This window comes from Pelecanus crispus, chromosome 11, assembly GCF_030463565.1.
Source record: "Pelecanus crispus isolate bPelCri1 chromosome 11, bPelCri1.pri, whole genome shotgun sequence".
In the NCBI taxonomy this organism is placed as follows: domain Eukaryota; kingdom Metazoa; phylum Chordata; class Aves; order Pelecaniformes; family Pelecanidae; genus Pelecanus; species Pelecanus crispus.
In genome coordinates, this window is record NC_134653.1 from 35,285,985 (window position 1) to 35,529,777 (window position 243,793).

The 243,793-nt window shown below is 39.4% G+C and overlaps 5 protein-coding genes across 14 annotated transcripts; 2 read left to right on the forward strand and 3 right to left on the reverse strand.

Annotated features, from left to right (window-relative positions):
• The first annotated feature begins 17,723 nt into the window (after positions 1-17,723).
• Positions 17,724-38,318, forward strand: PIWIL1 (piwi like RNA-mediated gene silencing 1). Of its 2 annotated transcripts, none has more exons than XM_075718801.1 (20): positions 17,724-17,804; positions 21,621-21,771; positions 22,510-22,635; positions 24,123-24,337; positions 25,422-25,543; positions 26,204-26,284; positions 27,213-27,410; positions 27,821-27,932; positions 30,146-30,266; positions 30,887-31,004; positions 31,164-31,278; positions 32,237-32,424; positions 32,854-32,926; positions 33,269-33,469; positions 33,788-33,891; positions 34,408-34,478; positions 34,998-35,151; positions 36,102-36,227; positions 37,419-37,566; positions 38,202-38,318. In XM_075718801.1, exons 1-20 carry the CDS (start codon positions 17,724-17,726, stop codon positions 38,316-38,318), a joined length of 2,622 nt encoding a protein of 873 aa, XP_075574916.1. The 2 variants fall into 2 exon arrangements, with proteins under 2 accessions (XP_075574916.1, XP_075574917.1); XM_075718802.1 differs by having other exon boundaries at positions 21,621-21,742; positions 22,499-22,635.
• A 3,467-nt stretch (positions 38,319-41,785) lies between these two features.
• RIMBP2 (RIMS binding protein 2) lies at positions 41,786-99,514 on the reverse strand. Of its 7 annotated transcripts, XM_075718374.1 has the most exons (20): positions 99,410-99,514; positions 95,480-95,530; positions 89,275-89,479; positions 83,388-83,539; positions 80,176-80,252; positions 79,189-79,298; positions 77,957-78,766; positions 73,544-73,695; positions 72,703-73,170; positions 70,424-70,573; positions 66,213-66,371; positions 62,452-63,183; positions 60,612-60,729; positions 57,344-57,496; positions 54,210-54,394; positions 51,802-51,970; positions 48,080-48,183; positions 46,170-46,241; positions 44,447-44,581; positions 41,786-41,974 (listed from the first exon to the last, which is right to left on the reverse strand). In XM_075718374.1, exons 1-20 carry the CDS (start codon positions 99,509-99,511, stop codon positions 41,786-41,788), a joined length of 4,293 nt encoding a protein of 1,430 aa, XP_075574489.1. In that variant the 5' UTR covers positions 99,512-99,514. The 7 variants fall into 7 exon arrangements, with proteins under 7 accessions (XP_075574489.1, XP_075574490.1, XP_075574492.1 ...); XM_075718375.1 differs by lacking the exon at positions 57,344-57,496 and having other exon boundaries at positions 99,410-99,511; XM_075718376.1 differs by lacking the exons at positions 41,786-41,974; positions 57,344-57,496 and adding an exon at positions 43,819-43,845 and having other exon boundaries at positions 99,410-99,511.
• Positions 99,515-105,723: 6,209 nt separating this feature from the next.
• On the reverse strand, positions 105,724-207,059 carry LOC142594579 (uncharacterized). The gene is made up of 9 exons (XM_075718982.1): positions 206,964-207,059; positions 205,049-205,165; positions 200,553-200,654; positions 195,594-195,818; positions 194,696-194,830; positions 192,020-192,133; positions 111,610-111,699; positions 106,076-106,198; positions 105,724-105,816 (listed from the first exon to the last, which is right to left on the reverse strand). The coding sequence occupies exons 1-9, from the start codon at positions 207,057-207,059 to the stop codon at positions 105,724-105,726; spliced, it is 1,095 nt and encodes a 364-aa protein (XP_075575097.1).
• A 5,921-nt stretch (positions 207,060-212,980) lies between these two features.
• STX2 (syntaxin 2) lies at positions 212,981-231,519 on the reverse strand. 3 transcript variants are annotated; one of them, XM_075718139.1, is made up of 11 exons: positions 231,458-231,519; positions 225,022-225,093; positions 224,419-224,518; positions 222,882-222,956; positions 221,885-221,958; positions 221,577-221,685; positions 219,737-219,810; positions 219,492-219,629; positions 217,966-218,076; positions 216,535-216,595; positions 212,981-215,104 (listed from the first exon to the last, which is right to left on the reverse strand). In XM_075718139.1, the coding sequence occupies exons 1-11, from the start codon at positions 231,485-231,487 to the stop codon at positions 214,971-214,973; spliced, it is 978 nt and encodes a 325-aa protein (XP_075574254.1). In that variant the 5' UTR covers positions 231,488-231,519; the 3' UTR covers positions 212,981-214,970. The 3 variants fall into 3 exon arrangements, with proteins under 3 accessions (XP_075574254.1, XP_075574256.1, XP_075574255.1); XM_075718140.1 differs by having other exon boundaries at positions 215,068-215,104; positions 216,468-216,595; XM_075718141.1 differs by lacking the exon at positions 216,535-216,595 and having other exon boundaries at positions 214,979-215,104.
• A 4,677-nt stretch (positions 231,520-236,196) lies between these two features.
• RAN (RAN, member RAS oncogene family) lies at positions 236,197-241,415 on the forward strand. Its single transcript, XM_075718663.1, has 7 exons — positions 236,197-236,234; positions 237,196-237,238; positions 238,159-238,243; positions 238,335-238,460; positions 239,487-239,674; positions 240,260-240,430; positions 240,540-241,415. The coding sequence occupies exons 2-7, from the start codon at positions 237,203-237,205 to the stop codon at positions 240,582-240,584; spliced, it is 651 nt and encodes a 216-aa protein (XP_075574778.1). The 5' UTR covers positions 236,197-236,234; positions 237,196-237,202; the 3' UTR covers positions 240,585-241,415.
• Positions 241,416-243,793: the final 2,378 nt, after the last annotated feature.

A 243,793-nucleotide genomic window follows, 5' to 3' on the forward strand; every position in this document is an offset into this window, starting at 1 on the left:
TGGGCTACAAGTGCAAAGCTGTAGTAAATTCCTGTCTATATCAGAGAAATTTGTGTAACTAAAATGAGCACATTATAATCCTTAATATAGAGGCACACCAGTAACACCAACTCTTTTAAGTTCCTGTGTTTAGTTGTAAATCATGCTTGACTGACATATTGTATATATATGATGTACCATTGTAAGAGCACTGATACAGCAGCAAAATTTCGTCAGCTAGGCAAGGTATTAAGTGAAATATTTTATAAAGGTCAAAGAACCACTTGGAAGACTCCTGAATCACAATCAAAACCAAGAAACAGTGAGTTTGCATTTATCATCAGCATTTCAAAGCATTTTAAAATTTTATTATTAAAGAATGATAGAACTTAGTTTACTACAGACCAGGGTAGAGAGGTGACAAGAGTCCATTTTGTGGGCACTCTAGTTTTTGTCCCCCTCTTTGCCTGGCTTACCCAAAGGGTGATCCTGATCAACCACTTGCTATTTATGTTCAGGACTCTTTTATTTTGGTCCATTCTTAGGCTACTGGTCATGAATGAGGTCTAATGTGGGACATAAAGAAGACTGACTTCATGACCCACCAACAATTTATGGGAAGCAGCTGTTTTTGTGTAAACATGTGAAGTGTTAGTACAGAGATTAGAAATCATCATTCAGCCGCGAATGAGGGCTCTTGAATACAGGGGCAGAAGGAACATCATATTCCTGTTATGCTAGAACTGTGCCACTGTTAAATTTAAGAATTCCAAACTGAAATATTCATGTTTATAGAAAAGTGAACATAGTTCTTGAGGCTACTGCCATACCTCAAGCCTATGATTTCTGTATGCTGAGGACAGAAACATTTGCATTTGTCATCTCATTTTTCTTCAGCAAAATTCTTTCCCCTGACTTTTTCATTAAAAGAGCTGTGGTGTGTACCGAGAACGTTATTTTGCTTATACAAAAGGAAAACTAGATAATAGGTGCTTTTTATGTCAAAAGGTTGTATGGCTTTTCTCCCACTGCTGGGTGGCCATAATATTTAAGTCATAAATGGGCAAATGTCAAAGCAGGTCTCCTGCTGTGCCTGACTCCCTCTAATAATTAGGTGCTGGTTTATTGTTCTGTGGCTTAGTTGTGAGTACAGCTGTCAGCTGACATAACTGGGAATGGAAGGACCACATTCCTTATAGCTAGACAACTCCCTTCAAAATTCATGGCATATTTACAGCCATCAGATTTGCAGTATCAGGTTCCAGACTATAGCTGCACACAGCTAAACATCTGAGCCTATGCGACTGCGCTCTTAAATGCACGTGTTTAGCATCAAGAATTTATATTCATCCAAAATAAGGAGGATCGGCCCTTCCATCCAGCTATGAGTGTGCCTTGCGTTGTTTCAGAAGAACCAACCAGCTTCACAGCCCAGCTGGAAGCATCCCTTCCCTGGAACTGCCCCAGGGTCTAACACTGCTGCGCGGGCCCCAGCTCCCTTCCCTCTCACACAAGTCCTGGCGAGCACGGGACAGGGAGAAAGAAGCCATGTGGAAAGAGTACCCCTGTGGTACCCTTTGGAGTTTGGATGCACTTGGAGCAGTATACCAGTAGCATAATTTAGCAACTTGCTAAAAAGCAAGTAAAAACAAAAAAAAAAAGGCAACTAAAAAGGTTGTTGGGAGTGTATCCATGTGGAGACAGAGGGCTCCGATTCATTTTTGCCCACGGAAAAATACAACAGCCATTTACGCCTCGCCTGTCTTGCTGCTGTTTGAAAGGTGTTTCACCATCCTACCATCCTTTTTCAGACTCTCTGTAGACTCCTGTGATACTTCGAAGGGCAAAAAACTTCTGTTGGGTCTGACAACTAAGGGAGGACCTTCCTGTCCTGGCGTACCTCTTCTTTGAAGGCTTCGGGTAGCAACACCGGTTCAGTGCCCACCAGGAAAGCTTGCCGTGCCAAAGTTATTTCCCGGGTGAAGGGACCTCATGGGAATGAGGGCGTATGGACGGAGAGGTGCCGTTGCGTGGGCTGCACCGCGAGCTGCCCGGCTCAAGGTGACTCTTCGTAAGGTGTACTGCAAGGACACGGGTCTGTGTCGCCGCCACGCAAGCAGGCATGGGGTGGCACACAGCGGCGATCATTCTAGACATCTCTCACGTAGCTTGAGCCAATCTGGATAGCAACAAGAAGAAAGCACGGATGCAGGACCTGCTGTTCCCTCTGACGCCGGCGGGAGATTTGCTACAGGCTGGGAAAGCCCTGGCTGAGATGTGGTAAGGGCGGGTTCTCAGAAATAGCCCTTTTCAAGAGGCATTCTTGAAAAGGAAGAAGTTACAACAACTTGCTGCTCCAGCCCAAAGGTACACAGGTTTAACGCTGCAGGATTCTTAGCTCTTTGTGTACTTAACAAAACATGTCAGTAATGTTCCTACAAAAACTTTCCTGTGGCAGCTGTCAGACTTGTTATAAGCTGTAGTTGAGCAACCAGTCAGGACATGTGGCTTTCTTGGGGAGAGGGTTTTTACAAGGATTGTTGTGTTATTTTATTCCAGAAAATCAAATTAGCTCCTTGCTATTCCATATTCTAGCAATAACTTCCTACTGAAAACGCATCCTCCTTCAGCATGGACTTCAGCATGGAAACAAGGCAAAAATAGCTCATCCAAAGCTAGTAGCGTTCAGGAAGAACATTTAGAAAACACTGAATCCTTAACATCTCAGTCCCCAGCCTTTATTCAAGGAAACCTTCTCTGATATTAGTGGCACCTTTTTTTCTGGGCAGAATCTGTAAGGGCAGTCCCATATTGCCAGAAGAAAGGTAAGAGACCAGAGTTTTGGACAGAGAATTTCTTCGCCACGGCATGCGACTGGACACAGAAATGATAAGAAAAAGTTTACTGAGAAGGAAGACAACCAATAAAATATCAGTAAATCTTAGGGTTTTACTAGCAGTCACATACTGACCCTGATGAAGGTGTTAATTCACTTTAGCGGTTCTTTGAATAGGAAAAAGCCAGAGTGAAAAAAAGGAAAAACAGAGCAAACAACGTAAGATATTTTTCTGCTTCCTAAACACTGGCTAATCATTCACCCCACTTTTTGCTAGATAAGAAAGTTCTAGTGGTGGCTATTTGTGAGACACTTAATGCAGTGAGACTTTTTTTTTTTAATTATTTTTGCCCAGGAGACAAATGTGTAACCATATGATTTTTCCCCCTGCTATGTTAAAAATGCATTTATATTTTTTCAAGCGCACCCCGATTAAAGAGGGCACATCTGTTTTAAGTCCTTCTTTATGAAAATTACTGAGCTTCCTCTGAAAGCTTATCTTTTAATTTCAAAAATTCTTTGCAGCAATAACTTAGATAATAACCAACCATATTTCTGTCTTCTTTAGGAAAAAAAGGGAGAGAGCGAGAGAGAGAGAAAGAAAGAAAGGACCGTTTTGAGCTTTGAACTCCCCCTCCCTCCCCTCTTTGGGTCTCCTTTGAAAAGGCCTCCCTCATTTGCGTTTAAAATGGATGTTTCATACTGGTTGATTAGTGTTAGTATGGGATACCAGCCGCTCTCAGCCCAAGGCTCAGCTTGAGATCTGCGGATTATTCATCAACTTCCCCGGCAGGGGGGGACCGTTTCTCACTTTCACTGCACAGCAGCAAAGTGTTCAGCTTTGCTTTTTAAGATTTTTTTCTCCCTTTTCACAAAGTTGTTTTTTTTTTCCTCCCCCCCCACCCCCTTCCCCATGAAGGGGTTACTTGAGTGTACATAACACCAGATCACTTTTAATACCAAACCTCCCCCTCCCCGACCAGCTTTCTCACTCTGAATAGCACATAATGGATCGGGACGTATTTACCGTATGTCTGCCTGGTTACAACCGTTGTTTAAGGCAAAGATCATTTAAATACATAAATTGAGACTTGGAGAGGCACTTGATTTTATCACTATATTATGGCCATATTATAGCATCTCTTCTTTTTTTCTTTTTCCTTAGGTCCGATGGATGTTTTGTTTACCACGTATTAAGTTAGACAAGCTGTAGAGGACATACGTTAAGATGTGTCTGCATTAACGATATTTCAATAACATTTACCATCGTTGCTGTTAGCAATTTGAGTACCAAGTCTAATCCAGCTCTGAACAGGCTTTTACAAAATTGTTCATTGACATTAGCTACCTGTGTATGTTTGTAATATTGGATTGTTATTATTAATCATACCTACTGAGGCAATGCTTCAGAAGCAATGAAAAGGAGTTCTCCTTCTGCAGAACAAAATAAATAGCAGACAATTTTGTGTGCCTGAAATCTAGCCCGCTTTTGTGTCATCTGATCTCGCAAAAGATGAGTTCCCTACAAACCTGGGGTCTCTCAGTCCCGTAAGCCATTATGGATCCAGGAGTACAACTGCAACATGAAGAGTTTTTCCAGACATTAGTGAGCATATGTATTTTCCTTTGCTCCTTTCTCTCCAGCCACCTAAAGGCGCTCATCCTTCCTTGAACATAGTGACTACCCACAAAATTACTGTGTCTGCAAGGCAGAATTACTTTCGTTTAGCTTTAACCACCTAAACCAGGCATGAACCCTGATGATTAGTTTAGAAGAATCTATTGCTGATGGAAAGAAGCCAGCACCTGCAGAATGTGGCCATCCTATCAATACTACGATGGGAAAGAATATCCTCTAGATATGGCATATACCATCCCCACTGACAAAGTCCAGCCAACTCGTTCAGATCAAACTCCTACCTTTTAGAGAGCAGAGACGGGGTAAGACAATTCACGCTTACTAAGACACAGGATGATCTGGTGCAATGCTCACAATCATTAATTCTTCTTAAAATTAACAGCTCCCATGAGCTGAATTTTCTCTTTTGTTTCTCACTCTTATCGCTGAAAACTCTGAAAAAAGATTCCTCTTCCTTGGTACTTCTAGTGAACTATATTTCTCCTTCAGGATACCTTCAATCTGCGTACGAGGAGGTTAGTAGGAGTGAGAGACACGGCACAGCGCTGTGCAGACTTTGAAAACAAGAACTTCTTTACACCCATGTGGGGACCCACAGTTCCCCCTTCCTAGTGAATATAAACTAATGATACATTTTCTCTCTTTGTTACCTGATTTGTTAGTTTTGAACCTATACCTCCCAGCTGAGCCCTTTCACCATGAAACCACTGCATGTAAAAGTCAGAAGCTGAGGATTTAGGTGCCTAAATTTCTCTAAAACTTGGTTGGGGCACATGAATGTTTCTTTTGACAGCGCTTAATCCTTCCTTACTCTCCTCAGTTTTGTGTCTGCTGCAGCCAGGACCACAGCAGTATTTGAGTGTTGTTCATGTGCCTCGTGAATTCTGTCTCTTTCTTCTTTTTTCCAGGAGGAATCCATGTTGTAACTACAAAAATTTAAATACATACATATATATATATATATGCATATTTATATGGACCAGTGAAACCAGTAACCACAACGTTTGACTCCTGCAGGCAGGAGATGGGTGTTTTCATCACAGACATCAAAAGAAATATATGGAGGAGGTGGGGATGACAATGAAGCTGATAAGCCAAAGGACATTGCAAAAGATGTTGCAAGAGATGGAAAGACGTATTTTACATACTGTGCTGCATTACAAATCATACAATCATGATTCTATGAATCATGATTCTATCATAGATTATCATATCTATGATTCTATGATCAAATGATCAAATCAAATGATGCAGTCCACATAAAATACTCTAGAGAGAACTCAGAGAAGATACTATGTGGCTAGATTTCTTAAGGCCACTTCAGCAGGATAGTGCAAATTGGCACAGCTCCACTGACTTGAACTGATTTGGGCAAATAAATTGCAACAAAAGAGCCACCAAAAGAAAACCCGATGAGCCCTCAGTCATTTTATTCAGCTGTGTCTAGAGGCATGATGATACTGCAGAAGTATTGCTTACAAAGCATTAGTGATAGCGGTAAGGCCATTTGTACTAGACTCTTTTAACACGGATCTGCACAACTCAGTTCAAGTCAGTGAAGCCATGTACGTAAGTGCATCGTCTGCTTGATAGGATAAATATACCATAATATCAAATATATTTGATAGTACATTTATATTCGATAAAAGCGAGAGCAATGCAATGGGTAGCACCATGGATCAGAATTCAGTCCAGAACAGATTTTAAATACAATGGAGTTAGGACATTTTCAAATTACCGTTACTGAGCTCAAGATCTTTACTACTGTATTGATCACCGTGCTTTCTCATCAAAGTCCATGTGGAAATCCATTCAGCGGGATCATTTGTAACACGGTCCATCAGGCTATGATTTGACATTTTAAAAGTTAACCAAAACAGAATTTTATAAAGTCGTTGTCTGCAAATATTCCAGGGGAAGCAAGTGAAATGGTGACAGATGTTTTGCATGTAGGTAGATACAAATTTCATTTAACATAACATAAAATGTGTGAGAACGATTTAAATTCAATTGCAAAATTAATTATTGGGGTTTTTAAATTGTAAAGCACCATTTGGGCTTTAGCGAATCTTCAAAATAAAGAAAATAACCCAGGTATTTATTGTTTTGCTTCAATTTACATTGGTGCTATAAATAGCTGACAAGAAATGATGACAAATAAGCTATTGTAACCCTTTGGGAGTTTATTAGGTCATTTGTGAGAGCGTTGAATAGAGTCATTTGTTGCCCTCAGGTGTTTGAGAGTCTCTTTACCCTTGGGAAAGGAATTTAACAAAGGAGTGTATTTCAAAGAAGGCACTCTGTGTTTTCCACCCTTTTTCTGAAGTGTTTTCAAACACACTCCAAGCTAAAAATTCTCAGAAGTGAGAAAAGGAGGTATATATCAGACGACCCCTGAAGCAGCTGACAATCCCAGGGAGCAGAAGATAGGGTCAGATTCTAGATGCTTGAATCCCAAATACATTTTCACCATAGGAGGCCCTGATTTATTTTTGCCCCACCCACTGGGTGCAAACTTTGAAATGCACGATATAAAGGCGTTGGACTAATGCCCTGCTTGCATTTTTTTTTATTTGGCTGAAATGTGACATGTCTTATTTTTTGTCTGCTTCCAAAACAACTGGGCAGGTCCTTTGTTACAAAAAGACATTGCATCTGCCTTAATCTATATATCTTCTTAATTAAATAAAGGATTAGCATTTGTTTAGGCGATAACAAAACAGATTGTCAGGCAGTATCAATACAGCCATCATAACGAATCTGCTAAACAGATATAAGGAAAACCAAATATCTACAGTTTTAATTACCTAGGTAGCATCTAGGTAGTTAGCTGGCCCAAAAGCAACAGTCCAGACAATTCCTCCAGTGGAAAGCAGGGTAAAAAGGAAGCCAAGGGGAAAGGAAAAATGGGAGTGAATCTGTCTATATATTCTTTTTCTTTTTCACTTCCCTGTGAAGTGAAATGAAATTTAGCTCCTGATTCCTACCTAAAATGCACGGAGTAAGCAGTTTTAGCATCACCCATCTTGTATTTAGTTCAGGAGGTGTTATCCAGTGAGTTCACTAGCTCATTATTTCTGCTTAATTAAGATACTAAGAGATGAAAATCTGTGGAAATGAAAAGGTTAGTAGTGACAACGATGAAATAACAACAGAGTCGAACTGAGTAGAGCAAATTTGCAGTACGGAGGTCCTGAGCGCAACACCAGCAGTGGATGGGGATTGGTAATAAACAAGATTGTTGGTTTATTTTTCCCTGAAGGCTACTGCTGATGGGTCCAAGGCAAGATTGATCACCTTTGTTTCAGGAAAAGCATCCTTCCTGTAGAAATTTTGCTTAAAATAACTTTTATTTGTAGCATCCATCAGAGAAGTGAGTCAGAAATAAGGAAACCACAGGCTAAAAAATGAGTGCAAACATTGATTTTGATCAGGGAGCTGTCACAAGGACAGTAGTTAAGCGTAGTGTCACAGGCATCTTTGGCTGAAACAGGGGCAAATGCACTCCTGAGATTCATGGACTGGGCCAGGGATATGTAAAACAATATAAAGTAGAATTCAGCATGAATTTTTCTTCATTAATCATAAAGGATAAATCTTAAGAATTAGTTTTCAAATTCACGCTGATCAATCTTCTAGCATCATTGCTCTCTCCTTCACTCTGTTTGCCACTAGCAGTACAGAAAAACTACAAATGGCTCAGCGATTTTTATGTTTTGGTATTAGGACTGGTATTTCTTGCTCTGTACAGCCAGATGTTCTATTTGTCACTAGAAAACCATAAACCTGCATTTGGTGGGGGCCATTAAAAACTCTTGAAGTTCAGAAAAATTTTGTGTCCTTCTAAAAAATCACTTCTTTAAAAATGTACTTAACGTCTTTGAAGGGCTGGAAGCTGGTGCTTTTTATCTTACTGGGAGGCTGGAAGATTTTGCTGTGTTTTTATAGCGTCGGCCAGTCTCCTTCCTATAGCACTGCGTCAGGCAGGAGTTAACTGTATGTTTGAGAATGAGAAAAACAGAACAAAGCAATGCGAAAGAGAAGCTGTTTTCAAAACATCTTTCTGTGTTCTGGATGGGGATTTGTTTCCCTTCACACGAGTCCGAATGCAGCGGGCATTTCTGGCCTACATTTTTGGGAGCTGACTATTGCCTGTCTGTGTGTACATAACACATAGCAAAACACTGTCTGTGTTCCCACTGCGCGCTGGCGGGCAGGGATTTGTGCATTCCCGACACCCTTCAGCGCTGCTTACACAGCTTCCCAGACCATCCTGGAGATGGCCCTGCAGATTTGGTCGCTGTATAATTCTTCCGTCACTGAAAAGACCCACTTCAAGCATTTTATAGCTGCAAGAGAAACTACGGAAGTATTACAAACTTCGCACCTGAGTTTAGCACCTCGGGTCTCGATGTAATAAAGATGCCTGGCTACCGGCCAGAGTTGCCCTGCACAGTAAATAAGACTCAGGAGGAGTCCCAAATAGCCAGCACGTTGAGCCAGCCTAACACCTGCGTGCTGGACTTGCCTCCCTCTGTCCCCTTCCTCACGTTTATAGACGGACGCAGGCTTGATGCAGTAAGGAGAGCTCGGCAGACTACCAGTAATCCCCCTGCCACGCTGCCTGAAGTGCGTGCACTCGCACATGCCACGGAGGAGGCTACGGTCCTGTCTTCCACCACTCTCAAAAACTATTTCCTGGCTTTATTCAAGGCTGCAAGTGTGTACTGTCACCCACTTAGACTCCACTTGAACCCTCTCTCAAGTGAATGCCCTCCAGCTCTTGTCTTCAAATAGTGGTGTCCATCCTTTTTGATCATACAAGTCATGTAGATTTTTCAAAGGCAGAGCTGATGCTTATGGCCCCTCTTCTCTCTTGCTTTCTCATTTCTTGACTGGACTCGCTGGGCAGTCAGTTCCCAGGTAATTCATGTAAATAAGCCACTGCATGCTCGAAAGATGCCCAGGATGAAGAATGGCTGAGATGAGGCTGCCCCTGTGGGAATAATTCATGTGGCCCACAAATCTTTCGCTTAGGCTGAATTTGAGAGCACACAGAAATTAGCTTGCCAATAGAAATAGAAATAATAGAATAATAGAAATTAGCTCATTCTGACCATGACTGCTGCTTATGCCTGGCTGTCGCTCATTCCTGGTTACCATCTCTTTTACGGCCCTTTCAGTGTCTTGCCCATTTGTTCATGGATGTAGTCCACAGGCTGCACGCATCTGAGCTGCAGAGACTTGTTTTCTCCTGAGCTGCCTCTTTGGTGCAAAGAACCCGATCAGTTTTGTCAAGACAGTTTTGTGCTGGGAAAGTACAAAAGACTAACTTGGTGTGCCTGAGGAAATCTATAATCAAAAAGTTCAGTGCATATGAAATTAGGCACCTTCAAGAATAGGCAGCACCTAAGCAGGAGATTCCAGTATCATTTTGGTATTCAAGTTCTATATTGTACGTTATAAGCGCACAGAGTCTGCTCCTCCATGCACCTCAACTGAAAGTTTGTCACGTAAGCCATTTAGGTAATTAAAATCCGTGTGTTTATTTCTGGAGTGCTTAGAATAAATTAGGAGCTCTGCAGAAAACCTGCCAGTCTCCCACTGGACGAAGCCCTGCCTGCTGTTGGTTACTAAAATGGCCCAACTGTTAAGGTGAGGAAATTTAAAATCAGTTGCTCATCTACAGCTAAATTAGTTCAGCGGTGAGAGTCGATTCCCATCAGAATCCAGATAATAACTCCCGCTTGTTCCCCTGCTATTGACATCTGTGTCAGCAATTCAAGCACACAGATGAAAGACTGAACTAATATGAAAACCAAACTAGTGATAGAGCGAGCAGTAAGAACGGAAGGTCCCGAACCGAAATGCATCTTTGCTCTCTGAGGTTACATCCATACTTTGGAAGCACCTACAAAAAAAGCCATTCCCGTTCTTTCTCATTCTCCTGACCACCAGTACCGCCCCAACACAACCACCACCGAGGAATCCAGGCGCCACTCCTGCGGAGGCATCGGCGCACCAGTGTTAACGTGGTTTTATACCCTGTGCTCCCAGGTCCTCGGCAGCTCTGCTTTGGCAGGTTGCCTCACTCATGTGTCCTGAGAGGAAGGTCTAGGCTGAAACTTTTCCTAATGAAACAATGCACTGATTTTTCTTCCTCGTGTGTCCTTTGCATCACTTTATTATGTGGTGCTCGTTTTTAATTCATTTTGCATGTAGGAGAAATATCTTTCCATAGTGACAAATGTGCTTCCTTTAAATATGTAGCAGGAGAGATTGAGCCCTATTAATTTTAACTTACTGTATTATATATCAGATCATCGTGATGGATTAATTCTAAATGAGAGATGCTAAAATAAGATTTAAGGAACAGGTTTAAAATCGAGATTAAGCTTTCATTATTTTGCTGTTCAATAATTTAAAATGACAGCCTTAAATATGGGGCAATGCATTTAATTTCCAAGGTACTCACTAGATTGCATCTGGAGTGAAGTTAAGTGCTAAGACACCACTGAAATATTCATGTTGTCATAGAGAGGGTGCGATACAAGATGACGAAGGTGACTTCAGGTCTTGACAATCAAATATAGGAGGAAAAGATATGAAACATTACCATCTTTGACATAATCTAGCAACGTTTCTGAAAACTATGAATCCTTGAAGAAAGTCTACAACTGCTGGCCAGGATCTTAAAGCATCCACCTATATGGAATCCCACAGAATGGACGGTGGGTCAAGAGAGGCTCAAATGTCCATCCACATTTCGGTACCATCGCAACACTGAATTCACAAGCACCCTAACTAAAACCTGTCGCCTTCATAGGCAGCTTGTGATAGCTTCACTGCAACTGTGAAAACAGACAGGTGCCTTTGCTTATGTAGACTGCAAATAGTAACACTTTTGCCGATGCTTCCTACTTGCACAAGTGCTCTATGAAGTACACCTTCTGTACCTGCTATATGAAGTCCCCAAGAAAGCCAAGTTTTCAAGAGCGCAGCAGTCCGTCTTAAGAATTATATTTTATCTGGATGACTTAATGAACGAAGCAGTAGACTATGAGTAAACACTGCCACTTGTGGCAAGAAGTACGTGTTTAAATGCAGCATCCTTTGAAACAGGTCAGGGAGCCCCAAGTGTTCGTATTTGATTTTCCTCGTAAATACAATAAAGACAGTCTCCTTCACGCAACAAAATATTCAGATTAAATAAACTGCTACGGAAACAGAATGCAGGAGGTGTGGTTTGGTTGATGCAGCTACCCAGGTGTAGAAGACATGTAGAAACGTGTTTGATACTTCGTTGTGCTCTTCCCCTCCTTTCAGCCCTGCAGACCAGACTCTGTATTTGCAGGGAGCCGGGAGAAAAGTGCTTTTTCTAATACCTTACTACTATACTGAGGAATTTACTCTGCGGTTTTGTAACTAAGGGTATCACTTGTGGATTTGTGGTGTTGGTTCTCATGAGAGTATACCTGCCAGATAACCAAGAACTTGACCCCTCTTTCAGAAGTTCTTGGAATAGCGCGTTGAAATTGTTCGATCTCTTGCTTAGTTGATCCTCTAGATTGTGACTGTGGATCTGATGCCGTGCTCGAAGGAGTAGCCACGCAAGCCTCCGCCTCTGTATCAGCGGCACCCATACACAAATTGAGCGCTGTGGTCACGCGTCCACGCTGTGCTGCGCGTCCGCTCATTCTCATGCGCAGCGCTGACAGAGGCTGCAATGAAAACATTTCAAAAATGATTTTGCAACTTAAGAAAACATACTTCAGCAATTACCATTTCCTTTACCATGAAACCAAATTCACTGTACATTACAGCTTTAAAGCTGAGATCTAAGGTTCAGATCAACTCTTTAATCCTGACTGTGGCTTCGGGTACTTCCTGATATTTATGAGAAATGCTCCAGGCCTGCAGCTGGGCTTTGAACAAAAAAATAATGAACTTCGTTGACTGTGAAGAAAGTTCCACACTATTTTAAAGAAAGTTAAGCTGTGACATTTTTTAATCCAACACCAAATCGCATAACCCAAATTCTCTGCGTAATTCAGGAACGTTCGGAGCAATAAAAAGACAATTAGATCAAACTGGGTTGCTAAATGAGCTGAAATCAATCTAGCTAAACTTGAGAACTCTTGCTAGTCTCTCTCCTGAAATACATTCCATTGCTTTTTGGAATCATACAACATTTTACTATTTAATACCCGAATCAAAAGACCGTTTCAGTCCCATTCTAACATACTCTGTACACTAATTCGCCATCTCCTCTTATTACTTAAAGAATATAGATAATAAAGGATAGGACCACATCTTACAGAATTTGGTACTTATTTATACACTACGCTTTACAAATCTAATTATAGTATTAACTTCTGGAGGCCTTGCTCCTGTCTATTTAATGTGACCTCTCCATTTAATGTGGCTATTTATCGAGAACTTACGTCAAATCACTTCTTGCTCACTCCGCTCAGGATTTGGATACAAATTAAATGTCAGCTCGGGCTGATGTGAATGTGTAACGGGCAGAAATTAACAGAAAATAGAGTTAAGCTGATAGAGCACAGGAAATTTTGGCAGGGATATGATGGTTTGTAAATAAGAGGCCATTTTCTCTTCAGGAAAAGAGGGCTCAGGGCACAGTCTGATAAAACAGGGCTTGGAATGAGCAGTGATGATAACTGCGGTGATTAGATACCCTGGTAAGCAGGGAGCACACGGAACAGAAACACAGTTTGCTTCTGTTGAAGCAAAACACATTGTTGTCAAGGGGAACGGAAGAGTTCTACACAGGTTCCAAGAATAGAGTGAGTGATGTTTTAAGAGAAGAGTTACAAAGAATAAGGGCTCAGACGAAAGAAGTAAGGACCTGAAGGAAAAATAGAAATTAGGGATGAAGAAAATAGACTAGAGAACAGCAGAGGGAATACAAAGTTGAAAAACAATGTTTTCCCTCTTCCTGAGAGAAAATGCTTGCATTGTATTTGTTATGCAGTGAGTTGGGTATTATCTCCTTAGTAGCAATTATTTTCCATAACATGCCTTTTGCTTTCTGTTTTGGTATGGAAATACCAGTCTCCCTGCTCCCGTACTCCACCCAAGGTAGTGAGCAAACCAGGCTCCACTGCACAGGCAGATCCGTTCCTCTATCCCAAGCACACTTCCAGGAAATTAAATGCGACATTAAAAACTTGCATTGGGAAGAAGCAAGACTGGTAACTCATGAGATATTATTGCAGATAGCGAGTCAGTCTGTAAAACCTTGCCTCTCCCGCTTTAGAAAAAAACTAATTAGGAATGTAAAAACTCTGTGGTCCAGATTCGTGAATACTTAATACCTACCACAGGAACTGGAATTTTAAAGTTTATTTTTGAGCAATTCCCATTTGAAATTTTTTAACAAATATTTAATAAGACTCAGGAGCAACACGTTGGGCTTTTTAAAATCAAGCCTCACGTATGAATTGCTGAGTTCCGTGGTGAAGTGTTCCCTATTTTTTCTTGCTCCACCACAGCAGGCAATACTTTTTATTCTGGTATCTTGTGGTATTGCCTTTTCTGGGGCTAGAACCAAAAGAACCAAACTGCTGATACCTGGACTTGGTGTTACAAGAAAGACATGAAGGTGAGCATTCCACTTACATTGCTAGGAGTTTGCAATACACTTAAACATTGCACTAAATGTACCAAAGTGAGCATTTTCCTCACTGTGCGTTGGAATCGCGTATTTATTTACCATTCAGAACCCCAAAGTGCTGCTAACTGCACAAGTTAACAGCTGTCTGCTAGTACAGTTCCTGGCTCCTACCTCCTCAGGCATCTTTTTCCTGTTTATACTTGTACATCAAATGGGCCTTTGGAAAAATCCCTGATTTTCTTTTGTTCTGTTTTCTTTGTTCTGTTTCCATGCGGTCTTTCCCCCTTTGGAGATGACATGTATGGGAAATGGCTTATTGTAGCAACAGGAGACAGAAGGCAAAAACAATTGCATCATGGGTAAAACAAACATCAAAGCAAAGCGCAAGCCAAGTAGCTGTGAAAAAATTATTTCATATGTGATATTTCGACCTGTTGAAGCCCAGCATTGGTAGGGGTTTTGGCAACACAGGAAAAATAAAATGCAAACAGTTACCATGTTCAAAATCTTCTTTTTCTCAGTGTTTCTGAGGAACCAGCCAGCACTAAGGACACGATGCACCTGCTGCAATTGGTGCCTTGCCATTTCCACGTTCCCTCTGACTCTGAAAATTCATGAAGCCTACCTGTAGAGTCACAGTTTTAACTGGGCTTGAATTGCTACCAAAATAAAAAAAAAAAAAAAATGGCAAGTCTGAAAGACTGTGAAAACCAAATTGGAACCTATCTTTCACTAAGTACTAATTAACTGTCTGACAACCCACGTATAAAATGAGGGTGCTTATTGTTGATGTTTATTTTCACTTTATAAGGAATTGCTGTAGGTAGCCAGCCTTATTAAGTACTTTTAACAACTCCCATCGAAAGATAATTAAGTTCTGCAGTGAAATGTAAGGAATTTGGCATAAAAAAATAAACATGAAGTAGGGCTGATATTTTAAATGAATAAACAAACATAACTATTTCCAACACACGCATTCTGCTTTCTCATGGTTTACATAACGTAAATGACGTTGACAACATCTTTATGTTCTGTTTATCTTCAAATAGTGCTGAGCCAAGAAAATCTGCATACTGTCTTGCTGCAGCTTTAACCCTCTGACCCACTGGAGAGTTCCACAGGCTACAGGGCAATAAAAGTTCCCACTGTGGGTGAAGAGCCCACGGCAAGCGGTAGTCAGCGCTCTGAAAAGCGCCCAACGCGTCCCATCTAAGCGTATGTATTGAGTTTGTTAAGTACTTATCCAGCTTTCTATGTGAATAATAAAAATCACATGCTAAAAGTACTTCAGCTATCTTTAAGCAGCAATATCCATACTTTCATAGTTCGAAAGCTCTTTTTGTTACCTTGTAAAAGAGAATCTGGCTTCCTAAGTGGGTTGCTACGCAGACATCAATGAGAAGCACAACGAAACTGGCTTTAGGGACAAACGGACAATCTAAATCAAACAAAAAGAGATATTTGTATTCTTTATGTTAAGTATTAGCGTTGACACTGGCACCCATTTCTACCTGGAATAGCAGAGAACACGGAAAAGGAACCTTGTTCTCTATTCACTGCAAGTACCCGAAAAATTGTAAACAAACTCATGAGATCAGACTGGTGTTTTAGAAAGGTAAGGTTTCCATTAGATAATGTTCTCTCTTGTCCCTTGAAGTCAGTATCTCCAGATGCATCACAGCCGTCTAATCTTTAAGCAAAGGCACACTTAAAACCAAGAGAAACGTGCAGCGGTGCTCACTGGTGCTGCCTAGACATCCCGTCTTTCCACAGAAGCGCAGAAAAGCTTGCACACAAGAGTTAATTTCCACTTAAGGCTGCTTATGCCAAGTCATAAGATTTGCTAGTTCTGAAGTATCTGAATTACAAACGTGAAATAACAATCACAGCATTGAATCATCAGCCTTGGTCCATAAAACAAGTGTATTTTTTCTTCTATTTGATTGCTAGTCTGCTGAGGACCGCATCTCAATGGCAGGGTGGTCGCTCATGGGTTTGAACCGTTGACGCTTTACTGGACCGTGTCAAGTCATTCCCGCCGTCAGCTTCCACGCAACGCACATTGCGTCCCTTGCCAGCAACGTCTGTCTGCATTCGGTACATCTCCGGAAAAAATCACGTTTAAGCGGCATCGTTGCTGCTGACAAATGCAGTCCTTCACTGGAACAACTTGAAGAGTTTTATTTCTTGCTTTATTGCTCCACCTTCTGGTTAACGTCGATTTATTTTTCGAGCAAGAGGTGCGATAAGGAGGAAACAATTTTTAGCGGGAAAATTCCCCTCACAAAGGCCCCGTTCGAAAGCGCGGTCCTGCCCGCGGGCCCGACGCCAGGGCACGAAGAGCTGCGCCTTCGCGAGGACCGGGAAGCTGGCGGGGGTGGCCGGGGGGGACCCCCCGAGCCTCACCGGGTGGCCAACAGCCCGTCAGTGCCATTAAATGAAACGCCCAGCGCCAGCTTTACTCGCCGCCCGAAGAAGCCAGCGCTGAGCACCGAGCACCCACCGCCGCCGCCCGAGCGGGCGGGCGGGAAAAGGCGCCGCGCTTCGGCCGCGCTTCGGCCTCCTTCGGACGGCTTCGGCCGCGCTTCGGCCGCGCTTCGGCCGCCTTCGGCCCCGCCCGCCGCCGCCGGCTGCGCCCTTCGGGCCTCTCCGGCAGCGCTCGGGCCTCTCCGGCAGCGCTCGGGCCTCTCCGGCAGCGCTCGGGCCGCAGGAGCCAATGGGAGGAGAGCGAGCCTTCCCGCCTTGCGCCGCTAGCGCGTGCGGCCCAGGAGGCGTGCGCCTGCGCGCGGCGCGGTCGCCCTGAGGGGCGGGCAGCGGCGGGGGCGGCGGGGCGGGCGGAGCGGCGGCTCCTGTGGCCGGGGGACCGGTCTGCCGGCACCTTCGGCTGCCGGAGGGGCCGGGCACCCCAGCGGGAACAAAGTCCTGAGGCGTCGTGAGGAGGACGGGCTGTTGTGTGTCGCTGGGCTGGGAGGAGAGTCCCGTCGCGGCCCGGCGGGCAGGCTGAGGTAGCGCCGAGGGCCTGGCAGGGCTGGCGGTGGAGGGTGGGTGCCTCTGGCGCGGGTTTTGGCCCTGCAGACTGCTCGGGGCTGGCGGAGAGGTTCGAGCAGAGCCCACGTGGAAGGCAAGGGTCGCTGTGGGGGGGAGAGGATGGAGAGGTCTCCGGGCCCAGTTTGTATCACCGGGGAGCTGACCTGGCGGTAAGGCTTGCCGTGCGCTTTGGCCGAAGTGTGCACTGCTCCTACAATAATAAAACTAATTGGTATGAATTGAGTCTTAAGTGTGACTTGAAAGTAACATCGGTAGGCCCCGAGTTATACTTGGCTGGGGTTGCAGATCCTGCTGTGCTCTCCAATCTAGTTGACTTACTTCACAGCTTCAGAATTTGTGGTCGGCTGCACCAGTCAACCCAAACTTGACTGTAAGAATCTGTAACTTCCCCACGCTACCTGTCGTGGCTGTGTTAGTGTGGCGATCCAAGAGCAGGGAAGTTTGCAGAGGACGGTTTATTTTACTGAACCAGTTGAAATTAACCAAGGGCAAATGCAATAGTGTTGCTCGTATTTATTGGAATAAGGATGGGGAAGGAGGAGACTGAACACTAATGCAGAAGGTCGTTTGTCTTAGAAGAGAAGATGACGGGAAGAGCTAGAGCCAGAGCAAGAGGAAGACCTCCAGGACAGGAGGCTGCTGTTCCTTCTGTAGGAGCCGCATCTGTAAGTTGGTTCTCTCTTTTAATTAGCACAGCTAGGCTTTGAAATGTCATAGCTCAACTACTATCTCTTCTAATATCAGGTATCTATGTTAGGTGATACGTATGTGTATGTGCATATTATGTCAGCTGTATAGTTACGTTAACTCCTTTTTATTAAGGAAATTTTTGTATGCTTAAAAACAAGTACTCTCTTGCAATGCAGTTGTCCTAATAGAACTGGTGGAAATAGGTAGACGTTTCATAGTCTGCTTTTTCCACTGTGGTACCCTGCAGAGAAACGGAATATAATTAGGCTGCTGCCGCTGTTGATGCGTATTCGGGCAGAACCTGGGCCTGGCAGGTGTTCTGACCTGTTCCTGTTGGTTTTAATATTAATATCAAGGACTTTCTGTCTCTGCATTTGAGCTAGTGTTTAGGGCTTGTTTTGTGCGTATATGCCCTGTTCAAACTGTAGCTTGAAAATGGCTGATACTTCTTTATTTGCAGCCATTGCCACATACCTGGAGATTTTTTAAAGCAGTTCCCCAAATTTGTCAGTAGTTAATAACCATCTTTCATTTGGGAATGTGATCAGATTGGAGGAGTGTTCCTCATCCATTTCTTGTCAATGTGGGATGAGTTCAGACCCTGACAGAAAGTAGTTTACAGTTCTGTTTCTCGAATAGTGAAATGCGTCTTGCAGTAGCATTGATGCACCTCTTGAACCTGGAACAGAATTTATAAACCTAAGAGGGCTGATTACTTCAAATGTGGTTTCTTTGACTTGAATAGAATTGTTAGCAGAAGTCAGGAGGTGATATCAGTGTGCTGCTGTGGGTGAAGAGGAGAGTAAAGGAAACAGTGAGGCTTAGGGACTTTACATGGACTATGAATATTTATGCAGTCTGAGTGGAGGAGTCTGGTTTGGCTTTTTTTTTAATATAAGCTGCTGCTGTTAGACTGTGTGCATCCCCCTCCAAGAGACTTAGTTCCAGAAGTGTTTCCAAAGACACGTTGAAAAGCGGTTGCGGAATGAGTAAGAGGGTTTACATTAGAAGTTTGGAAAATGAGGGCTGAGGCATGCACACTGTCTCAGTTTAAGTGAGAACATAATCTGTGCTCATTGCAGGGAAAGGTGGGAACAACTAGCCATGTGTTGTAGAAGTGAACCATACCATTTGACTTTTACACTGGACTGATACAGAGGTGTCATGATACACCAAGTTCTTATTACTGAGCTTTTTATCAAAAAGCGTTAGTGAGATTTAAGGAGGTCAGGGACCCGCCTTTCCTTCTAATGTCCCAACAACCTGGTGATCTTTCTTGCTGCAGAGGTAGGAAAGAGGATAGGTTGGTCACTCGCTGGGAAATCCTTCCCAACGTGGAGACTGCAGCCTCCAAGGAGGATACCAAGAAGATGGAGCTTGGCTCTTTGTAATGGTGCATGGTGGGAGGGCGAGGCACAATGGACACAAACTGAAGCAAGAGTTGTTTTGACTGGACGTAAAGAAAAATGTTTTCGTGATGAGGACAGTCAGGGACTGGAACAGGTTGCCCACTGAGGTTGTGCAGTCTGCATCCTTGGAGATGGGATAAATCTCTGAGCCACCGGATCAGACCCCATGACTGAACTTGCTTTGAGCAGGAGGTTGGACTAGAGATCTCCGGAGGTTTTTATTACTCCTGAGTAATTCCAGCCTGAATTATCGTGTGGTTCTATGAAGGATAGGGTTGTTGAAACCCCCCTTCCCTGCACCCATACAGTGAACCCTATCCCAGCATAATCTCTTGCTTCAGTTCATAAAGTCATAGAATTATTTAGGTGTGAAAAGACATTTAAGATCATAGAGTCCAACCGTTAACCTAGCACTGCCAAGTCCACCACTACACATCTTTTAAATCCCTCCAGGGATGGGGACTCAACCACTTCCCTGGGCAGCCTGTTCTGGTGCTCGATAAACCTTTTGGTGAAGAAATTTTTCCTGGTATCCAATCTAAACCTCCCCTGGCGCAACTTGAGGTCATTTCGTCTTGTCCTATTGCTTGTTACTTGGGAGGAGAGACCAACACCCACCTCTCTACCCCCTCCTGTCAGGAGCTGCAGAGCGATAAGGTCTCCCCTCAGCCTCCTCTTCTCCAGGCTGAACACCCCCAGCTCCCTCAGCCGCTCCCCACCAGCCCTGTGCTCCAGACCCTTCCCCAGCTCCGTTGCCCTTCTCTGGACACGCTCCAGCACCTCAATGTCCTTCTTGTACTGAGGGGCCCAAAACTGGACACAGTACATGAGGTGCGGCCTCCCCAGCGCCGAGTACAGGGCGACAATCACTGCCCTGTTCCTGCTGGCCCCACTGTTCCTGACACAAGCCAGGATGCTGTTGGCCTTCTTGGCCACCTGGGCACACCGCTGGCTCATGTTCAGCCGGCTGTCAACCAGCACCCCCCAGTCTTCTGCCAGGCAGCCTGTGGCATTGCTTGGGGTTGTCGTGACCCAAGCGGGGGTCCGGCACTCAGCCTTGTTGAACCTCCTACAGTTGGCCTTGGCCTATCGATCCAGCCTGTCCAGATCCCTCTGCAGAGCCTTCCTACCCTCAAGCAGATCAACACTCCCGCCCAACTTGGTGTCTTCTGCAAACTTACTGAGGGCGCATTCAATCCCCTCGTCCAGATCATTGATAATGACTTGACATGGAGCTCTGCTCTGATCCTTTAAGGGATGGGAAGGGAATATAGTCAGCTCAGGATAGCGGGGCTCGGTGCCTAGCTGTTGGACTAGAGAATTCATGTAGGTGACATTGCCGCTTCCTTCAGGGGCAAGGATGGAACATAGATGAGACAGGCAAAGCAGAACAGATCTTTCCTGAACTACTTCTATGCATACTACAGAGAGCACAAAAGTTGTGATAATATGCTGTTACTGTGATAGTACTGGACTGTGATAATTTTCACGTTACGGGTTGTGTACATTCGATCCTTGCAGTAGTGCTTATGGGCATTTACAGACTTCTTAACTTCTTAGAGGGCATACTTTTGATAGATCTTACAACGTGTAGAAATAAGGTGGAGAACAGAGAGGCCTGCTTTGTTACGGATCTTGTGTTCGGTGTCAGAACATGCATATGGGAATCACAAGACACGTGCCAAGAGCTGAGAGCAAAGGAGTAGAGGAGCTCCAGGAATGGTTTGCTGGCAGGTTGTGTGGCACTGGTTCGGGGGTGCCTGCTGCGATGTTGTTGGACAAGACAGAGCCGGGCTGCCTCTCTAGCTCAGGTTTCATGATCATCCTTGCTATTGGCCTCTTGCTTGCTTGCACGTAAAGTAGAGAACTTGATTACTCCTGGAGGGACTAACCTGTGGGGCAGACTGCAATCCAGTAACGTGAAACTCTTGAGTTGTGGGATTGCTCATGGCTGAAGGTTGTGTATTGCAGTTCTTCCAGGCATGACAGTTTTTAGTATCATTTATTCACTAGACACTAAAAATACAAAAGCTGTTTTTAGAAAATAAGTAGTCAGCTACTTGAAGTATCAGCAGGGTTGTTAAAAATGAGAAGTCCAGAAATTTTAGTTAGAGCTTGGAAAGAGAAGGTTTGCATTTACTACTAGTTAAATGAATATTAACTTACAAAAAAAAAAAAATTCCTGAACCCCTTTATTTTGAAGTTCGAAGTACAGAGTAATAACTCTGCTACTTAATATAGGAAAAAAGATTTCACCTTAGTAACTGTTACACTTGGGCATTTGAGTATTCTGCACTTGGTTAGTGACTTTGCTTTGCTGTACTCCTGGAAGTATGCTGTTTCTTCAGTTGCAGTAGGAAAAGTTGCTCCCAACTGTTGCAGGTTCAACAGACCTTGCCAAGTCAGCCACCCGGCCGTCGGCAACTTCAGCAGCCCCGTGTTCCTCCGTCGGTGTTAGAAGAACCTGGTGGCCGTGGCCGACACAGGGGCCCTCAGAGTGTTCCCCAGCGCCAGAACGGGAGAAGGCCGGAAGGTCAGAAAGGGTGAAAAAGTTCATTGCCCACAAGAGCAAGTGTTTTGAAGAGAATGCAATTAAGACATTCTTTAGACTGTATTTCTAATTTTTCTTTTCAAAGTGTGATTTATTACTAAGATTTGGAAAAGTTGACTGTACATGCCTTGGGATGACAGTATTGTCATTCTAAGGTGCAGTATAACTGAACCAGGAATTTTGAAAACTACCTTCAGTGTGCTCTACTCCATCTGTACCATCTCCTATATCAAAATAGTAAAAAAAAAAAAAAAAATTAGAAAGCAGTTGGCACAGTTAACTGCATGAATACGAATAGTAAATTTCATTTTGATATTTCATTGTTTTTCTTGAATCTTCATAAGGAAATTAAACTTTCTTACCTATTTCGCATCACAGTGTATCGAAACATTTTGCTGCTAGCTGGAGCTGAAATGAAAGATCTGTCCTCCCTGTGTTTGCAGAAGAGATTGTTGATTTGGAGGGTTTACATCTTTTTTCATCTGGCTAGTGAGCTGTTCATTTTGCTTACTAGTTAACTGTCTGTAAGGCTTAGGAAGCTAATATGTGTTACCTGAATGCTACTCTAAGATGAATTTACTACATAGAAAAAGCTGAAACTTAACATTTCATGATTTCTCTTAATTTTGTATATATCTGACTTTCAAAATTGAATTGTATTCAATTCTTATCTCTATATAAAACTTGATTGTAATTCTTCCTCAAATTTCCAAACAACAGGATTACAGATTTCGGCAGGATTTCAGGAATTGTCGTTAGCGGATAGGGGTGGACGTCGTAGAGATTTCCATGACCTCGGTGTAAATACTCGGCAAGCCATAGAACATGTTCAAGAGTCAAAAACTGGTATGTTCAGGTTAGACTATGGACATATAAGCAAGTTGAAATGAAAAAATACTTTGCTTTGTTTCTGCTTCTAGTATCCCCTGGAGAGCCACATAAAAACATCTTCATTGTGTACTAGAAAAAGTTACAAGTTGCTCCTGGTATCTGCACAGGAACAGTAAGATAACATGTCTGATGGCAAAGTGCTTCAGACAGAAATTGTGTAGCATTTTAAATTGCAACTGTTTAGACATAAGTGATGATACTTGTATGTTCCTGATGCCCACTTCTACAAGCAGGACTCTTCAGGGCTCTGTAGGTTTGCTTCCAGAATTTCTGGTTTGTAATGCATTGACCTAACCAAACTCGTAAAGATCTCCTAATGAATGTAGAATTTGAGGCCGCTTCTGAAGGAACTTTCTAGTTTAAATAAAAGGTGATATGCTTCTTTCCTTGAGATGAATCGTGCATATGAGAAGCAGTAAAAGGAGGCTGTCGTGATGGTCCTGCCTTCTTGCTAGAATGCAATTGTTTTTAATGTTCAACAGTGCGGGTTCTGTGCTGATAATAGTTTTGTATTGCAAGTGACTCTGTGAGACATCATAACAGTATAACAGCAACCATAGTCCACTTTTCCTTAATTGCATGGTAACTGGAGCATACCACAGGAATGTAAAGGCTTAGTTCTGCTCCAGTCCCTTTGGGTCAGAAGCAGTATAGTTGTTTTCTTTTTCCCCTAGATTTTCTGTCTAGAAAAACAGAATGGTGCTAGATCATGGATCGCTGTACTTAGTAGGCAGCTGTATTGCTGGCCTTTTGTTTTTTCTTTATAGCTTTGTACAGATAGGAAAAAACGGGTAATAAAAACCAAAATAAAGGAATGCCCCATAATTGTCTGCAATGTTTTTTGTATTAGACTTGTGTCTCTAAGTCTAAAAGAAATTGAAATGAGACATGAAAAAAATAGGAAGAAATACTTGAAATAAGTGATCTGGAGCTAGTTATTATTCTTGTGGGTTTTTTGTTTGCTTGTTTGTTCATGAAAAATCTTGAAATACCAAAATAAATGTCATCTTGTCACATATGAAAGGGAATGTGGATATTTCTAGTGATAGTTATTTTTTGTTCTATGTTTATGATTCATGTAAAGAAAGATTAATTTGTCCACAAAGGAAGTTTATGTTTTGGTGGAAATTCGTCTCTCTAGTGCCTGGTACTAATCCTTTGGGAGGCAGGTTACTGATCTAAATGCTTACCTCGTTTGATCTGAGAGTTTTCCTGACCACTGAAGGAATTACAAAAAGCTCTAATGAGCGGGTGAGTGTCTATGATAACACTGTGCCTGTGTGAGCATTTCCTGTAGCTTACTGAGCTAGAACAGTTGCGGAACACAGCGACCTCTAATCTTTGTCTGAATGCCTTATTTTTTAAAAAATTTCTCAAAGCTGTTGGATTACTATAAACTGGTAAAACATTGTAACTACCAAGATGTTTGCCTCTCATTTTAGGTTCTTCAGGTGTTATGATAAAATTAACTACAAATTACTTTCGTTTGACGTCTCGACCCCAGTGGGTTTTGTATCAGTACCATGTTGGCTACAGTCCTGAGATGGAAGCACGCCGCCTTCGATCGGCTTTGCTCTTTCAGCATGAAGAGCTAATTGGAAAGACGCATGCATTTGATGGATCAATACTATTCTTGCCAAAAAAGCTAGGGAACAAGGTGTGATATGAGAATGCTATTTTATTTTTTTTATTTTGACTTGCATTTTGTGATGCTTCTTGTTTCTTACTGGTGTGGATGAAGTTAGAGACTTGATGTCCCATGAGCAACATTTAGTTGGATTGAATATGTTAGTATAAGGTAATTTGCTTGTGTAGAGAAATTTGGTAATAAACTTGTGGTTCTAATGTTTAGGTTTTGCAGGCTAGAGTAACCCTCTGCACAGAAGTGGATAGTACAGACAGTGTTTTTCCTTTAGTTTTCTTTCTGCTTAGATCTTTTCATAACTTCTGTACTTTAACATCCAAGACAATTGAAAGGGTGGCTGTATTGGGTGTATGTGGCAAGGTTTTGGTAGCTGGGGGGTCTGGGGTGGTCCCTGTGGGAAGAGATTTCGGGCTGCTCTGTGCTGTACACAGCCGTTTCCAGCTGGCTGCACAACAGACCCACCTCAGACCAAAGCCGAGCCCATCAGTAAGGTTGATGGCACCTCTGTGTATTTAAAAAGGGGGCAAAAATGCCAGAGCAGAAGAAAAACCTGAGAAGAAAGGAGCAGCAGAAGGAAAATGCCATGTACTGATGGTAACCCCTGCCTCCCCCCATTGCCTTGGTGAAGGGACTGAGTGTAACCGGCGGCGTTAACAGAGGGGGGCAGAGGAGTCCGGAGTGAAGTTGAGCCTGGAAAAGTGAGAGGGGGAAGATGTTTTCACTTTGTGTTTTAATGTTTGTCTTTTTGCCTCCCAGTACCTGAATTAGTTACATATTAATTGGCAATATATTAAGTTTATTCCCTCAAGTTGAGTCTTTTTCCCATGATGGTAACAGGTAAGCGATCTCCCTGTCTTCATCTTGAATTCAGCTGCTTTGGGGATAGCCTCCGTTCTACTCTGTTAGTCGTCTTCACCCAAACGAATGCAGCATTTTCGGTTGTAGTTTACAGTCATAGTAGGAAATCAAACTCCTGTTACAGCTAAGTCTTGAATTATTGCTTAGAATCTTAATGTACAAGTCCAATTCGATATTAATGGAGCAAAGTCCAGCCCTGTTTGCCTCTAGTTTTATTAACCTAACTGCACTTTCTCAGGTTACTGAAGTGTTTAGTAGGACTCGAAATGGAGAGGATGTGAAGATAACAATCACGTTGACTAATGAGTTGCCACCTACTTCACCTACATGTCTGCAGTTTTACAACATCATTTTTAGAAGGTTTGCTGTCCAAGTTATGTCTTTATAAGAAGTCATTCTAAAAACACCTGACTTAAGTTTTTCCTTTCGGAAGAATGGACTACAAATCAATATTACAAATGCAAATTTTTAAGCCTTTGTAGCTACCGTTACTATGTGGTCAGCCACATCTGGCAACATTTTAATGTGCAGTTATATGCACGTTTCTGGCATGTGTTACGTGAAATGAGTTTATACCTTTTCCCTGAGCCAGCAGATTCACACTGGAGTGATAACTGTCGTGGGCAGCTAGTCCTATCTCTGCCCTCGTTTCGTGTCTGTGGATTTGCCTCTTCAAGCAAATGGTAATGCAGGACCTTGAACTGGCAAATGACTTTTTTTTGCTGTAGTGTTTCCACTTAACCTTGGTCCCTGGACTACCTGGTTCATCTGAAAGGTAGCTACTACTGAAGCTGCTACCTTCAACTGGTTGGTGAAGGGTTGGGTTGTATGCTAACTTAACTGATTGTTATTAATAAGTATACATGGCCTTTCTAAACTGAGTTTAATGAAAAGTTCACATTCATGCTTGTTTTGTATGGTCAGATGAACAAAAAATGAGGTTGTACAGAGGGGTGGGACTATGCATAGTTTGATAAACTGAATAATAATGGTAAATGACATCCGTATTTCAATTTCTAGGCTTTTGAAGATGTTGAATTTGCAGCAGATTGGACGTAATTATTACAACCCCAGTGACCCAGTCAGCATCCCTAATCACAGGTTTGGCAAAAAGGATGCTGGGATTTAGCAGGGGTGCAGGGAGAAAGGATGATATTTTGATACTGCTCTGGTGATTTATCTTGTAATAAACCCATGGACTTGAAAACTGGACGCCCAGGAGGCGTGAGACCTCATTCTCCTAACTTAGTTTCTTCTGTGTGTAGGATCTCATTACTCTTCACCAGGGTATGTGCTGCTATTACATTTTACTCCGATGTCAGAAACCTCGCTTAAATGTCTGTAAGGCTGAGGTCTCTGAATACTTTAATTCTAAAGGTCAGGAGTGTCCAGCCTTCATTCTGAGGGCTGTTTAATCTGCCATGTAAATTCAGATCTGGCCATACCCTGCTGGGTAGTTCTGGAGCTCCCCTGTTGCTAGCTGTTGTGTCTTGTAGGGGACCCGGGCAGGGAATGGGGGCAATGTGACTGGTGCTTCTGGCTAGCCCGAGGCCTGTCGTACAAGTTGGGAAGCATGAGTTCGACTGGGGCCCCATCATATGGCTGTGGTTTACTCCTTGCCATTAACCTAGCCTACATAACCTGCTTGAAGGAAGAAACTGGACAGTGTTCTACTAGATACACTGTTGGTCTTTTTAAAATGTCTTGAATACCCATGGCACTTTGTATTTAAGATATTTAAGACTAATAGCATGAAATGGATCTCAGGTTTTGAGGCATCCTTTCTTTCACTTTGCTTATATTGCTACATCATTAAATTAATCTTTTTTTATCTTAAGTGACTAAAGATACCTGCATATAAAATATTTTTGGTTTTGTTAACTTTCAGGAGCTTGTTTATATTTGGATAATGGTTTCTTTGTGCCTTGACTGCTTTCTGGTGTCTGGGAAAGTGGACAGAAATAACTCAAGGGGTGAGAATAGAGGTGCTTTAAAGCATGTTAAGATTCTGTATGTTCTCTTTTGACAGGTTGATGGTTTGGCCAGGCTTCACAAGCTCTATCCTCCAGTATGAGGAAAGCATTATGTTATGTACAGATGTGAGCCATAAGGTTCTTCGCAGTGAAACTGTGTTGGATTTTATGTACAGTCTGTATTACCAGGTTGAAGAGCAAAGATTTAGAGATGCCTGTGCTAAAGAGCTGATAGGCTTGATTGTCCTTACAAAGTAAGTCTCTTTGGACTCTTGTAGTCTTCTGTTTATTTTTATGTTATTTATTTATTTATATTTTATTTTTTCTATTTATTTTTTTGGACATTCCATGTCCTGAAGTATACAATGAAACATCAGAAAGCATGAAAATGATACCATTGTCAAGCTAGCAAACTAATGGGGGTGACAGTGTTTACAAAAGCACAAAGCACATACTGCATTAGTTCTGTTTTCATTTGGTTTTATTACAGTTTAGCTTTTAGTAGAATTGATACCTGTTACAATTGAAAAGAAGTTACTCCTGCTGATAGGAGCAAAACTTTCAACTTACACGAGTATTGCTATTAACTTTTTTTTGTCCCGCGGTTCTATTTCTTTTCTGTTTGACTTAAGACTTAAAAAAAACCTGATGAAATTGTCTCTAGGTACAATAACAGAACATACAGAGTTGATGACATCGACTGGGATGCCAATCCACAGTGTACCTTTAGAAAATCAGATGGTTCTGAGATCAGCTACGTGGACTACTACAAAAGGGTATGGAAGCTGAACTGTCAGTGTGTGCATTATGCTTTAACTGGACACGTTAGAGCATTGTTAGAGGTTTACTCATGATGCATGGATTTGTAATTCATAATTTTCTTTAATAGAATTTTATTTTTAATGGTTGTTATGTAAGCTGTGAGCAGTAAGTAACCTATGCAGCATGATTCGGCATGAGTAGTCCATCCAATGAGTAGTCGGTCAGGCAGAAATTCCAGGAGGCCTGCATGGATGAACAAGGAGCTCCCGGGAAAACTCAGAAAGGAAGCATACAGAAGGTGGAAGCAGGGACAGGTAATCTGGGAGGAATATGGAGACATTGTCCCAGCATGCAGGAATGAGGTTAGGAAAGCCAAAACCCAGCTGGAATTGAATCTGGCCGAGAATGGTCAAGGTGACAGGAAGGGCTTCTATAAGTACATGAGTGATAAAAGGAGAACTAGGGAAAATTTGGCCCTACTTCTGTGAATGAGGCAAGGGCCGCTGGTGACACAGGGTGTGGAAAAGGATGAGGTACCGAATGCTGCCTTCACCTCGGTCTTTACTAGCAAGGCCACCATTCAGGATTCCCAGGCCCCAGAGACCAGGGAAAAGCCTGGAGCAGGGAAGATACACCGTTGGTGGAAGAGAATCAGGTTGGGGAATACTTCAGCAAATTAGGCATACCTGAGTCCGTGGGCCCTGAGGGGTTGCACCTACGAGTAGCTGAGGCAGCTGGCTCATGTCATTGTGAGGCCACTGTCAATAATCTTTAAATGATGGTGGTGATAGGGAAAAGTGCCCGAGGACTGGAGGAAATCAGATGTCACTCTGATCTTGAAGAAGTTCAAGGAGGATGACACGGGGAACTACAGGCCAGTCAGCCTGACAGTGATCCCTGGGAAAGCGACGGAGCAGCTGATCCTGGAAACCATTTCCAGGCGCGTGAACGACAAGTAAGTCATCAGGAGTAGTCAGCGTGGCTTCACCAAGGGAAAGTCATGCCTAACCAACTTGATAAACTTCCATGATGAAATGACTGGCTTGGTAGATGAGGGGAGAGCAGTGGATATTGTCTGCCCGGACTTCAGTAAGGCTTTTGACACTGTCTCCCGCAAGATCCTCGTGGAGAAGCTGATGGCGTGTGGGCTGAATGAGCAGGCGATGAAGTGCACCGACAGCTGGCCGAAGGGCCAGGCCCGGGGGTGGTGGCTGGGGGCGCAGTGTGTAGCCGCAGTCCAGGAGCGAGCGGCGTACCCCGGGGTCAATACTGGGGCCGATCCTCTTGAACGTCTTTATTAACGCTTTGGGTGATGGGGCAGTATACCCTCAGCAAGTTTTGCTGATAATTTACTGGAGGTAGAATATATGGACAGTCATCTTAAGAGAAATTACTGTTCGATGCTTTTGGTTCTTTGAAACAAGGTTTATGTAGGTCTTTCGTAGCTTAACCTTCTCTGCCATTGAGGCTTACCACTGTAACCGTGAAATCTCTCCACACATCAGTTTCAACTGTAGAACAGGATGGGACTTAATAAAAAATTTTGCTTCTAGTTTATTACCCATTCTGGTTCAGGATGGAGTTTATAAATGATAAATGTTCTCTGCCTTCCTACTTTTGTTGTGATCTCACTTTTTTGTATGTAAATGCTATCCTTTGGATGGTTTCTGAGGTGTGGTTCTTTTTAAGAAGTTAAAATATGAAGCATGTTTGTTGACTGTCAGCTTGTGTTACCTTTTTGTGGGTGTTTTTTTCTTATTCCTAATCTAAATTAGTGACTGCTAGACAGACCAGCTATTGCCAGATGCAAGGAAAGGTTGCGGGAGGGCTGAATTTCAGAAACTTCGTTGGAATTTTGTTTGATTCTTGTGATGTCTTGAATTAAATTCCTCTATAGAGCAGGAACTTTGTCCATTACTGAACTGGAACGAGCAGCCTGATCTTGAGTGATACCACCTCAGGCAAGGCAGAAGCATTGTTTCTGTTGTCTCTTATGAGTCAATAATTTGGTGGCACCAATAGAGAGCACCACCTCTTGGCTTTTTCTGACAAAACCAGTTTCTCTCAAGTTAGATGTGCTAATTGGAAAAAGTTCCTGGTGGCTTTTGTTTTGGTTTTGTTAGTTTTAGGAAAAATAAAATGAGCATTTCTAAAGTGAGCATTATTATTAAGAAAACTGAGTGCTTGTTATGAATAAACTAACATACGATATCTGTTTCTAATACAGCAATATAATCAAGAAATTACTGACTTGAACCAGCCTGTCTTGATCAGTCAGTCTAGGAGGAGGAGAGGAAGCATGATGCCAGGGCCCGTGGTTCTAATTCCAGAGCTGTGCTTCCTAACAGGTACTGTAGCATTTTTTTCATATCAAAGCATCTGTCAAACCATAATGCCTACTGCAGCTGGTATTTTGACAGCAGCCTCTTGCCAAGTAGAAATGTTTTGTTTGTATAAATGTGAGTTTAGAAACAAGTTTTGTAGCAAAAAAATTAGATACTTAAATGAGGCTGAAAAGTTTGAAGGGTTTTGATGTTGTATAGTCTTTACGTACAGTGTTCAACATTGGCCCGCTGATAACTTGTAGAGTTTTTTGGCAGTAGAACTTCTGTTGAAAAAGAGAAATTTACTATAAGTGGATGATTCTGTGAGATACATTAATACGTATTTTCCTCTGAGATACTCGCTTTGCGCTAGCCATACCTGTCCATCTCAGCACTGTCTTGTTTTGCTTTGGAAATGTAAATGAAGAGCTGCGTGTTTTGTGTGGTTTCCTCCTAAGTGCAAAAATCCAGAAATTTTTTCTTCTGTGCAGATGGGAATGTATGTACAGAGAGCAACTGAAAACCTTGGTTACTACTGACACCACTTTACATGTCTGCAGTACATGCATAGTTAATCTGTATGACTTGCAAGTTTACTTCTCTTAGTCTAACTTTTACTCAGAAAAAGATTTTGCTGTTAACAGGATTAACCGAGAAGATGCGTAATGATTTTAATATGATGAAGGACTTGGCTGCTCATACACGGCTGCCACCTGAGCAAAGGCAACATGAAATTAGAAGACTTATTGACTACATCCGAAAGTATGCTACCTTAGTACCTTCTGTATTTTTGTCATGAAAAATCTGTATGATAAACTTCTTTTTTGCAACAAACTTTTTGGAAATCTTACTGGTTTTAAAAAAGAAAAGTCCCAGCAAGGAAAATTTCTTTGTTTTAATTTAAATCTTGTTTTTAAACAGAGATGACAGTGTTCAGAAGGAACTCCGAGACTGGGGTTTAAGCTTTGATTCTAATTTATTATCCTTTACGGGAAGAGTTGTCCAAGGAGAAAAGATCCTTCAATCAGGAAATGTGGTAAATAAAACTTCTGGGTCTCTCACTGATGAAGCAAGTTCTTAAGGAAGAAAATACTACTTGTGGTTTATAAATGAAGGATTGATTATAAGTGCAAACGTTACACACAAGTCTTTGTCCAAACAGGAGACTTGCAAACTTAAATTGTTTACAAGTTCTGTTTAGAAACACCTGAAGATTTTTCTGCCTTGCATTACAATAGCATCTGCCTTGCAAAACAGTCCCTCTGTCTAAACAGAGTCATTTCAGATACACGAACTAGGAGACTAGAGGGGTTTGTAACTAGTTCCCATTTATTAAAATACCGAGGCTTTGAAATGGAAAGCCACTAATTATTTCAGTTCAGTAGACAGAACACGTACAGCATCTGTGCACTCAACGGTGGGGTGACTCTTCAGTGCGAATAACTTAGATTTCAAATAAGTCATAGATTGCCCTAAAACATGATGTGTTTGCTCTGTAGTAGAGGTCGTTTCTTTTGAATGGATGCTGGATGGAAAAGGGCATTCTACAGTGTCTTGATCTGTATATCTGTGTATTTGGTAAAGCTTTTTTTAGTCTTGTTGAAAAGATCTGATATCTTCTTTGTAATAATACTTTTCTTTTTCTCAAGCAGTTATTAAAAAGAAAAATGGGAGAAAAATAAGTCAATACATTAACAGTTATGTCTTTGTAGCACAAAAACTGCAGCAAATAGTAATAACTTATCTGGGAAAAAAATTATAAGTATCTGCATAATTATGAGTGACACATTTGAAGAGTGTAGGATTTCTTGGAAGGGCTAGATAAAGCTTATTCTAAATGCACAACAATAGCAGTAAAAGAACAGATAAAAATCAAGTAATTTGTTCTAGGCAGAAGCGTTACAGTCTGTTCTTGAAGCATATCAGGAAGTAGTTGTGGTATAGCTTGTCTGGTAGGGTGTTGATTTTCTTTCTCTCCCATCTCTTATTTACAGTTTGATTACAATCCTCAGTTTGCTGATTGGTCAAAGGAAACTAGGGGAGCTCCCTTAATCTGTGCAAAGCCTCTGGACAACTGGTTATTAATATACACACGCCGCAACTATGATATTGCTAATACGTTACTTCAAAATCTGTTTAAAGTCACACCATCCATGGGCATCAGAATGAACAAGGCAACCATGTAAGTGTCTTTAGAAAGCCGATGGACAAATGCGTTTATAGTTGTTAAGGTCTATCTGTTAGCATGCGTAGGCTGTTAAATGGGGAGATAGCATAGTATGTCACACTACCGACTTCTGTGAGATTTTTAAGAAAACAAAGTTGCTTTCAGTGTGCAAATTGTTCAGTTTTCTCTAGTGACTGATTTTCTTACTTGTACTTTGAGTACCTGTGCTTGCTTTTAACTTTGGATTTCATTGCTCTTGGAAATCTGAGTTGGGGGTGATTCCTCTTTAATCTTCAAAGTCTGTGAATATTGTACGTTTATTAACAGCTATAAATGTGACACTTCATACGGTACTGATGCATAATGAGCATTTATGTTTTTGCTGAAGTTTCAATAGCTGTTAGTTGGGTTTTTTCTGTAAGCACTTTTTCTCTTCCTTTTCAGGATTGAAGTAGATGATAGAACAGAAGCTTATTTAAGGGTTTTGCAGCAAAGTGTTACCCCTGACACAAACATAGTATGTATTTGACTCCATAATTTCAAATCATGTTAGTCTCTGTAATTGGTGCTTTAAGACTAGTGGGATTCATTCTCGGAAATAAAACTCTTGGCTCCTGAGTATCTACTACATGCCTACTCATAGTCCTGTTCAAACCCCAGGCTAACTATGAGTATCCTTCTGGAGGAGAGCCTTTGTGCTTGGCTCTGAAGTATAGACACTGAAACTTTCCGCGTATTTCTTTCGCTGTGAACACTTGAATATTTCTCCTGAGCGTAAGAAACTTTTCCTAAAGAACTACAGCTGTTATGCAAATCTGAGAATGCAGCTGCTTGAAAACTTTTTTTTTTCCCTTTAAAGGCAGTTTGTGTTTTGTCTAGTTCCCGAAAGGATAAGTATGATGCTATCAAGAAATACTTATGTACAGATTGTCCCATTCCAAGTCAATGTGTGATTGCTCGCACTTTAAGCAAGCCTCAGACTGCTATGGCCATAACAACAAAAATTGCCTTACAAATGAACTGCAAAATGGGTGGAGAACTTTGGAGTGTTGAGATCCCAGTAAGTAATTTTTTTTTTTTTTTTTTGGAATGGTAACCGCTGTCTTTATTGAGCCTTATTTAGCAAGCAAGCCTTTTTCCCCAAAAAAGAAAACTGGGTATTATTTGTGTTGTCTGTTTTGTGTCTGTGGGAAGAGGCATGAAGTTAACTATGACGTAAGGAGACATTTAATTAAAGAATTCCGTGCCCATGGTTTACTTAAGTGTCCTGAAACCATACAGCTTATGTCACATTCTTGTTCCACTGTAGGGTGGAGATGATGGGTGCTTTGGCATGTCTTCACATACTAATCCATGTTCTGCATTGACTCCTTTTAAGCTGAAACAGGTAATGATTGTGGGAATTGATTGTTACCATGACACCTTATCTGGAAAGCAGTCAATTGCAGGATTTGTCGCTAGCCTGAATCAAACAATGACACGGTAAGATTTGAATGCCAGAGAAAAAAAAAAAAAAAACAAAACAGAATCTTTATCTTTCCCTTAACTGAAAAGTAGTTTGAATGTGGTGGGCCATCATGAAAGGTCCAAATTGATTTACTATACATTGTTAACAAGAACTATATATTATGAATTATTTTTTTTTTTCCACTGCATCCCTTAAAAAATAGCCTTGTCATTCCACAGCGCTTGGGAGAGGGGACGAATGGTGGGGCAAGGGCTGGGATGAATAGAGGGTGTCAGGGTGACAGGCTCTTCTCCCTTTTGCATTGACTTGAGTGGAAGTTTTTTGATGGAGAGGAATTGCACATGGTGGTAAGGTGTTTGTCTGCCACAGGGGCTTTGTGAGGGAAGTCTCATAGTACGCTAACTCTTCCTTGACTGCCTTGGCCCACAGTAGCCATAAAGGCTAAGTGGTCATAGCCATTTAAAAAGTAACTTCATTAAAGTAAGCCTGGGAAATGCTTTGAAGATGGTCTTTTATTTTGTTCTTGCCAGGTGGTTCTCCCGCTGTGCTGTTCAAGGTCGTGGGCAAGAACTCGTGGACGGGCTGAAAGCCTGCTTGCAAAGTAAGGGAAGGCTTTCTGCTCTTGTTGAGTCAGACCTGCGGAATGACGGTTTAGCTTCCTCAAAACACACTCCTCAGCCGCCTTGAGCAGAGGCGTTACTAACTCGCACTCAGATAAAAACAGATTAAAAATAGTTATAAATATTGCTGAAAATTAATAGCGGTTTGTGTACGTTCTTTCATTGATTCCCATATTTCTTAACAGTAATTAAATGCTACTTAGCAGTATGCTTTAAAGGAGACAGATTTAAAGGATGACAGCTCCTTGCTGTGAGAGAGGCCAGTGGAGTAGATAATCTCCTTAGGTTCGTTCTTTTTGTGTCGGTAAGCAGGTAAACCGGAATTCTTTTTGCAGGTAACATTTGTGCATTGTGATGCATACCTGTTTTGGGTTACCGAAATATTGAGGACCTGAGGTTTCAAAACTTACTGCTGTTTCTCCAGTAATAAAAATCCATTTTTTTATTTTGGAATGAACTGTCATTATAGCTAACAGCTTTTACTCTGTTTCTTTTTTAAGCTGCTCTAAGAGACTGGTTCAAGTGGAATAAGTATTTGCCCTCTCGTATTATTGTGTATCGTGATGGTGTAGGAGATGGACAGCTAAATACTTTGGTTAATTATGAAGTGCCTCAATTTCTGGATTGCTTGAAGAGTGTTGGTAAAGACTACAAGTAAGTCTCTTTCCACCAACCCCCTTTTTTATACTGTAAGAGAAATATGCGCTGGGATACAAGAAGTGGTTACAGATGAAGATCGTGTCATCTTTTCAGCCTTATTTATTTTTACTTGAGCTCAGATAGCCGCATTTCTGATGATTGCTTATGTGATTTGAGATACCTAACTTGTAATGTAATAGGAAAAATCTGTAGTACACGCACCACATGAGTGTTCAATACCCATGAGTACGCACATGCGCATATACTCTTTAGGCATTCTTGATGCATATGGTAATTAATGCTTTTTTTCAACTGGTTGATCATAGCCTGATTACTATCACATGTGTCCGGTAGGTCCATTTTTTTTTCTTTCCACTTTGAAAGGACCGGCTAGTGTCCAGTCACTTATGTTGTGCGCAGTTTTCAACATTCCGTTTTAAAACTTACCAACTGCAGTGACTTGGTTTCTTAATCTGTTCTGAAAAATGAAAATATTTCCTGACACTGCCCGCAAGCGGAGCACAAAACAAGTTCTAGATAGTAAGAACTGAAGTGCTTACTTCTTTTGTTTAGCTTTTGTTAATGCCTTGCTCTTCACCAAAACCACTGTTAAAACTCAGTGTTTTCTATATGAGAAGATGAGGTAGAGAGAGAGTGGAAATTGGATCTGTATTTAGAAGATCCCTTTTTGGTCTGTTTTGTGTCTCCCTCTGAAGTTAAATATAAGCTGGATTGGTGAGTAGTAGTATCAAAGTTGCACCTGAAACTAAGAATCTAAAGTTATGAACGATGTCCTATTTAATCTAAATCAATGAATCAGTGAAGACTTACATATGAAATTAATGCCCTGGAGAACTCTAAAAGTGCTTTTCATTTGAAGCTGTAGGGAATCTGCTCCTGAAATACACAGTGCAGTTTTTCAGGGTAGTTTTGTGGTGTTTTTCTTTTATTTTCCTTTATTTTAGTCCAAGACTTACTGTGATAGTCGTGAAGAAACGAGTGAATACCAGATTCTTTGCGCGGTGTGGTGGAGAACTTAAAAACCCACCCCCTGGTACTGTTGTTGATGTGGAGGTTACCAGACCAGAATGGTAAGTTGGTATAGAAGTAACATTTCTTCTGGTTGCTGGCAACCTGATAATAACGGAAATATATCCGATATTAAATTGGCTATGGGATCAAGTAGAAGAACACTTTCCACACTTCTGTCCTTTTGAAAAGAAATCACAGTGAATGTGTAGATGGAGAAAATGGAGAAGTTTAAATTTTATGAATTAATTTTGCAATTATTTCATGGTTTCCAATATGTGGTATTTGTATGCATCAGAGTATTTTGTAACTGTGTTTAAGTAAGTATCTGTGTGTTTCACTTCCTGGTGTTCCTTTTTTTGATTTTTTTTTTTTTTAAAGGTTTAGTACTGAATGACTGCCTGTTGATAGGATTGCCCAACTTGTCCTTAACTGAAATGAAATTCTATCTAGCTGTACTTTTGACATTGCACATAGCTTTTATTACTTTGTAAGGGTGCATTTTATGAGCAAGCGTTGGAAGTATTCTTTGGTGGTTGGGAAGTCACTAGAAGAAGACTCGGAATTGTACAGTCATGTGCGTAGGTAAAACACGTACACAGATCTCGTTGACTTCACTCGCTTGCTGTTAGTATTGAATTGAATAAGTATTGAATTAGTTGATTAATTGAATTAGTATTGAATGTTTTTGCCAGTCACGCTCCACAAAACTCAGGTCAGGTATGTGGGAAATGCAAAGCTCATTCGGTATGTGGTGAAAGGCCCGACTTGGGTCAAGGAACGCCGGAGCGTGTAGGAAACGGTGCAGTCTTCTGTGGCAGCCACCGTTCCCATAGGTAGTTTTGCCTTTCTTTTTGGATTTTACCAGCTCGCTGCAGGCGTTCCAAGTGTTGTGATGGGTGACAAACATCCACACGTGGCTCAGGGGGGCTAGAGTAAATGAGGAGCATGAGCTAAGTACGTGTGCGGGGTGGTCATCAGGAGGAAAACTGCACATGAAGAACAGTTAAGATCTTCATGGTCTTAAGACCTGTCCCATGTAATAAGATGATTTACATTCTTCCAGATCTCCTGGCCTTTCAGAAATAGAGGAAACTGTTTTGTGACCAAAGTGTAGACATACTTTTGGGGTTTACTCAGTATGCATAAAGTGACTTGAAGGAAATAAGAAAGACAAAATTGATTTGCATTTTTCTAAGAAAATCAGCCCTTTCTGTACCAGACTTCTGGGGTTTTGTTTTTTTCTATTACAGGTATGATTTCTTTATTGTGAGTCAGGCAGTGAGAAATGGTTGTGTTGCACCCACTCATTATAACGTAATTTATGACACTAGCAAACTGAAACCAGATCACGTACAACGTTTAACCTACAAACTTTGCCACATGTACTATAACTGGTCGGTAAGTATTTCCTCTGGGAGATGATAATATTTTTCTTCTCGGATTGTGCATCTCGATGCAGTAACAACCCACAGGAAGGTAGAAAAAGGTATCCTTAAAACACCTGTATTCTCATTAGAAAATTCTTGGTTTGAGTATTGTTCCCAAATTCTGTGTCGAAAGCCAAACTGAAATGGTTATTTCTTACCTGCAGAAATACTTATTTCTTTGTGTGGAGATGGAACTGTGCTCCTCCATTTCCCTTGAGGCTGCTTCTGTGGCGTACCAAGGTCAGCACACGGTCAGCTCACGCCTGAGGTGTGCTTTGGATTTGTCAGTTTAGCAATCATAAATACGTCACGTGGCTTAACCCACCAGCATCAAATGCAAACCTGCGTGAGAGGCTTTTTTGCAGTGAGGAGGGGAATGGAGTTGGCAAGTTTTTTGCATCTGTTCTTCTGTAAAGCATGGGGTTTTAACGCGTTCAGTGTATGTAATGTTGTTTTCACAAATCTGCATAAACTACAGGGAATGTAAATTTTACATGTATGTATCCAAACTTTAGAATTCCAGGACTCTCATTGTTACAGTGAACGCGTGCTTACTTAAATGACTTGAAAATAATACTTTTTTTTCCTCTTTTTTCCCTTCTGCAGGGTGTTATCAGAGTACCTGCTCCTTGCCAGTATGCTCATAAACTGGCTTTCCTTGTCGGTCAGAGTATTCACAGAGAACCAAACCTGTTGCTTTCAGACAGACTTTACTATCTCTGAAGTTGAGTTACCAGCAAAAACAAAAAAAGTATAGTTCCTTTCTAGGGAATGTAGAATTGTCTGGTTTTTTGCTTTGGGTGTTTGGGTTTTTTTTTCCTTTTCCCCCTTTAAGGGACATGTGCATGGGATAATGAGTATGTGCCGCTATGGAACTTTATTGTCATTGTAGCAGGAAAAAGCTTGAGGTAGCAGATCTGCAGTCTGAAAAGGTCTCTGCTTGCTAGAAAAACTATATAATATTTTATTATTTTTTAATACTTATTTACTGAAGTGTTTCTGGGATTCTTCACAGAAGATTATCAGTTGTTCTTATTTTTATTTATGTTTTGGGGAAGCCTTACACAGAATTACTGTTAGCATACAGGATATAGAATTAGGCAGACCGAACCCCAAACTTCTCCAGTGAGTGCATTACACCTTTAATTTCCAAAATGCAGTTGTTGCATCCTTGTTTTTCTTGGCTGTTAAAAATGAAGGCAAAATTTTGTCTTCTAAACTATTTCATATCTTATAAAGAGGCTGTCGGCCTCTGTTGGTTCTCAAGGCTTTGTTTTAAGATGGCGTAGTGCTGCAAAACCTGTGGAAGGGGTTTTAGTACTTGCCCTCGGAAGGGATTTGCAGGCCAGCCAGGAACGGTCTTGCGCTCACTTGCGTCTCCCTAGGAGCAGGGGGCCATGAAGTGGGACTTACTCACGCTGCCGTAGCTGAGGAGGAAGTTCCGTGTGCACCAGTTTCAGGAGTGAGTGTCAGAGGCAGAATTATTCCTGTATCTTACCACAGCTACAGGAACACCTTCATTATCTAAGGCTGCAGTATTCTCCCCACAAAAAGCGATGGCTTTGCCTAAGCTTGAATGCTGTTACGGGGCTGTGACCTACAAAGTCCTACTGGCACGCTTTTTCTTAGTCTTGTAACTTCACATTTACTATGTAGCGCGAGTAAATCAGCATTTTAGACAACTGCAAACATGTAACTGGAATGAACTAAATTTCTCGGTTGACATTGTTTAACTGCATGCTTGTTAAATGAGAAAAATAATTTCCACCAAAGAGTATCAGTGCACTGATGTGCAAAAAGGGTAGATAGTTTTACTATTCGTGGGTGGTTTTTTGGTTTGTTTTTTTTTTGTTTGTGCAGTTCCAAGTAATGGGAATCGCTTAGGCCTTGGTTTGTGTCGTACTTCTGAGACGGTAACTGGTGACTCTTCAGCGGGAGTAGCCTAATTTGTAAAGCAAGGAGCAATTGTGTTGGTGGAAGTTGATTTCAGAGTTTTGCATTACGCGGCACAGAGTCGAACTAGTGCATATGGCAGTATTTGCATCGGCGCTGTTTTTCTTTTTAAACTGACTCGTTGTGAACCTTGTTCCTTTCGAGATTTAAATAAAGTTGTTGCTGTAAGCCTTGCTTGTTGGATCGTGTTAGATGTATTTGCGTACGTACTTCAAGACTGGGCTCTGGGCATGCTGCGTGACACATGCTAGAGTAACTTTCTGACCGGTCTGGAAAGCTCCGGCGGTCTTGCATTTAGATGAGCTTTATTGCGCAGCGTATCTCAGCAGCTGCCAGCAGTTCTGCAAAATGAGGGAGCTCTGTACCTTGTGTTAGTTCAGGTTTCTTTCTTTCCTAGGCTGAGAGAATGGTACCAGCTTCCTGCATGTGAAATTTGTAACGAGAGGCGTAGGGGCTTTTGGCAAATATTTTGGTCTTTCCGCTGTCGTGCAGCGGTAGCTTCCCCTATTCACTACTTAGCACTTTGCGTTTCTTCCTGGTTACGTACCGCTGACCATACCTGTGACGGGCGTTCGATCCGGTTCCTGTCGCTTGAGGTCAGCAGAAGAGCGGTGAGTGCAGCCCCTTCCTCCGTCAGCGGCGGAAGGCGGGGAAGCGGTGGCTGCGGCGTTTGAGCGTGGCGCTCGTGCCGTTACCGCACCCTTGATGATGGCTCCCTGGGCGTGGCTCTCGCCATCCTGCCTAATCCTTTAGAAAGGGAGGGAAGGCTGACGCTGTGGTCAAGCAGCTGATACAGCAGATTCATGAAACATACTGCACTCTACAAAATATCAAATGATTTATTTATAGAAAATATAATACACAACAGTTGTACACATGCACACACCCACACGGTACTTTACCACAAATTTAGGCCGGCTATTTTCTTTAATTAAATGTTATAATCTAGCACACGGTATCTTACAGTAATTTACATCATTATCTGAAGACACAATGGGGAAGCATTGATCATTCATTTATAAACCTTCCATAAATTACAAAAAGAAAGGCAGTCTGAAAAGTATGTATAAACAGTAAAAACAATTTACAAATGGACAGGAATTACAAAATAGTAACAGCCAATGACTGCCATCACTGTGTAAGATTGTTTTTCTTGAGATGCCAATATTGCAATTAAGGTTTGGTTCTCACCTGCTGCGGCCTTTTTACTGGCTGCGGCTTGCGTACGTAACACAGGTTTTCACTTTTTACTTTAGACATGCGCTTTATCTTGAATCTGACATCAGCAATATGAAATGCCCGGTAACTTAGGACTGGAGCTCCGCAGGAAAAGAGTTGGGGAGTAAAGGCTTTTTTGTTGTGGACTTTCTGTTTTGATTTTTCCCCCCCCCCCCCCGCCTCTAGTAATTTAGAACAGTGACCCAGGAACTCCAAAACTGGAGGCTGTACGGTTGAAGCTGGGTGAGTCTCTGAATACCTTCCACTGTATCTGATTTGAGTTTAGTGACGATGTTGACAAAAGAAAGCGATACAAGGGGGTTGGGTTTAAAAAAAAAAAAAAAAAAAGAAAGAAAAAAAGCAGCAAAAACCCCAAAAGAAAGCATTTTGCACAGCACTTCCAAACTCCCAGGAGTTACATCAGACATTGAATGGAGTCAGTAACATAGTACTTGATCTTAAATTACCATGTTTTAGGGCAGATGAAGACAGTTGAATGCACAGTACATACAAAGTATACGCTGTATATTTATTAGACAGTACAAATCATTGTGCATTAATAAGGCAAAACATCAAGGCTGATTAAACTAGGAGTTTCAAGACCATTTTTGGTTATGATAAAGACCAGACACAGTGGGGTGATCTCTGAACCAGGAATCAATGAACGGGGTTTTCTTCCCCCCGCTCGTGGTTAAGGGAGACCAAAGGCTGAGATTTATCCAATGGAGTTGCAGGTGTTGAGTTGACTTCAAATCAAACCATGTTCTTCTGGTCTTAATCCCACAACATTTTTTAAATTTTTTTTTTTTTAAAGAAAAAAATATTTGCAACAACTAATCCACTTCCTTTTTTCTTGCTGTTTTGATTAAGCAATTCACATGATTCTGTTGGTGTCAGAGTTAAAAACGCAAAGGTTTGGTAAAGTACTGCATAGTCATGAAAGCCCTAGTTTTGACGATTTAAAAAAAAAAAAAAATACACAGACTGGAAGCTTTACAAGTTGTCCAGGAGTACATGAATCATTTCACTGCACCAAGCTTTTTCAGCAGTTTCTTGCCTTTGGAAAGCAGCCCCTTTTTCTTTTTCGAGGACATTTCCCTGCCTCTCCCGGGACTACCAGAACCCATAGGTGACGTAGGTGACCCAGAATGGAGATGAACTGTGGGGGATGGTGCTCTCCGTGAGGTACCTGTATTCTCAGGAGGAACCTATTAGGTACATTGTTATAATTTATTGAATGTTTGAAGGCTTAAAAGCTGTTATCATCAAGAAAGTTGGTAACATCACTTGTCCCATTACCCACTTAAACAAAAGGGCTGGTTCCTTTCTGCTTTGTGGCTTAAAATACTGTATGGGCTTATGGAAAAGATGTAAATTTTGAGGAAAAAGAAGTATAGACAACAGAAAACGCTCCAGCAGAGCCCTGTTTCGGTTGTACTTTTTTAAAGAAAGCATTCGATACGGTTGTTTTGCCATAGTTCTGGCCGCATAAGCCACAAAACTGGTTTTGGTTTTGCATTTCAGTACTCAGTACAAAAATTAAGAGAGATACTTTTAGCTAGAGATTTAAGAAAAATAAATGTGTTAATTACTACAGATTAGCAAGCTAGAGAAGCCAAACCTTTTTCAGAAGAAATTACTTAAAACGCTACATGATAATTTGTGGGTTTACTGTCCTTTTAAATGCCTTTTCTTTAAAATTGGCTAGCAAACTTTATGTACATATTTGAGAAGATGGCACACGGGCTTAAAAAAAAAAAACAAAAACAACCAAACCAAAACAAAGGAAAAAGAAAAAGCTAAAATGAACCTTAATCGCAATCAAAGAAAGCTTAAAGACCCTGACTGCTTGATGTGTGTGCTGCAGCTATGAGGTTGCTGAATGATGGTGGATACTCATACCATAGTTAGATGACAGCATTCCTAAATATTTTAAACAGCTATTTTTTTTTTTTTTTCCTCAATCATCAAAAGCGCTTGAATGAAAATGCTAAAACTACTTATACTCAGCCTATCCTAATTACAGCGCCCGGCTGGCAAAATGTGCTGCTATCAATTAAGATGATATTTTCATAGTAGAATCCAGGCCGTAGGGACCCCTGTTCTCTCGTAGTTCGAGTTAAAACATCAGCACTGTACTGGCTTGTGCAACAGTGAGTTAAGCAAAGGGGCTTCAAGCCTACTTTGATTTTAAATCAAGGTCTAATTCTAATGTAAAAAAAAAAACCCAACTCGGTAAAGCACCCCAACGTACACCTGAAGATACCATGTCTTTAGTCTAATGCATCCATTCCGGGAGCTGCATGTGTCACGCTGAGACATCTATTGCATTGGTAAACCAAACAGCTGCGAGTATTTCAAACGCGCACTCGCTAGGAGAAGCCGAGCGAATCGTAGCGTACCAAGGGATTTTTTTTTTTTTTCAGAATTGTTGAATGGTTGGTCTTAGGCAAACTGGGGTATAATCGATCACAGAAACCGCATTTTAAGGCAGACAATTTGCGTAGCTGTATTTGAGCGTAACGAGCTTCAAAACCAACTATACCCTCGTAAACTACGGTACGTAGCAGCTTGCGCTTCGTTTGTACGTTCGTTAAGGGTCGGGGGTGTTGTGCTTTTCTCTTGACACGGGAGCTTGGAATTTTTACTTCCCAGGTTGGCTAACAATGCAATATGCAGCTTTAGTTTGTAGGGCGGTTAGACATCGAACTCCTTTCTATGTAAACGTAGACATTTAGCTCATGAAGAAATATGTTCCAAACGTTGACCTTCATAAAGCGAGGTCTGATTGACGTATTTCTGAGGATTCCTTTGTAAAGGATTTGTCTCCTAAAAACACTAAATTGACTTGATTGGGTGCAGTAAAAGCATACAGCCTATTCTTCTGTGGCCAAGGAGTTTGGAGACATATTTCTTTTCTTTTTTTCTTTTCTTTTGCTTTTTTTCCCCCACAATTAAGTTTCAAGACTTGCATTAGATAGCCAGGTAGCTTTAATTGAAATCTCTACTGGTATCTTCAGTTGCTCACTTACGTGAAGGCTACATTGCCTTATTAAGGTGTGAAATGAACACTCTTCTTCTGTTTCCAAGCAGATGAGCAAAGAAATAAAAATATATATAAAATATATAATATAGAAAAGTATTGCAGTGATGAAACAAAACCAAAAATGAGATACTCTAAACACGATTAGTCTTTCACAAAAGAGAAGTGTCTGGGCAATGACCTAGCGCCGGTTGGAACAGGAAGGCTTAAGGGCGAGCAGATGGGCGCTGTCAGTCAGCTGCTTTGGCAAGCTGCATTTAAGGGCAGGCGGTACCAGTCCTTCCTCCGCGAGACCTTTCTCTTTCATCTACCTACTGCGTGTAGTAAGGGGCGTTTGGCGGCATTAGGGAGTAACTACTTCCAGCAGGGAAAAGCTGTTTACACTCAAAGTATAACTGAAGGTACTGCAATGACTGCGATCACATGGTAAATTTAGTTTCTTTCATTTACAAACATAACGAGCTAGTGGAAAGCTAAGCCAAGTCGTTTTTTTTCCCTTATGTTTCATTTTCTATATTTGAAAGTTAATTTTAAATGGGCAGGTGGATTTAAAATGGTAAAAGTAATGTCTGAATTATAGACGAGACAGAATGGAATGGAAAATAAAAATTTAAGTTTTTCTTATTCGGTTGCTTACCCTTTTTGCTTTTGTACGCATCGGTGTATCGTGAACATATCGCGAGGGTGCGTCGGATAGGTAGACTTCAACATCATCAGGCACTTCTTCGAGGAAGTTGGAAGGAACCAGCCCCTTTTGTCCGTTAAGTTCACCCTGCAACACGATGAAAAGGTCGGCGAATGTTTTAATTAAAGCAAACAGGTTCCCAAGAAGGTGAGGAGATGCTTTTGACTATTTCAAAGCTGGTGAGGAAGAGGAAGTACCCATCCAAGGTCATGTGGGACTTGAGGAGCTTACGCGCTTTTGAGGATCACAAGAGTCGGGTGTGTAACCGAGAGCAGCCGCGGCCCGCGGCTCGCCACGCACGGGGGAAGCGGGACCTGCATTCCCAGGCGCTTTCTAGACTGGGGTCCTTGGGGCTGCAGCACCACAGCTGTGCGTGCTGCCGGGCTGCACGCCCTAAGGGCGCTTCCGAGCGAGCACGTTACTCCTTTGGGTCTCAACGGGGGCCGCTGCTAAAACGCATCTGAAAGAGGCAGCCGGGGCCGTTCTCTACGGCCAAGACACCGGGGAAATGGAAAACGCGAGGTCGGGGTGCAGGTTGGCAGCTACCATCAGCTTGAGCACAGTTGGGCTGGGCAAGCAACGCGGGGACGTTGGCTCCCGTGATTAAACTCTCAGCGGCATGACGAGGTAGGATGGCCAGTTAAAGGACTACTGGACCATTTCGTTGGTTTAACCAAACAACCCTTTACTGTAGGGACAGGCTCGCTCTAGGTTTTTCTCCCACATGAAACACCTTACCCGTTAGAAGTCAGTCACACATTCGCACAGATACACACAGGATCAAAACACACATTTTGCAGCAAGCCAAATGAGGCAAAGATTACTTCTAAAACGCCAGAGGCAGCTGGGAGCGGCATGAACGCCACTTCCTAAAACCAGGGGCCGCGGGGGCAAGAGCCACCCGGCTTCGGTGCCCTACGGGCTCCTCCTGCTGCGGGAGCGGCTCAGGTCCCGCTCCCGGCTCGCGCTTCCCGGGGCCGGCTGCGGCCTCAGGCTGCCAGGAGCAGCGCGGGAGCGGTGGTGCCAGCCCCACGGCGGCCGTGCTTCCAGGCATGCCCTTGGGGTCGGCGCTTTTGCTGCGGTAGGATCGCGGCTATTCCCGCAACAGCCAAGGAGCTTCTCCCAAGTAGCTAGCGAAAGCACAAGAGGGAATGGGCTCAAGCTGCGCCAGGGGAGGTTTAGATTGGATATTAGGAGAAATTTCTTCATGGAAAGGGTGGTCAAGCATTGGAACAGGCTGCCCGGAGAGGTGGGGGAGTCCCCATCCCTGGAGGGGTTCAGAAAACGGGCAGATGTGGCACTTGGGGACATGGTTTAGTGGGCATGGGGGTGTTGGGTTGATGGTTGGGCTGATGATCTTAGAGGGCCTTTCCAACCTTAATGATTCCTAGTTTTTACTTTCATTAAAAATAATCCAGCCACCAAGCCAGGAAACATGAAATTGCTACTCTCCCCTTAATTGGTTTAGTGGTGGACTTGGTAATGTAGGTTAATGGTTGGACTGGATGAGCTTAAAGATCTTTTTCCAACCTAAATGATTCCATGATTCTAACACACCGAGCTGGAACTGTGACCTGAAATCCCGCCCCCAGGCTGTCATTTATTAACTCATGCTGGCGAAGATCACTCCAGCAGTTTGTAGCAGTTTGAAGTGAGCGACCAGAAGCTGACTTACATAGTAAAATCCATCTTCATCGATTTCACCAAAGACGGTGATAATGTCCCCCGTGCAGAACGTCAGCTCAGCCTGCAGGAGAAGTAACACATGGCAGCGCACGTTTGTTAGGCAAAGGTTAACATTTTCTTTCTTATTAGCAAATCCATTATAAAATTTTCCCTTTATTTTACGACACAGTTGGTGAAACTGAATTGAACTTCAAGAGTAAAACTTTTTTTTTTTTAATTTTTTTCTTTTTTTACCTTGCTAAATCGGGCGCCTCTCCCGCTAGGTCCTAGACACCTGCAGGACTACCTGCGACAAACGAGCTGAGTGCAACCAGACCTTGGAGATCCTCAGAACTCCTCTGCGCAAAGCCGTGAACCTGAACAACCTTCGAAGCTTTGAACTACGTGACTTCAAAGGTTCCTTAAAGTCAGTCTTCATGTGAGGGGGGAACGACACGGAGGGGAGGCACCCGGCTCAGGGCCACGCTGTGCACGGAGCTGAGTGCCGGGACGCGCGGGTACAGGAACAGCCGCAACCGCTCTTCCTGAAACACCGAGTTCCTGAACTGGAATTGCGGCGCTACGCTGGATTCCGGCCAATAAAGGCTCCCTAGCAGGCATCTTCAGTCTGATCTGCAGTGTACTGGGCTCTTTTTAATCACCTGTGGTTTAAGTGTAATTTAATCAGGTTTGGGATCTTTTTTAACTTATTTTTTTTAATATCCTTTGGCCATGGGAAAGAGAACAAATAAAGCATCTGCACTATATCGGTACAATTTATTTGATTTGTTGCCCAAACTGCTTTGTAACACCATAATTTAGAACCAGATTTGGTTCAGTGAGAAATATAAGACCACTCTGGCTGAGTTTTAAAGCACCGAGTCCCACAAATACCAGAATTCACTGTCTTCTTGAAAAAAATTCCAAATTGTTCTACAATTCACCAATCCAAAAAAAAAAAAAAAAAAAAAAAAAAAAAGGCTAATTGAGGAAGCTCCTGGTATCTTTTTTTAGAGCCTTGAGTGTACCCTGACCTTCTTACCACAGCACATATATAAATGAAACTTGCATCAACTCTTGATTGAGGGACTGGCCATGTAACACCAAAGACAACGCAAAAAGTGATTCCATTGTTGCTGACGGCAAACACAGAGAGATGGGAGACTGCGTGTGGGCAGATGGAAGATGAACCCCTAATGACAATCCAGCTAAGGGTTTTTGAAATGAGGATCGAGCTAATGCTCAGCTGTTGTTTAAGTTATCCTCACATTGTTATAAAAAAAAGATTACAGGCAACGCACACTCATGAAAGCTCAGATGCCTCAGTCAAGAGCCTGAAATACAATATGTCATGAATGCTGTCCTACTGTGCTCTGCCGTTCGGGTTGCAAAGGAGGGTTGGTTTTTGGAGGAATTGCAAGGTAGGTTACCGAGGGGTGACAGCAGCCTTCCCTGTCGGCATGAGCTAGGACGCGTCTCAAAAATAATCATGCTCTTATGTGGAAACGTACAAAGGAAATTTGAGAACAGTAGGCGGAAAATTATAATTCCCTACTATTTATAACTCCATGCCTTTTTCCTTATAGACTTTTGTTATATAGATACATATACACATATATTGCACAACCATATATCCATAACTGACTCTATAATGTACTGAGCCATATTAAATAAATCCTACAAAGGATATTCCTGGATTTTCTTTGAAGAACAACCATAAATCTACTTGTACAGAAGTCATAAGCTTGCCATATACACCTGCCCAAAAACACTTGACCAGGGTTTGTAATGCTGAACTTTTTTTTTTTTTTTTTTTTTTTTTTGCACACCCACTCTAAATGTATAATGGTGCTTGTTAATACCTTTTAACTAAATTACGGCTCCATCAACGGTAAACACCGTAAGCAGTTATGTCCCTACCTCTACATCAACGTTAGGAGAACTCTCTCTTGGGTCGTAATCGTACAGTGCCACCATCCTCCTTGTAGCCACGGAATGTTGCCTGCCGCTCCGTCGGTTTCTTTCTGTTCCGATCACAAGGAGAGCAAGGGAAGGAAAGCTATCAAAGTTATTTTGAAAAGAAAAACAAGGTGCAATTTTTCCCCACGTCATTTCCACAACAGCGCAGTGACCATGCTGATAGTTCTCTAGCACAGCGGTAAAAGGTCACAGATTACCAATTCTATTACCCTGGATAAAGGTTTCAAAACAGCACATACGTGTCATAAATAATTTTTTATTAGTTGGCTTGCCCTCTTTATTCTAAGCCACTGAATCCTCTGAACAGTATTTATCCGCCAAACTAATGTGCCAAAATTTTCAGCCATTCTTGGTTGTAAAAATCGGAGGTTACCAGGGTATACATTCCAAAGCCAAACATTCAAAATTCTTCTTTGCGTCATTTTATTCCAAATTCCACATTTACTGCCTATTCCCTTCCCCCTCTCCTAGTCACAAGGAACTTTGTGCCTGGGATTATCCTTCAGCTTTCTCCTGGGAGACTGGGAGGAGAAACGGCCGCTCCCGGCTGTCCCACAGCAAGAGAGGCTGCCCCTTATGGAAGCGCTTTGCAATAGTTTCAAGACTCTGACTACAAAAACACATTCTCAAGTACTGTTTAATTTTACAAGTTTCCTTTGTGGGGAACAGAAGGAAAAGAGTAAAATTTGTACTTTCCAGGAACCGCATGAAATGTTTCTTGACTGATAGTAAACGTGTACGGAGAAGTCCAAAATGGGCTTCGTTTGAAATTCGAATGGTATTAGCATGATTCTTGCGGATGGTTGCTGTAGCAAGAGAAACATGCTTGTGAGTGCTACCTCCAGCCAGGCACCGAGGGCGGGTCTGCCGAGCGGTATGCGGCGTGGCAAAGGAAGCCTGGGCGTGGGAGGCCCCCTACGGCCGGTTGGGCAGGAGGGTGGGCGTTAGAGGTTGGGCTAACAGAGCAAATACCGTGCAGCGTACCCTCGCAGCTGTCACATCACCCAACGGCTGCTGCCGAAGCTTTCAGTCAGAGGAGATCACTTACTTTTGCAGTGGGTGGTTTGGAGTTTATTTCCCCAGCTACCAACGCAAGGGATTTACACAGGACACAAGGAGAGATCCACAGTGAGGGCACGGACCGTAACAGACGCGGGACCCGAACCCCCTGATTCCCCAAAGCCTGGATCAACCCGCACCGAAATGACTGTCTCAGAGTCCATTTTGAAGTACTTCTCCGGGGCAAAGACACTGCCCACTGCTCAAGGTCAAGGGCCCCTCTACGACCAAGGAAAGAATCCCAAGGGACCCTACGTGTAATGGCTACGCGACAGCATTTTCCAACTTCTGGCTTCCAAAAGTTCAAAGGCATTAAAAAAAAATAATAAATCTAGACAGCTCAAATCATTTCAGCTAATTTACAGCTTGAATCAAATTATTGGTTCTTAGCACAGACCTCTTTTAGACTTTCTGGATCTGCGGTGTACAGAGCGTGTGCTCTCTTTGAAACGGTCACAGTTGACTTCAGGAAAGGAATGCATACAAATAAAAGAAGAAAAGATATGAAGCTGTTCAAAGTTCTGTTTTTAAGGATTTCATGTGGGCAAAGGATTAAGAAAAAGATGGTCATACGAACACAGCATGTAAAGTGTCTGATATGACATTAAAAAGATGAGTAACGATACGAGACAGACTGGAATCAGACTGGAGCCTGCTTCTGCTAAAAATCCACGTGGGCAGCCTCCGTGGCAGTGAGGGTCTGAGCACGTGGATCTCTGCTATTCAGAATATGTATTTAGTTTAAGATTAAGCCAAACTAACTATTCTTTCCAAATGCATAAGCAGGAGCTTTTGTTGGTTTTTGTTTTTTTAAACGGCTAACAATTTAAATCCGTATTAAAGAGAAAGTACATGACGCTTTTGAAGTGCTAAAATATTTAAAGGTGAACTGCTGGGGGTAGGTTGCTAACAGCTTGCTCGGAAACATCCCGGAATAAAAAGAATTGCTTACAAATGCAAGGCAGGGCAACATTTCTGTCACAAAGTGCCTCTCCCTCTTTCCAAGATAAAGACTTTCTGATTTCTCAGCTATTTTGGGAGACACTGCCAGATGAGCACAACAACAAAAAAAAATCCAATTATATTTGCAAAATATGACCCCTAGACAGCCAAAATATTCACATTCTGGGGAGCTGTGTAGGTTAGTGGCTTCATTTTCACAAGCGGTCCTTATCAACAACTTGCTGACTTTGATAAGGACTGAGAGCACTGAGCAGGACTACTTAGAGCAGTTTCCATCGCAGCTGTTTAGGCAGATACTTTCCATCCCCACGTGTGACCTCCTTGCTGGAAGCAGAGATGTATTTCGACCCTTCTTAATCCCCTCAGGCCCCCAGTTGTGTTACAGGTGCCCCTAAGGCAGGGCAGGTGCCTTGCTCTGACAGACCTCAAGCGATGCCGACCCGTGCCGAAAGCACTGCTTGTGCGGAGTAATGCTGTCGGCAGCCCGGCTATTGGGGCGCGTCTGCGGGCCCCGCTGCGTGCCCGGCCCAGCTCTGTCCCACCAAAGTGGGTGTAGGGGCGTAGGGGTGCGTGCCGTAGCTAGAGGAGCAGGTGGCTTTACCAGTGCACGTGGGTGGGAGCATTTGTGGCATTTATGTGGCATAGGTAAATAAATACACAGATTTGAATTAAGAACTCAATTAAGAATTTAAGAACTGAAATCATCCTTCCCTTTCATGGACAATGCAGAATTCTGAAATATCTCAACACCTTAGAAAAAAAAAACAACAACAAAAAAATTTGTCTCACATTTACTAATACAATTTTGGAAGCGATAAGGTTTTATTCAATCTAAGAAAACAATTGTGCAAGATTTCTTTGGGTTTTTTAGCAACCACTTTTACAGTTCACTTTTAAACAGGACTGAACCAATCCCAGCCCTTTATACCCTCTGAATTATGTGGAAAATTTTAAAACATATTGAGAAAGTTGTATGAAATTTATTTTTAGAAAGAAATCTAAGTTAAGATACTTGCATTGCATATCTGTGTACAACATTGAACCGATGATGAAACACAAGTGGTTCACAACACAGAATTGTTTGGCCAAACTCTGCTTTTTAAAGGGTTTGTTACTGCAATATTCATAAAATCTCGTAATATATAGTGCTCTCCCCAGTGAGGTTACACATAACCCTTTGCCACCATCCCTTTAAATTATTGGTAAAGTAGGAAAATGTAGAAGAGTAAAAATAACAACAAATAAGTGATTCTTTTTATGCTTTGCAGCAGTGAGCGTATCACAAAGCACCTCAGCACAGCACACTCCAAAGCACAGGGATCATGTTCTGTGTCTAGAAATCTTTCAGGTGACAAAACCCTTTGGGTTTTTTTTTTTTTTTCTTTTTAAATAAGAAAAGGAAGTAATGTGTGGAGTGGTGAAGATACAAGTCCCCATTTGCAGCAAAAGATGTGACCAAGATTAAATACTAGTTGAATAAAGTCATCCAGATACTGACACAGAATGTATCCCATGGTGTAGTAAATTGCTGTAAAATTTAGATGCATCTGCATATAGTAAAAACAAAAGGCAAAGCAGATCCAGCCAAGTTAATAGCACCCAAAAGTGAGGAGAAGTGAAGCGTATATATTTTTCCTTACCAATTTTCTCAACTGGTGTGTTCAAAGGAAGAAAGCCTTGTTTTAGAAGCTGATCCATCATCTCCTCATCGTCTGCTTGGATCTCAGAGACCATATTGCATGGGATAAGGCCGATTCTTGTACAGGTTTCTCCACGATAGAATCCATCAGCATCTTTGTCCCCATAAACCTGTTATTCAAAGAGCGATAATGTTGGTCAAGAAAGGTTTGAGCATTTAGGAACTTTAATCAGGCTAGATGGTTACTAAAGCATAGACAGATGACTACAGTTTGGATGGGGAATTGTATTAGGTTTTGACTACTCTGACTTATGTTACAAAACTGGAATTGTTACGTTAATTTGAATTATGACTGCAGATACATAAGCAGAATTTGGACCTTTTCTGTTAGCAGTGAAAAGTACAAAAAGTGAGAGACACCGTTAAAAGTCATCGGTTTCTCCCTGTGCTGAGCCACAAGTATACTTAATGGTTTACACTCATGTTTGTGGAAGTATTCACAGAGCACCATCTTTGGTGCCATCTGAACTACGCTCAAAATCAAGCATTTGCAAAACTGTGCCAAGAGTGGTTACTTGGACTAGAAAAACTTGTATATTAGGTATTAGGCATTTTGATCATTTCCTTGATATATGTACTTACTTAAGCTCTGCTATTGTCTTTCTGGGAAACATGAATTAAGGTATAAAAATAGCATGAATTCTCATCAGTGAGAACAGGTAAATCCAAAATTTCTCTTAAATTCTAAAAATGCAGTCAATTCATAAAGGCTACTAATGATACAAAGGCCTAGATCGAGGACTGTACTGAACAAAAATGACGTTCTTAAGGCCAAACTGATGACTGAGTTTAGACTGCTCCTTGTTTAGGCTCAGTCGTTTTTCTTTTCTTTAAAAACAAACAAAAAACCCCAAACCAATCCCTTCAGTTCAAATCAGGGTTCATTAAAAATGACCGTTGAACGGCCTCAACTTTCTAGAGCAGGAACGTTTTTCAGTTTTAATCACTAAATATCCATGATTTACCTGGCACCACTACTACGTCACACAGTAGAGCACGTGTGACCGTAACACGTGTACGGGACAGACTTCATACAGCTCGTGGTGGAACTGACCCTCCGCCACGCCGCTGCTCAGGTGACGTAGGAAAAGCATTTTGAAAGTGCGAACTAAGCCATCTTCTCAACAATTTGATGAGAAATTCAAAGCAGCAGATGACATAGTAGTCACCATGGTTCCAAATATAAAATCAACATCACTGAGAACAAATATCTGATGTGGGATCTCTCTAGACTTTTCAGTGCCAAACAGGTACATATTTGTGAAGAAACACTTAAACAGGTTCCATATTTTTGGCATAAATCTTCTGTCATGTAAGGAGGTAAGCAAAATATCTAACAAAGTATTTAACACTAAAAAAAATTGTGATTTAGGATACACATATCTGTGTTAGGATCTGATTGAACACAGTGGAAGGCAGTCAGTATTTTAATAGCTTAAGTTACATTTTTATCTTTGAAATGGGTAGTGTAACAAATGAGTCTATTTTTTCAGGTTCTGTTTCAGCTCTTACTCAAATCTAGTTACCCTTGGACTACCCAGCAGCTGTTCCTTTCGCCTCTCTCACTTCTGCCTATTTTGCACCAGATCAATAAGATACAAGGCTGCAGGAGGAGATGCTTACGTTTGCTGATTCAACAAAAAAATCTGCTAGCTCTTTAAAATCAGATCAGCAAACTCAACAAATCTGCCTTGCAGCTGCACAATCATAGGATGAGGCAAGCCGGGATGGAGGGCTGGCTAAAAACATTGACAGAGCCCAACACCATCCCTGTCACGTGAAATGGGGCTGATTTGTCTTCTGCACCCTGTTGAAGGCAGCTTGTGTATTTTAAACCAGTCAGCACAGGGAGTGGTTTTCCCAGTTTCAGAATAGGATGGCTCTGGAAGAGAAATACCTAAATTTTGGACCTTAATTAAGCGTACAGTAGCTAGGAGTGTTCAACATTTAAATAAAATGCAGCAGCTCTGGTACGTATGAAGGTACCACACTAAGCCCTTCAGCGGTACCTCTGCAGGAAAGACATCCTCTCTGAAGCAGTTTTTCCTGCAGGGTTTGTGGCAATGGACATGGGGGGCTTCAGAGTCACAATTTTGGTCTTAGCACCTAAATCTCTAATTGAGTCTGGCCCTATCTATAGCAACTTTGAGATTTTTGCCCATTGCTTCATTATTTTTAAGCCATTAGCACTAGATATTAGATTCCAGATCCAGTGAGATTTACAGCCTGAACCTCTGGAGGAAAAAAACCCCTTGGACTTTAGCCACACAAGTTGCTTTCTCCACGGGGAGCAAAGGAGAGCCTGTTTGTAAAACTGTGTCCTTCATTTCCTTTGTTTTCAGATCCCACCTTAATGATCTGTCCTTCTTTAAACGGCAGCTCTTCTTCTGCAGCATCAGGATTTGGGGACATTGTCAGCGGATCGTAGTCAAAAAGTGCAACAAATATTCGAGTAGAAATATCCTCTGTGCCAGGATCTGTTTCTGATTCTTCATAAATATCTGGAGAAAGATGGTCATGACCACCATAGCCATCTATGAAAGTAAATTCAGAAAAGAACAATTCAGTAACACAAGTTGGCCTCATCTTTCAACTATTCCAGTTAATATTTGAAAAATGATTGGCATTTCAGTGAAAAAAACCCAATAACTTAATGCATGTCCTATTAAGCTTGGTGGGTGGCTTTTTTTTTTTTAATTAGTGAGTTGTTATTTTTTAAAAAAGCATATACAATCTGCATGCACTGAATATGGTGTTGATCTCCTACACCACACTGACATTTACACATGTGAATACAGCTCATGTAAGAAAGCAATTTTTGTTAGGTTTACTAGAGTTTGCCATAAATTAATAAAGCACGTTACGAGTGACATAATGATGAGTCTGATCGGCTTTATCACTACTGCAAAAATAACCATGCTTTGGATCCACCTGTTTTCCAGCACAGCTGCTTCTGCTCTTCATGGACACAAGAAAGCACATCCCAGCTGTGTTGACATACCATGTTTTAGGTACCAGGTTTAAAACATGGTCATAACCTCTCCAGACAGGCAAGAAGAAATGTATTTCAGTAGCGTTAGTTACGCCAGGGTTGGAACTACACTGCCTATGATTTTGTGTAAACACGGTCAATAGTTAACATAGCCAGCAGTGCCCTGAACCAACCCAAATGCTAACAAGATGTGTTCAACTCCAGGAGGAATGGTTAGCTGTGACTGCAATTAACCATAAGCTCATTAGGAAAGATCGTCCATGAATATCACACTTGGCACTGCACTGAACTCTGTCCACTGCAGGGTACTAAATCAATTAGGACATAAAAAAAATGAGAACTGACGTTTTGTCTCGTGTATCTTCCAGACTTTTCAAATGACTTGGAGAATGCGTTTCATTCACGATTCAACAACATACTTCAGGATGGACTTCAGTAAAACCGAATTAAAAATTAGGCCATAATGGCTAATAATGAGTGTTTTAATTGACGGGTTTCAAAAGGCTTTTAATTTTGTTTTGAAAGAGCATGTGGCAGTGCTTTCCCAAAAAATAGGCTCTTTCAAGACACATGAAGTTGAAGTCCCAAAAAATAAAGCCCTCAAAATCACCAGCCACTTCTGAAAAACTTGGTTTATTACGCACGTCCCGCTAACTTCAGTGGGGGTCATGTACTTTTGGTCTTTGCTGAATCAACACTTATCATCCAGCTTACAAGATCCTTCACAATGAATAAATTGAGAAAGTGATGTTATGAATTACAATGAAAATGCAGTTCAACTATATCAAAATTTTTCCAAACAATATTCATATTAATACGATTTTTAGCGTAATCGCCTCTTACAAATTAAACTACCATTTTTGGTAATAGTTTGAACATTCAGTATGGAACGTTTTAGATGAAATTCCTCTTTTTGCCTTTACACCAGATGCATTTTAGTCAACATTTAGTATTTTTAAACTCCCAGAAAAAAATTTCAGAGGGTCACAGCTTTAAGGGAACAGCTATTAACTCTTGGGTCCAGAGCGCAAGAAAGAATGTGAATAGGGAAAAATGCAGAACAGCAAACGGGCAGGGAAAAATTCCAGCCAAGAAGCTTTAGGCAGGCACAAAGCACAGAAAGGAAGTGTGGGAGAAGGGCACATGTGGGACAGAAAGCAATGGGACACAAAGGATGGGATTCTTCTCTGCTCTGTTCTCCTCCCACAGTCAGGTTGCAGCCAACCTGTGGTTCATACTCAGGCCCACCAGGCAGTGTAAAACAGGTGGGTTAAGGGGTGTTTTGGTTTGGTTTTTAAATTAAAAAATATTGATTTTTGCATCCAACTCCAACTGCAGTTAATGGGGGTTAGGTGCAAACATGAATTATAGCCAAATGCATCTCTGTTAAAAGCACTGGCCTGTAACAATCTGACCCAGAATAGTCATGTTTGCTTCAGTGAACCAGAAAGCAAATCATCTCTTGATTAGCTCACTAGCCACTTATTCTTTCAAGAGGTATGTACCTAGATCATAGAGATACGCACACACATACTTGTGTATGTAAAATCTTTGGATGCAGCCAGCCAGGTTCCCAACTGATGCACGGTTGCAACCACAGTTGCATTGAATTCGCTAGCTATACACCGATAGACACAAGCTGATGATCTGGTTGTAAGTCAGTCGACACATTTGCTTTGAAACTCAACATTAAATTATGATTTACCTAAACTTTCAGGGCCCCTTTTGTTTCATTTCAGATATCAAAAAAAGCCTAATGTGGTTCTTAGCTCTATATATGGCCTGGGCTGCTTTTATGGGTTGTTAGACACTTCAATTTACTGTGTTATGAACTATGAAGACCGAGTTGTTGATCATGTAATGATTTCTATGTTGATGAAGCAACAAATACTATCAGTAGTGGGTATAATTGCCTTACTTGTGTAATGCCAGTTTGTCATTACGATGTAATTATGCCTAAAAATAAGAATAATTCTTGTCTTCACCAAGTGACACAGCCAAAGTCCTGCATGGTCACTGAAAAGACCCCGAATCTTCGTTTAGCCCAAGGCGTAAATCAGAATAATGTTTGGTAACTGTTCCCTGTTACAGGACGTTGGGTTGTGACATACCAGCTAACTGTTTGTCCCTGTCCAGACTATATGAATCAAGTGGAAATGGGGTGATTTTGATGAATGGTTGTTCAGGTGTGTACAGTAAATACTGACTGGCGTTAGTAGCAGCATAGCTTCACAGAGGTTCATGCAATGCAGTGTGCTTGGACTCAGTCGAGTAAGGAAGGGTGGCTGCAGAGCAGTTTCAGGACAGAGGACTAAGGGCTCTTTGTCCCTTACAGCTGAGCTGGAGAGACTTACCTGAGAGCAGGCAGGACTTAAGAGCTAGTTCCCCTGGCATTCTGCATTGCATGCAATGTTGTCATACAGAAACCGCACTTGTTAACACGCAGCTCTAAAATGTGTCTGTCAGAAAGGATGAATAATGTTCGGCATACCGTATCTATATTCAGAGGCCATGGTACGCTGCTGAGGCCATTTCTTGTGTCCACCAATGCTGCGATAATAAGCTTCTTCTTTTACAGGTGAAATATTTCCCTCACTACCTGACCGAGACCGACCGCCTTCACTGTTACTGTCCATTGTAATTTCTATGGAGAAAAAGGGAATGATCTATTAAAACATATTGTAGAGTTGCCTTTGCGGAGGCTCCTGCGGGCAGGCTTTGCCTACCTTTTTTTCTGACTTGCATATAGTAGGAAGGCTAAACGCTGCATAAGCTTTGCCAGATGTCTCAGCCTCTAGAAACCCTTCTTACACAGGGGAATCACAGAAACATGTATCTCCTTTTTTTAAAGCATCTGAATTCTGTGCTTTTTAAAATTCATACAGTGTAAATATTGTTTGTTAGATCTTTGGATAGGAATCATCTTGTATTATGAGGTTTAAACAATCCTACCTGCCAGATCTGCAAGGTCAAGAGCACTGTAAACTGTGTTTCACCTTCTAAAGTATCAACCTAAAAACAAAAATTAATTAATTTACTTAAATCCTACCTGCAAGAAGATACTAATCCAAAGTATTTATAGATTAATGAAGAAATTACTTCAATGAATTTAAATCCTGGAACGTTTTGGAGAAAGGTTTTATCACTGGAATCCTAAGAACATTACAGTTTTGAAGGTCTTTCCCACTAATTTAACTTCCCAGAGCTGCGTTAAGGACCTTCCATCACTACAGTGACCCTTTAGCTGAATATCTCAGTGAAAACTCCAGGCATACATGTAAACGAATAAGCTGCTGCCAAGAAATTTGGAATCCACATTTTTGAGCTATATGCAGAGGCCAACAACAGTTTCATGTATTTAAGCAGTCTAAACTTTGATCAATCGTATTTACTTTCTTTTTTTCTTTTATCTTACTGTGCTTTTCACTTGGTGGAAGTGCATATCGTAATGACACAACTATAATAACTTCTTTCTTCAAAAACCGTACTTGCAGCCCTTATTCATGGGAAACTTCCTCTGTCAGTGGGAGTTCTGAACAGTGGGTTCAGGTTTGTACAATGCCCTACTATATGCGTTTGGATGCCTTACTTTTACCATATTTTATTTATCTGAACTCTTGATACATTTCATATCTTCTAGATTTTTTTTCCAGCAGGCTTACAGGAAGCAGCTTCTGTGCAGAGTTTTATCAAGTGTTTATATTTGCTTCACTTATCCTCACAGTGATTTATCATAGTGTGATGCTGAAAGCAAGAAATATTGCATACATATCTTTCAGCAATTTTAATCATTAGTCTTCTAGTCAGAAATTAGGGCTCTTGAACTCTAAACCACATAAGGCCTTTCAACAGCTTCACAGCAAATCATTTTTTTTGGTTAGATACTGTACATAACGCTCAGTAGTTTGCTTGCTACCAGCATTAGACAATACCGTAATTTATTCCTAATGGAACTTCCCCAAAGAGCATTTGTGGATTGTACATAATACAAAATACACTAATTCATTCTTTAAGTTGCCGTGAAAAAAAATAAAATCTGAGATTTTCTTTTCTATTTAATTATCTGTTTGAGCACAGATTGACTATCAGAAATTAATTTCTTTATCTGATTCCTAAGCTGTTGCTATTGAACTGCTAAACAGCCAAGTCATTGCTTAGCGGTTTCCATGTCCTAACTTTGTTGACAGAAAGCGAGCTCTGATAAATTTAATCACTTCCCTTATTTTTTAATTAAAATGAAAATTAAAAGGAAACTCAAAGGCTTATATTCAAACAAACCTGTCTACTCTCTCGCTATTCATAAAAAAATGTTTTAGCTGATAATATAAAGGAAAGAACTTAGATACAAAGCTTGCTTTAAGTAGTCCAAACATAAACCAGAAATCTTTACTCCTGAGAAAAAAAGGCTGCTTTCAGAGAAAAAGAAAAAGGACAAGAAAATCTAACAGTCTTCACACCATCTTCCCAAAGCTATTTGGTTCAGCTAACGATAACCTGCAACAGAAGCACAAGAGCTTCCCTGGAGCGGATTCTCCCCCCTACCATTTTCATAGCAGTGTAATTCCGTTGACATCTGTGAAGATTATCCTGGTCTACACCAGGATGTGGGATGAGAATCAGGCCTCTGAACAGCCATGCTATATTGAAGATACTACAAAAGTTTCACGTGTTACATGTGTGTGTGTTGTCTGATCTATGGGTTCAATAATAATAACTACTATCTACTAGATCGCAAAATAATTGTGCCCACTAGGGGGATTTTGCTTTTAATTTACAGAAAGGGCATTTTAGTGTGATTCTATGAAAAGGGAAAAATACTTAATATTTACAAATAAAAGCATTCCTTAATCATCAGTCTCTTTCTTTCTGATAATCTCCATTTCTGACGTCTCTTATTCACATAAATGTCAGGTGAGAATTGCCTGACACTGCTTCCTTCTCCTCTTGATGATGCCCACAGTATTCACAAATTAAAGTCCAGGTTAGGGACAGGAACTGGACCGACTTTACAACTTCATGGAGTAAAGTTCTGCTAATAGCTCACAGAACTCTTTCTGCATTTGTTTTGCACGTGTTTCCTGATTTTCAGTGTGAATGTTTCTTATTTGTCAGCACAGAGTGCAAGTTTTAACAGATATGTATTTGTCCATAGTGTCTCGATTCCATTATCTTTTCTGCACTACTTTTTGGATTTTCTGGTATGCACCAGCATATAGTTTAAGTCATAAGTAAACCCAAATAGGGATGATTCTGTAAGAAGTATCAAATCTAGTAAATATATGCAAATTCTACTAACTTGTTACATTTAACAGCTTCTATTTTGCCTGCTAAATTCCAAAAAGTAGTCAAGAAAATGGAAAGTGAATGCAAAATGATGGTTGATGAATGGAAAGATGGATGGCTGAATGGATGGCTGAATGGGTACATTTATTTTACTGATCATACAGTAGCCTGCCAGCATTATAATTGCTTCTTAGGTAAGATCTAACAGTATCTAAGCTTAACCAAGCTTAGAAAAGCTCCAACACCCACTAAATTCCATGGAAAGACTCCCAGTGATGTCAATGACTACTGATCCAGCCCCCTGTGAGACCCCAGTACGCTCATATTTAGATGGAGATGTTTTTAGATCCATTTCATCCCATTTAAACTAAGAATAACCATGGTTCAAGACAAGTGTCTGTCGTTTCTTTTTTAAGGACTGCCTTCCCAACTCTGAGGCTGCAAAGAACAGAAATGCACCAATCTGTCCAACTAACCAATGGAAGGGACCAACATTGGTCGAGACCTTTGTGGCACTGCACTGCCATGAGAGGACCTTCGCCCTGCATGCTCCGCCCTTTCAGGCCGTCCTGCAGATGATGGATTACCTAAAAGCTAAAAAACAACAACAGAAAAAACAGGTTTGTAAGTTACATGCATGGTAACATTATGGTTATATGGTTGGACATTAATCAGGTCAATCACATTTGGAAGCATAAGCTCTAAAGGCAACTAAACTTAGTTTTTAACTGAAAGGTTAGCTGAAGAGTAAATACTGTTGCCTGGTAAACCTGCAAAAGAAAAAATGGTTCCCTGATTTATGGCAGTTTTGTAACCAGCAGTCACACATCAGAACAAAAAGAAAAGAAAAGAATAATTTTTGAAATATTCTTTTGCCTTTGTTGTTGCTGCTAAGGTGACGTTATAATCTCCTGAAGAGTAGTACAACCAGTCATGAGAGCTGTGGAGATTGGACTGCACTGAAAAGGCAAGTCTTTTTTGCATTCAACTATACAGCTTTGTCTGGTTTGCAGCATGTGAACAAGTGTACATCCTTCTGTCTTTGAGCACGCTGCTTTTCTATAATGGCCTTCGGTTATTAAAGCCTTTTAAAGGTCATTGGGACACGTAGAAGGGCATGTAGACACACTTCATCTCACATCACAGCTGTCTCTTTCTGTTCACTACCCTTGCAGGAAATGTTGCTATTTTAATAACTAAATGGTACTATTTTAATGCTCTCTAGAGTTTCTCATGCAGTCATTGAGATTAATACAGCTTGGGCACTAATTTTAATGGGAGAAAATTTTAAGGATCATTTCAGCATAAACTGCTAGGCTAGAAGAGCAGGCAGCTGATTTCTACTCTTACATGAAACACGTTAGATTTGAGGTTTCCACTCTGGACTGTTGCAGACTGAGAGGGTAAAGAACTTGCTTTGGTCTGTAGGGAGCAGGGAAGCCTACGGATGCATCTATCAAGGCGTGGAGACTCTGCTAGAGATTAATGGACAGAAACGCAAACAGGCAAGATCACGCAGAGGCATCCTTGAAAGATATGGAATGGCCCTGGCCTCTCCCTTTGGAAGAAGCTGTTTGCCCGCATTCTCATGCAGAGATGCAGTCTGCAACTTCAAAGGCAAGAAGAGATGGTCTAAAAAGGAAGGCAGAGTAGTGACAGTGCACAGATAAGGTAGAAAATGGAAATATGATGAAACCCGTGACTCCATAAATCTGGGTCACTGTCACACGGGGGGAGAATCTTGATTCTTGTCCGGAGATGTTTCATGATAAAGACCATATCCTGAAAATTCTGGGAATGAGGTGAATAAAAGCAACATGATTAAATGAATTCCTCAACATTTAAAAAGAAAAAAACAAACCAAAACAGAACTGATGAAAAAAAGACTGATGAAATATTCTTCCAGTTAAAATGCAGCTTTTTTTTAAAGCAACATTTAGATGGGCAAAAAAAAAGAAAAACAATCTTTTGGAAAAATTATAGTTCAGCTAACCCTTAATTAAAATTTAGATTCAGTTGTCCTTTAATAAAAGCAGCCATTATTGTAATTTGTTCTGTGGGGAAAATCATTGTAAAGCAAATTAAACTGATTTCAGCATGACACAAAAGAGGATTGTAAAGGAAAATGCAGAATAATAAACAAAAATGAATGGGGAGGGGAAAAAAAGGGGGGGAAATTGTAGCAGATCAGTCCAAAGGATGGACTCTAAAAATTAAGTCAGAAAAAAAATAAAAAGGGAAAAAAAAAAAGAACAAAAGAAAGAAAAGAGACTGATTTGGCAAGCAGATGTTAGAAGGAAGATTTATTTCACACACCAGAGAGTCTTCTGCATCTCTGTGGGATGGCTTTGCAAGTAGACCAGCTGCCCTAGAGTCAGCCATTTTTAAGTCGGTCTTCCAGCCTCCCTGAACATCTTCATTAGACAAATTATCTGTTCTATTACATTTCTGAGTCTCATACTTTCTCTCGTAACTGGGCTTGACCTGTTCACTCCTGGGCTCTACAAAGAAAGGAGCCAGGTCACCAAAATCTTCTTCGATGCTGGTTTGTCTGGTTAAAGTTTTCCTGCGAGCAAGCAATGGCCTCATGCTTTTCCTGCAGGAACAGTTAGCAGTCTCTGCACAACAGCTAGATGCAACGTTGGCAGAAACTGAATCGCAAGTATATCTGAAATTAAAACGAGATTCTTCTTCTTCACTTCCACAGTCTAGTCCACTGTCTGGGCTTCTCGATAAGGATCGGCTATATTTACATCCTTTGTCGTCTGCAGCAAAATCCTCCATGCCTGAAATTCTGTGCTTGGCTGGGTACCAGAAGTTGTGCTGCTGGTCTTGATTGTAGGGCCTAGGTGGTCTAGAGTCTCTAGCTACAGTGGGATTCTTTTTATAGGGCATACCTAAACCCTGCTTGTACAGCAGTTCAGAGTATTCACCATCCTCTTCAGCTACTTCTGGAATACTGAAAAGCTTTTTACTGTGATGTATCTGCTGTGAAAAGTCAGGCTGTTCCAAAAAAGTGGCTTCAGTGGTCTTATTCTTATCGCACTCCTTAAGATTATGTAATGTTAAAAACCAGACAGGGAACAAATAGCGTGTGACAAAAATAAAATGGGAGGGAAAAGGGAAAAGAAAAGAAAAATAAAGACAGAATTAGTTTTAGAGCAATGGCAAACATAAGACATGCAGCTTATTTAGTGAAAAGGATGTCGCGCTTTGAATGAGAATCTGTGAAAAATAAAGACATGATTAAGAAGTTGCTGGGTGTCAGATACAACATGAAAGGTCAGTACAAACAACTGAGTGATGCTCTTAACGAGAATAAACCCATGCATTTAAAACAAAGCAATAAAAGCTGCATACAGGTTCCAGCATGGTGAATGAGAATGGCATTAAAACACAGCACTAACGCTTAGTATGTTCCTTGCCCCATGCCAAATTGCTATTTAATTTTGCTTTATAACCAGAACCCATATCTGAGAATGAAAATTCTGTTCTAGCAAGCTTTCTTGCTTTGCATCTGTTAAAGCACCCTATATGAGTAGCAAATACTCCTAAATCTCCTGCCAGAGGAGAGCTGTTCTGCAGACATCATTAAAGGAGCTCTAGTTTCCTTTGTAAAATTGTAAAAAAAAGGCACCATTTTGAAAGCTTGGCTTCCACAGAAAGAACCCTGGGAAGCAGGCTGCTCTTTGATGTCACTTGGTCTGCACTGTCATCAAATCTCTCATCATAATCTGGCACCTGCTTGATAAAACCAATATTTGAAAATCAGCCTATTAGCAGAAGTAAGTAAAAGTGTCTGTTTATACCAGAAGCAGGTAAAGACTATCCCAGCCTGGATAAAGTAAGCATTCCGAACACGAAAGATACATTTTGTAATTTTTCTATTACGTTTACACAAAACACAGGTTGGTGTGACAGAAGAATCCTATGCAGAATCTTTGTTGGACTCTGAGAAGAGACAAGAGAATAATGATGCAGGAGGTGTTGGGTTTGCTTGACGTGGTTTATAGATTCTACATCATGGAGGTCACCTCTCCTTGTACTTTACTCGATGCCCAGATCAGGTAGGTCTCTGGACGCAACAGCGCACATAAATAACGACAGGATCACCCTGGAGACTTTGGCAATACCTCTCTCTGAGCGTGTTAAACTTAACTGGGGTTTGGATGTCTTCCCCTTTCAGGCATTAGGAACTTTCTAAGTTACTTTATGGCTCTGTTTCACCTGTTTTCATTCATTTTTAAAATGTGTGTCACACTTGGGCAACTTTTGAGACAAGCTGCTATAAAAGTGGAAAAAAGTCAATAAATATGAACAAGGATAGTTTTGATTGGAGCTCAAATATCCCACATTTTAGAATGCTCAGATCAGATGAGTGAGCTGAATCTTCCCTTGATCACCCATGTCAGCCTTTGTTTTAGGGAACCGTTGGAGAGAATAATAATCTCCCAATAAAGCAAATATATATCTGCATGTAAAATGTTTTCTTGTTACTTGGGGGCATCTATTAACTCAGGAGAGGATACTCAATTACAGCTGCAAGGGCATGGCTGGCATACTTTCAGATGCAAGAGAAACAGGAATCTGCTTACGCTATGGAAAATTCAGTAAACATGTTTTTCCTTTTTTTGTTAATTACTGATGTTGCGAAGTGAAACTGGATCTAGTGAAAGAGGGGGAAATTATCGAGCACTTGGGATCAGAATCTGACCTGCATTTTATATCAGAAAACTTATCAGCGTGGTGGGCTGTATTCTCCGAATGAGAGTCAGACATGCGTGAGCCCTTCCCCGGGCAGTACTCACCTACTGAATTCCACTTCTGCAGAACAAGTCAACCAACTGTACCCCTCACATACACTACTACACCGAGAGAAGTACGCCTGCAGACTTTAACCAGCCTAAAATCATCTACACCAATTAAGGGTCTGAACCTTTCTTTTTAAATATCAACACTGTCAATACTAATTTAAGACCAAGAAGTAAATATACTTTCTGATGCATAAAGAACAAGAACAGTCTAGGGATAATTCACTTTTTCCCAGAGGAAAGGGACACAAGCAGCATGCAGAAGGATTTCAGTTTCAACCTTTATGTTAGCAGAATAATATAAACACTGATTATTTTTTCTTTTGAGAAAGTACCTGTCTCATTCCAGATAGTATCAGAATAAAAGGACTGAATTTATAGTACATGAAAGCAGTTACAAGAATGGTCAAAAATCTTGTATGCATGAGAAAATAGCATTGTTTATTATTTAAATAACAGCATATTGGAAGAAAAACCAACCTGTGGGTTTCCTTATCATTCAGGTTATCCAACTTTCTAAGAAAACACAATTTAGTGTAATTGCTAGACACATAAAAAGCAAATACAATTTACAGGTACAAATATACTATGGGAAATAATATTCTGTACCGGTAGGTTCAACATACTATGTATGCTTTAATTGCTATACTAAAGTTGTCTTTCATGACGAATATTCCTGTGCAGAGTTAAAGCAATATTTCTGATAGGTATTTCCTACTATCTCTGGTGATTCCTTTAGTAATTCGAGCACGAGGATTTCTGATAATGCATTTGTCAAACAAAGCTGACCCAACTCCCTGTCTTACAAGCACGCTTTAAAGCCTGTGGAAGAGATGGGACTAGCACTGGAAACATGGACAAATTACTCAGATGTGAAAACCTTAAGTTGTTGTTTTTCTATATGTGTGTATGTTTATATAAATCTCCTTGCTCAGAAACAACTCATCTCAGTAGCACATGTAGTATATTGTCGTATAGACATGGGGAACATCCCCAGATATAGAACAGAAATTGCAACTTCAACAATTACATATAGGAAAGTAGTCAATTAGTTAAAAAATTAGCTATCAAATAATGCAAAGAAAAAAAGTCATAACTGTATTAAAGTGGCCTTGACATCGTAAACGATGTTCACCCCAGTTCTAGGTCTATACAACAGTGTGAATTTTAATGGTCTGCACAATCCATAATTGACTAAAAGAAAAGCTTTGAAGGAAGAATCAAAATACGGAGGTACTCCGAAGGTTTCTCTGCAGTGACACTTACCTTAAGCGCATTGTGTGAGGTCACACTGACTCGTCGCCTTCCTCCATCCTCCAGCTGCATTTCGGAGTACAGCTCTTCCTCGTCTTCTTCCATAATATCAGACAAGTCAGAACCTCTGCTGCTTTCTGTATGGTACTCTTCACCATGGCAATAGTGAGGCTAATTGACAGGGTGAGAGAGAAAAATCTTTACTGACTGTGAAGCTGAAATTCCTTGTATAACACCAACGGCTACTAGAGCATTTCCTAGGTTTGAATATCCCACTAATAACCACATATAAATTACATCAAGTGGCTTGCTGCTCTGTTCTAGTGATCATGTATAATTTTTTTTGCCCACTTATGCTCCCAATTCAAGAAATCCAATCTTAATCCCATAGGTGATACAAAAAAGGATGTCTGCATTCACAGCACCAAATCTAGTTTTAGTCTTGATTAAATTCCCTTGATTTAAAGAGGTTCTTCATGCATCAGTGGACTTGCTGACCGAATTGTAAAAGCCCTAGGATAATTCACATATCATCTGTTCTTCACAGCTGTTTGTTACATCACATCGTAATTTAAAAGTGATCAGCATTTAATTCTTGCAGGATGTTACCATCGTTGTATGATATAGCTAGCTGATGGAATTTGAAGCTTTCATTCTCTTAAACGTTGTAGCAACAGAGTGGCTAAAACCTTAATTGTCTTTTAAAATTATTCCAAATATTTCAAGTTCCTACAAGTTTCCAATTAGTTGGAACATAAGAAGGAAAAAGTATGTCCTACTGAACTGCTAATGTTGAATAGGAGTGGCCTCTGTTAAACATCACACCTAACAAATCAGGTCATAAACCAAACTTAATGTATTTCCAAGGACAAATTTTCAAATGGCGTCATCTGACTGTCAGATTGCAATAGAGTATTTGAAGAATCAAATATTTTAGAAGTATTAGAATGCTAGAAATTAATGCTTTCCTTCCCCCTGCAATACTAATGAAGAAATAATTTCTGTGGTACCAGATCAATTCCCATAGCTATGTAACACATTGATATCAATCGGTCCCAGCGATGAGAAGAAAATGCCTACAATGAGCAATTTCTCCAAAGTAGAGATGGATTTGCCCTCCAAATACAATAGACAATTTCTCCTCTTTTAATTCTTTGTTCTGGAGCTAAAAAGATGGTAGGGTGAAGCCTTCAGTGGTAATTCTCAGTGCCAAGCTTACAAACGTTTTCAGATCCTTCAGATGCATTATATTAGGATCATCTTCGAAAAAAAGCCACTGCAGTTTCACAATGGTTTTGGTTCCTTTTTGAAGTTAAAAGATCAGATTGTATTGTAATGCTTCATTTTTCACATCTAAACTTTGTGGCTCTTATACTAAATTTTATTATTTCATCAGTTCCATTCCAGCAGAATCTTGGTCCTGTTTTTCATAGACACTCACTCCCGCACTCCTGTTCTCAGCTGTATTCCAACAGACTCGGGGGCTGCACTGGCACAGTACTACAAAACTTGCCCAACCAAGTGCAGAATGCCCTGTCGATTAGCAAAGGCCAGTGCGGCTGGAATAACGCCCCGATTGCTTGGGCAGTCAGGCTGGACAGACCTAGCAAACTGTCTCCAAGGCTTATCCATTGTGGGTCTAATAACAGGAGTGCCTTGCTAAACAGCCACTCAATTATTTAAATAAATCTGGTTCGAGCACTACATTAATGGAGGTATAAAAGGTAACGAGGAGATATTATATAAGCAATAATTAGGCAATTCTGCTTGCAGTCAATTAACTCTGTATGTAACAGGGCATGCATACTCCACCTTCGATAACTGGGTGCATTTATACGTGTGGATTTCCAGTGAAACCTCTGTGGCCATATATTCCATAAACTTGGAGTTGTTATTTCATGTGTTTTCTAGCACTGCCTTTCCTGCAAATGTCCCAAGTTGTCTCTGAATTTCAGGGCTATCTCTGATACTTACTTCCCTTGTCCTTATTATCTATTTACAGAGCAAATCAACAGCTGGCAGAAAACAGTATCTTCAGACATTTTTGTGACAAAAGAAACAATTATTATTATTGCCGCTTTAGTCTTGGTTCACAGGCCCACTGACCCAGATCCTCAGAGGTATTGAGATATTTAGATGCATGAATACTTGTGAGGATCTGGGCAAGAAAGACTAACTTTCTAAGTCTAAGTTCACAAAGAAAATCTATGAGAGACTGATATTGCAGCACTGTTTCAGAATTGTGATCCATGCCACCCTTCCTGTGAGGCATTTTAAACTGGGGAGTTTAACTCAATATCTCTTCCTACAAAATACAATGCAACAGGCATGAAGGATTTCCATTCGTAGCCATTTCTAACGCTCATAAAAACTTTGATGAAAAAAACATTGATGTTACTTGCATTTGCTTGCAGGTTTTTTTACTCTTATCTATGGAGTAAGGCAAGTCAAGTGATAGAAAGCCGAAGACCTTTGATGGGCAATTGGCATACAGAATAGCGCTTGCTTCTGGTAGATACCAGCAGCACATGAACGTTATAATGAAATTAGCAAACTAATAATTTCTTATGGAGAAACCCACCACGGATTAGGTTTCTCCAATTTTCTCCAATTATTTCTTCACTAACAAACCAAGCGGTAAAAGTGATCATCTTTCATAAACAATGCAAATGAGCAATTAAACTACAAATAGGTATGTCTCTGAAGCTATAAATTAAACATTTAATAATCAATTTACACTTGGCACACTGCAGCTGTTTTGCCAGACATAATTTAACTGCTCTTTTTTAAAGTGCATTTTTTGACATAGTGCTTTAAAGCAATGAAGAATTCTTTCAGCCTTACATGGAAACTAAATTTGGAACCTAAGCAGATCTGAGAATACTTGTGGCCAGAGAGATTTCAAATCTAGCTTTGGGGATGCTCCTAGTAGATAACAGAGCTTAATCTTTTTAGGCTTCAAGGAACAGAACTTCAAGGGTTCCCAGCCTTCCAATGTTCATATCCAAACTCTTCTATTTTGTAGAGCTTGGTAAAGCAGACACACTCCAAACTACCCTTTAATGATCTGAGGCAGTAAGTCCACATGGAGCAGCAACTTTGTGCTCACATGGTAGTACCCCCGAGTTTATTTACTAAGGTTAAATATGAAGTATGGTTATCAGAAAAATGAAGTTGATTTTGGTCCCTTACAAACACTCTAAACTTTTTACACTGGGCCTTCTTAATAAGATCACTGGTGCTGTTAGAAAATCTTGGCCTCTCTGTGTCCAGAATAATTTTAATTGTATACAGAGGTACAGATGTATCTCACCCACAAGGAACTTTTGTAGGCACAGCATGATTGCATGTATTCTAAAAACGGGAACCACTGTATGTGAAGATGGAACCAAATTAAACCCTGAAGCCACATATTTAGAACACTGGAAATTTGGAGCAGTTTATACATTTATAAATGCTTGAACTTCTATAATAAATGGAACCAAAATTCCAGAAAGTCTCAGAACTAGTATCAGAAGGAATGCTGTTGCTTGGACCCTTCAACATGGGAGGTCAGATGTCTGGCTAACAAGATCATTGATCATGCTAAGACATAAGAAAATATCTCTTTGCTAGAATTTACATCTCTCTTGAAAGTAATGTAATAAATCACTGTATATTTGTTTTCAGTGGGATCAGACTAAAAACCGTGCAGATGTGCAAAATTCTTCTGGCTTTAAAGAAAGAAAATAAAGAAAAAAACATCTTTCTATTCATTACAGCATGCCAAGTATATACAGTGTTGGTTCTCTGCTAATTAGGATTACAGGTTATAGCTTTTATGGAACACAAAAGTCTTTCCCCCTTTCCCTTTTTTCACAGCGTGTTTTCATATTCAGTAGTAACACATCATACAGAAAAAGCCCAGAGCCCAAACATGTCATTCCAGTTACATTTTCTATTTCAATTTTTTCAGCTTCATTTTTTTCAGTTTCCAGTGCTTAAGACTGTTGCTTGGGATAACGACCTATAGGTGCGTGGTGCCAAGCATTCAGTTCCCATTCGACAGCGTTATGCTCCAGTAACAGGACATTCCTCTATCTCCCCACAATTTAGCTGCTTGCCTGAATAGTTTACCGATACAGCTACAAGAATCAGAGGGTGATCTGGATAGCCTGCTGAGCTTCATAAAATACTTGTTTCATATCGGACACCTGAAACAATAACAAGACCAGGCTACTTACTTGCTTTCCAAGTTCTGACCCTTTCAGGAAATCATCAACCGAAGCCCCCCTTCTTTTGACATTAGGAGAATCATAGCCATCTTCCTCATCATCTGAGTTAGCGTACTGGGCTGCATTACTGCTTTCGCTAAAAACACTCCTCCTCTCCATCTAGCAAAGCAACAAAAAATGCAAAATTGTCAAGCAGACTTGGTTCCTGCAACCAATGGAAGAAATGGCAAATATAAGTCATAAAGGACTCAAGAACACAGCACTTAAATATACTCGTGGTTTAAAGCAATGTTAGTTAACTCTGACTGTAAGCTTTGAGGAGTTTTCAAGAATTTTTTGCTTGTTACATTACTCTTGCTCATAAACAATTACATGCTTTTATGTGACCATCAACTCAGCTGCTAGCTTTCTTCCTGGTACCGTTTATGTTAAAATTCTCAGTATTCTACAGTCAGAGGCTGCTAATGAAGACACTAATTTGCCCTTGGCAGAGGGTTAGCAGAAGACGTAGCCACTGCAGCATCTTTGACCTCAGTGCAAAAAAAGCTACAGAATGAGACTTCATGCTCTTTCTCTGCTCTGAGGTGACTCTTACCCTCAGCTACTGAATCCTGCTGCTTACTCTCATGACAGTAACCATCAGCCATCTAACAGGCTGGATGAAGGGCAGGGAGAAGACACAGCGTCTTCTGCAGCAGCCTACCACAAGGGAAGAATTTCTACTACTGGGAACTAAACACGACAAATATCATTGGCAGATTTTGATTTAATTTAGAGTGAAACCATCTGTAAACTTCTGTCCAGATCCCTGAACTAAACATTTCAAGCATCACTAAAATTAATTGAATTAAATGTGGTTCAGAGCATACGTTATGTCAGCAATTTTCAAAACCAGAAAAAGTATTTCAGTTCTCTTTCCCTACATGGTTGATAAATCAACTTTCACTTCAGAGTGCCAATGAAACTAATGGACTTTTCTCCCTCTATTATATTTATTCCAGTTTGCTTTATTTATAAAGAAAAGGAAAAAATAGACATAGGCATATATATGTATTTAACCAGACCTCATCAATCCAGAATTATTCTATCACCATCCACTGGTTCAATTCTGTCCCAAAACAGGGACAGTCAATAAGTTGGGGCTGTTAAGACATGTGTGAACTGTCAAAATTAGTGGAATTATTTTGGAGATACAATGGGAGACAAAAGACTGGACATAACAACTGATGACTGCCCAAGAGAATGTATGAAAAAAAGTGACACAGGAGCTCGAAACAAATAACAGACAGTTGTGAGCAAGCTTGTGATGAGAAAGTAACTGCCCAGGGCACTGGGAGTATTTAAATATTGTATGCTTGGGTAGGAAAACCAGAGCACGTTGTCAGGATGCATAGGCATCAGCTATGCTGACCCAAGAGCCTCAAATATGTGATTTAAATTAACTAGCAAACATCTGAGTCACTACAGCAGCCACGGGTCATAATGGTCTCAAAACCAGTGAGTCTCCTTTGGGCAGTGATGCTTCTAGCAGCTACAAAAGGAGCTGTAATGGAAAGTTTTCACATGGCAGCTATGTTGAAGCATTTGTAAACATCTCTGAAAGTGTAGCATTGAGAAAGGGGCACTCTTGAAGGGCAAATACGTAAAATTGCCTGTGGATCCATGACTGCATACAAAACAGAGCTTTACTTGCATCTCACCTGCTATTTGAAAAAGCAGGTGTTTTTTGAATACAAACGTGTCTCTTATCTAACTGCTGGTTAGATTCCCTTATAGAAATGAGACTCTGTCTTCATTTTGTAAACTGTCAAAAAGATTAGCTCTCACAGTAAGTCTGCTCAGGACTTTTGTCTATCTGCCTATTTCCAGACCCATTTTTAAACTGCGCTTTATTGTTTTGGTCTCTTTCAAAGTACTTCAGTACTTGGTTGACTTTTCTCACATAAGCACAAGCCTCCCTTTTGACTCCTGCAGGATCCAAGCACAAACTTTGACAATTACTCTTTTTTTTTTCAGAAGGCTCTGCATTTTTGGAGACAACATTTCTCGTGATGTTATGGGGTTTCTATGCTGATCAAAGGCTGATCAATGTTCTTCATGGTTACAAGCACATTTGTGAAAGATGGTACAGAACTTTAGCACACTGCTTCTTCTCAAACTACAGATCTTCAGGGTTTAGGAATGATTAGCTGCTCCTTAAAGCACACGATGAAAAAATTATTTGATGGAAAGTGAATACCATGAATAAAGTCAGCCCAAAAAAACCTTAAGAAAAAGTTTGCCTTTACCCTATTGCTCTCTGCAACTCGTTGTGCAGCTTCTCTTGCCATGGCTTTTGCGACGGTATTTGGGACAGGTGTGCCTTGAGGTTGAGGGAGTATTCGGTTAGGTGATGGAGACCTCCTCCCCTGAAGCGGGCTGTGAAAATTAGGGGCAGGTGGCTCAAGTGTGTGTCCATGAACAGGGGATGCCGAACGAGTCTGCTCCCATGACTCATCCATTTTTAAATGTGGACCTAAATGTTCTTCTTTGGTTTCTGGGGCTCCGGCACTTGCTAATGGCTTCGATTTGGGAGCAGTTCTGGGGTGTGGGGTTGGAGGCACCAGTAGGTCAGATGGAATGGCAGCAACAGAAGAGTCTACTGATTCCCCTTGTGCAGAGAGTGTTCGAACCGTGACTTCCTTTGCTTCCAAACTCCTTAGTCTCATTAGCTCCACCAATGTGTTCTCTGCTGTTGGAAAGATCACCTCCGCCACCTGAGGACACAAACAAGCAACTTACTAAAATGAAGACATCTGTTTCCCTCCCCTCAACCCCACTAAAGTACAACCTTCAAGGTTTTAACATGAATTATTGCCAACACAGAGTGGGCTGCAAGAGCCCACATTAGGGCTCCACACCAATTAGCACCAGTTGTCTTTAATCCTTTCAACCCATTTGTCCAAAAGCTTAAGTGTTTATAGAAAGGAAGCTAATGAGCAAATTATGCACAAACAAAAGAGCAGGTTCTACTGAAAGCTGAGAAAACCCTGCACGCATTCAAGTGCTGTCACATGTTTATTGTTGCCTCTACCTGTCAGTTGCAATTCACCTGACGTAGATGGTCACCGTAGCGCTGGAAGAACTCACCCGTTGACCTTTCGCATAAACGCCATAGCCTGTGACATTGGCGCCATGGGAAGTCCCTGTTGCTGTCAGAGTTGGTGGTTTCCAGGACACCTGTACGGTTGCTGGGCTGGACCCAGCTCGTACAGTAACATCTTGAGGTGGAGCTGGAGGACCTAAGACAGACAAGACTGGTCACTGCTGAGCCTCAGATCAGAAGTGTGTATCAACTGATATACTTGCAAGTTGCAAACTACAGATCAATTGATATACTTGCAAGTTGCAAACTACAGATCTCAAAGCATTTTTTTTTCTTTTAAGATGACAAAATATCCTTATCGTGGTTATTATGTAAAACCAGAAGCATACACTCAGCAGGTCATGGAGCCAGGAACTGACCCTCAGCTTACAGCCAGTAACTAAGCTATATTTCTTTGCAAGACGGTCTGTACTTGCAACTTACTTTGGACCTATTTTTATCCCTCCAGGCTGCATAACTGGTATTTACTCTGAATGCAGAAGATGTTAACAGAAAAATGCACGGAGAAAAAGGCCCAGGAGTGGCACTTAGTGGAAAACTGCTGCAGGTGACAGCAAGTGACTTTCTGGTATATATCTCTACCCTGAATGCACACTACATACTCAGAAATCACTTTCAAATTCTGCCATCTCTAGACTATCAGTGGCTCCAAGTCATGATTTATGGGCCAGAAGCGCACTGACACTAAGGTGCAATGCGGACTGCAAGCCAAAACTTTAACCTTTTCAACCAGCAGCATGCTGGTTTAAAGGACTCAAAGTCTTTGCAGTGAAGAAAAGAATACACCTACTAACCTTTTATGGGATTTACAGTATGTTAGTGTAATAGCACACCAAGTACATCCTTAATTAAAAGACATTATTAGCCTACTATAAATAGCTCTACTTTGGACAGAAAGCCAAAGTAAAAATACCATAGACATTATTAGTTCATGAATATTTCAGGCATCCTGTTATGTTAGTTTAACAGTCAAACCCTGATGACTGTTTCATCCTAAAACATTTCAGAAGCAGGGTTCAGCTGTAGCCATCTCTGGGTAATAGCTGGGAGAATACAAACCTTGGTTGCCCTGAGTTTGCTTTTGCCAGTGAACTAAGCACAACCAATTTCTGTTCATCTACCAAAAAAGCTACAAATATTTTAACTGTGTGTATTCATTGCTACCAAACAGATCGTGTTACAAATGTAAATATCACACAAGCCTCAGCCTCCAGATATGCTGGCAAACCGTCAATGCATTTCAGTAGTTTGCTGTCACTGAATTTCATCCTCTAGTGGGCATGGAAATGAAATTATGGTCATGTTCAGGACACTACAGGCACAACATGAAATTTTTGACTATACTGTCCCTTGCACCTATAATGTATTTTTAACTTGCAATGACAAAGTATGCAAACTGAACTAATACTATACTTGGCCAAGATGTAGATTTTGATTTAGGATTGAATCTCAGCTTCCCTGACCATCCTATTTTATTGACAGCCAGCACTCCCAATCCAGCAAAGCTCCTCAGCTTACAAGAAAGAATGCATCTGATCTAGTCCAGTACCTTCTCTATGACAATGACATTAATCTGCTCCTGCAGAAGTCACTTTCCTTTCATTCTCCCAAAACCAAACAATCCCCAGAGAGTCTATCTCGACCTTCACAGGATGTAACAGAGATAGGTTTAATAAACTATAATGCCCAAGGCTTAGTTTGGTTTCTATTTTCCCCCGTCATTAAATGGGAAATTACTTTTGATGACTCTTGATGGTCTTGCTCATCAACATAAATGTTTGCTTCAGAATTCTGCTACAGTTTGGTCTTCATGAATTTATTACCTAAATTAGCTCAAAAACCATAACTGTCCTATTGGTCCCGATCCTGTGCATACTTATGTCTATTTTTAGATCTGAGCACCCAAAAGAGAACTACTTCTATTTTAACTTAAGCAATCCTAATGCTTTGACGAATCAAGAAGAGGAGTTCAATTGCTCAGCTACTAAAGAGCTGTCACCCAGCTTTGGACTGACAGGAAGCAATGTGTTTTCAAGTATAAGTCATGCAAAACATGATATATCTATGCAAAGAGAAAAATGAAAAGGTGACCTCTAATGGTCCTGTAGTTTTCATGCAACTGCTCTTTCTAGCTTTGAAATCTGAGCAGTTATCTCAAGTTCATTTTTGCTTAACGTATTCCTAAAAAAACCCTGACATTGATACAGTGTGAAAATTTTAAAATATTCACGGATCCCCACTCCCTTTTTGGTATAAGTGGCTGATGGTACCCTTTTCTATAAGGGTATCACCAAACCCGCTAGTAAAGACCAGAGCTTCTCAGCTTCAAATAAAGTGAGCGCATGCAGTCATTTGTAAACATTTCTGAAGCCCTTAGAAAAATGTCAGTACAAACGTTAGCAGCTGCCTGTGGTCGGTTATGTTGCAGTTCATGCTGCACTGTCTGCTAGTCCTGACATTCACAACTAAAGGTTTATGCGACATCACTCACCCCCATGCATCTTCTAGAGAAGCACAGCAACAAAAGATTCCCTTCATGCAGAATATCTGTGCTGCTCTCTCAGCATACTCTAAAATCATCTTTGAAACATGCCCCTTACAATGTAGCTCAACTGAAGGTATTTAAGGTGGAAAAATACTCCAGAGTCAGAGAGAAAAAATAGTATTAGTCACATTAAAGACATTCTATTTTTTTTTTTCTTTTAACTTCTTTCTTTTAACTGTAGTTTGGAAGAAGACAGATGTGATTACTTGAAGCCAGTAATATTTGCAAAAGAAAAACTGACACACTATGATGTTAACTCCCATTGCTGACTCTGATTTCATGGGCATCCTTTCCCTTTTTTTCCATGAGTTTTGAAATACAAGCATCAGACTCTAATCACTTCAACAGTTGCTATTTTATTTGTTGACGTGCTTTTGTAAAAATGCTCTGTGTGAAATGGTGGGGAATATTCTGGGATCTCTGGATCTAAAAGCAGAGGCTTTGCTGCATTTTAGCTCCTCAACAGAGAACAGCTCATTTATTGCTTTAGCATACTTCAGCAACTAGAGGGAGATACAGCACGTTAAGTGTTTCGCCTGAAAAAACCCTCACTCGAAAGGCCTTTCCCAAATAACAAAGTCAACATACCTAATAAGTTCACATCACCATCTAGGCAGTATCTCCTGACTCCCACAGAACATATACAAAGCTTAAATTGCTCCCCCTCCTTGCAGATTCTATAATAGCACTACCACTTATCTCACTGAAATGATTTAGGACAAAACAGTAAATGCCCAAGCTGAGGACATTTTTACTGAAACTATAAATCAATGGTTTCAAAAGCAGTAGACATATAAGCTTAACTCCCTCTCTATTCAACCAGCATTACTGTCCTGCAAGTCTCCTTACATACAAGTCACGCAAGCCAAGGAAGAGACCAGAACTAATTCCTGCCCCTTTGCTAGAATCAAATCCCAGCAGGGAGTCAATTAAGCCATAGCACAGCACATGCTATTGAAATTTCACTCGCCAGGAGTCACTTGCACTTAACTCTCCCTGCTTCAGAGGCACTGAGTGCTCTGAAAGTCTGAATATATCAGGAGCCTTCTCCCTGCCCTTGATCAGATGACCTTGGTTAGATGGATCTATAAGGAGAGATGTTCAAATTTTTCAGGCACTGCCATACACTCCCAAAATGATGAGATTATCCTTTAAATGCACTACACTATTTCAGCTCTAGTTTTCAACATTGCTTCACTGTTCTTAAATACTGGGAAATGACTGGTGACACTTATCAACACCCCTAATGTAAAAGCAAGGTGGGAAAAAACCTCTGACTTTCCAAAACACGACCTGTTTGTTATCTTTACAAATTCAAATTGTACAATATGATTACAACTTCACAACAAAAAATGCATTCACATCCCTTAAATGACTGTGTAGTCCTCTAAGATGTCTGTGTTATTTTTCATTACAGAAAAAAGGGCTGGATCACCCCTGTAAAAAGTGCTTTAAGACACACAAATAACATGTCAGAAGTAATGGCTGGTTTTTAACTAGTGTTGTTCACACCAGCGAAAATAAATTACTACCAGAAATACTATAACTGGACAAATTATATACAAATAGAGATTAACCTGATAAAACACATAGCCTGTAATCTGTGATGATGATAAGCATGACTTTCCCTCGTTTATCTCCCAAAAATGCTTCAGTCCTTACCCAGGAACAAAGAAGAGAATAACGCAGGACAGGAATTAATTTTAGATACCATAAAGCAATCTAATAATCCCCAGTCTGCTGATGGATGTGACAGGGATTACAGCATAAAGCTAAAGGTGAGACTAATTTATCTAGACTTTTCAGAGAAACTTAACTGGAGAGTTTTGGGGTAGGGAGAAAAATATCAAACCTGCTGGCAACGTAGAAAATTCCACAAAGGCTTCCTTTTTTTCTCGTTGTTCCAGGGGAAGCTGCCAGGGCATCTGATGGGGCTTTGCCATGACCTTCACCTTGTAGGCCATATTGGGCTTCAAATTAAAAAAATGGTACTTGTAGCTAGCAGCCTTGACAATATCAAATTCTTCTTCATTAAGAAAGATCACATGACTGTAATTACTATTTGTAGGGAGCCAGGACAGCTCAGCAGAAATCTGGGTTATATTGTCCACTTTAAGATTAGAAGGGGCTACTATGACATCCTTCCCAACTAACAAAGTGCACTGCAGTTCATCTGAGTTACCCTTGTTTGTAATGCTCTGAATTGATATTCGGTAAGTACAAGTAGAAATGTTAAGCTTTTCTATAAGAGCTTTCGTTCTGCTTCCCAAGGCTATGTTCATCCGTACTTCTTTGTCAACCAGAACATTGTAGCTGCTAATGGTTCCCCATCCGGGTGGCACTACCGGTGGCTCCCAGCCCACAATGACACTTTTGGCTAGTTGTTTAATAAGGGTGATTTTTCTAGGATAAGGCACAATGTCTTCTCCAATTTCATCAATGTTCACATCCAGAGTCCCTGCGCCATTGCTGATTACACTAGAGTCTATGTGAGTTGGTGGACTTATCTCCAAGAGGTCTCCTTCCAAAGTAGGACCCGAATGGTTGATAAAATTCTGATCTTGTTCGCTGCTTAATGTGCTTGATACCCGGGTCTCATTATCTTGAACAAAATCCACAAAATTTGAAGGGACTAGCCCTCTTTGTCCATCTAGAAGTTCCCCTGGTGAGACAGAACAATGCGTTAAAATCCTTCAAGGAGCATACCTCCTGCATGTCAATGCCTTGCAAGTGGACAAGATAAGGAAGAAGACACAAGTGAAAACTGTACATAAACAACATTCACAGTTTGAGAATGTAAAGGTTCAGTGAGGCAAAAACCAGAACTGCCAGTAAGCTTTCTTGTCAACCTAAATCTTGCCAGTAGGAAAAGCTGACAATATAAAATATCTTATAATTAGCTATGCCTGCAAGGAGCAGCTTTGCTGGTGCAGAAACTCTCTTAATTAACACAATGACGATAGGGGTAATTTTAGCAACTGATGTAGTAGTAGACAAAGGAAAGAGTTGGGAGCATGTTTGACAGATGAACTGATTTGAATCTGCAGGAATTAGCATGAATTCACAGATTAAAAAAAAAAATACCTTCATAAAAACCATCTTCATCCATATCTCCATACACATAAAGGTACTTTCCTGCCGTAAGGGGGAGCTCTGCTTCTGGATTTTCATTTGGTCCATCAAAAGGGTTATAACTGCAAGGGAGTACAGATGGAAAACATGTGTGTTCACTTACAACCGCCACACAACTGAATACTAACCAGAAAAAGGTGTACAGTTCTAAGGCTGCACAGGAAGGTAACTCCTCAGATCAGTCGTTTTCCTTGCCTTCTGAAACGTATATCCTGAGTGGAGTCCAGGTGAGTTTGTCATTGTGAACTGTATCACCAAGAGGCTGCCATGAAATGCAACCTGTTCACTTAAGTGCTATACACTTAAAACCACATCCTTTTCTGTAGAATTTACTTACACAGTTCTCACTTAGGTTTCTTTGAATACACTGGCCAAAGTCTTCCTCATTTTTTGAAGTCAATTAAAGAAAACTCATTTATTAACTTCAACAGAGACAAGTTAAATAAAGACAAAACCAGTAAGTTACAGCTAAAACAAGTTAGTCCTAGACAAAAATTTCACATAAAGTATTTAAATCCATCTCCATCCTGAATGAAATTGTTAGCCACAGAAATTTTTATCATGATAGTACTTCATATCTGAAATTTTAATGTGCAAAGTAAAGATGTGAGGAACTTCTAAATCTTTCTTGCACTGATGAAAAAGCAATTTATAAGAACAGATTGAGACATCCTCTATAAACCAGGAGGTACACATTCTCATCTCATTGAAGGCTAGAAATACAGTGGTGGGTAAAAGAGCCATGCCATGTTAAACTTTCTCTGACAATTAAAGCACATGGAAATGGCAATATTTTACAGCCAGTGCAAACAGGAAAGGGGTCTGCTATCCATAACATTGGTTCCGGGTAGTAAGTCAGTGCACAAATAAAAGTGAAGTAGAACGAAATGTTGAATATTACAAATACAAGTTACATATGGAATGAGCTGGTTTTGTTACCTATAACGGGCAATGCAAAGATGGACTTTCCCAGAATATCTTTGCTTTGAGGTATTGGAATTCTGATCATTATCCATCTGTACAGAAAAAAAAAAAAAAAGACAGACAATGTGATTTCAAGGAGATGCATGCACTGTTTTCCTGACAGGCGATATAAATCAGACAGCAAACATGCAACATTTAAAAAAAAAAAAAAAAATTAAATTCTAACATGGAACAGAACTGGTTAATTTGACTTAGAATGGCTTAGGCTAAAAAAGAATTGCAATTCAGATTCTAACAGGGCAAATTGAGCTAATTCCTTGGCATCTTGCTAGAGATTCACATCACCTGTCTGAGACTGGATGTTGGTTTTCCTCAAAAGTTTACAAAATTGACAAAGCACCAGTAGGTCGGGGCTTTGTCATTTGCTCAGTGGAGACAGGGGAAGATTTGACACTGACCACACCATTCCCCTTCATGCTGCTGAGTAAAGAAACGGGCACAACTGCACCATCCCCGCCTCTGACCACCTCACCCTCCTCACTGAGCTTTTACTGAAGCCTTCGTTAAAGCACAGCAAACTCAGTTACTCAAAGATGACCTGTTGTAAGTGATACGCCTAGTGTTTCTGGGCATAGTACCACTACATGATCACACAGACAACCTAGAGTGATGCCCTAATATTTTAATCAGAAAACAACAGCGGAAACCTGATACCAGTGGCTAAGTACTGAAGACAAATGCTGAGTTTAGAGCTGGTGCAAGCGTCAACTTCCAAACACTTGGAAACAATGAGTATCGCATAGAATATACCCCTTGCCAATCCAATCCACAGCAGCAGCACTTGTTGAATTCTACCCCTTCCACTAACCAAAAGAAGTAATATATTTCCTCTGAATTTACCATCATATTTAATTCAATTCTGCGAAGCCACACATTTATTCCATTACAAATCCGGGCTACAAAACCTGGAGATTAAATTGTGGTGCTGAATCAACACCGACTCCACCTATTTCAGCTCTGCACTAGGAATCTCACTGGTAAAATATTAATTCTTTCTGTTATGCTTTGAGGCTAGTAGAGTTTTTAAAGTGAGAGATGCACTTCTTTCCTCCACTTATTTTACAGTATGCTGTGAACCTTTTTAGGAAAAATGAACAACTTTTCACCTGAGCTTGAGAGAACTTTAATTAAGGTAGAAATACTAGGTTTAACAGTGGGATCAAATAAGAGAAGTTGTCCAAAAATTGACTGAAATTTTACAATCTGGGCAGAGTGAATATTGAAGTGCAACTTTCAGGCCTAAACTGGTCCCTGCTCAGTTCCCTTACAAAAGTGCACCAGAAAAATAGTGAGTCATGTCACCTTTCCTCTGGATTAACTCTTAAGAGGTGGGTTAGCTTGTTGGGTTAACACAACACAACTGCCAACACTCCATGTCCAGTGAGGAAGACAGTCAGCTCTCAGGTATTCTCCCCTGTGTAGCATTTGGGGGTGCAGGCAAATTTTCAAGGGTTATCATCCTGATACCTTTTTATGGGCATGTCACAAAGCTCATAACTAACCCAATAAAGCTTATTCTAGAAGACTTTGTTACTGATAACAATCAGGGAATTTGCAGATATATTTTTGCAGGGTATCTTTTTTTTTTTTTTTTTTATTTCAGACTTCACAACATTATGTTCCATTTTTAGAATTTTTTTCATACACTCTCCCCCTGGGTCTGGATACCTATAAAAAAGAATAGAGCTTAATTTCTGTGAGCTTGCATAATGCAAGTATGTATCACTTAATTACACTCTAGAAGGCACACAACGAACAATTCTGCAAAAGAGGGCTTGACATTCTTAGTGAGAGATAACTCAAAAATAATAGAAAAAGGGAATTAAATTTGACGTGTACTTCTTCTGTTCCTTGCTGTTAGTTCTGCTTCCCTAAGTCTCATTGCTAAGCTGCTTTTTCTGGTTTGACTACTTCGGGCTACTTTTTCTGTGGCCTCTTCAAAAAGCAATGAATGTTACCACTTTTCAGTAATGCTGCTACACATAAATATATATATATTTTTATTTGTGGATAAACCTTAGGTATGCCCATCAAATTCCTGCTATACAAGCACCTAATGTTTTGTTGAATATCCTACACCATACTCAGGCTTACGATCCATTTAAAAACATTTTGATTCTATCAACTTTCCCAGGTTAATGAATGTAAAATAGGTAGAAAATATGAACACAGTTTCAATTTATTTACTTCTGTAAAGATTAAGAATGGGATTCAGGACTGTAAGGTGAGACATAAAATCTGAAGATCCTTTCCTCATGGCTGTTTGCCCATATAAAACAGGCTTGCGGTATTTAATAGAAAATAATACCCTTTCATAAAGTTTTCAAAATGTGTCCTATACCTTCTTATATTTAACATTTGTCCTAAACATCAGCAACCAACTTTCTATGGTACCTTTGTAAAGCTCTTCTGAGCTTCCCATTGGTTTTCTACTAGAATTCTACTGAAAACTAGAAAACCTTTCTAAGAAAGGAATAACAGAGCCTTTCAAAAGTACAACTAAATACAAGCTGTAAAGTTGAATGGTGGAAGAGTTTAGTGACAACATCCTGCAACTTTCACTTCCAGGTCACAGGCTCAAAATCAGTTTAGGAGAATGTGCTGGAAACTGCTGTTCACAGGTGGTATCAGCCTAGCTGTCGTGAGAAGATTCACACACCATGAAAACCAGGCAAAGAACAAGTCCTGCAGAGTGAGCTGCTTCTCTGTCAGAGCATGCCTGCCTGGACAGGGCACTGCGTGGAATTTCTCTTCCATTTGCCCAGGGTGTATCAAAGTCACACCTTTTGGTAGGTATAATAAAATAATGATAAACCCCCATAACTTTGGACATACACCAAACCAGACACAAGCAGAAATGCTGACTTACACTTCTTATGCACAGAAATAGTGCAGTACTCTGAATGCACCATTGAAGGCTGAGGTTTTCACAGAAGCTTGACATTCTCACACACCCATTTTTCATGCTGTGTAACTAGGATATCAGCTGAGACTTTGAAAATATCAGTTAAATTCCCTCCGGTAATGTTCCCAAGTTACCTCAGAAAATGAGAACATTCAGTCTTGGCTTTTTAAAAGCAGGTGGATCCACCTGCATCGGTCCCCTGGGGAAGAGAGGTCTTGGCCCCATAACATACATTTTCAGTAACAAATTAATGAAGACTCACGTCTGAATCAAATCTGCATCTTGGGGTACCAGATCTTGACTTGGACAGGAATGTAGGTTTGACAGACAATTGTTCTGGTTTGTCTCCAGATATTTGAAGGGGTCGTATAAACTCTGAAATCACACAACGACTTCCAGAAGGACTTTCATGACCTGGCAGTGAACAAAACACATGTGAGAATAAGTAATTGTTCTCAAGCAGAAACACTGGCAACTAATAAGCAGCAGCGAGTTATTTTCTCTCCTGTTAGAAATCGTTCTAGAAAAAGGCTAAGGTAGGTAGACTGCAGAGCATAAAAGCAGCTAAACCTACTAGTTCCCAGCCTTTCAGTAAATTATGTAAGTCAACAATATGTAATGGTACGTAATGTAGAAAGTGAAGGCATTTTAATTAAAAAAGAAAAAAGTTAGTGTTTCCCCTAATGAAAAAAAGTCCACCTTTGTTCTGAGCATCTTGGTATCTTTGGAGAAGTTATTTGACATGCTGCTTAAGATGCCCAGCACTAGAAAGCTGCTGTTGGAACCCTTCTATTCCTTTCAGGGACTCTATCGTATACTGGAAAGTAGAATCGAGTCATGCATTTATCTTCTAAGAAAGCAACTGAAATGCTAATTACTTAGTTAGCAGGATACTCATTTTGAAATGAAGGGAAGTGGTTTGGCTTTTTGCAGGGCAGTAAGTTCCAAGATTCATATTTCTTAAGAGCTCCTCATTAACACCAGTACTAAACCACGTAATTTGATCACAGTGCCATCTCTCCAGTTTCTAAAAACCGGAAGACATAGACTATGAAAAAGGAAAAATCTCCAGCAATGCTTCTTGAATATTTTCACTGTGCTTTTTGAAAGCACTTAGAAATAAAAAGAAAAAGGCAGTTTATACTGCACATTTAAAGGACCTAAGGAGGCAGCCTTACAAGAGGCTGAACACTCTTATCTCCTATTTACTCAAGTGAAAACCAGGCCTAATGGTGAGGGGAGACAAGTAAAAAGAACAACTTCATCAAGGTTGCAAGAGAGACTACTAAAGTGTGATATAAAATACTTCTACATTTTTTCCCTTTTACTGTTAGTTTAGTCCCCAGACCATATGAAAACAAGCAGGAAATTGTAAACTGACCTAATTATACTTGCAGCATCAGCAGAAGCTATAGCAAAGCACAGAGTCTAGGGCATTGCTGACACAATCAGATATCCAGAGTGCCTTCTCCTTTCTCTCTCTCTCATTAACATAATGAGCCTATGCTCTAATTTTTCAGACCTTGGATATGTGTACGTTCAGCATTTCCTCTCCAGTTCTGCCAGAAGACTGGACAGCAATTTTTTGCTACTGAATTGCAAGCTTCCCAGACAACACAGGAATTATCAGTGGAACCTCTTTATTCATCTTGCAGAGGAGAATAAGCTCCAAAACGTATCATCAGAGGGTTTTTCTGGTGTGCTCCTTATCCAATATGATTAATTTTCTCTGCATCACTGTAATTTACAGCAGGACAGCTTAAGCACATTGACAGCAGGGAAATATACAAGTCATCGGACAAAAGATTAATTACAACCAGCCTGCTTACAGCAAACCCCAGGCTGGAAAAGGGCACATTTTTTATTCTTGGAACATTTCTCACATATATAACAGAAAAGTCATCCCTGTTCAGAAACCTTTAGCCAATTTAGCTCCTTCTGTTTGCTGTTAATGTGCTTGCCATATCAGCCTGTCAGCGCCAAGCCTATAAATAATTGGTCCAACTGTGATTATTCATTCAAAGGAAACTGCTGTTTGGTCTCATACCTCCTGGATTTTTCAGGCTTTGTTATTAAATTAGTCGCACTACAAACAAAATGCGGAGAAAGATTCTTGGACAATATAGCCCTTGCTTTGTATGCATGTAGAATGATAACCAGGATAGGAACACACATTATCAAGAACTCCAGGAATATCAAGATGCTGGAAGATATTTGACTGTCTGATTTTTTCCACTTGTAAAACAGGGTACATAAAATGTACCTTGAGTCCTTAATACATAGGAGGGAAAACTGTGTGGTAGTTGTAAATGCATCCTGTGACTGGACACACCTATGGCTCCAGATGGTGCTAATATCTCGATACAGCCGACTTCGATAACTCACTTCCCATCAGAGCAATTCTATACCCATATCCATCGATATCCAGCTTCTGCCCCAAATCTAGCTATGCAAAATGGATTTGTCTTCCTAACAGGACTTACTGCTGCCTTCAGTGTCCGCTGTTTCTCTATTCATTTGGCTACTGGTGCAACGTAACACCTCCCTGCTCAACAAAATCTGCGCTGGGTGCCATCAACTCCTGTCTCTTATGCAAAAGTGTGTGAAGTAATAGAAGCTGATCCTCTAAGGCTCTTTCCTATGCTGTGGGACTGCTTTGATCTGGGACCACAGTGTGATCTATTTCTTAAAGCAGCTTAAAAATTACTGCATTTTCAAGGTACTCTAATATCTGCAATAAATTGGAAAGAACAGTTTTTTGGGCGAGCTTCATCATACAACATTACCAGTTAGTTCCTCTGTATTCTGTACATAAGACTTTTTAAAAAGTTCATCAGATGCTTAAATAATATATGTAAATTCATGCTGATTCTATGTATGCACAGCCACAGTTGGATTAAAAAAAATAAACACAAGCATTATCAAGCAATGCCTTTGCAAAAAGCAAAATTGAGATTTGCTGTGCATGAAGCGCATTCCTCCTGAAACCTCCTGAATCTCTGTAATCTCCTGATCGTTTCTATAGAGGATGTCTACTTTTGTGGATTGTGAATACAAGAGCACAGACAAAAATGGCTGCATTTAAAAACTGGCCTCACTTTAATTCCAAAATAAGAAACAACTTCAAACTAGGTTCTCTTGTTCATCTGATGCCCCTGGGCTTAAACAACAGAATGTGGAGGAATCAGACCTATAAAGACTGTTTTAAAGCTTGTTACCTCACTGGAAACTAAGGGAAAAATAAAAGCATCTTTCCTTTTATATTTGCACTCTGGAAAAAACTAAGAGTTAAAAATGAAAAATACAAGAGATCAGTTCATAAGAACATACAGAAGCTTCTAGAAATGTCTCCTTTGTTCTCCAAATACTAGAGAAGAACCTTATAAAGCCACAGGGTTTTTGTCCATAAAGTCTCCTAAAATCCATATACCCTCAAAATGGCCTTTATTTGCCCATGACTGGCAGTATCTGTTAAGTCTGAAGAACACTCTTTCAAGGAAAGAGGCAAGGAAGAGCACCAGACTTAATTTAAATGTCTCAGCAGAATTAGAGCTGGCCATACTTGTAGTACAATTAGACTCTCCATTTTATTTATTGGAACTGCTGATTCATTATGGACTACCTAAATTATCTAGAAAGGCCTTTTAAATGAGCCTTTTATCTGATGAATAATAAATCTTATGGTTTCTGTATCTGATTGTGACATTATTATATGTTTAGAGTGAACTTTTTATGTTCTAATCTATTCTGGCTAGGTTTATTTCATTTCCTGATACATTCAAACATCACCAATTAAGGCAAAGCAGCTGGTCATAAACTGATCTCATTTCCGTCATTTGCTTTGCTTTGAAAGCTGTCCTTGTATTCCCTCTTGTGTTCTTTCTTCCTCACACATAATAAAAATAATTACACTTCTGGTTTGAAGAACTTGCTGCAGCATTACCATCATTATTGTGAAAAGGTTGATTTCAATAATTAGAAATCCTGCCCACTTGCTTAAACATTACTTTATTGTTATCAGTGCATTCATACTGAGAATGAATATTGCCCAAGGATTTCTGATGTTTATACATCAGTGTTGTGGGCCCTGATTTCTGTGTCGCATAAAAATCAATAGGTTACGAGAAAAGGTTTACAGAGCAAGGCCCTTAAATGACTTCAGTACAGACCTAGCAGTGTTTTCTATGGTTAAAACCATACTAAAGTCAAGGAGTTCTTGGAAGATTTCTGTTTGTTATGTTTTGAAGGTTTTTTTAAAAGCTATTTCCATTAGTATTTTAAGAATAAATATAAGTTAGTTTGGAGAGCTTGACTGAGGACCTCAAAAAGTATATTTGATTTTTATTTGAGGATTGGGGCCTGTTCAGATCAATTCCAGAGATACAGACTGGACCTTCACTAGCTGCCTAAAGGACATTTCAATACCTAATTACCTTTCCTTTAAAGTTAATTGTTGCTTTGAAAATCCTGTCCTTAGAGACATGAGGAGCTAATCCTGTTGATATTAAGGAAATTTCTACTAAATTCTTACAGCTATCAGGTAATGTATTCTGAATTCTCCATTTAGTGCACTTTAATACCCACTTAGGTAAGACTTGCAGCTCCAGAAAAGCCTATAAACTAATATACACCACACTGGGCAAGACTGCATCAGCTCGAATTTTGTGTTCAAAAACCCAAGGCATACAAAGTTACTGAACTGAAATGAAAGAAGGATGTCACCTTGGTTCCTTCTGACTTGGTTTCACACTGAGTTTAGCACCCTTCACTGAAAATAACTGCTCATCTGTAATGATAAGGAAATGATTTGTGATTTCTAGGCCCTATGCCTCAGAATTTTTCTAGAAGCTTAGGAAGATGAAATAAAAAAAAAAAAGTCAAGACCATTTCATTTCTCCAGGTCCTCTTCATACTTATTTTAAAACAACTTTGGGGGAATTTGTAGGTAATGGAAATCACCTGACAAGTGTTCCTTTGCAGAACAAGTAGTTAAAGTCATTCTAGCATGGGTGATGCTGAGCTGGTGAGTACATTCCGCAGCCTTGATAACAACATAATTAGAATACACAATCTAGCATGTGATTTACATGCAAGTTACTTTCAAGTGTCCTCAGGTAACCTCTTGCCTTGATCTTTTAAATTTTCTTATGACTAATGAGTCGTTAACAAAGTTGTGTACTTAGGAGGAGCTGTTCAACACAGATCTTGGAAAAACACATACTGTGTTGGAGATACTAGGCACTATAAGTGTAAGAACACCAATACAGATGTAAGTTAATTTCTTTTTGCATTCTCCATTTCTTTTAGAACTCAAATCAGCAGTATTTTTTGTTGTGACTTATCTGTTTCTAAAACACCTGGCAGTTACATGTTCAAATAATATTTTAAACAAAGTTAAAAATTTAAACACCTTTCCACAGTTTAGTAAGCAACTGTAGATATTATTCCTATTCAGGTCTGTTAGAATATATCCCATGAAACTCCTTTCCAACCAAAATCATTTTATGACAGAATTTGTGGTTTTGTAGACAGTGTTTCTTTCCATTGAAATTTTTTTTTTTTTTTAAATGTTTTACCTTCAAGTTTTTACGGAGAAATGCATATTTTCGGTTGAACAAACGCAGCTAAACTAAAAACATTTTCATGTTTGTCGAAATATTCTATTCAGTTTTCCCATTTTTTTACTCAGCTCTATTTACAAGTTTCTTTTATGTAATGGCTAATGCAGCGTGGGGGTGCCTATGCTTTCTTTCCCCATGAACTGCTACTTCAACAAGATAGCAGACCAACTCCTGTCCCTGAAACTGTGAAGGTTTTACAGCAAAGCCTGTATATGCAGACAGTCTTTTTTCTTCCAATAGAAGTAGACGCTTACATAAGGAAGACATCATTTTAACGCTGAACAGGTTTCTCGTCACTACACCCAACAACAATTAGAGAGAATTCTGCTCACAGCAGTGCCCAAATAAAACTGGAACAACCGCAGTGAAGGCTTAAGATATACTCTGAAATTTAAGCAAGTCACAAAACAGGAACAGGAGCAAATTCTATCCTCCATTTGTACAATCAAACTCTATTTACATCACTGAGTTGCATCTTAAAACCTGCAGGGCAGAACAGATACCTACAAATAGAATGTTGGTCCTTACCTTTGCCTATAGAAGTGGCTATTCCATTCATTAACTGGGACAGAGATTTACCGGGAGAACCAGGGATATCTGAGGATGCCACGGAGTTACTGCTTAGGAGATCAATCTTTCCTGCTTGCTGTCGAAACTTCTCCAGTTCTCTGGACAAGAGGTTAAATTGTTCGCTCTGTGTCCGGCATTTCTCCTCTAGCTCTCGGACCTTGGCCTGCACAAGCAAGACACAACACAGACATTTGACTGAGATCAGAGCGAGCTATGACCGCGTCAGGTTTTTCTTAAGTACCAGGAAGCCAGGATAGGCAAACTATTTGGGATAAACAGGCCCGCAATTACATTTTTCTCCCCCTAAATTCTCACCCATGTTTAGAACGAAACTTTTTAGTAGCCCTGTAATATTGAGGTAAGTACTCCTTTCATCTCCAATTTCCAAAGTGGAAATTCCTCATCATACTTTTTGGCAGTGCTAAAAAAAAAAAAAAAAAAAATCACTGCTGAGAACACTTGCAAACAGATCCTAAGCTTTGTGACTTCTACACACATGTTAATGTCACTTTTGTGCACTTCTCCAACTTTTTCTAAAACTCAGGTATATTTCTGAGGTTTTCCCGTCCTCAGCTATTAAGTTGAAGCCTTCTGAATTGTTAGATTAACACTGATGTATTAAAAAACACCACCAAAAAAAGACCCCACTGTGGTTCATGCAGGATGTGGGCCTATCTACTGGCTCAATTCCCTTTCAAAAATAATGCTGCTCACTATAGGTGCCAGACCACACAGAAGTGATCCAGACACCAGCCAAGAGGAGATGGTTTGTAAGCTTGTGAGAAGTACCAAAATGTCACTGTTGGCAAACATTTTCGTTTTAATTTTGAGGTATCAGGCTTTAACAAAACAGAACTTAAAAGATGAGCTTCTGTGATGACTTGGGAAATTTGCCTACGTACAGTTTCTGAATTCCTGATGTGAAAAAATAGATGAGGTGATGGAAAAGAAAGAAAAGACAATGGGCATGGGAAGTCAGGATTTCTTCTACAACTTTAACTCAAAAAATATGTAAGGGTAGCAAAGACACTAAAGCAGGAAAAAAAAACTTTTATCCAAATCTGTACATTCATTGTACCAGCTAAATTAAGGATATAATGATGTTTTCAATATAATGCATTTAAATTTCAATCTGCATTTATAAACAGTCTGTATATCTGTTTGCATACACTATCCTATGTTCCTGAAGAGAAAAAACATGAATGTAAAGTGCCCAGAGAGTTAGGAAAGAGCACGTTAACACCTGTGGCAAAGACTGAAGAATCAGCAAAGCTCCTGAGAATTTCATCTGTGAGGTCTGATTTTCACGTAAGGGCAAACAGTTGGTCTGTACTCTGGAAATGTGCCCACGACTGACATTTGAGGCCTAGGGAGCACTCGTGTCTTGTGCTGTGACCCAAATGCTGCAAGCAGAAGTAGCTCAACGGAGGCGGTAATAAGCTCCTTATATGAAAAGCTAATGCACTATATCCTAATCTGATGCTTTATGATGAACAAACATCACTTTCCTTCATTAAAAACCCCTTTATAGTATATGCCTAGTTAAACAACTGTACTAACAAAGGAAGCCTAGATATCAATTAAATTCATTCAACGGTACTAAAGTTTTCGTTTTCTTGAAGGAGGAAAATGTTCTCAGTTCATATAAGAAAACCTGCACATATTCCACATCAAGAAAATGACATATATTACTTACTACCTATACAAAGATCTTAGCACAGCTAAGGATAAACAAAACACTTATAGTCCCCAGAAGAACACAAAAATCCAAATTTCCTACTGCAGAAAGTGGTACTATTTGTTCCTTTTTTTGTAACATATATTTTTAAAGCTACCGTGAATTTTGAGGATATAATTTCCTTGTATTCATAAAACACAAATTAATTTAGTTCTACTAAAGAAGTCTCAGGGTATCTATCTGACTGATTATGAAACAGAAAACAATAAGATACAGAGACATTGTGGGAGTTTGACACAAATGTTAAATGCTTTGATTTTTGTTTTTTGTCTTACATCTTTTCACTGTGGTTTTGAGCAACTGAAGTGTGAGCCTGCGCTATGTGTTACTTTGCTGCATGAATAAGACATCTACGTACAATTTTAAAGAACATTAAGCAAACAAAGTAGTAAAGTGATTTGGGTTTTTAGATCCCCTCTTTCCAATGGAAAGTTTAAGGATGAGCTATTCAGCTCTCTATGAATATATACTGACCTTTCCACATGCAGTTATGGAAATTCTAGCATAAAATAAAAAATAAAAACATCATCATCCAGAACCCAACAAGATGCTAAGTCTGCCATAAAAAAATATTTTTTAAAAAATATTAATTTAATGTGTTGTTATTATTTATTAATTTAAAACTTATTTGCATTTCAGTATATGCTTTCTTCGGCTTTTCTTTCGAGTATTTAGAATCTTAATTTACAAGTTGTTCTCTCATGACAGTATGAAGCCTGGAAGAAAAATGCCTTTACTGCTTTTTTTTAATCAAGGTTATGAGTCAGAAGTGAGCACAAAGCTGGTACTACATAAAGAAAAAATTGCCCTAAGACCCACAGTAGTACTAACAAGAGGCATCCCCATACCCATCTTTGTTTCTTAACTTCAGGTAGGTGCTCGGTTCGTTGTTAACCAGCCAGATGCAGCTCACTAGAAAATCTACATATTCAGGTATGTCACTGCAGAGTGAGGCATGTGCTTACACTGAGAAAGACTGAATTTTTATTCTCTCTCATGGTTCTGCCCATACAGCCTATCCTAATAACGATGGCACAAAAGTGCCAAGTCTACCAGATCTCCCTAAAACTGGATGTGCCTATAGCAGTGGCTGTATGAAAAGACATTCTCTAATGCAGCCCATGTTGAATGTGTTTCACTTAGGGCTTACCAAGTTGCTCAGACAATACATAGTACTATTTCTAAAACTTAAACAGCTTCTTAAATTGAAAATGAAGTAGACTTCCTCCATTACAAGACAGATACTGTTCGCACAAGACAGATAAGATGATGAGCAACTTTCCAGGTGGACAGGCTTGAATTCAGACGAGTAATCAGCTCACATATTCTGCTACGGAGATGCCATTTCATAGTTTAATTGTTTATGCAGCAGCAATGGCTTTCAGTAGGTGGCTCAATAAATCACCCTCAGGTGAAAATACCACATAAAATTATCTTTGTATTAATAAGGAAACAATCTGAATTCAGACAAAATCCACACAGTCAGAAAGCTACAGTCTTGAATAAACTACCAAACCATTCTTACTGGGCATGCTCATAAGAAATTCATTTTCAAAAACAGTATCTGAGTTCTCATTAAATCATGCCATATTTGCAGGTTAATCTCTTGTAGAAAAAAATCCTCATTTTGGTGATTTGGTATTAGGCCAATAAATGCCAAGCATGCTTGCATAACAATGGTTCTAGCACACATCCCATGCAAGGTTACGCAGGACCATTGTATTCATTTTAAAGGGAAAAGTGCAGGATTCGGGACAGGGAAAGGAGAATTTATGCCCTAAAATACCTGCATGCTGTCCAAGGTGTTCTGGATGAAGTGCAAAGCAATAAATTCCAAACAAGACACAGTAAACAAAGAGATGTGAAATAAACAAAGGAATAAAACCAGTTTTGAACACTTCTTTTACATTTCAAAGCAAAATATATTAGAACAGTTAACACATGTAAAAACATGCATTAACACAAGCCACGCTACAGAATGTTTCAGAAATCAATACCACTGCTGATCTTAAAATGCAAAAGGCAGATTAAATAAAATGCTAAAAATTAATGGGCTTATGGCAATAAAAAGCAAAAGCTTAGGAAACCTTGATGGGGTTATGCAAATCAGATGTCACAGACAAATCAACTAAATAGGAATTTTGATTAGCCTGAGGGGCGTAAATAATCACTTGCCTGCTTTGTTTCTACTTAAGTTTTCCTGCATCATATACTTTCCACCAGGCATTAAATAATTTAATCTTATGTTCCTAAAGGCAAAACAAACTTAATATATATGATGATAATGAAAGCATATGAATAAAACACTTTCTGTGGGAATATTAACTTTTATAGATACAAATAAACAATTTTAAATTTTTTTTTTAAAATATGATCAATGCACCTGAAAAACCACCTTCCATCAATGCACGACCAGTAGGTACACAGACAGAAGAACTGCTGTGAGAAGGTAAAAAGCCTAGAAATGACCGTCTCCTAAAAACAGATTTCCAAGTGAAATGTCAACAACGCACTTGCTGTAATCAATCTATAGTATCGCATGTTCTTTATGACCTGTACAGTTCATTAAGGCTTAATAACCATGTAATGCCTTCTCCTCAGACAGAAAAACTAGTCTGGTGGTTATCAGTGAAAACCTATTTTGCATGAAAAAATGAAGAACAAAAAAGAACAAAAGGAAATCTGCATGCAGTTAGCGTGCTATTTTCTTCTGCATCTATATTTTCTGACACTACCTTACCCAAGTACCTCAAACAACATGACTGGAACTTAAAGAATCTGCTGAGCCTAGCTTGAAAAAACTGGGGACGATTTGTTTGTTTTAGGAACCTGCTTACAGGAGTTCTGATTTCTGCTACATGTTGTCATTTGTCCTGTCTTGCACAACATGTGGGTCAGCCTGCATTTCTAAACAGCAGGCAGCAAAGGGAATAAAAAATTTTGTCAGCACCAGATAGATATTCAAGTGTGTTAATTTATTTCAATTCTCCTTTGATTTTTTGTGTTTTCATATGCAATTTAACCATAACTGTATGTATCCATTACAAAGGTTCCATTATTATAAGAGTCCCAGTTTAAAATCTCTAAAAATTTCACTCCAGCCTAAGACAAAGAAGTTTTGCAAACCTTGCCCTATTCTAACTAAAATTGACAGCAAAGTTCATGGTTTTTGAATGGGAGTAAGAATTTGCTCCTGTTCTTCATGTCAATTCTATACAAGACACAAGCAATTCTGTATCCATAGACACAGAAGACTAAATTACTAGATATTTCTTTAGGATTAATGACTTGAAGGAAGGCTTGAAATGTGATGCAAAGTCCATAAACACAGCTACTACTGAGTTTACAGGAAATGCCCCATGCCAAGGTCATAACTGAGACATGGCTGAGGAAAATACTAAGATTTTTTGATGTATCTTTATGGATGATGTTGCCTCTATGGATGATGTCAGTACGTGCAGGTATTTAGTGCCTTAAAAGTTAGTAAATCAGATCATCTGAATCATCTCTCAAAACTTAACTTATTTAACAGTGAGCACTTACTAAATCAAATAGTCACTGGCAAATTCCAAAAACATATTGCAGCATCTTTGGGAAATGCTAAGAAAGGCTCCTGCTGGTGATACACATCAATAGGATTAGAGGCAATCCACATGGGTAGCATCCAGAGAAAAATTCTGACAGGATGCAAAAATAATATTCTTCATAATGAAAGTGCTCAAAGACTGAAAGAGGCTGCCCATGGAGGTTGTCATATCTCCATTCCCAGAGATATTTAAAAAATGGACTGGGCAAAGCCTTGAGCAGCCTACAGTAATTTTAAAGAGGGCCCTTCTTTGAGCAGGGAATTGGACCAGATAGCCAGAGGTCCCTTCCAAATAAATTATGCTACGTTTCTAATTAAAAAAATTGAATATGTTTCTTGAAAAGATCTAGTTTTCCAATAAAAGGAATGAAGTGTTCTCTCTCTACCACATCCTTTGAAGGTTTTTCAAAGTATCCAATTATTTCATTAGGTTTAAAAATTTTGGCTCTTTAACATGTTACTTTATGTTTACTATTTAATTAGGAACCTTAGGTAATTGATTGGTATTTGCAGCTGTATTTCCAGCCTAAACAATAATAATTCTTACAAGCAATCACTTCCTTTCTATGCATCTGATAGTATTCTACAAAAAAAGAGAAGGTACTAAGATTTCCATTCTATACAAAAGAGAAATTGAGGTACACACATCACTTCCAGCAGCTCAGCTTAACGTGCTCCTGACTGATAATTGTTAAAGGATGCAATTACATTAGAAGGGAAAAAAACCCCCTATTTGCCTACATATTACTTGAAACTTTCAAAAGTGATGATACTGTAAAGTTATCACATTCAGAATGGAACCTCCACAAGCAAAGGTAACACAAAGGATATCTTCTTACCTCTAGCAACTGAACTGCTCCTTCATGTTCCTTCTTAGCTTCAACCTGAGCCTTGTTTTTATAATTAAGAAAAGAAAAGAAAAGTCAATTAGTCATGCCACATAGAGTATGCTCTAACCACATAAAGTGGCATAGTGTATACTCAAATCCAAAGCCAATTACAGTCTTGAAGGGATGGCTCCATCAATATTACTAAAGAGCTTTGGTTCCAAGCCACTGAAATAACTGCTTATTTTTAGGAGATTGAATCTCAGTGAAGCTTAATAGCATTGGTATTTTGTTGGAGCAAGAACAGCATGCTCAACACACTGCAAGAACACATCAGAAGTATCTCTGAAACCCTCTAAATTAAAACTGAAAAATGAGCTTGTTATTCTACATTGCAGGAGGTTCATAGTGTAGAAACCTACCGTACCAGCTAGGAGAAAGCAACACAAAATTAAGCTCATTCTTTATATACAGCAACAGTATTTATCATCTAAGTAAATAGCTCACAAAGCACTTCAAGGCAACCACAAGAAAGGTTGTCTCAAAACAAGACTGCAACATTTAGGGTCTAATCAACTGAGTCAGAGAAGAAAAGAGGGAATCAGCAAGAGCAGAAAAGTGTATTATGTAGTTCAGAAATTCAGGTATCAAATTTTGGTCAGGAAAAGACTAAACCTTAAAACCAAAAGAACAGCACTGAATAACTTTGTGTTATCCTCACTTTATTGCCATTTAAGTTTTCACTGTCTTCATTATTGAAGCTTACCCAAGACAAGCAAAACTTCTTATTAACCATTGTATCAGGCTGATAGCAGTGTGATGCACTAACTTTGCCTCTTAGCTCCTCATTACTGTAACCCAAAGACCACACTCTATACATTCCTCATCAGAGAAGAGTCTTAAAACCCTCCAGTTTAGCAGAGGGCAACACCCCACAGACTTTCTAATTTAATGGGCCAGATGCTCCCATGATGGACACCGACAGCTACGTCAACTTCATTTTCCTCATCTATGAGGGCTACCCTACTCCCTTACTGGTTTGAAGAGAAGCTGGGTCAGGCCATAAAGTCACAACCAAAAACATACCCAAACAATACTTCACTGTCATGCATCGTAATAAAGCTCCTTCAGTCCTGCAAGCACACTCATATTTCTTCCTCTACTACAGTAATAAGTCTTATTGCTAGCACCTGATAAAATATTGGCTCCAGGAGCATTAGCAAACGTACGATGACAGGTAATAGAAAGCCTTGTGTTATCCATCATGACAAGTTTAATAAAATCTACCGAGAATATGAGTTCTTGATAAATGATTAGAAAACCTGCATCAAAAGCTATCTCTCTTCTACATCAAACTGTCTTGTAGGAGAAAAAGACCATCTGATTCCCTATCAACACAAAACCTTGAAGAACAATATTATATTTTTCCTTTTAGGTTGAAAATCTGATCAGTCTGTACATATATTAAAAACACAAGGAGTTTTTATTTATATTATCAAAATGTGACAGCAAACGCATCAGACTGTACCAGTAACTTGCTTTGTTTTAAAGTGCACATTTCTGTGGTTCATCAGCAACTTTACGACAGCAACAAGATATGCTGTGAAATGTCATCCTTTTACTGCCTGGAGTTACTACTTTCATTTCACGGTACTTTTCCAAGTAATTAGATGACTCTAATAAAAAAAAGGAAGAAAGAATTTAACACATATGTACTAGGTACATTGGGAGGTCAGCTCTGGATGAAATGTGAGCCAGCAATATCTGTTTAATGATGGAAGCAATGTATCATAGTTCCTTAGGTAACAGATTTATTTAAACTCTTTTTCTGACAATATACACTGCATTATAATGTTGAAAAGAAGATGCATTGGATACCAGCAGTCTAGTGGCTAAAGCAGGATAAATTAGTTGGTGCTCATTTCCACCACCATCCCTGGAGAACTACAGGTAGCTTGGGTATCTGTCTACAAGGTAGAACAGTGCACAGTATAGACATCCCCCAAAAATCTTTCAATGATTTGAATACTTTACCTCTTCTACCCATACCGTGTGCTAATCTGGTCTTCATTCTTATTCTACAGCATTAATAATAGCATTACAGAAGCAAATAAGCACCTTAACCAAGCTGGGATCCCAGTGTGTCACAATGGAAAAGGATCTGAGCTTGGAAGGGCTGAAAATCAAAATAAAAAACCCCAAACCAAAACAAAACTTCTTCTTTTTGAGTGGTATCTAGAATGAATATCACATGCAGATTTTGTCAAGAGATGTGATGGGTAGAACGCTCATTTAAGTTGTCACAGATCCTTATAATGAAAGGCAATAATAATTAAAAAAAGACACAATAGCAACTTAATCACATAAAGAATTAGATGTTTCAGTGTGAAAATGAGTATCTGTGCAAGGTCCTAGGAGGAGGATTTCAGGCTAATGAATGAAACCAGTAAGGATGAATTCTTTCTTAAATGCTTCTACTAAGTAATGCAGAGATGAATTGTGGTGGATTTTAGTATAAGAATTCTAAGCTAAAATTCTAGTGGAACTTAGTGGTAAATGATTATTAGATAATCATTTTTAACATAAACGATCTTGTATTCCATGCTACTTCAGGTCCACTGGACAAGAATTTAATCACCGGCTACAGATGCTGAGCTAGTCGCATTGAGTAAAATAATAAATAGAATACAACCTCGTTTGTGCTTGAAGGCTATCATGCTATAGTTTAGCAAAAATGACTGGAGCAAACAGTATTACAGAGATTTGTCTCCTGTTGCCAATCTGTAACAAAAAGACCCATGTAATGTACATTTATTAGAACAATTTAACAAAAATTAGAAGAAGAAGAAGAAAAACAGCCGTACCTTTCTTAGATTTCTTTGCTTTGCCAAGAAATTTAAGTCCAAAATTTAGTGGAAGTTCAAATAATAACAGCTGATTATAACTAGAAATGGCATTCTGAAATATGCCTAAATAGATTAATTGTGAAAGGCTAACAGAAAACTACCTGGAAGATTTCATTTGGTCAAGCAAAGCTTTCTATTTCAAGCAAACTATATTTAGATACATCTTTTTATTCTGCTGAGAATGTCCCTCCATACCAATTCTTTACCAAATTATCATTAGCATTATTATTTCTGTGTTTTGATCTAGTCAAGCAACTGGAAAAATCAACATTAGTATTGAGACAATTGCAACTTTAAGTGACTTTGGTAAGACAAACTCAATACCATGTTTTTTACATTATAATTAATACTGAGAAGTTGCAGTATGAAAAAGAAAAAAAAAGGTCTTAAACTGATTTGTGAATTAGAGAAAGAGCTTGAAAATGAGGGAACTTAAACAACAGTGTAGTTTATGAGAAAGATCAATTCTGATGTAAGTACCTTGACAAGGACTTGCTTTAATCTAATTTAGCGGAGAAAGGTAGTAAGAATCACCAGTGTCTGGAAGAGGAAGCCAAAGAAATCCTAACAAAACATTAATATGTCAGCAAGAATGATTAACTGTTCCAGCAAACTGACAAGGAAATATGGATTCCCCATATTTGGTTATCATGAAATTAAGACCGGATTCCCTCCTGACATTTAAGAAATGCACAAATATTCCTGAGCCCAACATAGAGGGAAGCAACAGAAATACAAAGGAAATGCAAGTATTTGTATCACTTTTCTCCCTATTGGGAAATATGAGGACTTCCATATACTGGTCAGGTTAATCTTCACTGGCATAAACATTTGTAAATCAATTAGTACAGTCATGTAAATCCACAACAAACACCTGCTTGTTACAACTGCGTCAGCAATCACACAGAACAATCCAGAAGAGGAACCAGTCTGGTGGGTGTGCTTTAAGTTCCTTGAAACCAGGAGATCCGTTTCATGACCTGTACTCTGTCGCTGCAATTTGCTGTTTCACCCGACTTTCCCCTTCTCCACCTACCTTCTGCAGGAGTTCAATTTCCTGCTGTTTGGCGTTGAGAACAGCCAAGGCTTGCTCATGCTCCAACTCCAGCTGTTGCCGCCGTTCAGCAGCCTCTCGCATATGCTGTTCCAAAGGAAGAAGGAAAACTATCAGGCCACTTCTACGTATTCTACCTGCAGCCAAACACGTTGCCATTGCCAGGCCTGCAGATGCTCATCTTGACATAAACGCTCTCTGGTATCACTGATCGGCAAGCTGGAAACTGGATAGGATCTTAATTCGGTCAGTACTTAGGGGCATATGGCCAATGCTAAACTCAGGCATTTTGACAGCAATCTCTTCCGGGACACACGGCTCTGTCATTGCCGGCAACATGGCCTCTGTGATGCACAAGTGAACAGCACCCATTTTATCCACCAGGCACACATTTATATGTGGCTTTGCGCTGAAAAAACTTAGCTTGACAATTCCCTAAATGCCTCTTTATCTAGGATATGGTTTTGTGATTTGTTTTGCAAATGATGACCCAAAAGAAATAGCTTACCTTTGCTAATCTCTGCCTATTATTTATAGCAAATTAGACAGAGCAAAACTAACACAGGTGGGGTTGTGGCAAAAATGACTATACAGTACTCAAACCCGATTTTTAAACGACAGTTGCTACTAATGATTCAAAGCAATATGAGAAAGGTTCTTGGGAAGAGCACAAGCTGAGCAATGTCAAGATAGCCTTTGCAGATAGAATCTTTTTCATTACAGGTTAATATTATTCTCCCAATATCATTATAACTTTCAAACACCCTGTTAATAAATCAGAGTTAAGAAAGATCTCTTTATAGATTCTGATCTCTTCTCTGGTGAAACTGGTATTAAAGATTTTTATTTTCCAAATTACATATTATTCCCACAATACTCTGAGAGCAGAGGCACAATGTCTTATCTGCAGCACCACAAGTTATTACACACAAACCTATTAGGAATCAGCACTTGCAAACAGAAATACGTGGCTGCAATTGACAAAAACAGGCCAAAATATCTCTTCTTGTGTACAAGAGAAAATTTTATCAAGCATATTGCTAACCTTAATGAGCTGTAATTCTCTGCTACATGTTACTCATAACAAAGAGGGACAGCACAGTGAGGCTGACTTCTCTCAATCTGGATATGTTTGCAAAGGAAGCAGAACCGTCTCCAATACTCCATTTGGCCTCTGCTTGGGATTTATTTATTTTCATTTGATGTGTTGATTAAAAACAACAACAAAAAAAAATCATCAAAGATTTTTCCAATTCACCAGTTTTGACTCTCAGCTATCACTTGTTTTCTAGGAGTTTTGTGAGCATTCAGTATTTTGACTGTAGACATTTCTGAACTGTGCATATTGTACAAAAGTTAAATGGATCTGTTCTTGGGTAATATCTATTCTCAGTATTTAATAATGACCAATAATAATGGTTCCGATTCTCATCTCATCTGAATGAACATAACCTATTTTGCTAACTAGTATTACTCAGGACTTAAATTAGCATGAAGCTACATTCACTGAGCTCGGCAGCTTCCATCAAGTCTTACGTAAAACTTGACACCAGTGGAGCATCAGCACATTTCTTCTATTCAAGAAATGGTGAGGCAATCAAGTCATTCTCACACTTTTAATTAAAACCTTTAATTATCACAAAAAAACCAAAGGTCTCACTTCAGTCTCTCAAGATTTAGTACCAGATTTGGTACAGCATATTTTGATACCATTAATTTCTTACTACTTTTACAAAAGCTACTACAGAAGATTTTTAGTCCTTTGCAGAGATCAATAAATAATTAATACCGTGACCATATAGCAAATCTATAAAATGTAATGAAGAAACAGATTGTGATACATGATCTGTGATTCTCCCCAGCTTTAATTTCTCTGTTTCCTAAAATATGTGTTTAATGATCTACAGTTCACAGATTTTAAGTTCAGAAAAGACCATTTGATCATCTACGTTAACCTAAAAGTATCTCTCAGTCATTTTAGTATTGTCACGATCTACTTGCATTTAAAGCAGCAAGGATCTCTTCACCCCATCTGTCCCTCCTCTGGCATAGCAATTAAATCTCCCCCAACCCAGAAGCAATTCCGCCCCTCCCACTCTGCTCACAAATCGGTTCTGTCTGCAAATCTGTTTTGCGCTTGCTATCTGCACATCAGCTGCTGTCATTTCTTCTTCCAAGCCTGAGGGGAATAGGTTAGGGCAGTGGAGGAGCACTGCAGAGATCACTAGAAGAACAGCAGGGAGAAAGCTCTGAGCTGCTGAATTCTTTCTGCATCTTCCTTCAGGATTGACTTCCATAATGAACACGTTGCCATGGTTTGTGTAGGTGGTGGCAATCCATTTGTCCATGCTATTGCTGTCCTTAACGTGAGGCAGGTTAGAACCTTCTACATGTAAAATTTGCACTTCCCCTTTCGCACGCTTTCTAGAGGTCCTAATGATGCTACCCTAACATCACAAAACAAACCCACATCTAAAAGAGCACAGAAAAAATACAGTAAGGACTTTATATTTCAAAACAATTGGCAAATAACGCTCTATCCTTCAAAGAAAGTATGAAGAAGGAACCTTTTCAGAGTGTCTTTGAGATCAAAGGCAAGAATCCTGCTATGTGGCAGAGAATGAACTGGGGATGTTGCATATGTCTCAGTTTTCTTTCAAACTATAAAGCTAGACAGCCGTATAGTAGAAACTGTTTCTGAAATAGCACTTAAGGGACCTGCTCAAACAATTCTTGTTTTTCCAGCTTCCTCATGGGCAGCAAGGGGATTTGACAATGAATAGCCCATCCTTGCTCCAACCGTTTCAGTGGTTGCACCGTACTACCTACAGCTGCAAACAAAACGGAGAAACCCATTCTTTCCTAGAGCAGTGACTTTCACAGTTCTAAAATGTGCAACTGGTTAAAGCTAGAACAAACTCAAAGGGCTTTCAAGTACTAAAGGCTTGTTTATGAGACAGAACTCATACATGACGCTGAATGGGGAGCAAATTTAATTCCCACCCAAGTACTCTGATCAAAGGACTTGTCATCTGTGCTTGCAGATGGGTGGGCACCATTACAGTGGAATGAATGGGAAAAGCTGGCTGAACACATCAGAAAATCAGAACTGTTCTGTGTGAGAGGCACTGTGAAGATTCTCAGAAGTTAGCTAATTCAGCAGTTCTTCATCTTCCCTTTTCTGCTTTGTTGATACATCCTGAGATAACAGAAAGTGTAACTGAATTTCTCTTTTGACAGGGCAGCTAGGCTAAATACTGCTCAAAACTTTCCAATAGTTGGAAGGCTGCAAACCATTTTTTCAAACTACTAATTTCCCGAGCATATGAGGACACACATGAAATATACAATTAACTGCATCTGCTTGGGTATGGTTTAATGCTAAAAAGGAGATTTAGGGTTTCAAGTCTGTTCAAGGTACTCTGCCAGCTCAGAAGGCTTCTGCTCAAAGGAGAGAACTACCAGACATGAAAAGCCAGGGTCTCTATATTCACCAGATAATTTTGTTTCAGTGAAGGAAAACTTTTGAAGGAGTTCTTAAAGCAGAACAGTGAGATTTACAGAAAGCTTCCCCCACATGCATTAGAAGTGTTATTTCAGTAGAAGTTAAGTAAAATCAGTCAAATACCCAGATTCAGCTAGTCTACAGAAGAAATTTGGAGGAATCATTAAGTCAAATGCCAGTAGATATCCTAATTAAAAAGTGGAGAAATTAATATTTTTTGGTATGGCCAAAAAGAAAGCATGTTCTTTAATTTGTTTTAAGAAAGTAAAACACAATCTGTCATTAGACAAGTTTCAAGTGTTCAAAAACATACTAGCCTAGGAAAACCAGTATCTGAACAGGGTACAAGAAAAGGAGTTTTATTGCTCGTTAAAGTGGGGTTTTTTTTAGCAGCGTAGGAATCGAGACATAATGATTTGTATTTTGAGTTGATGAAATGAGAACTAATGCCAATTTACTTAGAGCAAAGTCTAATCCTCAGCTGTTTTATGAGCCATGAATTCACAGTTCATTTCTTCTTAGACTTTTTTCCTCTTATCTTTCTACTACACACTCCTTGAAGAAGTGAATTTCTGCAGCTATCAAGCTGGAATCCCACTATCATTATATAGAGAGCACTGGCAAGCCGTATCTGTTGAAATGGTTTCTAGGTGTTGATTCTACTCTCTATAGGTACCAGCACACAGCTCACAGTAAAATAAGAAATTAGTGATAAAGGTCTGTGGAACTGTCAGGTTTGTATTCCCCAGAAGAAAAGGAAAGAAATAACAGAAAAAGTAAATTATCTTCCATTGCTAGAGAAAAACTTCCTACTTATTCCTGGGGAAAGTTGTATTAGCCTAAAGACAGATAACAGTGTATCACTCTTCTATTCAATTAAGCAGTTTAATTTTCCTCTCCCAGTACATGTATTCTTATTTGCACAAAATTCTAGATTTATTCCATCAGTGCTACCTATTGACTGGTAAATAGGATATTGATAATTCACTGCACAACAATACACAGAACAGTTAACTCCTTTTGGCATTGCCTATGATTTCAACAGCTCATGTTTCCAGAAGCTGCTGGAGTAAGTTGGTTTACGGAGCAGTCGGCTTACTTTTGATAACCCCACAGTCTTTTGGAGGCTCATGACTTATAACCACTTTTTATTTCCACCTGTAGCTGGAATGCCTTCTCCTCACCTCTTGAGCAGTATCAAATAAAGCTTGAGAGAGGGTTTCAACAATGTATTTACTAGTGCAACAAGCCAAAAATAAATTCTGTCCTTCTCAAAATTCAGACAGATAGCCATTTTCATCACTACAATCACTTCCAAAAGCCTGTATCTATTCTATTGCAGTCAACAGCAAAACTATTTTTCCCCTTTTAGAGTGCGTCCGATGCATGTCAAAATCATTAACAAATCCAATTTTAAATAGGTGATTGTATTTCTGACAAGCATTGGCTGGAGCCACTTAGCATTATTCAAACATTCTGCAAGGAAAAGTCTTGCTCAAAATTTAAGATCTCAGACCACTCATTTTCATTTCCATGTCCTCCTACTCTCAGGACATCCATTCCTCCTTTAGTAGCCACTTCAATGGTTTGAAAAAGGAAAACCTTGGGCTTGAGAAGATGAAAAATAAGCAGCTCTTTGGCAGTCTGTCAAACAAGTTTCAGCACTGGATCAATGCTCCATTCTAACCAGACACACATCCTTTGTTTTTCTGAAGGGCCTGAAGTACAGGCAAGTGTTTACAAGTGTTTTCTCTCTCAGGAATTCTCACTGTAGTCCTCACCAGTGCAGTTCCTCCACTGATGCAAACACTTGTAACCACATGACTTTTTTTTTCCTTTTTTTTTTTTTTTTTTTTTAAATAATCTTAGTTGCTTAATCCTCTTCAAAGCATGTTTTGGTGGCTGTTTTCCACATCACAACTTCCATATTTTCTACAGCTAAGACAACCTGGGAACAGTGGCCCATTCAAACCAGTTAGTGTTTCTACCACACCATATGCTTCCTTCCACTGGCTCCCTCTACCCCATCACATTGGACATGAGCTCATTGTCTGTAAGGCACCTTTCAGACCCTTCTCCATTACTCCTGATCCATCTATCAGGTTTGGCTTATCAAATTACTAACTTCCATCTTTAATCAATGACACTTCAGGAATGTGGCTGTTTCCTAACAAAGCACTGCTTCCTTCCCACCACTAGAACTCTTTTTGTGCTTTGTTTCAACATACGCAAATTATTGGCCCCTGGAATTAGCTGGTAAGTAATAATGTCTTGGTTGATTCCATTTTCCAACTGAATCTTATTCTTACTCTACCCCATCATCTCAGCTGGATCTCACCTGGGGAATTCCACTATTTCATAGAATCAGTTTGTCCCATGGCATTATGCACAATAATCAGGAAAACAGAAGCAGGACAGTATCTTCAACTAAACAGTGAAACTTTTAGTGAAGAACATACTTAGGATTCAAAATGCATTATTGAATTTTTCTAAGTTTGAAAGGAAGCAGCAAATCAATGACATGAAAACAACTGTGTATCTACAAAACAAGCGTGGCTAGACACCAACATACTAAGCTTCTCTAGAAGCACATTAAAAGAAAGGTCTTTATGTACCATGCACTATAATTCTTTCTAAATAAGACCTCTCTAATAAAACAATAGCAGGTTTTGCAACCCTGTCCCGACATGGGATGCACTTTGCACAGGCAATACGAGCTGGTAACTACAGCTTGTTTCACAAGGCCACAATAACATTTTGCATCAAGTGAGATGGGAAGACATAGCCCTCTTTAAAGTAAAATATCTTGGCAGGTGTTCGTATTTCCTACATCAGCACAGTCACTTCTCATCCTTTTCTTCTCGTCTTGACGTACCTCCATTAACTGTACAGTGAAAACATACGTCCAATTACTTACAAAGTGTCTGATAAAGGTCTCCAAAGATGTCTCTCCTCTGATAGTTTGAGATCCCTTATAGGTACTTGGTCTACTGTATTCCATACATTTTATCATAACTAATCGGGGCATTCAGTCCCCTAGTTTGCAATGCACTTATGCTTCTGTGACTCACTGAATGAACATCAGGAATATTAAACAAGCAATAGAAGTACTGGATCGTTGGACATTACGGCATTATACATACCTTTAGGACCTGCTCTAAGTTCTCCAGCTTGGCTTGGAGCTGGTGTTTTCCCTTTACAGCCAAATCTCGTTCTTTGGTCACTCTGAGAAGGGTTTCTCTAAGATGGTCATAGTCTGATTTTACCTAGAAAAATTAAAATGTGATTATGGTCCAAACAGCTAATTAATCAAGGGAAAACTATAACTGACACAAACATTTCTACATGTTAAAATGGAAAAAGGAAAAAAAGTTCAAAGAAAATAGGAAAGAAGCATAAAAAATGGAAGGGAATATTCACCGAGGAAATTGTGTGTCTCATATACCTGTATGTATGAAACACATTTTCTTTCGACAACGACTATGATCTGGCAACCAAACTGTAGTTATGTGTAAGTTACGCAAAGTTAAATAAAGATACTATATAATGCACAAAATAAATGACAATCAAACAATTCCTAATTTCTCTGGATCTCATAGGCATCAGAGATGGGTGTGCTATATAAAGAGAGAGAGATCTAACACATATATAGAAATGTAACTCACATGTACGTTTTTCTGGACTATTCTTTAGTGTAAATTGACCAGAATAAACTCAAATATACATGACCAGCCTGGGCTAACATTTGAAATCAGTGTGTCTACAATTCAAAAATAGTATTTCTTCTGCAACAAAACCCATGCTCTCCCTTAAATATTTGCATACAGAAGGTTTTTAAAGGATCAGATACTCATCAGGTAGGATTTGTTTTCCAATTTAATTTACTTGGTGCTAGCTTAACCATTTCAGTACGCCTAAGTCTTTTTTTACAGGATTTTGTGAATCATCAGTGATAGTGACTACTTCCTAAACACACATAGAAAATAAGAAAATACAATATTAAACTACTTTATCCTGCCATGGAAAAGTTCTTTCTTCAGTTCAGATCAGCTGAAAATTTGATTTCTTATCCCTGATCATTTTATGACGTTATGCCTTGTATTGATGCAGGACAACAGAATTGTGACAGCTTGCATGATATCAGAAACGTCAATTTTTACATTAAGAATGAAAATCCACCAGCAATAAACACCTAGGTAAAAAAAATACATAATGTTCGCATACTACTTCCACTTCCCTGCAATGTTGATGGAAGGTAAGAAAGCAAAAGAGCATGCCATAATATTTTTAGTGACAGTGTTCGGAGAAGCATTTGTTTTCCTTTGTTAACTGCAACACAGTGCAGAAGCATAAACAACGCTGGCAGGATTACTGACTAAGGCAAGGCAGAGCGGTACGAAGTACCGGGATAAGGCATAGGCTTTAATCTTGGTGCAGCTCATGTTTCCTTCTAACTCCCGTTAAGGAAGTGACAAGCACTTTTTTTTTTTTCAATGTAATTACCCTAATTTCTTGGTGGGTTTTTTTTTTAAAGAATGAATGGCATTAAGCAATCTCTGACATGGATATCTCCTGGACATTTTCAAAAGCGATGTTTTGGAAACTGATTCAGCCTGTTTGCCTTCTGGCTCCAGTTTGTTAACTTGCAAATTTTGCCATGGTCCAAACAATCTAAATGGTTGCAGCCAGCCCTTGTATTCATCTTTGTAAGAGGGCTCTTTAGAGTGCAGTGGACTAGAAAAAAGAAAGAGGAAAATGGAACAAATCATGTTTTCCACAAGAACTGATGCAATTATTGTCAACCTCAGGATTTTTTTTCTGTGCACAGATTTTTCTTTTCCTCTTCCCTCATTTCTTTATAACTAAGGAAACTATTAAACAATGGATTTTCAGAATCTATTAACTTCCTGCATCCTTTGTATTGTATTTCAGATCAGTCAATGTAAATTGTTGAAGAATAATGGAGTGGAAAAAGGAAGCAATGAGGTATCACCATCAACGATGCAATTTTGTTATTGTCTGTGATTCTCAGTTAATTTACTGAGGATGAATGAAGTACAATATTTTGAACAAGTTTCAAGGAAAGGTTATTTTCCTCAGGCTTTAGTTTTTCCTGTCTCTAAAACAGTTGATACCAACTGACTACCTTTGTAAAGCATTTTCTAAAACTTACTAGTCATCATAGCCTGAATAATTCTGGGGGGTTAGTGAGCACGGTACCTTTCTGCTATGTGTTTTTCCCTGCTGGCAGCGAAGGGGCTATCGGAACAAATGGTATCTATCAGGCTGCTAAGGTAATTTTGGAAAGAGATGAATTAGAGACAGGTAGAACTGTAGATATTTTACACATCTCAGGATCTTTCATTTAGGATCTGAAAGCCCATAGCTAAATTAGTTAAAGTTTAGGAATACACAAATAGTTCTGGTAATTTCTCTACTTTCTCTTTTGGTCTTTTGATCGAAGTTCTGTGTATATTTTCATTTTGCAGGTTGGAAAGAACACAACCAAATGTACCAACCACCTTCTGCTAATTACTCTTGTTACTTCCAGCAACACTGATAACTCTTAATATTTCTACAGGACATCCCTGCCAGGACTTTTTCCTCTGAAGAGTGTGTATCACATAGAATGTTGTGATATACGCATTTATATAACCCATAAGGCAGCATAAAACTTGATGAGTCTATCATTTGCTTTTTTTCTTGCTTAGACAACATTTGTTCTTAAATGTGAATTTAATGCTCTCTCCAAGCAGGCTGTTTAAGAACATATGGGTTATACGTGAACTTGAATTACACACAGAGCACATCAAAACATCAATGTTCCCAGTGGCAAAAACAGTTGACCTAAATAGAGTGCCACCATAAACAGTTCTCATTTCATGACAGAAACAGGGAACATTTTGATCTGTGATGTTTCTCTGTTCAATGCATCAACCAATTTCTTTTTCACCCCGTACCTCCACACGCGCTAAATGTGCCCTCACTTGAGTCAGTCATGAAGGCCAGAATACTGCTAAAGTGTCTGCCACTTCCTGAACACTTGAACAGAAACTAGTTATTGAAAACCAGCACAGGAAAACCACCCAGCGTTTTATTTCATTGGTGAAAGGTTCCATCAGCCTTATAACCCACCATTTGCCTTAGCTCTAGACATTAGTGACCTGCCAATTTCTCAAACTGACATCGTTCAGAAAACATTATTCAGAAACTGCCATGAAAACGGTGTGATTTCAGGGACTGTGGAAATAACTGCTGAACGCATAATGCCTATTCTATTTTTACATAAAAACACTAGCCCGTATACATTCAGATGAGCGGGAAAACGTGTCAGAGCCTGGTGTCATAGCACCCTTAAGGACACAAAATCTTTCCACAAGTACTCCACTCCAGGAATGCAACTTTGTTTCTCTGATGCAGAGGACCAAAACTAAATCGTGTAAGTTATGTACAATTTTAGCTTTATTTTGTCGATTTAAAGGTAGCCAGCCTTGTACCTACTCCTTTCTAGAATAAAACTTCAGCAACTACATTGTGCAAAAATGAGCAGTAGTTTTATCTGTGCTACATAACAGAATGCATAAACACTCCTCCAGCCCCATTTGCTTGGATAAAGTTGGCCTGTTTTCCAGGCCAGCTCTCAAGGGTGAAAGAGAATAAATTATTTTAGGCAGGTTTTCCCCTTCAGGGCTGAGCCCTAACTCTGTTAGAATTCTGCACCGACCTCCACGTCCAAAGTTGTATAGTTTCACACTTTCTGAATAGTAAACTACAATCTAATCTATCCTCAACCTCATTGTGTGTGGTAAAAAAAAACCCCAACAACCCAAAGCAAACCAAACAGAAAAACCCAAGTAATTCCCTCAGAAAGCCTGTTATGCAAGAAGGAAAACACAAGGTTACTTGAATGTTAATACTGCAAAGATGCATATTGTTAAAATTGTTAAAAGTGAGAGGGCACACTTAAAGCAAGTCTTTGATCCTACTGAGGCTGAGAGACATAAATTAGTAGCACAGGCATCCAGAATTGTTGCATTGTGCCTCTCACAGTGCTTAACACATTTGAGGAAACAAACACCCGTAGTATGACAAATTCTGACACTACAATAGGAAAAGGTAATTTTATTACTAGCTTAGTGACTAACGTGTCAAAGGTTGACATTTTACCTTTATATTTTATATTGCTTTTACTAGCTCTTTCAATGTACCTCAAGCGCTTCACTAGTGTAAGAGACAAACATTACCTATAATAAAGCATTATTAACCGCACAGTTCTTCACTTTCTCATAATAAAAGGGCTAATATTTTTAGCGTCACCAATGTACTGAGCCTTCACTGCATTAATGCTGCATGCTATTCCTGTGTCAGCTAGAATATAAAACTGCCTAAGTAAGACTTATGTGCCTCGTGAAGTAAAGAGTAAAGGCAATGGGTAAACAACAATAAAGAAAAAACATTAGGGAAGGGAGAAATTCTAGACAGATGATGAATAAAATTAAGTGATGCTATGATACACATGGCTTCCTCCTATCATAAAACATTATTATACTGCCTTTTTATATAAAAACAATTTAAATTCCTCAGCAACAGGAAATTTCAGGTCTGCTTCGATACCAGGTGCTACACACAAAATGTAGAGTACATACATGTAGAGTACATACATGCCATCTCTGAATTTTAGTAATTTGCATTGTCTCAGGGACTTAATCAGACCTCCTTTGGCTTGGAAATTCAGCAGTGGGCTACTCCGTGACACATGCACGTCAGAGATATCAAAGCACGCAGCCACCACTGTTTTGCAAGCTTTGAGGATGGGCTTTCATCAGAGCCGATGTGAGTTACAGCTCTTCTGGTTTGAATGAGGTTGCCGAGCAACTCACTTAAGCCCTGTAGAAATCCCAGATTGGAGTTTTATTTTTAGCTAAATGTAGCTCTGTAAAGTGGCTGGTTCATGATGTTTCTTCCACTGAATGCATATGTGGTGAGGTAAGGCACATCAGCCTCTCCTCCCGTGCCAGTCACACCATGGAATATTTGCCATAGATATTATCACGCTGTAGTCAGAAAGACATGTTTTGTCCCATAACAGGCACCCAAAAAAAAAAAAAAAATTTGAAGAAAAATGCTTATTATTAAACCAGTTTTTGTATCAGGACCTGGGACAGCTGAGACTATGCCGTGTGCTGTGCTACAGGGGAAATAACAGCTAAGTAGAGTTTTGGACATCTGTTGCTGGACAGGAGCTTTTCAACACATTAGAGAGAAATTTAAAAATGCAAAGAAAAAATGCAGAAGGGTAGGGAAAAAACCTCCTAGACAGCAATTATTTCTATCAGTATTTGGCAGAAAAAGAAGAGAAGTTTTCAAACAATTCTCATCAAAATCACTGAAAAAGTCTTTTTACCAAAACCTAATGCCAATTTTCAATAGTAAGAAAATACGCATCCGAGAAATAATGTACCTCTCTAAAGTCTACCAGCATGTCTTAAATTTTCACTTGAAAATAACATCTGTTCATAAAATAAATTTTTGTAATTTATTTTTCATTAAAATATATTCTGTTCTCAAGTAGAAGCAAGCAAATCAGAAAAAAATTACTATACAATCCACTTCTATCCACTCTGCAGCCTGATTTCTGCAAGAAATGAATGTATGAGTTCTGTGCCCATGACGTTACCTGGTCATATTGCAGTGCTTTGTGGGACACACTTGCATACTGAAGGCTCAGGCGATTCTTTTCTTGCACAGCATCCTTCAGTTCATTTTCCTAGAACACAAGTAAAGAGTGTTATAGACCATTTATCTCCATTACAGTACATCCTATTAAGTGCTTAAGAAAGCAATGTTTTTGCATTATTTGGTATTAACAAACTATTAAAAGTAAAATCAGGCACAGAGCCAAAGGCGCTGAAGGTGCAGAAGCAGCAGATCAGCTTGCAATTACCGTTGGCTCTATCGCAAGACCACATGTTTTCAGTAGATGATCTGATTAAAGATGTGCAGGCAAAGAGAGATGACCTGACTTCACAGGCCTGGTGTCTATAAAGATAATAATAAAAAAATCTCCCTGTGGATGTAACAAAGAGCTCAAACCTGGCTGCCTCACTTAGAGCCGGGAAGAGAAAGAGACTTGGCTCCCAGGAAAAAAAAAAGTCATGCTATCAAACTTAGGTCTTCAGAAGGCATTTTGAGGGCAAAAGCCAACAGCTGGAATGTATACTCATGTACACATTTTTATATTCACATACTTCACTTCGCTTATAATGTATATCTATTTATAATATATGTATATATATACACAGTCTAATACAAACATTATCAGAATCTGGGCAGAGCATCTATGTATTACAGTGGCAGGCAAATCAGAAATGCAGATGGAAGTCAAAAGGTAAGTTACCTATGCCTAAAGGTCAAGGTATTAACTACAGCCTCAGGAATGTATTTTTATTTATTTAGACAGCACTATAAGAAGGAAAAAAGGAAAAGTAAATACAACTCAAATATACAGTCAAAGGTCAAACCAGAGGAGTGGAAATGCTTTGTCTGGTCACACAAATCAAAATACATGCAGCTCAGAAAAAACCAGCAGCATCTTCTGATATTTCTGACAATTTCCTTTTTTGCACAAGTTCACAGAGGTAGTTGTCCAATTCAATTAAATTTATTTCCTTATAAAAGTTGCAATCAGTCATGCTGGGCAATCTGTAACCTTTCCATCCTACAGTGTGCATTATACATTATATTCTAACAACATTGGTTATATTTGCCAAAAACTATACTAAAATGGGCAAAACTGGGGCCACTTTTGAGTGATTTGAAATAATTTATGGTTTTTCACCATTAGAATCCACACTATCAGCAGATTTCTCTACTAATTTCTCTGACGTCTTAAGAAAAACTCTTCAAGTAATGCTTTATCATAATTTCTCTCTAAAATTCTCAATATGAAATAAAAATTAAATTGCCAATTTTTGATTTACTAATGTAGGCCCTAAAAAAGGAATTTAAAGATTCTGATATTTAAATGTTTTTCATACTACTTAAACCAAAAAACTTGCTATTTTAAGCATACCTTTCTTAAAAATTTCAAAACTCTGTGCACACAAGATCCATGTTTTGAACAGAAAACTAGCAAATGAACAATGAAACAACTTTCAGTGAACAAAAGTTGTTAAACTGTTTATCTAAATTGTTTCCTAAGCTTCATTACCTGCACATCAGAACTAATGAAGCTTACAAACCTCTGCCTTGGCTACTTGCCTGATATCTAAGAAGGTGTGACACCCAAACCTGGTTGAAATTAACCACTGGGCTCAAAATTTATTGGGTCAGCTAAGCAGATAGTATGATTATGTGAATAATTTTTTCTATAGAAAATGCAAATAAAATGTCAGTTTTATAAAACATTTCCCACAGAAAAGGCCATTCTGAGCAACAGCGATTTTAACGTATCTATCAATTCTGCAGAATATACTGCACCTCTACCCACACCTGGAATGCCAGTCTGATAATTAATTTGTACATAAACGAAGGATAGTGAAAACTAGTTCAGCTTAAGTTGAACATGTTGACATGTTACAGCACCATCATGGTACAATATCAGAACATCGCATCATCTGCGGGAAGCCGTTCTCTTGGCTAAGTGGTACGTGCTACTGCACTGAACTAAACTAAGATGACAAACTGCAGAATATTCAGTCTCCTGATTGCAGATATACCTACCACCTCGCACATAAGGAGCTCAGCAATTATAATTTCTCACGTCTGTTAAATCTGTTGTTCCGGGTGCAATTAAAAGTGGCTGTCAGGCCCTAAAAGACGCTAGACAGTTCTGAGGGCCAAAATGAGAAGAATTTCTTAGCTCACATTGCATTTGCAAAGGTGTGAATTAAATCAGTAAATATTTTTATAATATCAACAAACTGCACAGAACAGTTCCTTGGATATGCAAATAAATCACTGCATCCTATTAATAGCTGAAAGTCACTTGTAAAGCACTGTGTGTCTATTCTGCGCTTTACGAGGTGAAAATAAGCGACACTACCTGCTCGGAAACCCTTACAACTGCAGGCTTTTGTCAAGCCAGATTTGACATTGATTTTAATGGACCAATTTGTATTTGCTACAAATCGATACTGCTCAGCTGACTTGAACAGGGAACAAGTGACAATAAGTTACCAGGTTTTAATAATGTTATTGAAAGGAAAGCCAGCAGAAAGGGGGGAGGGGAGGAGGAGAGGAGGAGTAATTGATGGCAATCTAGGCCAGCATCTTTCACACCCTACTTAAATTCTCCAGAATGGGAAACAGTTTATGAGAGGTGGCACAGCAACTGGGCTGGCTGTTAGTCCTACCTGAAGAAAATACATTTTTATCGTGTTATTTGCAACGATGAACAGAAGTAGGGCAGGAACTATCCCACTTTCATCGGTCCTTAGTTATAAGCCTATTTCTTTTCACATATCTCTGTTGATCATATTGGTGATTTCTCTCAGTATTCTTTCGCATTTGCCAGGACAAAGCACCGCCTACGTTCCCCATCCCAACCAAGTCCATAAAGATCAAGAATCACCTGAAACGGTAGCAGGAATTACTGGCACACTTCTAGCCTAAAAAATACACAGATAGAGACCCAGCTACTAAAACTCAGGTGCAAAGTTTCCACTGGCAGTATTTGCAATAAGGATATAATGTATTTGTGTGTGTTATCAGTGTGTTTGGAAGCGACACAGATACATGCACACTTATAATATTTAGATTGCTTGCGCTCAGAAAATGCATTAAGGAACAAAGAACAAATGACTTATCAAAGGCCTCGGCGCAATAACATGTGGTAAAAGCCAGAAACTGAAGGAAAGCCTTGTAAATTTTAGCCAAGTTCCTTTACTGGGCCGTGTCTTCTGGAACCAATCCAAGTCATAATTACTGTCAACTCGGAAATTCCCACAGTATTAGCTTCATTCATTTGTTGAACTGGAGTCATCTCTCAACAACAATGAACCCTACAACAAGGGCTCTGGCAGCAGAGCTCTGGTGGCTTCAGCTGCAGTAGTTCAGCCACTGCACAGTGTGATCAGTCATGTCCCCGGAGGCAACCCGTGATGTGCACATACTGCTGCCCGAAGGGGAGCGCAGGCTAGTTTCTGTGTAGTATACATGAATAGTACTTCAACAAACAGTTACGTTCTCTCTCAAAATTCCTCATGGCCCGCTTTTCCAGTGTTGAATATTTCCAGATGCTAACTTTTACTTGGAGAAACATGCTTACAGTACTTACTATCCATCTCCTTACCATCTCCTCTCTTGTGGCTGTGAAACACCACCTGGATTTTTGCAAATGACAGTTATGCATCACTGCAGTTCATGATTTTCTGTCTAACCCATTGACTTCAGTGATTTGGTCCCTTAACAATACCCACCTCAATATTTTCCAGATTAGTTAAATATAAACCTTCAACAAAAAAGATCAAAGTTAATCCCAGGTACCCCAGAACTAAACTCCACTGAATAGGCAATCATACATTAAAAAAGGGAATTCCAGTCATGTAGATGAAAATGACATTTTTACTGTTTTCTTCCATGTACAAACCAGAAACCCCAAATTTCTGGTATAAATCCTTATTGGCCCACAGTCAGTCTCTGCAAGTTGCCAGTTGATGGCTGCTCTTCTCAAAAGTGCTGTCATACCACCCTTGTGTACACGCCCATTTGACGGGGGCCGGGGGGGGTTCATCTGGTGAGGAATCCAACATATTTGATTATCATTTCACTGTGTTGTGAGTTGTCTTCATTAAGATTTTATGGTTGGATCCTGAAAGAGCTTTGAAACTTCAAATGCTTTTTAAGGGAGACAGATGCCTTTTGAAAATCCCAGCTATGTTTCTTCTTGCACTGGAAGGTTACACTTCCTTAAGATGCTATACTGAAATAAATAGCATATTTTTCCATTCTCTCTCCGTTACTTGGCAGCTAGCTCTGAATGCATTAACAACAGGGCAACACTTCTCCCTTCAGCTCTTACAAGTGCCAATTCCAAACAGAACCTCCAAGTCAACAGAAAGAAGAGGTCAGCAAATACATAGGGCAGCCATCACGAATGACAGACTTACTGGCAGTAGCCTGGATATGTGCTTCTTGCCTCCAGCTTGCCTGCGAATGCTAAGGATTCTCCGCTACAGCCTTCCCCACTCTCAATTTAATAACTCTACCACATTCTAAAGGGAACATGCAAAGAGGCATCACTCTGTTATTGCCTGCACCTAAATGGAGATTTTGTGGGATTTTGCCATTTATTTTGAAGCTTGACATGATTCGGATTGTTAAACTTCTTGACAATAAACCAGTACCGGTCCAAAAAACAAACAAACATTACCATGCACTCTTCCCTCATCCTTTCTATTTTTTATACAAACAGCTCTTGACTTCTTTTTACAAATTTAATACGAGTTTGGTCCTTTTTCCCCTGCTGCCTTCTCCCCTGTTCTTCATTTATTCACTGTATGTAACAATTCTGACAATTAAATTGTGCCTAAGAAGCAACGTTTTACTAGAGTCAAATGAGGTCTACCATTTAACCTATGCAAATCAATCCACTGCAGCTGGTTATAAAGACAAGTAGAGTGAAGATTAAGAACTCATCAAGCCAGTTAGTCCAAGACACAGTATAAAGGCAAATGCTGACTGAATGTTAGCAGACTAATATGCAAGTGAAAAGGAAGCAGTACTTCATACTTCCAAAAAAGCTTCTCACCAGTCTTCACAGTCTTGACACTGGGTTTCAATTATTAGTTGAACAGTCTGTCAACCCCTTTCTAATTATGTTGCTACACAATACCCATACCCATTTAAAAAAATCAGGGGCTTGAAGCAGTTTCATTACTAGTCTAGCATGCATCCAAAAATTTTACAGAGAAATGAATGTGGAAAATTAATGAAATTAATGAAATTAATTAATTAATTAATTAATGAAAGAAACAATAGAAGCTGTATGTAGAACTGTTTCACCTTCCCCTAGAAAAAATTGAAAGTATTGTCACAGATTAGCATCAACTTACAGAACAAACCAAACCCGACCTTTTTCTAATGTATGTAGGCAGAAGTTGCACGGAGCTTAGATTGCTCTTGCTTAAGCTTTTCTACTAAGTTGAGTACAAGACGCGTAAACCATACTTACGTATATTACATATGTGGTGGTATGTCAATCAAGCTGCATTCAGGTCAGGACCATAAGTAGCATAATTTGCAAAAAGAATCTGAAATGTCTTTAGCATGTCAGACAAAATTCCAAACAGCAAGGATATTTTCTGCTGGATGTAAGGAATGCTTCAGGCATTCTCAGCTCAGATAGGCTTTTTGATTTAAGGAAACAACACTAAGGATGATCTTTTCAGAATCTGCGAAGTAAACTGAATGAGAAAATTGACAGCCCTCCAAAACGTATGTAAACACAAGCAGTCCTGCAGCGTGCCATTTCTCAAGGGATGCCCAGAGCACTACATGGATTTAAAGGCTCACACACCAGCACGTACTTCACAAAACATGAGACGATTAATAAGGAAATATCCATGAAAACTTAAAAGTAAAAGACATTAAAAGTAAACTGTGTTACCTTATATATTAGTTGCATCTTTTTAAGTTCAGAAATGAAGGCAAAAATGTGTGTTCGTAACAGAGCAAAAGTAGAAATTCTCCTATGGATATGAGGACCGACTATAAAAATTCACAGTAGGAGGATGACTTCTGTAGATTTAATACAATCTGACACCACTGTCTGGGTAACAAGGTTCTACATTGCCTGGAGAAAGGCATCTGTTGCCCTGTGTGCTAGTTTGCTCATCCATCAATTATTTTTGTTTAAAAAAATGTTATATACTATTCATTTATTTGTAGCTCTTTTTCTTTGAGACTCGTTTTTGCCAGTAACCTGGAATGACTGTATTAGAACACTCTGATTATAATCCCTTGTGATAATTCTCTATTTTGATGATAGATGATACAGGAATAGAATTAATTCAAGAGAAAAGTGAAAACCTCTAGTCTACAGGTACTTAAAGAAAATGGAAAAATGAAGAACCTTCTTATCTTTTCTCATGTATTTTTGCCCTGTAAATGACTCATTTCTAAGGTCAGGTTCATCACTACCAATTCATTTTTTTTCTTTCTGTAAGAGCTAGATTTTAAAGGCGAAGCTGACTCATCCTGAATAATACACAGGAATTTAGGAATTTAGGAATTTAGGAACCTCAACACGGACAAGCTAACTGAGCTAGGCTGAGGCACAGACTGTACAACAAACTGCCATTAAAACCTTTCCGATCTTCTCTTTGTAATTAGTGGACGATGCGAGAAAAATACAGGCTGTCCTGTATAATTCTAACCACTATATAATATAGCACTGAGCAAAGTGGAACCAGAAGCAAGCAGGAAAAATGGCAGTCACAAGAGATGCTGCTGTTCTGCTACTGGTAGTTAATGTTCTGACACCACTTCCATTATATCTGTCAGCTTTGGATGCGTACCAGTAAGATAAAAGTGGGATCAAAGAAAGCACTGAAAGATGCTGAATGTCCCCTCCCTGTCCCATGAAGGGGACAGTTCGATCCCGTAGTGGCTTCCACAGTTATCTACTCTGATAGTTAGAAAGCTGCACTTCTAATAAACAACTATAAGTTAGTGGAAAACTATTAAATGCAATGAAAAGTAATCAAACTACAGACTTTTTTTTTCAGGTGTTCTGCTATTCCCATTTGATCCTTCCTCTCAATTGTCATGATGAAGTACATGTTAGCAAGCAGTACAGGAAAGTAGTCTGACATTTTATGATGTTAACATTTAAAAACCAAGGAATTCCTACAGAGAATATTAACAGGAATACGTAAGCGTTTTCTGCAGAGAATATTAACAGGAATACATAAGTGTTTTCTGCTGCTACTCTTAAGACAAAGGAAGATCTACTCAGAAATGCTTGCATTTTAAATAAAATCACAATTCTATTTTCTTCATTTTATAAATAGGAAATTTTCCATGCAAATTATGCTTTCTTCTAATAAAGGAAAACAAATGCAGCTTTACCCCTCTAATCAGTAGGCTGAATTTAGCATAAGAAACACTATATAAAAATAGCACTTCTTAAAAGGCACTACTAAATAAGGAACACGGGAACTGTTTATTGGACTTGGAAATCACCACTGTCTTGGCACTACAGTGACCAGGACCAGATGTTATGGAGGAAGCACAAACAATTAATGCATGGTATTATTTTTCACTTCAATAAGACTCTTAAGATAACAAGCTTTGTGCTACCAACTCATTTAATCCATTTTTTTTTGTCTTGTCCTTTGGAACAGTAGCTTTTCACGCAACCGTTTCTCCTAACTTGTCCATACAATATTTTCTACCACCTCAAATCCATCACCACCACAAGAACACTGATTTACACGTTAGGGAACTCACTGCTATGTTTTGCAGGATCAGAGAGGAAAAGGACAGATAAACATCAGGTTCACCTGAACTTCTGGAAGATTCCCCTATATTAGAATCACATGCAACCATATTTGATTCGCTGCTGCTCAGACTATGGCTGAAAATTGTTCATCACGCTCTCCATCTCATTTTTTTCACCTATGGCAGATAGTATGAACATGACAACACCCTCTCATCTCTTTTAATAATGCAAATGGGTAAAGTGATACCATTGGACACGTGTAAGTGCAATGGTTTTATTATAGCATCCATACTTGTGAATAAATAACACGGCAGACATTCTATCTGCAGCTGTTTACAATGAATTACCAAATATGCAAGTTCTCTTCAAGGGATTACTTTTGGATTTTATACCTACCACGGCTGAAGAAAGTAATCATGAAGACAGCAAACAAGCAGACATTCCCCACAACAGCATTATTTAGTGTTTGCTGTTATGCTTGTATTTTATCATGCCTTGCCTCCTCCATGAGGTATGTGGAATGCATCAACTAGATTCTATACTCAAAAGCAAAAGACCAAATGTCTTTGCACAATTCCAGTTCACAACACAGATGGAATGAAGTCTCTAACTGGCGGTAGGTGGCATTACTTTTTTTCTTGTTAACTTCTGCAGAAAGTATCAAACAACACTAATCCAACAGGCAAAGACAGTAATTGCGTAACTTTTGGTTTCAGTATCCTCTTTTAAACCTTCTCAGCATTTACAATGAAATGTTATTATTGGATAGCTGCTTAAGACAAAACCATACATTGTTGTGGAAAAGTAGTATACGAATGTATAGCTGATAACTGAAGAATCAATTCAAGGTAATTTTAGGCCTATCAATTTCACAGAAAAATAAGGGGTAAGGGAGAGGTCAATTCTCATTAATAATGAGTTATTTATGTATGCTACTGTAATACTTTCAGTCTAAGGCTGTTCCAATAAATAAAATTATGCAACATTGATAATGCTTTCATCAGTGACCATACGAAAGTTATTGATAGGCGTAAGTTTTAATACAACCTTCGTATGAAAGTAATTCGACCACCGACACCACAGCTGTTCCCAATTTAGCCACCCGGAGCACCGATACAATGTGCTTCAGCTTTTGTGCAGGCACTGCCCCAAGCCTGTCAGTGTTTCAGAGGCATTTGGACAATGCCCTTAACAACACGCTTTAACGTGGTCAGCCCTGAGCTGGTCGGGCACTTGGACTAGAGGATCGTTGTAGGTCCCTTCCAACTGAAACAGTCTAGTCTATTCCATTCTACCCTCCTCAAGATACCCCCTCACCTCAAGTTAGCCAAACTACTACTAAGTATTTCCTTTAAAAAACAAGCACATTTGTGTTCCACCTGTCAAGTAACTTCCAGCTACTGGGAACATAACCATAGCCAAAGATATAGTAAAAATACATTTCTGCAGCCTTTAGTAGTGAATTAAACTTAATATTACAGCAGTGCTTGCCCTCAGACAGTATTAGAAAGGTAATCAATCTGATTTGCGGACTGAAGGAAAATCAGTATTTATTCAGGCGTTTTTCTTTCAATTATTTTTACACTCACTTCTCAACACAATAAATTAATCCATGTATCTGAGAGACAGAGGGTCTAATTCTCATTTACCATGGCACAGTTCTAGTTCCTTCAGGGATAACTTACACCAAAGAGAAAGTAAAAAATAATCTTAAATTATCCACTGCTAAGGGAGAAAGGAGTGAACAAGGTCCCTGGTCTTATGTAAAGGCACAAAGAAAACACAGTGTGGCTTAAACATTAACCCCATTTGAATGCTGGTATCAAGCTGGCACTGTCTGAAGGGGACATCCCCTACTGCCCCCTTAACAAATATTTTGTTTTTATTTTACCGTCATACTGCATGGTTTTTGTTTCACATCTCCAACTGGTAGTAAATTGTTCTTTTGCCTTGAGTCCAGTGGAGGTACCAACGATCTAACTTATTTTTGTAGGTCAAACGAAATGCTGCCAAATATTTAAAAATAATTAAAATGCATGGTGTAGTTTTAGTGGTTCCTGCATAAGTGTGAATTTCCACTCACACTTTGCGGTAATTCCTAAGGAACTTGCTATCCACATTTTCTGCTTCCTTCGATTTCACTAGTGGCAGAACAAACAAAATACATCAGCTAAAAAACATGAACAAGTTGCTCTTGATCACCACTGGAGCTCATTAGGGATAAGGCTGCACCAGAAAGCATCTGTTCAATTTACTACTAAGGCATTAGGGTTTCCATTTGCTGATCAACAGAAGGTATACAGAAGACTGGTGAGCGGCAATGGGAACTTGGAGATCTCAGTAGAATCCCTTGCAGGATCTTCTAAAGACCATGTATGTTAGCATTCTGCTAGCATACCAGTTGTGGATGCTTTTATACAGGACTAGCTCATGGAGAGATCTTGTCAACTTTGATTAAATTGTCAAGTTCATCATGCTATTTCTTATAATAGAAATTTCTTATTCTTACTGAAATAGAGCAAGGCATTTCTTGTTCTTCTTCACTGATAATTAAAATGCAACTAGTTAGATCAGCTTTCACAAACATTTCTCAAAAAGCTTTCCTTTTTGTCATGCACAAAGAGGAGAGAATAGCAAACAAGATCAACTGTTGTCATGGTAACGTCGTGTCCCAGCAGGTGAAAAACTCAGTCCTGTGGCACTAAAAAAGAAGGATGAAATGTACTGAACCTAAGCATAACATCAGCTAAAGCTCAACAAGCTAAATGTTTTTTTGTAGATTGGCATCTTTTCAAGCAACACATTTAGAGAGGCAAATATTGAAAATAAAAGTGTGAACTCTGGTGACATTAGTAATTATTCAATTATCCCAGAGTAATTTTATTAGACAGAATTTATATTGATATGTTGTATAATTTTGGAAATCTCTATGCAAAGTTTAGCACATTTTTTAAAAATTATAAGGGACTTGAAAACAGAAGATAATTTTTAATATCAGGACAGATACAAGAAAAATATGCTGAATAATTTTAAGGGTTGGATGTCAGAAGCATCATTCAAAAACAGCTCTTCATGCTCCAGAAGTTCTGTTTTCAAAACAGATAATATTACAGCCTTCAAGTAAGACTGTAAAATCAATTTTTCATCTTCTGTTAAACTAAGATGGTGTATATATAAACACTAAACAAATTTATGAGGTAACCAAAACAAAGTATTATGGGCCACTGCTTTCCCTATGTGAGTTTTTAAGAAAAGCTGTACAAATCTGTATGTTGGTCCTTCTGTGGTCCAACCAAATCTTTCTTAACTGAGATTATCTACGAGTGCATGCCCACCTCAAAACACTTCATTCCCATTTACAGAGATCGGGACAATGCTTTGCCTTTCTTCCTTTGGGAGAACAAGCATGCAGGTAAGTCATGAAGGCTTTCTTTTCAGCTGCAGGGCTCTCAGACAATGGGAAATCACCATGGATCATATTCTATTAATCAAAGCTGTTTTCAAACCATGTTCAACACAATTTGAAAACTAGGAAAAAATGGAACTTTATGTGATTTCTTACATAATACAACATTAAATCTGAAAAGGCTGCATAGTTTGTTCTAAACAATACGGATACCATTTTCCCCACCCATTTAGCAAAATGTAACAACTTTAACAAAGCTGAATAGTTTTACTATGTGCCTATTTACAGGTGTGAACACGTACACATAGTATTTTTCTAAGGATTCTCAGGAAAAATACATCACAAAACAACGAGTTTAATCAGTCTGCCAGTCAGAATTCAAAATTTATTCATTGCTTACAGTCCTTGGGCAAGCAATGAGTGAACTGTGCATCCATCTTTCCTAAGTGCCAAAAAAGGAGAAGGCGGCTCTATCACCTAACTAAAGCAATGCTGTTTCTTATCCTTCTACTCAATATCATGTAAAGTCCTGTGGCAAAGACATCAAGGAGAAACACAATAGTGAGCAAATACTAAATTCACCAAAAATGATGATTTTTTTCAAATAGTATGTCATTATTTTACTACTTGAACTTCAGTTCAACCTTGAACGTCAGTAATGTACCAAACTTCATATTAGGCACTACCCAATTAGAAGAAAGTCACTGCCTAAATATATTATGTTTTGTTTTTTAAAGCATAAGACAAAATAGGGGCTAGAATCAAGTCTAAGTAATACATAATTTTGGAGGCAAGAAATCCTCTGTATATGGAAAAAGGAAAGTAGCTTCGCATTTTTTAAACAGTGGCTGCTTCAAGACATTATGCAGCTTGGAGTTACAAAAACGGTATTAGGAAAGGTTATTTGACAGAGTGCAAATGAAGAGGATGAGAGCAGTATCTCCATGAGAATAACACTTTTATATATATATTGATATACGTACATGCTGAGGATGTCAATAGTTTGTACAGTAAACCTGGGAGAAATACATGATACCTGTTTTTCAGTGAAACTGAGTAATTAAGACCAAAAGATGTTCGTTGATTTTGGATTCCTCTGCTGGTTGTAGACATCCCTGAAAAACTGGGGCAGTCACCAGCAACGAACACTTTGGAAATGTAGTCTTAGACCCTGGCACTGAACAGCAATATGACAGCGCAGTCAGAGACAGATACTAACACAAAAATCCTCCTGTATATCACACTCTACAGCAACATACAAGTCTTTAACAACTACCACAACTTCTTATTTTGCTGTCATAAATCTTCTCTACATCTCTGTAGTCTATAAGGACAATTTGCCAGGCATTTTGGAGGAGAGCAGAACATACACAAAATACCTTGTGTTAATGTATCATATGAAACAACACAAAATCGAAACAATATATTTGCCATGTTACTTTTCCTTATATTCTCTTTCCCAAATCTAATTAATGCTGCCAGCAAGATATTTATATGCTACTCTGCTTAGTATAAAATCAAAAGAAAACTAAATCATCAAGGCGCCAGTTCAGGCAAGAAACTAACTGCTTAACAGCAGTGGAATAGTGAAGCAATTTATCCGAACCCCCTAGTTTTCCCCTTCATTAAACTGTGACGTGAATCCAGAGTCGTGACTGCTTTCAACAGGGTAGAAAATCATCAGCTAGAAATCTGCATTAAAGTTGCAATCAGACTTAGTTCTTTGCTGTTTCCAAGTCTTACCAAACATATTATTTGGCATTGCCAATTAATCTTAAATTTGCTTCAACATAACTAATTAGGTGTGTATTACCCTCACTCTTAAACCATTAATTGTTTCATTATTTAGAGGTAGCGTTATTCCATGTGGTAGCAATGAAAAGTATTTCACCCCCACTTACTCAGAAAGCAGTCCTGTATACATGCAATCGCATCCATCTTCCCTTCTTAATGACACAGGCAAGGAGAGTCAGAGTTTCTTTCTGCTCATTCAAGCTGTACTGCATCATACTGTTAAATTAAAATTAATCTTCCTTACTAGCTGAAGCTGACCTTTTAGCCACTGCCTGGGAAGAGAACATCACTCCCCGGGGGGGCTGTTCAAGGGGAGGGCCTTCCTGCGCCTGACACCTCTCAGCCACCAGATGAGATGAAGCAAAAGCACATTAAAACGGGTAATTTGGTAAGGCACGATTAATCTTATTTATACAAGGCAGGCTGGCGAGCAATGCTCAGCTTCTTGCTTCCTTAAGTACCTCAGACAGGGAAGCTTTTTGTGATCTGTAACTTCAGTAAATATTTACATTTTGGTTTATTCCTTAGAAGTCGATAATTAACTGCTTGAGGCTGAACAGAAAGATTCGGCAAGCTTTCACTCCGTTTCTGTAGCCAGCTTGCTATTACTATGGCCCTGAACTAGACTAGGACATTCTGGGACTTAAGGCATCTGTATTCATTTGAATAACCAAAGCTTCTTCATAGTTGCTTCCAAGATAAAACCTTGACACATTAGGGAAGCACACAGTTTATGTTTTGCTACTTGCTCATTTATCAAATGACATGTGTAAAATAGTTACAGAGACCACAAAAGGATTTTGCCTTCTGTCACTCAAAACAATCCGAGCACTAGGAAATTCAATTTCTCTTTGCCCATAAAACCTTTTTAATATAAGAATGCATTACTCATATCCTGAATATAGCTTTTAAAATCTCGTTCTCGCTCTCACTTTGTATAAAATTCCCATTATTTTATGCCCTCCTTAAAAACATATACAATCTTTATTGTTGTGATTTGTACATTTGCTGATGTTTAATCAAAGTTTTATATTTAAAACATAAATAACCTGAAAACAGCTCATAAGTCTGAAGACCATTAGGGCAACAACCAGGAATAGTCTAGTCAGAGCACAGAACTCATCTTCTCTATAAAATACCAGCTGATTAGCAAATAATCTTACTTAGGGAGAGAAATGGAAATGGGAGGAATGACGACATAAAATATTTCTGATTTGTGAACTGACTGAAAATAAATCTTGACTCAAATGATATATAAAGGGGAAATAAAAAAAAAAAATTAAACTCTGGACAGTGGAAATAACCCTACTCAAGGAAATCTCTGAAAATGGTGGGACTGTGTAAAGGATTACTGCTGCTACTGGAATAGAGTATTCCACTTTACAAAATTAAGTGTTGAAAATTTCTCATGTTGAATTAAAGATTAAAAAGAAATAATTCTAATGCTAATAATATTTAGCTTTAGGGCTTGTTGTATTCGATTTTTTCAGTTCATAAAAATCAATTGTTGTGGCAGCTACAAATTTAAAGCTTTGTCGAAGTTCCCAGGAAAGGCTTTGAGGATGGAGGGGGAGGGGGAAAAGAAAGGAAGAAAAATACTGAAAACCACAAAACACTAGTCACAAAAAAGTCTTATTTTCTCTATTTCAAATTGCTACTCACCAAAACAATGCAAAAAATTTTGATCCTATACTTATGCATGTAAAAACTTACTTCTAAATGAATTATGACTTTAATCTCCCAGTCTAAAAACGGAAAGATTCTGCCAATTACTCTATGCTAACAAATACAGTTCAAATACTAGCTTCTGGGCTTCCTTTTGTGACAGGAATTAGGATGCTTTTAATGGTAACATCCTCCATACCTGCATTTGAATGGCTTTCATCTGAACAATACCTTCATCCAGCTAGCATTCAGGTATCATTCTGCTTTGGTCTAGAAACCTCAAAATGACAAAGCTTTTTCAGGAGACTCTATCAACATTGACCAACTGATCAAACAAAGTTTAATTGATAATATTTTTTTAAAAAATAATTTAAAATTGTAAATAATTGATGGAGTGCATATCTGATCTGGTTTGAGCCACTGAAGAGCTTTCAAATTAAGTCAAAGACTGTAAAACTTGGACCAAAAGGCCAGTATACACATTTTTTTCAAGTTTTAAGCAAGTACAAGGCCAGTTTGAGAAACAGATTAATGAAATCATTACTCTGTTTAATAAAAGATATGATTTGGTATAAAACCTAATGTGTTAGGATTGCAATCAATACCAGCAATAGTGTACAACTCATTGTACTGTCTACTTCACCAATTTTCTTCTTTTTCCATTCACAGACATGCAAAGCAACAAGCCCATTTTTATAAAACACCTACGGTGATATACACCATCCCAAAACCTGAAAGAAAATGAATTCAGTTTAAATTCTGGGAAGATGTAGATTAGTTCCATTTCATTTCACCTGAACTTATTTTCACTTCACAATTTCTGATCCTCACATGCTGTGCGTTATCAGTGCAATTGAGGAAAACAATGAACAGAAATAATTTATCTTTGTTTATTAAAGATAAAATTTGTTTGCCACATGTTTCTTAAAACTATCAGAATTGTTTCCTCATTAATCATCAACTGAAAAATGACAGAAAAAAATAAAGATTATATTTGATTAAAATAAACCTCACGTTTCATCTTTGTGTAGCAACCTCCTAAGCCATACACACACAATCTCAGCATAATTTCTGAACTCTCCCAACTCATCAATTAAAAACCAAACCTACAGCTGAAAATCTGTTCATGAAGGAAGAAATGGATCTCTCGCAAGGTAATTATAATTCTTTATGCAAAACAAATCCTTGGAGAACATTTAAAAACTACACTAAAATTTCCAGCACTTTAGACACTTGAGACCAGACACTGTCAACTGTATTTCTACCTGTCTATTATGAATTTCATTAACTTTTTTTTTTATTCACATTGAAGTAATTTTCAATGATTGCTTTTTTTTCCTGATGTATTTATTTGTAACAAGGAATGCTGAAAGATCTTCAGTCCTCAAGCAAACTAATTAGTTCTAATAAAGCCAAAACAAATTAGTTTTGGTTAAATATTAGCAGATAACAATTTTAAGTGACGCTTCTGAATTGCAAAGGGCTGAATTTCAAAACAGAAGGTTAATCAAAAAGGAGGTGCAATTTATCTCCCATTACGAATTAAGATTTTGAAATGACACAGCATTTCTAGGCACATGAAGAACTGAAAAAGACGGTGAGAATGTATGTGTTCATGACGGCTGCCAGGAAACCTCAAGAAAAATAAAAGTAGACCACAAGAAAGCAGGGAATATTCAAAAGAACATAGCTTAACTGCATTGCTGAACAGATTAATTCAAAAGTAGCAATAATATTAGCTGAAGATCAACTCTGCCCCTATCTTTGCAAGGGACACTGCATCTGTTTCAGCTGTCACTAACACAGCAGTAAAGGCAGCGAGCTACTGTCTGCATTTTTTAAATAGACTGTGATAATAGTGATGCATGCATTTTAAATGTTGTAGTGTAGGGATGTCAAATGCAAATGATGCCAAGCTTTTCCTCTTCTTGAGATCTAGATGAAATCTCATCGTACAGACACTAGGTTTAAATGTAGTTGAGCATCACTGAATTCTCTGATACGGCTATCAGCAAAGGGAAGAATGAAACTGAAAATTAAAGATAGCCTCAGATGGCTGCACATTTATGAAGTTTTCTAAAACAAAAATTTCATATCACTGATGCTTTTTTCCAACTACCTACAGACACCTGCCTGCAAAAAAGTGATTATCAGAGATCATTGAGGTACCAGAGATCAGATGTCTTGACAGGTCCCCCTGCCCCAGTGACGAGCAAAATGTCTGTTATTCTAATAGGCATAATAGCACATAAAAGATTAATATTTCTCCTAAATTTCCTAATGCAGGATATATAGCTCTGGAATTGCTATTTAAAGTGTTTCCATTGCCTGTAGCACTAAACTAACTTCTATTTTCACAAAAACATTTTGACAAGAAGGTACTTCTATGAGAAGCATCTCTTAGCACCTCACTGCAAATGATATCTACGTGTGTGAGGAGGCTGCCTTTTGGTGAACTATCACTTCAGCATTGATGTGCATTTTAAAATGGAAGAACTGTGACTGGAAAATCTGATGTAAAGATGTGAAAATCATGGGCTTACTCTCATGATCCATTGAAGGAAAAGCAGTGGCTAAACATGCCGCTTTTGATTAAATGTTTTACATTTCAACATATATAGTCAGTGTTGATTTGACACTCCAACCCTTCATAGGTAAACTACTGATTTCAGCTCTACTCTCTCGAACAGGGGCTCTCAGTAACACGTTATTTATCTCCCTGCATGCATGGGCCTTAAGAGTGAGCCTAAACTGCCATAAACAAAAGCAAACAGGAAGGTAGAGTTTCATTTGGTCAGTTTACATGCATGTAAGAAAACTTATTAGCATTTTCAGTTGCTAAAAAGTTCTTCCACAATGTTGATGTGATCTTTTTATCTATAGACAAAAGAACCAATGACAGAAGGCAATTTCAACATACAAAACCAAAGTCTGCACTATTTTACTCTTCTGTATAATCTTCACTTATTTCAGGTTATTTCATACCATAATGTAGGGCACAGTTTGTCCCACTATGGCACAGTTTATAGTGTGGTAACAGAAAATACCACTTACGATCTGAACAGACCACTTTTTAATGTTCTGACGACCAGTCCCTTCCCCCAGCAACGTGAGTTACGGAGAGGGGAATATGTATGTGTGCATACCCGTGCCAAACTACATCCACACGCATGTGCTCCACTTGGAAAAACAAAAATCACTACAATGAAAGTCAACAACCTGCTGATTCCAGAGTTTTTATAGATTAGACTTAAAGATTGCTGCTGGGCTGATCCAAAAGAAAATTCTAGACATAAAGAATTGTTACGTGTGTTATCTTTTGACTCCCAAAACGTAGCCCAGGCAGCTGATCAGCCCTGAAATCATCTATCCTTCTTATCCAACGGAAACCACAGTTTTGCTGTTTCTTTAAAAGTCTCTGTTACTCTGACAGTCAGCCTACCTTTCACCTCATTAAAAGAAACTTTGGACCCTCCTGCCAATTCTTTCCCTCCTCTACTGCCAGTTTGATGTGAAGACTATCTCATAGAAATCAGGGATAAAATTTGCTTTTAGGAATGCAAACTCAATTATCATAATAAATTACTATTTTCCTAGTTGCAACGACTAGCACCATTTACGTGATGTAAAAATCTTGTGCAAGCATTTTACCAGTCAGTCACACAATTTATTTTTGCAGAAGCCAGAAATAGATGAATTGCCTTTTTGCATACGTTCTCCTGACTTTCCTTAAAAAAAATAAGGAAGACAAGAAAAACATGATCAGAGATGACAGGTCTCTCAAGATAATGCCAAAATGAGCTTTTTATCAGTTTGAAGATTTACCCTCTCATGTATGGTCACAGGACAGTCACGGTCATGTATTTAAAATTGGGTGAACCTCAGCAACATAAAACTACGGGTCTTTAAATTACAGGACCCAACATACCCAGTAGCAAAGTAACACTGGAAAGAAGACCTCTTCATGGCAGAGCTAGGAAACAGCAAGTGGTAAACAAAGGAAAAAAACTGTCATGTATCTACCAGCTTAAAGCAAATCATGGAATTTGCAATTAAAGCAATTTTGTGAAAAACTAACAACAATTTTGTTGTAAAATACGTCGTAGGCAAAATTCAAACACCTGTCTCTACTTGCGAGATGAAACATATGATTTCTCTCTCCCTCCATGAAAGACTCCATGAAACCTCGTAGAGTGCAGGATGTGAATACAGGACCTAGCATTTAATTTATCATTTACCTCAACAGCTATGACAGTGTTTTGACTGTCTCCTAAATTTGCACATCATCTCATTAGCAGTCCTTTCCCTCCATTAGTGGTTGACTGTTGTTCTGTTTTGTAAGCTTCCAGCAAATTAACACTAAATTGAATTCCATAGAAAAAGATGTTACAGCCTTTCTCCCCCATGCCTGATTTAATCACATTTTCTTCTCCTTTAATTTATGCTACATTTAATGGTAGAAATTATTTTTAAGATCGATTTCTGATGATTATGTTTATTATTCTTCAGAGGATTATTCTTCCTGTCTAACTTTGGCTAATTCTCAAAGAAAAGATTTGATCTGGAACAACTTGTGAAGGCCAAAAGTGGTATTTACACAAAAGATGATTTCTTTTCCCTTCTACTTCCCCTTCACAGCGCTACACCCAGCGTGTGGCAGAAGGCACGAAGTCCTCACATGTTTCCTTCTTTCACAAATAATACTAGCACATGGTGGAGAACAGACAGAAGAACTAGAAATAAATCAGTATCATTCATTTGAACTAGATGTAGAATAAATTCTTCTCATTATGGACAAGAAAGCTACCTATAGCCAAGCCTACAGGCAAAGACATTCCCTTACTGTTTTAAAGTGCTCTGAAATTCTTTTAAGAAAAGAAAATTATTATTTATTAGCAGTGTGTCATGAATATAACCTTCAAATTTTTTTTTTAATTTCTCCATAGAAAATTATTGCTTTTTAAACCCCTATGCTTCAGGTTGTTTGAAGTATGATAGGAGATTATCTGCTTAATCCATTTCTTTCACTCAGACATTTCAGATTTCATGCAGCTATGCAAAATTTAGTTCTGCTTAACAGATCTGTGAAGCTCTTCATGAAGCAGAAAATGAGTCAAGAGAACAAATATACAGCCTTAGGGTGGTTTATTAAAAAAAAAAAAGTGTAGTGAAATTGAACTACAAGGGAGAAATTTGGAGTTACATCTCTTATTGACACTGTAACTAGCTCAAGAATCCATGTTACCTTTCTCCTTTTATTTTCTGCTGATAGGGCAGCAGCTGAAGGATGCTTGTTAACTCCTTTTCTTCAAACTTACGATTCTGTTTCAGTCCTTGTCAAAATGGAAACTGCCACTTGATTAGGAGCTTGACCAAATGCAAGCTACTGCAGCCCTCCAACACTTGGATGATGCTTTATTTACCCCGAGGAAATGAAACTCACTGCCAGCATGTCTTGTATTCAGTTTTCATGCCTGATTTAGAGGATCAGAATCTGAGCCTTTCCTTTACTCTTTTCAGCATAATTCAACATGATTCAGTCTTGGTGCTGCCAAGACTGTATCACCTTAAATGGGCTTTAACTACATAATTAAACAAATGACTTAACATCATTTTATTCTTTCTTTGAGAATGACTGGATTTAAGTTAATGCTGTCTCCTTAAGTCAGTCTCTTAACTCAACCACTGCTGGCTGAACCACATGTAGAAAATGAAAGAGCATTTTTCCCTGAGGGTCCCAGATTGCCCACAATGAAATGATATGCCTCTGCAGAGTAAAGATGGCAAACTGAATGTTATGGCAATCTACATCTCTGCCATGGAAAACCTGCAAATCCCTGTCCTATTCCCTGGACAGGCTGGAAAACAATCCAAATTTCGAACATTTTTTCTCTGCCAGATTGTCAAATGGCATTATTTCTTCTTATATGCAAAATGTGTGTTGAAAGTTGCTCAAATGCCAAAATGTGTCTAATCCTGCTATAATGTGGTAGAGAATAATTTCTAAATTTAGGAAGTAATTGCTTTGCTGTCCAGTGAAATGTACACTAAAAAAAATAATCTCCTCTAGGCAAGTCCTCATTTTAAACATCAATTCAGACTTCAGTGAACACAAGCACTAAACCTTCGGAAAAAATGAAGCCGTACAATTGCATTGATGCAGTTTACTGTTTTCATCAGTGCTTGTTCTGTATCACAACACAATCAAAATAACAATATTCAGTGCTTAGATGTCATCCAATACACAGTTATGAAGTGCTTTGCAAATAAAACTATACAGTTCTCTTGGGTAATATTCCTTTTTGTGGAGGATTTTGACTTTCCCAGTTGTGTTTTTATTAGAATTCTGAACAAAAACTTGACATTTTGAAATTCTTTGTGCAAATGAAAGGAAGGAAAGGTTCTTGTTTTAAATACAATCTACCTGACACTGCTGCCCTAGAGCAGTTCCTTGCCAACTTAAATCTTGGGAGCACTAAGTCTTTGATTTCAGGAATTTCTGAGGACTGAATTCTTAGCTTCTAAAATCTGAAAGAGACTAGAGTGAACAACCAAGCAAGCAAGCTGGCAACAGAAGAGTTTGCCATCTGCCAATTTAAATTACTCTCTCAGTAGCCCTACAATGTGGGTTTCCAATACACTGCTAAACCCCCAACCAGCTAATTAGTATCATCGCTGATTTTAAGAAAGTATCAGCAATGGTCGACATGCATTTACCATGTACAGGTTTTGGCTTTACGTATGTTTGACATTCTATGAATTAATTCAGGATAGAAGATTCAATGATAGACACATTTCACAATTAAACTGGGCTTTTACAATTCATAGGACTGAGCACCAATCCTGCTGGAGGAAAAAAAAAAAAATGCAAACCAAAGACCCCAGAGACCAAATTTTCAGTATTCATAAAGAATCAAGGTGAAACCTGAATGAAACTGCACAGACCAGTCTGTGAACTCAAATCACAGACAAATTTAAGAGAGAAAGAAAGGTGTCCCACCAACCAGTGATAAGCAGAAGCCTCTGTGGAAAGCACAGTGAACTCCCAAAGTACGTTGTCACCTTTGGCTGTTGCCTTGTTAGGGCAAGGGGAGGAAATTTAGTCCTATTCATAATGGTGCGCATACGTACACTAGCTCCTGTCTCCTACAATAAACCCCCTCAGCAGATTCAATCACCTTGCTAGCCACTGGCAAGACATGACCCTGCTTTATACATGGGCAAGTTTTCAAAGGCAAAATGCCTTTTCCTGTTTTTGTGGTGTGGATGCGTTCTCATTGAATAAAGGAAAACTGTTAACAACCATATGGAAAAAAACCTGCAAATCTACAGCCGAGTCCTGCAGATTCAGAAATTCACTGTTGTTTACAAGGATGATCATCTGCTATGGCAGTAAAACGTCACCACAGATTAGAATAGTAGTATTTACACTTTTAGTGAGAACTCTTACTATGTTGGACCAGGGCTTTAAATGTTGCAGTACATCACTTGTAGGTCTGTGTCACTATATCCGCACAATCTGATCTTGTAAGCCTAGGCAACACACTGCCATACGTAAGTATCAAGGATATGACAAGCATCTATCAAAAATATCTTCTTTGATCTTTCCTGTTTATCATGAAACTGCATTAATTTAAATAATATTACTACAGAACTATGAAAAACCACAGATCAAGCCTTTGTAGAATTCTACTTTTTTTTTTTCATTTTGAATTGAGTCCATTTCAGTTCATGACCAATGTAAATGTAAGAATTACCAAAAGGACTTGGGGGGTGGCTCTAATCTTATCTGACTGAAATTCACTCTAAAATAGAGAGAAAGAGAGAAGGAGAAAGAATAATAGAGTAACAACTATTACCTCACTCAGGATAAATAACCACAAAAGCAACAGAATCAGAAAGCTCTTACTCCATACAAAATGTTTGAGCGCAAAACACACAGGATTAAGGTGACAGAAGCATTTGCAGATGCAGTAATTCTGGATAGAAGGGGCAGCTAACCAAGAGGTCATTGCCATCACACAGGGAACCGACTGCACCTTAACCATCCACGAGACAACCTTTCTCTGATTCAAAGCAGATTCCTCCTCCAAGACTGAATTTGCTGTTGAGATGGATTCGCAGCCAGATGTGGTGTAACTTCTCAGTTTGCCAGCAAGGCAAGGTACATTGCATGGCTCCCGTGAGGTTTCATCTGGAGCTTGAAGTCTCACTATTGCTCTCAATAATCTCCAATAGCCTGGGATATAACAACTTAATTTCTATGGCATTAGAACTCTGTCTTTCTGATATTGTGACACTGCAGAGGAGTCCACAAGTGAAACCACAAGGAATTCAGTATTGAAAGAAAAAGCGAGACATCTATCTTAGTTCTTGGAAATTTTTTTTCATGGGAGTTTACCTGAATCCTCAGAAACGAGACTCTTTATGATCTTTAAAATCTCTTGTATTCTAAAAATCTAAAGATGAGAATGGTGACGGATTTTTGAAGACAATGCAAAAGAGAGGTTACATTTCAAATATGTCCCCAACTTCCAAATTAAATAAGATACAGAATCCCTTATATTTTCGAAAACATGAACAAAGAAGCAAAGTGCTGGTCCACTGTTGTAACACAGAAATGACCATTTCTAAACCTGTGAAGAAGGGTAGGTTACTGTGACCTAAAATTCACTGCTCTTTAATCAGTGACTCTTCAAAAGAACAGGTAGTATAGGAGTAATAGAGAGATTTTCCTATTCTTCTGAAAAAGCTTTATTACACATACCCAGTGTGTCTACACTATACGGTGAGAGGCAGATATATAGGCACAGAATGGCCTCTCTTTTCAATTGGGTGAGCTAAAAGAACAGGGCTTCTAAAAATAATGCGTTTTGTTCAGCAATAGATTTCGTCATTATTCTTCGTTTTGCTATTCTTGCAGTCTGTGAGGAAGGCTAATTTTTCTTCACAGATCTCTGCGTGTGTTCTAACAGCTCAACCCAGCCTCTGATTTTTCAGCCTGCTTCGGAACCAGAAGAGGCATTTGCAGGGTGGGAGACATTAATGTCACTTGAATCAAACCTGCTTGAGCACTTTTATTGCCATATTCTAAAGAAAAGATTCAAAATAGGAATCCTGGGGGAAGAAAATGGGAAGGAAAAATATCAAAGGTGTTGTTCACTAGCAGAAACAACCATCTCACTTTTATTCACTGACTGGATGTTTGCAACTGAAAAAAAAATGAACACTCTCCATTTCTTCTAAGGCCACTTAAAGCAGATCTAGTTATACATGGTAGTCATTCCTATCAAACGTCTGTATCTTTCATTCCATTAATGGGCTGAGACTATGGGCAAGCAGCACTTTCCCATAGGGGGAATCACCATTTTCTTGCAGAAACCTACTCTTTCGTTTGCTATTGCGTGCAACACCTCACCCCTACCCCACGGCTTCTTCGTGATCATCCGATCCACAGTTGGATCAGATCTCTGCAACTGCTGACCGGCACACAAGCTCCCTTCTCCTCCATTGACAGATGCTCTATGAAGTTTGGAGGAGGACACAACTGATGGAAACCAGATGGAGAAATCAGCAACATGCCCAGAGGACTTCTAATGATTCATAGATCACAGATAGCAATTTGGCCTTGGAAAATTATAATAAACGTATTATTACAGGACTTCTGTAGCTTCTTATTTCATCAGTATTTCAGAACAGTGGAGCTTTTTTTTCTTTTAAATTTAAGTTTTGTTCCAAGTATCCATTAATACAGGGTTCCCAAAACATCATGTGTACTATTTGGGATGCATCACGTGTACTACTTGCAGTTTACAAACAAAAGTAAGGCCTTTACATACACTCTTAGAAAACAGAAAATTTTTTTAGTTATTATTCAAGTTGAAACAGTTATTTTGAGTTTGCCAAAATGAAAATTTGAAAAAACTCCTGCTTTTCTTCGAAGTCATCATCATACTTTTCTTCAATATTCACCATTGTACACCTATTACTTTAAATAAATCAGAAGTGTATAAGTCAGAGTCTGCAAGTGAAATTTGGCACTGAACTCAAACATCATCAATTTCACTAAACACTGTCAACTTGACATGTTGAAATGACTAAATACTTTTTTTTTAGTTGTTAGCTCTACCAGACTCCTCCTTCTGATAAGAATTCACAGAAAATTCTGACATTACCAAATCTATGCTTTCTGTAAGAGAAACCGCAGTCCAAAAATATCTAGTGTGCTAAAGCACAGATGACTTTCTTATGCACCACCCAAGGCAGCAAGATTAAAAGGCTGAGTGGTTTCAAACGGTTAATACTGACACTGAAGAAAAAGGGCTTCACTCTCTATAATATTAGGTAAAATACCACACCTAGCTAACACCCCATGGTGTTCAGCTACTTAAACCTGGTTTAACAAAATTTTTACAGTACCTTCCTGAGTATTCTTTTTAGTTTACTAAATATGGTTCTACTTTTTCCCAGAGGTAGAGATTTCCCAATCACACTTGAGGGGTTGTCTTAGTTCTAAACCTAATTATATGGTAATGTGCTAAAAATGCTGTTACATGGGAGGACTGCAGTCTTCTTCATTTTATAGATAAGGACTCAGTCCTATTTCAGGAAAATTATTTCCAGAATCTGAATAGCTGAGATCTTGTAAAGGGTATGTCCCCGCTCATCTGTCAATCTAATTTGGTTCATGTGACAAGAAGCTGCACTCACAAGGCTGGAATCTGAGAAACAGAACTGAAATTAAATTCCAAAATTCAAGTTAAATAAGCCCGCAAAACAAAGAAAAACAACTCCACTGATACAGCAGCAAAAGGGAGTGGGGTGGAGAAAATTCATAGTAATTTTCTGTATTGGTGATGTTTTGGAAAAGTAGGTTTTTCCCCTCAGTTATCTGCCATGGAGAAACACTTCAGAAGATAAATTGCTAGTTATTTTCTGTGAACTGCAAAGTCAAGCATTTGATTCACCAAATTTTTCTGTTCTCTAAATCATGATCTACAAGTCTCTGGCTCTGAGGCTGGCAATGGTTTCACTGCAGACATAAAAGTAGACAGAATTTACTTGGTATACAGACATTGCAAGGACATGAAGAAATCCAGGCAGATTTCTGAACTAATTTCTAGAAATCGTTAAAGAGTCAGTGCTTTGCCATTGACACTTGTGACAACATTCCTGCTTACAAACCTAATCTGAAGGTGACTATTCCACAGCTATATGAACTCACACACAACAGAAATGCATAAACCACACAGCAGGTCGCCTGTTCTTCCTTATCAGAGAAGCCCAATTTACTTCTGTCCTAAAGAAGTTGTCTCATTCTAACTCAAAAACTGCTTCAAGAATCTGAAATTTTAGAAAATACCTGCAGTAGTAAATAAAGTAAAATTCATGTTTTCATAAAACTTTGGACCCAGTGCAGTGGCAGTCTGCAAGTTGATTCTGGAACTGATGTCAATGTGCTTGGAGAACGTTTACAGTATGTGAAATCTGGGATTGAAGTGCTAACCTTAGTATGGGTGGTACTGCAGCCTGCGGTCCTGTTCAGTTCTTTGAACCAAGCAACCATAGTAAATACGCAGCACTGTGAGACAGAAAGGTTTTAGGGAAGAACCTATTGTGATAGCTAAGAGTTTCTCTTTGGAACACAGCTTAACTCAACATTTCTTGGGCACAGATCCATTGTAAGAGACAGTGGTGCCAGACAGTGATGTAACAGACAAGCAGTAGGAAGCACTTATATCCCATATTGTACCCTTCGTACAGTGATTTCAAGGAAATGTAAAAAGATTACATACCTAAGGCTCACATAAAGCCTACGCTTAAAATATATGCCGAAAGGCTTAGCCCTAAAACCCACCAGTGCAGTCAAGAAACACCCACTTTAAACTTCTGGTTGGACTGCTGTCTGCTACGGCTATCTTGAACCACACAATAATTCTGTTATTCTTGTGTAAAATTCTCTTGACCCAATCATGCCGCTATAGCTTTTTTATTTTCTTATTAATTTATTTTTTAAAAAAGGGAGGAGGCATTTTGTTTTCTTAGCTCTTTCATCATTCTTTCAGAAAAAAGAGATCAAAACTTTCTCTTTGCTAGAAACGTAGTATTTACCTCCGAGCACCGAGCCCTGTAAAATGTGGTTACAGTGTAGGCTTTATGGTCACTACAGAATACATAAAACTTAATATATTCAGGATGTTTTTTTCACATGTATTCCTTTTATTTGACCTGTTGCTTGGAATCCTGTGCATCTGGGTTCATGGAAAGAAAGAGCTCCTTCAGCGTACTCCACAGCATGGTGATTATGGGACTCATCAGGGCTCATAATTTATAATTTCACTCCAAAACCTCATCTGGATTCCCAAATTGACAAAATAGGTTATTTAATTTCTACAGGACTTCTAGGATAGGAGAAGGCTTTGTTTAATAACACTTTGGCACTCTAGAAAATCTAGGAGACATCTGTTATTCAGTCAGCCAGCCTATAAAAATTACATGACTTTTAACACACTTTTTAATTGCTTTTAATTATTAACATTTACGTTGCTCTCAAAATGACGAAGTGTCTCAGCTGGAGACAAGGGTAAATTTTTAATAACACTGGAAAACACAGCAACAAATCTCAGACTGTGGATTTTAAACATACACAATGTGTATTTATATATATAATATTACCTATATAAATATGTATAAAATTCTCTCTGTTTCTCAAATATATAAACATAAAACCATATATATTTATGTATGTTTTCATGCATGTATCCTCAATGAAATCTCATGATCATGCTTTTCAGAAGGTAAAAAGAGAGATTAAGCTCAGAAGGCTTTTGGGCTTCACAGGCTTGAACAAGAACAATGGCACAGACCCCTAAAAAGCCCATCTTACCATATCTTTAATTTGTGGGATTTTGTCGGTTCAGAGAATGGTGAGGCTACTGGAGGTGGTGGTGTAACAGGCTTGCTCACTACATATTTCATAGTTCTAATGGAAAGCACTCGTTACAAAAAAAACCTCACATAAAGTAAATTATTTTATTCATGTACAAAGCCGGCTATCAATAACCTTGTCCACTGAAAAGCATTTCTCTCCAAAAAACTAGTTTGCTTTTTATTTTTACTACTTCCTCAAATGTCAAATACCTTGCAATTCTACAATTTTAATTGGCACTGGAAATCATTAAATACAACATTTATTACCCAAAACAGATAAGCTGCACCTATGTTCTCTCCTTATCTCTCTGTGGCTCTCTCTTCGGACTTTTCCCCAACTTGCATTTTAACAACTTACACAACTTTATATGCTAGATCTTAAAATTAATTCTACCCTTGTTCTGGGTTTATTAACCTTAGAAAGCAGAGGTAGGTTAAGTATAGCAACATTTTTTATTAAACTACATTTCTTTCTATAATGATTTTTGCCAGAAAACTGAAATTTTCCTGGTTGTGTCACTATCAGATATCTTCCATTTTATATGACCTGCTCATTTCAGATAAACTTTATAGGCATGTTTGCTGCCAAGCAAACCCTTTACCTTCTGAAGTTTCCAAACATCTATTTTCAAAAACTCAGCTCTATCTGCAATGTTAACCACAAAAGAGTAAATGAGCCACAACACTACTAAGGCTAATGTCATTAGGTTGCCAAGAGACACCTTGAATATAACTCAGATTGACTCATAGCTAAAGAGAGCCAGCCAGTAATGCTGTTAAAACATCCCCACAGGGCTCTTGTTCCTTCTTTTCTAGAAAATTATTCACACAATTACAAAATAGGTGAAAATTTTAAGAGTACTAGAAAGCAATGAAGATAGTTCCCTCCTCTATTCGGATACAGACATACCCAACTGCTCATGCTCAACCCTTTCTCTAGGCACCTTTCCCCCTTGGTCACTCACACTATCCCTTCAAAAGGGTGTGTCACAATTTTGACCTCCCTCTTGCTATATCACTTCCGCTTCGAGCCCTGGATGAGCATCACTCCTCTGACAGGAACCTTAGGAGTACATAAATGGAAGTCAGACTCCCTATGAAAGACTTAAACCAGTTTGGAGAGCTGGAAGTACCCCATAAGTCTTAAGATACAAGAAACTATTTATAATAGGCAAATAATGTGGAGGAGCTTGCTTCTCTCTTTAATGAGAATTAGGAGGCATCTTTCCTCAACAAAGGAGCGAGTCTCATAATTGTCCAACTGTCAGGACTTTAAGGAAATGGAAAAACTATGAAAAAAAAGTAGGAAAACTGAGTTTGTTTCAGAGGAATGAAAACAGAAGAGCGTTAATACAGTGCTAGCAAACAAGGTTCTATTTTCCTTCTGATACTTCTGAATAAAACCTGCAAACAATACTTCTTGGTTCAAATCCAAACAATAAAAAAAACTTGTGTGACAGCCAATGCACAACTCTGTGTGCACCAGAGATGATCAACCTGCTAAAATTACCTCCTGAAGTTGTAAAGTTGGGTCGCAAGGGATTAATTACATAACTGAGAAATGCCCAAAACACATCTTGCATCTATTGTTACTTTTTCTATATTTGGGGGGTTTTTAACTTTTCTTTTCTGTATTGACTTCAGAGCAAAGTATTGCCAAATTTGCAAGCTAGCCAACATTTTTACAGAGAGAAATAGGAACAGAGTCTCTTATTAATATATTTTTGTCAGCTTTCTTTATCTTTTACTTACTCCCCACTTCTTAGCCTTGGTTTACATTTCAGAATCTGACAGGAGGGGGGCTTATTGCACTAAACAAAATTACAGGTATTAATTAATGGCTCTCGCGTGTTTGCCAGCTCCTGCAAGCAGAAGGGTAGATAAAAATGTATTTACAGCAGAATTTAATTACCCATTTTCAAGCCACTGGCCTCCTGGCAAAAGTCTCCCAATGTACTGCAGAATAGGACTTGGATTAAGAATTAATTTACTGTCAGCAATGATCTGCAATTTAACGGCTTAATCAAGTTTGCTATGAAATTGGTAGGGATCTCTGGAGCCTAATATTGCCCCAGAGCCTGCTGCGTCTAAAGACAGGTTTCAGAGATCCATAATGTAACCATCATCCAGCAAATCCAAGATCTCTCTCATATAATCAGAAACTGCCTCTAGCAAGCTTGCTACTCACATTACAAAGTTACAGCTCACAGATTTGAAGTTCAGTGCATACATTTGACTCTTTCCTCCTCTTCCAGCTAAATCTCCCAAACAAACTGTACTTGCATGAATACCAAGATTAGCATGTAAATACAGGCTAGTGGGTGACTAACACATTCTCGTCTTTTCCAATCATAATGCAAATATAGAAAACTGTTAATAAAAAAAAGACAAAAGGTTTTAACACACAAATGCTTCTTTTAGCTCTATTCAGAATTCTCCCTACAGTGGGTTGATTACAGAATTCTTTCTATAGGAGCACAGCTGAAGATGCAAATAAGAGATTAAGGCTTTGAATATCACAGTTGAGATAAAATTAGCTATCAACTGAGCCTTTTGTTTGTTAAAATTTTGAAATTTAAAAGATCTTGATTATCTTTAAAAATAAAATCAATCCACATTTTCTGCTAGAAGCCAACTGATAGAATAATAAAAGTCGAAGTGTGGAAAAATGAAAATGTTGTGCCAGGAATACGGGTATGAAAAGTATTCTCTTGAGTTTTCAAGGCCAGATTTTAATGATCTCAGAGGCTCCAACCTTTCAAAAAATATGAATAAGCTTCTCACATGGGGTGTTTAGCCAGACTGAAATATTCCAAAATCTCTGCAAATTACCATCGGTTGTTAAAATATCCTAGGGAAAACTCCTAGAAGTCCTTTGAACACCATACTATCACAGCAGCTTACCTATTTTACTACTTTTTCCCTGCTAAGATTATGAATCATGCTTATGTCTCCCATTCTGTCACCCATCCATATTTACATCACATCTGGCACAATGCTACTAGTACATCCAAATGCTTCTTTTTGCAGCACTGAGGACTGTTTTTTAATCTTTTTTTTTTCTTTTTTTCATAGAATCGGAGAATAGTTTGGGTGGGAAGGGCCCTTTAGAGCCCACCCACCCCAGCCCCTGCAGTGCCAGGGACAGCCTTAACCAGCCCAGGGTGCTCAGAGCCCCGTCCAGCCTGGCCTGGGATGTTCCCAGGGATGGGGCCTCCACCGCCTCTCTGGGCAACCCCTTCCAGTGCTTCACCACCCTCACTGTAAAGAATTTCTTCCTTATATCCAGTCTAAATCTATTCTTCTTTAGTTTAAACCCATCACCCCTTGTCCTGTCACAACAGGCCTTGCTAAAAGCTTGCCCCCCCCCTTCCTGCAGCCCCTGTCAGCACTGCCAGGCCGCACTCAGGCCTCCCCGCAGCCCCCTCCTCTCCAGGCTGAGCACCCCCAGCCCCCCAGCCTGGCCCCGCAGCAGAGGGGCTCCGGCCCTCGGGGCATTTCTGTGGCCTCCTCTGGCCCCGCTCCAGCAGCTCCATGTCCTCCTTGTGCTGAGGGCCCAAGAGCTGGGTTTTTCTCCCCCCCCCCCCTTTTTTTTTTTTTTTTACCCTTTTTAAAAAATAACCTCAAAGCTTTCCCCCCTCATTTATTCTCAAAACAGAATAATACACAATACCTCTAAAGAAGCACTACATCACAATGTGGAGTGATACTTTATATACTGAATTTAAGAAACAGGGATACAGAAGTTTTGTTTCTTAACTCGTATGTATGAAAATGAACATGGATACATTCAGAATTGTACAGACAGGAGTGTTATGCAGTTCTACACCTTCACCAAAAGCTGACTTGTGCACATGTGGTGGAAGAGTACGCTCCCTATTTACTGTTAAATGAAACTCATGGGTTAAAAATGATGAAACTTAAGTGTAAGTGAAGATCTAGTACAAGTCTAAAAAATACCTAGCTTAAGTTCATTGAATTGCTTGTATCAAGAAAAACCTTAGCTAAAAGCAACCTCTTGTAGTGGTATTTAGGCTAATGAATATGCTGTTGTCAGAACTCAAGCATGCACCAAAGGTAAAACAATCAGAATTCGGAAACACCAAACCAACCCCCCAAAAAACCCCAAAATACACAGACATGAGGAACTACACATTAAACATAATACTGTGGATGAATGTTTGAGTAGTGATCACTTTAATAATGTAATTGTTCAAACACAGGAGGTAAGCTGAAGAGATGAAGAACGCACCTCCATAAAGAAAAAAAGACAAAGTCTTAAATCATAGCTTGTCATTCCTCATAAGTATCTCTTGTAGCAAGTATTTCTCAGTTAAGTTTACATACAATACATAAATTGACAGTAAGTCCTTTAATGAGCATGTTGAGAGTACTGCAACACAGAGTCAGACATCCAGAAACATCTCATTAAGCATCTGACCACATCCATTCCAAAAGGAGAAAGTTACGAGAAAATTACTGTAAGTGTCTGTGCCTTAATTAAAAAGGCTAATTAGGTTTTATTTGTAAGACTGAGCTTTAATCCTCTAGCCTTGCATCCACTCAACTGAATTACCAGCTAATAATCATTTCCTTAACATCTATATAGATCACTGGACTTCCGATACATCATTTTCTTAACAAATGCATTGTTCCCATGTATTCTACAACACTGCTTTATTTGGTTATCTCCAATGACATGTTTCTCATGCCACGATAACTTCTTCAGAAGCAAGAAAACTCTACTTTTTTACTCCAGTTCTAGAGAGTTCCTGCACAATGTTTTAAATTCTACAGGATTACAAGGATGTTATAAAATATCATGGCATTTATTCTCTGAACTTTAAGCATGGGCCTGCCTCCAAAGATGGCTGAGAATATAGTTGTTAAACTCTTCATCATCTTAACAAATAAGTGTACACTTCATCAGAAAAGCAGGATGTTTATTCATTAAAAATATGCAAAAATCTCTTTTATAGAATCATAGAATCGTTTAGGTTGGAAAAGACCTTTAAGATCATCCAGTCCAACCATTAACCTACACTACCAAGTCCACCACTAAACCAATTACAGTATGATATCTTTCCTCTGTCAACACAATGTATGTGCTAGGATGGTTACGCTCACCCAGAAACTGCAAATCACCAGAGCACGTGTACACATCTTGGAGCACACAGCAACGATGGCCATGACAATGCTAGTGGGTTCCAGCTGTTCTAATAATCATCTCCCTGCCCGCTGCCATACCGTTTACAATTACAGCAGTGAATTGAAAACAACAGCTCCTACTTTCTAAGCTCCCTTTTCTCATCCCAGACAGCACTTAATGGAACTAGCAGGCCTAAAAATTCACTCCACACATCACATCTTCAGTGCCTGATCTAACCCTGCTTTCTTCACTTAGACGTCTGCAGCCTGGATTGTTGCTCTTCTCTCCACAGCAGTATGCCTAGCATTACGTGCATGTTGTATTGCCATAGGAGGGGTTTTTTTTAAAATTTTTTTTTGATCCCATCACAACAGGAAACTGTTTTCAAACCTTAAATTTTTCTGGACCTTGACCTAAATTTTTAAACCATCAACTATTTAAATACAATTTACGCTCTCTCAAATAAAGTTACACCATGCTGGATTTCCTTTCAACATGAGAGGTTGATAGGCATAATGCTTTGCTTTGTAAATTCAGAACAGAATTTTCTTGCTGCGCAATCATCTTCAAATTTACACACCGAATTCCTTACTAAACAGCTGCAGAGGGCTTGCTTCGAAGAGCAGGCAACAGCAAAGCCCGTCCTCATCTCAAGTGGGAAGCTAGGCTGCAAACCATCAAAATGCCAAAGGCACAAAATAGTACGATTGTCCCAATTTCTTCATGTTATTTTGGTATACTTTAAAAAAAAAAACAAACCAAAACCAACACCACGTAACTCATTAATTATAACCTTTCAAAAGTGTTTTCCTTTCCCCCCCAAACTGTTAAAATTTAGTAGAACTGCAGCCAGACTTCTAATAAAACTATTTTCAGACTTTGTTATGCAGAGAACATCATGAAGTCTCATCTTTCTATTAATGCAAATGTATATAAGCAGTCAGTGCAGGAAACTTCAAAATATGTAATCGCTGTTTCTTGGGGCTCCAGTCCCTAATGTCTTTGCTGATATGTACGTATCACAGACAAGCTAAGGAAAGGGAACACCGTCATTTAAAGTGTCAATAGGTATTCACAGCTCCATAAAGTGACTTCCATAAAATGTATATTTTATTGCCACATTTATATATTTCATAAATTTCCACATTCAACATCCTTTTAATACATAATTTTCTTATTTTCTGGTGACTAAGCTGAATTGCCATGGTGCGTTATAAATGGAAATGCTTTTGATAATCACATGCACTGTTTTTCTTTTTAAGGTGGTTCAGTGCTGATGAAAGGGGCCAGATTGCCGGCCTTGCAGATTGGAGTTCCCTGTTAATCCACAAAGAAAACAAGGCACTGTCAGGGCAGTAGCTGGGCCAGCTTCCCTCCAGTACATCTACATTTAAATCTGTAAGAGAAAAAGACCCAACATACCTATCACATCTCTAAGTCACAGTCTGACTCTGCCTGCTCATACCCTTGGCCTTGATTCTTCTTTTTACTAGCAGAGTAAGTAAGCAAAGCAAGCAATGCATTTCTGGGATTGGACTGCTGCCCAGGAGCTTGTAGCACACATTTAAATCTAGCAGCATGCACCACTCTTAGGCCAGCATGTGCATCTTCAGTTTGTAGTTAAAAGACTACATGAATTTTATCTAATAAAGCATTGAGGTAAAGTTACGGGGTCTCACATGGCTTCAGCACTCCCTTTCTGAAAGCAAGTGGTTCTCATCTACGGGGTGTCCCATCAGGAATGACAAGATATTTTCTTCAGCAGGTTGCTATGATAAGGACAAGCCTATTCAAGATAGAAGTATGTAAATCTCAATTTTGTCACTATTATTTATGAAAATGAATATACAATTTATTAGCAATGTGGCCAAAATACTGGAAAATATTATTTTGGATTTTTCTTATCTACCATATGTGTACAGCAGCAAGCATCACATCTGAGAGACAAGGCCTAGAGACTTACCTAAACCACCTGTTAACTCCTAATCTATAAAACTGAACTAGAAATTTGAAGAACAAAGGCCCTTTTTTAATGACACACAAATGTGTCAGCAATTAGGGGAGAATATGCTAGCACAGAAATTAATAAACAAATAAAACCACAGGATTTTAAAATACCAAAAGTAGCTCGGCCAGAATACTTAGAGCTACATGGCTTAGTCATATGGCTACACGAACACGAGAGAGTGATGTGGCCAGAAACGGGAGCGTTTCATTGTGCGAAGATAGCTGTGAGCCTAGCAGCTTCCTCGGACACCCTCCTGCCATTTGCAAGTAAAACCCTGCCTGCCCACAGAGAACTAGGGGATTGTTAGCAAAGAGGCAATGGGCCATCCCCTTCTTCACAGGTACCCAGTTATATAGGTGTTTTCCTACCTCAAAAAAATCTCATAAATAATACTAGCCTTGGATTTTTGTAAAAGATCAAATCCTGTTGCAAGGAATCCTCTACTCTTCTTTGGAAGCACTGGCTATGTCTAGAATCGCATTTTATCTTCTGTTAACTGAAATGACACAGCTGGGAGAGTATATTTCAAGTGTTTGCATTCATTTTTTCTCCAGGTCAAGATGCTTATGCCATTTTTTTTCTGGAATTTCAATTATTAGAAATGATCTGCAAATCTTCATGGCAACAACATAAAATATGCCATCTACTGCTAAAGCAGGAACCAGGAAGTTTCAAAATGTGTTCGTGAGTGGCCTTAATGTAATGTGCTTTGCTTTGAAACATATTCTGTTCCTTTATGACTACATTTCACATTTTATGAATTCTAAACACCCCCACAGAGAAAGAGTTAAATCATATTTGCTTTGCTGAAATGAATAGTCTCAATTACGTCTTTGAGACCATGCGCTCAAGCCAAGATACTTTTGGCTCTATATAAGCATACTTTTAAAATGTGTTGCTAATTATTTATATAGTTCATTATCTCCTTGCTATGCTAGGCACGACTCATTTCCCTCATCCACCCACTGCCTCTCAGGTAACGATGAACTAATGGTTTGAATGTGTCTGAAACTATTACTTTTTTAAGGAGGAAAAAAATTAACCAGAGCAGCAGCTTTGGAGGAACATTCTAGTGAAATCCAAAAATGAGATCTCACTGTCAGTAGATTTGAGAAGCGAGGCACTTATGTTGCAACCTTCCCCCAAATACAGAAAATCACCTATCAAGGTTTCTTCAAGAGCAATGCAGGTATCTTAGAGACAGCTGTGAGCATAAGGAAAGAGAGAACATCCCAAGTGATGATTGCTTCAAAACTGTTTGCTTTAACCAATGTAGTTAATTTCTGGCCCTCCAAAATAAAATAAGCCATACCAAGGCCCCAGATGGTGCACCAATACTGGTATATATTCCCCAAGGGGAGAAAAAGTGGCCATTTACATAGAGCATGCTGCCAAACGTTACTGAGCCTGCAGTCCAGCATATAGCTGGCGGTTGCCTCTCTCCCAACACGACAGAAAATGTAAGGCTGATGGGCCCACTTCCACACTCGTTAACATGTCTTTACACAGAATAGGTATTGTTAGAATGTATTTACACGTTAGCTACACTATACACACCATTTGAGATCCCTCTTCTGCAAAATCTTACACTTTAATATTAAAGTACACTTCAAGCTGCCTGCAACATCAGTGGAATCACTGTGCCAATTATTTACAAGGGTCAATAACTGAAGTATTGTATATACTTTCACACACCTCAGTACATAACTGTAATCTTGCACGCTGCCAGTGCGTGTTGAATGTTTTCAAGTGTCTTAAGACACTCAGAGCTTCATACACCCAATCTTAATCAATTAGAAACAGGAGCAGAATGCTTCTTTGGAGGGCAGAATGATGACTGCTGCTTCCAATCAGAGATGCAGTCTCAAAACCATTTAAATAGACAAGCAGAAGTTTCTGTACCTTTAGTAAACTGGTCTTGCTCAACTCCCAAATTCATTCTGTTCTTATCACGGTACTTCACACTGAGAAAGTAACTTGCGCTATTTCCCAATATAAAGTGAATGTTCCAAGTTGCAGTTGCAGGCATGTTTGCTGAAGGACAATGCTGAGGACTACAGTACTTTCAATTTTAACTTCAGGTTAATTTACCATAAGAATTAAAAATTCTGGGACTGTAGTTTGTAGTTATGTAGTTACTTTTGATCTAAAGAGAAACATTCTGCATGACTTACCTTGTCAGTTTTAAACTCTTCATAGAAGGTCTTTTTTTTTAAAAAAAAAACAAAAAACAAACCATTTGTCAGTAAAGTGCCTTTGCATTTGGAATCTGTTACTAAGATCCCCAAACATAGATGCAAATAGAGAATCTGTGCATATAAAATATGCATGAGTGCTAAGCACAGGTTAAGGCAGGAACTTGTAAACTTCAACACACACTAATATGCTCCTGTTCACACATCTCAGGTTTTCTGGTTATGTCTAATGAAAGAGGACAGCTCAGAAATGTCTTTTTGACATTCAATGCACTTTTCACCAATACGCCTTTTATCTCTGATGTACACTGCCGAGCCATGGGCTCATCGTAGGCTCTAATGTCCATATTCAGAAAGGGATTTCATTTAAAATATCTTTCTCCCAGCTGTGCTGCCTTTACAAAGTGCCATACACTTTGCACAGCATTTATGTAAACTGGATTTTTGATCCAACGCTTCTGGTGGTTTTTAGCCAGTGGAAAGCTTTGAGCAGCTTTCTTGCTGAAGATCTAATCACTAGTACTTCTCCAGGAAACAGTTAAAATTTTGGTCAAATAATGATCTAGTCTACATTTATATGCTATTAGAGAACAATTGGATTATTCATACAGATAAGGCTGTATCTTCCTTGCACTACTCATATTACTAGCCTTGCTGGCTTCAGTAGTACTACCAGTAATCAGAATTTGGCTTGTATTATGGAAAAAAAAAAAAAAAAAAAGCACCAACACTAGCAAAAAGACTTGCAGATATTTAGAAATTGATAGACTCTTCTGGCTTTAGGTCAACAATTTTAACGGAACAGAGATTCTTTTGCCACCCAGTCACTCATTTGAGTAGTGATTGCAATCTTTGGCCATATGAAGGCTGCTTAAGAGTCTCTTAGAAATGCATTTAAAGATTCGGTCTAGTTCTGTTTGAGAACTCGAGGAAAATTAGAGGTTGAAGAACCAGTTGTTTCATAACATAAAAGCCAGGAGCACAATTAGTATTACATGGTTAGCTTTTTGGAAGCCTCAGCAGAGAGTCTGAGATAGTTCTAGACCTGAATGTGAAACAACCAACAATAGAGGTGATGCTGCCGTTCCTACGGGAGAAAGCTTTGATATGCACTATCATTTTCATCATCTGGGTTTGATGTAATAACTATTGGAAGGTAAAATATAAATTCTCATGCATCCTATAAAAAAAGAGTCTATCAGTCCCCTAAATTACTTGTAAATTAAATCTCAAGCCAAAATCACAGAGCCATCATCTAATTCACCTCTGAATTGAGTAGTAATATGACTGAGCCTAAAGATTTTAGTATGGGGTTTAAGTTTAAGGCTTGTATTTTTTACATCACCTGAATACTTCGTCTCCAACCCATTTGCTGGACAAGAAGCCTTGCAAATGAAGCTACTACAAAATTCTGCAGTCTGATTCATTAGGACAAAAGTTAATTAAATCATGTTCTCTCCTCAGACATACTATTTTGTCTTAAAGATGATTAAACAAGAGGCAAATGTAATTAGGGTAGGAAAAAGTATAAGCAAAAAATTTAATCTTATCATGCATTTCAGAAAAATGAAGTAATAAATCACCTTGCTCCATAAGCTTTTTGTTTTGCTGTAATTGATAACGCATTGAAATTCTTTAGCTTTCTCGTCAGATACAAATATTACATTTGTTGAGGCAATTTAGAAGGAAACTGGGACTGTGACAATGGACAGTACATTTAGGAGAAAAAATAATATACACAGTTAGGCTTGTGTAGATGGTGTCCATTCAGAGAGCAACGAACAGAACACCGAGTAGTGAGATTTATGAAAATATAGACTACATCCATAAACACAAAATCAAGATTTAAAAAAGAATATATACACTGTCTCATATACAGAATCCCAACCCATGTCCCAGGTTCAGAAAATAATTGTTTGAGGTGGAGCCTTTGAAGGTTTGCACCACTGGCTGTTTGTTGGTTGGATGCATTTAAATGACAGCGTACAAAATGCGCAAAGAAAAACCATGCCCTGCAAGCACTACCTGGGAATGAGAAAATCTGCATTCAGTTCCTGAATCTGTGACTTTCTTTAGATATTAATTAGCTCATTTTTTCTGTTCCATACAGAGGAATAGAGATAAGAATGTTTCATTGTTCTTGCCTGTTTAGACTGGATTCACTGCTCAGTTATCTCAGTTATGCCAAGATCATTTTGAGATGTCTCCTAAACCTGCAGTCACAAAACGCAAAAGCCTAGTTTTTAATATAAGAATCTGCATGGTTTGAATATATCATATACAATAAAGGTTATCAGAAGGCCTTACATTTGAATTTTATAATCCAGCGGGATTAGTGGATGTATTCATGAGAGAAATCACAACGATAGACCTATAACACTTGAAAAATACGTAGCATAGTTTTTCCAGAATCACAAGGCGGCAGCATTGCAGCCGGCACAGGCAGAACTGCCCCGAGTCTGCTAAAGGCCCGACTCACCCATGCTCTTTTGAACATCTGAGCACGCCTCACCTCTCCAGAGCTCCCTGAACAGCCACCACCACGCGTGTAAACCACTCAATCCCAGACAGCAACAGCAACCGGGCTTGAGCGCCCCTGCTCCTGGCCGGTGCCCCTCCTGACCTAGCCTGACTACCGCTTGGATTAGTCCACAAAAAAAGATGGAAACTATGTTACAAGAGTGTTTTTATTAAAAGGTCATATTTGAGTCAACAAGCTTTTTAAACTGAGGGAGTAAGAATATTATGTTCTAGGGAAGAAAGAAAAAAGGTCAGCCTGCTTTCATGGCTACTAATTTAATCCAATGTTTTACTGGAGATGTCTCATTGTTTGGGGCTTTAAATACCTTTTCTGCTTTCACTCATTCAGGAATGTAACAACCCGCTTGAACTCTGATTACAAAAAAGTGTTTTTTAAAACCACATTAAGATCTGGTTTTGATGGAAGTTCTCTTCACAGCCTACAGATAGGAAAGGCTTTTATTATACTGGCACTGTATCAACAAAATCAAAACAGAATTCTACATTTGCACAGGCAATAGTTAATCTAGAAAATATCATCAGAAATGGAAGTTTATATAAGTCATTCCATTGATATGGAGAAGAAAATTGATGATGGAACAGTAAGGGCAAATAAACTATTAAAATAGCTCATTGGCACTCAGTGCCATATGTTTAAAAATGCTCGAGAGACCCAAAATGATAAAAATTCAAATACATTATGATTAACTGCAGCATTTATCAAAATCCAGAAACTGGTTTTGGCCATGGATATTGTTGCTTTCATTGCTAAAAATCCCACACATGTACAGGGCACAGGAAAGACAGATAAACTCAAAAACTTCCTTTCACAGAGCAAGCTGTCTAGGCTAAACACAAATATTATATCAGAAGCATTCACGGGTTTTTTTATTATACTAATATCTAGCCTCATTGTTCTGCCATCATTACGAGACTGCAAACCATGTCTGAATAGCAAACAATACTCAAAATATTTACAAATTTTAGATTTCTTTTTTCTTTCAGCCCAGTTTTTGCCTAGTGTTACAAACATTGACTGCTCTGACCTCAGTACACAATGAATCCCAGTGAACGTTTGGGAAGCATCACAGATTCCTGCTTTGCACTGAGGCAAAAAGGCTTAAATGGAGTACAGCGTGTATTTTAGAGAAAACTACGTATCGCAAAAGACTAAAGCAGCTACAATTTTTCCGTCAGGAACATGTGATAGAGGGCTGTATCTCAGCAAACTGCTGTTGTTATAGAAACTCTGCCGACATATTGCTACTATGGTGGAAGTGGCATTATGCTTGCACTAATGTCCTTTTTATCAACCTCCGTTCAAAATTCAGAGCACTTTAATTTACAATCAGGGAGCTGCACGTCATTCACTGCAGCTGCAGGCAGTGTCAAATGCTGCTGTTGCCTGGTAACTAACAGGTACCTGGTGCAAGTCTGTTATATTTATGTACACGGAAAGCTAATGACAGATGACGAAGGGAACATTTGTCTGCAGATAAAAAATTTGGTCTCTGTTTACTAAAACACAGGATTTTCCTCTTGCTGGGAAACCGCTGCTGAAACACACAGTACCAGAATGAAAAATTGCACTTATTTCTTCTGATCTTCGGTGTAATGATTAGAAGTTATTGTTACTGATATAGCTGCGGCAATTCATTAAAAATTAAATAGGAGTGAACAGTAAGTTTAAATTTAGCCCCAAAGTACTGTAACTACAGTATGAAAGAAACATTATTTAATATTTTGTTAGGCAATTTTAATCCTGGCATGAGAGTATCTAGCTTTCTCACTATCCATCCTACAATACCATGTAACCAATAGTGTTTTAACCAGGGGCTCATTTGGGTGTCCAAAGTTTACCCTTTACCCAGAAGGCTGCTACTGCCCAGCAACCATTTAGATTTCTTGTGTTCCCCTTAAATATCGACAAACCGAGCAGTGACAACAGACTCTGAATGGACTCCAAGACACAGCCAATACTGGACCGAAACGAGCTCCTGCAAATAATCATTTCTCTATTCTATTCTCAAGACCCTAATCCAAACCACTGCTTTTTGGTTTACAACACAACTTTATGCTTCTTGAAAGCATGAATTTTTTATGTGCATTAAATTAACAGAAAAAATCCCACTAATTTCAATGGCATCCCATTTTTGCCTCAAGTCGGTCTTTTCTAAGTGTACAGGCCTACAAACAACTGCCTCACTTCTCAAATGCCTTCTGTTAAGGGAACTTCTACACACAGTGTGAGAAGATTGACTTCACTGTTTTACCAGAAATGTCTTTCACCAGACCTTAACATTTAGTTCACATCACAGCTAAGTAATTATTCTTTTCAGAAGCAGAGATGCAAAGAAGGCATTAACAGCCGTTCAGAATATCACGTTTATGCACTTTTCTCTTGTCATATTAAATATAATTACTTCTGATGCAATCAAACTCTTATCCTTCAAATGGATAAATCCAACACCAAATTTAGAACCTCAACTTCAAATACCAGGCTCTTAAAGCAAAGCTTTAAGCCTTTACTTTCAGTTCAGTGAGGTACAATGTAAGAATAGCGAGAACATTAGGTTTAAAAATGGTATCTTTTTATGAATTTTCTTCAAATGATTCTGTTAGTTATTGGTTGCAAAGTGCTTTGGAGATCAAAGGTGGTATACGAACTACGTCTTATAACTCAGTCACCAAGAGATGTGGATCAAGTAACTGACCAACATATATGCTCCCCAGAACTCACTGGAAAATAAATCACAGTATCTTATTTTCCATAACACCTGCCAGTCCTGAAGGGTCTCAAGTACTTACAGTATGCACTTATTCTTCACACAGATTTGGACATACATGCTTTTAGGCTAGCACGATAGCTCATTTTTAGAATGGGAGAGTATACAGTAGTAGCAAATAGTCATACCTGCAGGTCTAGTTATAGGATTGGCTCTTGTTTAAATACAGGTATAACCTCAATTATGCAATGATGAATTGCAGTCAACTCTACACAGAGTGCAAAAACTGTGTTAACAGCTATAAAGCATGCTTACAGAACAAACCTTTATCTGCAACTCCTCTGCCCCTCATACATTAAAAGTAATACAGTACGTTCTCCACAGAATTTAAGAATATTACCTAGAATCATTAAGATAGTCTACAGAAGGACACCATACAATACCAAACATGATTTTAGTATTCCCTGTTGCATACTTTTCAAGAATCTATTTTTTTTAACTCACTATAAATGTAATGGGACCATTTTGTAAGGACAGGTACATACAATCAATAATCATAAATAAGGAATATTAATGCATGTAAGTAAGTATTCATATTTATATAGTCATAGGCTAATGTAGTTTGGAGGACTCTTGAGGTCACCTAGTCCAACTTCCTGCTCAAAGCAGGGCCAACTTCAGAGCTGGGTCAGTTGGCTCAGGGCTTTCACCAGTCGAGGCTTTCACCTCTGTGAGGAAGGAGATTCCACAACCTCTCTGCAAAATGCTCTAGTGTTTGACCACCCTAATTTTAAAGTTTTTATTTTCTTTAGATCTAATAAGAATCACCCTTGCTACACCCTGTGTCTATTGCCTCTTGTGCTTTCACTGCATCTCCATAAAGAGTTTGGCTCCATCTTCTCTATAGTCAACCAGTAGGAAACATGTTTTCTGAAGAGTAATAAACTCACTATGTCATCCCTGAACACATGGCCCCTGTTTTTGTGCAGAACATGTCCAAGCCAATCATTACTTACACATCACTCAAAGAAGTACCACTGTAGTAAACATATTTGCTAAAATAAAGAGTATCTTAAGACTAATAAAATCATCTGTATCTTTGGCAAGGAGATTTGAGAGCAATGGCTGCCAATGTTGGGACATGAAGAGATCTAGGGAGCACATTTCAACTTTGAGGTTTTGCTTTGGAAACTGAATTTTTAGAAATAGAATTGTTTTAGCGCTGGAGAGTAATGTTATTCTATCTCATTTGAAAAGAATACTTCTCTGTAAAACAGCATTAGGTTGAGAAACAAAGCCCTGAAGCTCATGTCTAAATGGAAGCTCTGGAACTTGTAGTTTACTCTATTTCAGGTAATTCTGAACCCGAACAACAGAAATAGCTTACACTACTTCATCTTGAACTAGTATGTCTAAACACAATTTCACATGCTTTACTCTTGATAAAGAAAGAACAAGTTTTTAACACAATTTGGTTCAGCTGTTAACAAAAAACCCCACTGCTAACAGATGATAGAGAGATGTTTCCTTGCCAAGCCACAAAGTTTAGACATTTCTTTACATTCAGAAGCAACTATTCTCCTTCTACTAGGACTAAATAATAAGCAATGAATAAAGGCAATGTAGAGTTCCAAACCTATCAATATTATTTGCTTCACTATCATTATGGAATCGAGTCAGTCAGTTGTGGTTTTGTCAGCGTTTCTGAAATGACAGATAAAATATAGACAGTTTCTGCAATTCTAGAAGTTTTACAAGGATTCTCATGTCCAGTATTATTATGCACTATTAAGTGCTAGGATTTGTTTCTGCTGGCAGTAGCATGAGCACCAGTCAGTCACCTGCCCACCGCTCACTCCCCATAGGCATGCTACACTTCCCAAATGTGCCATTACAACGGCTTCTGCAGCTGTAGAAGGAACTGCATGAGGAACCGATCTGTGCTAAAAATAATGCTAGGGTAGGCAGGGGGAGAAGTAGCTTGATTAAGCAGGCACTTCTATGAAAAGGACAACTGTGAAATTATGGCTTAGCTATCTCAGGCAACTGGCAAGTTTTTAGAGGATAACCCTGTACACAGTAGATCTCCTCCTCTATTCACTGAACTGCATTTACTGCTGAAAATCGACTCCAAAATTCAGCTCAACTAGTTCAATCTAGTTTCTCCAAAAACATCCAAAAGCTTGTCTTCCTTCTTCACAATATTTTTGTTTTCATTACCAAGTTAAAAAAAAAAAAAAATCACACCCATTATAATTTCACAATCCAAAAAGAAGTAAATTCTTTGGTGTAATGGAAGCTGTTAATTATAGCAAACAAAATGTAGTGTTCCATCTGCAACTGTGATTTTAAAAAGAAACAGAAATTTGTCCATTTAAGTATGCAAATGTCTTTATACTTAAGTGAAAATATTTTATCTAAAAGGAAGAATTCGAGGCACCTCACTGGCACATGTACTCCTCTCTGGAAGTTGTCTTCAGGTACACTAACATTATCCTATAGCTTTTATATTCAAAGGACCCTTCTAAAAGGTTCTTCTCTGAATGCAAAGGGTGCCTGAAAATCAGAACGCGTGCAAACACATAGAAATCCAACTGGAAAAAATGTGCTGACATTCAGAATCAAGTGTTAGTATGTATACACCAAAACAGATTGGAATGTGCTTATCATAACGATTAAGCACTGGATTGTGTGCTTTTGTATTCATGCATCCAGAACAAAGCATTGGAATTACTATTTATATTACATTTTTGTTTATTAAACTCTCATTTCATTCTTAAATTATGTCCCAAGTACATATATATTATTTAAGTACTACTACCATTCTACAAGATTCTAAGAAATCAATACAAAACCTATTGCTATAAAGATCATGGAGCTAAACCCTCCTTCTCCCAAACACTCCCCTGCAGAAAATCCCAACCCTCTGATGTTAGTGCACATGCAAACAAAAAAACCCAACCGACCAACCAAACAAAAGCAGCAGTATGGACTACAAAACTAGATTTATCTTTAAATTCATCAGTTGCCATAAAATAGTAAAAACAAAGAAGGGACTTACTAAAAACTGCCTGTGATGATGCTCTTGATTTAAGGTGGTGACATGAGACTTAGAAATCTGGGTCTCTTCTAAAAACTGGGTCTGATCAAATGTTTTCTGTGATGTTGCAGGCTGCAGACATGATGGATCATTTCCAAACTGTGTAGAATAAAACAAAACAAGTCAAGTGACCAGTTTGTTAAAACTGCATTTGTACTAGCTGACTAGCACTTGCTCTACAAGACAGCATGTTTCATTAACATGTTTTTCACTGCATGTGCCCCCAAAAGCTGCTTGAAAGTGATGGTTAAATACACATTACATACAATAGAAGCCAATCTAAACTAATAAATTCAGCCTTGCTGAATAAATATTTTGTCAGGGCAGGGAACAAGACTGAAGTCCAACAAACCTCCAAATTAAAGCTTAAATAGTGTGGTCATTGGTCCCTTGCAGGAAATCAATTTCAGAGTGTAAATGAAAAAGTTCAGTTTCAATATTTTCTCTATAAAATGTAGGGACATAGAACTAAGCAGAAAAATTCTGACTAATATTTATCATTAGAGTCTGCAAGTTTGTCAGAATATCTCTCTACGTTAAACAACAAAGTTCCAGCAAAGCTTATACAAAGAATTATTAGAAGTCCTGGATTTTTTTTTTGCCAGCTCACCCACACAACTCACAGTGCTCCCTAGCTTAAGAGGGATCATTAGGTTTGATATTTCAATTTTTTTTTGGATGGAGTCAGCTATGTGAACATTCTCAAATTCCTTTTCCAGGAAGGTTTGGGAACAACACCTCAGATACACATGTAAATATACATGTAAATATACATGTAAATATAATCTGAAATGCACATGTTTCTGAGGAACCCTAAAAGATCCAGAATTTGGGATAGCTCAAAACTACTTAATCCTTTGCTTAGCATTTTCTGTTCTGGCCAACAATCAAACACCATTTGCAAAATCACTCAATAGAAACCATAAATTATTGAGATAGGCATAACCCAAAGTCACTAAAACCAATAGAAAAACTCTCACTGATCTTTGGGTAACATCCTAATTGTTTATAGCCATGTAACCCAAGGAAAGATCCAATAAAGCAGTCTTCCCCTCAGGCAAAATAAGCTTCCCTTCCTTACACCATAAGTCAATCAAGTTTAATACCACCTCCAGCAAGTAAGAATCACATGATTTCAGGAAACATGAAAAACAGTGAAAAAGTTTTTTAAAAATAAAAAAGGATTTAAAAAATAATGTAACACAGCATCAGCATTGTGACAGTTTTAAATGAATCAAAGTTTGATGTAAAGTCTAGTATGAAATGCAATTAACTTGTTCTTGCTATTCCCAGAAGAAGCTTAGCAAATGACTAAGATGATTACATGTAAAGATACCTATGTGACTGTCCACTTCATGGACAGTAATGAAAAGGTGGCTTTTTCCACCACATAAGGATCAGATGTAGGTCTGTCAAAAAACCCTACGATTTTTAAGACTTATTTTACAAGGCTATAATTCAAGTGATAGAATGAATTGACTGGAAGGACAGCGTGCAAATATGTGCGAGAAAGAAAATTCTACTGGCATGGTTAAATTCTCCTAAAACTTCAGTTCAAAACTTCCAAAAGATACACAACATGAAGCATTTGAGCAATGCATGGGGGCCAGTAGATTTAAATGCCTATTCACAAGCCACCCCTTGAATTAAAAGATGTACAACACATTACTCATCACATACATACATTAGAAAGGATGAGTATTCAATAGCATTGGGTGTATCGATTAAAAGAACAGAAGAAATACAGTGTAAAGATGACTTTTTTCATAATTTCTACTTTTAAGACTAAATACAAAAGGTAAAGTATAATGAGACGCTCATTTGCTCATCTGCACTTTCGTATTGTATCATCACTAAGCCATGACTCTAATCTGTTCAGTGAGTACCTGATTTTTGAACGAGATTTCTAGGCAGGACTATAGCACAAAAACCCTTAAATAAATAAATAAATAAGGTGTATAGGTACAGCACACCCATAAGTATTTAATAATACAGCGTATTCTGTTTATGATTATTAATTTCCTCATATAAACATTACTCTCAACAGAAAACTTTCTAACTTCCTCTGAAGAGAGGCATGTATTTAAATCATGTGTTTCATGGAGATCTTTTCAGAGATGGCTTCATTTCAGCTGCGAGAGGGTAGGAAAGAATTTTGGAAACACTCAAACGCAGCCCACACAGTGTAGTGTGCTCGGGATCCAGCACACTACACTGCGCAGTTAGCAGGAGAAACATGACAACAGCTTCCTTCCACCCAGTAAAGAGCACTTAGATCTTGTCTTGTCTACAACCTGTTAAAAAAACTATCAGGATATCTGTTCCTACCTCTGTTCAGCCAACAGTTCCACCTTTCATCCCTCAATAGCTGTGTTTTCACAGAAGCATCTCTGTGCTTCTTCCTTATGCCCAAGAAAAGCTTCCCTATGAGCATTTGTCAAAGGTATCCAGCTGCCCTCCTTAAATTCTTAGGTGCTTCGGTACCTATGAAAACTAAGTAATACTCAGCCAGGTGACTCACCAAGGTCACTCTCATCACCACCAGCGGTGTTCCATGACTTCCTCCCACTCCCTTTTTCTGTCATACTAATACACCTGCTAAACTGTGAACTTCTTGGAGAAATCACTCTTGTTGTTACATGTATGTAGCACAACACTCTCTGGAGTCTGAATTCATGCTAAAAACCTTAATGTAACAACAGAGAAAAGCTGACATTTATTGGCCTCAGTAGATGATAAGCATGAATAAGTTCTTCCAAAGACTTTAAAACTCCTATTTTTCACTAAAATGGAATTCTAAAAATAACATTGGATAGTGCCCCTCCCCACTCAGAATGGCAAGGCATATGAATTGCATCCTATATGTACAAGCTAAATATCAGAGGTTATCATCTAACAGATTGTTCAGAGTTAATGATAGATACTTCCACTCATACCCCCACATTTCTATCTATATTTAAATGTCTACTTACATAATGTTTGATGTCTTCATCAGCACCAATCTAATTCTGATGGCAACATCAAGGCCGTTCTTGTAGGACATGGGAAATCACACTGAAAAGCATGCATGCTTACATTTCTTTTAGGCTTGGGCCTGGAAACACAGGATCTTTTATTTATTCATGAGTTTCCTGAGAAGAACTAGTGGTTGCTTTGTGTCAGCTGAATAGGATCGTAATTCAAGCTTCACTGGAACCTGTTTATCTGAATGACTCATTAAGGTGCAAGCTGAATGCTAAAGAACTCTGTTTCATAATAACAAAGCCTTTTGTTACGGGAAGGTATGTTTTGAGAAGTCACTTTATGCAGTATGAGTTTATCAAAGTTTGGTTTTGAGAGATAGCACTATTTCTTAAAAACATAAACAAATGAAGTGAAGCACATCCACACCAGTAACATTTTGCTGCAAGGATTGTGTCAATGGGCAGTAGGGTGTTTCATGGGCACGGGCCTTGAAAATGCAAGCTCACAGCTGCAGGAATACTGGAACAGGACAGTTTCTAAAGTGCTCATGGTATTCAAGCATGGGATTTGCAATCAGCTTTTCAAACAGAGCTGTTACCATTCCTCTGAAATTCTAGTCTTTCCAAAGGGCTATCTGAGTACAAAGACAGGGAGTCAACTGGAGTTTCACAAGTCTACAGCTCTAGTACCTACAGTATTACTATAAATGCAGGTAAGAAGTGACCTCTCAGAGCCATATGCTTACGACAATACTTATTGCAGAGGTTTCACTCAGGAAAGCTTCAGGTAACAGAAACAGCAAGAACAGTTGACCCTTTACAAACAGATCTTTTCCAGAGATCACTGCTACAGCACACCCATGATATGAAAGCTCAAGAACTGAAAGAGTTGTCCTAGGAAAATCGCCTAGGAGGCAGAGCACGGGAGGTCAAGTGATAGACTTGTTCCTGCTGGCTACTGCTTAACAGCTCCGTTTGGAGCCAAAAGAACACAGTAATGGTTTACAAAGGAAGCAGAATACAGAGGAGTTATGCTCATAATGGCAAATAAGTCTGGTTTTTACATTCTTTTCACATCATCTCCATTATAAATAAGGAACAAATATAAAAAAAATAGGTGCTGAGTTGGGGTGGGTGCATTCCCTCAGGGTTTTTTAAACCCTGGAGAATGGCTGCTTTTAAGTTTCATTCTCTGATTTGCGGCTTTGATATTTTGGTATCTTCATTCTAATTTAAAACTAAGACTTATCTCTGTCATAGCAAGGAGGAGAAAAGACATTCCAGCTCTTTCCCTGTCCCACTGGCATGAAGCCCTGCACTGTATAACATGATCCATGACTGGATATGCAGTCTTCTAGTTTATTTTCTGTTTGCACTTGACAGCAGTTTGAAACAGGAATTATTTCACAAATAATGATTCCAGTTTCCCTCTAGGCCCATGGGAGATGTAAATTTTTGAAGACAGGCATCACTTCACAAGAAACGTGTGTTAGGCATGGTCTTCCACTCTATATTACAGCTACACCACCAGGAAATTCCCACTAAATGAACAGGGAACTTCTGGTGTTAAAAGAAGATGGTTATAAAAGATGAGTGGGGAGATGAAAATACATTTACTCAAATAAATCTAAATAAATTCTCTGCTTGTGTTCAGCTGACTGACTGTGGACACTTTCCTGACAAACGTTTTCTTAGGGATTTTGCCTTCCAACATTTCCTGTCCTTTATTCTATTCATTCAAAAACCTTTCTTGGTGTTGCTTTTATAGCTGACCTTTCTGCAAGTATTCCAGTGATCTTAACTAAATTAATCTTCTTCCTCACCCCATACCTATGCAAAACCTTTTGCTTATACTTATTCATGATATAATCTAAAAGGGATTAAACACATACAGTTCATTATTGGCTATTAACTGAAGGCAGACATTATCATAAGCAAGAGTTCTGAAGCCATAATTTTTTAGGGTGACTGGCCTCCAGGAAGGAGTAAGAGGCAAAAGCAATGTGCGAGTCCCCAAAACAGCATTGGGATATCTTAAACGTTAACATTAGTTATTATGCTATTTCATAACACAGTGATAAAATGTATTGATACATAAAGGTGCAGCATAACTAGACTTTTTATCATGGTCCATTGGGGATCTACGTCTTTATCTGTTTACATATTCCTTCTCAAGCTGAAATCAGCAAGATGCAAATGTCAGCAAAAGGTGGAGGTCTAAATCTGAATACTGACATTCTAAGAAGCATCTATAAAATCACACCTTCATTAAAGTTTCCTTAAAACTCTAAGTCACGCTGGAGTCTAAAACAGTACTTCATGCAGATTACACCATCCAATGTATTTTATGACAGCTAAACTTTTTCTGATTGGTGAGGTATAAATACTTTACTAACATTGAAGATAAAACAATATCGCTACAAAACCAAATTACGTTAATACTCCTTACTTGACAGGGTTGTGAAATAGTGTTTTGGAAATTAATTTGAAAGACACTGTTGTCGTGTCATCTATTTTACATCTCTAACTATATGTTAAAAACAATTCAGCAATGGACTTTGATCTTATATTGCAAATGACAAATGCATTGTGATTGAAGAATCAGTAGCCAAGTTACATGAAAGACAGTAACATTCAACATGGAAGGCAAAATGTTGACAATTATATAAGTTATCAGTCTGCTGAAGCAGTTCTTAAATGTCATATTTGTAATGTAAGACACTTCAATAAATCCTTCACAAAACACATTTCAATCTTTCCTCTTAAACTGAAAGGATTACCCTGACCTGCCTCTGCTTTTAATACATACCCTTTTTCTTCTGCCTCTATCCGAGAAATATTCAGTATTAGTGAAATAATCAGTAGTATTACAATGTATAATAATTATGCAGCTTTACACTCTGTGTGGGTGTGTGCATGTGTGCAGAGAAAGATATATTTAATACACATGCTAAGCAAGACAATATATTTTATTTACTGTCTATAATTAATTTATTACAATTTATTACTGTCCTATTAAGTGTAAGAAGGTAACAATAAGGCAAACGCTGGACTAGCAGCACTGTGGAAATGCCTCTTAATTTTTAAAATTAAAAATACTAGAGAGAACAAATTCATTATCCATATTGTGGTAATGCAATACAATATTGCAGAGTCAAGGGACATGGCACAGAAAAATGCTGCATGCCTCAACAAGCTTACCGTCTCTATTTGTCCATAGCAGTTCACATATGGCATCTTTTTTAAAAAATTAAAAATTATGAAGTTTTACATCTGCTTGCGTATTTTCACCAACAAGAAAAACTGAAACCATTGGGAGATTGAAATAGCACATTATGTGCAAAAACTAATGTCATCTTTATGACCGTAAAAAAAAAGACGGGGTACTGCATCTTAGCTAAAAGACAGCATCATCACTACTTCCAGAGCCCCCCGCCCAGCTCTTCCTAGATCTAGAACAAAGAACTTATCCAAAAATCAAACCCCAAGGAAACATAAAATGCTAATTTTTTTTTTTTTCAGCACAACTGCCTGCAGCTTCCAGGGATGGTTCCTTGGTTTCCTACCACATCACTGGCCCGTGCCTGACCTTGTGCAGTTTATAACATCTGACAGGGCCACAGCACAGTGATTTGGCTGCAGGCAACCACCTTTACAAATGATACACATAAACACACACTTTACTCTTCACACAGCCTGGCCAGCAGAAAAACCACTTGATATGCTTTGCAATCTTACTTCATCTTTTTTCACTGAAAAAAAAAAAAATTATTACAATTCTGCATTACCACCAAATATTATCCAAATCAGCTGATCTACACAGCCACTGACACAGCAATATGGCTGAGGTTAACTGTAAATTATAAATACAGGAACAGGGGAGAGATTGGAGAAGAGATAACAAGCTTCCTACAACGCCAAAAAGCTTTTAAAATAGTAGTACCTCCTCAGAAGCAAGCCTTGAGGAATTATGAAAATTACTGTTCGAGGAAGAAAAAAATCCTTTTAATCACTTGCAAAATTATTACTGCCTTGCAAAAAGACACTTGCTGTTGTTAATTGAAGGACTGAACAAGTAAAACAACATGGCATTTCACAACTCCTAAACAATCATTTTTGAACTTGTTAACCGCAACACTGCAGACCAAATTTCTCTACTCAATGTATTTTGCTCTTCTGTTGCACTACTCTCCTTGTCTTGCATTCTAAGACCAGGATTTGACTGCAAGAAAAGAGGGGATATCTTCTGTCATATTAGAATATAGGGGGGAACCATGACACAGGTGCTCCAATAATTGTTGCATAGGAAAGAAGTGTCAGTATAGATTCACTGAAAACATGGAACTGTCATGGAGAAATCTGAGAGGGGGGAAAGAAATATGAAGTGTCTTGCCTGAGAAAGCAATGACTTAAGACAACCTCTGCATCACTGTGGTAGTAACAAACTGATGATTCTCTAAGAAGGGATGAAAATAATTTTGTTTCCTCACTCTAGTATTTTTTTCTTTCTTTTTTTAGCTCAAAGGTGATACTGAACTAGCAGGCAAGGGCTCAATTTAATATGAAAATAAAATTTTGCAAGGTGCTACACTAACATTCTTAGAAATGGTCCACACGCCAGGTTTGGTGCCAGTAATAGTTAGTATAAAGTCCTCACCAAACAACTCAAATGCCATCTGGAGAATCCATCTCCTGATATCCCTCCATCAGTAGGGCTAAACCATGCAATATGTGTTTGTTTTAATTTTCTAGTTTTAAGTCAAATATTATCCTCCATCCTTATTACAACTGAGAATATGGAAATACTTTGATGATATTTGTCCTACAATTTGAGAGCTTTCTGGTGTATTAAACAATCCCCAGTTTTGCACTATTACTTCATATTTCAAAGTCACAAAACAAATTAATTAGCACGATCGTGCCACCTCGTCCTTAATCTCATTAGAAAAGACTAATGGCTACAGAATCAATTATTTCATAGAGATTACTGCCTTAACACCATTAGCCTTTACATCACACAGGCTCATTTTGATTTTTCAATTCCATTGTAATTTCCTCCACTAGTTTAATTACAAGCCTTAATTAAGTCACTTCTTTAATCAACTTTATAGCTATGTCCATTCATTTGTGGCTGCATATAAAATAAGAAACAAAGAGCAACTTGCAAATCTATAAGGCCAGCACAAGAGCTTTCACAGTATTTGGCTGGCCTTAACCTCTGCTCCAAGAATTGCAAGCATTCCTTCCTTTAAATATCCATAACAAACTCACAACAAAGACGAAGAAAACCAAGATTTTCGCTAGGTTTTACAAAGCCATGACTGATAAATTTTTGATTTTGCAGTTCCTGAAAATGCAATTAATTAGGGATTATATCCACATACTTAATTGTTTAGTTTTCTCTCAATTTTAAGAATCTGTAGCTTGGTCACAGTTTTCTAGTTACTCCAAAAGCTAAGTTTCAGTGGCAGGTCTTTTATCTATACACTGTGAGGATACTCTGGAATTTTTACATCACACTTTTATCATACGCTTAGACATCCTGTCCTGACATGGAAAAGACAAATCAGTATTGAGACAAGGAGGGGCAACTGCAGAACAGATAATGTATTATAGGAAGCTTAGCTGCTTGAGGTAAACTGGTCAGAGAGGTGCAGCTAGGTGGGCAAAACTATTTTCAGGAAGTCTCCAAGTTCAAATTCACTCATACAAATCTACTACAGCTGAAAAAATCAGTAGGGGCTGTTTGGCAAAGACAACTGTTGTAAACTCTTCAGATATACTAAGTCTCCCTTTACTGCTATGTAAAAAAGATTTATATATGCCTCTCTGTTTCTCACTGAAAGAACTGTATCTATGTACACAAATACTTGTATGAATTTTCACCGATATGTTTCAACGGGTACAGAAAGTCCGTCCTGGATTTGTGCACAAATTTTCTATTTTATAATTGAAACGTTAACTTTTCAGGGTATACAGGTGCTATATTTTTCCGAACAGATAATTTCATTTCCAAAGCAATAATTGAGATTTTCCAACTTCATGCTTTACTATTATCATAAATCGTTTGTGGTTCTTTCCAGAGCAAAGTGCCTTGCAATTTATGGCAGGTTAGCTACGAAATGAATATGCTGCTGTCTTTGAAAGCTGCTCTTTTTGACCACTCTGTGCTGGGAAGGTGTAGAAGTTGTTCAGGTTAATTCACCCCACTTATTAACATATTCCATGCAGATACACGTAAATATTTGTATTGGCAATTTTTTTCCTGTTAATATTATTAAATCATTAAAGTGCCGAGATATATACATCTCTAAATGCTTTTCATTAATGAATGAAAAGATGTACTTTCCCTTTACACAGTTTGTAGTAAAATGCAATTCCAATTTTTACAAGGAGTTGTTTGAGCCACTGACTGATCCCATCAGGTTGAAAAGATCCCAAAGTATCTCTTAAATGAATTTCTGTTCAATAGGATTCTTAACATTCCTTGAAGTTCAGATTGATTTGGTGTTGTATATGCCTTTGTCTGCATCAGGTGTGAAGCCTTAAACACTTAAAGTTTCCAAAACTTTAGCTTGGCTTAAAGAATATTTGCTTTCCTAATGTTTTTGGCACTTCAAACCTATTACAGACACAATCTGAAAATCATGCTGCTGTATATAAATCCTGACCTAAGTCCTTTGACCAGGAAAGGCCAATTTTAATCTCATTTTTTGCAGACCCTCATATCTCTACAACATCTACACAAGGAGATGTATTCTTTTTTAACAAATTACTGTTTGAAATACAAAGGACAGTATTCTTCTTCAAACAAAACTGTTGCTCATACTTCTCAAATCAGATATAATTTTTTTTTAAAAAACAGCTCTCTGCTAATACTTGCAAACTCACTTCCCTTGAAGGCACATATGCAGAAAATATCAGCCTTCTTTTCAAGAAAAAGCATTATGTCTGAATGAGTATCAGTGGAGTTGCTAGAATTGCTCAATATCAATACCTAATACCACAATTAACAATCACAGAATATAATTTTTTACTGTTTGGTATTTTAATGGAAAAGATTAATAATCCTTCGGCAACAGTGGTACTATTTCAAGAAAAAAATTAAAATGTTCTCCATTAACCTGCAGAAGCTTTCTTATTTGGTGGGCATGTGATCAGAGACATGAGAGGCTCTGCCTCCTAAGAAGTTTCTAAGATGAACTTCTAAGTATTTGACAGTTTTTAACTGGGCATGTGGGAAAGGTGCTGGTCTTCAGTGACCTTCAGTGAAAGAGGAGATTGGAATGACTAGGAATAGCCTCTGTCCTTCCATTATCTTTAACTAGCTCTACCCAAATCTTTTTTTTCCCTCCTCTCTCAAAGAAGAGAGCTAAAAGCTAATTTATGTTCTTTCCTTATTACAACGTTGCAGATAGCGCAGCCATATCCTCCCGATCAGTAGATCCTCCAACCTGGGAGCTATTTTTGCCATTTCTTTCTACTTTACATCACACACACTGAGTCATTTTTTTAACCTGCCTCCTGTCCCCCCAGATCTCTGTGATTACCAAAACTTCTTGTCAGGCTCTCATCAGACTGCTGCTTGATTAGGGCAAAATCCTTGCCATCCCAAACACAAAATTTGCCCTTTTCCATCTGTGAAGTAAGCAGCTATTGCTCCTGTACTATTTGCTTGGAAATCACTTGTGAGTTTTCTGATGTGCTAAGCAGGAATTGATCTCTCAGGAAAGGCTATGAAACACCAAAAAGCCCTATGCAAAGGACTATGAAACATCAAATAAATTTGGAATAGCAAATTTTCCTGTTGGTCTGGACACATTCCCACTTTTGCTTTGTTCATGGAAATTTCTTTTCCATCATGGTATAACAGAAATTTCTTGTCGTTTCTTGATAAAGAGCCTAACTGTTATTTTACTTAAATTCTATCTTTCATATTCTCATGCATAACTGATAAAACTTTCTAGTGATGTTTTTCTTTAAGATCTATTAGAATAAGTGTACCAAAAGTAAATTAGCAACAAAAATGAGAAATGCCAACACCCTCTCTGCATGCAAATTTCTTCTCTTAAATACAAAAAATGAGACCAAGGGAATCCTATTTCACTGAGCAAATTAACAAAAGGTCAGAAAGCTTGACCTTCGTCACTGGTGTACTCTGTCTGAAAGCTGAACTGCCATTTAAATATTTATAAGGGAGAGCTGTAATTGCAGGCTGAGAGCTCCGAGGCAGCTCTGCATGTACAATACAGGAAACGCTGAAAATATTCACGACATGGGAGATATTCCACCAAAGGAAAATCTGGGTGAAGGAAAGGAGTACTAACGTGGCATTTTAATCATTTCTGGATCAGGATACATGAGAAGGTGACCTGAAACCTGTTACTCTTGGGGTCTGTCATGGGACACAGACACAGAAGAGATTAGAAATTCAGACTCTTACTAGCTGCTGAAAACCTGTGAAAAAAATAGTTTCAAATGATGACAGCACAACTCGCAGTAGACGGAACTATGTTTCCTTCTTGTGAATATTTTTAAATGAAATAAAGAAAAAGAAAAAAAATGGGAGGAGAAACAGGCATACATGACAAAGTTGAGAGAGCAAACAAAAATTTGCTAGACCCTGCTGCATCTATTAACTGGGCTTGCTACTAGCAACAGAGCTGTCTCCCAGCAGATTAAGGGTTCTTGCTAGATAATCTTCCTTCCTGCCTGATTTTAGTCCCTTTAATTAAACTAAATTTATACCTGTTCCTCTAGTTTGAAATCCAGTTTATTGAAAATTCTTTTCAAGCAATTTATTCTATTTGGCACCATAAGAAAAACAAGAAAGCTCAGAGAATTCGCAGTCAATTCTTCCTATGCAAACCCCAAGATAATATGAATCAAGGTGACCAGCCCACAGCATACCAGCAAGACGTACTACGCCTATGGTCCACTCTGCCATCCTTTACCTCTGCTCCCTTCCTTTTCACAAGCCTAAATATGGTCCAAAAGCACGATGGCGAATATTTGCATTTTGGTCATTTAGTAAATTACCTTCCAGTCACATGAAGCGCAGCTCCAGAATTACTCCAAAAAGAGCCTCTGCAGACCACAGCAACCAAAAGACAGAATATCAAATGCTTTTACAGGTGAGATCATATTTTGAGATAAAGATGCTTAAAGAATTATCTTGCAATAAACTGGATGTTTGCAATGGATTTAATTGCAAGATAAGTTATATATAAACTTCTTCTATCAAAAATAAGTACAGTAAGCTTGATAGGATTACTTAAACATCTGAAAAGAATGAGTATTTAGCTTAGACTTAAGAAACAAATAGTCTCCATGAGCACCAGGCTAAGATCAGATGTATTCTATTGTTGGTCCTCCTCATTCCACCACTTTTCAGAAAGGATGACTACCTGCATAGTCTCTAACTAATTATCTCCGTGACATTGGAAGTTTTGAAACCAAGCTGACTTTGAATAGAATATAAAGGATTTCAAAAGAAAGAATCATAACTACTTCTTAAATAACTTTTTTGGAGCATATAATAAAATATATTCATTGGTTAAACAAGCCAACATCCCAAAATATTCCACTGATGACACCTGGTGGAGTCGCATGTTGATTCCTACCAGCTTTCTGAATACATTTCAGACTACAGGCAACCCGGGTATCAATCTTTAAAACAACAGGTCATGTGAAGATCCACATTACACACTGAATTTAGTTTGAAATCTTTAATTCCATTTTGCATTCATGGCATTTCAAAGGAAAATGTTTATGTGTCATTGGATTCAGACATGCAAATGTCACTTCTTGGTATAGTGGCAAAAAAGAATAAATTGAATTATAGAACATCGTTAGGAAGATGCAAGGCATCATTGCCAAGCAAAGTCCTCAATCCAGAGTAAATAATCTTAAACACTTGATCCACGAGCAAGCTCATCAAAAAGTGTTAAGATCTCACACTTCACAAATATTTGGAGTGTCAGACGGGATGAAAGTTGAAGTAAATATTTATATCAGCCCAATTAATGGGTTCATATTTGTTTATATAATTTTGGTTGGAGTTTTTTTGGGGTGGTTTTTTTGTTTGGTTTGGGTTTGTTTTTTTTTTTTTTGTGAAGAGGCTCCTTAAGAAAAAGATTTCTGTGCAGAGTTACTTAGCACATGCTATGCGAAATATCCACTAAGAGCTGTTGCGGACACCGCCTCTGGTTCAGAAAGTCCTCAGGAGCAAATTGTTGGAGATTGGAAGAATATGTACACAAAATGTAACTATGCATTTGCATTGCTCTTACTTTTGTCCAAGCAGACTGTTGATCACAGCTGAAGAAAGGATACTGAACTAAGCGGACCTTTGCCCTGAAGCAATTTTATGTTCTTAGAATTGTGTTATATCATCTTCCTTATATTCCTACACCCATCATTACCATGCATACCATTTGTTAGCTTTAAAACCCATGATTACTTGAACATTCATTATTCTATTCAGTGTTTCTGTTTCCAGTTTGGGGTTTGTGAAGCATGAGAGTACTTCAAGATTGCTATTTCAGCATTCCTAGCTGGAATACCCATTCAAGGCATATTCATGGAAAGACATACAAAACCTTCCTTTTATGCCAGCATTTCTTTCAATAAAACATGACCTATGTCATTAGTCATTCAAAGCAAACAAAAAGGAGTTTGGAATATTACTGAAGTAAAGCAACTGATCATCTAAATTAATTTTTGTGAATAATATTTTTGCAGTGAGAATGGGGTAATAATGAGACTGAAGGAAAAAGGCAGTATTTTACCTAGCTGTAATTTGACAATATCAATAGTGAACTCTTTTTCTTTTGGCCAGATGCTAGTGCCAGAGAAGTTTTAATGTCAGATTCCATAGAGTAGGATCTGCATTTCATGTGAATTACTGGGCTCCTGATTGGCTCGGATTTTGGTGACAATCCACCTTCCCCACCTCCTAGCAATACACTAACTCAGTTATAAAACCCATCTCAGTACTCAATATTTTAGACAGGTCTTCCACAAGGTCTACCATCTTGAAGAGGAAACCCTCATGCATTTTTTTGCAGGAGTAACTCGAGATGACTGGTGTATTGCCACTGCCCTCTTCTGGAGGAGACAAGAACGGGACAGACGTCTGTAGTCCCTACTGTCCTGGGTTATCAGGAAGCTGGCAACTACTCTACAGCCCTTGATTTTTATTTTCAAGGTAGCGTTCTTGAATTTTATTTTTATGCTTGCCCTGCAATGAATATTTGCAGAACAGTACCAACCACAAAATGGCAGAGTGACAACAAACTGGTGGCAACAAGGTAACGTGAATTTTTCAAGAAGTTGACAACATGAAGACCCTGTTCATTTCAGCTAAAAACCCCCACACCTCTTGCTTTTGAAAATGAGCTCTGGTGATATGCAAAAAAATCATTTTCTGGCCCAGCTGTGGCAAGGTTGTGACCTTTAATAATATTGCTTCCTCCACTAGTTTCCGCTGCTAATGAGAAGTACTTTGGTGACTCTGTCACCACTTTCATCAGATCAAGAAGAAATGAGTACGAAATGTTTGTTATCAGAGCACAAGAGTGGGATTCAGGGGCTGCAGATCTACTAGCTGGCTCCAAAGACTCAGCCTCTGACCTTGCATAATTCATTCAGCCTCTTTGTAAAGAGGAAAAATAATTATTCAAGCCAAGCAGTTTGGGAATAAACTTTTTTATTGACATGGAACCACAGAAGTACCATAGCGATGATGGATTACACAAGTATCTCAGTAGGTAAAAGAACCTGGGCATGATACATAAGTTGAAAAAGTGATTCCTAATTGTCCATATCAGCAAAGCCACTCACTGATGGTGCTTGATTGCTTATATCTCTGTTCAAATATCTTTCCAATCTTAGCCAGACTGAACAATTCCCGTTATGACAGGAAATAGGAAACACTACTGAAAATGCTAAGTTTAGCTTGAGAGTAATTATAGAGATCTAGCTTTGGATGAATGGTGATCTTGATTGTGAATGGGAAGATTGTTGTTTAGAGCTTTTAATAAATAAATTTAAAAATTAGAGCTCACTTGTCACTTGCAACTCAAAGTAAGAAAGAACAATAGGCTGTACTGGAGGCTATCCAGGCATGCAATCACAGCACTGGAACAGAAACATCCCATAGTCTGCATCACCAGAATGATAAAATAAAAACAGGCAGTTGACACAAGAAAAACACTGGATAAGCAATAGAATGCACACTCCAACCAATGGGAAAAGTCGTAGAAAAAAAATTAGCTAAAGCTTGGGCGCTTTTTTTTTTAAATAAGAATAATAAATATTAAAAAAATAAAACCCTACAGCTACCATACAACTTTAACAGAGAGCTGGCATAGTTTAGGACACTAGGTATGGCATTAGAGGATCCCTGGGATCTATTCCTACCTTACTTACCCTTCCTATAACACAGGTAAGTGACATTTCTTTTCTACTCATCTGTTTCAAAAAGTTGAATCACAGCCCCAAAGCCGTATTTTAACGGTCAATAAACATAGGAGCTATAACAATGGGGTTACTTCTTGTCCCATTTATCTGGTACATGGTGGCTAAGTAACAGTAACCTATGTAATCACACGTTGGTCATGTTTGTGACAAACCTAGCTTGACCCTCCTCTCCTAAACAGGACATTTGGCAGCTAAGACAGTATGTATGCTTTCCAGCACGTGCAGCTGTTCCAAGGAAAGGTGCACGGGAGATAGAATGATATGGAATTGGTCTGCATTTCCACCCAGTTAGTTCACTTCCCACTTAGAGGCCTGATAGTACATTCAATGTCTAACATTATCCTCACCAAAGGGTTCCAGCTTTGTATTACCCTGGGGAAAATACTAGCATCTTCCTGTCTCAGCCAACAAGCAGGGATTGGGATGATTATATTTACTTGTAAGGGCTGAAATATTCCCCTGTGTAATATTCCTCTCCAGCATCTAACTCTGCAATTTATTGTGGCCCTATTTTCTAAAAGCCCAGTACACCGAAGTCATGATACGTGCTCAGTGCTTTTGAAAAAATCTGGCATTCATTTGGGTTCCTGAACAGGAAAGCAATGCCAAACTATAGACATTTGGCCACTCGAAACACATATCCTTGAAGGCCTTTGAAGATCTGAGTTTGTGTGTTCCCTGAAAAGCTCTTCCTAGAACATGGAGCATCCCAGCTTTCAGAACCAGGACCATTGGATGCAAGAAGTCTTTGCACATTTCCGCTTTGACTTTGGTACTTTTTCCCGGTCCACTGTGCATCTCAAGCCCAACAACCACGCAGGCCGCCTTTCCAATAGTTTCTATTGCAATGACCATTTTAAACAAGCCAGCTGTTTCCCTAAGAAGTTGACAAATTACATGAAGTCACTGCTCCATGAGCAGTGAAGTCTTCAACAACTATATTAATGCAATTTCCAGACCACTCTTCCATGTTTTTTTCTATCAGTGACCACCATCACTTTGTTCTGTCTCTTCAACTTCTGAAGCAAATATTCTGTAACCTTCCCAGCACACAAACACTTCCTCCATCAAACTGGTAACTCTTCACAAAACCTAGCTCTGGTGGGAGCTGCACTGAGCAAACTCATATTTACAAAAGCCTCTTATCACTTGTCATATCCTTGCCTGATTTTTACTCTTCTTTATGCATTCAATATTACATCAGTTTGCCCTTTCAGCTTAAAACATTCTCAATCACTCTCATTTTCTTAATGGCTCTTGCTTTAGCTGACATCAGTTCTCCAAAGCACTGCAGTCTTCAGGGTTCACATATTTTTAGCTACTGTGCCAAATTGTTCTGAATTTAATTAGTTAAACACCTAACTGCAGAAATCTATCCTAAATTCAATGCAAGAGTCTGCTGTCAAAGTTTTTATGACAAATTCAAAGCCGCTTTACTTTGGTACCTTCTGGACATGAGGTCATGATGCAAATAATTCATGTGTTAGTGTCTCACATCTAAAAAGCACACCGAAGTATATGTCTCAAAACCGGAGTATTACAGAACATGTCAGTAAATACTGTGGCAAGAGCAAGAAATGTGATTCTTGGGAAAAACATTGATCTGGCTATCTAGATAAAACTTCTGCTTTATTTTTTTTTACCACTCTGAAATAAAAATTACAAGTATAAACTAAGATAAAGACACAAGTGACATCTCTATACTACCAAGTATTTCTCTACTGAAGTATGAATATAAAATAATTTGCATAATTTACAAATTAGAAAAAACTTATTTAGCATAAGGCTGGATGATTTCTCCATTTTATTCATGCTGCAAATATGGACAACCTTTGTGTACTGGAAAACTGGTATAAGAAATCACTCTTGTGATAAATGCGCACATAACTTTTTCACAGACTATAAGGAAGCTCTGCATTAGCTATCAACTCAAACCTGAGTAACTAAGAATAAAAAAAAAGTCTTTATGAAAACCAGATATCCATCAATGTTAAATCTTCTAAAATATTTGTTTTAATATGAGAATTCATAACATCATGTATTAATACATACTTCACATTCAGGTTTTATGCAAGTACAAAGGATTCCATGGTCCACGTGTCAAGAGAGGAACAACAGATCAGAGCTGTCACAGCTATATCCCCATTCAGCAAAGCACTTAAACCTCAATTTTTAGGAACATTTATGAACAAGCTACTGTATCATTCTGCAGAAAACGCACACTAGCAAAAATAATACCTATCTTCTCCATGGGGGCTGTTGATTTTTATTTACATGAGTTAGGTATCAGCCAGCCCATTTTTTCTTTTATTTGCACACATGTAACTAATACCTTTCTTACTGGCATTATCCCTGAGTGATACTACCAGAAGTCTAAGGACAATCAGGCCTTTAAGCCTTAAGTATTATCAACATAAAATGTAAATCCTTTAAAAAGGATTTGAGGTGGCTTTTTATGAGAAAATGACAGTCAGGAAAACATCTCCTTTTCACATAACCAACAGGACAAGAACTGAAAATTCATCTCTATAAAGAATTCTGAAACCCAAACAAAAGCCAGAAGGCATCTGATAACAGCTGGTATCTTTCAATAGCCAAACCATCTGAGTTTGAAATCCCTATTTTGGCAACAGCAAATGTATCATTTTGGCAAAAACAGAATCTCTCATCACTAGAAAAACAGCGTCTTGAACCTGTATTGTAAAGTCCATGATTGTCCTATCCTCTCCTGTGCGTAGTACTTTCAACGACTCAGGCGGTAAACAGCGGTACCACTGTTAATTCTCTGATTGCCTGGTATCAGGGCTCTGTTGATAATTACAAATGGTTTCATGACCAAGTTTAAATGTATCTGCCAAACCAGAAATTGAACCTGCAGAGAGAAAGCGGGGTTTTTTTCCTATGCAAGTCTTTGACATAAGTCTTGCTGGATCTGTGCCTACATATGCAGCCAAAAACATTAGTAAACAGACTAGCCCTACAGCACAGCCACCTGAGCACTGCGGGCTTCCCCCTGCGTTCCAAAAACACTGCAGTCCACAGCTTTAGCTCTACAGGTGAATAATCTGTCATTCTGGCCATGCACTAATGGGCTAATCAAAAGAGATTTTCAGCCTGAGGAGTATAAAATGCGACTGCTTCAGTCTAAAATCAGAGAGAGATGCATCAACATCAGACTCGAGCCTTCAGGTCCTAGCCATCACTTAGTATATAAGAAACACAGCTGGTTTTTTAGACAGTAAGAATTTTGGATCATCTACAAGGAATTAATGAATCATGCATCAACGTTTATCAGAACCAAACATTTTTCAAAATTTATTCCAATTATAGAGATTAAACATGTTTAATATTAAAAACTAATCACATTTTTATACAAAATTGAATATGTAAATCTTCATGGGATTATTTTATTTCTCATTAGAGGTATATGAACACCTACACTTGATTTAGTTGTCTGGGCCCTCTTACAGTCAATGGAAAAATGGGCACTTCTAAGATGTAATTTATCTCCACTCTAAGACAGATAATAAAAATAGAAAGCTTTCTTTCACCATCTAGTTTTTTTTAACTTATTGCTAAAGTACTGCCCGAGCACCAGTCATTCATCATGGTCTCTCTGTGACAGTGCTTTAACTGGTCCTTTCTCTGCCTAGACTTACAGCAAATTTACCTTGACCTCCCACTTGCTTTTCTGATGAGTCATTTAACAGATCACCTGAACCCCATATACATCTGTGCTTACACCTTCATTTCACATGAAACTGTGCCTATAATAGCTGCTGACACTTGCCCTTTTTCAGGGGAGCTCTTTGAATAAAAGCAAGTTAAATAACTAAATTATCACAGGTCCAGAATTAAGCCCAGAAAGTGAGAATCAATTTACTTTGACTTTCCTATTAAGTTATACGAAGATTAGTTGAAGGATTTTCTTTTTCTCCAGCCTCCATCTGCATCCTGTATAAGCGAAAGGATAGAATTGATGATATTCAGGTCACATCTATCTTCCTCTTTGATCCGGTTAATGAAATTGAGTTTCATTGCAATTTTCTGCTTTCCATCGTTTAAGGAATGCAGTTACTTTGAAGATTCCTTGAAGCTTACAATATTTTTCCTCATAACCAGATTCTATTTCTCCTGGATATCTTACTTCTTTATCACTGCCAGTATACGTCGTTAATATAAACCCTCTGCCTAAACCAATCTAGACTGACTGAGCTCCACAAACTTAAATTCCATCTGGTTGTATAGAAACTTTTCTAGAAAATTTTTTTGCTTCCTCTCTCTTACACAAGCATCGTGTATTTCTAACTACTGGTGCAAGCACCGGGGTAGGATTTAAACTATGACCTCACACATGCTAAAACTGCTGAAAAGGAGTCTTCATCAAGTTAGTGGTTCAACTGGTAGGTCAGTACTGAAGCAGTTCAGGACACCACCCTTTCTCTACCAGAATATGGAATCCACAATCATGTCGTGACTGTACACATGTACATAAGGAGAAAGATGCTTCTTCTCTCACGAGTTAGTGACAAGAGCAAGATAACTAGGGCACATAACAGGAAAGGGCAAAGTCCAAGGCTGCTGCCAGCTGATGTACAATCTGTGCAATCCGCTGAAAAAGGCCTTCCTAGCGAGCACACTCCCAGTTGCTTTTTTGCCCATGGACCCTCCTCTGCTCCATGGGTCGCATTCATAAGACATTCCTGAATGCAGGAAGAAACAGGTCAGGCTGCCAAGAAGCACTTAGCATATGACCTCAGTGAAACACACCACGTCATGCTGTAAACAGAGAAACAGCTATAGGCGAGAGAAAAGAACATGGTTGAGTTAGCTTGTGAAAGTCTCACTTCCATTGTGACAGGTTTGAGAGGTCTGTAAATAGGTTGTGAAGCCCTTGTTTAAAGAGAGTTCTGGTATGTTAAAGGGAGCACCACACTATCGCTAAGTGATTTGCTGCCGAGCCTTGTACTGCCATTTCCTTCCTGGAGTAAGAGAACAATACAGCCAGAGGAATCAGAGTACAATCTTTGCACCGACCTTCCACATCTTTACCTTCCGCAGAGCAGTTTAGCGCACATTCTATTTTAATTCTGCATGAAAGCCATTAGCACAAAGGTTGGACTACATGAATAAAAATAAACAAACAAAAAACCCCCACACCACATCTCCTTTAAGTCTTTACCTTGCATGTTCTGCTGGCAAGCTTAGATAAGCACACTACAGGGAAACTAAGAATGCTCCAGACGGTAAAGGTTAATATTGCTGTGGTATGGCTTGTTTTTGCACAGTGATTAGGCTTGCTGCCAGCCTGATTCCTTCCATGTTTTAACTATCTGCAGCTTGAGTTATTACATTAATAAACTTCCAGTGCAGACAGCATGCTAAACTCTAGCCACTGTTCACATAGGAAGAGAGTGGAAGCCTTTAAATACACTTTCTCTTCTAAATTCTAAATAAAAAGGCAAATCCTGGCCTGATTTTCTCAGGAAGAACCATTCCTTAGAAACCTCCGGCAATCTCTTGATTCTCAGCAGGATTTTTTAGGACCAGGAGAATTCTCTATCAGCCAAAGATTTTTTTGTCTTTATTGTTAAGGTTGTAGCAGCAGATCTAGCATTCCTATCCATCACCCATCACAGATCTGCATAATTCAGATCCCAGTCATAGTATCCTTAAAAATTACAGTTTGAAGACTTTAAGGCCAAAATCATACACTTGTACTATTCAAGCTAAGAGCATAAGTCATCAGCAATATTTGTAATCAGAGATTAATTTAGCTCATCATAGGTCAGTCCAGAAATCTTCAGGTCAACTCCAAAATAAACACAACCTTAAGTGATCAGATTGAGTTGCACACAATCCCAAATATATCTTACAAACTAGTACATTATCAAATAAGGATGGGGAGCAATTGAATCCTGTTATGTAACAAACAAATAAGAATATCTTCACATTTGGATAACAGCAAAAATGTTTGCTAGCAACACAAAAGGGAGAATTTTAAGCAATGTATTACAAGCCACATTGCTTCACCAATCTCTCTGAACCAACAACAATGAATGCTTCTTTCGGCAACTGTAATAAATGCAGTTTACTCTTCTGCAACACGAACAACTCCCTGCTAGCCCTAAATCTTGACTTCTGCCTCTATTGTGTCTTGAAAGGAGATAAAAGGAGTATTTGCAGTGTCAGACATAGTTACTATCTTCCTGTAGGGAACTACAAGAACCTGTTAAGCAGCCAATAATAGTATCTGTATCTTTTTTCACAAAATGTTGTTTCATCACTTCACCCTCCATGACTACTAGTTGTATACAGCAGTATACAACTGCTGTATTTTGTTTGTGTGTTTTGTTCTAATTTCTGCATCAGGAAACAACAGAAAACAAAAAGTTTCATATATATTTTACAGAAGTCTACATATTTACCAGTAAGTTTACTCAGTGGAGCAGGGCTACGGTGTGGGCGGAACATTCAGGTTTCACTCTCAGCTCTGTCACTGAGTCATTGCAGAAACTTGGGGAAATCATGTGCCCTTCTCAACAAAATGGTGATAATAATCATTCTTACCAAACAGATGTGCAGTAAGGCTTTGTTAATTAAGGTCTGTAAGGACTTTGAAACCCCAAGATGAAAGACAAAGTGCATCATATCAATCCATAAAATGTACAAAATATGGAATAATGCATTTCACACTTCTTAACCTTTAATTCTGTACTTGTAAAAGGCAGCTACTGCCATCCCTTTCTAAACAGACCTGCATACACATAGCCAGAAGCCAATAAAAGCTAGGGACTCTGTGCCTCCTGACCTTCTTTCACCTCACTGAGGTGGAATCGTTTAAACGCTACCAGTATCAAACAAAATTGCCTGGAGACATTCAGGTTGTGTACAAAAACAACCCTATGACTAAGAAAACAAATAAGCCTGTTTTCTGTATGCTTAATCATTTGCAACCTGTTCTTCAGGTTGGGCTCCAGCAGAACTGCTCTGCAATCCTTCTAAAGACAGAAAACTTGGAAAAGGCAGCAGTAATCCATGATGACCAGTCCAGGTAACAAACAGAAATCTAAACCAATACAAAGTAATGGCAAAAAGTAGACATCTTTAACATGGAAAGCTTACCATAAATGTAGCCATTTATTAGCATGACCTTCTCTTCTATCTTTATGAAGAAAAATTGAATATCTATTAATAACTCCTTCTACTTGAAGCAGATGCATGAGAGGCTGTCACTCTAAATTGTCTTCAATTTTGTGCCTGCTCTCCCTCCTCCCTTTACGTGACTATGGCACGTATGTTTATTTTGAGACACATCTTATTTGTTCATTACTTTAATGAAGTTTTGCTGCTAAGTTTAGAGATGTAACTTCAGTTTTCTCTTCCTAGTTGAATCAAAAAAAGTTGGCATTATATGCTACTCAGTTTAAAGGGAATTCTGTGCTGGAGGTTTCTTCAATCTCTTTGTTCCCGAATCAGGCCCAGACCCCTTCTAAAAAGGAGAATTCACATGTATCAACTGACTTAAGTCCCTTACCTCTTCCTTACTCAAATCAAAGGATCAAAACCACTACTGCCATTAACAACCACCTAACCGCCTCTCCAGCTGATCTTTTTCCTGAAAGCACCCTCAGAATATCCGGAAGTTTTTTCAAGGAAGTGGAAATCATCAAGCCACATGTTACTACGAGAAGCTGGCAAGTATGTACGCACGCAGGAGTTTTCTCTTTTGGAACACACGCACTGGGTGCCCGTGCGCAGGCGCTGGCGGCGGGGCTGCAGGAGCCTCTGTGAGGAGAGGCCGGGGCCGCCCCATGCCAGACAGGGCCCACCACAATGATGAAAACGCAGAGGCAAAAAAACTTCATGCGTCAGCTCGTCAGGAGTTCTGCTGATGTGGGCCTCCAAGAACTGGCCTGAATTTAAGACTATTTAAGCCTATGGGTAAGCCATACAGGTCAGAGCACAACCTCTACTACCCTTGTTGCTAGCCTTCCAGAAAAAGGAACTGCGTGAGCGTAAGGTACGTGGAGAGACGCGCTAACCAGTTATTCATTGCCTTTTGTGCAGAGACCGCTGGTGCCTTGCGTTTGATTGGCACAAAGGCACATCATGTTTTAAAGTACCCTTACATGGCTATTAGTGAGTTCTATCAACTGTTATGTTCTTTAAATCACTTTCCCATCTCTTCAATTCAATAACAGATGTTCCCCTCTGGGTTTGCTATTAAGGTGTTAAATTTCCCTGGATACTTCCCCCTGCTCCCATCTTTATGATTGGTTTTCATTTGGCATAAACCCTGAGCAGGCATTCTTGAGACAGTATAAATAATAACCCAATATATTTGACCGCACAGGAATAACAATTTGAAATAAGAATCTGCTTTTCCCAGGAACGCCTTTGGGAAAACCCTAAAAATGAACAGCAGAACTATTCACAATACAGCAAATATTATGGCAGTGAGAGATTAGGAGAAACCTAGGGCTTCCAGAGCAGACATATCTTTCAGTTAGGAACTTTGCATTTTAAAATATTCAGTCACCTACACTGAGAAAAATACCAGAGGCACCATGTAAAGATTGCAAGAGTAAAAGGGTTTTTCTTCCATAAATAGCATTCATGTAGCACGTTGAAGAAAGGGTTCATTGAGAATTACTGAATCCAGACAGCGAACAAGTCCATGAAGCACTTAGATAAGGTAAAAACAGAAGCTAGGTTAAGCCTTAGACTGACAGATGCTACTGACAAATTACACTAAAAATGAACAGCTTTATAACATTTTTGAACACTTCTATCTTGACAATCTTTTGGTGTTTGAATTGGAGCACTAAGCATATGCTTAACTTTAAAAATTCTAACAGGCAGAATTAGTGATGAAATCAGACTATTACCTAGTTGTTTTGTCACTATTAGACTACAAAGAATAGCTCTTTTAGTGTTCTTTCATAACATAAGCTGTCCAAATTTCTGGTTTATTCATATGGCCCTTTCCTTTTGCTTGTTCCAGTTCATCTTTCTTGAACATAAACCCTACGCTGACACAAAAAGGTAGAGCTTTAAAATGTATTTTAAGTATTTCACAGTACACGTAAATTGTTTCAGTTATTCATGATGGAAATAATATGGCTCGTTTCTTATGTTTCTCTCCTTCCCTTTTCAATGTGTATGGTAATTTTAAGAAACATACAACACAGAGTAGGATGTTGTGATAATTCTCCTGAAGTATTTACTTGATGTTTGTATTATTTATGTAATAGTAGTTTATTATCAATCCAATAATGATGGATAGTGATAGTTAAATGTTCCTGTGGGACTTCACAGGCCTTCTTCCATAAAGTACATTTGATGAGACTATAAAAATCCAAATGTATTTCTTCCCATGCACACTTGTATTGGATTGCAACAGTGGGATTCATGCACATGAGAAAACATTTACCACTTCTCTGAAAAAAATATACTGCACTGACCCATTATGAAAGAAAACCTTTTCAACCCTGCAGATATTCCAATAGATTAAGAAATTCTGATAATAGGAACAACATGGACCTTTAAAAGCACTGCAGCTCATGGGCATGCATTATTCTTTCTAGTTAATGCCAGAAATTATACTTTTAATGAATACTGCAGATAATAAAAACAAATTACATAGTGCTACATGCCTCAAATCTGTATTTTTCTAAGAGTCATGATTGCTATGAAAATTCTGTCCTCTTGGCAATTATTACACACCACAAACAAAAGATCATTTTTATCCTTAAGGCAGATTTGACGTCAAGGACAGTCCCATTTTGCTTACTTGTGAATTTTAGTTTTGAAGGGGCAGTAGTCCACAAATGATAAGCTTACAAAATGCTAAATTGTAGTGTATTACTGAGGACAAAGACAGGACCAATGACAAGGGATTAAAGAGGATGCTGTCATTCACCAGTATTTAATAAAGAACATTTCTGAACTCAGTATTAAATCGGCCAAGCTATCACATATATGAAACAATTGTAATATATAATACGCAAGTCTGGACAGACACCAGGAAAACCTCTTCATACATATGGAAAATAAATGGATGTTACCTTGTAGTTCTGTAGGTTTATCATCAAGATTGCTTATTTACCTCACTTCCTTCATTTCCCACTCTGCCTTCTCTCTGGTTTTTTTTTTTTTTTTTTTATTTTAAGCCTCTCCACTTCTTCCTTCCTCATTCAATTGCCTGGGAAATCCTACAGCATCTGATCTAACTTCTACAAAGAACTAGTACACAGAGCTACAAAGCAGGCAAACAAAGCTGATTCAAACCCCAAAAGAACACCAGTGCATGTGAATGCTTTGCTCCAGACACCTTTCCTTGCGTACAAAAGAACTCTCTCCTTTGCAGAATAAAATGCATATAATAATTTCTCCTAAGGGGTTGCATGACATTTTATCTTTAAAACGGTAATTTCTTGCAGGTGAGAAGACTAAAAACTAACCATGGCATTATAACCTCTCCAGAACCACAAATCCACTACCTCCAGCTCCTGAAAGCAAGTAAATTGAAAAATTAATCTCTGGTTTTGGTTTTCCCTTATTGTGGCTAAATAATTTCTCCCATTTAAAAAAAAAAAATGCACAAACTCTGTTCAAACAGTAATGTACATCAAGATTCTTTTCTAAAAGTCACTCTTTAGGACAGTAAGGAAAAGGGATAGAAATGGCCATACTAGATCAGATTCCAGACCCATGCAGTGCAGGCAACATTGGGTATCAGATGTTTCAGAATAAGGCACAAGAAAACCACAGTAAATTCCTGTATTATAATCTCTAGTCTCCTACAAGGCCTGGAATAATGTGTGATAAATACTAACAAAACACTAAGCACACAAGGCTTAACATCCCCTCCAATTCAACTACAGTCCAGTTCCATCCACACATTACAGTATATAACTCAGTCATGTTAGGGAAAATTTCCTGCTACTTAGAGGAAGTCAGAGCTCAGAAAATATCCTTCTCAATAGCAGCACAGTCTCTTAAATGCTATTAAATAAAATGATATTAAAAATCAACAATGTTTGTCTAAATGCACTGGTAACTTTTTACCTAACAGACTAAATCTTGGTTACACAAACCAGAATACGGGGAGAGAAGGGAAAGAAGACAGACCAGAAAGCAGCTAAAAGGAGGGGTAAGAGGGAAGGAGAAGGAGGCGTCTCCTTTGTGCTCCCTCAAATGCTGCATCACTCTGCTGTGTCCAACTGTGTATTTGGACTGACAGCTCTTTGAGAAGTGTTCAGTGCCCCGCTCAATGAGGCTGATGCTCAGGACCTGGCCAGCAGCTCTCCCAGCAGATCAGAAATAGGAAATGCTTCAGTTGCTCAGTGTCACTTTTAGTGTCACACACTCATTGCATCAACGTTGACAGTTATGTTTAATGAAATGTGGGTATTTATTTGTTTACAGTACACAAGTATTATGTTTACTGTAATGTTTGCTGCTCTGTGCTCAGAGGAGTTTTTCGCAAAGAATCAATAAAACCACCCGAGCCCCATAGACACAAGTGTGTAACACCATTGGTGTCAGCAGTACAATGACCTCATTCACTATATGATTCTTTTAGCTCTTACCAGAGACAGCTTTCCTTCCTGTCTTGTTCTGTTTTCTGAATTTTTCTGTCTTATTTTAAGGCAATTTCCATGATCCATGTATCAAGAAAAAAATTAAGTATTTACAAAACTTCTACCATTAGATCATAAAAATATCAGCAGCTTGGAGCTCTTTATACTTCATTTCCTTTTAACAGTGTTTACTGAAATTAAATGGAAGTTTTCCAAAAGGAAAGCTAGAAAGGTTGCAAGCTAAGCATAAGGCTTACAGTTTATGATAATCAGTACCTATCAAGCTGGCAAAACTTGCATTTGCATCTGACAGCTGGGATCAATATCTACAAAGAACTCAACAAGCAGTGTTGCTTTACTCTGGCTGCATGAGATAACTTCATCTTTTGGAATTACAAAAAAAGGCGTGACCTACCACCATTGTAGGAAATAAGCTTAAGTCCATTTGAGCCATCAGAGCTATGACAGTTGGTATGACATGAAGGATCTACCCTTCCTTCCAAATCCCCTCTCCCTTATCAACAGTGTTTATACAGGATGTTACTCTAAAGTTTATAAAATCCATGTTTGGATTTCCTCCCTGGTAGGAATCCTCAAGAAAAGACTGTCACAGCTGCTGCTCCCTAGCACTCATGACTGGCAAGGTACCACAGAGCACAGACAGTTCAGATAAGACAGACACTGGATTATTGCTGATAGTGCAAGAAAAGATCTTCTTCTATTGTAAGTCTTCATGTTTCACACCTTCATTTATTTGGGTCAGGCACTTGTGGCATCCCAATGAATTCAGGATGGAACTTGCCAGGGTGACAGCTCTCTTCTCTATGACTGTAAAGCACATTAACTGGAAGCGGTCCAGATCCTGAAGAGCTCATCTATGCACGTTATTAACAGAAACAAATGGCTTAATGACAGGTTTCCTTTAAAACACTAAAGCATTAGCTGTACACATCTGCCTTACCACACAAACACAAAACAGCTTTACAGTTGCTTCTTTGTTCTCATCTTAATTCATCCAGCAGCCAACAACCACGATAACACAGCGCTAACTGTACCCACTTAATCTTAAAATAAGCCAAAGCTACCGAATCGCAGGGAATGTATGGTGCATACATTTCTATAGATGATTTAAGACTGTTGAGCAACAGAGACCTCTTCCAGCAATGAAACATTTATAATTTCAGCACACCCAGTAGGTAAGCAGGCGGCCATTAGGAAAACAGACAAACTGACTGTAGCCACCATGATTTATGATAGTAGTAATTTTTTTAAAAAAGTGCACTCACAAACTCTTTACTATGAGTAGCACATAGGCAAAAAGTTAAATTAAAGTGAAACAAAAGAAAGCCTGTTATTAGAAGATCAATACTTCATCCTCCTCCCTTCTTACACAACATTTAATTAGGAGAAGCAATACAATGGATAACACGTGGGACAGGACTCTGCAAACAATATCCATAGATTTGCATTGACCCTGCGGAATGATCTTGGGCAAATAAACCTGAAGCACATTGAAAATTTCTCATCTGCAAAATGGACAGAATGACATCAACCATCATTCTTAAGCACTTTGTAAAGAGCTTTTACTGCAAATTGCTATTACAAACTAAAGGCTACTCCAGAACAAAATGCAAGTTCACAGAATCACAGATTTCAGTAAGAAATTATACACTTGAAAATCTGACTTTATTTTAAAAATAAAACAAAACAGCAAACCAACAAACACCCCAAATTTCATCTAGTTGTTCCTGGTTTCTACCTGCAAATTTTGTTGCAAGGCTACAGCAGCTCATTGCCACTGAGTCTTCCCAGCAGGTAAAGAAACTGAGGCAGAAAGATATCCTGTGATTTCCTTGAGAACACACGGCACGTCAAATGTCAGAGCCACAGACAAGACCCAGCCTCCAAGGCCCGTATCCTGGCCAGGAAACCAAAATGAGACTGACTTACTTCAGGGCACAGAGCTGGTCCACCAACAGTGGAGTGCTTCAGCTGCATTGGATACTCTATAAATATGTTTTAGGCAATAAAAATGTGAAACTGTATGCGCAGCAGGACCAAAAGATGGTGGCTGGTTCAGTAAAAATGAAAGGAGCTATTATTCTATGAGTGGATACATTGCTGTCACTTATAAAAGCGGTCCTTTTGCAAAACAGCAACCTAATGAATTACCACGCATTAAAAATTGATCATCCCTACACAGTGTTTTTTTAAATGTCTGTATTGATTTATGCTTTCATTTTGCATAATGCACCAGAGCCCAGTTAAGATCCATAGGAGGTGAAGGGGTGGGGGGGTGGACAGGCTGAGAGGTTTTCTGTGTTTATTCTGTACTCTGGTCACTTCAAAAGTAAAACGAACAAACCTATCAGGCAAACAGAAGGGATCCTAGCACACTGCATTTAATATTAATTTGATCATTGCCTGCTGTGTCAGAGTGTTTAAACCTAACCCCTCCCCTCTCCTACCCTGCAGGAAAGGCAGACAGTGCAGACTGCGAAGCATTTCAGGGAGGTAAGACAACTGGCCTGACAACTGAGGGCACAAAGCTTGTGCCAGAACAAACCATCCACAAGATTTCTACAGTCACTGCGCATAAAAAGAACCTGATCAGACCGCTGGCCTCAGACAGAGCCTTCTGTCAGGCCCAGTACGACACAAGCACATTTTCCCAAACCACTTAAAGGTTATGTAATAGAGATCTGCAGAGCATTAGCAGCCACATGACACGTCCCACCAAGATTTCAAACTGCCACCTACAAAATTTAATTAGCAAGCAGTAAACAAGAGAGAAAGGAAGAAACGCACTCCTGGAACTGACAGAGAATATTCTTAATGTTCTAAGCCGTATGCGGGATTGGGGGCAGGGAAGCGGGGAGGAGAGAAAGGAAGATTTAACAAATAGGTAAAACTGTGACTGTCACAGAAGAGGGAAAATGCAGTAAACAGGGGACAGATTCAGCCACGCATCACTTGTTATAGTGACAACTGTGAGCTTCAACCAGCTGAATTCCAAGCACCATCAACTCTATCCGTCTGCCGTAAGAGGTTGGCCCATTAGCACGCTCCCAGAGATACTGTGCTGAGCTACCCCTCCCGGCGTAAACTAGCACAGATCTATCCAAGTCCCTGCTGATTAATATCAGAGAATATTTTTAAGTGAGTTGGACGATGTACTTACTAAAGATGCACTTTCCATTTCGTGAAAAGGCACCATGATATTCCATACAGAAGTCACAAATAACATTTTTCAACTGTATAAAAAGCAGGTAAAGGAATATTCAGCAGGAGCTGAAATGGTGAAGCCACAGAATAAATTCCTCATTCTGGAGGAATTTGGTTGCAAGTTAGGATTTTTCTAAGCCAACCCTAAACAAATTAACCTGGCTCAAAAAGGGCTTATTTTCCTTCCAAAATTGGCAAAGAAGAGTATTATTGTCATTTTTTTCCTCACACATCCAGTGTAAAAACTTAATTGAAGCCATCTATAAAAATTATTTGTGCTCCTCAGCAAAAATAAAATAAAATAAAATAAAATAAAATAAAATAAAATAAAAAAAACAGTCTAGTCCCAGTGGAGGTAGAGCGTGGAAGGCAAGGGGTGCATATGCTGACTGCCCATCAGCCCACTGTGCTCAGATCAGGCCTTAAGGAAGGTATCACACTGAAGAGCTTGCTACAGGATGATCTTTAAAGAAAAGATGGAAGATAGTTTCTAATTGTCATTAGACGAGAACAGGGAAGAGAGACTGTGCCATACTGTTATATCTGCAATGCCTTCCCCTTGAATCTTCACAGTAATATCGTGCACCACTGCTGCTTGCTAATCAACATCAAACATTTGGCATAGTAATACTACTGCCTTAGAAACCAAGTGTTATACTGTTTGTAACACAAAAAAATATATAACTTTATGAAAATTAAAAAAAAAAAATTGAACCTACAGTCCCACTTCCTCTGTCCTGACTTCTGCGTTGTAAATGTTCCTACCAAACCACTGCCACCATCAGGGAAACTCTTCGCTCCAAACAGAACCCACCCATGAGCACAATAGAAGGTTTAGCAAATCAAATTTTATTCCAAAAAGCTTGGAATCAATTCAGATTCTTCTGACACTCGGAAATATTTTTCTGTAGATCAACAACATACAATGCAGATTGTCAAGTGATTTATAAGTAGCATCTAGAAGCCTCCATTGGGATTTGCCATCCTGATGGAGAAAACAGTCTTTGGTCTGAAGATCTCATTTTCTAAGCAGATAAAATAAGTGGAATGTAGTGGAAAGGCTTCACTATTATTCCCATTTACAGAAAGAGAACAGAGCCCAAGAGATACTAAGCGCTTTGCCCAGGGCCATTCACAGAATCTGTGGCAGAGCTGGGAGGCACACTCTGATTTCCTTATCAAGTGCAATATCACAAGCACAAGCCAAAGTGCTGAGCCACAAGCCTATAAGCCACTCTAATAAAATGCCAGCCACAGGTGGCTTTACAATCGGATTTTACAGAATGAACATGACTCCTTCCAACACGTTATTTAACAGGATGGTTACAGTTAGCAAAGAAACCCTCAGTGACCACACTTAAACTTCAGTGTGAACCAGCTGCTCGGGAAGATCATTAAGTGTTCTCCCATTTCCCAAGAGCCCACTCTGTGCAAATAAGCCTGACAAAAGCCCTCTTTTTCACTGGTTTCATGACACGTTCCTTTGAAGAAAATGCAGTTTTCCAGCACCATGGCTACATTCCAATACTATTTTTAATCATGATATTGGTATACATTTTTCAATTCTAACTGCAATGAGTAAATGATACTGTCTGCAACGCTTCATGATAATTCTCATCTGTGGTGGACAGGCAGCTTAGAACATCAACAGCTACTCTGACATATTTTGTAGTAGTGACAAGGGCCTATAACAATTTCAATTAAATGAAAAACAGCCTTGACTCTCAAACCATACTTCATTCAACATAAATATTGAAAGGACAGGACAGTGATGCATGACCAACTAGTCTTCTTTCTTCAGAATAAAGTCAGCATGATTTTGGACATTTAATTTTGATATGTGGTGGGGCATTTGACACACATAAAGGAAAACCCTTTATACCAGAGGATACTAAATATCCAGTGATCGCAGGCATCTTATTTCTACTCCTGGCAATCCAGAAAGGCTCGGACTTTTGTAATAAACTATTACCAGAATGAACACTGCTGCGCTTATACATTCATTTCATAGTCAATATCACACACCTATCTAAACTACAATGAGTGTGCACATCTAACATATCTAAAATAGAATGAGCTGACATTGAGAGATACGTATTTTGTATATATGCAAAAGTACATACTTAGCTTCTATCAGTTCAAGATTGGCCACATACAGAGATGTTGATGATCTCTGCGCTTGTAACTGTCAGTTAGCTAAAGTAGCATGTATCAGATATTCAGACCATTTTCACGCAGAAATCTGTGGCACTGCGCTGTCCCATATTTTGTTCCATCTCACTCTTCCTATCCCTAAAAACCATGTGCCGTTTTGAAGCTGTAATTTGGGTATTATTCTAGACAATTCGACACATTACATTTCTCGGAAAGCTGCTCCAGGTACACCCAAATAAAGTTGTTTGTAATTACACTACACCTCTGTTCACTGCCCCTACTATACAGTCACACTGTATGTTAGCAGGCTGGAACCTGTTCAGGTATATAGCTACGAAAAAATCAGCGTTGCACTCTAGTCTGCAGGCAGCATGACCACCTCACTAGTTTCATTTAGACTAGGTCTTTCTCCTATTAAAAAGGAAGAAGTATGCACAAAGCCACTGTTCAGGAACACCTGATCTCTTGAACACAAATAACAGAGTCACCTAAAAAAGATCCAACATCCTCCTTCGGGGTACTAGAAGTAATGCATATGTATTTCAAAGGATGTCTACAGTGGTGAATCCTGGCTGACATCTGTAAGATTTGATCCGAATTGCCTTCCTCATTTCAGCTGGGTTGACTTGAAAGCCCTCCTCTAACAAAAACGTAACACCTCCTGATCAAAAAAGCTGAAATACAAAGTGACTACAGTAACTTTCGTATCAGTTCACGTATCCTGCTGTTTTTTATTGTATTGAATTTATGGAGATGCTTTAATTTCCACTGTACCGCCTGGTCTGTGTTTTAATATTTCATGCTGTTTTCTTAAGGAAGCTCTTCTATCTTGCTAAGCAGTAGCCTTTATTTGTATTTTGACAACGGCAATCATAGTATTCTTTCCCTGTCTCAGCATACTTGGTGCAATTCTTAACATTAAGATCAACAGCTTTGATTTTAGGTATTCAAAAGATATCCAATCACTTAAAGAGCAGACTCTGTATTTACTAGATGCAGTGACAAGACTCATTAATAAGTTATCCTGCCGAGTTATTTTATATATAAACTCTGCATCACTACCTGCACTGGACAAAAAAGCCCAGTCAGTGTTTTACCACTAAAATAACAGACAGCAGTAGCTTAAAAAGAAAAACCAAAGCCTTCATATGCACTTACATTTCCCTCAGTTAAAATTGTACTAAGACCATGTACAGCTGTAATGTCGACCGTCACATCACTCTTGGAAAGGCATACGTTCTCTGCCCAACGCTATAGGCAATAGCCAATTTTGAAAAGAGGTTAATAAAAAAACCTGCAGTATCCCCTGTAATACCGAGCACAGCATACTGGTACGTGCTAACTAATTAACTGGTATTTATATGCATATGCTATAATAAAATGTTATTATTCTGTTCTACATACTCATATACGTAACATACTTCCCACAAATACTGCTATGTATAGTGTGTCCATTTATATATAGCTGCAGATGATCTCTCCCCTCTACCAAAAAAGGATGAGATATTTACTTGTAATTGGTCTAATTTAGCGTTAGATGCCAGACAAACGCCACACCGAATTTCATTAACAGTATCTGTATGGAAGAGATAGTCACACTGATGACTTTGCCATGACATGACAATATACATCTGCAAAGCGAACAGATACGGTGAAGATGCACCGGGCTTGGGGGCTTGGAGGGGAGCTGCTAGCCAGTATAATTACTAACTTTGCCCACGGACTCTAATACAGAGAAGAAACATGGCACCATCGAACCTGTCAATACAGCATTTATTTTATTGGAAACCTTAAAAGTGACTGGAAAATGACATCAGATTAAACATCAATAGGAGGGAGGATGGAATAATCTAGCAAGAGTTTAATCCCTTTACCTAGTGCTCGTGCACGACACTAACACATTTTATTATTCTAAGCAGCACCTAGAAGAAAAGATCCAGTGAAGGGCATCGTCAAATTGCAGCAGAATAATAAAGTTTGTCTGCCTCCGATGAGAGTTACTGCTGCATTACTGCTAACTAAAAAGAGGATTCTCCCCCACACACACCCCCCTACAAATCTTCAGCCCTCCCACCCCCATTTGACCCGTAAAGCATTTAACAGAAATAGCTATTTTTAGAAAGGGTGAAATCTCGGCATACCTGCAAATCAAGTGCTTCCGACGTTCAGCAAGATCATTGCCGAGAGAGAACTGCAGTCTACTGTGTCAAATTACAACCTTGTAGAGAAAGGCGGCAGCGTCGGCAGCAGCAGCATTGGTGTGTTTGCACTGCTAGTATTCAGGCTAGAAATGATTCATTAGCTGTCTGCAGGGAGGCAGGGTGAAAAAGAGAGAGCAAGCATCATCGGCCATGCAGCAGCTGCCAGAGCCTATGAAACAGCAGCGCTCGCACACACATACGCACACAAAGATGGCTTTCCCTATTTGCCAGTTTCTCTTTCACATAGTATTAACCCCGACACCGCAGCAGGGAGCACGGACAGGAGCCGACAAGTGGGATGGCAGCAAGGGTGTGTTTCGGTGCGGGGGGGACGGGGGCGGGGGGAGGCGGGTGTTGGGAGATTTTATTTTACCTCCAAGTAATGCTATCACAGGATCTTCTCAGTAGGTCATCTGTGGCCTACTGGCACGAACCAATGAACTGTAAATGTGAGCTGCATTTTTTTTTTTCACTCCCAAGCCTGCCCAATGGAAGGCTTAGAAACTCAAATGCAGAAGGGTATTAAGACAGATTACCTGGAGCATCCTAACCATTCCGTCTTTCCTCTTCTCAAGAAAACTGTATACAATATATTCACACAAAACTTCTACGTATGCAGCAACCATCTCCCCAGCAACTAGAGGGAGATACTGCAAGGGGATACAGGGAAAGATTTCAAATAAATAATTTTTTAGAAATCTATCTGTAATCTTCGCCCCCCCCTTTTTTTTTCTTTTTTCTCTCCCCCCCCCCCCATAACATAACCGAATTCTCAAGGCTGATGAAGGTTAAATTATCAAGAAAACATATGAAGTGTTGAGTGGAACTTCTGTATTTTCCTTTCAGTATTAAACAGGGTAAGGAAACATTGCACTCTCAACGCACTATTTTATTGAATCCTGTTAAAGTATCTGCAGAAATACAACTTTCCATTTAATAATGTCTCCCCTTTATCCCCAAAATTAAGTGTCCTTGCAACCGAACCAGGCTATATTAATTTACAGTTCCTTGTCAAATATCAGTCTTGCCCCCACAGTTTTACTAACAGGCATAATGAGGAAAAGGAGGAGAATTTTCAGAAATGTTTGGCATTAACAAAAGGAGCCAGATTTCCCCTAACGCCTAATACTTCTTTATGAAGTTGAAATTCATGGAGAGTACCCTGATCTCCAGGAACTGTCAGCATCAGATGCTCCACTGGAAGGTATCAAGAGCCATGGAAGAGGGACTCATCAGACGATCTCTCTCTCTCAAGTTTTTCTGGATTTCCAGTCCATGATAAATTTGAACCTTGAACCATGATGTTTGCTAACCAGCTAAGGAATCCTTCCAAAATGGCATTGCCTGTATTTCTGGATATTCCAGTTCCCAAGCATCAATCTATTTGAGAGCCTTATTAAGATCGTTACCCCCAAAGCTTCCAGCAACACTGAGTACCACTACCACTCTCACTTGGATGAAAAGCATTTCTCTTCAGAGGTTCAGAATTAAAGTATGGGGCAGAGTATCACAGTGTGAACTTCAAAGTAACTGATGGATTCTGAAGAATCTGTCCCTCGTTATACAAATGAAACAGCTAAAACTCTGATCCTTGGTTCCGTGATATTGAAAAAAAAAAAAAAAAACCCACAAGAGGAAAATGTTTATAGACAATGTGTGCTTTCTTCCCTGAGGGTCTGCCTTGGCACATTCTAGAAAGACTACAGTTTTCTGAATGGAAAGTCCAACATCTAAAAATAAGGTATCCAAGACCACTCTTTTGTGCAAATCTCAGCCCCAAATGACCTTCCCTGAGATTACTCATGACTGTAGTGGGAACAACAAAACTCTGATATTTTTGGAGAGAAAAGCTGCTCCTACTCAGGATCATATGTTCATTCCCAGTTTAGATTATGGGTTTGATCATCAGGCAAGTGCACTCTTACTTTTATAACCAGTTTGTGGCATAAATTTTCTTTTTTTTATAAAAAAGTCTAATTCTGGCAAGTTAGATTTCTTTTTCTCAGTTGCGCTACATACAAGCTTCAAATCAAAACATTCCTTTTGACCATGACTATATCAGCACTTCTCATACTGCGCTTCAGCAACAGATATGGATCTGCAGCACATGACACAAAGTGATACCAGAAGATTCCAGGTGACATTTTGGAAATCCGTGTTGTCTAGGCTGGAGACTAGGTGAACATACCTCTTGCTTTATGTGCATTTGTACAAACAAAACAAAAATTTGCTAAGCTAACTTGATACTGAAGATAAGTCAGATTGCTGTAAAAGGGCATTACTAGTGCGTTACCCTGAACCAAACCAATTCTTCTCATTCCTTTCCATAGGTGGATTCAGGTATATCTGTACATGGGTGTGTGTGGGTGTATATATATGTAAATTATCATAAATTTTCTGGAAATCTTGTTTTAAAGAGATGAAAAAAATATATGAACAAATTAAGTCACTCTGAAAATAAAATAGCAACTCCTTTTTTAAGCTAATCGGCACAGATTTACAGCTATGAAGATTTTAAAACGTATTCTTTATCTCAAGTAAACATTTAGAAACTTGAGTCATCAAAACTTGACATATTCAAATTGTTATGCCACAGCAGATGAGAACTCACATCTACTGGAACTGTAAGATGTTAGGACATTGTTAACATAAACAGTTTATTATTAATTTCATAGTTTATACGGCCAAATATCAGCATCAAGTACGATACAGCTTGATAGAAATTTTTGCCCGTTCAGGGCTAGATGCAGCTATGCTGATGATGGGCTGCTCGTAACTAGGAATGCATATATAACTGCTGCTGAGAGAAGAAAGGAAATTACAGTGCTGTCTGCTGGGCCAAGAAATCCCCCCAGAATAACAATCCCAACATAATGATCCTACCTTCTGATAGACAGCTTTCTTTAGAAAAAGAGATAAAATGTAAGACATCTTTCCACATACAATAGGGCTCTATGAAATGCCATTTTAACTATGTAACTTTTCACAGGCCATAATGAATTTCATGTTCTTTCCGGTCTTTCTGAATTACATGAAACAATTATTTAAAATACATCCTAAAAGATGTGTCTTCCCCTTAGTACCCTTACTATGAAAAATAAATCTTGCAGCGCGTTGTTTCAATAAAACAAGCCAAAATGATGATAAACCCTTCCCTTCCTAATTCTGCTTTGTACAGTGAGGTAGCCTGAAAAAACAATGAAGGAGCTCACCTTGCTAGCTGCCAAAACACACACAGGGCCTCCTGTGGAGAGAAAGGACAGCTGTCTCTGAAGCCACAACAGCTCTTTCTGAGATTGTTTCAGTAACTCCTCCGTGTCGCCTGGCTTCTGCCCCATCAGCCCTTCCTGCATGACAGGAAATTTTCAATTTCTGTTTTCTCAGATATATGGTGATAGTAACATATGACTTGCCATAGCTGGATTTCTAGGTAAAGAAGAACATCTGCTATAGCCATGTATTTGTATTTATGCCTGGGACTTTTTGTGCTTCATTTAATAATCCTCTGCCACCTAAAAAGCAAGATCTCTCTTCATAGCATCAGCTACGAAGCTTTGAGCACCCTAATACTTCATGCTTAGTAAACTTCCTCTGGCTATTAATCAAGCCCAGTTAGGTTGAGGTAGGAAACAACATGAACAATTCCAACCTCTGGGAATTGGAAGAAGTTGCTCTTACATATGTTGCTGTAACAAAGGGCTCAGAGATGCTGCTGGTAGGGCACAAAATTAGTAGAAGACCATAGTGAGAAGAGTTTGATGCTAGTAACTAAAAAGCATAGGAATTGCACTCAGTAATCCAAAGTACGAGTTTATATCCTTAGTGAAAGTCTTAACTTGAAGCTAAACCAGAAGTATTGTAAATTCAGACCCAAACTCTCTTCTAGACATAATAATTTACAAAATATTTGATATCAATAAGCTATTTCAATGAAAACTGAGCAGAAGAACATTTTTTTTCCACTTGGTTTTAACACCTATAAACTATTAAAATAAACTAAATAAATAAAAATAAATAAAAATAAACTAAAATAAACTAAATAAACTATTTTCAATGTAACTGTTTACCAGCACAGTTAGATATTAGGAAGAGAACTGGATTTTTACCTACCCTCAGGCATCCTAGCTGATTTTTGAGTTCTTCGCACTCCACTTGCAGCAGTTGGATCTCCAGATCTTTTATACTTTTGGATTGTTTGTTGATATTTTGTAGATGCTGGGCCTTAACATTGACAAAGTGCATTTTCTGCTTTAGAGGAAGTGTTCTGGTAATTGTTTTTGTGATGACAGCAGTGTTATTGGATGACAATGTCAATGAAGTTGAAGAGCTGACATCCTGGTAAAGAGAAAATACATTTTTCATGTCATTTTTGCTAAAGCTGTGTCTGAGGGAAGAGTATAATTCAAATTCTTTCAAAAGTTGTACCATAAGTGCATTATTTGAAAATTTTCTTCTTCAGATCTTTCATTCAAACAGTAAGTGAGCAAGAGACAATCTCACTTGATCAATCACCAGTAGAGAGATAGGGATAACACAAAGAAATAAAAAGCGGACAATTTCTTTTCATATATTTTTCTTCTTCATGCAGTGGATACCAGCCAGCCATGATCACTTTGACTATATAGATATCAAAGTATTTACCACTTGATGGCAACATAGTGCTGCTGCTCAGCCACTACTTCTGGTCCTCCACTCAGCATTGTATCACACAGCTAATGAAGTAGTTATCCTTCAACACGCATCTCACTTGGAAGCTGTGCTCCAGCTACATCTGAGATGCTGTATTCCAAAAGGCGGGTTTGACCACGCTGCAAAACTTTCACTGGGAATCAGCTGTTACGCAGTCAAACTTTCTGTATGAGAGTGGTGGAAGAAACTGAAGCTCCCTTCTAAGACTAGGCCATTCACAGCTCTATGTCCCAAGTCATCTTGCTTTACACCCAGTAGTTACCTTACTCCTTGACTTGTCCCAGTGGGCTCTCTTGTGCAGTAAAGTGTAGCACTTCAGCAACAGTATGAGAACCTAGCCCAGTGACACAGGTTGATTTGGCAAGGTAATACTCAGCGTCACGTAATAAATGTAGTTTTGATTAGGAGGGCCCATCTGTACTCTTAAACCAAACAGGTATTAGGTGCTTCTGTGTAAGAGGCTCACAGCCCTCCAGACGTTCGCAGAAGTTCTGCTGAACACACAGCCATTTTGCTAAAACAAAAGGCATTCCTAGAAGTCAGCACGATCATAACAGAAATTTCCCTTCACCGAATCCATTTCTTTTGGCTTTTTTTTTTAATCAAAATAGTCTAGATACCTCTCTATATGGAAAATGTGCAGAAAGTCTTATTCTGTGCAGGAAACTAAGCTGTGCGGTACCCCCATCAGCTATCCAGGTCCCATTTTTTGTAACATTTAGCCACCCTTCTCATAATCCCTTATCACTGAGTAAAATCCTTCAAAAAACAGTGTCCTCTATGTTAATTCTATGCACTCAGAAACTAATATACAAAGGCAGACCCATTTAAAGCGCCTTCATTTTACAATTAAGCTCAAACTAAGCCAGGAGACAAAAAAAGCTAACTTCATAGGACACGCTTGCAAGAATACCACTTCCAGCCTGGTATTGCCACCAGTACATCATTTGAACAAGTTACTAATTTTTCAACACAGTTTATATGTAAGACCGGCTTGATGTAGCTTTAATACAGAAATAGTAACTTGCCCCAATTTGTGTCATATTCAGCTAAGAATATTAATGTAGTTGAAAACTGACATTATAATTTAAGATTGTGTAGGATTTCACTTAGAGCAGAGTTAAGCATTCTTTAGGTTCTCACTTTGCTTAAATTTTGTTCTTGTATTTTTAGAGAGGACAACTGAATTCTCAGTTCATTATTCTGTGATGTGCAATCCCCAAAGTCTATAAAGTACATTTTCTTATCTGCCTTTTACAAGTTTTGCCTGTTTTCCTCTTTTTTTTTTTTTTTTTTTCCCCTGTTTGGACTAGAGAAAGAAACACACTCAACGTCGTATTTCTCAAACCCACATTTTGATAAAGGCCCAGACACAGGTGAAAAACCAAAATGAAGCTTTCAACTGATCTGAACTACAGTTTCCCAGTGAGGAGCCCCCTTTCTCCCAGTGTTTGCTCAGCCAGCCCACGACACGGCTCCTCCTCGGTGTTGAAGCTCAGTGAAGCTCACCCAAAAACCCAGCCCAGTCCCTCAAGGAGACCAGGAGAGATCCTCCAAGGCCATAGCTGGGGCATCATTGCACGTTGGTGCAATAAAGAGGTTTCGAAGCCTGAGTAATCACAGTCATTAAACTACAGTAAACATTGCAAGCCATATTTTACGTGTAAAATGGCAAACACTAATATTCAAATAATTAAAGAAAATAAGTATTCTCTTAATTTTGAAGTGGTAACCACTGGAAACCTCTGAGATGAGATCTGTCTGAGGTAGTATCACCAAAGAACAGCTGTATCTACTAACAATATTGTACCATCTATCTTCTATCCTTCTTGGGCTTTTTTTTTTATTGGAAGTGTGAAAAGTAAAAAGAGAGAGGTGCAAAGTCCAGATTTCAGGTCACTTCATGTGAACCTTGTAAACATAACTTTGCCAGACACATATCACTAATACAAACATACCCAAACTTGGTGAATACTCAAGAAAAAAAAAATATATTAATTTTTAATATTATTTACATTTGTAATATACTGAACAAAAATCTATGAACTTTGGATTAGTTCAGCAGGATCAAAATTTGATCCCCCAATTTTAAAGCATCTCCCAACAGCTCTTATACTTCAGGAGACGGAAGACTAACGTTTATAGAAGCAGTGGGACACCATATTTAAGAAAAATGGAAAAAAAAGATAATTTCTTAAATATTTAACAACCTGAAAGATATATGTACTTCATAAAAATGTAAATATGTCCCCAAGCAAGTCATATCAGCAGTTACTCATATTTTAACAGCTGAAATACTGCTATAGCTGTCAAATTATACATTAAGTTGGACTGTTCAAACATTGATATTAATTTTTTCTGCTGCAGCGTGACGTGTTTACCTCGGCTGGCTCCAGGTGCCCACCCGGCCGCTATTGCGCTCTCCCTCCTCCACAGGCTGGGGGGAGAAAATGGGATGATAAGGATGATGGGCTGAGATAAGGCAGGGAAATCACTCACCATTTACCCTCACAGGCGAGACAGACTCGACTGGGGGAAAATTAATGTAAATTATTGCCAATTAAAATAGGTTTGAGGGGCGAGAAACAAAGACAAAAATTAAAACACCACCTTCTGTGGACTTGGTAGTGTAGGTTAATGGTTGGACTGGATGATCTTAAAGGTTTTTTCCAGCCTAAACGATTCCATGATTCTATGATTCTCCCCTCGTCTTTCCCGGGCTCAACTTCAAGCTTTCATTCCCAACGGCTCTACCTTCCCCTTCAGGAAAAATCTGCTCTGGCAGGGGCCGCAGCCAGGGCTCTGCGCCCCACAGTCTCTCCATCATGGCTGCCGGGGGCTCTGCCCCAGGCCTGCAGCAGCTCCTCCTCCCCTGCTCTCACCTGGCCGCTCGCAGGGCTGTTCCGCACACTTTTTTTCCTCATTCCGTGCAGGTTTTGCCCTTTCTTAAACGTGTTTTACCCAGCAGCCCCCCCAGCCTCGTGAGGGGCTCAGCCGTGCCCTGCGCTGGAACCGGCTGGAACCGGCCGCTCCTCACAGGGGCCCTGCAGCCCTGACGCCTGGGCCCGGGCACCCAGTGCAGCGTTGAAAATGTCCGACAGCGTAATCGCCAGAGGACAACTAACCCCTGACGTGCTCGCCACCTTCGTCACCGGCACCAAGGTGATCCCCAGCGCGGCAGCCAGTGTCGAGGCGAGGGAGGCAGCACCAACAAACGAGATACAGCTGCCTGAAGCGGGCCCGCCTGAAACAACGGCTCATTTTTAAAGCTAAAAAGGCTCCAAATCTTGAACGATGAAAACTTTACTGCCCCCGGAACTGGAACGCTGGCAGATTCCTACAAATAGGTCCCGACACTGACCTCAGACGCGTAAATCGGGTGTTACTCTCCCGCAAATGCAATTGCCATGCGCTGAAACAATTAATTTTGTCATGAATGAAAAGCACTAGAAAAACTGAATCAAACTGTGGTGCGTTATATCTGCTAAGTCTGCACATGAATATTTAACAGGCCAGTTTCTTCTATTAAGCATTAAACTGTTGAGTAAATGATACAGTAGAAAGTCTGAGAGTTGCCAAACACTTAAGTGTTTATTGATTTTTTTTTAAAGCAATTTCTATCGCGTTTGTATCTGCTGCAGGGAGAAGCACTGAAAGCTCTGGAGAGCGAATCCATTAGTGAGCAGAGAAGATGAATCAGAGTAAACATCAGATAAAGTTCCCTGTCGCTAATGCACCCCAACGTCCCTGGAAAAGCAGTTTCTCTGCAGATAAACAGGGTGCTCTCCCTCGATCACGAGGGTGTCCTCGGGTTATCCTCGCCACTTCCTTTTTCTGTGCCAGTCTTGGACTCGGTGATTTTTGGAAAGGTCTCGGTCCCCTTCTTTCACGAACCTCGCATGCAAACTAATATGCTGGAATCATGACAAAAGGAATTGAACACCAGCATGTCATTTTTTTGTCGGGGGATTACTCCAAATTGACCAATATTTGAGATTGGGTGTCTTACAATGAAAGCAGTAAATAACTGTAATTAGAAGATTAAAAAAAAAAAATCATACAATCATTTAGGTTGGAAAAGACCTTTAAGATCATCCAGTCCAACCATTAACCTCACACTATCATAGTGGTGTAGTCCTGTAACTGGTTAACATTCACAGCGTAACTCCTAAAACTGCAGAGTTAAGTAATTTGTTCTGGACCGTAAAACCAAGCCATACGTATCAGGGAAGCAAAACGTGAGATAAATCTCGGCGTGTTGGGTGCCGGCGGCCGCTTCACCGGGCATGTAGTCACTTCTGCTTCGTGTCAATGCCGTGACAGCTGTTTCAACAATTGGCAGTAAAGGCGCTGGAAGATTTTAGAGCATGTAACACTCACCTTGCTCTTCTTAACATTTATTGAGCTACTTCTCTGTTTGCTTCTGCCCTCAGATCTGCAGCGTGGAGGCGTTTGTTTTGCTTTCTTGTTGCCCTTTTTGGACTGTGGAACAAAAATCATTAATAGCTCATTAAAATACATCTAAAATGTCTCAGTGATTCTGTTGGTCTTAAATCAATTTGTTCTTGCATGGTAAAGCACCAAAGTATAGACTCAAAGCTGAAGAGGGCTAGTGGAACAAATTAGACGTGGCATTCAGTCAACAAGAGAGGACACAACATCTCTGTGGCAGAGCCCAGTTACTAGTCCCGTGCCTGTGCGGCACTAAGCATGGTGTAAATTGTGCTAATGCTACAGAACGGGCGACGACATACCGCTGCGATCCCAATAAGCAATGTTATTAGGCGCAATTCGGTCATTGCGTGCCACTTTGTCTCTTGGTCAACCTCAGGAAGAATCTCATACTGGGTTTATGGGGAAGAGGGGTAAAAGAGCGGGCATATGAGCAGCATGTGGTTACACGGTAAATGGCACTGCTTCATCAGATCACTCAAAGGAGGGCACTTTCTGCTACATCCCTGGAATTCAGTGGGATAAAGCAGTGCACAAAGAGGGACCTTTGTTCCTTCTGCTGTTACCCAATACAGAATGACAGGCTACAGAATAAATTACACAGTGTTATTTTAAGTGTGCTAGAGGTTTTAGCGTTGATTCTTTTTTTACATTTCAAGGTATTGCTGAAATCACACGTCAAGTTCACAGTATGCTGCATCCCATGCAAGACAGTCTTTGTCTCTGAAAACTTACAAACCTAAATAAACAACATAGAGCAGCTAGGGAATTGGCCTCATACCATATTGCTCCGTTCAGAGTAGTTCAGTTCTAACAGAAAGAGTAAGGTGGATCCCTCTTTCCTCTGTTCATGGATGTGTAAGGCAAATTTCACAATGGAGTTTCCTGTTGTCCCTCACTCTGGGTGCTGTCTGTAAGCACCAGCAAAGCAGCTGGTTTGTTTGTTTGTTTTTTACTTTACATAAGATATAATCTTGGGTAACCAAGACTGCTCCCAGAGGGTAAACAAAGTGACTGAGAGCTCTGTTTTTCCAAACACCACTACGCTTCTTTCCATCCTTCCTCTGCTGATGGTGAGCCAGGCTGTCTCTCTTCGGCCAGCATGACTTGGCATTTGGTACCATTTGAGGGGTGGATTTCATATTTGAGAAAATTTGAACCTTGCAATACCAAGCAAGAAGATGGATTCAGAAAAGGAAGTTTAGAGTCTATTCTTTTCTCTAACCAGCCCTCAAAATTATCTAATTACCCACCAGCAGAAGATGGTAGGAGGAAAAAAGCAACAAAACAAACCAAATAGAAAGAAAAAGTTAATTGGTTCTAACAAAGCAGAGCGCTGCTTGGAATGGAAAAGAAACCTTTTATGTAGCTGTTCTGCAGTCCCTCTCTGTGAACCAAAGGTGGTCATTAGAACCGCTCGTACTACAAACACCAACCATCTGTCACTCTTTTAGCTGTGATGATTTCTGCTATAGGCCAGGATGCTTGGGAGGAATCCAGAAGTCTTTTCTGAAAACAATTGTAACAATGTTCCCTCCCCCATATTCTCTGAATTTTTCCTGTTTTCATCCGATGTTCCGCTGGTGGGAACCCACCACATCTAAAGACGACGGTGAAACTGGAGGGGGAGCAAATACACACAACAAAGGTAAATACACTCAAGAGGTAAGAGTACAGGGGGCTATATGCAAAGCAACTTTACTACATGTGAAATAATCATCCAGGGTGTTTTGATGTGAATTAGACATTTAGGGGGGGAAAAAAAAAGGTTGTTGCTGGACCCTGAATAAGGTCATCTATATAATCCTGGTTGGTACAGCAGACAAGTATGAATACCTTTTCTTTAGTTCACCACTGTACCTGGATAATAAAACCAGATTGAAATAGCAATAAACCCGAACGAGCTCTTGGCTGGAACCTGAACTGGCCCCCGGTGTAGATAAAGTCGGCACGGCGCATCGCGACTGGTGACGGCGAGGGCAGAAGGGAGCTATCGCTAATGCCAACGGGAGCACTCGCCAGGGCAGCAACAGTTGGCACTGACGCCATAGACTACCACCCCTAGGAAAAACAAAAGTGAAGGCTTGCTCAAAAAGACCTTCTATTTCCCGGGCTTCTTTTCCCTGTTCTATTGCTATAGCCTTTCTCACCTCCCCACAGTAGAGGAAGAAATAGGAAAACCATTTTCCCTTCCGAGCTCTCATTTCCAACCCAGTAAGGTCTGTGAAACCTCACTGCCTCCTCCTAAAGCTGTCAGCTTTCTCTCAAACTGCAATAAAATCATTCATTTTAATAAGAACATTAGATACATTTTTTTTTCTTTCAATAACCACTATTTTACAGCGATTCAGCTTTCAGTTTTTATTTTTCTTCTATATGTTACTATATCGTGCTATGGCGCTACATATATCGGTACGTAAGCACAGAACTTTTAAGGTTATAACAGATGGTAATGAAACGGTTCCCCTTTAAGCACAGAAAACGCATTTTAATGCAATTAAAATAATTTCAGATTTACTTTCCTAGTACTAAATGATAGGGAAGTCAACGAGGGCGCTTATTTATATCTGTGTAGGGTAAAAGGAATGCTCAATGGAAAACCAAGAAAAGCATCCTGGCCTACAAGCCTGTGAGTCATTCTGCATAGCACATGCTTGCCTATAGCTTAGCAACGAACCAACTTGGATGAGAAAATACGTAGAGAAGCAAATATATCCTCTAAAAACAACGCTTGTGTATGGGTGCGTGAATCCGGTTGGATTGCAGGGAAACATAGAGCCTTGGCCTTTATCTTCTTCAAATTCACTTGAAGCTTACAGTAATTTCTGTTATTTCTAGGGATTGAAAACCAATAGTATATCAGCTGTAATTAAAAATACATTTCAACACTTGCTGAATTTTCTCATCCTGTGATTTTATCCGTTTTCTTTCTAAGACTGATTTGTTCCACGGTTTTATTTGCCTCATATTGGAAGGAAAAGCAGACCCAAAAATACACTAAGGGAAACTGTATAAATGGGAACTCTGACAAAAGCCTTATAAATAGCTTCAAATCAAGCGAGCGCAAGTGCGCCCAGCTGTCATGCTTTGGGTCTGAGCACAACATCAGAGCTTTTCTCCCAGCTCGTCCTGGCAGACAGAGTGGGTGACTGTCCGGGGTGGATCAAGTCTTCAGGCACAGGGCAAGATTACTGTAACCTAAAATTAGCCTCCTAAATTCATACATAGGCTGTCAACTCTCCAGCTTCATTTCAGAACTACCCAGCTTCATTTCAGAAATGCCGATCACGCAATATTCTGCTAAGCACTTTGAAAGCCTTTTGTAGAAACTTGCTATAGTTCTTATAATGGTTCTGAACCTCATTTCAGGTGAACTTTTTTTTTAAATCTCACCATCAGTAACTATTGAGGAACTGTGTAAATACATGGTGAGAAATAGCTTTATATTGTAGGAGTAGACTAAATGTAGTCTTTTACACATGCAAATTAGTTTATTTAAAAATAAATGTACCGCTTAGTAGGCAGCATAGGAAGCAGCGGCTTTTTTATGTGGCAAACATGAAAAGGAGCTACGATTATTTTAACAATGAATGCCTAAAAATGTATGTGTTGGGAACAATAACATCAGTTCACCACGAATGGTGATATCACACATGGGTAACATAGCTGAAGACAGACCAGGCAATCATTTTTTATAAACCATTATTATGATGCCTTGTGGCAAATCCAGGAGACAAATGGGTTGAGACATAGTTTAGACTCGGTTTAGACCAGACGACTAGTTTAGACGTACTAAACTACAATTCTTAACGTCAATTATTTGTTGTGGGGATAAAAATATTTCCTCAACAGAAGTGCAAGAAATCGGGACAGACTGAAAGAGCAGCCATGGCCTTCTGGGACTATGAGCTTGGTTTTCAAAAACGGGATCTACAACTCCCTTCAGACTTCACAGGGCACCAGAATTCACCTGCTATCACAAGTTTCACAAGCTCTGGAGCAACTCTTACTTGACAGAATTGGCACCATGATTACAGCCACAGCATAACCAAAATACCCCATCTCTGGAGCCAAAGGAGGTGTGTAAATGTTGTGACCTTATAGCTCACAAAGAAGCTGCATTCTCATTGTGCTTATCATCCATGTAATTTCTGCTTAAAAAAAAAAACCATCTCCACTCTCTAAGCTGTCTACCAAATAGTGGGATTTTTCTTTTTTAATTATTTTGCATACTAGATGCGTGTCCTACAATAGAAATCTTTTTATTAACAAGGCTTTACATAGTTCCTCTATAACTATTAATAGCAAGATTTAAAAATATGCTTATTTTAAACAATTGCTTATAACCCCACCCCTCAAAAAAAAAAAAAAGGCAAGTTTTCAGACAGATTCTGGCACGTCCCGGATTGGAAATGGTTACTCACCACTTTGTCTTCCTCTTGTTCTTTAGTCAAGGGCTTATCCACTTTTGAAAATGATTGATTTGCCTTGGGGGAATCCAGTACAGAACAGCCATGATCCAGAATGTGACTGATAGACTTCTGTAATAGAAGGAAAAGTGGCTTGAGAGCATTTAAACTCCCTAGAGAGAAGCCTAAATTGGCTTCCAGGCCTTCTGACTTTTAATAAAGTCAGCCAGCACCATTTCACTAGTTACAGCTTCAAGGTAATAGACATATTACATGGATATTTCTTCTTTCCTTTCTATATGCCTGTGTTTCCTCCTTCCCTTCCGAAACATTCATGGCCTGTCTTGCATCTGTAATTCAAGGTTTGGAGATGCTGGGTGGGTATTCTGACACGCCTGTAAAGAAAACTGCCTTTCCCGTACTCCTCCCAGGGCTTTTCAAAAGACAACTAAGACGTTTAGTCATAGGAGAAATAAGCATGGCTCCAAGTCTCCCTTTTCATCTAAGGAGTTTTACTGCAGATGAGCAGCCAAAGTGCTTTTGAACCTTGGAAACGAGTCCTTTTGGAAGGCAGCCGCCCAAATGTTTGGTAGGTATTGGGAGACAGTAGGTGACACTCCTTAAAAGCAGCAGCACTGTGCCTTTCCTTTTGGAGAGCAAGTAGCTTCCTGCCAGCACTCGGAGATTCTCCACCCATTGGGAACAGTGAAGTGTTTTATATCCAGTAATAATATATTGTTCTCACTTTGCTATTTATAACAACTGAGTAAAGTGTCTGTACAACAAGGCAGTGTGTGCCAGCTAAAGGCATAGTCAGAGACACTCTGAGTGAATCTTACAGTTTCAGTAGAGTTTTGGAACGGGAGTAATTTTCCTCCCATCCAGAATCGAGACAGAGGTAAATAACATTTTCTTAAGCCAGCAATCAAAAAGATTCATATCAGGCAAAACAAAATGCTGTGCATCAACACCTAGCAACATATTCTGGGGTTTTCTTTAATCATATTTAAAAGGTAAATTTCTACTGAAAGCACACACTTGATATTTCAAACAGTTTCAGACTGGGGTAGCCTGATGGCTGCAAGTTTTATCCTCAAGAGGAGACGCTGCTTTCCAACTACCTTTCTGTTTCATTCCGAACTGCAGGCACAGTGACCCAATTTGAGATGAAAAACCCTAGAATGGATTTCAGGAGAAATCTCTGCACAGACAGAGCATCTTAATTGAAGAGAAATGTGAAAGAACTCAAGAGTGAAAAGAGTACAATATGCAGCTCCCAATCGGTTGAGATGCATTTATACGCTGAGAAGCTAGTGTCCAGCTTCCAGTGCAGTGAATTCATAAACCGCTTAATTTCAACAGTATTTTGCAAAAGATTAAAAATCCATCAAAAAGCAAGTATAATATATTCAAGGAATATATTCCTTGAAAGGAAAGTATATCTGCAAACTACCTGCAAACCATACAAAACCCATTGAGTTTTGAAATTCAGTGTTCTTTTATTGGGAAAACATATCCAAAAATAAAGTGGAAATTGCATGGGAAAACTGGAAGTTGAAAAAGAAGAAAGAAGCAAGGTCTCTTTCCTGGGGGAAAAAAAAATGGCTATACATTCTAGCTATTCAGTACAGAATCAGTGATTCAGTTCCAAAAGAAAAATCACTTCCCTTGTCTAAAATCATGGGTCAGGAACCAAGCCACTGAGCCATGTATGTCCGGTTACGACCCCTATATTTAAGTAACAGCTAAAACGCCGGTTAAGAGAAGTTAATCTTGCAACATTTGTACAGAGGAATTCAGCCTAAGCTTCCTGCCTCAGTTGAAGAGAGAAAGCGATCAGAAGCGTGACTGCTCCTACTGAGCGCCACACAGAGCTTTCCAGCTAATGTATTCTTGGGTGTCCAGCTGGGAGTGAAAAGCTGGTGTCTACAGGATACAAATTAGAAGATTCATACCGAAGATGCAAGTTTGCTAATGCTTGTATTGCTTGCGTAATGACGGTGCCAATACCCTTACTGGCATTCATCCGCCGTCTGTGCTTGTATTACACGCTTCGGAAGGGCAAGAGATGGGCTTTCTGTGGTTAACAGAAGGAAAATGTTTAGGGGGAATTAGCACATTTAAATTAAAATTGTGCTTACTGGCACAATAGATTGATGCACAAATTATTCATCTCCGGAATCACAGGTTTAAGTCTACTTCGCATGTAGGCCTGAACCAAGTACCTTGAAGCTATCAGGAGCATTGCTGTGAGTTTCAGTAAGAGAGGCAGTAGAAGTCCCTCCTTAAGCAGACAAAAATTCCAGCAGAGAAGCTAGATTGAAGCGGCTCATTTGTACACGTACAGGTATTTCAGGAGCTCACTTAGCTGTCTCTTCATTTGTAATTACTTGTAGCCCTTCCCACTATTTAAAGGCATTATTTTTACATTTTATTTCATAGCAACCATGTGAAGCCCAAGATTATATTGCCTGATAAGCCTTTTGAACTTTTAACTTCTACCATATTCTAGAATGGTCCTGTGCTATATATTTTAGATATACTCCAGTAAAATTAAAATATAATCCTCCTCATACTGTCTACTTGCCTCGAAGGAAGGTGGGTAGGAGATCAGCCACCCTTTGGAGCATCTCCCAAAGTCAGCAGAAGGATTCCTACAGGAGTTGATTTGATTCTAAATAAACAGACAGCCATACTGGAACAGGAACTCCAAACCCTCGGAGCCTCTCCGAGATGAAGGTTTTTCTTATCGATTTCTAATCATCAAGGACTACATCATCAGCCCCTGTAACCTGGAGTGGCGTCACTGCAGTCAGTGGAGCAATGCTTCGTTGGTGTGCCAAGTGAAGATCTAGCCCGTGACACAAGACGCATCTCCTCAGGGACTATGTACTATTTAGGCCTTGCTAACGATGTGCCTACGTAGAATTGTCTGTCTTAGCGGCAAGTTCACAAATGCGTAGGAAAACACTGGTGAAATTTTGATTAGCTACTAAAATGCTAACGATGCTCTGAATTTCTTATAGATGAACGAGTAAGGCTCTTTTTAAAAAAAACACACATTTGAAACAAAACTATCATGACTCCCAAATGAAGATAAACTGCGAGTCAAACTTCACCTCCAATAAGGTAAATGCTAACAGAAACATTACTAAACTAACACATATACGTTAACACTATAGTAGTACTCCTATAAAGCTGTAACAGCCGTTAATAGGCCTAGCTTTATTTCACCCATAATTTATGTTGTCCCACATCACACTGAAGAAGCCTGAACCTAAAAGCCTCCTACTCCAACCAAAGCGAGCAGAGGATCCTGGCGTGACAAACGATATCCAGAAAGAGGGCCCGTGTTTGTGCGTTACGGACAGCTGGGACATTTTTCTGAACAACAATGTGCAAAGTGAACATGGAGGAAATTGTACGGCAATACCCTGAATTATTGAAAGGCTAGCTGTGCAGAACAAACATAATTAAAGGGTCTCATTATCTTCTAAATAATCATTGTAAATAATGCTTTAGATAATTACTTCATTAGTTCTCAAAACACTGGCTTTGATTCTCCTCTGAGATTCCATCCACTAACTCTACTCTGAATAAATTGCCAAAAGGGAAAATCAAAAGCAGAGCAAGCATGTGAGCTGGAAATGCAACGTGTACATGCTGTATGAACTGATTTAAACCTGGGATGTTTGGAAATGTTTTTTGCAAATTTTCAGAAGGTTAAAAGCGGTTTGGTCTTTTTAACGTATGTATTTTTTTTTTCTTCAGATTGCTTTCTGACGCAGTTCGGTTCATTTGCTAGCAGCTATTTTTATCCATTATAAGATGGTTGACAGCAGTGTGGGTAGAACCAGGATTAGTCTGTATCATGGATGACTGTCCCTCTAACTAAACACACATACTGCCATTTTTCTTCACTACAAATACAATGAGGTAGATTCAATAATAGAAAAGACTACGCCTCTAAAAGCAACAGCCTAAACAAAAGGAAAGCCAAAGACCAAGAGAAGAAACGGGCAGAAAAATCTAAGACCTGCAATGAGATGGCTCAATAGCTCAGAAAGTCTGCCTTTGGAAAAGCGAGTATCTTTTTGCAACAGCGTTCTGCAAGTACTGCCAGTAATTAAAGCAACGGCATGAAAAAGTGGCAAATACTTCCCTGGTCAGGCCCCAAGGCAATCTGTAGCACTGCAGAAGGCCGATACTTACAAGTCGTGGTATTTTCAAAGGCCTTTGCCAAAAGTCCATTAAAGAAATTAAGTAGCAAGAGGAAAACGGTAAGTCTGGAGAGCAAGTTAGCAATCACCCAATCCTTTAGGTAGAAAAGGTGCAGTAGGCAAAACAGCAGCATTTGAAACTGAGAAAAGATGATTAATTTTCACGAAGGTGATTACTGAAATTTTGAAAAGGGAGATCAGCAGCAACCACAAAGCCTAGAGAGAACCGGGACACAGTTTGCAGAGATGCATACTTCATTTTTTTAAAAACAACCAAACAAAAAAAAAAACCCCTCATGTGCTGGTGTTAGAAGCAAGCAGCACATTTCAGGGCACTTAAGTTCCTCTCCAAAAAGGCACCCTGGAGATACTGAAGTTCTTTCAGTTAACAGCCATTATATAGACATTATTAGAGGCTAGAAAGCTAACGTCAGGTAAACACGCATGACCAAACATATGATGTGTGCCCTGATACAATGCTGTGGTGTATGAAGATTGAAGCAATAAGCATTAGATTGTATTACTGCAAAATTCAGAAGGCTATCCTAAAGATGTTGCTAGGCATAAATCAATCACCACCAAAAGGACCAGAAAAAACTCATCCCAGAAATTGGTTTCTGAGCCCTAGAGTAATTGGTAATTTTGTTTTAGGGAAGGGGGAAAAAAAAAAAAAAGAGAGAATAGCATAGGGGAAAGGGATCTTACTACTTTCTCCAGTCTTTCAATCACTGTCAGAAGCTGAGTACTGCTAGTTAGGCTACATAAAAAAAAAAAGAAAATACTCAAATCCAATGAAGTATTATTCTACAGTACCCACTTTTTCTGCACTGTCAGCATTTACAAGCAGTTTCCACACGGTGGTGAGTTGCAGATAGAACATAACCCTGCATGAGCCCCCCACCATGGCAAGCTGGTAAACGTTGCCTTGTTTTCCTCAAATTTCCACTTCTCTTCCCTTCCCGCTTATTAGACTATCGGCCGCCTCCTACAAGACTGCGGTGCTCCTGTGGTGAGTGCATAAGGCATCCGTGTTGTGACCTGAGTAGTCTTGGTTAATCCATATTCTAATGGTTATGGTTTAACACTAAACATACAATACTATTTCGGTTAGAAGAGGATTTGGCTGCTAACTCCCCACTGGCTTCCTTGTTTGGGAAGTAAAACTACTTCAACCACAGATTACATTAAAGGACTATAAAGTGAGCTCTTACACGAACGGCACCTCTGCCGAGGCCGTACTCACTCTGCCGTACTCTCCAAACCCAGCTGCACGCCGTGTTACTTTGATGTTGTCCAGCTCGACTCACTTTCAATTGACAGTAACAAGCATGGGCTGACCCAACAGTCTCATGTTCTCTCTAAAGTATGGATATAGGAAATAGAATTTTGTATGCAAAATAATCCTTGGTTTCTTCCCAACCCACAAAGTCTGCTATGTATCGTGTGTGTGTGTGTGTATATATATATATATGCGCTACTTGGATTGTAACTTAGCCATTTTCTAAGAACTATTTGCTCTCAAACATCAAAATCCTTCTTTCCCCCTCTTTGCAGTAAAACGGATTCAAACGCGGCCAATTAAAGCAATCACTCTTTACAACACAAGCAGAATTATTTTGTAATTACTTACCATTTCGATAGATTTCCCTCTGTAAAAACCTTTATTCCAGAAGTACTTTTGTTCTTCAGAACCTAGTTACGAGCAGTTATAAAACGCTCTTTTTTTTAATTCCAAAGTGCTCATTTCCAAGCGCCTGGCTGGCAGAGGGACCCAGCATGTTTGACAGAGGCAGCCAGGAGAGGCTGCAAACGGCACCGCAGGACGGGGCGCCCGGTTACTGTACGTGACGGGGCGGACTGAGCCGACGCACAGGTGCAAAGGCTGACCCACCGACTGTGGCGCGCCGAAGAATGCCGCCGTTATTTTCAGAAGTTGCATACGAGCCCCGTGAACGCGTCAAATCAAATGTCACATTAGGTAACGTAAGTCTTTAAAACCCCCGTTCACCCCCCCAAAAACCAACCCACATCCAAACTGTTCTCTCAAAATGACATTCAGCACAACTGTCTGAAAGGGTGGTTGTTTTTTTTTCTCTGAAAGGTTGGTTGGTTTTTTTTTTTTTAAATAGTATCATTTTTATACAGAAAAACATCCTTCCTCATAGGCAGCAGTTTCCCTTTCTCTTCTAAATTTTATTTATCAGGCTTGTGTTCACCAAAACTCACGTAGTGCTACGCTGAACAAATCCTGCCCTGCCTAGAACCACCTAGTCTGTGTTTTACACTACAGAGCGAAGAGAAGCAGAATAAAGGCAGATTAATTTCTGAAACAGCTTTAGTTCATTCTATTGAATTCATTTATGTTCTGATCTGGTGCTTTTTCCACAGGTGGTATGGCAGCGCTGTGAGAAGCGGCAGAGATACCCACCCTTAGAAATAACCTGAGTGTTTTGGTTGTACAGATCTTTGCAAGAACAGCCATTTAACATTTCCCCTCTGCCAAGATTTTACTTTCTTGGTTTGCCTTTATGGAGAAGTTTGCCTTATTAATTGTGAAGTTTCGCCAAGTTCAACATTCCCACTCCTGTCCAATTTTCCCAATACCGCGAAGAAATACCGAACTAAGCATAACTGCACAATTACCTTACCGTTAGTCATAAGTTGGCCAATTCCCAACTTCTGAGTGCTCTGGTATTAGCTCTGCGCGCACATCCTCATCGGCCTTAGACCAGTACAAAAGTTATGATGATGACTTATTTCTGCACGAAGACAGCACCGACTCAAATGAAAGCAAATGAAACCTCGGGCGTTCTTTCCTCAAAACATCTCCGAAAAGGCTCCTACATGACGAGGGCAGCACAACCAAACCTTCCCCTTCCACAGTACCGTGCAGACGCTTGCATTTGCTCGAGCACCGACCGTACGAAAGGCTCGCGTGGCTCAGGGTGTGAGGTACGAGGGATGGCGAGGGACGGAGGCACCCGAAGGAGCGGAGCAGCAGTCCCCGTGCCCAGCGCAGGCGGCGGCTCTTCCTCCCCACCTCCCATCCCTTGCAGCCACCGCGGCCGTCGGCTCCGAGCAGGCTGCTGGCTCCCATTCGCCGCTGGAGATCCACGGAGGCGAGAGGCAGCGCCGCTGCAGACGGCCAGCCGCGGCGAGCGAGGTTACAGAGAGAAGAGAGGTGCAGCATCACCGCGGGGTAACGCCGCTCAATGCGCGCCAGCAAAAAGCTGCCGGAACGGCAATCGAAATGGAGCTTCAATGTCGGCACTGGGGAATGACTGCAGTTACCTCCTGCGCACCCGAACCCTGAATCTATCCCGGAATTTCCAGTTCTGGGGTAGGCAGGTAAAAGGAAGTTATTTTAATTCTGTACTGTGAAAGATGCACTTTTATCAGGATTTTTTGAGAATACATGAATAGCTTTATTCAAATAAATAATTCCCATATTTTTTCAAGTTTAATATTAAAGCAAAATTCCATGGGCACAGTTTAAATTAATAAATCCCATTAACGTCTTCATAATTATCTCTACACTTACTTTGATCATCTCTACACCTGCTTTGGTAAAAAGTTTCAGGAAATACACTACCTTTACTCTAAGACCTAGGCATCGGCTGTTCGACATACGTCACTGCAAGAACATACCAGCCTTATTCAAACACTTACTGGAAAATATGCACAAAGGTCACAATAACATCATGAATATAAAAATAGCCACAAGATACATGCTTAGATAAATTTATTAGTGCACAGGTTAGAGATTTACTCCCCTCCAATATTAACAGAACAAAGAGGTTCATGTGAAAACCAAGTTTTGTTTTAAAACAAAATCATTGAGGCAGCTATGTAACAAGTAAAAAGTATGGAGTGGCCTATTCAAATTTCTGGTCTTGATGGCCAAATTATTGCATTATAAATAAAAAAATTCAACATGATGGGATTTGGGGGGGGTCATTTTAGGTAACCAGCTGTTAAACAGCAGAACTGATTTTTTTCCTCCAATCTAATTTGTTTATCTGTATAAATAATATTTACTGATAAAACTCTAGAAAACTATAGAATAAAAATATATTTTACCTAGAACAAGTACTAAGGCAGCCAATCTTTCCTTACTTTGCACGTAAACTTCCTCACAAGTGTCAGTGAGTGTTCTGGATTTAGAGGTAAAGCAATTTGTTCATTAATGAAGCCAAAATTTTTCAAGCTACTTCTTTATGGTTGGCTTGCCAAAAGACCAATAAGAGTAATTTTTTTCTTGTTTAAACATGTTTGACATCTGAATAGCTCCAGCATATTCACAGGATATTTGGCCAGCAAAGCAGGAATATTCATACATACAATATAAATTGTAAACTTTGCTGAATTTCATTAAGTCAGACTGAATTATAGTTTACTGAGTAACTCTGATCTCAGACACTTTCAACAAAATGTAAGTTTAAGGATTCTAACCATTTGGGACCAAGTTATTGCAGTTAATGTTATAATTGCATATTCGGAAACATTGACAAGCGTAGTTTTAGTCTGTGTTTAAAAAGGCACACATGATACGTTCCTGTAATTGTCTTACAGTGTAAATATATCTACATATCTACATGGATATCTTTAAACGATAAGTCAGAAATTCAAGTTACAAATATTTTACACACAAAATACAAAAATAACCTGTAACATTAAATGCAGTTATTTGGTTACATTTGAAGTCTTTCAAGCTTTCAAGTGTTGTAAGCTAGCATTACAACAGGTGTATAGATACTAAAACACTTCATATATGTTATGTAACACATAAATGTCATAACAAATCAGTGTCTTAGTTTGTATTACGTTTCAGACTTTTCTGAATGCGTTCATCCCTACGTGCTATATTCACACATCAACATTAGCAAGCTTCCGAAGAAGAAATCTTGGCTTTCTAGAGAAAAAGTGTGATTTTGGCCCTATTCGTATCAACTTTAAGGCTAAACTGATCCATCAGTCTCCTTTGCACAAAGATTCTTTGTAAAATTATCTGCTCAAGTTCAAATTCGGTGTGCTTCATTACTGCATTCTTTTACCAGAAATGTTGCAACTAACTTCTTGGGAAGGGAAATACTTAAAGCAATTAACCTTAGTCACATTGAAAGAAAAAAAAAAAAAAAAGAAAAAAGCTGGAACATGTAAAAAAAGCTTTTTTTTTTTTTTTTCTTCTCAAGTGTAATGCAACAGGCAGACGGTTAAATAAGTAGCCTTTTCAGGATAAAATATTTTAGCACTTCTTGGAGAAAAAGTTTTTAAGTGTAAGGCTTAGATAGGTTAACGTGACTAAATAATTAATACGCTTAAAGACAAGGCTACATTTCATAAAAATGTTCACACGAGCGCTAACGAAAGTGGCACTGGTAAGGTACTAAAAATCACGATTAGAATTATATTAGCAATAGGAAAAATAGCCAAACAGTCAAAACTCAATAGTCTCTCAACTCCCTATTTAAACTGCTTGTAACACTGAGATATGAAAAAAAAAAAACCTAAGTTCCTTTAGTTCAAAACAATTAAGAGCAAGTTTCAGTCTTACAAATGTATAGTTTACGATGAACATCCATACATATCTCCTAAGACATTCTGATCTTCATTTATGAGTAAACATTAAGAGTGATTTTGTTTTCATTTTTAACCATTAGTGATAGGTCATCATCATGGAACAGCGTAAGGCATCATTTGTTAAAAAAGGTTTGGTTTTACCGAAGATTTATTTTGGAGTTTCTGAAGGTTCGTAACTCTTGGAATGTGCTCGCTACGATAGTGTTGTTGCTAGGATAATTCCAAGTATCAGAAGCAATACAGTTACACATATAATTATGAACATCAATTTCTGCAAAAAAGAGAGAAAAGTTGAGACTGAAATACCTTGTCAGATACAGAACTGTTTAAATACATGCACAGCCACAAAAAAATAGTAATACTGACACCTAATCTGAGTGTCTGGATTTTCTTTCTAAAGAATACTTACTGCTATGATTCCCTATTGTTAGTCTTTCTTTTCTAACATACATGTAACCATAGTTACAAGACAGAGCTATCTGTGTAACATCTCTGTATTTTGCTTCACAGAATAATTGTTATTACTCATACCCAACTTCTGTAAACATCATTAGTTGTAGAGACAGATGCAATAGTGAACGTTTACTTATCAAGGTCAAGTCTAAATACAGTAACATTGCCTACTGCCACCCTCCTTGGATAAATATTTGTAGCCTGCTCAAACCTTTACAATGAGGGAAAATTAAAAAAAAAAAAAAAAAAGTAAATGCATCAAAGTCTCACATCAGGTCAGGTATTTCTGACTATAAGCAACGATACAGAAAATCCTGTTATCTGCCCATAAACCAAAGCTGAGAAGAAACTGTAACATTAAACCAAAAAACTTCGATATTAAAAGAGCGTTAGTTAGGAACACAATTCCTGATTAGCTGTCTGAAATGACATCCCACTCATAGCGCTTAGTATATAGTTTGAAGATACTACATGTAAAAAGTTGAGTTTCTATTGGACTCAGAAGGGTTAACTGCTATTTTCTACTTAGCCTGGCTAGGTGTTATCTTGACAAGAAATGGTATATTAATACAGCAAAAATCTGAAGACTGAAAGCATTCTCAAATTTATGGCCTAAAATTCCGGTTGGAATCTTCACAGACTTCCTTTTACAAATACATTGTTATTTCCCACTGTTTCATTTAGTCTAGCATTAATACACAGCTTCGAAGTAAGAGTAAGAAATTTTACAACGTTCCGCAAGGCATAATAGCCAACTTCATGGTTGTAGACATCTACTTTAATGAAAACTCTACTTAAAACCATAGAAAACCCCATCTGATCAGGTTCCAAGTGTAACCAGTATTCCATATCTTAGTGCAGATTGTTTGCTGATGTGAACTTTCAGTATTAAAAAAAAATTAAAAGCACTGCAAGACAATAATTGGACTTGTTGGTCTCCTTTCCTGCTGTGTTTACGAGTCGCACGTAGTGACTGCATTCTGTAAGTGTAGCGGCTTACCACTAGATGTCAGTTTTCAAAATTCACACGCACAGCGCTGTTATAGCATGCAGAGACAGAGAGAATCCACCAATGCGCCTCCCGCCTACGCCCCGTACTAACTGTGCAGGTATTAAGGATTAGTAGAACAAGACAAGTTACCAGCGTAAAACAAGAGCAAATTAGTTGATTAGTTACTTACTGCCACACTGGCAAGAAGTCATGCATGCTGAGGTTATCCAAGCATCACCGAATACCAACAGACAAACCAATAATTAGAGCGATTATGGCAATCAACACCAAGGACACAATGATAATTATCCACATTTTCTGTCAAAAAACAAGTTGTTATTATTTTAATATTAAGCACATTAAGACTTGCATTTATTTTCAGTTTTTCAAGTAGTCAGTTTTTAGACCCACGCTCATTTTTATTAAAGCCTGAAGTTATTCTCAAACTTAGATAAATTTATCTGTATACTCTTGCATGCATAAACATTTTAAACAGTGTTTACAGGTACCTAGTGTGATTAATACCTATATAGTTATCAAAGATGAGGAAACCACCATTTACAAATACATTTTGTGGGCTCTTCTGACACTTCTTAAATTTTTTTTTTTAAATGTAACAGGCGTGTTTGTGTTATCTCTATGTAGATATCTGTCTATTCTATATAAAGATGTATTATTCCCTCAAATCCAACTCGCCATAAAAAGCCTCACAAAATTGCACGGCATCTCAAAAGGGGAAATTACAACGTCAGAGGAACACTTCATTTACTCTGCAATCCTACAGTTACAAAATATAAAACCAAATTACTTAGTAGTTTGATTTCAGAATACATTATTTGGCTTTCTGATGGGAAGAAAGATATTGAAACACAAAACAAGTTTCTATGCCAATGGAAAATGCCTGAACGTTACTTTGAACTCAATTCCTCCGCAAAATTGAATGTCGTAGTTTAACATCACACCCTTTCTAGAGGGAAGATCCCCCTAACCTAGTACTTTTACAAAAGTACAAAACGAGTTATCTGTAAAAAGAATAATGATGGAATTCTAAAAAAGTAAGCCAGCTTCAGCAAAGCCAGTAATTTTATTTTTCCTGCTAAGATGGTGACTTTATAGCTATAAATCCAGGCAAGTTTACCAGTGATTAAGATCCAAAAACCTTTAAGCTTATTTAGAGTCTGAATAATTTCAGGTGTCAGTAATTGATAAGAATAACCTGTGAATTTATGTAGTAGCATAATATATTAATTCTTCTTTTGGGGTTTTTACACTCTATAATGACAGCTTTTTAAGTGGAAAATTGAGAACGTAGCCTTAGCTGTGCATGAATTGCATATCCATCTTTGTAGTACAAGAAGTTTCTGTCCTCTACTGGTAATATCAATTTTTAATATTAACTATAACAAATTAATTCACATTGGCAATGTTCTGACTTCTTCCGGATTACGGGGGTATTTTTCTTTCTTTGTCTGTAAAATCCTTCGGTAAATCTTCCTCTGTCATATACTCATTTATAACATTTTCTAATCTAATTTTAAGTATCAGAACTACAAAAAAGTAAAATGCATGTATTAATTCTATCTTGAAGGACTGAATACAACAACAAAAAAATCAACTAAAATTGAAGGTCACTTCATACTGTGCTAAGTTAATATACCGACTAGCACAATTATGGAAAGACAGCATACCCTTCGCGCTTTACTTTGATATTTAACTGCCTTTTTTGTCTCTTCTTTTGCATGTTCCACATAATCTGATGCATTCATCACGTTCTTTTCTATGTTGTTGATCATTTCACCCTTAAAAATGAAATTTTGAAGAAAAAAAAATTTATTATTGGAATCCATGGATCCTTGTTTAATGAACCTAAGAGAAGAAAGGCTATAGAACATCAATGATTATTTTAAATAAGTGAATAACGTACATATTAGTGGCTGACATTTTTTCTACTTTGATGTGTAAAGGAAAAAGGGAATGAGAAGCAAGGGCTCAAAGTTCTAACCAAGCAAGGAACATTGATGGGCAGGGCAGGCATATTTCTTCCTGCAAAACAGGAACAAATACTGAACACCTGAAAACATACCTTCGAATGTGAGGTATGTTTTAACAGCCAAAACTAAAACTGCCATACTAAAGAGATCAGAAATCCCTGACGTGCCTGGAAGTGGGAAAGGATATTGACTGTTTTGGCACAAGGTTCAACAGTTATATAAGAAAACGCACACGTATAATAGCTACTTCAAAAGTTCCTCAGAAGTGCGGGTTTAGAATGTCAATACATAAAACATTCAAATTAATTACGATGAATGAAATTTGGTAATGAAATGGAGGATTGGTGACAAATTACAGTAAGTCTGTTACCTGTGTTTCTGTCCATCAGAAGAAAAAATCAGCAGCAGTAAACAGCAAAGCATTAAAGAATGATGCACAAGTGACTTTTGTTCATTTCTAATACAAAAGAAAACTGCTACCAATTTGCCTTCGCTATATGTTTAATATCAAAGCAACACCAGACTTCTATAACAAAACCCAATTAAAAAAAAAAATAGTCCTTTTCAGGAAAGTTTCTCCCCTGAACATTATTCTTTTCCCTTTCCCGCTTATGTCAATTTTCAGAACAGAAGTTAAAAATATTTTTGTTAGATAATTGGTATGTAAAGACTACAAATAGAATGATTTTACTTGTGTGTCAAGACAAAGCTTATGAATATAAGAGACGACTTGAATGACTTGTCAATCCCTTTACATTGGCGTTAGTTGTAACAGTAATCATACCTTCGTATTGTGTGCAAGTTGCATACATCCCTGCTAACGCACATTTTATTCTACCACAGCAGTCCTTTACCGTGTCTGTGACAATCCTAAATTCCCAATATATTAACCAACATTCCAGGACAGAGTTGTTCTTGAACATGCACAAAATGTTCAAGCATTTACAATATAAGCATGTTGAAGAAAGTATTAAGTATACCAACTGAAAAGGAAGTCTATGCTTAGTTATTCATAGTATATACTATGAGTACATCCAGATTGTACATTTGCCCAAAACAAAACAAAATCCCTCTATTGATTAACTTCCATATATTCCTATCAGTCAAAAAACACTGTAAGTCTGTATTATCTGAATATAAACAATTGTTTCTGTGCATTTCAAAGAGGAAGACCGGGGAAAAAAAACCATCCCGCTTAAACATGTTTGAACCAGTTAATTTACCTGAGTCTCAACAAACATTGCCATGTCCATAAACATTTCGTGTAGTTCCCGTATGCTAGATTCCAGTTTCATAATATCCTTATGACGTGACTCAATTTCATTCAGAGCTTGCCTAGTTATTTGAGAGTCCGATATAATCTTTGGGAGAATGAAAAAAGACATGGACATAAGTATGTGCTGATACACTTCTAAATAGCAGCAGCAGTACAATAGAAGAGACACATAAGTGGACCAGAAATACATACATCAGAAGTGAAAATGGAAGGATTACCACTCTCTAACATTTCTTCCAGTTCCTCATCAGTGGTGGTCTTTCCAGCTAGGATAAAAACAACAGAACTTCATATAACATCACTTATTCAGTATTGAACATAAAATTTTACCATGCTAGAATAATGACAATTCAAAGAAAATTCTTGTATTGAGCGTTTTTCAAGATAAAACAATGCAGTGTTTAGCCATTACCAAGTGCCATTTTGCATGCGAAAAAAACCCAGAAAATAATCAATAGTCAGAAAACAAATGTAGATTCAAAGCTATGATGAAGAATTCCTGGTTGGTCGAAATTTTTTTGTTTGGTTGGGGTTTCTTTGGGGGGGGGGGGGGAGAGGGGTTGGCTATCAAATTAAAGAGCCTGATCAGAAACATTTACAATGTACATATGAACCTCGCTAAGTGGGGTGTTCTTCAGAAGGAAGAACTTGAGGTACAGAGTATTTACATAACATTCAATACCTACCTATTCACTCATGTCACATTGGCACCTAATTTACTTGCCCCCCACCACTGTGTGGGCAATAAAATCTTTACGTAAATTTGATTTTACCAACACAGGATTATATTCCACATAGAGAAGATGATTACCCATAGCGCACCTTCACTTCTACTTTTCATCGCACATCTAACAACTGATGTAGTTTATTATAGTGTATTTAAGCCAACTGAATCCTATGGATCACAGCGGTATGACAAACGCAAGTGTTATGAGTTACACAACACATTCAAGTGATTTGTATCGTAGTTTTAAAGATTACATATCAAATCCCTGTTCTTCCTATGTAAAGTAAGTTGAGTATCTGTAATAACTTCTATAATTCCGTTCTATCAGATGAAAGTTACAGTTTGAATATTACTTTCTGGTGTTAATACCCAACAATGCTGCAAAACCGGCTTTAAAATGCTTAGTGCTGAGGAAAAGCTGAAGGCTCTAATTGGGTCCTAACAACACTAACTTAGAGGCAGCATGTCCTGAGGTATTAGGGTTCCTCCCCTCAAACGTACAGGTAAAGAAGAATGTAACTTCCTCAACAAGCTTTACTGACATGCTGAATTGAACCATTAGCATGAGAGGCTAATGACAAATTTGAGAAGCACATGAAAAGCAAAGTCTTCTTCTAATTTGCCAACTTTTCTGTTTGCATTTCTTATTTCAGCAATATATGTATTTGCTTTTACAGGAGATAATTCAAAAAGGTTAATTTTAGGTACGAGATGTTAGGGATTTTTTTTTAGACACCTTCTGAGGTAGATGCTGTAGGTCAGAGTAGAGTCAGGTACCTTTCTGAAATCTCCTTGTAATAACCACTGATGAAGTCAGTCAAATGTGAGTCAGTCAACAAATGATTAGAGTACATATAATGCAGGACTGATTTTATGTCAGCTGAATTTAACAAATGTTCTTATTGACAAAAATAGCGTAGCATAAAAAGAGATGTTGTCCTGTTTAGCATGTTAATTTTAGAGTGGCTTTTAATAACACCTGCTATGTTCAGAATGAAGCTTTTCTTAATGTTCCATTTAAAGTTGCAACATTGGAAAGAAGACAAAGGAAAAAGATATTTTCTTTAATAATTTTTAACATAAAAGAAATTATTTACTGAGTTTTCTCTATTTTCTTTACAGCTGTTCTAAAGAGTAGCATCAAAGAGTTTATGCCATATGATAAAATAGTTTCTTTTCCCTCACATGCTTCAAGAACATGTCCAAGATGTATGATGCTTTGTACCATCTTTAAGTAATAAGAAACAAGGGAGGTACTAACAACACAATTCGTCTTTTTTAAAAAAGTATATTTGTGTCACTTACTTATTTCTAATTGTCTCTGTATCCGACCTTTGCTGCGTTCTCGAAAAAGAGTTTGGGTCTCGTTGTATTCCGTCATGACCTCCACAAACTTGTGAGCTAATACAGAGTGCTGTTTTTTGAGGATTTAAACATGTGGAACAAAAACTTTTATTTTTTTGATACAGCAAATACTACCGCACAGCAACTAAAAGTGGTATTTACATTCCAACAAAACAGAACATGAAGTTCTGAAACAATTTCAGAAAAGTGAAACTCATTCTCCCATTTACTAGAATCCTTTTGTTTAGAGAAAACTTAAGTGATCATACCTGCGTTTTTCTTATCCTGAGGTCCACTGATGTCCGATTAGCATTTTCGCCCTGATCAAAACTTTGTTCAATAGCTGAGAACAATACAAGAATATTATGAGTCAATGTTCAGTATAATTATTTGATAGTGTAGCTCAGTTACTTTGTAGATACTATTAATTATTACTTTTCTCATGTACAAGCTCCTCACAGACATGTTTAACATTTCAGGGAGAGGTCAGGGGTGGCAGAAATTTAAAATAATTTTGATAGTTGGTACAGAGCTTAAAACACAGTAACTACTTCAGTACTCTTAACAGAGCCATGCTACTGCCTATTACTCTGGAAGAATTTCAAAAGGTATACCAAAATGGGCTGCTCGTACAGTTTAAACAATAAACACCATTCCCTAGTGTTTATGGAAGGACAAAAGCATGTAGTAACTGTAAAACAGTAACATTAAAACACTCCATATATGCTAAACAATTAAGACATACTCATAGGGGTAAGCCACAGCAAAATTAGCTAGTCTGAATTTAAAATACAATAGGAGCAACTCCCTATGTAGACATTTATGCCATGGAGACCGTCTTTCTGCAGTTCAAGTTAATCAGCTTCCAAAACATCATGACCAAAAAAGAGCATTTCAGCTGCAGAATACATTTCTACACAGAGGAATTACTTTGCATTGTGATTTTCTAGGTTCTTTCTGAAAGCAAGCAAGCTCTTTGTCCTGTTCCACAAACTAGGCTGCGCTGAGACCTGGTATTTATCAGCAGTGAAGCTTGCCAAGGAGGAAAAAAGTAGAGGATGATACCATTACTGACATGGGCTGTATATTAGTTGGCAAGGAGACAGTTCTCTCTTTCTTTTTTTTCTTTTTAAAGAGCTGTACAATACAATTTATACACGCATAATGCAGCTTTTAAAGTTCAGCTACAATGCATTAAGTTTGTAACACTGCTACCACCCTGAATCGTTACAAGCAACTGTAGTTTTATTTCTTCTCACAACTCACCCTTTAACCTGGCTCGGATTTTATTAGCAATCTTCTTTATTTCCTCATTTAATTCTTCAAGTTCTTCCTTTGTTCCTTTAAAAAAATTTTTTTTTTGTTTTAGAACTGCTAATGACTGATAATAGTAAGCCAGCAACCATCTACAACTCTACCTTGCCATCTCATAATTGTACTCAGCACAACCATGCAGAGAAGTTGTTTATTATACTCCTAAGTACTTTAAATGCTATTTTTATAACAGCATACTATCAGATTCCTGCTTCTTATGGCAGGCCCTTACACTTGGGAAATGTTATTACCAAATCACCAACTAAAGCAGGTGATAAAATATCCCGCATTTTTTTGTAACGTAACACTTTCAGGGTAATATTCATTTGCTGGTCAAAACGAAAGTTCACTGAAGTCTATCAAGTTGAAAATACAGATTTATCTCACTTTTTTTTAGTTCTGTTGTTTATCATGGACTCACTGCTTTTGCCCTTATTAACATAACCGTACCGTGCACTACCTATATTTTTTCAAGACTACTATATGGAGTATTCATGAAGAACTATCTAGATCTCTGTTACTGGGTTTACTGAAGACACTAGACTCACAAGAGCACGCATTACTTATAAGCAATGTCATGTTCCTACACAGTTCAGATGTGTTAACGAGCACAATTTTTAGCACAAAACACGAACTTATAAATGTGCCGAGACCACAGATTTTAAACATTCAGATGAACCCTTATTAAACCTGAGATTCATTGACTGTATATAATTAAGACAAAAAGCAGTCTGCAACAGCATTTGTAAGAATACAAACATATGCCCATCCATAAACAAAGAAAACAGGGGAAAAGAAAAACTAACACCCAAAGTTCATTTTTCATCAGTAAGAAGGTGTTAAGCTAGTGTTGCAACATTCCACAAAAATATCTCAGCATCTTTTCTTCCCTTTTCTTTAAACACTGCCCACACACCCAGAACAGAGAAGGTTCTATGTTTCTGGGTAAGTTCCCTAACTTCCGAGTTCTCTGTTCAGAAAGCACATCTTCATTTTCAGCTTCGGAGTTACAGCCTCTAAAAATAGGGTTCCAGCACAGAACTCTTACTACCCCTAAGCAGCTGGCCGTAGCGTTAGTGTTAGACAGGATCTTGCCCCTACTGAAGAATAAAGAGAAGATGATGGCTCTCCTGTGCGAGCTTCAGTTGACAACTTCAACATTTTCACAAATTAAGAGAAACACAAGTAGCCACTAAGTTTCTGAAGACACAATCAATTTCAACATATTAAACTGAGTGTTGGTCTAGCAAAGGTTTGGATGATGCAACAAGTATTCTGAAAATGTATTTATTCAAATGAGACTTTAAAAAGGTAAAAATAAGCAAATGAAAATATTAATTATTAAATATGGAAATATTTAAATAAATAGCGTTACGTTTTACATTCTGAACACCCAAAGTTCTATTCCTATAGATAGCTAAAACAAAAGAAAAATTATTTCAGAATATCTAGCCACAGATGTCCGAAATGTAAAAAAAGTGATACTCACTTCCTTCAGGATTTGGTGCTGACAGGATAATGCTGTGCTGCTTCTTCACTTCTTCCACATTTTGTGCTATTTTTGCTATATTATTTCTAAGTTCCTCAACCTAGAAGACAAGAAATATGGCAATGAAAACATGAGAATAATTCAGGGCAAAGATTTCTTTTAAAGATTTTCTTTTTTAAAATTGTTGATAATAAAAATCATGAAGTATTTCACTGCAACATTTGTAAGTATCTGACAGAAATCCCAGCAGAAATGTTGACATTTAAACAGCTTGCACTTTTTTTTTTTAAGAAATAGTTGCTATTAAGAATATAATTTTAGTCTGTATTGCCAAAAACTTAAGCGCTACTATTCTTAATAAAAAAGATTTTAAAATTCTATAAGCAAATTCCTTGTGGACAGGGAGTTCAAAAAACTTCTACGCAGTAAAGACAGAAAATATCCTGAAATAAACAAGCAGAAGCATCACCAACATTTGACTTGGCATACCATTACAAAGCATGTTGTGCGGTGTGTGTGTAGATGAATTGTTAAACCTATTCACAGAAATTAAAAGGCACGGAAAGAAAACTGTAACTCTTTAATGCATGGTGAAAACTCTACCTGTTGGAAAAAGTCATCCATAAAATGGTCTTTTTCAACAATAACTGTCTCCCCATCTTCGTTTCCTTTACACTGTAAAAGACAACAAAACAAATCTATGAAATGAAACTCTGGATACTGTTCTGAAACAACTACTTCTTCCCCATTGCTACTGCGTACACATTTTTGTCAGCAGTCTGCGAAGTCATAAAAGTAAGTTTTCCTCTTCTGAGGGCTGTAATCTAAAAACAAATAAGCAGAGAGGTCAAAGAAAGTCACCTGACTACCACAAAGTTGTGAATGCTACAGCATGTAAACTGCTTCAGGACAGAACCAGTCTGTAAGTGATGCCACAGTTTTCATTACCCATCATAAAAATTATTAAAATACAATTTGGCATACAAATGTTCTCTCACAGCATAAAGATACTCCCACAGCGAGTCCCACATGAACCGAACAGAATATTCGGTTTACCGAGACAGTAAATCAAACCCTCTCACAGAAACACTAAGAGGGGTGCCGATGACTGGCTTGTGACGTAAGAAGCTACCACCTAACGAAAGCTAGAACAAAAAGCTATCAGCATCTGCCTACTAGTTTTGCCCTCGGGTGTTTTCGAGGCTGCCATTCCACGCCAATTTAGACATAATTACGCTGCACTAAACTATACATGCATTACATAATTGATAAACCCTTAGAGCAGCAGCCAAGGAGGCAGAAGCTCGAGCTGACAGGCTCTCGCAGATCTCCAAGGCACATGGCCCAATACGTTCGTTCCCTGAGTCACGCCTCCCTAGCCCTTGAGCTGGCCCGGAAGAATATATGGATCTTGACAGTAACCGAGATCCAAATTTGCACGAAGGAAGAGAGAATTAACATGCATCACATAAAGGCAAAGACTTCCAGCTTCCACGTTCCCTAGTTCCCTCTGCAGAGCACACTGAACTGCATTGAATCAAAATCAGAGCAAAATATTCTTCTACCATAAAGTCAATGGGTTACCTGTTAAGAAAAAGCCTACAAGACAGGTAACATTAAGGGATTTTCATGTTCAAATCTCCTTTTTTCCTGCAAGCCCCTCTGCCTTTGACCTTTTAACACCCACTTTCTGCCCCTAAACCCTGATCCTATTACCCCATAAGCCCTTTGTTTCTGGTTTTATTAAATTAGGTGAGATAGGTATTATTTGCATGACAATTCTGCAATTTAATCCAACGTCAAACACTGCTATTACCTAATACAGGTTACACTCAATGACAGTCTATACATCAAAATCTACTAAGACCGCCCCAAATCTTCAAGGAAAGTTATTATACTTTGTGACAGTTCCTTTCCTGCAAACTCAGGGAGTGCATAAAGCCCCATGACAATATGTTTGTCGGAAATCATCTGGGTTTATGCTCAGGGGAATCACAATGCCTCAACTGAAATAAAGGAATTTAGATGTTTTTGCTCTCCTGGACCACCCTCCAATCACTCATAATGCTGCGTGTCATTAAAGACTTTTTGTAGTTACTCACTTTGGGAAGATGGAACTCTATGTTAAAGAATCTGCCCTTAGGGACTGTAATCAATTAATAGTCTTGCTTAAAACAAATACGCCCAAATGAAGTCACCCAACTTTTACCCATGCCAGAGACTGCAGTGCTACAAAGCTACCAGTTGTAAGTTAATATTTAAGAATGAACTACACTTCAAAGACATTTCATTACCTATGTAAAAGAACACCTTCTGCCTACATTTACCGAGTAAAGAATAATCTTTCTAACTCTTTATAACCACATCCTGTATTTAGTTAATTGAACTAAAAATAATAAAACTAGTACTAGTATCATCCAAGAGATCAGCATGTCAGCTTTTAGCTCGGTCAGAAGATCTTAGTACAATGTTAAACACCTGAGTGAATCTTAAACAAATCAAAGACACAAAAATCTTACTGAGAAGTCCTGTTTGTGGATGCTAGGCTGGAAGGAAGCAATCACGATCACCCACCCTGCAGTCAGTTCCACATTCATTTCACTTTCACATTTGGTTGCAACACCACCCATGACAGATCCATTTGCTGCCTACAATTTGTTGAAGGATTTAAGGACAGCCTACCTGAACATCAGCACTTGAAAGGCAACTGATGACTTGTCAACCTCTATTCTCTATGTTCTTAAATCACCGCTTACCTACAACACAGCTTATTTGCTAACTCTCTTCAACTTAAGTGATGCACCTTCTTTTGACAAGCACACAATTCAACCAAGAACTCACTTTTGTCATTAAGTTTAGCAGAAATGCATTGTTTCTCCTAGACATTCCCTCCTCAGTATAAGCAGTATCTCAAAAAACCTGATAAGAAGTTTCACGTCAATGCCAAGAGCAATCTAATGAAGTCTGTTTGCTGCTCATACCTTGACCTTGGGACTGAAAGTCTAGGCCATACAACTCCATTACAGACTTATGAAATATATCAAACTCCCTCCAAAGTTGGTTTACATGACAGGATCCAGATATTCAGACAGTATCATTTCTCAGCTCCAAGTAGGAGCCATCCTGATGGTTTATGAAACTTCTGACATTTCCCATACCTTATAGAATTGTGGAATTAAGGCTAGCTTGAGATGTCTTACCAAATTAATTACTGAGCTTTGAAGCTGAAAACAGCTTTTGACCTAAAAACATGACTATTACTGGCCCCTGAAATTCCAATCAAGGTTAGTTTTTTCTCAGTCCAGATCACCTGTATTCCTCTGGCAAGCTGCAAGGATAGTAACTGACCACCACCATCCCAATGAATCAGACCCAAGGAGTGGGTTACAGAGCGTTAGAGTTTCTCCTTATAGCATCAGTGTTTCAAGCAATTCTTTTGTATCAAAGTAGCCAAGGAGGGCTTACGGAGGGCCAAGGAGATCTATCAGGCAGCTCTGGCAGGTCAATCATTAACATGCATTTAGTAGCATTATTGTACAACCAGAAAAACATCATATGGTAACAGTCTACAAGGAATGACGCTGTTATGACATGGAAAACATACAGCTCATCTTCAGAAAATTCCATGTTTGAACAAAGACTAATGTAAGAGGTTAACTCAGGGAAAAAAGGAACTCAGTAATGTTTTCCTCCTTCTGAAAAGAAGCCTTTTGCATTTTTTTTCCATACCACCCAATTCTACCAATTTTAACTTTCATGACTTTGTGGTTCTTCACTTGTTCCTAAACAGTTTTGGGGGCACTAAGTGAATGCCCAAGAAATAGTTTACAAAAAAAAAAAAAAAAAAATAAAAATCAATGCAGTTCTGTTCAAGCTACTGATCCTTGTTTAACAAAAAAATAAAGCTACAAGCAAATACAAATGTAATTTTGAAAGGTTATGTCTAAGATATCCTCAGTAACACCCAAAGAGTAAAGAAATATAAAAAGCGTGTATTTAAAATGATTCACTGATCAAGCAAGAAAAACGGATTTCAACAGATAGCTCAGCATCCGTTTCAGCATACAACAAGAAGGTAATTTTTGAGCCATATGAACAACGCACCCCAAACTTCAGATCATCGCACTTAAGCAGAGAAGGTTTACATCCTACCTCTTTCTTAAATGATCTAACAATAATAACAAAAAAGTTTGAATGAGTTTTATTAACAGACCTTTAAAAGGACATCTGTTTTTAGTATCTGACACTGGCTGAATGCACCGAACGGAGGGTCTGAACACAGATCCTACAGCTCTTTTTAAGCCATTTTAAGATGGACTTGCATCCGTGAGCAGCAAACCACTGAAGGCTGGGAGAATGTTTTACACAATCATTGCTACATACTTGCCCTGATTTTTTTCTTCTTCCCTAAATATCTACCACCAACCACTGCTGAAAACAGCATATTGGATTAGAGAGAACCTTTTATTCTTCTTTTAAGCTTACACTCATTTGCACTCAAGATAACTAAAACCAGTCTGGGATTCGATCAATTGTCCAATTAATTGTATTAAAGGACAATTCAAACAGCTGAAAGAAGTTCATTTTGCCCTGCTTGGAATAATTTAGAAACGACATTAAAATAATCCCCTAGAAGTGGACAAATACAATTATGGTTGCTATCTTCTGAAAATGCATGTACTTTACAAGACTTCTTCCAGCTAGAAAGTAAGAGGAAGCAACGTTATCTGAAGGCTATATAATCTGCACGTCTTCAGCAATTTCTCCAGCAACTGTTTTAGCACTGTTAAACTGCCTTAATACAGTGTATTAACAAAAGTATCAAAAAGTTAAGATAATTTAATGTTAATGGACTACAAACATTGATAAGTAACATTTCTCCCTCTTCTTTATAAAGGGAAATCTAGGAAAACATTACAACTTTTAATGACAGAAGAGTTTGCCTGCTGTCAAATACAATCCAGGAACACACAAATGAAGACATGTAAACTTACATTCACATTTCTTTCTTACATTTCAAAATTTACCTTTCTGCTGAAGGGAATACCGTATTTAGTTAAAATGGGTCAGCACAGACTGGCTAAAGTACAAGGATCTCTTAAACTACTTGCGTATCACATTGGGTCTTTGGGGGAAACGGGGCGGATGGAGTTTACATGTAAGGTACAACCAAAGTAACAGACAATGACATTTTGTATTAAGGGAAAGAGGCAAGGCATAGTTATTCTTGAAGATTCTGCAGGCCCAGGCCTGTTTAAAAACCAGAATGCATACGCTCTACCCTTCACTTAATGATTTAGCCAAATAAAATACAATGGAACTACACTAATCAAACTGAAACAGTTTGGAAGATAGGGAAATAAATGTTAATACATTATTTCTTCAGATTCTTTTTTCCTTTTCAAAGCAATCTTATCTACATGTGATCAAGGATGACTGTTCAAAGCATTTATACTAGTATGGGAAAATAACTTCACAAAAACATGAGCTTTTTTGATATTTCAGATAAAGATGTAAGATGGAAATTGCTACTTCCATGAGTTCCCTGTGGAAATCAAGTTTTACAAAGCTATATCCCTCAGGTATGTAACTTTTCAAAATGTCATGTCAACTACACACTTCTAAGTGATAAAATGTAGACTGGATCTTCAATAACTTCTACGTTCATTTGATGTTTAAATATTTTCTTCTAGTTAGAAGAAAGCTTCCATTTTAAGTCTCTAGGCTATTTCTTAATTCTACAGGCAGTGAAAATTATGTTGATGAGCATATGAAGCACTTCAGCAATACCCACCACTGTGTTTAAAGTAGTAGCTTGCTGCAGTACAGTAACATTTTCAGATGTCAAATACTAAAAGCTGGCTTAAAAACCCCATGTACAGTTGCTTTAAAAACTTTTAACACCACCTAAAGGGTGGGTTTTTTTTTTTTCGTTAAAAATAACATACAACAGACCATTGCTGCTTCCCCTCAGTCAGAAGGAAGTCTACATGTTTAAGAGTATAAATTAAAAAGCAAATTCAGATCACTGTTTGCTTTTCCTCTTTCTGGGAAGCATGCACCATCACTGAAATTTGGCACATACCCCTACAACCTGGACATGTTTAGAAAGAGGAAAAGGGAAGAAGTATACCTGGAAGAAGTTACACATTTCTTTGGCATGACTCTGAAACATCTTTGCTGGTAAAGACACTGTAATCTAATCATGTGAAAACTTTTCAGATGCCAATTCATCCTTTTGGAGAGGAAGACAAAGAGACTGGTAACTCCATCACTTAGAGAGGGACCTTCCAAAACATATTTTGTGATCCAGAAGATAAGAACTTAATTTTAAGGTGAACAAGCCCCAAACCTGCATGCAGCTTAACACAAGCCAACTTCCACAAATATGTGGAGTCCTAGAACTATCACAGGAACTCCTGGGTGTTCTCCATTTCCATTTCTTTTCAGGGGGAAAAAAAAAAAAAAAAGTCAAATATCCTTTTATTTTAACCAAGCCATATCCTGTTGAAGACAGACATGATGGTACCTCCCTCCAGCTCTCCATTCTTTTTTAGGATACTGTTCTCAAAGCACAAATAAGGGAAAGGAAAAGAGCGTATAAACATAACCAGCTACCATTTTGTAAACACGCGGAAAATAAAATCCGCAGATAGCTTTACTGACGCACTACTGGTTAAACAGTTCCCAGGCAGATAAATCCACCCCCCCTACACCACGGGCAGCTCGAAAACAAAATTATTATCCAGTTTATCTGCCACTGAAAACGTTAGCGCGCTGGAGGCGAGGAGGCAGCGGGGGAAGGTGATCTGCAGCCACGGGAGAAGCTCCAACTTTGCTGCCGGATCCCCAGGCTCCGCCGCGCCTCCCGGGAGGAAGCCGCCCCCCTCCCCGGGAAGGCAGCTGGGAAAGAGCGGAGCCCTCCCAGCCCCAGGGCCGCGGCCGAGGCGCCGGCCCCGCGGCGGAGCACCAGCCTTCCCGCCGCCCGCTACCTCCGGCGGCGGCAGCGGCCCGCACGGCCCCCCGCCTCCGCACTCACCTCCGCCAGGTCGGCCAGCCGGTCCTTCATCCCCGCGGCGGGCTCGGCGCCTCCCGGAGGCTTCGCGGGCCGCTCCCCTCTCGCTCGCCGCCGAGGGCCGCCGGGGCCGCCTCCCCCTCGCTGGGCCGGGCCCCGCCCGCGGCCGGGCCGCGCCCGCTGCCCGCTCCCCTTCCGCCCAACGGCGCCGGCAACCGCGGGCCGCGCCGCGCATGCGGGGGAAGGGGCGGGAGCGGCGGCCAATCCCCGGGCGGGGAGCCGCCTCGCGCCGGTGGCGTCACGGCGCGGCGGGCCCTGAGGGGATTCCTGGGGCGGCGGCGGGCGGGGCCGGCGGGCAGAGCGGGCGGGCAGAGCGGGGCCGCCTCCGCCCTGGGACGGCGCTGAGCGGGGGCGGCAAGGGGAGCAGCGGCTCGTGTGGGAGGCGGGCGGCGCCCCAGCGTCCCGCCGGTGCCGACGGCCAGCGCCCGGCCCGAGGAAGCGCCGCTGCTAGGCGTACCCCAACGAGACGTTACACGTTTGGGAGGCCGTCGTGAGAGAGGGAGTCCTGAAAAGTTGTGATTGGATTTTTTTTTTTAGTTGAACTTCATTGAATTCCTTACTGGTGCGCGATCTGCAATCAGACCTCGCGAAATTCATGTTTAGTCCAGGCTGCGTACGGGCTGCGTCCCCTCTTTCCTGAGCTGCTGCTCCTCGCAGGCCACAGACGCGTCCCTCAGCCTTTTCGTAATACGAGGTACAGCTTGCAGCCTGCTGCTCACCCCCAGAACGGCCAAAAGCGATCCGTATCGTGACTGCAAATCGAGAGAGCTGCACGCTCCCATTCCACGGAGCAGACGGTGACCCGTCGGCTTACCGTAACTTCGGCTAAAAGGCGTTGACGCGCGTTGCGTGTTAGTGATGTTTAGAGCTCTAGTAAACCGCCAAAACTTTGCCAAAGTCCTAAATCTGTACAGTAACAGGCATGTCTTAGAGGCCTGGGAGTTGCTAGGAAATGGAGCATGCGCATACTACGGAAGGCAGAAGATCCTCGCTGGTGGTGCGTTCTTAGGTGCTTGCTAAAAAGTACTACTGCGGTCAATTACCTGTAATCATTAGCATCTCAGTTCCATCATATATAGACTTAATCTTCCAGGCTACAAGTTCAGTGACTGTAAATTCTAAAAACGTTACTTTGGGATACCGAGCATAATAATCCAATGCATAATTTTCCTCATGTATTTAAAGAATTTTCTTCCAGTGCTGGATTGGGAAGTTAAAGATCCTGAATTAGCCATGTAAGCCACTTTAATGAGAGTAAATTGCTGAATTCTTGTTTTCTGAAACAATTTAGGTCTACATCTGCCCTTCATCATTGACTAAGTAAATGCTTATCTTCCCAGAGTGTAGTCTCTTAACGAAACCTACAGTCAGATGTGTTTTACTTGCTGAAAAAATGAATATAGTTTGTCTTCTGAATACATATTTTAACTGCATTTTGCTCCTGTACGATCCATTTCACCTATCCGTGCTGAAAGTGAGTAATTTCCTCTTCAAATCTTTTAGTGTAATTTCCCGTGGCGCCTTGAACACCAGCGTGCAGCCCTCCGTTCCTGCCTGAGCTCACGTTCCAGAGACATTTCCGCAATCACTGCTGTAACTGGGAAGTACAATTACATTCCTTTTCGTTGCTCGCCCTCATATAGTGTTGCCTTCTTTTACAGTTTACAAAATTATTTTGCTTCCTACTAATACAGTGGTTATATTTAAATACGCTGTTTAGCTCTGTGACTCCGTTTCTCTCCAGCGTGGCCTTCAGTGAGTTGCTAAGTTTGTTCACAGTTGACCTGAGTCAAGATAGAGGAACTGTAAAGATCTTTTAAAGGTAATTATTTTGCTGATTACCCAGCGATACCTTATGTGATACCTTATAGTGATATCTATAATCTTTTAGATAGTGATCTAACACTGCTGATGAGTGCTGGGAAGTGTCTTGCTGCCTTTGCTGAATGGGGTTATCTGGAGCAAACGTTTTGTGGATCCTCTGAACTGAATTTATACATGATGATAAAACAGATGATAAAAACGAGATTCCACGTAGGAACTTATCTTCGTAACAACGAAATAAATATCTGCCAGGAGCTCAAATGCTATGATAGGGCACTTTTTAATTAGAAATCTATTTTCATTATTCCACATTAAAGTATCAGCTAGCATTACCATTTTGTTTGCAGGGGAAAAAAAGTAGTTTCCTAATGAATTTGTAACAATATTGAGAAGTTTCTAAAGTGCACTGAGCGTTCTTGACACAGTTACAGATTGCTTTTTTTTCCCCCCGAAGTGTTTATATTCTTAAAAACTGCCCAACTCCACTAATGTGGCTTTATGGGCTCCTATTTATAAACGCATGCCTATTTGTCAAGAAGGGAGGTGGTATTCACAAGGGTTTTATAAAGATGGCATTGTGCTGAGAAAAACTGGAGATGAGTTACACATTCTGAAAAATATCCTTCCTGACACCTAGAGGCGATCAGCAAAAATGCTGAAAAACCCACAAATGCAACTCGTCCAAGAAAGGGAAAGCAAGTTCAACAAGCCAGTGATTTTTCCAACAAAGACCATCTTATGCAACATTTGGATTGGCATTGTACTATCAAATAAGCAAAAATTACAGCAGAGTGCAGCCGCTCTTGTAACACTTTCTGTGTACGTTGCCTCTATGTCTGTAGAAAATGAACAAGAAATAAACTATGTTTGTATGTATCACCTGCCACGAAATATTTTTTATGTTAATTCAACTCAGAAATACTTTTAAAAAATCATTTATTTAGTCTGGATTACGGGGTGCGCCAACAAACTTGCCACAGACCACATAGAAGTTGTTGAAGTATACCGGAGTAAAAAAAAATAAGAGACCTTAAAAAGGTGTGTGAACCCATGAACTTGATGTTTATAGACCTATGCAAAACACTTTGTGTTCTTTGAAAGTCAGTCTTTGAACAACTTTGTTCCACTGAAGTGTGGACTTGAGAGCTTAGAGAACTATTCTAAATCCAGGGCTTACAAAACAACTTTTATTTTCATTAACGCACTCCCTAGTCAACGCAGATCAGGTTGGACGAAGAGCTGAAAGTAATGGTCATAGGGTACATGTGAGGAAAGTCCTTTTGAACACAGCTGCGTTTACTTGGAAGCTGTTCAATTCAATTCTCCTGCTGCTTTTGAAGACCCCTGTATTAAACCGTGCTGGAGGCGGTTCAATAGGTTTTCTAAGTAAGTACGTGCAATTTTTAAACTTTGTCCGCAGGAAGTCATCAGCTGAGTAGCTGACCCCCCACACTGAAACACTTTCTGATGCCATTTCAACGGTGACACGGGGAGACCGCCGAGTTCCTGAGCAGCTCAGCCTGGCTCGCCGGCTCTGCCTCAGCCCTCGCCGCCAAACCCCGGCTTCACCGTGTAAGGTGCTGCTTGGAACCGGGGCTTCCGTCCCCTCTCTAACAGCCGGGGGGTGCAGGGCGCTGGCGCCGGGCGGAAGGCAGTTCAGCGGGATGGGGCAGGCTGGTGGAGGACGGACGGGAGGACAGGCTGCTCAGGGCCGGCGGAGGACAGGACGGACCCCGCAGGGCTGGCGGAGGACAGACCGTCAGAGGACAGACCCCACAGGGCCATCAGAGGACAGGACAGACCCCGCGGGGCCGGTGGAGGACAGACCGTCGGAGGACAGACCCCGCAGGGCTGGTGGAGGACAGAGTGTCAGAGGACAGACCCTGCAGGGCTGGTGGAGGACAGGCTGGTGGACAGACCCCTCAGGGCCAGCTGAGGACAAACCGTCAGAGGACAGACCCCTCAGGGCCATCAGAGGACAGACCCCTCAGGGCTGTTGGAGGACAGGACAGACCCCTCAGGGCCGGTGGAGGACAGACCGTCAGAGGACAGACCCCTCAGGGCCATCAGAGGACAGGACAGACCCCTCAGGGCCGGTGGAGGACAGACCGTCAGAAGACAGGCCCCTCAGGGCTGGTGGAGGACAGACTGTCAGAGGACAGACCCCGCAGGGCTGGTGGAGGACAGGACAGACCCCGCAGGGCCGGTGGAGGACAGACTGTCAGAGGACAGACTTCTCAGGGCTGGTGGAAGACAGGCTGGTGGACAGACCCCTCAGGGCCGGCTGAGGACAGACCGTCAGAGGACAGACCCCTCAGGGCTGTTGGAGGACAGGACAGACCCCTCAGGGCCGGCTGAGGACAGACCGTCAGAGGACAGACCCCTCAGGGCCAGCGGAAGACAGGACAGACCCCTCAGGGCTGGCGGAGGACGGGACAGACCCCTCAGGGCTGGTGGAGGACGGGACAGACCCCTCAGGGCCGGCTGAGGACGGGACAGACCCCTCAGGGCCAGCGGAAGACGGGACAGACCCCTCAGGGCCGGCTGAGGACAGACCGTCAGAGGACAGACCCCTCAGGGCTGTTGGAGGACGGGACAGACCCCTCAGGGCCGGCGGAGGACAGACCGTCAGAGGACAGACCCCTCAGGGCCATCAGAGGACAAGACAGTCCCCTCAGGGCCGGCGGAGGACGGGCCGGCGGGGCACAGCCCCCCAGGTGCCGGCGCCCATGGCCGCCTCTCGCCGCTGAAGACGGCCCGGGCCGCCTGGCGCCCGCCCGCCCCTCGCCACGTGACGGCCGACCCCTCCCCCCCCGCGGCCGCGCGGCGTCGCTCTCCGGGTATTTGAACCGCGCTTCCGCCATCTTCCCAGCGCCCAGTCACGGAGGGAGCGACGCGGAGAGCAGCCTCGGCAGAGGTAACGGGCCCGGGGCGGCCGCCTCGCCCTTCCAGCGGCGGGGTGGGACGAAGCGCGGCCGCTTTCAGAAGCGTGAGCGGTGGGGAGGGCGGCCCCCGTTAGTCCGCCGCCGAGGAGGGGTAGGGATGGGTTGGGCTGCAGCGAGGCGAGGTTGGGCCTGGGCGAGCGTTGCAGCTGTGGTACCTGGCTTGAGCCCCGCCGCGGGATGGCGGCGGCGGCGGGGCAGGAGCTGCGCTCCGCGCCAGCCGGATGAAAGGGCGGGCGGAGCGGAGGAGGAGGAGAAGCGGAGCGGGGCCGCCGAGGGCCCGAGCCGGGGGGGAGGGGAGGCGGCGCGGCGCGCTGCTCAGTCATGGTGGCTGCTGGCGGGGAGAGCGCCCGGGGCCCGTCGGGGCGGGCCGAGCGGCCGGGGGGAGGCAGCGCTCGGGAGCTCCGGGGCCTCGCCCCGGCCTCTCCCGGCCAGGGGGGAGATCCCCGCGAGGGATGGGGCGCTGGTTCCGGGCGGGCTGGGGAGCGCTTTCCGCGGAGCGGGGCTGGGCTCGGCTTTCGCCGAGGGGTCCTTCGGGGGCCGCGGCTCGGCCCTCGCCGCCTCCGAGCCCGAAAGGCGGCGGGGTGCGGCGGCGGCCTGCCCGTACGGGGCGCCGGGGTGGGCGGGGAGGCGCCGCCGCCATTACCGCGCGCCCTCCCGCCGCATGTGGGGAGGCGCGGAGGTGCTTCCCGCCCCGCCGACGGGCCCGGGCCCCGCCGGCCCCAGCGCCGGGGAGGAGCGGGGAGCGGCGGCCTAGGGCCGGGGAGCGGCGGGCCCGGGCCGAGCCGCGGCCCCTTCTGCGGCCGCGCTGACTGGCGCGCAGAGCCCGCGCCTTCGCAGGCGATTTGGGAACTGCAAACGGCGCCCGGCCCCTTCCGGCGGGGCCTTGAATCAGCTCGCCCGTTGTGAGCTCACATGCTTCCATTTCCCCTGCAGACCCAGCATGGCCGCCCAAGGAGAGCCCCAAGTGCAGTTTAAGGTAAGGGACTGGTTTGTTCTTTAAGTATTTCTTTTTTTTCCTTCAATAGAAAACTAGCAGGAGCGACTCCCGAGTGCCAGCGTGGATGGTAGGTTTGCTTCTGAAGTGCTGGTCTTTAACGGTGCGGTTAGCTTATGGTAGTATTGCATAAGACTTGTACAAAGAAGTTCTGCTGCACTGGGTCAATCTGATGCTATTTGTAGTTTAGCGTAAGACGTTTAAGTGATGCTTTGCCTACAGAATGATTTTTAAATTTCCAAAGTGAACTTCACAGCAGCAAACAAAAAGCTTGTGCTTGCAACAAAGAACAAGCTTAGAGTGAATTAGAATAGTCTGGTTTCTGTTGCCTACTAATTGTATAGGGAAAAACCCTTAAAATAGTTCAGAATGGAGTTTTCTGGTGTTTTGTGTGGGGTTTTTTTGTTGTGTTATCTTAACAGCCAGAAATCCTTAAGACTGCTTCATGAAAGGTTGCTACTTGTGTTTCTTACAGTACTTGGCTAGAGTATTCCAGTTGTTAGTAGTACAGTTGTTTAGGGTTTTTTGTTTTTAATTGCAAGATTACAGTGGGTTTCTCCAATTTGGGTGCTTAAGTGAGTTCCTCTCTAAGTATGGTCACGTTCAGGCTGAACCCCACAATATTCTTAATTCGGTCACTTGTCGTTTAGTAGAACCACATTCACGGTGCAGTGTAGTTTTTTGGCTATAGGAGCTAGGTACGCCTGACCAGAGGCGTAGCATGGGAGGCCTAACAACTTGGGTCCCAGTACAGTGAATTGTTTCATGGGGAATTCAGTGTTTTGTTTACAGCATCTTGTAGGACTAAGGCCTTTGTAGTAATGTACTCTGTACACTTAAATGACTAATAAATGTCTCTAGAATGTATTGCTCTGACTTTTTTTGCCTTTATTTGTCGACAGCTCGTCCTGGTTGGTGATGGTGGCACCGGTAAAACAACATTTGTAAAACGTCATTTGACTGGTGAATTTGAAAAGAAGTATGTAGGTATGTCCAAAGAAGCATTTGAGATCGAATGTGTTAGTTAGAAGTGCAATTCATGACTTGCTAAGTGCACTGCTTTTTCTCATTGCTATAGCAACGCTGGGTGTTGAAGTTCATCCTCTGGTGTTCCATACCAACAGAGGCCCTATTAAATTCAACGTATGGGACACAGCTGGCCAAGAGAAATTTGGTGGCCTGCGAGATGGCTATTACATCCAAGGTAAGAAGTTTGTATGTGTGGGAATACTCTGTACCTCTTAAAGTTCAGTCTTGCATTCTGTTTGCATTGGCCTCTCTGGAGGTGGTCAGTGTGGCTGGCAGCAATGAGCTGGCTTCTGGTCTTCAAACTCTTCATGTAAACATGATTTCCTTTGCTAGGCAGCTTGGGCTGATGTACGAATATTCTAAGATGGTCTTTCAGTATGCTGTTGCAGGCTTTGCTATTAATGAAGAGTAACGGTGCACCTTAAATCACAAGATATTGCTGATGAAATTCAGTAGTGAAGAGGTGAAAGTGTGTGCTTCAGCTGTATACAGATTTCTATCTGTATTAACATACTGTGCTGAGGCAAGGATTTGGAACACAAACTGCAACATTTTAGATACGATGATGAAGTTGTACATCTCCATGCCAGAGTCTAGTTCTCTTCCTGAAGAAGTACTGATAGTGTCCCTTAACTTCTGCTTGGCCAAGCTCTGTTCTTTGTGTACTCCAGTCACCTGCATATCTTTTAAAATTTGGCAAGGGATTATTAGAGTTTGATATTGTTGCTTTTCCTTTAGAAGTATCAGGATCAAGTCAAGCCTCCATGTTCTTTGAAAAACTGTTCTGGACAAGGGCATCCTGAGATGTGGACTAGAAGCACTCAACCTACCTGAAAGCCTCGATAGGATGTCCGAGATTAGTTAAATAGGTGTTAACTAACTTCTGTCAAATATTTGTGTAAATCAGAGTTGACTTTTGTAATCCCTGTGTATTCTCAGGCCATGCAACACCATGTTACTCAGTGGGACAGTTGCATTGATAAAAGCAGCTGATGTTTAAGATTGGGCACTAAAGATGTGAGATGATGCGACTGTGGGCTGATTGTGAACAGAACACGGGCTCTCAGAACTGTGAAACTGAGAGGGGAAAAAGTTAACACGGGCACTTAACCCTAATGTGGGATTTCTGTGGGTACCTCTTCTCCCATCTTACAAGCAAGTGCTTAGTCTCCTGATGTAACTCTTGACTGTTTTCTTGCAGCTCAGTGTGCCATCATAATGTTTGATGTAACATCAAGAGTTACTTACAAGAATGTACCTAATTGGCACAGAGATCTGGTACGAGTATGTGAAAACATCCCTATAGTGTTGTGTGGCAACAAAGTGGATATTAAGGACAGAAAAGTCAAGGCAAAATCCATTGTCTTCCACAGGAAGAAGAATCTCCAGGTATGTTGGCATGAGTTTGTAGGAATCAAATTGGGGTCTGACTGCGGTTGGGTTCTAGGCAGTAATCCAGTGTTCTGCCTCTCATACAGGCTATAATATTTCAACTTTACCTACTGTTGGCTGCTTGAACCTAACTTCGGGGAAGCGGGGGTGGGGGTGGGGGGTGATGTTAAAGATGATCATCGCTGGTCTTGAGCAGAAGCTATGATAAGCTCTTAAAGAGCTTGCGTGCATTTTGCTTTCACTGCTCAGAATCTCGTGACACAGAACTGAGACTACAGTAGATCAAGTCCCAGGAAAAGAACAGATGCATTGTTGCCCCCTGAAAATTCCATCTCTGATCAGATTGGATACCTTAACTTTTCAATTATCAATTTCTACCTATTTGCCTGAAACTGTATGTTTCTAGACACTTAGGTCAGTACTATTTCTGAGAGCATAACAGAAGTTATGTGGTCAAAAAGAATACAAAAGTAAAGAGCTGATTATGTGCGTGTTCATCTTCGTATGCCCTACATATGTTAGAGGTGTCTTGTGGTTTGGGGTGTCTTTAATCATGTGTAATATGGTTTGGTTTTTTTGCAGTATTATGACATTTCAGCTAAGAGTAACTACAACTTTGAGAAGCCTTTCCTCTGGCTTGCTAGAAAGCTAATTGGAGATCCTAACTTGGAGTTTGTTGCCATGCCTGCTCTTGCACCACCTGAAGTTGTTATGGACCCAGCACTGGCAGCACAGTATGAGCAAGACTTACAGGTCAGTGAGAAAGGGCTCAAAAGATCAAACGATTGCCTGATAACCAGCATTTGGGCTCCTGGGGCAAATAACTGCAGAACAGTTCTTAAGTGTGACTTCTTTGTTGCAGATTGCTCAAACCACTGCACTGCCAGATGAAGATGATGACCTGTGAAGGGATGAAGCTGGAGCCCAGCGTCAGAAGTCTAGTTTTATAGGCAACTGTCCTGTGATGTCAGTGGTGCAGCGTGTTTGCCACTTTATTATCTAGCTGAGCAGAACATGTGCTTAATCTTTGGGATGCTGAAAGAGATGAATGGGCTTCGGAGTGAATGTGGCAGTTTAAAAAAAAAAAACCAAAAACAAACAAAACAATGAAAAAAAAAACAAAACAAAAAACTTCATATTTTGGACCTGCATATTTAGCTGTTTTTTGGACTGCAATTACTTCCCCTTTTGAGTTTCAAATATAAGACTGCTGCAGTCACATCAGAGTGTTAAGTGGTAAATCTTGTTTCTGTCATTCCCATTCTCTTTTGTTTAGATAATAAAGTTGTATTTCAAGTATCTCTAAGCAAGTGAACTTTCATGCATTGTTAGGACAACTCTTCCAAGTGTTTTCTGTTCTTCAGTTGAGGCCAATGCTTGGTTGTCTCCTGCATTTCTCATTCTCTGTTCCTTTCCCTCTTGCTTCTCATGTTAGGCTCCTCTTGTGCAATTGGAGCTAACAGTTAACCTTCCCTTGATTTCCTGAAGCATATAATTAAAGCACCTGAGGAAAGCTGAACTAACTGCCAGGTAAAACTAAAGCAGTGAACACTTGACTGGTAAGTGTGACTGGAGCAGCGTTCCCACGCAAATGGGAATGTTTGTGGTCTGCAGGGTGTCTTGAGAGAAAAGTGTGTAGTTCAGCTTGCATATGCTACTGTTAGATACAGTCTCTCAACTCTAACTTTTAATAAGTTCTACAACATGCCTTCACAGAGCTCTGGTTTTTTTTTTTTTTAGTAGCTAGAAACAAATGGCATCTAGGTCTGTTTAGGTGACTTAAGCTGTATCTTTGCATGGAATGTCATTCAGTAGAGCTGTAGCTGATTAAATAAACTCTCTCTAAGCATCTTAAAATTCACTAATTAGAAAACAGCTGTAGTTGAGCTAAAAAGCTCTTGGCTACAAACCAGTGTCTTAACTAAACCCACAGTTATATAAATACCTAGACTTTACTGTAACTGCACCAAGTTCTTAATTTGAAACTCTAGCTTATTACAGCACAAATGGTGGAAAAAGTCAACTTTTAACACTATCTTGTAGAGGCTAATCTTGGTCAATATTAGTACTGCTAGTAAACAAAACTATAAGTTTAAGATACCATTTATCAGTAGTGTTTGAGTACATGAAGCCTTGAACTCTTCAGTTTTGTATTTTTGGTTTCCTAATAAAGTGGAGCATTTCATTTATTCCTTTTAACTTGCATGTTTGTGTACATAACTCCTACTTGACTATTTATAACTATTCAACTATTTTGATACATAGGAGCAAAAAGTGTGGACTATGATTATTACTTATGCAATACCGTTGTAAAGGAATCATGTTTAAGTGAGCGCAAGTTGGAGTTCTGTGGTTTACTGTTGCGTGTGGGGTTTTCTTTTAGCTGGTCAATGAGAAGCTGAGTTGTGGTGCTTAGGACCTGAAGCTTATTAATGAAAATAAGGAATGTCATACACTTGGCTTGTTAAAAGTCAAACTCCCACTTTAACATTCCATTGAATCTTCTTGCTGCGTCATCTTGCTTTAACTTCATATTGTAGGTTCTTGCCTGTAGTGTTTACTAATTCACCTGTGCAACATCTTGGTTAATACTGCTAGCTTGGCTTCTGCTGCTGCTTTACTAGGTGTGGTAGCTGTTTTGTCTTTAAGCTGTCTCGCTGCTTAAACACAAATTGATTTAGAAAACTTCAGGAGTTCTGTGGTATTTATATGCCTTAAGAAGAAAAACCAGCAGCACTGAAGTTACGTTTGTATTGTTTCATAGTGTGTGTATGGTGTCATCTTTACAACTCGCACCCTGCACACAGGTACTAGCCTTAGTATGAATTCCTACAAAACAGCTGAGAAGACTTACGAAGAGTGAAATAGCGGTTATACTAGTCTTTAAACAGCTATGAGCTTTGCTTTGGAGTCTTCAGTGTTACTTCCAAGTCTGCAAAAACTCGTCTCGGAAATAGTAATACTAGTCCTGCTGTAAAGTCATCTCTTCAACTGGAAATGGTTTGTGAGCGGAATGAAGTCCGCTTGTTGCAGTGTTAGACTTGGTTTGTCACATCCAGTCCCTGTTAATTGGTGATTATAAATAATGCAGATAGTCTTAATATGCATGTGCAGATTCCCCAGTTGAAGTTCGTTAACTATAATGCTTCTAGGAAGTTTTTCACTAGTTGGGTTTAGGCAAAATAAAATTTTAATCTATTTAGTCAAGTAATAAGGCAAATAAAACTTGGGTTCTAAGAACCGCTGTACTAAATAGTCACATCAGTCTGTATTGGAGCTCTGCCATTATCAGGGCTGAATGGACAAGACTGCAATCCTTTGTTGCAATACCTACTCTGTTCTACTTGACTGCTGGAGGGTTAGATCAGATGAATTGTAGGAGTTCTTGCGTTGCCTACACGCTGTTTGAGTTTTCCCACACTAAGGTCTCTGGTTTCAGATTGTTTTTTTTTTTAGTAACTTGTCATTGCAGACCATGCTCGGCTCTGTCAAAAGCGGGACGAGGTGCTGGCCCACTTACTGTTCCTAGTTCCATGAAGAAGCTGTGAGTTTTTAAGTGTCCAAGCCCAGAGGATTGTGTTAGAGTAGTTGGAAAACCAGTGCATGCGCAAAATAGGTAAGGCAAAAGCATTAGCTCAAGAAACTGGCACAGGAAATGTTTTGCTGCTTCTCAGTGAATGCTTAAATGAAGGACTGTTAAAGGCTGCCTTGCGAAAGCTGGTGTTGCCCTTGGATCTCCTAGGATTTCAACAGAGAATCTTTTAGAAACATCGGAGAACGCTTCTCTGCTACAACTGGAAGTCTGTATGCCAAGACGGCTGAAGTCTGCCCCTCTTAGGCTGCCAGTTACAGTACAACAAAACTTGTCTTTTTCTGTTAGAAATGGTTCGGTTGTGTTGCTAATACAGTCTTTAGTCTAAACTAGTGGAGAAAACAGTGCTGAGGGAAATTGTTCTGCCTTCACCTTCCTGAACCAGAAATACCTGGTTTGGTTGCAGCCAGTTGCTTTCCTGACCTGAATCAGTAGTACTGGGTACTTCCTCTCACCTGTGTTTTGGCAAGAGTTGATGGGGCACTTTTAAACCTGCATTGATAGCAGTGTCTCACAAGTAACTG

Coding starts and splice junctions, on each gene's coding strand:
- PIWIL1 (XM_075718801.1), top strand. CDS start 17,724: ATGACGGGAAGAGCTAGAGCCAGAGCAAGAGGAAGACCTCCAGGACAG. Junction 27,933..30,145: donor ACGTGGACTACTACAAAAGG/GTATGGAAGCTG, acceptor TTTCTAATACAG/CAATATAATCAAGAAATTAC. Junction 31,279..32,236: donor TCCTTCAATCAGGAAATGTG/GTAAATAAAACT, acceptor TCTTATTTACAG/TTTGATTACAATCCTCAGTT.
- RIMBP2 (XM_075718374.1), bottom strand. CDS start 99,511: ATGCGAGAGGCTGCTGAACGGCGGCAACAGCTGGAGTTGGAGCATGAG. Junction 57,497..60,611: donor AATGTTGGTCCCTTCCATTG/GTTAGTTGGACA, acceptor TTTTCTCCATAG/AAATTACAATGGACAGTAAC. Junction 54,395..57,343: donor GGCCTCTGAATATAGATACG/GTATGCCGAACA, acceptor TTACTTTCATAG/ATGGCTATGGTGGTCATGAC.
- LOC142594579 (XM_075718982.1), bottom strand. CDS start 207,059: ATGAATGCCAGTAAGGGTATTGGCACCGTCATTACGCAAGCAATACAA. Junction 200,655..205,048: donor AACAAGAGGAAGACAAAGTG/GTGAGTAACCAT, acceptor TTTGTTCCACAG/TCCAAAAAGGGCAACAAGAA. Junction 111,700..192,019: donor GAATGGTTAGGATGCTCCAG/GTAATCTGTCTT, acceptor CTTGTGTTCTAG/GAAAATGAACTGAAGGATGC.
- STX2 (XM_075718139.1), bottom strand. CDS start 231,487: ATGAAGGACCGGCTGGCCGACCTGGCGGAG. Junction 219,811..221,576: donor ACAGAGACAATTAGAAATAA/GTAAGTGACACA, acceptor TTTTTATCCTAG/CTGGAAAGACCACCACTGAT. Junction 216,596..217,965: donor ATCAAAGTAAAGCGCGAAGG/GTATGCTGTCTT, acceptor GTTTTTTGACAG/AAAATGTGGATAATTATCAT.
- RAN (XM_075718663.1), top strand. CDS start 237,203: ATGGCCGCCCAAGGAGAGCCCCAAGTGCAGTTTAAG. Junction 237,239..238,158: donor AGCCCCAAGTGCAGTTTAAG/GTAAGGGACTGG, acceptor ATTTGTCGACAG/CTCGTCCTGGTTGGTGATGG. Junction 239,675..240,259: donor ACAGGAAGAAGAATCTCCAG/GTATGTTGGCAT, acceptor GTTTTTTTGCAG/TATTATGACATTTCAGCTAA.